This window comes from Phyllobates terribilis, unplaced genomic scaffold, assembly GCF_046119375.1.
Source record: "Phyllobates terribilis strain yellow unplaced genomic scaffold, ASM4611937v1 Scaffold_1828__1_contigs__length_205237, whole genome shotgun sequence".
Classification (NCBI taxonomy): Eukaryota; Metazoa; Chordata; class Amphibia; order Anura; family Dendrobatidae; genus Phyllobates; species Phyllobates terribilis.
Window position 1 is genome coordinate 1 of NW_027364588.1, and position 205238 is coordinate 205238.

Consider the following 205238-nt stretch of genomic DNA (forward strand, 5'->3'; position numbering starts at 1 on the left):
CTGGTTATCGCTTCTCGGCCTTTTGGCTAAGATCAAGTGTAGTATCTGTTCTTATCAGTTTAATATCTGATACGTCCCCTATCTGGGGACCATATATTAAATGGATTTTTAGAACAGGGAGATGGAAAAAGAGCTTGCTCTGTCCACTCCACGCATTGACCTGGTATTGCAGTATCTCCAGGACCGGTGCACCCCTTCTTTAATGCAGTTTCTAAAATCAGAAAGAATTGAATTCAATGCTTTTTGTTCATTTTGCTTGTTTGTCGGATTTTGGGATGGACTCTTTGGCTTTGCTTTTCTTCTCCTCATTGGATTTTTCATGTTAAAAGTTGCAGAAGCCAGATGACAAGCTCATTTTGGTTCAACTTCAGCAACTGTGCATTGCATTGCCATGTAATGTAATGTAATGCAATGCTATCTATCTAGCTCTCCCTCTATACTTCCTTTTGGATAAACAGACATATTAGGCAAGCATTTTGGAGCTTTCACCTAAATAACTACAGGTGGTGAGATAAGCTGCACAATATAATTGACCTTTCAGTATATTGTTGCACACACACCATCTATTTAGCAAATGCCCTTGTTATCAACAGCAGCCTTTTAAACTCACCTGAGCTAACAGGTATGTGAGCTGGTTACTCTGCTGCGCTTAAAATTTCTTTTTTGGTTTGCTACAATGCCTTTTCTGAAACGTTGTCTCCCTCTGCTGGAACACTGACTTCTTTCATTTAATGCCTGCAGACTATAAAAGAGAAACCAACCCAAAAAGTTTGGTTGATTAGTCTGTGGCATTCTTTTAAACTGTTGCTTATGGCGGTCTCTGTGAGCTTCTCAGTGACATTCAGCCATCCAGGTATCCCGCCTGCAGTAGACGGAATGTGGCAATGGAACGCTGGCTGCGCGTGTCATAATAGGCTCTGAGCCTTTATATACCTGCGCACAGCAGCAGCCACCTTCAGTCTGCTGCTGGACAGCCAGCAGCAGCAGCAGCAGGAGAGGTAATTAATCAGCAACCCTCCTGCTAAGGGTAGACAGCTGCTCGTTCCACCCCCCCCCCCGCCTTAATTGGTTCTCCTCCCTTCCAACGGTGTTGAGGCGGGTGGGAACAGCCGGGGGTTGAGGGTACTGTGCTAAAAGAGGTGGAGTTATGCAGATCTAAAACGCGTGGATTGCAGCAGCAGCAAGCCGAAAAGTGCAGGCATGTGAGGGATCTAGAGGTTGACAGCATGTCTTCTTAACGGGAGTCCAGGTGGCCATCTCCACAAATGGACTTTTCAGAATCCTTGGGTGGCACCGTAGTCGGAAACCAATTCTGGTTATCGCTTCTCGGCCTTTTGGCTAAGATCAAGTGTAGTATCTGTTCTTATCAGTTTAATATCTGATACGTCCCCTATCTGGGGACCATATATTAAATGGATTTTTAGAACAGGGAGATGGAAAAAGAGCTTGCTCTGTCCACTCCACGCATTGACCTGGTATTGCAGTATCTCCAGGACCGGTGCACCCCTTCTTTAATGCAGTTTCTAAAATCAGAAAGAATTGAATTCAATGCTTTTTGTTCATTTTGCTTGTTTGTCGGATTTTGGGATGGACTCTTTGGCTTTGCTTTTCTTCTCCTCATTGGATTTTTCATGTTAAAAGTTGCAGAAGCCAGATGACAAGCTCATTTTGGTTCAACTTCAGCAACTGTGCATTGCATTGCCATGTAATGTAATGTAATGCAATGCTATCTATCTAGCTCTCCCTCTATACTTCCTTTTGGATAAACAGACATATTAGGCAAGCATTTTGGAGCTTTCACCTAAATAACTACAGGTGGTGAGATAAGCTGCACAATATAATTGACCTTTCAGTATATTGTTGCACACACACCATCTATTTAGCAAATGCCCTTGTTATCAACAGCAGCCTTTTAAACTCACCTGAGCTAACAGGTATGTGAGCTGGTTACTCTGCTGCGCTTAAAATTTCTTTTTTGGTTTGCTACAATGCCTTTTCTGAAACGTTGTCTCCCTCTGCTGGAACACTGACTTCTTTCATTTAATGCCTGCAGACTATAAAAGAGAAACCAACCCAAAAAGTTTGGTTGATTAGTCTGTGGCATTCTTTTAAACTGTTGCTTATGGCGGTCTCTGTGAGCTTCTCAGTGACATTCAGCCATCCAGGTATCCCGCCTGCAGTAGACGGAATGTGGCAATGGAACGCTGGCTGCGCGTGTCATAATAGGCTCTGAGCCTTTATATACCTGCGCACAGCAGCAGCCACCTTCAGTCTGCTGCTGGACAGCCAGCAGCAGCAGCAGCAGGAGAGGTAATTAATCAGCAACCCTCCTGCTAAGGGTAGACAGCTGCTCGTTCCACCCCCCCCCCCCGCCTTAATTGGTTCTCCTCCCTTCCAACGGTGTTGAGGCGGGTGGGAACAGCCGGGGGTTGAGGGTACTGTGCTAAAAGAGGTGGAGTTATGCAGATCTAAAACGCGTGGATTGCAGCAGCAGCAAGCCGAAAAGTGCAGGCATGTGAGGGATCTAGAGGTTGACAGCATGTCTTCTTAACGGGAGTCCAGGTGGCCATCTCCACAAATGGACTTTTCAGAATCCTTGGGTGGCACCGTAGTCGGAAACCAATTCTGGTTATCGCTTCTCGGCCTTTTGGCTAAGATCAAGTGTAGTATCTGTTCTTATCAGTTTAATATCTGATACGTCCCCTATCTGGGGACCATATATTAAATGGATTTTTAGAACAGGGAGATGGAAAAAGAGCTTGCTCTGTCCACTCCACGCATTGACCTGGTATTGCAGTATCTCCAGGACCGGTGCACCCCTTCTTTAATGCAGTTTCTAAAATCAGAAAGAATTGAATTCAATGCTTTTTGTTCATTTTGCTTGTTTGTCGGATTTTGGGATGGACTCTTTGGCTTTGCTTTTCTTCTCCTCATTGGATTTTTCATGTTAAAAGTTGCAGAAGCCAGATGACAAGCTCATTTTGGTTCAACTTCAGCAACTGTGCATTGCATTGCCATGTAATGTAATGTAATGCAATGCTATCTATCTAGCTCTCCCTCTATACTTCCTTTTGGATAAACAGACATATTAGGCAAGCATTTTGGAGCTTTCACCTAAATAACTACAGGTGGTGAGATAAGCTGCACAATATAATTGACCTTTCAGTATATTGTTGCACACACACCATCTATTTAGCAAATGCCCTTGTTATCAACAGCAGCCTTTTAAACTCACCTGAGCTAACAGGTATGTGAGCTGGTTACTCTGCTGCGCTTAAAATTTCTTTTTTGGTTTGCTACAATGCCTTTTCTGAAACGTTGTCTCCCTCTGCTGGAACACTGACTTCTTTCATTTAATGCCTGCAGACTATAAAAGAGAAACCAACCCAAAAAGTTTGGTTGATTAGTCTGTGGCATTCTTTTAAACTGTTGCTTATGGCGGTCTCTGTGAGCTTCTCAGTGACATTCAGCCATCCAGGTATCCCGCCTGCAGTAGACGGAATGTGGCAATGGAACGCTGGCTGCGCGTGTCATAATAGGCTCTGAGCCTTTATATACCTGCGCACAGCAGCAGCCACCTTCAGTCTGCTGCTGGACAGCCAGCAGCAGCAGCAGCAGGAGAGGTAATTAATCAGCAACCCTCCTGCTAAGGGTAGACAGCTGCTCGTTCCACCCCCACCCCCGCCTTAATTGGTTCTCCTCCCTTCCAACGGTGTTGAGGCGGGTGGGAACAGCCGGGGGTTGAGGGTACTGTGCTAAAAGAGGTGGAGTTATGCAGATCTAAAACGCGTGGATTGCAGCAGCAGCAAGCCGAAAAGTGCAGGCATGTGAGGGATCTAGAGGTTGACAGCATGTCTTCTTAACGGGAGTCCAGGTGGCCATCTCCACAAATGGACTTTTCAGAATCCTTGGGTGGCACCGTAGTCGGAAACCAATTCTGGTTATCGCTTCTCGGCCTTTTGGCTAAGATCAAGTGTAGTATCTGTTCTTATCAGTTTAATATCTGATACGTCCCCTATCTGGGGACCATATATTAAATGGATTTTTAGAACAGGGAGATGGAAAAAGAGCTTGCTCTGTCCACTCCACGCATTGACCTGGTATTGCAGTATCTCCAGGACCGGTGCACCCCTTCTTTAATGCAGTTTCTAAAATCAGAAAGAATTGAATTCAATGCTTTTTGTTCATTTTGCTTGTTTGTCGGATTTTGGGATGGACTCTTTGGCTTTGCTTTTCTTCTCCTCATTGGATTTTTCATGTTAAAAGTTGCAGAAGCCAGATGACAAGCTCATTTTGGTTCAACTTCAGCAACTGTGCATTGCATTGCCATGTAATGTAATGTAATGCAATGCTATCTATCTAGCTCTCCCTCTATACTTCCTTTTGGATAAACAGACATATTAGGCAAGCATTTTGGAGCTTTCACCTAAATAACTACAGGTGGTGAGATAAGCTGCACAATATAATTGACCTTTCAGTATATTGTTGCACACACACCATCTATTTAGCAAATGCCCTTGTTATCAACAGCAGCCTTTTAAACTCACCTGAGCTAACAGGTATGTGAGCTGGTTACTCTGCTGCGCTTAAAATTTCTTTTTTGGTTTGCTACAATGCCTTTTCTGAAACGTTGTCTCCCTCTGCTGGAACACTGACTTCTTTCATTTAATGCCTGCAGACTATAAAAGAGAAACCAACCCAAAAAGTTTGGTTGATTAGTCTGTGGCATTCTTTTAAACTGTTGCTTATGGCGGTCTCTGTGAGCTTCTCAGTGACATTCAGCCATCCAGGTATCCCGCCTGCAGTAGACGGAATGTGGCAATGGAACGCTGGCTGCGCGTGTCATAATAGGCTCTGAGCCTTTATATACCTGCGCACAGCAGCAGCCACCTTCAGTCTGCTGCTGGACAGCCAGCAGCAGCAGCAGCAGGAGAGGTAATTAATCAGCAACCCTCCTGCTAAGGGTAGACAGCTGCTCGTTCCACCCCCCCCCCCGCCTTAATTGGTTCTCCTCCCTTCCAACGGTGTTGAGGCGGGTGGGAACAGCCGGGGGTTGAGGGTACTGTGCTAAAAGAGGTGGAGTTATGCAGATCTAAAACGCGTGGATTGCAGCAGCAGCAAGCCGAAAAGTGCAGGCATGTGAGGGATCTAGAGGTTGACAGCATGTCTTCTTAACGGGAGTCCAGGTGGCCATCTCCACAAATGGACTTTTCAGAATCCTTGGGTGGCACCGTAGTCGGAAACCAATTCTGGTTATCGCTTCTCGGCCTTTTGGCTAAGATCAAGTGTAGTATCTGTTCTTATCAGTTTAATATCTGATACGTCCCCTATCTGGGGACCATATATTAAATGGATTTTTAGAACAGGGAGATGGAAAAAGAGCTTGCTCTGTCCACTCCACGCATTGACCTGGTATTGCAGTATCTCCAGGACCGGTGCACCCCTTCTTTAATGCAGTTTCTAAAATCAGAAAGAATTGAATTCAATGCTTTTTGTTCATTTTGCTTGTTTGTCGGATTTTGGGATGGACTCTTTGGCTTTGCTTTTCTTCTCCTCATTGGATTTTTCATGTTAAAAGTTGCAGAAGCCAGATGACAAGCTCATTTTGGTTCAACTTCAGCAACTGTGCATTGCATTGCCATGTAATGTAATGTAATGCAATGCTATCTATCTAGCTCTCCCTCTATACTTCCTTTTGGATAAACAGACATATTAGGCAAGCATTTTGGAGCTTTCACCTAAATAACTACAGGTGGTGAGATAAGCTGCACAATATAATTGACCTTTCAGTATATTGTTGCACACACACCATCTATTTAGCAAATGCCCTTGTTATCAACAGCAGCCTTTTAAACTCACCTGAGCTAACAGGTATGTGAGCTGGTTACTCTGCTGCGCTTAAAATTTCTTTTTTGGTTTGCTACAATGCCTTTTCTGAAACGTTGTCTCCCTCTGCTGGAACACTGAGTTCTTTCATTTAATGCCTGCAGACTATAAAAGAGAAACCAACCCAAAAAGTTTGGTTGATTAGTCTGTGGCATTCTTTTAAACTGTTGCTTATGGCGGTCTCTGTGAGCTTCTCAGTGACATTCAGCCATCCAGGTATCCCGCCTGCAGTAGACGGAATGTGGCAATGGAACGCTGGCTGCGCGTGTCATAATAGGCTCTGAGCCTTTATATACCTGCGCACAGCAGCAGCCACCTTCAGTCTGCTGCTGGACAGCCAGCAGCAGCAGCAGCAGGAGAGGTAATTAATCAGCAACCCTCCTGCTAAGGGTAGACAGCTGCTCGTTACACCCCCCCCCCCCCCCGCCTTAATTGGTTCTCCTCCCTTCCAACGGTGTTGAGGCGGGTGGGAACAGCCGGGGGTTGAGGGTACTGTGCTAAAAGAGGTGGAGTTATGCAGATCTAAAACGCGTGGATTGCAGCAGCAGCAAGCCGAAAAGTGCAGGCATGTGAGGGATCTAGAGGTTGACAGCATGTCTTCTTAACGGGAGTCCAGGTGGCCATCTCCACAAATGGACTTTTCAGAATCCTTGGGTGGCACCGTAGTCGGAAACCAATTCTGGTTATCGCTTCTCGGCCTTTTGGCTAAGATCAAGTGTAGTATCTGTTCTTATCAGTTTAATATCTGATACGTCCCCTATCTGGGGACCATATATTAAATGGATTTTTAGAACAGGGAGATGGAAAAAGAGCTTGCTCTGTCCACTCCACGCATTGACCTGGTATTGCAGTATCTCCAGGACCGGTGCACCCCTTCTTTAATGCAGTTTCTAAAATCAGAAAGAATTGAATTCAATGCTTTTTGTTCATTTTGCTTGTTTGTCGGATTTTGGGATGGACTCTTTGGCTTTGCTTTTCTTCTCCTCATTGGATTTTTCATGTTAAAAGTTGCAGAAGCCAGATGACAAGCTCATTTTGGTTCAACTTCAGCAACTGTGCATTGCATTGCCATGTAATGTAATGTAATGCAATGCTATCTATCTAGCTCTCCCTCTATACTTCCTTTTGGATAAACAGACATATTAGGCAAGCATTTTGGAGCTTTCACCTAAATAACTACAGGTGGTGAGATAAGCTGCACAATATAATTGACCTTTCAGTATATTGTTGCACACACACCATCTATTTAGCAAATGCCCTTGTTATCAACAGCAGCCTTTTAAACTCACCTGAGCTAACAGGTATGTGAGCTGGTTACTCTGCTGCGCTTAAAATTTCTTTTTTGGTTTGCTACAATGCCTTTTCTGAAACGTTGTCTCCCTCTGCTGGAACACTGACTTCTTTCATTTAATGCCTGCAGACTATAAAAGAGAAACCAACCCAAAAAGTTTGGTTGATTAGTCTGTGGCATTCTTTTAAACTGTTGCTTATGGCGGTCTCTGTGAGCTTCTCAGTGACATTCAGCCATCCAGGTATCCCGTCTGCAGTAGACGGAATGTGGCAATGGAACGCTGGCTGCGCGTGTCATAATAGGCTCTGAGCCTTTATATACCTGCGCACAGCAGCAGCCACCTTCAGTCTGCTGCTGGACAGCCAGCAGCAGCAGCAGCAGGAGAGGTAATTAATCAGCAATCCTCCTGCTAAGGGTAGACAGCTGCTCGTTCCACCCCCCCCCCCGCCTTAATTGGTTCTCCTCCCTTCCAACGGTGTTGAGGCGGGTGGGAACAGCCGGGGGTTGAGGGTACTGTGCTAAAAGAGGTGGAGTTATACAGATCTAAAACGCGTGGATTGCAGCAGCAGCAAGCCGAAAAGTGCAGGCATGTGAGGGATCTAGAGGTTGACAGCATGTCTTCTTAACGGGAGTCCAGGTGGCCATCTCCACAAATGGACTTTTCAGAATCCTTGGGTGGCACCGTAGTCGGAAACCAATTCTGGTTATCGCTTCTCGGCCTTTTGGCTAAGATCAAGTGTAGTATCTGTTCTTATCAGTTTAATATCTGATACGTCCCCTATCTGGGGACCATATATTAAATGGATTTTTAGAACAGGGAGATGGAAAAAGAGCTTGCTCTGTCCACTCCACGCATTGACCTGGTATTGCAGTATCTCCAGGACCGGTGCACCCCTTCTTTAATGCAGTTTCTAAAATCAGAAAGAATTGAATTCAATGCTTTTTGTTCATTTTGCTTGTTTGTCGGATTTTGGGATGGACTCTTTGGCTTTGCTTTTCTTCTCCTCATTGGATTTTTCATGTTAAAAGTTGCAGAAGCCAGATGACAAGCTCATTTTGGTTCAACTTCAGCAACTGTGCATTGCATTGCCATGTAATGTAATGTAATGCAATGCTATCTATCTAGCTCTCCCTCTATACTTCCTTTTGGATAAACAGACATATTAGGCAAGCATTTTGGAGCTTTCACCTAAATAACTACAGGTGGTGAGATAAGCTGCACAATATAATTGACCTTTCAGTATATTGTTGCACACACACCATCTATTTAGCAAATGCCCTTGTTATCAACAGCAGCATTTTAAACTCACCTGAGCTAACAGGTATGTGAGCTGGTTACTCTGCTGCGCTTAAAATTTCTTTTTTGGTTTGCTACAATGCCTTTTCTGAAACGTTGTCTCCCTCTGCTGGAACACTGACTTCTTTCATTTAATGCCTGCAGACTATAAAAGAGAAACCAACCCAAAAAGTTTGGTTGATTAGTCTGTGGCATTCTTTTAAACTGTTGCTTATGGCGGTCTCTGTGAGCTTCTCAGTGACATTCAGCCATCCAGGTATCCCGCCTGCAGTAGACGGAATGTGGCAATGGAACGCTGGCTGCGCGTGTCATAATAGGCTCTGAGCCTTTATATACCTGCGCACAGGAGCAGCCACCTTCAGTCTGCTGCTGGACAGCCAGCAGCAGCAGCAGCAGGAGAGGTAATTAATCAGCAACCCTCCTGCTAAGGGTAGACAGCTGATCGTTCCACCCCCCCCCCCCCCCGCCTTAATTGGTTCTCCTCCCTTCCAACGGTGTTGAGGCGGGTGGGAACAGCCGGGGGTTGAGGGTACTGTGCTAAAAGAGGTGGAGTTATACAGATCTAAAACGCGTGGATTGCAGCAGCAGCAAGCCGAAAAGTGCAGGCATGTGAGGGATCTAGAGGTTGACAGCATGTCTTCTTAACGGGAGTCCAGGTGGCCATCTCCACAAATGGACTTTTCAGAATCCTTGGGTGGCACCGTAGTCGGAAACCAATTCTGGTTATCGCTTCTCGGCCTTTTGGCTAAGATCAAGTGTAGTATCTGTTCTTATCAGTTTAATATCTGATACGTCCCCTATCTGGGGACCATATATTAAATGGATTTTTAGAACAGGGAGATGGAAAAAGAGCTTGCTCTGTCCACTCCACGCATTGACCTGGTATTGCAGTATCTCCAGGACCGGTGCACCCCTTCTTTAATGCAGTTTCTAAAATCAGAAAGAATTGAATTCAATGCTTTTTGTTCATTTTGCTTGTTTGTCGGATTTTGGGATGGACTCTTTGGCTTTGCTTTTCTTCTCCTCATTGGATTTTTCATGTTAAAAGTTGCAGAAGCCAGATGACAAGCTCATTTTGGTTCAACTTCAGCAACTGTGCATTGCATTGCCATGTAATGTAATGTAATGCAATGCTATCTATCTAGCTCTCCCTCTATACTTCCTTTTGGATAAACAGACATATTAGGCAAGCATTTTGGAGCTTTCACCTAAATAACTACAGGTGGTGAGATAAGCTGCACAATATAATTGACCTTTCAGTATATTGTTGCACACACACCATCTATTTAGCAAATGCCCTTGTTATCAACAGCAGCCTTTTAAACTCACCTGAGCTAACAGGTATGTGAGCTGGTTACTCTGCTGCGCTTAAAATTTCTTTTTTGGTTTGCTACAATGCCTTTTCTGAAACGTTGTCTCCCTCTGCTGGAACACTGACTTCTTTCATTTAATGCCTGCAGACTATAAAAGAGAAACCAACCCAAAAAGTTTGGTTGATTAGTCTGTGGCATTCTTTTAAACTGTTGCTTATGGCGGTCTCTGTGAGCTTCTCAGTGACATTCAGCCATCCAGGTATCCCGCCTGCAGTAGACGGAATGTGGCAATGGAACGCTGGCTGCGCGTGTCATAATAGGCTCTGAGCCTTTATATACCTGCGCACAGCAGCAGCCACCTTCAGTCTGCTGCTGGACAGCCAGCAGCAGCAGCAGCAGGAGAGGTAATTAATCAGCAACCCTCCTGCTAAGGGTAGACAGCTGCTCGTTCCACCCCCCCCCCGCCTTAATTGGTTCTCCTCCCTTCCAACGGTGTTGAGGCGGGTGGGAACAGCCGGGGGTTGAGGGTACTGTGCTAAAAGAGGTGGAGTTATGCAGATCTAAAACGCGTGGATTGCAGCAGCAGCAAGCCGAAAAGTGCAGGCATGTGAGGGATCTAGAGGTTTACAGCATGTCTTCTTAACGGGAGTCCAGGTGGCCATCTCCACAAATGGACTTTTCAGAATCCTTGGGTGGCACCGTAGTCGGAAACCAATCCTGGTTATCGCTTCTCGGCCTTTTGGCTAAGATCAAGTGTAGTATCTGTTCTTATCAGTTTAATATCTGATACGTCCCCTATCTGGGGACCATATATTAAATGGATTTTTAGAACAGGGAGATGGAAAAAGAGCTTGCTCTGTCCACTCCACGCATTGACCTGGTATTGCAGTATCTCCAGGACCGGTGCACCCCTTCTTTAATGCAGTTTCTAAAATCAGAAAGAATTGAATTCAATGCTTTTTGTTCATTTTGCTTGTTTGTCGGATTTTGGGATGGACTCTTTGGCTTTGCTTTTCTTCTCCTCATTGGATTTTTCATGTTAAAAGTTGCAGAAGCCAGATGACAAGCTCATTTTGGTTCAACTTCAGCAACTGTGCATTGCATTGCCATGTAATGTAATGTAATGCAATGCTATCTATCTAGCTCTCCCTCTATACTTCCTTTTGGATAAACAGACATATTAGGCAAGCATTTTGGAGCTTTCACCTAAATAACTACAGGTGGTGAGATAAGCTGCACAATATAATTGACCTTTCAGTATATTGTTGCACACACACCATCTATTTAGCAAATGCCCTTGTTATCAACAGCAGCCTTTTAATCTCACCTGAGCTAACAGGTATGTGAGCTGGTTACTCTGCTGCGCTTAAAATTTCTTTTTTGGTTTGCTACAATGCCTTTTCTGAAACGTTGTCTCCCTCTGCTGGAACACTGACTTCTTTCATTTAATGCCTGCAGACTATAAAAGAGAAACCAACCCAAAAAGTTTGGTTGATTAGTCTGTGGCATTCTTTTAAACTGTTGCTTATGGCGGTCTCTGTGAGCTTCTCAGTGACATTCAGCCATCCAGGTATCCCGCCTGCAGTAGACGGAATGTGGCAATGGAACGCTGGCTGCGCGTGTCATAATAGGCTCTGAGCCTTTATATACCTGCGCACAGCAGCAGCCACCTTCAGTCTGCTGCTGGACAGCCAGCAGCAGCAGCAGCAGGAGAGGTAATTAATCAGCAACCCTCCTGCTAAGGGTAGACAGCTGCTCGTTCCACCCCCCCCCCCCCCCGCCTTAATTGGTTCTCCTCCCTTCCAACGGTGTTGAGGTGGGTGGGAACAGCCGGGGGTTGAGGGTACTGTGCTAAAAGAGGTGGAGTTATGCAGATCTAAAACGCGTGGATTGCAGCAGCAGCAAGCCGAAAAGTGCAGGCATGTGAGGGATCTAGAGGTTGACAGCATGTCTTCTTAACGGGAGTCCAGGTGGCCATCTCCACAAATGGACTTTTCAGAATCCTTGGGTGGCACCGTAGTCGGAAACCAATTCTGGTTATCGCTTCTCGGCCTTTTGGCTAAGATCAAGTGTAGTATCTGTTCTTATCAGTTTAATATCTGATACGTCCCCTATCTGGGGACCATATATTAAATGGATTTTTAGAACAGGGAGATGGAAAAAGAGCTTGCTCTGTCCACTCCACGCATTGACCTGGTATTGCAGTATCTCCAGGACCGGTGCACCCCTTCTTTAATGCAGTTTCTAAAATCAGAAAGAATTGAATTCAATGCTTTTTGTTCATTTTGCTTGTTTGTCGGATTTTGGGATGGACTCTTTGGCTTTGCTTTTCTTCTCCTCATTGGATTTTTCATGTTAAAAGTTGCAGAAGCCAGATGACAAGCTCATTTTGGTTCAACTTCAGCAACTGTGCATTGCATTGCCATGTAATGTAATGTAATGCAATGCTATCTATCTAGCTCTCCCTCTATACTTCCTTTTGGATAAACAGACATATTAGGCAAGCATTTTGGAGCTTTCACCTAAATAACTACAGGTGGTGAGATAAGCTGCACAATATAATTGACCTTTCAGTATATTGTTGCACACACACCATCTATTTAGCAAATGCCCTTGTTATCAACAGCAGCCTTTTAAACTCACCTGAGCTAACAGGTATGTGAGCTGGTTACTCTGCTGCGCTTAAAATTTCTTTTTTGGTTTGCTACAATGCCTTTTCTGAAACGTTGTCTCCCTCTGCTGGAACACTGACTTCTTTCATTTAATGCCTGCAGACTATAAAAGAGAAACCAACCCAAAAAGTTTGGTTGATTAGTCTGTGGCATTCTTTTAAACTGTTGCTTATGGCGGTCTCTGTGAGCTTCTCAGTGACATTCAGCCATCCAGGTATCCCGCCTGCAGTAGACGGAATGTGGCAATGGAACGCTGGCTGTGCGTGTCATAATAGGCTCTGAGCCTTTATATACCTGCGCACAGCAGCAGCCACCTTCAGTCTGCTGCTGGACAGCCAGCAGCAGCAGCAGCAGGAGAGGTAATTAATCAGCAACCCTCCTGCTAAGGGTAGACAGCTGCTCGTTCCACCCCCCCCCGCCTTAATTGGTTCTCCTCCCTTCCAACGGTGTTGAGGCGGGTGGGAACAGCCGGGGGTTGAGGGTACTGTGCTAAAAGAGGTGGAGTTATGCAGATCTAAAACGCGTGGATTGCAGCAGCAGCAAGCCGAAAAGTGCAGGCATGTGAGGGATCTAGAGGTTGACAGCATGTCTTCTTAACGGGAGTCCAGGTGGCCATCTCCACAAATGGACTTTTCAGAATCCTTGGGTGGCACCGTAGTCGGAAACCAATTCTGGTTATCGCTTCTCGGCCTTTTGGCTAAGATCAAGTGTAGTATCTGTTCTAATCAGTTTAATATCTGATACGTCCCCTATCTGGGGACCATATATTAAATGGATTTTTAGAACAGGGAGATGGAAAAAGAGCTTGCTCTGTCCACTCCACGCATTGACCTGGTATTGCAGTATCTCCAGGACCGGTGCACCCCTTCTTTAATGCAGTTTCTAAATCAGAAAGAATTGAATTCAATGCTTTTTGTTCATTTTGCTTGTTTGTCGGATTTTGGGATGGACTCTTTGGCTTTGCTTTTCTTCTCCTCATTGGATTTTTCATGTTAAAAGTTGCAGAAGCCAGATGACAAGCTCATTTTGGTTCAACTTCAGCAACTGTGCATTGCATTGCCATGTAATGTAATGCAATGCTATCTATCTAGCTCTCCCTCTATACTTCCTTTTGGATAAACAGACATATTAGGCAAGCATTTTGGAGCTTTCACCTAAATAACTACAGGTGGTGAGATAAGCTGCACAATATAATTGACCTTTCAGTATATTGTTGCACACACACCATCTATTTAGCAAATGCCCTTGTTATCAACAGCAGCCTTTTAAACTCACCTGAGCTAACAGGTATGTGAGCTGGTTACTCTGCTGCGCTTAAAATTTCTTTTTTGGTTTGCTACAATGCCTTTTCTGAAACGTTGTCTCCCTCTGCTGGAACACTGACTTCTTTCATTTAATGCCTGCAGACTATAAAAGAGAAACCAACCCAAAAAGTTTGGTTGATTAGTCTGTGGCATTCTTTTAAACTGTTGCTTATGGCGGTCTCTGTGAGCTTCTCAGTGACATTCAGCCATCCAGGTATCCCGCCTGCAGTAGACGGAATGTGGCAATGGAACGCTGGCTGCGCGTGTCATAATAGGCTCTGAGCCTTTATATACCTGCGCACAGCAGCAGCCACCTTCAGTCTGCTGCTGGACAGCCAGCAGCAGCAGCAGCAGGAGAGGTAATTAATCAGCAACCCTCCTGCTAAGGGTAGACAGCTGCTCGTTCCACCCCCCCCCCGCCTTAATTGGTTCTCCTCCCTTCCAACGGTGTTGAGGCGGGTGGGAACAGCCGGGGGTTGAGGGTACTGTGCTAAAAGAGGTGGAGTTATGCAGATCTAAAACGCGTGGATTGCAGCAGCAGCAAGCCGAAAAGTGCAGGCATGTGAGGGATCTAGAGGTTGACAGCATGTCTTCTTAACGGGAGTCCAGGTGGCCATCTCCACAAATGGACTTTTCAGAATCCTTGGGTGGCACCGTAGTCGGAAACCAATTCTGGTTATCGCTTCTCGGCCTTTTGGCTAAGATCAAGTTTAGTATCTGTTCTTATCAGTTTAATATCTGATACGTCCCCTATCTGGGGACCATATATTAAATGGATTTTTAGAACAGGGAGATGGAAAAAGAGCTTGCTCTGTCCACTCCACGCATTGACCTGGTATTGCAGTATCTCCAAGACCGGTGCACCCCTTCTTTAATGCAGTTTCTAAAATCAGAAAGAATTGAATTCAATGCTTTTTGTTCATTTTGCTTGTTTGTCGGATTTTGGGATGGACTCTTTGGCTTTGCTTTTCTTCTCCTCATTGGATTTTTCATGTTAAAAGTTGCAGAAGCCAGATGACAAGCTCATTTTTGTTCAACTTCAGCAACTGTGCATTGCATTGCCATGTAATGTAATGTAATGCAATGCTATCTATCTAGCTCTCCCTCTATACTTCCTTTTGGATAAACAGACATATTAGGCAAGCATTTTGGAGCTTTCACCTAAATAACTACAGGTGGTGAGATAAGCTGCACAATATTATTGACCTTTCAGTATATTGTTGCACACACACCATCTATTTAGCAAATGCCCTTGTTATCAACAGCAGCCTTTTAAACTCACCTGAGCTAACAGGTATGTGAGCTGGTTACTCTGCTGCGCTTAAAATTTCTTTTTTGGTTTGCTACAATGCCTTTTCTGAAACGTTGTCTCCCTCTGCTGGAACACTGACTTCTTTCATTTAATGCCTGCAGACTATAAAAGAGAAACCAACCCAAAAAGTTTGGTTGATTAGTCTGTGGCATTCTTTTAAACTGTTGCTTATGGCGGTCTCTGTGAGCTTCTCAGTGACATTCAGCCATCCAGGTATCCGGCCTGCAGTAGACGGAATGTGGCAATGGAACGCTGGCTGCGCGTGTCATAATAGGCTCTGAGCCTTTATATACCTGCGCACAGCAGCAGCCACCTTCAGTCTGCTGCTGGACAGCCAGCAGCAGCAGCAGCTGGAGAGGTAATTAATCAGCAACCCTCCTGCTAAGGGTAGACAGCTGCTCGTTCCACCCCCCCCCGCCTTAATTGGTTCTCCTCCCTTCCAACGGTGTTGAGGCGGGTGGGAACAGCCGGGGGTTGAGGGTACTGTGCTAAAAGAGGTGGAGTTATGCAGATCTAAAACGCGTGGATTGCAGCAGCAGCAAGCCGAAAAGTGCAGGCATGTGAGGGATCTAGAGGTTGACAGCATGTCTTCTTAACAGGAGTCCAGGTGGCCATCTCCACAAATGGACTTTTCAGAATCCTTGGGTGGCACCGTAGTCGGAAACTAATTCTGGTTATCGCTTCTCGGCCTTTTGGCTAAGATCAAGTGTAGTATCTGTTCTTATCAGTTTAATATCTGATACGTCCCCTATCTGGGGACCATATATTAAATGGATTTTTAGAACAGGGAGATGGAAAAAGAGCTTGCTCTGTCCACTCCACGCATTGACCTGGTATTGCAGTATCTCCAGGACCGGTGCACCCCTTCTTTAATGCAGTTTCTAAAATCAGAAAGAATTGAATTCAATGCTTTTTGTTCATTTTGCTTGTTTGTCGGATTTTGGGATGGACTCTTTGGCTTTGCTTTTCTTCTCCTCATTGGATTTTTCATGTTAAAAGTTGCAGAAGCCAGATGACAAGCTCATTTTGGTTCAACTTCAGCAACTGTGCATTGCATTGCCATGTAATGTAATGTAATGCAATGCTATCTATCTAGCTCTCCCTCTATACTTCCTTTTGGATAAACAGACATATTAGGCAAGCATTTTGGAGCTTTCACCTAAATAACTACAGGTGGTGAGATAAGCTGCACAATATAATTGACCTTTCAGTATATTGTTGCACACACACCATCTATTTAGCAAATGCCCTTGTTATCAACAGCAGCCTTTTAAACTCACCTGAGCTATCAGGTATGTGAGCTGGTTACTCTGCTGCGCTTAAAATTTCTTTTTTGGTTTGCTACAATGCCTTTTCTGAAACGTTGTCTCCCTCTGCTGGAACACTGACTTCTTTCATTTAATGCCTGCAGACTATAAAAGAGAAACCAACCCAAAAAGTTTGGTTGATTAGTCTGTGGCATTCTTTTAAACTGTTGCTTATGGCGGTCTCTGTGAGCTTCTCAGTGACATTCAGCCATCCAGGTATCCCACCTGCAGTAGACGGAATGTGGCAATGGAACGCTGGCTGCGCGTGTCATAATAGGCTCTGAGCCTTTATATACCTGCGCACAGCAGCAGCCACCTTCAGTCTGCTGCTGGACAGCCAGCAGCAGCAGCAGCAGGAGAGGTAATTAATCAGCAACCCTCCTGCTAAGGGTAGACAGCTGCTCGTTCCACCCCCCCCCCGCCTTAATTGGTTCTCCTCCCTTCCAACGGTGTTGAGGCGGGTGGGAACAGCCGGGGGTTGAGGGTACTGTGCTAAAAGAGGTGGAGTTATGCAGATCTAAAACGCGTGGATTGCAGCAGCAGCAAGCCGAAAAGTGCAGGCATGTGAGGGATCTAGAGGTTGACAGCATGTCTTCTTAACGGGAGTCCAGGTGGCCATCTCCACAAATGGACTTTTCAGAATCCTTGGGTGGCACCGTAGTCGGAAACCAATTCTGGTTATCGCTTCTCGGCCTTTTGGCTAAGATCAAGTGTAGTATCTGTTCTTATCAGTTTAATATCTGATACGTCCCCTATGTGGGGACCATATATTAAATGGATTTTTAGAACAGTGAGATGGAAAAAGAGCTTGCTCTGTCCACTCCACGCATTGACCTGGTATTGCAGTATCTCCAGGACCGGTGCACCCCTTCTTTAATGCAGTTTCTAAAATCAGAAAGAATTTAATTCAATACTTTTTGTTCATTTTGCTTGTTTGTCGGATTTTGGGATGGACTCTTTGGCTTTGCTTTTCTTCTCCTCATTGGATTTTTCATGTTAAAAGTTGCAGAAGCCAGATGACAAGCTCATTTTGTTTCAACTTCAGCAACTGTGCATTGCATTGCCATGTAATGTAATGTAATGCAATGCTATCTATCTAGCTCTCCCTCTATACTTCCTTTTGGATAAACAGACATATTAGGCAAGCATTTTGGAGCTTTCACCTAAATAACTACAGGTGGTGAGATAAGCTGCACAATATAATTGACCTTTCAGTATATTGTTGCACACACACCATCTATTTAGCAAATGCCCTTGTTATCAACAGCAGCCTTTTAAACTCACCTGAGCTAACAGGTATGTGAGCTGGTTACTCTGCTGCGCTTAAAATTTCTTTTTTGGTTTGCTACAATGCCTTTTCTGAAACGTTGTCTCCCTCTGCTGGAACACTGACTTCTTTCATTTAATGCCTGCAGACTATAAAAGAGAAACCAACCCAAAAAGTTTGGTTGATTAGTCTGTGGCATTCTTTTAAACTGTTGCTTATGGCGGTCTCTGTGAGCTTCTCAGTGACATTCAGCCATCCAGGTATCCCGCCTGCAGTAGACGGAATGTGGCAATGGAACGCTGGCTGCGCGTGTCATAATAGGCTCTGAGCCTTTATATACCTGCGCACAGCAGCAGCCACCTTCAGTCTGCTGCTGGACAGCCAGCAGCAGCAGCAGCAGGAGAGGTAATTAATCAGCAACCCTCCTGCTAAGGGTAGACAGCTGCTCGTTCCACCCCCCCCCCGCCTTAATTAGTTCTCCTCCCTTCCAACGGTGTTGAGGCGGGTGGGAACAGCCGGGGGTTGAGGGTACTGTGCTAAAAGAGGTGGAGTTATGCAGATCTAAAACGCGTGGATTGCAGCAGCAGCAAGCCGAAAAGTGCAGGCATGTGAGGGATCTAGAGGTTGACAGCATGTCTTCTTAACGGGAGTCCAGGTGGCCATCTCCACAAATGGACTTTTCAGAATCCTTGGGTGGCACCGTAGTCGGAAACCAATTCTGGTTATCGCTTCTCGGCCTTTTGGCTAAGATCAAGTGTAGTATCTGTTCTTATCAGTTTAATATCTGATACGTCCCCTATCTGGGGACCATATATTAAATGGATTTTTAGAACAGGGAGATGGAAAAAGAGCTTGCTCTGTCCACTCCACGCATTGACCTGGTATTGCAGTATCTCCAGGACCGGTGCACCCCTTCTTTAATGCAGTTTCTAAAATCAGAAAGAATTGAATTCAATGCTTTTTGTTCATTTTGCTTGTTTGTCGGATTTTGGGATGGACTCTTTGGCTTTGCTTTTCTTCTCCTCATTGGATTTTTCATGTTAAAAGTTGCAGAAGCCAGATGACAAGCTCATTTTGGTTCAACTTCAGCAACTGTGCATTGCATTGCCATGTAATGTAATGTAATGCAATGCTATCTATCTAGCTCTCCCTCTATACTTCCTTTTGGATAAACAGACATATTAGGCAAGCATTTTGGAGCTTTCACCTAAATAACTACAGGTGGTGAGATAAGCTGCACAATATAATTGACCTTTCAGTATATTGTTGCACACACACCATCTATTTAGCAAATGCCCTTGTTATCAACAGCAGCCTTTTAAACTCACCTGAGCTAACAGGTATGTGAGCTGGTTACTCTGCTGCGCTTAAAATTTCTTTTTTGGTTTGCTACAATGCCTTTTCTGAAACGTTGTCTCCCTCTGCTGGAACACTGACTTCTTTCATTTAATGCCTGCAGACTATAAAAGAGAAACCAACCCAAAAAGTTTGGTTGATTAGTCTGTGGCATTCTTTTAAACTGTTGCTTATGGCGGTCTCTGTGAGCTTCTCAGTGACATTCAGCCATCCAGGTATCCCGCCTGCAGTAGACGGAATGTGGCAATGGAACGCTGGCTGCGCGTGTCATAATAGGCTCTGAGCCTTTATATACCTGCGCACAGCAGCAGCCACCTTCAGTCTGCTGCTGGACAGCCAGCAGCAGCAGCAGCAGGAGAGGTAATTAATCAGCAACCCTCCTGCTAAGGGTAGACAGCTGCTCGTTCCACCCCCCCACCCCCCCCGCCTTAATTGGTTCTCCTCCCTTCCAACGGTGTTGAGGCGGGTGGGAACAGCCGGGGGTTGAGGGTACTGTGCTAAAAGAGGTGGAGTTATGCAGATCTAAAACGCGTGGATTGCAGCAGCAGCAAGCCGAAAAGTGCAGGCATGTGAGGGATCTAGAGGTTGACAGCATGTCTTCTTAACGGGAGTCCAGGTGGCCATCTCCACAAATGGACTTTTCAGAATCCTTGGGTGGCACCGTAGTCGGAAACCAATTCTGGTTATCGCTTCTCGGCCTTTTGGCTAAGATCAAGTGTAGTATCTGTTCTTATCAGTTTAATATCTGATACGTCCCCTATCTGGGGACCATATATTAAATGGATTTTTAGAACAGGGAGATGGAAAAAGAGCTTGCTCTGTCCACTCCACGCATTGACCTGGTATTGCAGTATCTCCAGGACCGGTGCACCCCTTCTTTAATGCAGTTTCTAAAATCAGAAAGAATTGAATTCAATGCTTTTTGTTCATTTTGCTTGTTTGTCGGATTTTGGGATGGACTCTTTGGCTTTGCTTTTCTTCTCCTCATTGGATTTTTCATGTTAAAAGTTGCAGAAGCCAGATGACAAGCTCATTTTGGTTCAACTTCAGCAACTGTGCATTGCATTGCCATGTAATGTAATGTAATGCAATGCTATCTATCTAGCTCTCCCTCTATACTTCCTTTTGGATAAACAGACATATTAGGCAAGCATTTTGGAGCTTTCACCTAAATAACTACAGGTGGTGAGATAAGCTGCACAATATAATTGACCTTTCAGTATATTGTTGCACACACACCATCTATTTAGCAAATGCCCTTGTTATCAACAGCAGCCTTTTAAACTCACCTGAGCTAACAGGTATGTGAGCTGGTTACTCTGCTGCGCTTAAAATTTCTTTTTTGGTTTGCTACAATGCCTTTTCTGAAACGTTGTCTCCCTCTGCTGGAACACTGACTTCTTTCATTTAATGCCTGCAGACTATAAAAGAGAAACCAACCCAAAAAGTTTGGTTGATTAGTCTGTGGCATTCTTTTAAACTGTTGCTTATGGCGGTCTCTGTGAGCTTCTCAGTGACATTCAGCCATCCAGGTATCCCGCCTGCAGTAGACGGAATGTGGCAATGGAACGCTGGCTGCGCGTGTCATAATAGGCTCTGAGCCTTTATATACCTGCGCACAGCAGCAGCCACCTTCAGTCTGCTGCTGGACAGCCAGCAGCAGCAGCAGCAGGAGAGGTAATTAATCAGCAACCCTCCTGCTAAGGGTAGACAGCTGCTCGTTCCACCCCCCCCCCCCCCGCCTTAATTGGTTCTCCTCCCTTCCAACGGTGTTGAGGCGGGTGGGAACAGCCGGGGGTTGAGGGTACTGTGCTAAAAGAGGTGGAGTTATGCAGATCTAAAACGCGTGGATTGCAGCAGCAGCAAGCCGAAAAGTGCAGGCATGCGAGGGATCTAGAGGTTGACAGCATGTCTTCTTAACGGGAGTCCAGGTGGCCATCTCCACAAATGGACTTTTCAGAATCCTTGGGTGGCACCGTAGTCGGAAACCAATTCTGGTTATCGCTTCTCGGCCTTTTGGCTAAGATCAAGTGTAGTATCTGTTCTTATCAGTTTAATATCTGATACGTCCCCTATCTGGGGACCATATATTAAATGGATTTTTAGAACAGGGAGATGGAAAAAGAGCTTGCTCTGTCCACTCCACGCATTGACCTGGTATTGCAGTATCTCCAGGACCGGTGCACCCCTTCTTTAATGCAGTTTCTAAAATCAGAAAGAATTGAATTCAATGCTTTTTGTTCATTTTGCTTGTTTGTCGGATTTTGGGATGGACTCTTTGGCTTTGCTTTTCTTCTCCTCATTGGATTTTTCATGTTAAAAGTTGCAGAAGCCAGATGACAAGCTCATTTTGGTTCAACTTCAGCAACTGTGCATTGCATTGCCATGTAATGTAATGTAATGCAATGCTATCTATCTAGCTCTCCCTCTATACTTCCTTTTGGATAAACAGACATATTAGGCAAGCATTTTGGAGCTTTCACCTAAATAACTACAGGTGGTGAGATAAGCTGCACAATATAATTGACCTTTCAGTATATTGTTGCACACACACCATCTATTTAGCAAATGCCCTTGTTATCAACAGCAGCCTTTTAAACTCACCTGAGCTAACAGGTATGTGAGCTGGTTACTCTGCTGCGCTTAAAATTTCTTTTTTGGTTTGCTACAATGCCTTTTCTGAAACGTTGTCTCCCTCTGCTGGAACACTGACTTCTTTCATTTAATGCCTGCAGACTATAAAAGAGAAACCAACCCAAAAAGTTTGGTTGATTAGTCTGTGGCATTCTTTTAAACTGTTGCTTATGGCGGTCTCTGTGAGCTTCTCAGTGACATTCAGCCATCCAGGTATCCCGCCTGCAGTAGACGGAATGTGGCAATGGAACGCTGGCTGCGCGTGTCATAATAGGCTCTGAGCCTTTATATACATGCGCACAGCAGCAGCCACCTTCAGTCTGCTGCTGGACAGCCAGCAGCAGCAGCAGCAGGAGAGGTAATTAATCAGCAACCCTCCTGCTAAGGGTAGACAGCTGCTCGTTCCACCCCCCCCCCCCCCGCCTTAATTGGTTCTCCTCCCTTCCAACGGTGTTGAGGCGGGTGGGAACAGCCGGGGGTTGAGGGTACTGTGCTAAAAGAGGTGGAGTTATGCAGATCTAAAACGCGTGGATTGCAGCAGCAGCAAGCCGAAAAGTGCAGGCATGTGAGGGATCTAGAGGTTGACAGCATGTCTTCTTAACGGGAGTCCAGGTGGCCATCTCCACAAATGGACTTTTCAGAATCCTTGGGTGGCACCGTAGTCGGAAACCAATTCTGGTTATCGCTTCTCGGCCTTTTGGCTAAGATCAAGTGTAGTATCTGTTCTTATCAGTTTAATATCTGATACGTCCCCTATCTGGGGACCATATATTAAATGGATTTTTAGAACAGGGAGATGGAAAAAGAGCTTGCTCTGTCCACTCCACGCATTGACCTGGTATTGCAGTATCTCCAGGACCGGTGCACCCCTTCTTTAATGCAGTTTCTAAAATCAGAAAGAATTGGATTCAATGCTTTTTGTTCATTTTGCTTGTTTGTCGGATTTTGGGATGGACTCTTTGGCTTTGCTTTTCTTCTCCTCATTGGATTTTTCATGTTAAAAGTTGCAGAAGCCAGATGACAAGCTCATTTTGGTTCAACTTCAGCAACTGTGCATTGCATTGCCATGTAATGTAATGTAATGCAATGCTATCTATCTAGCTCTCCCTCTATACTTCCTTTTGGATAAACAGACATATTAGGCAAGCATTTTGGAGCTTTCACCTAAATAACTACAGGTGGTGAGATAAGCTGCACAATATAATTGACCTTTCAGTATATTGTTGCACACACACCATCTATTTAGCAAATGCCCTTGTTATCAACAGCAGCCTTTTAAACTCACCTGAGCTAACAGGTATGTGAGCTGGTTACTCTGCTGCGCTTAAAATTTCTTTTTTGGTTTGCTACAATGCCTTTTCTGAAACGTTGTCTCCCTCTGCTGGAACACTGACTTCTTTCATTTAATGCCTGCAGACTATAAAAGAGAAACCAACCCAAAAAGTTTGGTTGATTAGTCTGTGGCATTCTTTTAAACTGTTGCTTATGGCGGTCTCTGTGAGCTTCTCAGTGACATTCAGCCATCCAGGTATCCCGCCTGCAGTAGACGGAATGTGGCAATGGAACGCTGGCTGCGCGTGTCATAATAGGCTCTGAGCCTTTATATACCTGCGCACAGCAGCAGCCACCTTCAGTCTGCTGCTGGACAGCCAGCAGCAGCAGCAGCAGGAGAGGTAATTAATCAGCAACCCTCCTGCTAAGGGTAGACAGCTGCTCGTTCCACCCCCCCCCCCGCCTTAATTGGTTCTCCTCCCTTCCAACGGTGTTGAGGCGGGTGGGAACAGCCGGGGGTTGAGGGTACTGTGCTAAAAGAGGTGGAGTTATGCAGATCTAAAACGCGTGGATTGCAGCAGCAGCAAGCCGAAAAGTGCAGGCATGTGAGGGATCTAGAGGTTGACAGCATGTCTTCTTAACGGGAGTCCAGGTGGCCATCTCCACAAATGGACTTTTCAGAATCCTTGGGTGGCACCGTAGTCGGAAACCAATTCTGGTTATCGCTTCTCGGCCTTTTGGCTAATATCAAGTGTAGTATCTGTTCTTATCAGTTTAATATCTGATACGTCCCCTATCTGGGGACCATATATTAAATGGATTTTTAGAACAGGGAGATGGAAAAAGAGCTTGCTCTGTCCACTCCACGCATTGACCTGGTATTGCAGTATCTCCAGGACCGGTGCACCCCTTCTTTAATGCAGTTTCTAAAATCAGAAAGAATTGAATTCAATGCTTTTTGTTCATTTTGCTTGTTTGTCGGATTTTGGGATGGACTCTTTGGCTTTGCTTTTCTTCTCCTCATTGGATTTTTCATGTTAAAAGTTGCAGAAGCCAGATGACAAGCTCATTTTGGTTCAACTTCAGCAACTGTGCATTGCATTGCCATGTAATGTAATGTAATGCAATGCTATCTATCTAGCTCTCCCTCTATACTTCCTTTTGGATAAACAGACATATTAGGCAAGCATTTTGGAGCTTTCACCTAAATAACTACAGGTGGTGAGATAAGCTGCACAATATAATTGACCTTTCAGTATATTGTTGCACACACACCATCTATTTAGCAAATGCCCTTGTTATCAACAGCAGCCTTTTAAACTCACCTGAGCTAACAGGTATGTGAGCTGGTTACTCTGCTGCGCTTAAAATTTCTTTTTTGGTTTGCTACAATGCCTTTTCTGAAACGTTGTCTCCCTCTGCTGGAACACTGACTTCTTTCATTTAATGCCTGCAGACTATAAAAGAGAAACCAACCCAAAAAGTTTGGTTGATTAGTCTGTGGCATTCTTTTAAACTGTTGCTTATGGCGGTCTCTGTGAGCTTCTCAGTGACATTCAGCCATCCAGGTATCCCGCCTGCAGTAGAAGGAATGTGGCAATGGAACGCTGGCTGCGCGTGTCATAATAGGCTCTGAGCCTTTATATACCTGCGCACAGCAGCAGCCACCTTCAGTCTGCTGCTGGACAGCCAGCAGCAGCAGCAGCAGGAGAGGTAATTAATCAGCAACCCTCCTGCTAAGGGTAGACAGCTGCTCGTTCCACCCCCCCCCCGCCTTAATTGGTTCTCCTCCCTTCCAATGGTGTTGAGGCGGGTGGGAACAGCCGGGGGTTGAGGGTACTGTGCTAAAAGAGGTGGAGTTATGCAGATCTAAAACGCGTGGATTGCAGCAGCAGCAAGCCGAAAAGTGCAGGCATGTGAGGGATCTAGAGGTTGACAGCATGTCTTCTTAACGGGAGTCCAGGTGGCCATCTCCACAAATGGACTTTTCAGAATCCTTGGGTGGCACCGTAGTCAGAAACCAATTCTGGTTATCGCTTCTCGGCCTTTTGGCTAAGATCAAGTGTAGTATCTGTTCTTATCAGTTTAATATCTGATACGTCCCCTATCTGGGGACCATATATTAAATGGATTTTTAGAACAGGGAGATGGAAAAAGAGCTTGCTCTGTCCACTCCACGCATTGACCTGGTATTGCAGTATCTCCAGGACCGGTGCACCCCTTCTTTAATGCAGTTTCTAAAATCAGAAAGAATTGAATTCAATGCTTTTTGTTCATTTTGCTTGTTTGTCGGATTTTGGGATGGACTCTTTGGCTTTGCTTTTCTTCTCCTCATTGGATTTTTCATGTTAAAAGTTGCAGAAGCCAGATGACAAGCTCATTTTGGTTCAACTTCAGCAACTGTGCATTGCATTGCCATGTAATGTAATGTAATGCAATGCTATCTATCTAGCTCTCCCTCTATACTTCCTTTTGGATAAACAGACATATTAGGCAAGCATTTTGGAGCTTTCACCTAAATAACTACAGGTGGTGAGATAAGCTGCGCAATATAATTGACCTTTCAGTATATTGTTGCACACACACCATCTATTTAGCAAATGCCCTTGTTATCAACAGCAGCCTTTTAAACTCACCTGAGCTAACAGGTATGTGAGCTGGTTACTCTGCTGCGCTTAAAATTTCTTTTTTGGTTTGCTACAATGCCTTTTCTGAAACGTTGTCTCCCTCTGCTGGAACACTGACTTCTTTCATTTAATGCCTGCAGACTATAAAAGAGAAACCAACCCAAAAAGTTTGGTTGATTAGTCTGTGGCATTCTTTTAAACTGTTGCTTATGGCGGTCTCTGTGAGCTTCTCAGTGACATTCAGCCATCCAGGTATCCCGCCTGCAGTAGACGGAATGTGGCAATGGAACGCTGGCTGCGCATGTCATAATAGGCTCTGAGCCTTTATATACCTGCGCACAGCAGCAGCCACCTTCAGTCTGCTGCTGGACAGCCAGCAGCAGCAGCAGCAGGAGAGGTAATTAATCAGCAACCCTCCTGCTAAGGGTAGACAGCTGCTCGTTCCACCCCCCCCCCGCCTTAATTGGTTCTCCTCCCTTCCAACGGTGTTGAGGCGGGTGGGAACAGCCGGGGGTTGAGGGTACTGTGCTAAAAGAGGTGGAGTTATGCAGATCTAAAACGCGTGGATTGCAGCAGCAGCAAGCCGAAAAGTGCAGGCATGTGAGGGATCTAGAGGTTGACAGCATGTCTTCTTAACGGGAGTCCAGGTGGCCATCTCCACAAATGGACTTTTCAGAATCCTTGGGTGGCACCGTAGTCGGAACCAATTCTGGTTATCGCTTCTCGGCCTTTTGGCTAAGATCAAGTGTAGTATCTGTTCTTATCAGTTTAATATCTGATACGTCCCCTATCTGGGGACCATATATTAAATGGATTTTTAGAACAGGGAGATGGAAAAAGAGCTTGCTCTGTCCACTCCACGCATTGACCTGGTATTGCAGTATCTCCAGGACCGGTGCACCCCTTCTTTAATGCAGTTTCTAAAATCAGAAAGAATTGAATTCAATGCTTTTTGTTCATTTTGCTTGTTTGTCGGATTTTGGGATGGACTCTTTGGCTTTGCTTTTCTTCTCCTCATTGGATTTTTCATGTTAAAAGTTGCAGAAGCCAGATGACAAGCTCATTTTGGTTCAACTTCAGCAACTGTGCATTGCATTGCCATGTAATGTAATGTAATGCAATGCTATCTATCTAGCTCTCCCTCTATACTTCCTTTTGGATAAACAGACATATTAGGCAAGCATTTTGGAGCTTTCACCTAAATAACTACAGGTGGTGAGATAAGCTGCACAATATAATTGACCTTTCAGTATATTGTTGCACACACACCATCTATTTAGCAAATGCCCTTGTTATCAACAGCAGCCTTTTAAACTCACCTAAGCTAACAGGTATGTGAGCTGGTTACTCTGCTGCGCTTAAAATTTCTTTTTTGGTTTGCTACAATGCCTTTTCTGAAACGTTGTCTCCCTCTGCTGGAACACTGACTTCTTTCATTTAATGCCTGCAGACTATAAAAGAGAAACCAACCCAAAAAGTTTGGTTGATTAGTCTGTGGCATTCTTTTAAACTGTTGCTTATGGCGGTCTCTGTGAGCTTCTCAGTGACATTCAGCCATCCAGGTATCCCGCCTGCAGTAGACGGAATGTGGCAATGGAACGCTGGCTGCGCGTGTCATAATAGGCTCTGAGCCTTTATATACCTGCGCACAGCAGCAGCCACCTTCAGTCTGCTGCTGGACAGCCAGCAGCAGCAGCAGGAGAGGTAATTAATCAGCAACCCTCCTGCTAAGGGTAGACAGCTGCTCGTTCCACCCCCCCCCCCGCCTTAATTGGTTCTCCTCCCTTCCAACGGTGTTGAGGCGGGTGGGAACAGCCGGGGGTTGAGGGTACTGTGCTAAAAGAGGTGGAGTTATGCAGATCTAAAACGCGTGGATTGCAGCAGCAGCAAGCCGAAAAGTGCAGGCATGTGAGGGATCTAGAGGTTGACAGCATGTCTTCTTAACGGGAGTCCAGGTGGCCATCTCCACAAATGGACTTTTCAGAATCCTTGGGTGGCACCGTAGTCGGAAACCAATTCTGGTTATCGCTTCTCGGCCTTTTGGCTAAGATCAAGTGTAGTATCTGTTCTTATCAGTTTAATATCTGATACGTCCCCTATCTGGGGACCATATATTAAATGGATTTTTAGAACAGGGAGATGGAAAAAGAGCTTGCTCTGTCCACTCCACGCATTGACCTGGTATTGCAGTATCTCCAGGACCGGTGCACCCCTTCTTTAATGCAGTTTCTAAAATCAGAAAGAATTGAATTCAATGCTTTTTGTTCATTTTGCTTGTTTGTCGGATTTTGGGATGGACTCTTTGGCTTTGCTTTTCTTCTCCTCATTGGATTTTTCATGTTAAAAGTTGCAGAAGCCAGATGACAAGCTCATTTTGGTTCAACTTCAGCAACTGTGCATTGCATTGCCATGTAATGTAATGTAATGCAATGCTATCTATCTAGCTCTCCCTCTATACTTCCTTTTGGATAAACAGACATATTAGGCAAGCATTTTGGAGCTTTCACCTAAATAACTACAGGTGGTGAGATAAGCTGCACAATATAATTGACCTTTCAGTATATTGTTGCACACACACCATCTATTTAGCAAATGCCCTTGTTATCAACAGCAGCCTTTTAAACTCACCTGAGCTAACAGGTATGTGAGCTGGTTACTCTGCTGCGCTTAAAATTTCTTTTTTGGTTTGCTACAATGCCTTTTCTGAAACGTTGTCTCCCTCTGCTGGAACACTGACTTCTTTCATTTAATGCCTGCAGACTATAAAAGAGAAACCAACCCAAAAAGTTTGGTTGATTAGTCTGTGGCATTCTTTTAAACTGTTGCTTATGGCGGTCTCTGTGAGCTTCTCAGTGACATTCAGCCATCCAGGTATCCCGCCTGCAGTAGACGGAATGTGGCAATGGAACGCTGGCTGCGCGTGTCATAATAGGCTCTGAGCCTTTATATACCTGCGCACAGCAGCAGCCACCTTCAGTCTGCTGCTGGACAGCCAGCAGCAGCAGCAGCAGGAGAGGTAATTAATCAGCAACCCTCCTGCTAAGGGTAGACAGCTGCTCGTTCCACCCCCCCCCCGCCTTAATTGGTTCTCCTCCCTTCCAACGGTGTTGAGGCGGGTGGGAACAGCCGGGGGTTGAGGGTACTGTGCTAAAAGAGGTGGAGTTATGCAGATCTAAAACGCGTGGATTGCAGCAGCAGCAAGCCGAAAAGTGCAGGCATGTGAGGGATCTAGAGGTTGACAGCATGTCTTCTTAACGGGAGTCCAGGTGGCCATCTCCACAAATGGACTTTTCAGAATCCTTGGGTGGCACCGTAGTCGGAAACCAATTCTGGTTATCGCTTCTCGGCCTTTTGGCTAAGATCAAGTGTAGTATCTGTTCTTATCAGTTTAATATCTGATACGTCCCCTATCTGGGGACCATATATTAAATGGATTTTTAGAACAGGGAGATGGAAAAAGAGCTTGCTCTGTCCACTCCACGCATTGACCTGGTATTGCAGTATCTCCAGGACCGGTGCACCCCTTCTTTAATGCAGTTTCTAAAATCAGAAAGAATTGAATTCAATGCTTTTTGTTCATTTTGCTTGTTTGTCGGATTTTGGGATGGACTCTTTGGCTTTGCTTTTCTTCTCCTCATTGGATTTTTCATGTTAAAAGTTGCAGAAGCCAGATGACAAGCTCATTTTGGTTCAACTTCAGCAACTGTGCATTGCATTGCCATGTAATGTAATGTAATGCAATGCTATCTATCTAGCTCTCCCTCTATACTTCCTTTTGGATAAACAGACATATTAGGCAAGCATTTTGGAGCTTTCACCTAAATAACTACAGGTGGTGAGATAAGCTGCACAATATAATTGACCTTTCAGTATATTGTTGCACACACACCATCTATTTAGCAAATGCCCTTGTTATCAACAGCAGCCTTTTAAACTCACCTGAGCTAACAGGTATGTGAGCTGGTTACTCTGCTGCGCTTAAAATTTCTTTTTTGGTTTGCTACAATGCCTTTTCTGAAACGTTGTCTCCCTCTGCTGGAACACTGACTTCTTTCATTTAATGCCTGCAGACTATAAAAGAGAAACCAACCCAAAAAGTTTGGTTGATTAGTCTGTGGCATTCTTTTAAACTGTTGCTTATGGCGGTCTCTGTGAGCTTCTCAGTGACATTCAGCCATCCAGGTATCCCGCCTGCAGTAGACGGAATGTGGCAATGGAACGCTGGCTGCGCGTGTCATAATAGGCTCTGAGCCTTTATATACATGCGCACAGCAGCAGCCACCTTCAGTCTGCTGCTGGACAGCCAGCAGCAGCAGCAGCAGGAGAGGTAATTAATCAGCAACCCTCCTGCTAAGGGTAGACAGCTGCTCGTTCCACCCCCCCCCCGCCTTAATTGGTTCTCCTCCCTTCCAACGGTGTTGAGGCGGGTGGGAACAGCCGGGGGTTGAGGGTACTGTGCTAAAAGAGGTGGAGTTATGCAGATCTAAAACGCGTGGATTGCAGCAGCAGCAAGCCGAAAAGTGCAGGCATGTGAGGGATCTAGAGGTTGACAGCATGTCTTCTTAACGGGAGTCCAGGTGGCCATCTCCACAAATGGACTTTTCAGAATCCTTGGGTGGCACCGTAGTCGGAAACCAATTCTGGTTATCGCTTCTCGGCCTTTTGGCTAAGATCAAGTGTAGTATCTGTTCTTATCAGTTTAATATCTGATACGTCCCCTATCTGGGGACCATATATTAAATGGATTTTTAGAACAGGGAGATGGAAAAAGAGCTTGCTCTGTCCACTCCACGCATTGACCTGGTATTGCAGTATCTCCAGGACCGGTGCACCCCTTCTTTAATGCAGTTTCTAAAATCAGAAAGAATTGGATTCAATGCTTTTTGTTCATTTTGCTTGTTTGTCGGATTTTGGGATGGACTCTTTGGCTTTGCTTTTCTTCTCCTCATTGGATTTTTCATGTTAAAAGTTGCAGAAGCCAGATGACAAGCTCATTTTGGTTCAACTTCAGCAACTGTGCATTGCATTGCCATGTAATGTAATGTAATGCAATGCTATCTATCTAGCTCTCCCTCTATACTTCCTTTTGGATAAACAGACATATTAGGCAAGCATTTTGGAGCTTTCACCTAAATAACTACAGGTGGTGAGATAAGCTGCACAATATAATTGACCTTTCAGTATATTGTTGCACACACACCATCTATTTAGCAAATGCCCTTGTTATCAACAGCAGCCTTTTAAACTCACCTGAGCTAACAGGTATGTGAGCTGGTTACTCTGCTGCGCTTAAAATTTCTTTTTTGGTTTGCTACAATGCCTTTTCTGAAACGTTGTCTCCCTCTGCTGGAACACTGACTTCTTTCATTTAATGCCTGCAGACTATAAAAGAGAAACCAACCCAAAAAGTTTGGTTGATTAGTCTGTGGCATTCTTTTAAACTGTTGCTTATGGCGGTCTCTGTGAGCTTCTCAGTGACATTCAGCCATCCAGGTATCCCGCCTGCAGTAGACGGAATGTGGCAATGGAACGCTGGCTGCGCGTGTCATAATAGGCTCTGAGCCTTTATATACCTGCGCACAGCAGCAGCCACCTTCAGTCTGCTGCTGGACAGCCAGCAGCAGCAGCAGCAGGAGAGGTAATTAATCAGCAACCCTCCTGCTAAGGGTAGACAGCTGCTCGTTCCACCCCCCCCCCCGCCTTAATTGGTTCTCCTCCCTTCCAACGGTGTTGAGGCGGGTGGGAACAGCCGGGGGTTGAGGGTACTGTGCTAAAAGAGGTGGAGTTATGCAGATCTAAAACGCGTGGATTGCAGCAGCAGCAAGCCGAAAAGTGCAGGCATGTGAGGGATCTAGAGGTTGACAGCATGTCTTCTTAACGGGAGTCCAGGTGGCCATCTCCACAAATGGACTTTTCAGAATCCTTGGGTGGCACCGTAGTCGGAAACCAATTCTGGTTATCGCTTCTCGGCCTTTTGGCTAATATCAAGTGTAGTATCTGTTCTTATCAGTTTAATATCTGATACGTCCCCTATCTGGGGACCATATATTAAATGGATTTTTAGAACAGGGAGATGGAAAAAGAGCTTGCTCTGTCCACTCCAAGCATTGACCTGGTATTGCAGTATCTCCAGGACCGGTGCACCCCTTCTTTAATGCAGTTTCTAAAATCAGAAAGAATTGAATTCAATGCTTTTTGTTCATTTTGCTTGTTTGTCGGATTTTGGGATGGACTCTTTGGCTTTGCTTTTCTTCTCCTCATTGGATTTTTCATGTTAAAAGTTGCAGAAGCCAGATGACAAGCTCATTTTGGTTCAACTTCAGCAACTGTGCATTGCATTGCCATGTAATGTAATGTAATGCAATGCTATCTATCTAGCTCTCCCTCTATACTTCCTTTTGGATAAACAGACATATTAGGCAAGCATTTTGGAGCTTTCACCTAAATAACTACAGGTGGTGAGATAAGCTGCACAATATAATTGACCTTTCAGTATATTGTTGCACACACACCATCTATTTAGCAAATGCCCTTGTTATCAACAGCAGCCTTTTAAACTCACCTGAGCTAACAGGTATGTGAGCTGGTTACTCTGCTGCGCTTAAAATTTCTTTTTTGGTTTGCTACAATGCCTTTTCTGAAACGTTGTCTCCCTCTGCTGGAACACTGACTTCTTTCATTTAATGCCTGCAGACTATAAAAGAGAAACCAACCCAAAAAGTTTGGTTGATTAGTCTGTGGCATTCTTTTAAACTGTTGCTTATGGCGGTCTCTGTGAGCTTCTCAGTGACATTCAGCCATCCAGGTATCCCGCCTGCAGTAGAAGGAATGTGGCAATGGAACGCTGGCTGCGCGTGTCATAATAGGCTCTGAGCCTTTATATACCTGCGCACAGCAGCAGCCACCTTCAGTCTGCTGCTGGACAGCCAGCAGCAGCAGCAGCAGGAGAGGTAATTAATCAGCAACCCTCCTGCTAAGGGTAGACAGCTGCTCGTTCCACCCCCCCCCCGCCTTAATTGGTTCTCCTCCCTTCCAATGGTGTTGAGGCGGGTGGGAACAGCCGGGGGTTGAGGGTACTGTGCTAAAAGAGGTGGAGTTATGCAGATCTAAAACGCGTGGATTGCAGCAGCAGCAAGCCGAAAAGTGCAGGCATGTGAGGGATCTAGAGGTTGACAGCATGTCTTCTTAACGGGAGTCCAGGTGGCCATCTCCACAAATGGACTTTTCAGAATCCTTGGGTGGCACCGTAGTCGGAAACCAATTCTGGTTATCGCTTCTCGGCCTTTTGGCTAATATCAAGTGTAGTATCTGTTCTTATCAGTTTAATATCTGATACGTCCCCTATCTGGGGACCATATATTAAATGGATTTTTAGAACAGGGAGATGGAAAAAGAGCTTGCTCTGTCCACTCCACGCATTGACCTGGTATTGCAGTATCTCCAGGACCGGTGCACCCCTTCTTTAATGCAGTTTCTAAAATCAGAAAGAATTGAATTCAATGCTTTTTGTTCATTTTGCTTGTTTGTCGGATTTTGGGATGGACTCTTTGGCTTTGCTTTTCTTCTCCTCATTGGATTTTTCATGTTAAAAGTTGCAGAAGCCAGATGACAAGCTCATTTTGGTTCAACTTCAGCAACTGTGCATTGCATTGCCATGTAATGTAATGTAATGCAATGCTATCTATCTAGCTCTCCCTCTATACTTCCTTTTGGATAAACAGACATATTAGGCAAGCATTTTGGAGCTTTCACCTAAATAACTACAGGTGGTGAGATAAGCTGCACAATATAATTGACCTTTCAGTATATTGTTGCACACACACCATCTATTTAGCAAATGCCCTTGTTATCAACAGCAGCCTTTTAAACTCACCTGAGCTAACAGGTATGTGAGCTGGTTACTCTGCTGCGCTTAAAATTTCTTTTTTGGTTTGCTACAATGCCTTTTCTGAAACGTTGTCTCCCTCTGCTGGAACACTGACTTCTTTCATTTAATGCCTGCAGACTATAAAAGAGAAACCAACCCAAAAAGTTTGGTTGATTAGTCTGTGGCATTCTTTTAAACTGTTGCTTATGGCGGTCTCTGTGAGCTTCTCAGTGACATTCAGCCATCCAGGTATCCCGCCTGCAGTAGAAGGAATGTGGCAATGGAACGCTGGCTGCGCGTGTCATAATAGGCTCTGAGCCTTTATATACCTGCGCACAGCAGCAGCCACCTTCAGTCTGCTGCTGGACAGCCAGCAGCAGCAGCAGCAGGAGAGGTAATTAATCAGCAACCCTCCTGCTAAGGGTAGACAGCTGCTCGTTCCACCCCCCCCCCGCCTTAATTGGTTCTCCTCCCTTCCAATGGTGTTGAGGCGGGTGGGAACAGCCGGGGGTTGAGGGTACTGTGCTAAAAGAGGTGGAGTTATGCAGATCTAAAACGCGTGGATTGCAGCAGCAGCAAGCCGAAAAGTGCAGGCATGTGAGGGATCTAGAGGTTGACAGCATGTCTTCTTAACGGGAGTCCAGGTGGCCATCTCCACAAATGGACTTTTCAGAATCCTTGGGTGGCACCGTAGTCAGAAACCAATTCTGGTTATCGCTTCTCGGCCTTTTGGCTAAGATCAAGTGTAGTATCTGTTCTTATCAGTTTAATATCTGATACGTCCCCTATCTGGGGACCATATATTAAATGGATTTTTAGAACAGGGAGATGGAAAAAGAGCTTGCTCTGTCCACTCCACGCATTGACCTGGTATTGCAGTATCTCCAGGACCGGTGCACCCCTTCTTTAATGCAGTTTCTAAAATCAGAAAGAATTGAATTCAATGCTTTTTGTTCATTTTGCTTGTTTGTCGGATTTTGGGATGGACTCTTTGGCTTTGCTTTTCTTCTCCTCATTGGATTTTTCATGTTAAAAGTTGCAGAAGCCAGATGACAAGCTCATTTTGGTTCAACTTCAGCAACTGTGCATTGCATTGCCATGTAATGTAATGTAATGCAATGCTATCTATCTAGCTCTCCCTCTATACTTCCTTTTGGATAAACAGACATATTAGGCAAGCATTTTGGAGCTTTCACCTAAATAACTACAGGTGGTGAGATAAGCTGCGCAATATAATTGACCTTTCAGTATATTGTTGCACACACACCATCTATTTAGCAAATGCCCTTGTTATCAACAGCAGCCTTTTAAACTCACCTGAGCTAACAGGTATGTGAGCTGGTTACTCTGCTGCGCTTAAAATTTCTTTTTTGGTTTGCTACAATGCCTTTTCTGAAACGTTGTCTCCCTCTGCTGGAACACTGACTTCTTTCATTTAATGCCTGCAGACTATAAAAGAGAAACCAACCCAAAAAGTTTGGTTGATTAGTCTGTGGCATTCTTTTAAACTGTTGCTTATGGCGGTCTCTGTGAGCTTCTCAGTGACATTCAGCCATCCAGGTATCCCGCCTGCAGTAGACGGAATGTGGCAATGGAACGCTGGCTGCGCGTGTCATAATAGGCTCTGAGCCTTTATATACCTGCGCACAGCAGCAGCCACCTTCAGTCTGCTGCTGGACAGCCAGCAGCAGCAGCAGCAGGAGAGGTAATTAATCAGCAACCCTCCTGCTAAGGGTAGACAGCTGCTCGTTCCACCCCCCCCCCCGCCTTAATTGGTTCTCCTCCCTTCCAACGGTGTTGAGGCGGGTGGGAACAGCCGGGGGTTGAGGGTACTGTGCTAAAAGAGGTGGAGTTATGCAGATCTAAAACGCGTGGATTGCAGCAGCAGCAAGCCGAAAAGTGCAGGCATGTGAGGGATCTAGAGGTTGACAGCATGTCTTCTTAACGGGAGTCCAGGTGGCCATCTCCACAAATGGACTTTTCAGAATCCTTGGGTGGCACCGTAGTCGGAACCAATTCTGGTTATCGCTTCTCGGCCTTTTGGCTAAGATCAAGTGTAGTATCTGTTCTTATCAGTTTAATATCTGATACGTCCCCTATCTGGGGACCATATATTAAATGGATTTTTAGAACAGGGAGATGGAAAAAGAGCTTGCTCTGTCCACTCCACGCATTGACCTGGTATTGCAGTATCTCCAGGACCGGTGCACCCCTTCTTTAATGCAGTTTCTAAAATCAGAAAGAATTGAATTCAATGCTTTTTGTTCATTTTGCTTGTTTGTCGGATTTTGGGATGGACTCTTTGGCTTTGCTTTTCTTCTCCTCATTGGATTTTTCATGTTAAAAGTTGCAGAAGCCAGATGACAAGCTCATTTTGGTTCAACTTCAGCAACTGTGCATTGCATTGCCATGTAATGTAATGTAATGCAATGCTATCTATCTAGCTCTCCCTCTATACTTCCTTTTGGATAAACAGACATATTAGGCAAGCATTTTGGAGCTTTCACCTAAATAACTACAGGTGGTGAGATAAGCTGCACAATATAATTGACCTTTCAGTATATTGTTGCACACACACCATCTATTTAGCAAATGCCCTTGTTATCAACAGCAGCCTTTTAAACTCACCTGAGCTAACAGGTATGTGAGCTGGTTACTCTGCTGCGCTTAAAATTTCTTTTTTGGTTTGCTACAATGCCTTTTCTGAAACGTTGTCTCCCTCTGCTGGAACACTGACTTCTTTCATTTAATGCCTGCAGACTATAAAAGAGAAACCAACCCAAAAAGTTTGGTTGATTAGTCTGTGGCATTCTTTTAAACTGTTGCTTATGGCGGTCTCTGTGAGCTTCTCAGTGACATTCAGCCATCCAGGTATCCCGCCTGCAGTAGACGGAATGTGGCAATGGAACGCTGGCTGCGCGTGTCATAATAGGCTCTGAGCCTTTATATACCTGCGCACAGCAGCAGCCACCTTCAGTCTGCTGCTGGACAGCCAGCAGCAGCAGCAGCAGGAGAGGTAATTAATCAGCAACCCTCCTGCTAAGGGTAGACAGCTGCTCGTTCCACCCCCCCCCCGCCTTAATTGGTTCTCCTCCCTTCCAACGGTGTTGAGGCGGGTGGGAACAGCCGGGGGTTGAGGGTACTGTGCTAAAAGAGGTGGAGTTATGCAGATCTAAAACGCGTGGATTGCAGCAGCAGCAAGCCGAAAAGTGCAGGCATGTGAGGGATCTAGAGGTTGACAGCATGTCTTCTTAACGGGAGTCCAGGTGGCCATCTCCACAAATGGACTTTTCAGAATCCTTGGGTGGCACCGTAGTCGGAACCAATTCTGGTTATCGCTTCTCGGCCTTTTGGCTAAGATCAAGTGTAGTATCTGTTCTTATCAGTTTAATATCTGATACGTCCCCTATCTGGGGACCATATATTAAATGGATTTTTAGAACAGGGAGATGGAAAAAGAGCTTGCTCTGTCCACTCCACGCATTGACCTGGTATTGCAGTATCTCCAGGACCGGTGCACCCCTTCTTTAATGCAGTTTCTAAAATCAGAAAGAATTGAATTCAATGCTTTTTGTTCATTTTGCTTGTTTGTCGGATTTTGGGATGGACTCTTTGGCTTTGCTTTTCTTCTCCTCATTGGATTTTTCATGTTAAAAGTTGCAGAAGCCAGATGACAAGCTCATTTTGGTTCAACTTCAGCAACTGTGCATTGCATTGCCATGTAATGTAATGTAATGCAATGCTATCTATCTAGCTCTCCCTCTATACTTCCTTTTGGATAAACAGACATATTAGGCAAGCATTTTGGAGCTTTCACCTAAATAACTACAGGTGGTGAGATAAGCTGCACAATATAATTGACCTTTCAGTATATTGTTGCACACACACCATCTATTTAGCAAATGCCCTTGTTATCAACAGCAGCCTTTTAAACTCACCTAAGCTAACAGGTATGTGAGCTGGTTACTCTGCTGCGCTTAAAATTTCTTTTTTGGTTTGCTACAATGCCTTTTCTGAAACGTTGTCTCCCTCTGCTGGAACACTGACTTCTTTCATTTAATGCCTGCAGACTATAAAAGAGAAACCAACCCAAAAAGTTTGGTTGATTAGTCTGTGGCATTCTTTTAAACTGTTGCTTATGGCGGTCTCTGTGAGCTTCTCAGTGACATTCAGCCATCCAGGTATCCCGCCTGCAGTAGACGGAATGTGGCAATGGAACGCTGGCTGCGCGTGTCATAATAGGCTCTGAGCCTTTATATACCTGCGCACAGCAGCAGCCACCTTCAGTCTGCTGCTGGACAGCCAGCAGCAGCAGCAGGAGAGGTAATTAATCAGCAACCCTCCTGCTAAGGGTAGACAGCTGCTCGTTCCACCCCCCCCCCGCCTTAATTGGTTCTCCTCCCTTCCAACGGTGTTGAGGCGGGTGGGAACAGCCGGGGGTTGAGGGTACTGTGCTAAAAGAGGTGGAGTTATGCAGATCTAAAACGCGTGGATTGCAGCAGCAGCAAGCCGAAAAGTGCAGGCATGTGAGGGATCTAGAGGTTGACAGCATGTCTTCTTAACGGGAGTCCAGGTGGCCATCTCCACAAATGGACTTTTCAGAATCCTTGGGTGGCACCGTAGTCGGAAACCAATTCTGGTTATCGCTTCTCGGCCTTTTGGCTAAGATCAAGTGTAGTATCTGTTCTTATCAGTTTAATATCTGATACGTCCCCTATCTGGGGACCATATATTAAATGGATTTTTAGAACAGGGAGATGGAAAAAGAGCTTGCTCTGTCCACTCCACGCATTGACCTGGTATTGCAGTATCTCCAGGACCGGTGCACCCCTTCTTTAATGCAGTTTCTAAAATCAGAAAGAATTGAATTCAATGCTTTTTGTTCATTTTGCTTGTTTGTCGGATTTTGGGATGGACTCTTTGGCTTTGCTTTTCTTCTCCTCATTGGATTTTTCATGTTAAAAGTTGCAGAAGCCAGATGACAAGCTCATTTTGGTTCAACTTCAGCAACTGTGCATTGCATTGCCATGTAATGTAATGTAATGCAATGCTATCTATCTAGCTCTCCCTCTATACTTCCTTTTGGATAAACAGACATATTAGGCAAGCATTTTGGAGCTTTCACCTAAATAACTACAGGTGGTGAGATAAGCTGCACAATATAATTGACCTTTCAGTATATTGTTGCACACACACCATCTATTTAGCAAATGCCCTTGTTATCAACAGCAGCCTTTTAAACTCACCTGAGCTAACAGGTATGTGAGCTGGTTACTCTGCTGCGCTTAAAATTTCTTTTTTGGTTTGCTACAATGCCTTTTCTGAAACGTTGTCTCCCTCTGCTGGAACACTGACTTCTTTCATTTAATGCCTGCAGACTATAAAAGAGAAACCAACCCAAAAAGTTTGGTTGATTAGTCTGTGGCATTCTTTTAAACTGTTGCTTATGGCGGTCTCTGTGAGCTTCTCAGTGACATTCAGCCATCCAGGTATCCCGCCTGCAGTAGACGGAATGTGGCAATGGAACGCTGGCTGCGCGTGTCATAATAGGCTCTGAGCCTTTATATACCTGCGCACAGCAGCAGCCACCTTCAGTCTGCTGCTGGACAGCCAGCAGCAGCAGCAGCAGGAGAGGTAATTAATCAGCAACCCTCCTGCTAAGGGTAGACAGCTGCTCGTTCCACCCCCCCCCCCGCCTTAATTGGTTCTCCTCCCTTCCAACGGTGTTGAGGCGGGTGGGAACAGCCGGGGGTTGAGGGTACTGTGCTAAAAGAGGTGGAGTTATGCAGATCTAAAACGCGTGGATTGCAGCAGCAGCAAGCCGAAAAGTGCAGGCATGTGAGGGATCTAGAGGTTGACAGCATGTCTTCTTAACGGGAGTCCAGGTGGCCATCTCCACAAATGGACTTTTCAGAATCCTTGGGTGGCACCGTAGTCGGAACCAATTCTGGTTATCGCTTCTCGGCCTTTTGGCTAAGATCAAGTGTAGTATCTGTTCTTATCAGTTTAATATCTGATACGTCCCCTATCTGGGGACCATATATTAAATGGATTTTTAGAACAGGGAGATGGAAAAAGAGCTTGCTCTGTCCACTCCACGCATTGACCTGGTATTGCAGTATCTCCAGGACCGGTGCACCCCTTCTTTAATGCAGTTTCTAAAATCAGAAAGAATTGAATTCAATGCTTTTTGTTCATTTTGCTTGTTTGTCGGATTTTGGGATGGACTCTTTGGCTTTGCTTTTCTTCTCCTCATTGGATTTTTCATGTTAAAAGTTGCAGAAGCCAGATGACAAGCTCATTTTGGTTCAACTTCAGCAACTGTGCATTGCATTGCCATGTAATGTAATGTAATGCAATGCTATCTATCTAGCTCTCCCTCTATACTTCCTTTTGGATAAACAGACATATTAGGCAAGCATTTTGGAGCTTTCACCTAAATAACTACAGGTGGTGAGATAAGCTGCACAATATAATTGACCTTTCAGTATATTGTTGCACACACACCATCTATTTAGCAAATGCCCTTGTTATCAACAGCAGCCTTTTAAACTCACCTGAGCTAACAGGTATGTGAGCTGGTTACTCTGCTGCGCTTAAAATTTCTTTTTTGGTTTGCTACAATGCCTTTTCTGAAACGTTGTCTCCCTCTGCTGGAACACTGACTTCTTTCATTTAATGCCTGCAGAGTATAAAAGAGAAACCAGCCCAAAAAGTTTGGTTGATTAGTCTGTGGCATTCTTTTAAACTGTTGCTTATGGCGGTCTCTGTGAGCTTCTCAGTGACATTCAGCCATCCAGGTATCCCGCCTGCAGTAGACGGAATGTGGCAATGGAACGCTGGCTGCGCGTGTCATAATAGGCTCTGAGCCTTTATATACCTGCGCACAGCAGCAGCCACCTTCAGTCTGCTGCTGGACAGCCAGCAGCAGCAGCAGCAGGAGAGGTAATTAATCAGCAACCCTCCTGCTAAGGGTAGACAGCTGCTCGTTCCACCCCCCCCCCGCCTTAATTGGTTCTCCTCCCTTCCAACGGTGTTGAAGCGGGTGGGAACAGCCGGGGGTTGAGGGTACTGTGCTAAAAGAGGTGGAGTTATGCAGATCTAAAACGCGTGGATTGCAGCAGCAGCAAGCCGAAAAGTGCAGGCATGTGAGGGATCTAGAGGTTGACAGCATGTCTTCTTAACGGGAGTCCAGGTGGCCATCTCCACAAATGGACTTTTCAGAATCCTTGGGTGGCACCGTAGTCAGAAACCAATTCTGGTTATCGCTTCTCGGCCTTTTGGCTAAGATCAAGTGTAGTATCTGTTCTTATCAGTTTAATATCTGATACGTCATCTATCTGGGGACCATATATTAAATGGATTTTTAGAACAGGGAGATGGAAAAAGAGCTTGCTCTGTCCACTCCACGCATTGACCTGGTATTGCAGTATCTCCAGGACCGGTGCACCCCTTCTTTAATGCAGTTTCTAAAATCAGAAAGAATTGAATTCAATGCTTTTTGTTCATTTTGCTTGTTTGTCGGATTTTGGGATGGACTCTTTGGCTTTGCTTTTCTTCTCCTCATTGGATTTTTCATGTTAAAAGTTGCAGAAGCCAGATGACAAGCTCATTTTGGTTCAACTTCAGCAACTGTGCATTGCATTGCCATGTAATGTAATGTAATGCAATGCTATCTATCTAGCTCTCCCTCTATACTTCCTTTTGGATAAACAGACATATTAGGCAAGCATTTTGGAGCTTTCACCTAAATAACTACAGGTGGTGAGATAAGCTGCACAATATAATTGACCTTTCAGTATATTGTTGCACACACACCATCTATTTAGCAAATGCCCTTGTTATCAACAGCAGCCTTTTAAACTCACCTGAGCTAACAGGTATGTGAGCTGGTTACTCTGCTGCGCTTAAAATTTCTTTTTTGGTTTGCTACAATGCCTTTTCTGAAACGTTGTCTCCCTCTGCTGGAACACTGACTTCTTTCATTTAATGCCTGCAGACTATAAAAGAGAAACCAACCCAAAAAGTTTGGTTGATTAGTCTGTGGCATTCTTTTAAACTGTTGCTTATGGCGGTCTCTGTGAGCTTCTCAGTGACATTCAGCCATCCAGGTATCCCGCCTGCAGTAGACGGAATGTGGCAATGGAACGCTGGCTGCGCGTGTCATAATAGGCTCTGAGCCTTTATATACCTGCGCACAGCAGCAGCCACCTTCAGTCTGCTGCTGGACAGCCAGCAGCAGCAGGAGAGGTAATTAATCAGCAACCCTCCTGCTAAGGGTAGACAGCTGCTCGTTTCACCCCCCCCCCCCGCCTTAATTGGTTCTCCTCCCTTCCAACGGTGTTGAGGCGGGTGGGAACAGCCGGGGGTTGAGGGTACTGTGCTAAAAGAGGTGGAGTTATGCAGATCTAAAACGCGTGGATTGCAGCAGCAGCAAGCCGAAAAGTGCAGGCATGTGAGGGATCTAGAGGTTGACAGCATGTCTTCTTAACGGGAGTCCAGGTGGCCATCTCCACAAATGGACTTTTCAGAATCCTTGGGTGGCACCGTAGTCGGAAACCAATTCTGGTTATCGCTTCTCGGCCTTTTGGCTAAGATCAAGTGTAGTATCTGTTCTTATCAGTTTAATATCTGATACGTCCCCTATCTGGGGACCATATATTAAATGGATTTTTAGAACAGGGAGATGGAAAAAGAGCTTGCTCTGTCCACTCCACGCATTGACCTGGTATTGCAGTATCTCCAGGACCGGTGCACCCCTTCTTTAATGCAGTTTCTAAAATCAGAAAGAATTGAATTCAATGCTTTTTGTTCATTTTGCTTGTTTGTCGGATTTTGGGATGGACTCTTTGGCTTTGCTTTTCTTCTCCTCATTGGATTTTTCATGTTAAAAGTTGCAGAAGCCAGATGACAAGCTCATTTTGGTTCAACTTCAGCAACTGTGCATTGCATTGCCATGTAATGTAATGTAATGCAATGCTATCTATCTAGCTCTCCCTCTATACTTCCTTTTGGATAAACAGACATATTAGGCAAGCATTTTGGAGCTTTCACCTTAATAACTACAGGTGGTGAGATAAGCTGCACAATATAATTGACCTTTCAGTATATTGTTGCACACACACCATCTATTTAGCAAATGCCCTTGTTATCAACAGCAGCCTTTTAAACTCACCTGAGCTAACAGGTATGTGAGCTGGTTACTCTGCTGCGCTTAAAATTTCTTTTTTGGTTTGCTACAATGCCTTTTCTGAAACGTTGTCTCCCTCTGCTGGAACACTGACTTCTTTCATTTAATGCCTGCAGACTATAAAAGAGAAACCAACCCAAAAAGTTTGGTTGATTAGTCTGTGGCATTCTTTTAAACTGTTGCTTATGGCGGTCTCTGTGAGCTTCTCAGTGACATTCAGCCATTCAGGTATCCCGCCTGCAGTAGACGGAATGTGGCAATGGAACGCTGGCTGCGCGTGTCATAATAGGCTCTGAGCCTTTATATACCTGCGCACAGCAGCAGCCACCTTCAGTCTGCTGCTGGACAGCCAGCAGCAGCAGCAGCAGGAGAGGTAATTAATCAGCAACCCTCCTGCTAAGGGTAGACAGCTGCTCGTTCCACCCCCCCCCCCCGCCATAATTGGTTCTCCTCCCTTCCAACGGTGTTGAGGCGGGTGGGAACAGCCGGGGGTTGAGGGTACTGTGCTAAAAGAGGTGGAGTTATGCAGATCTAAAACGCGTGGATTGCAGCAGCAGCAAGCCGAAAAGTGCAGGCATGTGAGGGATCTAGAGGTTGACAGCATGTCTTCTTAACGGGAGTCCAGGTGGCCATCTCCACAAATGGACTTTTCAGAATCCTTGGGTGGCACCGTAGTCGGAACCAATTCTGGTTATCGCTTCTCGGCCTTTTGGCTAAGATCAAGTGTAGTATCTGTTCTTATCAGTTTAATATCTGATACGTCCCCTATCTGGGGACCATATATTAAATGGATTTTTAGAACAGGGAGATGGAAAAAGAGCTTGCTCTGTCCACTCCACGCATTGACCTGGTATTGCAGTATCTCCAGGACCGGTGCACCCCTTCTTTAATGCAGTTTCTAAAATCAGAAAGAATTGAATTCAATGCTTTTTGTTCATTTTGCTTGTTTGTCGGATTTTGGGATGGACTCTTTGGCTTTGCTTTTCTTCTCCTCATTGGATTTTTCATGTTAAAAGTTGCAGAAGCCAGATGACAAGCTCATTTTGGTTCAACTTCAGCAACTGTGCATTGCATTGCCATGTAATGTAATGTAATGCAATGCTATCTATCTAGCTCTCCCTCTATACTTCCTTTTGGATAAACAGACATATTAGGCAAGCATTTTTGAGCTTTCACCTAAATAACTACAGGTGGTGAGATAAGCTGCACAATATAATTGACCTTTCAGTATATTGTTGCACACACACAATCTATTTAGCAAATGCCCTTGTTATCAACAGCAGCCTTTTAAACTCACCTGAGCTAACAGGTATGTGAGCTGGTTACTCTGCTGCGCTTAAAATTTCTTTTTTGGTTTGCTACAATGCCTTTTCTGAAACGTTGTCTCCCTCTGCTGGAACACTGATTTCTTTCATTCAATGCCTGCAGACTATAAAAGAGAAACCAACCCAAAAAGTTTGGTTGATTAGTCTGTGGCATTCTTTTAAACTGTTGCTTATGGCGGTCTCTGTGAGCTTCTCAGTGACATTCAGCCATCCAGGTATCCCGCCTGCAGTAGACGGAATGTGGCAATGGAACGCTGGCTGCGCGTGTCATAATAGGCTCTGAGCCTTTATATACCTGCGCACAGCAGCAGCCACCTTCAGTCTGCTGCTGGACAGCCAGCAGCAGCAGCAGCAGGAGAGGTAATTAATCAGCAACCCTCCTGCTAAGGGTAGACAGCTGCTCGTTCCACCCCCCCCCCCCGCCTTAATTGGTTCTCCTCCCTTCCAACGGTGTTGAGGCGGGTGGGAACAGCCGGAGGTTGAGTGTACTGTGCTAAAAGAGGTGGAGTTATGCAGATATAAAACGCGTGGATTGCAGCAGCAGCAAGCCGAAAAGTGCAGGCATGTGAGGGATCTAGAGGTTGACAGCATGTCTTCTTAACGGGAGTCCAGGTGGCCATCTCCACAAATGGACTTTTCAGAATCCTTGGGTGGCACCGTAGTCGGAAACCAATTCTGGTTATCGCTTCTCGGCCTTTTGGCTAAGATCAAGTGTAGTATCTGTTCTTATCAGTTTAATATCTGATACGTCCCCTATCTGGGGACCATATATTAAATGGATTTTTAGAACAGGGAGATGGAAAAAGAGCTTGCTCTGTCCACTCCACGCATTGACCTGGTATTGCAGTATCTCCAGGACCGGTGCACCCCTTCTTTAATGCAGTTTCTAAAATCAGAAAGAATTGAATTCAATGCTTTTTGTTCATTTTGCTTGTTTGTCGGATTTTGGGATGGACTCTTTGGCTTTGCTTTTCTTCTCCTCATTGGATTTTTCATGTTAAAAGTTGCAGAAGCCAGATGACAAGCTCATTTTGGTTCAACTTCAGCAACTGTGCATTGCATTGCCATGTAATGTAATGTAATGCAATGCTATCTATCTAGCTCTCCCTCTATACTTCCTTTTGGATAAACAGACATATTAGGCAAGCATTTTGGAGCTTTCACCTAAATAACTACAGATGGTGAGATAAGCTGCACAATATAATTGACCTTTCAGTATATTGTTGCACACACACCATCTATTTAGCAAATGCCCTTGTTATCAACAGCAGCCTTTTAAACTCACCTGAGCTAACAGGTATGTGAGCTGGTTACTCTGCTGCGCTTAAAATTTCTTTTTTGGTTTGCTACAATGCCTTTTCTGAAACGTTGTCTCCCTCTGCTGGAACACTGACTTCTTTCATTTAATGCCTGCAAACTATAAAAGAGAAACCAACCCAAAAAGTTTGGTTGATTAGTCTGTGGCATTCTTTTAAACTGTTGCTTATGGCGGTCTCTGTGAGCTTCTCAGTGACATTCAGCCATCCAGGTATCCCGCCTGCAGTAGACGGAATGTGGCAATGGAACGCTGGCTGCGCGTGTCATAATAGGCTCTGAGCCTTTATATACCTGCGCACAGCAGCAGCCACCTTCAGTCTGCTGCTGGACAGCCAGCAGCAGCAGCAGGAGAGGTAATTAATCAGCAACCCTCCTGCTAAGGGTAGACAGCTGCTCGTTCCACCCCCCCCCCCGCCTTAATTGGTTCTCCTCCCTTCCAACGGTGTTGAGGCGGGTGGGAACAGCCGGGGGTTGAGGGTACTGTGCTAAAAGAGGTGGAGTTATGCAGATCTAAAACGCGTGGATTGCAGCAGCAGCAAGCCGAAAAGTGCAGGCATGTGAGGGATCTAGAGGTTGACAGCATGTCTTCTTAACGGGAGTCCAGGTGGCCATCTCCACAAATGGACTTTTCAGAATCCTTGGGTGGCACCGTAGTCGGAAACCAATTCTGGTTATCGCTTCTCGGCCTTTTGGCTAAGATCAAGTGTAGTATCTGTTCTTATCAGTTTAATATCTGATACGTCCCCTATCTGGGGACCATATATTAAATGGATTTTTAGAACAGGGAGATGGAAAAAGAGCTTGCTCTGTCCACTCCACGCATTGACCTGGTATTGCAGTATCTCCAGGACCGGTGCACCCCTTCTTTAATGCAGTTTCTAAAATCAGAAAGAATTGAATTCAATGCTTTTTGTTCATTTTGCTTGTTTGTCGGATTTTGGGATGGACTCTTTGGCTTTGCTTTTCTTCTCCTCATTGGATTTTTCATGTTAAAAGTTGCAGAAGCCAGATGACAAGCTCATTTTGGTTCAACTTCAGCAACTGTGCATTGCATTGCCATGTAATGTAATGTAATGCAATGCTATCTATCTAGCTCTCCCTCTATACTTCCTTTTGGATAAACAGACATATTAGGCAAGCATTTTGGAGCTTTCACCTAAATAACTACAGGTGGTGAGATAAGCTGCACAATATAATTGACCTTTCAGTATATTGTTGCACACACACCATCTATTTAGCAAATGCCCTTGTTATCAACAGCAGCCTTTTAAACTCACCTGAGCTAACAGGTATGTGAGCTGGTTACTCTGCTGCGCTTAAAATTTCTTTTTTGGTTTGCTACAATGCCTTTTCTGAAACGTTGTCTCCCTCTGCTGGAACACTGACTTCTTTCATTTAATGCCTGCAGACTATAAAAGAGAAACCAACCCAAAAAGTTTGGTTGATTAGTCTGTGGCATTCTTTTAAACTGTTGCTTATGGCGGTCTCTGTGAGCTTCTCAGTGACATTCAGCCATCCAGGTATCCCGCCTGCAGTAGACGGAATGTGGCAATGGAACGCTGGCTGCGCGTGTCATAATAGGCTCTGAGCCTTTATATACCTGCGCACAGCAGCAGCCACCTTCAGTCTGCTGCTGGACAGCCAGCAGCAGCAGCAGCAGGAGAGGTAATTAATCAGCAACCCTCCTGCTAAGGGTAGACAGCTGCTCGTTCCACCCCCCCCCCCCCCCCGCCATAATTGGTTCTCCTCCCTTCCAACGGTGTTGAGGCGGGTGGGAACAGCCGGGGGTTGAGGGTACTGTGCTAAAAGAGGTGGAGTTATGCAGATCTAAAACGCGTGGATTGCAGCAGCAGCAAGCCGAAAAGTGCAGGCATGTGAGGGATCTAGAGGTTGACAGCATGTCTTCTTAACGGGAGTCCAGGTGGCCATCTCCACAAATGGACTTTTCAGAATCCTTGGGTGGCACCGTAGTCGGAAACCAATTCTGGTTATCGCTTCTCGGCCTTTTGGCTAAGATCAAGTGTAGTATCTGTTCTTATCAGTTTAATATCTGATACGTCCCCTATCTGGGGACCATATATTAAATGGATTTTTAGAACAGGGAGATGGAAAAAGAGCTTGCTCTGTCCACTCCACGCATTGACCTGGTATTGCAGTATCTCCAGGACCGGTGCACCCCTTCTTTAATGCAGTTTCTAAAATCAGAAAGAATTGAATTCAATGCTTTTTGTTCATTTTGCTTGTTTGTCGGATTTTGGGATGGACTCTTTGGCTTTGCTTTTCTTCTCCTCATTGGATTTTTCATGTTAAAAGTTGCAGAAGCCAGATGACAAGCTCATTTTGGTTCAACTTCAGCAACTGTGCATTGCATTGCCATGTAATGTAATGTAATGCAATGCTATCTATCTAGCTCTCCCTCTATACTTCCTTTTGGATAAACAGACATATTAGGCAAGCATTTTGGAGCTTTCACCTAAATAACTACAGGTGGTGAGATAAGCTGCACAATATAATTGACCTTTCAGTATATTGTTGCACACACACCATCTATTTAGCAAATGCCCTTGTTATCAACAGCAGCCTTTTAAACTCACCTGAGCTAACAGGTATGTGAGCTGGTTACTCTGCTGCGCTTAAAATTTCTTTTTTGGTTTGCTACAATGCCTTTTCTGAAACGTTGTCTCCCTCTGCTGGAACACTGACTTCTTTCATTTAATGCCTGCAGACTATAAAAGAGAAACCAACCCAAAAAGTTTGGTTGATTAGTCTGTGGCATTCTTTTAAACTGTTGCTTATGGCGGTCTCTGTGAGCTTCTCAGTGACATTCAGCCATCCAGGTATCCCGCCTGCAGTAGACGGAATGTGGCAATGGAACGCTGGCTGCGCGTGTCATAATAGGCTCTGAGCCTTTATATACCTGCGCACAGCAGCAGCCACCTTCAGTCTGCTGCTGGACAGCCAGCAGCAGCAGCAGCAGGAGAGGTAATTAATCAGCAACCCTCCTGCTAAGGGTAGACAGCTGCTCGTTCCACCCCCCCCCCCCGCCTTAATTGGTTCTCCTCCCTTCCAACGGTGTTGAGGCGGGTGGGAACAGCCGGGGGTTGAGGGTACTGTGCTAAAAGAGGTGGAGTTATGCAGATCTAAAACGCGTGGATTGCAGCAGCAGCAAGCCGAAAAGTGCAGGCATGTGAGGGATCTAGAGGTTGACAGCATGTCTTCTTAACGGGAGTCCAGGTGGCCATCTCCACAAATGGACTTTTCAGAATCCTTGGGTGGCACCGTAGTCGGAAACCAATTCTGGTTATCGCTTCTCGGCCTTTTGGCTAAGATCAAGTGTAGTATCTGTTCTTATCAGTTTAATATCTGATACGTCCCCTATCTGGGGACCATATATTAAATGGATTTTTAGAACAGGGAGATGGAAAAAGAGCTTGCTCTGTCCACTCCACGCATTGACCTGGTATTGCAGTATCTCCAGGACCGGTGCACCCCTTCTTTAATGCAGTTTCTAAAATCAGAAAGAATTGAATTCAATGCTTTTTGTTCATTTTGCTTGTTTGTCGGATTTTGGGATGGACTCTTTGGCTTTGCTTTTCTTCTCCTCATTGGATTTTTCATGTTAAAAGTTGCAGAAGCCAGATGACAAGCTCATTTTGGTTCAACTTCAGCAACTGTGCATTGCATTGCCATGTAATGTAATGTAATGCAATGCTATCTATCTAGCTCTCCCTCTATACTTCCTTTTGGATAAACAGACATATTAGGCAAGCATTTTGGAGCTTTCACCTAAATAACTACAGGTGGTGAGATAAGCTGCACAATATAATTGACCTTTCAGTATATTGTTGCACACACACCATCTATTTAGCAAATGCCCTTGTTATCAACAGCAGCCGTTTAAACTCACCTGAGCTAACAGGTATGTGAGCTGGTTACTCTGCTGCGCTTAAAATTTCTTTTTTGGTTTGCTACAATGCCTTTTCTGAAACGTTGTCTCCCTCTGCTGGAACACTGACTTCTTTCATTTAATGCCTGCAGACTATAAAAGAGAAACCAACCCAAAAAGTTTGGTTGATTAGTCTGTGGCATTCTTTTAAACTGTTGCTTATGGCGGTCTCTGTGAGCTTCTCAGTGACATTCAGCCATCCAGGTATCCCGCCTGCAGTAGACGGAATGTGGCAATGGAACGCTGGCTGCGCGTGTCATAATAGGCTCTGAGCCTTTATATACCTGCGCACAGCAGCAGCCACCTTCAGTCTGCTGCTGGACAGCCAGCAGCAGCAGCAGCAGGAGAGGTAATTAATCAGCAACCCTCCTGCTAAGGGTAGACAGCTGCTCGTTCCACCCCCCCCCCCCCGCCTTAATTGGTTCTCCTCCCTTCCAACGGTGTTGAGGCGGGTGGGAACAGCCGGGGGTTGAGGGTACTGTGCTAAAAGAGGTGGAGTTATGCAGATCTAAAACGCGTGGATTGCAGCAGCAGCAAGCCGAAAAGTGCAGGCATGTGAGGGATCTAGAGGTTGACAGCATGTCTTCTTAACGGGAGTCCAGGTGGCCATCTCCACAAATGGACTTTTCAGAATCCTTGGGTGGCACCGTAGTCGGAAACCAATTCTGGTTATCGCTTCTCGGCCTTTTGGCTAAGATCAAGTGTAGTATCTGTTCTTATCAGTTTAATATCTGATACGTCCCCTATCTGGGGACCATATATTAAATGGATTTTTAGAACAGGGAGATGGAAAAAGAGCTTGCTCTGTCCACTCCACGCATTGACCTGGTATTGCAGTATCTCCAGGACCGGTGCACCCCTTCTTTAATGCAGTTTCTAAAATCAGAAAGAATTGAATTCAATGCTTTTTGTTCATTTTGCTTGTTTGTCGGATTTTGGGATGGACTCTTTGGCTTTGCTTTTCTTCTCCTCATTGGATTTTTCATGTTAAAAGTTGCAGAAGCCAGATGACAAGCTCATTTTGGTTCAACTTCAGCAACTGTGCATTGCATTGCCATGTAATGTAATGTAATGCAATGCTATCTATCTAGCTCTCCCTCTATACTTCCTTTTGGATAAACAGACATATTAGGCAAGCATTTTGGAGCTTTCACCTAAATAACTACAGGTGGTGAGATAAGCTGCACAATATAATTGACCTTTCAGTATATTGTTGCACACACACCATCTATTTAGCAAATGCCCTTGTTATCAACAGCAGCCTTTTAAACTCACCTGAGCTAACAGGTATGTGAGCTGGTTACTCTGCTGCGCTTAAAATTTCTTTTTTGGTTTGCTACAATGCCTTTTCTGAAACGTTGTCTCCCTCTGCTGGAACACTGACTTCTTTCATTTAATGCCTGCAGACTATAAAAGAGAAACCAACCCAAAAAGTTTGGTTGATTAGTCTGTGGCATTCTTTTAAACTGTTGCTTATGGCGGTCTCTGTGAGCTTCTCAGTGACATTCAGCCATCCAGGTATCCCGCCTGCAGTAGACGGAATGTGGCAATGGAACGCTGGCTGCGCGTGTCATAATAGGCTCTGAGCCTTTATATACCTGCGCACAGCAGCAGCCACCTTCAGTCTGCTGCTGGACAGCCAGCAGCAGCAGCAGCAGGAGAGGTAATTAATCAGCAACCCTCCTGCTAAGGGTAGACAGCTGCTCGTTCCACCCCCCCCCCCGCCTTAATTGGTTCTCCTCCCTTCCAACGGTGTTGAGGCGGGTGGGAACAGCCGGGGGTTGAGGGTACTGTGCTAAAAGAGGTGGAGTTATACAGATCTAAAACGCGTGGATTGCAGCAGCAGCAAGCCGAAAAGTGCAGGCATGTGAGGGATCTAGAGGTTGACAGCATGTCTTCTTAACGGGAGTCCAGGTGGCCATCTCCACAAATGGACTTTTCAGAATCCTTGGGTGGCACCGTAGTCGGAAACCAATTCTGGTTATCGCTTCTCGGCCTTTTGGCTAAGATCAAGTGTAGTATCTGTTCTTATCAGTTTAATATCTGATACGTCCCCTATCTGGGGACCATATATTAAATGGATTTTTAGAACAGGGAGATGGAAAAAGAGCTTGCTCTGTCCACTCCACGCATTGACCTGGTATTGCAGTATCTCCAGGACCGGTGCACCCCTTCTTTAATGCAGTTTCTAAAATCAGAAAGAATTGAATTCAATGCTTTTTGTTCATTTTGCTTGTTTGTCGGATTTTGGGATGGACTCTTTGGCTTTGCTTTTCTTCTCCTCATTGGATTTTTCATGTTAAAAGTTGCAGAAGCCAGATGACAAGCTCATTTTGGTTCAACTTCAGCAACTGTGCATTGCATTGCCATGTAATGTAATTTAATGCAATGCTATCTATCTAGCTCTCCCTCTATACTTCCTTTTGGATAAACAGACATATTAGGCAAGCATTTTGGAGCTTTCACCTAAATAACTACAGGTGGTGAGATAAGCTGCACAATATAATTGACCTTTCAGTATATTGTTGCACACACACCATCTATTTAGCAAATGCCCTTGTTATCAACAGCAGCCTTTTAAACTCACCTGAGCTAACAGGTATGTGAGCTGGTTACTCTGCTGCGCTTAAAATTTCTTTTTTGGTTTGCTACAATGCCTTTTCTGAAACGTTGTCTCCCTCTGCTGGAACACTGACTTCTTTCATTTAATGCCTGCAGACTATAAAAGAGAAACCAACCCAAAAAGTTTGGTTGATTAGTCTGTGGCATTCTTTTAAACTGTTGCTTATGGCGGTCTCTGTGAGCTTCTCAGTGACATTCAGCCATCCAGGTATCCCGCCTGCAGTAGACGGAATGTGGCAATGGAACGCTGGCTGCGCGTGTCATAATAGGCTCTGAGCCTTTATATACCTGCGCACAGCAGCAGCCACCTTCAGTCTGCTGCTGGACAGCCAGCAGCAGCAGCAGCAGGAGAGGTAATTAATCAGCAACCCTCCTGCTAAGGGTAGACAGCTGCTCGTTCCACCCCCCCCCCGCCTTAATTGGTTCTCCTCCCTTCCAACGGTGTTGAGGCGGGTGGGAACAGCCGGGGGTTGAGGGTACTGTGCTAAAAGAGGTGGAGTTATGCAGATCTAAAACGTGTGGATTGCAGCAGCAGCAAGCCGAAAAGTGCAGGCATGTGAGGGATCTAGAGGTTGACAGCATGTCTTCTTAACGGGAGTCCAGGTGGCCATCTCCACAAATGGACTTTTCAGAATCCTTGGGTGGCACCGTAGTCGGAAACCAATTCTGGTTATCGCTTCTCGGCCTTTTGGCTAAGATCAAGTGTAGTATCTGTTCTTATCAGTTTAATATCTGATACGTCCCCTATCTGGGGACCATATATTAAATGGATTTTTAGAACAGGGAGATGGAAAAAGAGCTTGCTCTGTCCACTCCACGCATTGACCTGGTATTGCAGTATCTCCAGGACCGGTGCACCCCTTCTTTAATGCAGTTTCTAAAATCAGAAAGAATTGAATTCAATGCTTTTTGTTCATTTTGCTTGTTTGTCGGATTTTGGGATGGACTCTTTGGCTTTGCTTTTCTTCTCCTCATTGGATTTTTCATGTTAAAAGTTGCAGAAGCCAGATGACAAGCTCATTTTGGTTCAACTTCAGCAACTGTGCATTGCATTGCCATGTAATGTAATGTAATGCAATGCTATCTATCTAGCTCTCCCTCTATACTTCCTTTTGGATAAACAGACATATTAGGCAAGCATTTTGGAGCTTTCACCTAAATAACTACAGGTGGTGAGATAAGCTGCACAATATAATTGACCTTTCAGTATATTGTTGCACACACACCATCTATTTAGCAAATGCCCTTGTTATCAACAGCAGCCTTTTAAACTCACCTGAGCTAACAGGTATGTGAGCTGGTTACTCTGCTGCGCTTAAAATTTCTTTTTTGGTTTGCTACAATGCCTTTTCTGAAACGTTGTCTCCCTCTGCTGGAACACTGACTTCTTTCATTTAATGCCTGCAGACTATAAAAGAGAAACCAACCCAAAAAGTTTGGTTGATTAGTCTGTGGCATTCTTTTAAACTGTTGCTTATGGCGGTCTCTGTGAGCTTCTCAGTGACATTCAGCCATCCAGGTATCCCGCCTGCAGTAGACGGAATGTGGCAATGGAACGCTGGCTGCACGTGTCATAATAGGCTCTGAGCCTTTATATACCTGCGCACAGCAGCAGCCACCTTCAGTCTGCTGCTGGACAGCCAGCAGCAGCAGCAGCAGGAGAGGTAATTAATCAGCAACCCTCCTGCTAAGGGTAGACAGCTGCTCGTTCCACCCCCCCCCCGCCTTAATTGGTTCTCCTCCCTTCCAACGGTGTTGAGGCGGGTGGGAACAGCCGGGGGTTGAGGGTACTGTGCTAAAAGAGGTGGAGTTATGCAGATCTAAAACGCGTGGATTGCAGCAGCAGCAAGCCGAAAAGTGCAGGCATGTGAGGGATCTAGAGGTTGACAGCATGTCTTCTTAACGGGAGTCCAGGTGGCCATCTCCACAAATGGACTTTTCAGAATCCTTGGGTGGCACCGTAGTCGGAAACCAATTCTGGTTATCGCTTCTCGGCCTTTTGGCTAAGATCAAGTGTAGTATCTGTTCTTATCAGTTTAATATCTGATACGTCCCCTATCTGGGGACCATATATTAAATGGATTTTTAGAACAGGGAGATGGAAAAAGAGCTTGCTCTGTCCACTCCACGCATTGACCTGGTATTGCAGTATCTCCAGGACCGGTGCACCCCTTCTTTAATGCAGTTTCTAAAATCAGAAAGAATTGAATTCAATGCTTTTTGTTCATTTTGCTTGTTTGTCGGATTTTGGGATGGACTCTTTGGCTTTGCTTTTCTTCTCCTCATTGGATTTTTCATGTTAAAAGTTGCAGAAGCCAGATGACAAGCTCATTTTGGTTCAACTTCAGCAACTGTGCATTGCATTGCCATGTAATGTAATGTAATGCAATGCTATCTATCTAGCTCTCCCTCTATACTTCCTTTTGGATAAACAGACATATTAGGCAAGCATTTTGGAGCTTTCACCTAAATAACTACAGGTGGTGAGATAAGCTGCACAATATAATTGACCTTTCAGTATATTGTTGCACACACACCATCTATTTAGCAAATGCCCTTGTTATCAACAGCAGCCTTTTAAACTCACCTGAGCTAACAGGTATGTGAGCTGGTTACTCTGCTGCGCTTAAAATTTCTTTTTTGGTTTGCTACAATGCCTTTTCTGAAACGTTGTCTCCCTCTGCTGGAACACTGACTTCTTTCATTTAATGCCTGCAGACTATAAAAGAGAAACCAACCCAAAAAGTTTGGTTGATTAGTCTGTGGCATTCTTTTAAACTGTTGCTTATGGCGGTCTCTGTGAGCTTCTCAGTGACATTCAGCCATCCAGGTATCCCGCCTGCAGTAGACGGAATGTGGCAATGGAACGCTGGCTGCGCGTGTCATAATAGGCTCTGAGCCTTTATATACCTGCGCACAGCAGCAGCCACCTTCAGTCTGCTGCTGGACAGCCAGCAGCAGCAGCAGCAGGAGAGGTAATTAATCAGCAACCCTCCTGCTAAGGGTAGACAGCTGCTCGTTCCACCCCCCCCCCGCCTTAATTGGTTCTCCTCCCTTCCAACGGTGTTGAGGCGGGTGGGAACAGCCGGGGGTTGAGGGTACTGTGCTAAAAGAGGTGGAGTTATGCAGATCTAAAACGCGTGGATTGCAGCAGCAGCAAGCCGAAAAGTGCAGGCATGTGAGGGATCTAGAGGTTGACAGCATGTCTTCTTAACGGGAGTCCAGGTGGCCATCTCCACAAATGGACTTTTCAGAATCCTTGGGTGGCACCGTAGTCGGAAACCAATCCTGGTTATCGCTTCTCGGCCTTTTGGCTAAGATCAAGTGTAGTATCTGTTCTTATCAGTTTAATATCTGATACGTCCCCTATCTGGGGACCATATATTAAATGGATTTTTAGAACAGGGAGATGGAAAAAGAGCTTGCTCTGTCCACTCCACGCATTGACCTGGTATTGCAGTATCTCCAGGACCGGTGCACCCCTTCTTTAATGCAGTTTCTAAAATCAGAAAGAATTGAATTCAATGCTTTTTGTTCATTTTGCTTGTTTGTCGGATTTTGGGATGGACTCTTTGGCTTTGCTTTTCTTCTCCTCATTGGATTTTTCATGTTAAAAGTTGCAGAAGCCAGATGACAAGCTCATTTTGGTTCAACTTCAGCAACTGTGCATGGCATTGCCATGTAATGTAATGTAATGCAATGCTATCTATCTAGCTCTCCCTCTATACTTCCTTTTGGATAAACAGACATATTAGGCAAGCATTTTGGAGCTTTCACCTAAATAACTACAGGTGGTGAGATAAGCTGCACAATATAATTGACCTTTCAGTATATTGTTGCACACACACCATCTATTTAGCAAATGCCCTTGTTATCAACAGCAGCCTTTTAAACTCACCTGAGCTAACAGGTATGTGAGCTGGTTACTCTGCTGCGCTTAAAATTTCTTTTTTGGTTTGCTACAATGCCTTTTCTGAAACGTTGTCTCCCTCTGCTGGAACACTGACTTCTTTCATTTAATGCCTGCAGACTATAAAAGAGAAACCAACCCAAAAAGTTTGGTTGATTAGTCTGTGGCATTCTTTTAAACTGTTGCTTATGGCGGTCTCTGTGAGCTTCTCAGTGACATTCAGCCACCCAGGTATCCCGCCTGCAGTAGACGGAATGTGGCAATGGAACGCTGGCTGCACGTGTCATAATAGGCTCTGAGCCTTTATATACCTGCGCACAGCAGCAGCCACCTTCAGTCTGCTGCTGGACAGCCAGCAGCAGCAGCAGCAGGAGAGGTAATTAATCAGCAACCCTCCTGCTAAGGGTAGACAGCTGCTCGTTCCACCCCCCCCCCCCCGCCTTAATTGGTTCTCCTCCCTTCCAACGGTGTTGAGGCGGGTGGGAACAGCCGGGGGTTGAGGGTACTGTGCTAAAAGAGGTGGAGTTATGCAGATCTAAAACGCGTGGATTGCAGCAGCAGCAAGCCGAAAAGTGCAGGCATGTGAGGGATCTAGAGGTTGACAGCATGTCTTCTTAACGGGAGTCCAGGTGGCCATCTCCACAAATGGACTTTTCAGAATCCTTGGGTGGCACCGTAGTCGGAAACCAATTCTGGTTATCGCTTCTCGGCCTTTTGGCTAAGATCAAGTGTAGTATCTGTTCTTATCAGTTTAATATCTGATACGTCCCCTATCTGGGGACCATATATTAAATGGATTTTTAGAACAGGGAGATGGAAAAAGAGCTTGCTCTGTCCACTCCACGCATTGACCTGGTATTGCAGTATCTCCAGGACCGGTGCACCCCTTCTTTAATGCAGTTTCTAAAATCAGAAAGAATTGAATTCAATGCTTTTTGTTCATTTTGCTTGTTTGTCGGATTTTGGGATGGACTCTTTGGCTTTGCTTTTCTTCTCCTCATTGGATTTTTCATGTTAAAAGTTGCAGAAGCCAGATGACAAGCTCATTTTGGTTCAACTTCAGCAACTGTGCATTGCATTGCCATGTAATGTAATGTAATGCAATGCTATCTATCTAGCTCTCCCTCTATACTTCCTTTTGGATAAACAGACATATTAGGCAAGCATTTTGGAGCTTTCACCTAAATAACTACAGGTGGTGAGATAAGCTGCACAATATAATTGACCTTTCAGTATATTGTTGCACACACACCATCTATTTAGCAAATGCCCTTGTTATCAACAGCAGCCTTTTAAACTCACCTGAGCTAACAGGTATGTGAGCTGGTTACTCTGCTGCGCTTAAAATTTCTTTTTTGGTTTGCTACAATGCCTTTTCTGAAACGTTGTCTCCCTCTGCTGGAACACTGACTTCTTTCATTTAATGCCTGCAGACTATAAAAGAGAAACCAACCCAAAAAGTTTGGTTGATTAGTCTGTGGCATTCTTTTAAACTGTTGCTTATGGCGGTCTCTGTGAGCTTCTCAGTGACATTCAGCCACCCAGGTATCCCGCCTGCAGTAGACGGAATGTGGCAATGGAACGCTGGCTGCACGTGTCATAATAGGCTCTGAGCCTTTATATACCTGCGCACAGCAGCAGCCACCTTCAGTCTGCTGCTGGACAGCCAGCAGCAGCAGCAGCAGGAGAGGTAATTAATCAGCAACCCTCCTGCTAAGGGTAGACAGCTGCTCGTTCCACCCCCCCCCCCCCCCCCGCCTTAATTGGTTCTCCTCCCTTCCAACGGTGTTGAGGCGGGTGGGAACAGCCGGGGGTTGAGGGTACTGTGCTAAAAGAGGTGGAGTTATGCAGATCTAAAACGCGTGGATTGCAGCAGCAGCAAGCCGAAAAGTGCAGGCATGTGAGGGATCTAGAGGTTGACAGCATGTCTTCTTAACGGGAGTCCAGGTGGCCATCTCCACAAATGGACTTTTCAGAATCCTTGGGTGGCACCGTAGTCGGAAACCAATTCTGGTTATCGCTTCTCGGCCTTTTGGCTAAGATCAAGTGTAGTATCTGTTCTTATCAGTTTAATATCTGATACGTCCCCTATCTGGGGACCATATATTAAATGGATTTTTAGAACAGGGAGATGGAAAAAGAGCTTGCTCTGTCCACTCCACGCATTGACCTGGTATTGCAGTATCTCCAGGACCGGTGCACCCCTTCTTTAATGCAGTTTCTAAAATCAGAAAGAATTGAATTCAATGCTTTTTGTTCATTTTGCTTGTTTGTCGGATTTTGGGATGGACTCTTTGGCTTTGCTTTTCTTCTCCTCATTGGATTTTTCATGTTAAAAGTTGCAGAAGCCAGATGACAAGCTCATTTTGGTTCAACTTCAGCAACTGTGCATTGCATTGCCATGTAATGTAATGTAATGCAATGCTATCTATCTAGCTCTCCCTCTATACTTCCTTTTGGATAAACAGACATATTAGGCAAGCATTTTGGAGCTTTCACCTAAATAACTACAGGTGGTGAGATAAGCTGCACAATATAATTGACCTTTCAGTATATTGTTGCACACACACCATCTATTTAGCAAATGCCCTTGTTATCAACAGCAGCCTTTTAAACTCACCTGAGCTAACAGGTATGTGAGCTGGTTACTCTGCTGCGCTTAAAATTTCTTTTTTGGTTTGCTACAATGCCTTTTCTGAAACGTTGTCTCCCTCTGCTGGAACACTGACTTCTTTCATTTAATGCCTGCAGACTATAAAAGAGAAACCAACCCAAAAAGTTTGGTTGATTAGTCTGTGGCATTCTTTTAAACTGTTGCTTATGGCGGTCTCTGTGAGCTTCTCAGTGACATTCAGCCATCCAGGTATCCCGCCTGCAGTAGACGGAATGTGGCAATGGAACGCTGGCTGTGCGTGTCATAATAGGCTCTGAGCCTTTATATACCTGCGCACAGCAGCAGCCACCTTCAGTCTGCTGCTGGACAGCCAGCAGCAGCAGCAGCAGGAGAGGTAATTAATCAGCAACCCTCCTGCTAAGGGTAGACAGCTGCTCGTTCCACCCCCCCCCCGCCTTAATTGGTTCTCCTCCCTTCCAACGGTGTTGAGGCGGGTGGGAACAGCCGGGGGTTGAGGGTACTGTGCTAAAAGAGGTGGAGTTATGCAGATCTAAAACGCGTGGATTGCAGCAGCAGCAAGCCGAAAAGTGCAGGCATGTGAGGGATCTAGAGGTTGACAGCATGTCTTCTTAACGGGAGTCCAGGTGGCCATCTCCACAAATGGACTTTTCAGAATCCTTGGGTGGCACCGTAGTCGGAAACCAATTCTGGTTATCGCTTCTCGGCCTTTTGGCTAAGATCAAGTGTAGTATCTGTTCTAATCAGTTTAATATCTGATACGTCCCCTATCTGGGGACCATATATTAAATGGATTTTTAGAACAGGGAGATGGAAAAAGAGCTTGCTCTGTCCACTCCACGCATTGACCTGGTATTGCAGTATCTCCAGGACCGGTGCACCCCTTCTTTAATGCAGTTTCTAAATCAGAAAGAATTGAATTCAATGCTTTTTGTTCATTTTGCTTGTTTGTCGGATTTTGGGATGGACTCTTTGGCTTTGCTTTTCTTCTCCTCATTGGATTTTTCATGTTAAAAGTTGCAGAAGCCAGATGACAAGCTCATTTTGGTTCAACTTCAGCAACTGTGCATTGCATTGCCATGTAATGTAATGCAATGCTATCTATCTAGCTCTCCCTCTATACTTCCTTTTGGATAAACAGACATATTAGGCAAGCATTTTGGAGCTTTCACCTAAATAACTACAGGTGGTGAGATAAGCTGCACAATATAATTGACCTTTCAGTATATTGTTGCACACACACCATCTATTTAGCAAATGCCCTTGTTATCAACAGCAGCCTTTTAAACTCACCTGAGCTAACAGGTATGTGAGCTGGTTACTCTGCTGCGCTTAAAATTTCTTTTTTGGTTTGCTACAATGCCTTTTCTGAAACGTTGTCTCCCTCTGCTGGAAAACTGACTTCTTTCATTTAATGCCTGCAGACTATAAAAGAGAAACCAACCCAAAAAGTTTGGTTGATTAGTCTGTGGCATTCTTTTAAACTGTTGCTTATGGCGGTCTCTGTGAGCTTCTCAGTGACATTCAGCCATCCAGGTATCCCGCCTGCAGTAGACGGAATGTGGCAATGGAACGCTGGCTGCGCGTGTCATAATAGGCTCTGAGCCTTTATATACCTCCGCACAGCAGCAGCCACCTTCAGTCTGCTGCTGGACAGCCAGCAGCAGCAGCAGCAGGAGAGGTAATTAATCAGCAACCCTCCTGCTAAGGGTAGACAGCTGCTCGTTCCACCCCCCCCCCCCCGCCTTAATTGGTTCTCCTCCCTTCCAACGGTGTTGAGGCGGGTGGGAACAGCCGGGGGTTGAGGGTACTGTGCTAAAAGAGGTGGAGTTATGCAGATCTAAAACGCGTGGATTGCAGCAGCAGCAAGCCGAAAAGTGCAGGCATGTGAGGGATCTAGAGGTTGACAGCATGTCTTCTTAACGGGAGTCCAGGTGGCCATCTCCACAAATGGACTTTTCAGAATCCTTGGGTGGCACCGTAGTCGGAAACCAATTCTGGTTATCGCTTCTCGGCCTTTTGGCTAAGATCAAGTGTAGTATCTGTTCTTATCAGTTTAATATCTGATACGTCCCCTATCTGGGGACCATATATTAAATGGATTTTTAGAACAGGGAGATGGAAAAAGAGCTTGCTCTGTCCACTCCACGCATTGACCTGGTATTGCAGTATCTCCAGGACCGGTGCACCCCTTCTTTAATGCAGTTTCTAAATCAGAAAGAATTGAATTCAATGCTTTTTGTTCATTTTGCTTGTTTGTCGGATTTTGGGATGGACTCTTTGGCTTTGCTTTTCTTCTCCTCATTGGATTTTTCATGTTAAAAGTTGCAGAAGCCAGATGACAAGCTCATTTTGGTTCAACTTCAGCAACTGTGCATTGCATTGCCATGTAATGTAATGCAATGCTATCTATCTAGCTCTCCCTCTATACTTCCTTTTGGATAAACAGACATATTAGGCAAGCATTTTGGAGCTTTCACCTAAATAACTACAGGTGGTGAGATAAGCTGCACAATATAATTGACCTTTCAGTATATTGTTGCACACACACCATCTATTTAGCAAATGCCCTTGTTATCAACAGCAGCCTTTTAAACTCACCTGAGCTAACAGGTATGTGAGCTGGTTACTCTGCTGCGCTTAAAATTTCTTTTTTGGTTTGCTACAATGCCTTTTCTGAAACGTTGTCTCCCTCTGCTGGAAAACTGACTTCTTTCATTTAATGCCTGCAGACTATAAAAGAGAAACCAACCCAAAAAGTTTGGTTGATTAGTCTGTGGCATTCTTTTAAACTGTTGCTTATGGCGGTCTCTGTGAGCTTCTCAGTGACATTCAGCCATCCAGGTATCCCGCCTGCAGTAGACGGAATGTGGCAATGGAACGCTGGCTGCGCGTGTCATAATAGGCTCTGAGCCTTTATATACCTCCGCACAGCAGCAGCCACCTTCAGTCTGCTGCTGGACAGCCAGCAGCAGCAGCAGCAGGAGAGGTAATTAATCAGCAACCCTCCTGCTAAGGGTAGACAGCTGCTCGTTCCACCCCCCCTCCCGCCTTAATTGGTTCTCCTCCCTTCCAACGGTGTTGAGGCGGGTGGGAACAGCCGAGGGTTGAGGGTACTGTGCTAAAAGAGGTGGAGTTATGCAGATCTAAAACGCGTGGATTGCAGCAGCAGCAAGCCGAAAAGTGCAGGCATGTGAGGGATCTAGAGGTTGACAGCATGTCTTCTTAACGGGAGTCCAGGTGGCCATCTCCACAAATGGACTTTTCAGAATCCTTGGGTGGCACCGTAGTCGGAAACCAATTCTGGTTATCGCTTCTCGGCCTTTTGGCTAAGATCAAGTTTAGTATCTGTTCTTATCAGTTTAATATCTGATACGTCCCCTATCTGGGGACCATATATTAAATGGATTTTTACAACAGGGAGATGGAAAAAGAGCTTGCTCTGTCCACTCCACGCATTGACCTGGTATTGCAGTATCTCCAGGACCGGTGCACCCCTTCTTTAATGCAGTTTCTAAATCAGAAAGAATTGAATTCAATGCTTTTTGTTCATTTTGCTTGTTTGTCGGATTTTGGGATGGACTCTTTGGCTTTGCTTTTCTTCTCCTCATTGGATTTTTCATGTTAAAAGTTGCAGAAGCCAGATGACAAGCTCATTTTGGTTCAACTTCAGCAACTGTGCATTGCATTGCCATGTAATGTAATGCAATGCTATCTATCTAGCTCTCCCTCTATACTTCCTTTTGGATAAACAGACATATTAGGCAAGCATTTTGGAGCTTTCACCTAAATAACTACAGGTGGTGAGATAAGCTGCACAATATAATTGACCTTTCAGTATATTGTTGCACACACACCATCTATTTAGCAAATGCCCTTGTTATCAACAGCAGCCTTTTAAACTCACCTGAGCTAACAGGTATGTGAGCTGGTTACTCTGCTGCGCTTAAAATTTCTTTTTTGGTTTGCTACAATGCCTTTTCTGAAACGTTGTCTCCCTCTGCTGGAACACTGACTTCTTTCATTTAATGCCTGCAGACTATAAAAGAGAAACCAACCCAAAAAGTTTGGTTGATTAGTCTGTGGCATTCTTTTAAACTGTTGCTTATGGCGGTCTCTGTGAGCTTCTCAGTGACATTCAGCCATCCAGGTATCCCGCCTGCAGTAGACGGAATGTGGCAATGGAACGCTGGCTGCGCGTGTCATAATAGGCTCTGAGCCTTTATATACCTGCGCACAGCAGCAGCCACCTTCAGTCTGCTGCTGGACAGCCAGCAGCAGCAGCAGCAGGAGAGGTAATTAATCAGCAACCCTCCTGCTAAGGGTAGACAGCTGCTCGTTCCACCCCCCCCCCGCCTTAATTGGTTCTCCTCCCTTCCAACGGTGTTGAGGCGGGTGGGAACAGCCGGGGGTTGAGGGTACTGTGCTAAAAGAGGTGGAGTTATGCAGATCTAAAACGCGTGGATTGCAGCAGCAGCAAGCCGAAAAGTGCAGGCATGTGAGGGATCTAGAGGTTGACAGCATGTCTTCTTAACGGGAGTCCAGGTGGCCATCTCCACAAATGGACTTTTCAGAATCCTTGGGTGGCACCGTAGTCGGAAACCAATTCTGGTTATCGCTTCTCGGCCTTTTGGCTAAGATCAAGTTTAGTATCTGTTCTTATCAGTTTAATATCTGATACGTCCCCTATCTGGGGACCATATATTAAATGGATTTTTAGAACAGGGAGATGGAAAAAGAGCTTGCTCTGTCCACTCCACGCATTGACCTGGTATTGCAGTATCTCCAAGACCGGTGCACCCCTTCTTTAATGCAGTTTCTAAAATCAGAAAGAATTGAATTGAATGCTTTTTGTTCATTTTGCTTGTTTGTCGGATTTTGGGATGGACTCTTTGGCTTTGCTTTTCTTCTCCTCATTGGATTTTTCATGTTAAAAGTTGCAGAAGCCAGATGACAAGCTCATTTTGGTTCAACTTCAGCAACTGTGCATTGCATTGCCATGTAATGTAATGTAATGCAATGCTATCTATCTAGCTCTCCCTCTATACTTCCTTTTGGATAAACAGACATATTAGGCAAGCATTTTGGAGCTTTCACCTAAATAACTACAGGTGGTGAGATAAGCTGCACAATATTATTGACCTTTCAGTATATTGTTGCACACACACCATCTATTTAGCAAATGCCCTTGTTATCAACAGCAGCCTTTTAAACTCACCTGAGCTAACAGGTATGTGAGCTGGTTACTCTGCTGCGCTTAAAATTTCTTTTTTGGTTTGCTACAATGCCTTTTCTGAAACGTTGTCTCCCTCTGCTGGAACACTGACTTCTTTCATTTAATGCCTGCAGACTATAAAAGAGAAACCAACCCAAAAAGTTTGGTTGATTAGTCTGTGGCATTCTTTTAAACTGTTGCTTATGGCGGTCTCTGTGAGCTTCTCAGTGACATTCAGCCATCCAGGTATCCCGCCTGCAGTAGACGGAATGTGGCAATGGAACGCTGGCTGCGCGTGTCATAATAGGCTCTGAGCCTTTATATACCTGCGCACAGCAGCAGCCACCTTCAGTCTGCTGCTGGACAGCCAGCAGCATCAGCAGCAGGAGAGGTAATTAATCAGCAACCCTCCTGCTAAGGGTAGACAGCTGCTCGTTCCACCCCCCCCCCCGCCTTAATTGGTTCTCCTCCCTTCCAACGGTGTTGAGGCGGGTGGGAACAGCCGGGGGTTGAGGGTACTGTGCTAAAAGAGGTGGAGTTATGCAGATCTAAAACGCGTGGATTGCAGCAGCAGCAAGCCGAAAAGTGCAGGCATGTGAGGGATCTAGAGGTTGACAGCATGTCTTCTTAACGGGAGTCCAGGTGGCCATCTCCACAAATGGACTTTTCAGAATCCTTGGGTGGCACCGTAGTCGGAAACCAATTCTGGTTATCGCTTCTCTGCCTTTTGGCTAAGATCAAGTGTAGTATCTGTTCTTATCAGTTTAATATCTGATACGTCCCCTATCTGGGGACCATATATTAAATGGATTTTTAGAACAGGGAGCTGGAAAAAGAGCTTGCTCTGTCCACTCCACGCATTGACCTGGTATTGCAGTATCTCCAGGACCGGTGCACCCCTTCTTTAATGCAGTTTCTAAAATCAGAAAGAATTGAATTCAATGCTTTTTGTTCATTTTGCTTGTTTGTCGGATTTTGGGATGGACTCTTTGGCTTTGCTTTTCTTCTGCTCATTGGATTTTTCATGTTAAAAGTTGCAGAAGCCAGATGACAAGCTCATTTTGGTTCAAATTCAGCAACTGTGCATTGCATTGCCATGTAATGTAATGTAATGCAATGCTATCTATCTAGCTCTCCCTCTATACTTCCTTTTGGATAAACAGACATATTAGGCAAGCATTTTGGAGCTTTCACCTAAATAACTACAGGTGGTGAGATAAGCTGCACAATATAATTGACCTTTCAGTATATTGTTGCACACACACCATCTATTTAGCAAATGCCCTTGTTATCAACAGCAGCCTTTTAAACTCACCTGAGCTAACAGGTATGTGAGCTGGTTACTCTGCTGCGCTTAAAATTTCTTTTTTGGTTTGCTACAATGCCTTTTCTGAAACGTTGTTTCCCTCTGCTGGAACACTGACTTCTTTCATTTAATGCCTGCAGACTATAAAAGAGAAACCAACCCAAAAAGTTTGGTTGATTAGTCTGTGGCATTCTTTTAAACTGTTGCTTATGGCGGTCTCTGTGAGCTTCTCAGTGACATTCAGCCATCCAGGTATCCCGCCTGCAGTAGACGGAATGTGGCAATGGAACGCTGGCTGCGCGTGTCATAATAGGCTCTGAGCCTTTATATACCTGCGCACAGCAGCAGCCACCTTCAGTCTGCTGATGGACAGCCAGCAGCAGCAGCAGCAGGAGAGGTAATTAATCAGCAACCCTCCTGCTAAGGGTAGACAGCTGCTCGTTCCACCCCCCCCCCCCCGCCTTAATTGGTTCTCCTCCCTTCCAACGGTGTTGAGGCGGGTGGGAACAGCCGGGGGTTGAGGGTACTGTGCTAAAAGAGGTGGAGTTATGCAGATCTAAAACGCTTGGATTGCAGCAGCAGCAAGCCGAAAAGTGCAGGCATGTGAGGGATCTAGAGGTTGACAGCATGTCTTCTTAACGGGAGTCCAGGTGGCCATCTCCACAAATGGACTTTTCAGAATCCTTGGGTGGCACCGTAGTCGGAAACCAATTCTGGTTATCGCTTCTCTGCCTTTTGGCTAAGATCAAGTGTAGTATCTGTTCTTATCAGTTTAATATCTGATACGTCCCCTATCTGGGGACCATATATTAAATGGATTTTTAGAACAGGGAGCTGGAAAAAGAGCTTGCTCTGTCCACTCCACGCATTGACCTGGTATTGCAGTATCTCCAGGACCGGTGCACCCCTTCTTTAATGCAGTTTCTAAAATCAGAAAGAATTGAATTCAATGCTTTTTGTTCATTTTGCTTGTTTGTCGGATTTTGGGATGGACTCTTTGGCTTTGCTTTTCTTCTCCTCATTGGATTTTTCATGTTAAAAGTTGCAGAAGCCAGATGACAAGCTCATTTTGGTTCAAATTCAGCAACTGTGCATTGCATTGCCATGTAATGTAATGTAATGCAATGCTATCTATCTAGCTCTCCCTCTATACTTCCTTTTGGATAAACAGACATATTAGGCAAGCATTTTGGAGCTTTCACCTAAATAACTACAGGTGGTGAGATAAGCTGCACAATATAATTGACCTTTCAGTATATTGTTGCACACACACCATCTATTTAGCAAATGCCCTTGTTATCAACAGCAGCCTTTTAAACTCACCTGAGCTAACAGGTATGTGAGCTGGTTACTCTGCTGCGCTTAAAACTTCTTTTTTGGTTTGCTACAATGCCTTTTCTGAAACGTTGTCTCCCTCTGCTGGAACACTGACTTCTTTCATTTAATGCCTGCAGACTATAAAAGAGAAACCAACCCAAAAAGTTTGGTTGATTAGTCTGTGGCATTCTTTTAAACTGTTGCTTATGGCGGTCTCTGTGAGCTTCTCAGTGACATTCAGCCATCCAGGTATCCCGCCTGCAGTAGACGGAATGTGGCAATGGAACGCTGGATGCGCGTGTCATAATAGGCTCTGAGCCTTTATATACCTGCGCACAGCAGCAGCCACCTTCAGTCTGCTGCTGGACAGCCAGCAGCAGCAGCAGCAGGAGAGGTAATTAATCAGCAACCCTCCTGCTAAGGGTAGACAGCTGCTCGTTCCACCCCCCCCCCGCCTTAATTGGTTCTCCTCCCTTCCAACGGTGTTGAGGCGGGTGGGAACAGCCGGGGGTTGAGGGTACTGTGCTAAAAGAGGTGGAGTTATGCAGATCTAAAACGCGTGGATTGCAGCAGCAGCAAGCCGAAAAGTGCAGGCATGTGAGGGATCTAGAGGTTGACAGCATGTCTTCTTAACAGGAGTCCAGGTGGCCATCTCCACAAATGGACTTTTCAGAATCCTTGGGTGGCACCGTAGTCGGAAACCAATTCTGGTTATCGCTTCTCGGCCTTTTGGCTAAGATCAAGTGTAGTATCTGTTCTTATCAGTTTAATATCTGATACGTCCCCTATCTGGGGACCATATATTAAATGGATTTTTAGAACAGGGAGATGGAAAAAGAGCTTGCTCTGTCCACTCCACGCATTGACCTGGTATTGCAGTATCTCCAGGACCGGTGCACCCCTTCTTTAATGCAGTTTCTAAAATCAGAAAGAATTGAATTCAATGCTTTTTGTTCATTTTGCTTGTTTGTCGGATTTTGGGATGGACTCTTTGGCTTTGCTTTTCTTCTCCTCATTGGATTTTTCATGTTAAAAGTTGCAGAAGCCAGATGACAAGCTCATTTTGGTTCAACTTCAGCAACTGTGCATTGCATTGCCATGTAATGTAATGTAATGCAATGCTATCTATCTAGCTCTCCCTCTATACTTCCTTTTGGATAAACAGACATATTAGGCAAGCATTTTGGAGCTTTCACCTAAATAACTACAGGTGGTGAGATAAGCTGCACAATATAATTGACCTTTCAGTATATTGTTGCACATACACCATCTATTTAGCAAATGCCCTTGTTATCAACAGCAGCCTTTTAAACTCACCTGAGCTAACAGGTATGTGAGCTGGTTACTCTGCTGCGCTTAAAATTTCTTTTTTGGTTTGCTACAATGCCTTTTCTGAAACGTTGTCTCCCTCTGCTGGAACACTGACTTCTTTAATTTAATGCCTGCAGACTATAAAAGAGAAACCAACCCAAAAAGTTTGGTTGATTAGTCTGTGGCATTCTTTTAAACTGTTGCTTATGGCGGTCTCTGTGAGCTTCTCAGTGACATTCAGCCATCCAGGTATCCCGCCTGCAGTAGACGGAATGTGGCAATGGAACGCTGGCTGCGCGTGTCATAATAGGCTCTGAGCCTTTGTATACCTGCGCACAGCAGCAGCCACCTTCAGTCTGCTGCTGGACAGCCAGCAGCAGCAGCAGCAGGAGAGGTAATTAATCAGCAACCCTCCTGCTAAGGGTAGACAGCTGCTCGTTCCACCCCCCCCCCCGCCTTAATTGGTTCTCCTCCCTTCCAACGGTGTTGAGGCGGGTGGGAACAGCCGGGGGTTGAGGGTACTGTGCTAAAAGAGGTGGAGTTATGCAGATCTAAAACGCGTGGATTGCAGCAGCAGCAAGCCGAAAAGTGCAGGCATGTGAGGGATCTAGAGGTTGACAGCATGTCTTCTTAACGGGAGTCCAGGTGGCCATCTCCACAAATGGACTTTTCAGAATCCTTGGGTGGCACCGTAGTCGGAAACCAATTCTGGTTATCGCTTCTCGGCCTTTTGGCTAAGATCAAGTGTAGTATCTGTTCTTATCAGTTTAATATCTGATACGTCCCCTATGTGGGGACCATATATTAAATGGATTTTTAGAACAGTGAGATGGAAAAAGAGCTTGCTCTGTCCACTCCACGCATTGACCTGGTATTGCAGTATCTCCAGGACCGGTGCACCCCTTCTTTAATGCAGTTTCTAAAATCAGAAAGAATTGAATTCAATGCTTTTTGTTCATTTTGCTTGTTTGTCGGATTTTGGGATGGACTCTTTGGCTTTGCTTTTCTTCTCCTCATTGGATTTTTCATGTTAAAAGTTGCAGAAGCCAGATGACAAGCTCATTTTGTTTCAACTTCAGCAACTGTGCATTGCATTGCCATGTAATGTAATGTAATGCAATGCTATCTATCTAGCTCTCCCTCTATACTTCCTTTTGGATAAACAGACATATTAGGCAAGCATTTTGGAGCTTTCACCTAAATAACTACAGGTGGTGAGATAAGCTGCACAATATAATTGACCTTTCAGTATATTGTTGCACACACACCATCTATTTAGCAAATGCCCATGTTATCAACAGCAGCCTTTTAAACTCACCTGAGCTAACAGGTATGTGAGCTGGTTACTCTGCTGCGCTTAAAATTTCTTTTTTGGTTTGCTACAATGCCTTTTCTGAAACGTTGTCTCCCTCTGCTGGAACACTGACTTCTTTCATTTAATGCCTGCAGACTATAAAAGAGAAACCAACCCAAAAAGTTTGGTTGATTAGTCTGTGGCATTCTTTTAAACTGTTGCTTATGGCGGTCTCTGTGAGCTTCTCAGTGACATTCAGCCATCCAGGTATCCCGCCTGCAGTAGACGGAATGTGACAATGGAACGCTGGCTGCGCGTGTCATAATAGGCTCTGAGCCTTTATATACCTGCGCACAGCAGCAGCCACCTTCAGTCTGCTGCTGGACAGCCAGCAGCAGCAGCAGCAGGAGAGGTAATTAATCAGCAACCCTCCTGCTAAGGGTAGACAGCTGCTCGTTCCACGCCCCCCCCGCCTTAATTGGTTCTCCTCCCTTCCAACGGTGTTGAGGCGGGTGGGAACAGCCGGGGGTTGAGGGTACTGTGCTAAAAGAGGTGGAGTTATGCAGATCTAAAACGCGTGGATTGCAGCAGCAGCAAGCCGAAAAGTGCAGGCATGTGAGGGATCTAGAGGTTGACAGCATGTCTTCTTAACGGGAGTCCAGGTGGCCATCTCCACAAATGGACTTTTCAGAATCCTTGGGTGGCACCGTAGTCGGAAACCAATTCTGGTTATCGCTTCTCGGCCTTTTGGCTAAGATCAAGTGTAGTATCTGTTCTTATCAGTTTAATATCTGATACGTCCCCTATCTGGGGACCATATATTAAATGGATTTTTAGAACAGGGAGATGGAAAAAGAGCTTGCTCTGTCCACTCCACGCATTGACCTGGTATTGCAGTATCTCCAGGACCGGTGCACCCCTTCTTTAATGCAGTTTCTAAAATCAGAAAGAATTGAATTCAATGCTTTTTGTTCATTTTGCTTGTTTGTCGGATTTTGGGCTGGACTCTTTGGCTTTGCTTTTCTTCTCCTCATTGGATTTTTCATGTTAAAAGTTGCAGAAGCCAGATGACAAGCTCATTTTGGTTCAACTTCAGCAACTGTGCATTGCATTGCCATGTAATGTAATGTAATGCAATGCTATCTATCTAGCTCTCCCTCTATACTTCCTTTTGGATAAACAGACATATTAGGCAAGCATTTTGGAGCTTTCACCTAAATAACTACAGGTGGTGAGATAAGCTGCACAATATAATTGACCTTTCAGTATATTGTTGCACACACACCATCTATTTAGCAAATGCCCTTGTTATCAACAGCAGCCTTTTAAACTCACCTGAGCTAACAGGTATGTGAGCTGGTTACTCTGCTGCGCTTAAAATTTCTTTTTTGGTTTGCTACAATGCCTTTTCTGAAACGTTGTCTCCCTCTGCTGGAACACTGACTTCTTTCATTTAATGCCTGCAGACTATAAAAGAGAAACCAACCCAAAAAGTTTGGTTGATTAGTCTGTGGCATTCTTTTAAACTGTTGCTTATGGCGGTCTCTGTGAGCTTCTCAGTGACATTCAGCCATCCAGGTATCCCGCCTGCAGTAGACGGAATGTGGCAATGGAACGCTGGCTGCGCGTGTCATAATAGGCTCTGAGCCTTTATATACCTGCGCACAGCAGCAGCCACCTTCAGTCTGCTGCTGGACAGCCAGCAGCAGCAGCAGCAGGAGAGGTAATTAATCAGCAACCCTCCTGCTAAGGGTAGACAGCTGCTCGTTCCACCCCCCCCCCCCGCCTTAATTGGTTCTCCTCCCTTCCAACGGTGTTGAGGCGGGTGGGAACAGCCGGGGGTTGAGGGTACTGTGCTAAAAGAGGTGGAGTTATGCAGATCTAAAACGCGTGGATTGCAGCAGCAGCAAGCCGAAAAGTGCAGGCATGTGAGGGATCTAGAGGTTGACAGCATGTCTTCTTAACGGGAGTCCAGGTGGCCATCTCCACAAATGGACTTTTCAGAATCCTTGGGTGGCACCGTAGTCGGAAACCAATTCTGGTTATCGCTTCTCTGCCTTTTGGCTAAGATCAAGTGTAGTATCTGTTCTTATCAGTTTAATATCTGATACGTCCCCTATCTGGGGACCATATATTAAATGGATTTTTAGAACAGGGAGATGGAAAAAGAGCTTGCTCTGTCCACTCCACGCATTGACCTGGTATTGCAGTATCTCCAGGACCGGTGCACCCCTTCTTTAATGCAGTTTCTAAAATCAGAAAGAATTGAATTCAATGCTTTTTGTTCATTTTGCTTGTTTGTCGGATTTTGGGATGGACTCTTTGGCTTTGCTTTTCTTCTCCTCATTGGATTTTTCATGTTAAAAGTTGCAGAAGCCAGATGACAAGCTCATTTTGGTTCAACTTCAGCAACTGTGCATTGCATTGCCATGTAATGTAATGTAATGCAATGCTATCTATCTAGCTCTCCCTCTATACTTCCTTTTGGATAAACAGACATATTAGGCAAGCATTTTGGAGCTTTCACCTAAATAACTACAGGTGGTGAGATAAGCTGCACAATATAATTGACCTTTCAGTATATTGTTGCACACACACCATCTATTTAGCAAATGCCCTTGTTATCAACAGCAGCCTTTTAAACTCACCTGAGCTAACAGGTATGTGAGCTGGTTACTCTGCTGCGCTTAAAATTTCTTTTTTGGTTTGCTACAATGCCTTTTCTGAAACGTTGTCTCCCTCTGCTGGAACACTGACTTCTTTCATTTAATGCCTGCAGACTATAAAAGAGAAACCAACCCAAAAAGTTTGGTTGATTAGTCTGTGGCATTCTTTTAAACTGTTGCTTATGGCGGTCTCTGTGAGCTTCTCAGTGACATTCAGCCATCCAGGTATCCCGCTTGCAGTAGACGGAATGTGGCAATGGAACGCTGGCTGCGCGTGTCATAATAGGCTCTGAGCCTTTATATACCTGCGCACAGCAGCAGCCACCTTCAGTCTGCTGCTGGACAGCCAGCAGCAGCAGGAGAGGTAATTAATCAGCAACCCTCCTGCTAAGGGTAGACAGCTGCTCGTAACACCCCCCCCCCCCGCCTTAATTGGTTCTCCTCCCTTCCAACGGTGTTGAGGCGGGTGGGAACAGCCGGGGGTTGAGGGTACTGTGCTAAAAGAGGTGGAGTTATGCAGATCTAAAACGCGTGGATTGCAGCAGCAGCAAGCCGAAAAGTGCAGGCATGTGAGGGATCTAGAGGTTGACAGCATGTCTTCTTAACGGGAGTCCAGGTGGCCATCTCCACAAATGGACTTTTCAGAATCCTTGGGTGGCACCGTAGTCGGAAACCAATTCTGGTTATCGCTTCTCGGCCTTTTGGCTAAGATCAAGTGTAGTATCTGTTCTTATCAGTTTAATATCTGATACGTCCCCTATCTGGGGACCATATATTAAATGGATTTTTAGAACAGGGAGATGGAAAAAGAGCTTGCTCTGTCCACTCCACGCATTGACCTGGTATTGCAGTATCTCCAGGACCGGTGCACCCCTTCTTTAATGCAGTTTCTAAAATCAGAAAGAATTGAATTCAATGCTTTTTGTTCATTTTGCTTGTTTGTCGGATTTTGGGATGGACTCTTTGGCTTTGCTTTTCTTCTCCTCATTGGATTTTTCATGTTAAAAGTTGCAGAAGCCAGATGACAAGCTCATTTTGGTTCAACTTCAGCAACTGTGCATTGCATTGCCATGTAATGTAATGCAATGCTATCTATCTAGCTCTCCCTCTATACTTCCTTTTGGATAAACAGACATATTAGGCAAGCATTTTGGAGCTTTCACCTAAATAACTACAGGTGGTGAGATAAGCTGCACAATATAATTGACCTTTCAGTATATTGTTGCACACACACCATCTATTTAGCAAATGCCCTTGTTATCAACAGCAGCCTTTTAAACTCACCTGAGCTAACAGGTATGTGAGCTGGTTACTCTGCTGCGCTTAAAATTTCTTTTTTGGTTTGCTACAATGCCTTTTCTGAAACGTTGTCTCCCTCTGCTGGAACACTGACTTCTTTCATTTAATGCCTGCAGACTATAAAAGAGAAACCAACCCAAAAAGTTTGGTTGATTAGTCTGTGGCATTCTTTTAAACTGTTGCTTATGGCGGTCTCTGTGAGCTTCTCAGTGACATTCAGCCATCCAGGTATCCCGCCTGCAGTAGACGGAATGTGGCAATGGAACGCTGGCTGCGCGTGTCATAATAGGCTCTGAGCCTTTATATACCTGCGCACAGCAGCAGCCACCTTCAGTCTGCTGCTGGACAGCCAGCAGCAGCAGCAGCAGGAGAGGTAATTAATCAGCAACCCTCCTGCTAAGGGTAGACAGCTGCTCGTTCCACCCCCCCCCCCCCCCCGCCTTAATTGGTTCTCCTCCCTTCCAACGGTGTTGAGGCGGGTGGGAACAGCCGGGGGTTGAGGGTACTGTGCTAAAAGAGGTGGAGTTATGCAGATCTAAAACGCGTGGATTGCAGCAGCAGCAAGCCGAAAAGTGCAGGCATGTGAGGGATCTAGAGGTTGACAGCATGTCTTCTTAACGGGAGTCCAGGTGGCCATCTCCACAAATGGACTTTTCAGAATCCTTGGGTGGCACCGTAGTCGGAAACCAATTCTGGTTATCGCTTCTCGGCCTTTTGGCTAAGATCAAGTGTAGTATCTGTTCTTATCAGTTTAATATCTGATACGTCCCCTATCTGGGGACCATATATTAAATGGATTTTTAGAACAGGGAGATGGAAAAAGAGCTTGCTCTGTCCACTCCACGCATTGACCTGGTATTGCAGTATCTCCAGGACCGGTGCACCCCTTCTTTAATGCAGTTTCTAAAATCAGAAAGAATTGAATTCAATGCTTTTTGTTCATTTTGCTTGTTTGTCGGATTTTGGGATGGACTCTTTGGCTTTGCTTTTCTTCTCCTCATTGGATTTTTCATGTTAAAAGTTGCAGAAGCCAGATGACAAGCTCATTTTGGTTCAACTTCAGCAACTGTGCATTGCATTGCCATGTAATGTAATGTAATGCAATGCTATCTATCTAGCTCTCCCTCTATACTTCCTTTTGGATAAACAGACATATTAGGCAAGCATTTTGGAGCTTTCACCTAAATAACTACAGGTGGTGAGATAAGCTGCACAATATAATTGACCTTTCAGTATATTGTTGCACACACACCATCTATTTAGCAAATGCCCTTGTTATCAACAGCAGCCTTTTAAACTCACCTGAGCTAACAGGTATGTGAGCTGGTTACTCTGCTGCGCTTAAAATTTCTTTTTTGGTTTGCTACAATGCCTTTTCTGAAACGTTGTCTCCCTCTGCTGGAACACTGACTTCTTTCATTTAATGCCTGCAGACTATAAAAGAGAAACCAACCCAAAAAGTTTGGTTGATTAGTCTGTGGCATTCTTTTAAACTGTTGCTTATGGCGGTCTCTGTGAGCTTCTCAGTGACATTCAGCCATCCAGGTATCCCGCCTGCAGTAGACGGAATGTGGCAATGGAACGCTGGCTGCGCGTGTCATAATAGGCTCTGAGCCTTTATATACCTGCGCACAGCAGCAGCCACCTTCAGTCTGCTGCTGGACAGCCAGCAGCAGCAGCAGCAGGAGAGGTAATTAATCAGCAACCCTCCTGCTAAGGGTAGACAGCTGCTCGTTCCACCCCCCCCCCCCCCGCCTTAATTGGTTCTCCTCCCTTCCAACGGTGTTGAGGCGGGTGGGAACAGCCGGGGGTTGAGGGTACTGTGCTAAAAGAGGTGGAGTTATGCAGATCTAAAACGCGTGGATTGCAGCAGCAGCAAGCCGAAAAGTGCAGGCATGTGAGGGATCTAGAGGTTGACAGCATGTCTTCTTAACGGGAGTCCAGGTGGCCATCTCCACAAATGGACTTTTCAGAATCCTTGGGTGGCACCGTAGTCGGAAACCAATTCTGGTTATCGCTTCTCGGCCTTTTGGCTAAGATCAAGTGTAGTATCTGTTCTTATCAGTTTAATATCTGATACGTCCCCTATCTGGGGACCATATATTAAATGGATTTTTAGAACAGGGAGATGGAAAAAGAGCTTGCTCTGTCCACTCCACGCATTGACCTGGTATTGCAGTATCTCCAGGACCGGTGCACCCCTTCTTTAATGCAGTTTCTAAAATCAGAAAGAATTGAATTCAATGCTTTTTGTTCATTTTGCTTGTTTGTCGGATTTTGGGATGGACTCTTTGGCTTTGCTTTTCTTCTCCTCATTGGATTTTTCATGTTAAAAGTTGCAGAAGCCAGATGACAAGCTCATTTTGGTTCAACTTCAGCAACTGTGCATTGCATTGCCATGTAATGTAATGCAATGCTATCTATCTAGCTCTCCCTCTATACTTCCTTTTGGATAAACAGACATATTAGGCAAGCATTTTGGAGCTTTCACCTAAATAACTACAGGTGGTGAGATAAGCTGCACAATATAATTGACCTTTCAGTATATTGTTGCACACACACCATCTATTTAGCAAATGCCCTTGTTATCAACAGCAGCCTTTTAAACTCACCTGAGCTAACAGGTATGTGAGCTGGTTACTCTGCTGCGCTTAAAATTTCTTTTTTGGTTTGCTACAATGCCTTTTCTGAAACGTTGTCTCCCTCTGCTGGAACACTGACTTCTTTCATTTAATGCCTGCAGACTATAAAAGAGAAACCAACCCAAAAAGTTTGGTTGATTAGTCTGTGGCATTCTTTTAAACTGTTGCTTATGGCGGTCTCTGTGAGCTTCTCAGTGACATTCAGCCATCCAGGTATCCCGCCTGCAGTAGACGGAATGTGGCAATGGAACGCTGGCTGCGCGTGTCATAATAGGCTCTGAGCCTTTATATACCTGCGCACAGCAGCAGCCACCTTCAGTCTGCTGCTGGAAAGCCAGCAGCAGCAGCAGCAGGAGAGGTAATTAATCAGCAACCCTCCTGCTAAGGGTAGACAGCTGCTCGTTCCACCCCCCCCCCCCCCCGCCTTAATTGGTTCTCCTCCCTTCCAACGGTGTTGAGGCGGGTGGGAACAGCCGGGGGTTGAGGGTACTGTGCTAAAAGAGGTGGAGTTATGCAGATCTAAAACGCGTGGATTGCAGCAGCAGCAAGCCGAAAAGTGCAGGCATGTGAGGGATCTAGAGGTTGACAGCATGTCTTCTTAACGGGAGTCCAGGTGGCCATCTCCACAAATGGACTTTTCAGAATCCTTGGGTGGCACCGTAGTCGGAAACCAATTCTGGTTATCGCTTCTCGGCCTTTTGGCTAAGATCAAGTGTAGTATCTGTTCTTATCAGTTTAATATCTGATACGTCCCCTATCTGGGGACCATATATTAAATGGATTTTTAGAACAGGGAGATGGAAAAAGAGCTTGCTCTGTCCACTCCACGCATTGACCTGGTATTGCAGTATCTCCAGGACCGGTGCACCCCTTCTTTAATGCAGTTTCTAAAATCAGAAAGAATTGAATTCAATGCTTTTTGTTCATTTTGCTTGTTTGTCGGATTTTGGGATGGACTCTTTGGCTTTGCTTTTCTTCTCCTCATTGGATTTTTCATGTTAAAAGTTGCAGAAGCCAGATGACAAGCTCATTTTGGTTCAACTTCAGCAACTGTGCATTGCATTGCCATGTAATGTAATGCAATGCTATCTATCTAGCTCTCCCTCTATACTTCCTTTTGGATAAACAGACATATTAGGCAAGCATTTTGGAGCTTTCACCTAAATAACTACAGGTGGTGAGATAAGCTGCACAATATAATTGACCTTTCAGTATATTGTTGCACACACACCATCTATTTAGCAAATGCCCTTGTTATCAACAGCAGCCTTTTAAACTCACCTGAGCTAACAGGTATGTGAGCTGGTTACTCTGCTGCGCTTAAAATTTCTTTTTTGGTTTGCTACAATGCCTTTTCTGAAACGTTGTCTCCCTCTGCTGGAACACTGACTTCTTTCATTTAATGCCTGCAGACTATAAAAGAGAAACCAACCCAAAAAGTTTGGTTGATTAGTCTGTGGCATTCTTTTAAACTGTTGCTTATGGCGGTCTCTGTGAGCTTCTCAGTGACATTCAGCCATCCAGGTATCCCGCCTGCAGTAGACGGAATGTGGCAATGGAACGCTGGCTGCGCGTGTCATAATAGGCTCTGAGCCTTTATATACCTGCGCACAGCAGCAGCCACCTTCAGTCTGCTGCTGGACAGCCAGCAGCAGCAGCAGCAGGAGAGGTAATTAATCAGCAACCCTCCTGCTAAGGGTAGACAGCTGCTCGTTCCACCCCCCCCCCGCCTTAATTGGTTCTCCTCCCTTCCAACGGTGTTGAGGCGGGTGGGAACAGCCGGGGGTTGAGGGTACTGTGCTAAAAGAGGTGGAGTTATGCAGATCTAAAACGCGTGGATTGCAGCAGCAGCAAGCCGAAAAGTGCAGGCATGTGAGGGATCTAGAGGTTGACAGCATGTCTTCTTAACGGGAGTCCAGGTGGCCATCTCCACAAATGGACTTTTCAGAATCCTTGGGTGGCACCGTAGTCGGAAACCAATTCTGGTTATCGCTTCTCGGCCTTTTGGCTAAGATCAAGTGTAGTATCTGTTCTTATCAGTTTAATATCTGATACGTCCCCTATCTGGGGACCATATATTAAATGGATTTTTAGAACAGGGAGATGGAAAAAGAGCTTGCTCTGTCCACTCCACGCATTGACCTGGTATTGCAGTATCTCCAGGACCGGTGCACCCCTTCTTTAATGCAGTTTCTAAAATCAGAAAGAATTGAATTCAATGCTTTTTGTTCATTTTGCTTGTTTGTCGGATTTTGGGATGGACTCTTTGGCTTTGCTTTTCTTCTCCTCATTGGATTTTTCATGTTAAAAGTTGCAGAAGCCAGATGACAAGCTCATTTTGGTTCAACTTCAGCAACTGTGCATTGCATTGCCATGTAATGTAATGCAATGCTATCTATCTAGCTCTCCCTCTATACTTCCTTTTGGATAAACAGACATATTAGGCAAGCATTTTGGAGCTTTCACCTAAATAACTACAGGTGGTGAGATAAGCTGCACAATATAATTGACCTTTCAGTATATTGTTGCACACACACCATCTATTTAGCAAATGCCCTTGTTATCAACAGCAGCCTTTTAAACTCACCTGAGCTAACAGGTATGTGAGCTGGTTACTCTGCTGCGCTTAAAATTTCTTTTTTGGTTTGCTACAATGCCTTTTCTGAAACGTTGTCTCCCTCTGCTGGAACACTGACTTCTTTCATTTAATGCCTGCAGACTATAAAAGAGAAACCAACCCAAAAAGTTTGGTTGATTAGTCTGTGGCATTCTTTTAAACTGTTGCTTATGGCAGTCTCTGTGAGCTTCTCAGTGACATTCAGCCATCCAGGTATCCCGCCTGCAGTAGACGGAATGTGGCAATGGAACGCTGGCTGCGCGTGTCATAATAGGCTCTGAGCCTTTATATACCTGCGCACAGCAGCAGCCACCTTCAGTCTGCTGCTGGACAGCCAGCAGCAGCAGCAGCAGGAGAGGTAATTAATCAGCAACCCTCCTGCTAAGGGTAGACAGCTGCTCGTTCCACCCCCCCCCCCCCCCCGCCTTAATTGGTTCTCCTCCCTTCCAACGGTGTTGAGGCGGGTGGGAACAGCCGGGGGTTGAGGGTACTGTGCTAAAAGAGGTGGAGTTATGCAGATCTAAAACGCGTGGATTGCAGCAGCAGCAAGCCGAAAAGTGCAGGCATGTGAGGGATCTAGAGGTTGACAGCATGTCTTCTTAACGGGAGTCCAGGTGGCCATCTCCACAAATGGACTTTTCAGAATCCTTGGGTGGCACCGTAGTCGGAAACCAATTCTGGTTATCGCTTCTCGGCCTTTTGGCTAAGATCAAGTGTAGTATCTGTTCTTATCAGTTTAATATCTGATACGTCCCCTATCTGGGGACCATATATTAAATGGATTTTTAGAACAGGGAGATGGAAAAAGAGCTTGCTCTGTCCACTCCACGCATTGACCTGGTATTGCAGTATCTCCAGGACCGGTGCACCCCTTCTTTAATGCAGTTTCTAAAATCAGAAAGAATTGAATTCAATGCTTTTTGTTCATTTTGCTTGTTTGTCGGATTTTGGGATGGACTCTTTGGCTTTGCTTTTCTTCTCCTCATTGGATTTTTCATGTTAAAAGTTGCAGAAGCCAGATGACAAGCTCATTTTGGTTCAACTTCAGCAACTGTGCATTGCATTGCCATGTAATGTAATGTAATGCAATGCTATCTATCTAGCTCTCCCTCTATACTTCCTTTTGGATAAACAGACATATTAGGCAAGCATTTTGGAGCTTTCACCTAAATAACTACAGGTGGTGAGATAAGCTGCACAATATAATTGACCTTTCAGTATATTGTTGCACACACACCATCTATTTAGCAAATGCCCTTGTTATCAACAGCAGCCTTTTAAACTCACCTGAGCTAACAGGTATGTGAGCTGGTTACTCTGCTGCGCTTAAAATTTCTTTTTTGGTTAGCTACAATGCCTTTTCTGAAACGTTGTCTCCCTCTGCTGGAACACTGACTTCTTTCATTTAATGCCTGCAGACTATAAAAGAGAAACCAACCCAAAAAGTTTGGTTGATTAGTCTGTGGCATTCTTTTAAACTGTTGCTTATGGCGGTCTCTGTGAGCTTCTCAGTGACATTCAGCCATCCAGGTATCCCGCCTGCAGTAGACGGAATGTGGCAATGGAACGCTGGCTGCGCGTGTCATAATAGGCTCTGAGCCTTTATATACCTGCGCACAGCAGCAGCCACCTTCAGTCTGCTGCTGGACAGCCAGCAGCAGCAGCAGCAGGAGAGGTAATTAATCAGCAACCCTCCTGCTAAGGGTAGACAGCTGCTCGTTCCACCCCCCCCCCCGCCTTAATTGGTTCTCCTCCCTTCCAACGGTGTTGAGGCGGGTGGGAACAGCCGGGGGTTGAGGGTACTGTGCTAAAAGAGGTGGAGTTATGCAGATCTAAAACGCGTGGATTGCAGCAGCAGCAAGCCGAAAAGTGCAGGCATGTGAGGGATCTAGAGGTTGACAGCATGTCTTCTTAACGGGAGTCCAGGTGGCCATCTCCACAAATGGACTTTTCAGAATCCTTGGGTGGCACCGTAGTCGGAAACCAATTCTGGTTATCGCTTCTCGGCCTTTTGGCTAAGATCAAGTGTAGTATCTGTTCTTATCAGTTTAATATCTGATACGTCCCCTATCTGGGGACCATATATTAAATGGATTTTTAGAACAGGGAGATGGAAAAAGAGCTTGCTCTGTCCACTCCACGCATTGACCTGGTATTGCAGTATCTCCAGGACCGGTGCACGCCTTCTTTAATGCAGTTTCTAAAATCAGAAAGAATTGAATTCAATGCTTTTTGTTCATTTTGCTTGTTTGTCGGATTTTGGGATGGACTCTTTGGCTTTGCTTTTCTTCTCCTCATTGGATTTTTCATGTTAAAAGTTGCAGAAGCCAGATGACAAGCTCATTTTGGTTCAACTTCAGCAACTGTGCATTGCATTGCCATGTAATGTAATGCAATGCTATCTATCTAGCTCTCCCTCTATACTTCCTTTTGGATAAACAGACATATTAGGCAAGCATTTTGGAGCTTTCACCTAAATAACTACAGGTGGTGAGATAAGCTGCACAATATAATTGACCTTTCAGTATATTGTTGCACACACACCATCTATTTAGCAAATGCCCTTGTTATCAACAGCAGCCTTTTAAACTCACCTGAGCTAACAGGTATGTGAGCTGGTTACTCTGCTGCGCTTAAAATTTATTTTTTGGTTTGCTACAATGCCTTTTCTGAAACGTTGTCTCCCTCTGCTGGAACACTGACTTCTTTCATTTAATGCCTGCAGACTATAAAAGAGAAACCAACCCAAAAAGTTTGGTTGATTAGTCTGTGGCATTCTTTTAAACTGTTGCTTATGGCGGTCTCTGTGAGCTTCTCAGTGACATTCAGCCATCCAGGTATCCCGCCTGCAGTAGACGGAATGTGGCAATGGAACGCTGGCTGCGCGTGTCATAATAGGCTCTGAGCCTTTATATACCTGCGCACAGCAGCAGCCACCTTCAGTCTGCTGCTGGACAGCCAGCAGCAGCAGCAGCAGGAGAGGTAATTAATCAGCAACCCTCCTGCTAAGGGTAGACAGCTGCTCGTTCCACCCCCCCCCCCCCGCCTTAATTGGTTCTCCTCCCTTCCAACGGTGTTGAGGCGGGTGGGAACAGCCGGGGGTTGAGGGTACTGTGCTAAAAGAGGTGGAGTTATGCAGATCTAAAACGCGTGGATTGCAGCAGCAGCAAGCCGAAAAGTGCAGGCATGTGAGGGATCTAGAGGTTGACAGCATGTCTTCTTAACGGGAGTCCAGGTGGCCATCTCCACAAATGGACTTTTCAGAATCCTTGGGTGGCACCGTAGTCGGAAACCAATTCTGGTTATCGCTTCTCGGCCTTTTGGCTAAGATCAAGTGTAGTATCTGTTCTTATCAGTTTAATATCTGATACGTCCCCTATCTGGGGACCATATATTAAATGGATTTTTAGAACAGGGAGATGGAAAAAGAGCTTGCTCTGTCCACTCCACGCATTGACCTGGTATTGCAGTATCTCCAGGACCGGTGCACCCCTTCTTTAATGCAGTTTCTAAAATCAGAAAGAATTGAATTCAATGCTTTTTGTTCATTTTGCTTGTTTGTCGGATTTTGGGATGGACTCTTTGGCTTTGCTTTTCTTCTCCTCATTGGATTTTTCATGTTAAAAGTTGCAGAAGCCAGATGACAAGCTCATTTTGGTTCAACTTCAGCAACTGTGCATTGCATTGCCATGTAATGTAATGTAATGCAATGCTATCTATCTAGCTCTCCCTCTATACTTCCTTTTGGATAAACAGACATATTAGGCAAGCATTTTGGAGCTTTCACCTAAATAACTACAGGTGGTGAGATAAGCTGCACAATATAATTGACCTTTCAGTATATTGTTGCACACACACCATCTATTTAGCAAATGCCCTTGTTATCAACAGCAGCCTTTTAAACTCACCTGAGCTAACAGGTATGTGAGCTGGTTACTCTGCTGCGCTTAAAATTTCTTTTTTGGTTAGCTACAATGCCTTTTCTGAAACGTTGTCTCCCTCTGCTGGAACACTGACTTCTTTCATTTAATGCCTGCAGACTATAAAAGAGAAACCAACCCAAAAAGTTTGGTTGATTAGTCTGTGGCATTCTTTTAAACTGTTGCTTATGGCGGTCTCTGTGAGCTTCTCAGTGACATTCAGCCATCCAGGTATCCCGCCTGCAGTAGACGGAATGTGGCAATGGAACGCTGGCTGCGCGTGTCATAATAGGCTCTGAGCCTTTATATACCTGCGCACAGCAGCAGCCACCTTCAGTCTGCTGCTGGACAGCCAGCAGCAGCAGCAGCAGGAGAGGTAATTAATCAGCAACCCTCCTGCTAAGGGTAGACAGCTGCTCGTTCCACCCCCCCCCCGCCTTAATTGGTTCTCCTCCCTTCCAACGGTGTTGAGGCGGGTGGGAACAGCCGGGGGTTGAGGGTACTGTGCTAAAAGAGGTGGAGTTATGCAGATCTAAAACGCGTGGATTGCAGCAGCAGCAAGCCGAAAAGTGCAGGCATGTGAGGGATCTAGAGGTTGACAGCATGTCTTCTTAACGGGAGTCCAGGTGGCCATCTCCACAAATGGACTTTTCAGAATCCTTGGGTGGCACCGTAGTCGGAAACCAATTCTGGTTATCGCTTCTCGGCCTTTTGGCTAAGATCAAGTGTAGTATCTGTTCTTATCAGTTTAATATCTGATACGTCCCCTATCTGGGGACCATATATTAAATGGATTTTTAGAACAGGGAGATGGAAAAAGAGCTTGCTCTGTCCACTCCACGCATTGACCTGGTATTGCAGTATCTCCAGGACCGGTGCACGCCTTCTTTAATGCAGTTTCTAAAATCAGAAAGAATTGAATTCAATGCTTTTTGTTCATTTTGCTTGTTTGTCGGATTTTGGGATGGACTCTTTGGCTTTGCTTTTCTTCTCCTCATTGGATTTTTCATGTTAAAAGTTGCAGAAGCCAGATGACAAGCTCATTTTGGTTCAACTTCAGCAACTGTGCATTGCATTGCCATGTAATGTAATGCAATGCTATCTATCTAGCTCTCCCTCTATACTTCCTTTTGGATAAACAGACATATTAGGCAAGCATTTTGGAGCTTTCACCTAAATAACTACAGGTGGTGAGATAAGCTGCACAATATAATTGACCTTTCAGTATATTGTTGCACACACACCATCTATTTAGCAAATGCCCTTGTTATCAACAGCAGCCTTTTAAACTCACCTGAGCTAACAGGTATGTGAGCTGGTTACTCTGCTGCGCTTAAAATTTATTTTTTGGTTTGCTACAATGCCTTTTCTGAAACGTTGTCTCCCTCTGCTGGAACACTGACTTCTTTCATTTAATGCCTGCAGACTATAAAAGAGAAACCAACCCAAAAAGTTTGGTTGATTAGTCTGTGGCATTCTTTTAAACTGTTGCTTATGGCGGTCTCTGTGAGCTTCTCAGTGACATTCAGCCATCCAGGTATCCCGCCTGCAGTAGACGGAATGTGGCAATGGAACGCTGGCTGCGCGTGTCATAATAGGCTCTGAGCCTTTATATACCTGCGCACAGCAGCAGCCACCTTCAGTCTGCTGCTGGACAGCCAGCAGCAGCAGCAGCAGGAGAGGTAATTAATCAGCAACCCTCCTGCTAAGGGTAGACAGCTGCTCGTTCCACCCCCCCCCCCCGCCTTAATTGGTTCTCCTCCCTTCCAACGGTGTTGAGGCGGGTGGGAACAGCCGGGGGTTGAGGGTACTGTGCTAAAAGAGGTGGAGTTATGCAGATCTAAAACGCGTGGATTGCAGCAGCAGCAAGCCGAAAAGTGCAGGCATGTGAGGGATCTAGAGGTTGACAGCATGTCTTCTTAACGGGAGTCCAGGTGGCCATCTCCACAAATGGACTTTTCAGAATCCTTGGGTGGCACCGTAGTCGGAAACCAATTCTGGTTATCGCTTCTCGGCCTTTTGGCTAAGATCAAGTGTAGTATCTGTTCTTATCAGTTTAATATCTGATACGTCCCCTATCTGGGGACCATATATTAAATGGATTTTTAGAACAGGGAGATGGAAAAAGAGCTTGCTCTGTCCACTCCACGCATTGACCTGGTATTGCAGTATCTCCAGGACCGGTGCACCCCTTCTTTAATGCAGTTTCTAAAATCAGAAAGAATTGAATTCAATGCTTTTTGTTCATTTTGCTTGTTTGTCGGATTTTGGGATGGACTCTTTGGCTTTGCTTTTCTTCTCCTCATTGGATTTTTCATGTTAAAAGTTGCAGAAGCCAGATGACAAGCTCATTTTGGTTCAACTTCAGCAACTGTGCATTGCATTGCCATGTAATGTAATGTAATGCAATGCTATCTATCTAGCTCTCCCTCTATACTTCCTTTTGGATAAACAGACATATTAGGCAAGCATTTTGGAGCTTTCACCTAAATAACTACAGGTGGTGAGATAAGCTGCACAATATAATTGACCTTTCAGTATATTGTTGCACACACACCATCTATTTAGCAAATGCCCTTGTTATCAACAGCAGCCTTTTAAACTCACCTGAGCTAACAGGTATGTGAGCTGGTTACTCTGCTGCGCTTAAAATTTCTTTTTTGGTTTGCTACAATGCCTTTTCTGAAACGTTGTCTCCCTCTGCTGGAACACTGACTTCTTTCATTTAATGCCTGCAGACTATAAAAGAGAAACCAACCCAAAAAGTTTGGTTGATTAGTCTGTGGCATTCTTTTAAACTGTTGCTTATGGCGGTCTCTGTGAGCTTCTCAGTGACATTCAGCCATCCAGGTATCCCGCCTGCAGTAGACGGAATGTGGCAATGGAACGCTGGCTGCGCGTGTCATAATAGGCTCTGAGCCTTTATATACCTGCGCACAGCAGCAGCCACCTTCAGTCTGCTGCTGGACAGCCAGCAGCAGCAGCAGCAGGAGAGGTAATTAATCAGCAACCCTCCTGCTAAGGGTAGACAGCTGCTCGTTCCACCCCCCCCCCCGCCTTAATTGGTTCTCCTCCCTTCCAACGGTGTTGAGGCGGGTGGGAACAGCCGGGGGTTGAGGGTACTGTGCTAAAAGAGGTGGAGTTATGCAGATCTAAAACGCGTGGATTGCAGCAGCAGCAAGCCGAAAAGTGCAGGCATGCGAGGGATCTAGAGGTTGACAGCATGTCTTCTTAACGGGAGTCCAGGTGGCCATCTCCACAAATGGACTTTTCAGAATCCTTGGGTGGCACCGTAGTCGGAAACCAATTCTGGTTATCGCTTCTCGGCCTTTTGGCTAAGATCAAGTGTAGTATCTGTTCTTATCAGTTTAATATCTGATACGTCCCCTATCTGGGGACCATATATTAAATGGATTTTTAGAACAGGGAGATGGAAAAAGAGCTTGCTCTGTCCACTCCACGCATTGACCTGGTATTGCAGTATCTCCAGGACCGGTGCACCCCTTCTTTAATGCAGTTTCTAAAATCAGAAAGAATTGAATTCAATGCTTTTTGTTCATTTTGCTTGTTTGTCGGATTTTGGGATGGACTCTTTGGCTTTGCTTTTCTTCTCCTCATTGGATTTTTCATGTTAAAAGTTGCAGAAGCCAGATGACAAGCTCATTTTGGTTCAACTTCAGCAACTGTGCATTGCATTGCCATGTAATGTAATGTAATGCAATGCTATCTATCTAGCTCTCCCTCTATACTTCCTTTTGGATAAACAGACATATTAGGCAAGCATTTTGGAGCTTTCACCTAAATAACTACAGGTGGTGAGATAAGCTGCACAATATAATTGACCTTTCAGTATATTGTTGCACACACACCATCAATTTAGCAAATGCCCTTGTTATCAACAGCAGCCTTTTAAACTCACCTGAGCTAACAGGTATGTGAGCTGGTTACTCTGCTGCGCTTAAAATTTCTTTTTTGGTTTGCTACAATGCCTTTTCTGAAACGTTGTCTCCCTCTGCTGGAACACTGACTTCTTTCATTTAATGCCTGCAGACTATAAAAGAGAAACCAACCCAAAAAGTTTGGTTGATTAGTCTGTGGCATTCTTTTAAACTGTTGCTTATGGCGGTCTCTGTGAGCTTCTCAGTGACATTCAGCCATCCAGGTATCCCGCCTGCAGTAGACGGAATGTGGCAATGGAACGCTGGCTGCGCGTGTCATAATAGGCTCTGAGCCTTTATATACCTGCGCACAGCAGCAGCCACCTTCAGTCTGCTGCTGGACAGCCAGCAGCAGCAGCAGCAGGAGAGGTAATTAATCAGCAACCCTCCTGCTAAGGGTAGACAGCTGCTCGTTCCACCCCCCCCCCCGCCTTAATTGGTTCTCCTCCCTTCCAACGGTGTTGAGGCGGGTGGGAACAGCCGGGGGTTGAGGGTACTGTGCTAAAAGAGGTGGAGTTATGCAGATCTAAAACGCGTGGATTGCAGCAGCAGCAAGCCGAAAAGTACAGGCATGTGAGGGATCTAGAGGTTGACAGCATGTCTTCTTAACGGGAGTCCAGGTGGCCATCTCCACAAATGGACTTTTCAGAATCCTTGGGTGGCACCGTAGTCGGAAACCAATTCTGGTTATCGCTTCTCGGCCTTTTGGCTAAGATCAAGTGTAGTATCTGTTCTTATCAGTTTAATATCTGATACGTCCCCTATCTGGGGACCATATATTAAATGGATTTTTAGAACAGGGAGATGGAAAAAGAGCTTGCTCTGTCCACTCCACGCATTGACCTGGTATTGCAGTATCTCCAGGACCGGTGCACCCCTTCTTTAATGCAGTTTCTAAAATCAGAAAGAATTGGATTCAATGCTTTTTGTTCATTTTGCTTGTTTGTCGGATTTTGGGATGGACTCTTTGGCTTTGCTTTTCTTCTCCTCATTGGATTTTTCATGTTAAAAGTTGCAGAAGCCAGATGACAAGCTCATTTTGGATCAACTTCAGCAACTGTGCATTGCATTGCCATGTAATGTAATGTAATGCAATGCTATCTATCTAGCTCTCCCTCTATACTTCCTTTTGGATAAACAGACATATTAGGCAAGCATTTTGGAGCTTTCACCTAAATAACTACAGGTGGTGAGATAAGCTGCACAATATAATTGACCTTTCAGTATATTGTTGCACACACACCATCTATTTAGCAAATGCCCTTGTTATCAACAGCAGCCTTTTAAACTCACCTGAGCTAACAGGTATGTGAGCTGGTTACTCTGCTGCGCTTAAAATTTCTTTTTTGGTTTGCTACAATGCCTTTTCTGAAACGTTGTCTCCCTCTGCTGGAACACTGACTTCTTTCATTTAATGCCTGCAGACTATAAAAGAGAAACCAACCCAAAAAGTTTGGTTGATTAGTCTGTGGCATTCTTTTAAACTGTTGCATATGGCGGTCTCTGTGAGCTTCTCAGTGACATTCAGCCATCCAGGTATCCCGCCTGCAGTAGACGGAATGTGGCAATGGAACGCTGGCTGCGCGTGTCATAATAGGCTCTGAGCCTTTATATACCTGCGCACAGCAGCAGCCACCTTCAGTCTGCTGCTGGACAGCCAGCAGCAGCAGCAGCAGGAGAGGTAATTAATCAGCAACCCTCCTGCTAAGGGAAGACAGCTGCTCGTTCCACCCCCCCCCCCCGCCTTAATTGGTTCTCCTCCCTTCCAACGGTGTTGAGGCGGGTGGGAACAGCCGGGGGTTGAGGGTACTGTGCTAAAAGAGGTGGAGTTATGCAGATCTAAAACGCGTGGATTGCAGCAGCAGCAAGCCGAAAAGTGCAGGCATGTGAGGGATCTAGAGGTTGACAGCATGTCTTCTTAACGGGAGTCCAGGTGGCCATCTCCACAAATGGACTTTTCAGAATCCTTGGGTGGCACCGTAGTCGGAAACCAATTCTGGTTATCGCTTCTCGGCCTTTTGGCTAATATCAAGTGTAGTATCTGTTCTTATCAGTTTAATATCTGATACGTCCCCTATCTGGGGACCATATATTAAATGGATTTTTAGAACAGGGAGATGGAAAAAGAGCTTGCTCTGTCCACTCCACGCATTGACCTGGTATTGCAGTATCTCCAGGACCGGTGCACCCCTTCTTTAATGCAGTTTCTAAAATCAGAAAGAATTGAATTCAATGCTTTTTGTTCATTTTGCTTGTTTGTCGGATTTTGGGATGGACTCTTTGGCTTTGCTTTTCTTCTCCTCATTGGATTTTTCATGTTAAAAGTTGCAGAAGCCAGATGACAAGCTCATTTTGGTTCAACTTCAGCAACTGTGCATTGCATTGCCATGTAATGTAATGTAATGCAATGCTATCTATCTAGCTCTCCCTCTATACTTCCTTTTGGATAAACAGACATATTAGGCAAGCATTTTGGAGCTTTCACCTAAATAACTACAGGTGGTGAGATAAGCTGCACAATATAATTGACCTTTCAGTATATTGTTGCACACACACCATCTATTTAGCAAATGCCCTTGTTATCAACAGCAGCCTTTTAAACTCACCTGAGCTAACAGGTATGTGAGCTGGTTACTCTGCTGCGCTTAAAATTTCTTTTTTGGTTTGCTACAATGCCTTTTCTGAAACGTTGTCTCCCTCTGCTGGAACACTGACTTCTTTCATTTAATGCCTGCAGACTATAAAAGAGAAACCAACCCAAAAAGTTTGGTTGATTAGTCTGTGGCATTCTTTTAAACTGTTGCTTATGGCGGTCTCTGTGAGCTTCTCAGTGACATTCAGCCATCCAGGTATCCCGCCTACAGTAGAAGGAATGTGGCAATGGAACGCTGGCTGCGCGTGTCATAATAGGCTCTGAGCCTTTATATACCTGCGCACAGCAGCAGCCACCTTCAGTCTGCTGCTGGACAGCCAGCAGCAGCAGCAGCAGGAGAGGTAATTAATCAGCAACCCTCCTGCTAAGGGTAGACAGCTGCTCGTTCCACCCCCCCCCCCGCCTTAATTGGTTCTCCTCCCTTCCAACGGTGTTGAGGCGGGTGGGAACAGCCGGGGGTTGAGGGTACTGTGCTAAAAGAGGTGGAGTTATGCAGATCTAAAACGCGTGGATTGCAGCAGCAGCAAGCCGAAAAGTGCAGGCATGTGAGGGATCTAGAGGTTGACAGCATGTCTTCTTAACGGGAGTCCAGGTGGCCATCTCCACAAATGGACTTTTCAGAATCCTTGGGTGGCACCGTAGTCGGAAACCAATTCTGGTTATCGCTTCTCGGCCTTTTGGCTAAGATCAAGTGTAGTATCTGTTCTTATCAGTTTAATATCTGATACGTCCCCTATCTGGGGACCATATATTAAATGGATTTTTAGAACAGGGAGATGGAAAAAGAGCTTGCTCTGTCCACTCCACGCATTGACCTGGTATTGCAGTATCTCCAGGACCGGTGCACCCCTTCTTTAATGCAGTTTCTAAAATCAGAAAGAATTGAATTCAATGCTTTTTGTTCATTTTGCTTGTTTGTCGGATTTTGGGATGGACTCTTTGGCTTTGCTTTTCTTCTCCTCATTGGATTTTTCATGTTAAAAGTTGCAGAAGCCAGATGACAAGCTCATTTTGGTTCAACTTCAGCAACTGTGCATTGCATTGCCATGTAATGTAATGTAATGCAATGCTATCTATCTAGCTCTCCCTCTATACTTCCTTTTGGATAAACAGACATATTAGGCAAGCATTTTGGAGCTTTCACCTAAATAACTACAGGTGGTGAGATAAGCTGCACAATATAATTGACCTTTCAGTATATTGTTGCACACACCCCATCTATTTAGCAAATGCCCTTGTTATCAACAGCAGCCTTTTAAACTCACCTGAGCTAACAGGTATGTGAGCTGGTTACTCTGCTGCGCTTAAAATTTCTTTTTTGGTTTGCTACAATGCCTTTTCTGAAACGTTGTCTCCCTCTGCTGGAACACTGACTTCTTTCATTTAATGCCTGCAGACTATAAAAGAGAAACCAACCCAAAAAGTTTGGTTGATTAGTCTGTGGCATTCTTTTAAACTGTTGCTTATGGCGGTCTCTGTGAGCTTCTCAGTGACATTCAGCCATCCAGGTATCCCGCCTGCAGTAGACGGAATGTGGCAATGGAACGCTGGCTGCGCGTGTCATAATAGGCTCTGAGCCTTTATATACCTGCGCACAGCAGCAGCCACCTTCAGTCTGCTGCTGGACAGCCAGCAGCAGCAGCAGCAGGAGAGGTAATTAATCAGCAACCCTCCTGCTAAGGGTAGACAGCTGCTCGTTCCACCCCCCCCCCCCGCCTTAATTGGTTCTCCTCCCTTCCAACGGTGTTGAAGCGGTTGGGAACAGCCGGGGGTTGAGGGTACTGTGCTAAAAGAGGTGGAGTTATGCAGATCTAAAACGCGTGGATTGCAGCAGCAGCAAGCCGAAAAGTGCAGGCATGTGAGGGATCTAGAGGTTGACAGCATGTCTTCTTAACGGGAGTCCAGGTGGCCATCTCCACAAATGGACTTTTCAGAATCCTTGGGTGGCACCGTAGTCGGAAACCAATTCTGGTTATCGCTTCTCGGCCTTTTGGCTAAGATCAAGTGTAGTATCTGTTCTTATCAGTTTAATATCTGATACGTCCCCTATCTGGGGACCATATATTAAATGGATTTTTAGAACAGGGAGATGGAAAAAGAGCTTGCTCTGTCCACTCCACGCATTGACCTGGTATTGCAGTATCTCCAGGACCGGTGCACCCCTTCTTTAATGCAGTTTCTAAAATCAGAAAGAATTGAATTCAATGCTTTTTGTTCATTTTGCTTGTTTGTCGGATTTTGGGATGGACTCTTTGGCTTTGCTTTTCTTCTCCTCATTGGATTTTTCATGTTAAAAGTTGCAGAAGCCAGATGACAAGCTCATTTTGGTTCAACTTCAGCAACTGTGCATTGCATTGCCATGTAATGTAATGTAATGCAATGCTATCTATCTAGCTCTCCCTCTATACTTCCTTTTGGATAAACAGACATATTAGGCAAGCATTTTGGAGCTTTCACCTAAATAACTACAGGTGGTGAGATAAGCTGCACAATATAATTGACCTTTCAGTATATTGTTGCACACACACCATCTATTTAGCAAATGCCCTTGTTATCAACAGCAGCCTTTTAAACTCACCTGAGCTAACAGGTATGTGAGCTGGTTACTCTGCTGCGCTTAAAATTTCTTTTTTGGTTTGCTACAATGCCTTTTCTGAAACGTTGTCTCCCTCTGCTGGAACACTGACTTCTTTCATTTAATGCCTGCAGACTATAAAAGAGAAACCAACCCAAAAAGTTTGGTTGATTAGTCTGTGGCATTCTTTTAAACTGTTGCTTATGGCGGTCTCTGTGAGCTTCTCAGTGACATTCAGCCATCCAGGTATCCCGCCTGCAGTAGACGGAATGTGGCAATGGAACGCTGGCTGCGCGTGTCATAATAGGCTCTGAGCCTTTATATACCTGCGCACAGCAGCAGCCACCTTCAGTCTGCTGCTGGACAGCCAGCAGCAGCAGCAGGAGAGGTAATTAATCAGCAACCCTCCTGCTAAGGGTAGACAGCTGCTCGTTCCATCCCCCCCCCCCCGCCTTAATTGGTTCTCCTCCCTTCCAACGGTGTTGAGGCGGGTGGGAACAGCCGGGGGTTGAGGGTACTGTGCTAAAAGAGGTGGAGTTATGCAGATCTAAAACGCGTGGATTGCAGCAGCAGCAAGCCGAAAAGTGCAGGCATGTGAGGGATCTAGAGGTTGACAGCATGTCTTCTTAACGGGAGTCCAGGTGGCCATCTCCACAAATGGACTTTTCAGAATCCTTGGGTGGCACCGTAGTCGGAAACCAATTCTGGTTATCGCTTCTCGGCCTTTTGGCTAAGATCAAGTGTAGTATCTGTTCTTATCAGTTTAATATCTGATACGTCCCCTATCTGGGGACCATATATTAAATGGATTTTTAGAACAGGGAGATGGAAAAAGAGCTTGCTCTGTCCACTCCACGCATTGACCTGGTATTGCAGTATCTCCAGGACCGGTGCACCCCTTCTTTAATGCAGTTTCTAAAATCAGAAAGAATTGAATTCAATGCTTTTTGTTCATTTTGCTTGTTTGTCGGATTTTGGGATGGACTCTTTGGCTTTGCTTTTCTTCTCCTCATTGGATTTTTCATGTTAAAAGTTGCAGAAGCCAGATGACAAGCTCATTTTGGTTCAACTTCAGCAACTGTGCATTGCATTGCCATGTAATGTAATGTAATGCAATGCTATCTATCTAGCTCTCCCTCTATACTTCCTTTTGGATAAACAGACATATTAGGCAAGCATTTTGGAGCTTTCACCTAAATAACTACAGGTGGTGAGATAAGCTGCACAATATAATTGACCTTTCAGTATATTGTTGCACACACACCATCTATTTAGCAAATGCCCTTGTTATCAACAGCAGCCTTTTAAACTCACCTGAGCTAACAGGTATGTGAGCTGGTTACTCTGCTGCGCTTAAAATTTCTTTTTTGGTTTGCTACAATGCCTTTTCTGAAACGTTGTCTCCCTCTGCTGAAACACTGACTTCTTTCATTTAATGCCTGCAGACTATAAAAGAGAAACCAACCCAAAAAGTTTGGTTGATTAGTCTGTGGCATTCTTTTAAACTGTTGCTTATGGCGGTCTCTGTGAGCTTCTCAGTGACATTCAGCCATCCAGGTATCCCGCCTGCAGTAGACGGAATGTGGCAATGGAACGCTGGCTGCGCGTGTCATAATAGGCTCTGAGCCTTTATATACCTGCGCACAGCAGCAGCCACCTTCAGTCTGCTGCTGGACAGCCAGCAGCAGCAGCAGCAGGAGAGGTAATTAATCAGCAACCCTCCTGCTAAGGGTAGACAGCTGCTCGTTCCACCCCCCCCCGCCTTAATTGGTTCTCCTCCCTTCCAACGGTGTTGAGGCGGGTGGGAACAGCCGGGGGTTGAGGGTACTGTGCTAAAAGAGGTGGAGTTATGCAGATCTAAAACGCGTGGATTGCAGCAGCAGCAAGCCGAAAAGTGCAGGCATGTGAGGGATCTAGAGGTTGACAGCATGTCTTCTTAACGGGAGTCCAGGTGGCCATCTCCACAAATGGACTTTTCAGAATCCTTGGGTGGCACCGTAGTCGGAACCAATTCTGGTTATCGCTTCTCGGCCTTTTGGCTAAGATCAAGTGTAGTATCTGTTCTTATCAGTTTAATATCTGATACGTCCCCTATCTGGGGACCATATATTAAATGGATTTTTAGAACAGGGAGATGGAAAAAGAGCTTGCTCTGTCCACTCCACGCATTGACCTGGTATTGCAGTATCTCCAGGACCGGTGCACCCCTTCTTTAATGCAGTTTCTAAAATCAGAAAGAATTGAATTCAATGCTTTTTGTTCATTTTGCTTGTTTGTCGGATTTTGGGATGGACTCTTTGGCTTTGCTTTTCTTCTCCTCATTGGATTTTTCATGTTAAAAGTTGCAGAAGCCAGATGACAAGCTCATTTTGGTTCAACTTCAGCAACTGTGCATTGCATTGCCATGTAATGTAATGTAATGCAATGCTATCTATCTAGCTCTCCCTCTATACTTCCTTTTGGATAAACAGACATATTAGGCAAGCATTTTGGAGCTTTCACCTAAATAACTACAGGTGGTGAGATAAGCTGCACAATATAATTGACCTTTCAGTATATTGTTGCACACACACCATCTATTTAGCAAATGCCCTTGTTATCAACAGCAGCCTTTTAAACTCACCTGAGCTAACAGGTATGTGAGCTGGTTACTCTGCTGCGCTTAAAATTTCTTTTTTGGTTTGCTACAATGCCTTTTCTGAAACGTTGTCTCCCTCTGCTGGAACACTGACTTCTTTCATTTAATGCCTGCAGACTATAAAAGAGAAACCAACCCAAAAAGTTTGGTTGATTAGTCTGTGGCATTCTTTTAAACTGTTGCTTATGGCGGTCTCTGTGAGCTTCTCAGTGACATTCAGCCATCCAGGTATCCCGCCTGCAGTAGACGGAATGTGGCAATGGAACGCTGGCTGCGCGTGTCATAATAGGCTCTGAGCCTTTATATACCTGCGCACAGCAGCAGCCACCTTCAGTCTGCTGCTGGACAGCCAGCAGCAGCAGCAGGAGAGGTAATTAATCAGCAACCCTCCTGCTAAGGGTAGACAGCTGCTCGTTCCATCCCCCCCCCCCGCCTTAATTGGTTCTCCTCCCTTCCAACGGTGTTGAGGCGGGTGGGAACAGCCGGGGGTTGAGGGTACTGTGCTAAAAGAGGTGGAGTTATGCAGATCTAAAACGCGTGGATTGCAGCAGCAGCAAGCCGAAAAGTGCAGGCATGTGAGGGATCTAGAGGTTGACAGCATGTCTTCTTAACGGGAGTCCAGGTGGCCATCTCCACAAATGGACTTTTCAGAATCCTTGGGTGGCACCGTAGTCGGAAACCAATTCTGGTTATCGCTTCTCGGCCTTTTGGCTAAGATCAAGTGTAGTATCTGTTCTTATCAGTTTAATATCTGATACGTCCCCTATCTGGGGACCATATATTAAATGGATTTTTAGAACAGGGAGATGGAAAAAGAGCTTGCTCTGTCCACTCCACGCATTGACCTGGTATTGCAGTATCTCCAGGACCGGTGCACCCCTTCTTTAATGCAGTTTCTAAAATCAGAAAGAATTGAATTCAATGCTTTTTGTTCATTTTGCTTGTTTGTCGGATTTTGGGATGGACTCTTTGGCTTTGCTTTTCTTCTCCTCATTGGATTTTTCATGTTAAAAGTTGCAGAAGCCAGATGACAAGCTCATTTTGGTTCAACTTCAGCAACTGTGCATTGCATTGCCATGTAATGTAATGTAATGCAATGCTATCTATCTAGCTCTCCCTCTATACTTCCTTTTGGATAAACAGACATATTAGGCAAGCATTTTGGAGCTTTCACCTAAATAACTACAGGTGGTGAGATAAGCTGCACAATATAATTGACCTTTCAGTATATTGTTGCACACACACCATCTATTTAGCAAATGCCCTTGTTATCAACAGCAGCCTTTTAAACTCACCTGAGCTAACAGGTATGTGAGCTGGTTACTCTGCTGCGCTTAAAATTTCTTTTTTGGTTTGCTACAATGCCTTTTCTGAAACGTTGTCTCCCTCTGCTGGAACACTGACTTCTTTCATTTAATGCCTGCAGACTATAAAAGAGAAACCAACCCAAAAAGTTTGGTTGATTAGTCTGTGGCATTCTTTTAAACTGTTGCTTATGGCGGTCTCTGTGAGCTTCTCAGTGACATTCAGCCATCCAGGTATCCCGCCTGCAGTAGACGGAATGTGGCAATGGAACGCTGGCTGCGCGTGTCATAATAGGCTCTGAGCCTTTATATACCTGCGCACAGCAGCAGCCACCTTCAGTCTGCTGCTGGACAGCCAGCAGCAGCAGCAGCAGGAGAGGTAATTAATCAGCAACCCTCCTGCTAAGGGTAGACAGCTGCTCGTTCCACGCCCCCCCCGCCTTAATTGGTTCTCCTCCCTTCCAACGGTGTTGAGGCGGGTGGGAACAGCCGGGGGTTGAGGGTACTGTGCTAAAAGAGGTGGAGTTATGCAGATCTAAAACGCGTGGATTGCAGCAGCAGCAAGCCGAAAAGTGCAGGCATGTGAGGGATCTAGAGGTTGACAGCATGTCTTCTTAACGGGAGTCCAGGTGGCCATCTCCACAAATGGACTTTTCAGAATCCTTGGGTGGCACCGTAGTCGGAAACCAATTCTGGTTATCGCTTCTCGGCCTTTTGGCTAAGATCAAGTGTAGTATCTGTTCTTATCAGTTTAATATCTGATACGTCCCCTATCTGGGGACCATATATTAAATGGATTTTTAGAACAGGGAGATGGAAAAAGAGCTTGCTCTGTCCACTCCACGCATTGACCTGGTATTGCAGTATCTCCAGGACCGGTGCACCCCTTCTTTAATGCAGTTTCTAAAATCAGAAAGAATTGAATTCAATGCTTTTTGTTCATTTTGCTTGTTTGTCGGATTTTGGGATGGACTCTTTGGCTTTGCTTTTCTTCTCCTCATTGGATTTTTCATGTTAAAAGTTGCAGAAGCCAGATGACAAGCTCATTTTGGTTCAACTTCAGCAACTGTGCATTGCATTGCCATGTAATGTAATGTAATGCAATGCTATCTATCTAGCTCTCCCTCTATACTTCCTTTTGGATAAACAGACATATTAGGCAAGCATTTTGGAGCTTTCACCTAAATAACTACAGGTGGTGAGATAAGCTGCACAATATAATTGACCTTTCAGTATATTGTTGCACACACACCATCTATTTAGCAAATGCCCTTGTTATCAACAGCAGCCTTTTAAACTCACCTGAGCTAACAGGTATGTGAGCTGGTTACTCTGCTGCGCTTAAAATTTCTTTTTTGGTTTGCTACAATGCCTTTTCTGAAACGTTGTCTCCCTCTGCTGGAACACTGACTTCTTTCATTTAATGCCTGCAGACTATAAAAGAGAAACCAACCCAAAAAGTTTGGTTGATTAGTCTGTGGCATTCTTTTAAACTGTTGCATATGGCGGTCTCTGTGAGCTTCTCAGTGACATTCAGCCATCCAGGTATCCCGCCTGCAGTAGACGGAATGTGGCAATGGAACGCTGGCTGCGCGTGTCATAATAGGCTCTGAGCCTTTATATACCTGCGCACAGCAGCAGCCACCTTCAGTCTGCTGCTGGACAGCCAGCAGCAGCAGCAGCAGGAGAGGTAATTAATCAGCAACCCTCCTGCTAAGGGAAGACAGCTGCTCGTTCCACCCCCCCCCCCCGCCTTAATTGGTTCTCCTCCCTTCCAACGGTGTTGAGGCGGGTGGGAACAGCCGGGGGTTGAGGGTACTGTGCTAAAAGAGGTGGAGTTATGCAGATCTAAAACGCGTGGATTGCAGCAGCAGCAAGCCGAAAAGTGCAGGCATGTGAGGGATCTAGAGGTTGACAGCATGTCTTCTTAACGGGAGTCCAGGTGGCCATCTCCACAAATGGACTTTTCAGAATCCTTGGGTGGCACCGTAGTCGGAAACCAATTCTGGTTATCGCTTCTCGGCCTTTTGGCTAATATCAAGTGTAGTATCTGTTCTTATCAGTTTAATATCTGATACGTCCCCTATCTGGGGACCATATATTAAATGGATTTTTAGAACAGGGAGATGGAAAAAGAGCTTGCTCTGTCCACTCCACGCATTGACCTGGTATTGCAGTATCTCCAGGACCGGTGCACCCCTTCTTTAATGCAGTTTCTAAAATCAGAAAGAATTGAATTCAATGCTTTTTGTTCATTTTGCTTGTTTGTCGGATTTTGGGATGGACTCTTTGGCTTTGCTTTTCTTCTCCTCATTGGATTTTTCATGTTAAAAGTTGCAGAAGCCAGATGACAAGCTCATTTTGGTTCAACTTCAGCAACTGTGCATTGCATTGCCATGTAATGTAATGTAATGCAATGCTATCTATCTAGCTCTCCCTCTATACTTCCTTTTGGATAAACAGACATATTAGGCAAGCATTTTGGAGCTTTCACCTAAATAACTACAGGTGGTGAGATAAGCTGCACAATATAATTGACCTTTCAGTATATTGTTGCACACACACCATCTATTTAGCAAATGCCCTTGTTATCAACAGCAGCCTTTTAAACTCACCTGAGCTAACAGGTATGTGAGCTGGTTACTCTGCTGCGCTTAAAATTTCTTTTTTGGTTTGCTACAATGCCTTTTCTGAAACGTTGTCTCCCTCTGCTGGAACACTGACTTCTTTCATTTAATGCCTGCAGACTATAAAAGAGAAACCAACCCAAAAAGTTTGGTTGATTAGTCTGTGGCATTCTTTTAAACTGTTGCTTATGGCGGTCTCTGTGAGCTTCTCAGTGACATTCAGCCATCCAGGTATCCCGCCTGCAGTAGAAGGAATGTGGCAATGGAACGCTGGCTGCGCGTGTCATAATAGGCTCTGAGCCTTTATATACCTGCGCACAGCAGCAGCCACCTTCAGTCTGCTGCTGGACAGCCAGCAGCAGCAGCAGCAGGAGAGGTAATTAATCAGCAACCCTCCTGCTAAGGGTAGACAGCTGCTCGTTCCACCCCCCCCCCCGCCTTAATTGGTTCTCCTCCCTTCCAACGGTGTTGAGGCGGGTGGGAACAGCCGGGGGTTGAGGGTACTGTGCTAAAAGAGGTGGAGTTATGCAGATCTAAAACGCGTGGATTGCAGCAGCAGCAAGCCGAAAAGTGCAGGCATGTGAGGGATCTAGAGGTTGACAGCATGTCTTCTTAACGGGAGTCCAGGTGGCCATCTCCACAAATGGACTTTTCAGAATCCTTGGGTGGCACCGTAGTCGGAAACCAATTCTGGTTATCGCTTCTCGGCCTTTTGGCTAAGATCAAGTGTAGTATCTGTTCTTATCAGTTTAATATCTGATACGTCCCCTATCTGGGGACCATATATTAAATGGATTTTTAGAACAGGGAGATGGAAAAAGAGCTTGCTCTGTCCACTCCACGCATTGACCTGGTATTGCAGTATCTCCAGGACCGGTGCACCCCTTCTTTAATGCAGTTTCTAAAATCAGAAAGAATTGAATTCAATGCTTTTTGTTCATTTTGCTTGTTTGTCGGATTTTGGGATGGACTCTTTGGCTTTGCTTTTCTTCTCCTCATTGGATTTTTCATGTTAAAAGTTGCAGAAGCCAGATGACAAGCTCATTTTGGTTCAACTTCAGCAACTGTGCATTGCATTGCCATGTAATGTAATGTAATGCAATGCTATCTATCTAGCTCTCCCTCTATACTTCCTTTTGGATAAACAGACATATTAGGCAAGCATTTTGGAGCTTTCACCTAAATAACTACAGGTGGTGAGATAAGCTGCACAATATAATTGACCTTTCAGTATATTGTTGCACACACCCCATCTATTTAGCAAATGCCCTTGTTATCAACAGCAGCCTTTTAAACTCACCTGAGCTAACAGGTATGTGAGCTGGTTACTCTGCTGCGCTTAAAATTTCTTTTTTGGTTTGCTACAATGCCTTTTCTGAAACGTTGTCTCCCTCTGCTGGAACACTGACTTCTTTCATTTAATGCCTGCAGACTATAAAAGAGAAACCAACCCAAAAAGTTTGGTTGATTAGTCTGTGGCATTCTTTTAAACTGTTGCTTATGGCGGTCTCTGTGAGCTTCTCAGTGACATTCAGCCATCCAGGTATCCCGCCTGCAGTAGACGGAATGTGGCAATGGAACGCTGGCTGCGCGTGTCATAATAGGCTCTGAGCCTTTATATACCTGCGCACAGCAGCAGCCACCTTCAGTCTGCTGCTGGACAGCCAGCAGCAGCAGCAGCAGGAGAGGTAATTAATCAGCAACCCTCCTGCTAAGGGTAGACAGCTGCTCGTTCCACCCCCCCCCCCCGCCTTAATTGGTTCTCCTCCCTTCCAACGGTGTTGAAGCGGTTGGGAACAGCCGGGGGTTGAGGGTACTGTGCTAAAAGAGGTGGAGTTATGCAGATCTAAAACGCGTGGATTGCAGCAGCAGCAAGCCGAAAAGTGCAGGCATGTGAGGGATCTAGAGGTTGACAGCATGTCTTCTTAACGGGAGTCCAGGTGGCCATCTCCACAAATGGACTTTTCAGAATCCTTGGGTGGCACCGTAGTCGGAAACCAATTCTGGTTATCGCTTCTCGGCCTTTTGGCTAAGATCAAGTGTAGTATCTGTTCTTATCAGTTTAATATCTGATACGTCCCCTATCTGGGGACCATATATTAAATGGATTTTTAGAACAGGGAGATGGAAAAAGAGCTTGCTCTGTCCACTCCACGCATTGACCTGGTATTGCAGTATCTCCAGGACCGGTGCACCCCTTCTTTAATGCAGTTTCTAAAATCAGAAAGAATTGAATTCAATGCTTTTTGTTCATTTTGCTTGTTTGTCGGATTTTGGGATGGACTCTTTGGCTTTGCTTTTCTTCTCCTCATTGGATTTTTCATGTTAAAAGTTGCAGAAGCCAGATGACAAGCTCATTTTGGTTCAACTTCAGCAACTGTGCATTGCATTGCCATGTAATGTAATGTAATGCAATGCTATCTATCTAGCTCTCCCTCTATACTTCCTTTTGGATAAACAGACATATTAGGCAAGCATTTTGGAGCTTTCACCTAAATAACTACAGGTGGTGAGATAAGCTGCACAATATAATTGACCTTTCAGTATATTGTTGCACACACACCATCTATTTAGCAAATGCCCTTGTTATCAACAGCAGCCTTTTAAACTCACCTGAGCTAACAGGTATGTGAGCTGGTTACTCTGCTGCGCTTAAAATTTCTTTTTTGGTTTGCTACAATGCCTTTTCTGAAACGTTGTCTCCCTCTGCTGGAACACTGACTTCTTTCATTTAATGCCTGCAGACTATAAAAGAGAAACCAACCCAAAAAGTTTGGTTGATTAGTCTGTGGCATTCTTTTAAACTGTTGCTTATGGCGGTCTCTGTGAGCTTCTCAGTGACATTCAGCCATCCAGGTATCCCGCCTGCAGTAGACGGAATGTGGCAATGGAACGCTGGCTGCGCGTGTCATAATAGGCTCTGAGCCTTTATATACCTGCGCACAGCAGCAGCCACCTTCAGTCTGCTGCTGGACAGCCAGCAGCAGCAGCAGCAGGAGAGGTAATTAATCAGCAACCCTCCTGCTAAGGGTAGACAGCTGCTCGTTCCACCCCCCCCCCCCGCCTTAATTGGTTCTCCTCCCTTCCAACGGTGTTGAGGCGGGTGGGAACAGCCGGGGGTTGAGGGTACTGTGCTAAAAGAGGTGGAGTTATGCAGATCTAAAACGCGTGGATTGCAGCAGCAGCAAGCCGAAAAGTGCAGGCATGTGAGGGATCTAGAGGTTGACAGCATGTCTTCTTAACGGGAGTCCAGGTGGCCATCTCCACAAATGGACTTTTCAGAATCCTTGGGTGGCACCGTAGTCGGAAACCAATTCTGGTTATCGCTTCTCGGCCTTTTGGCTAAGATCAAGTGTAGTATCTGTTCTTATCAGTTTAATATCTGATACGTCCCCTATCTGGGGACCATATATTAAATGGATTTTTAGAACAGGGAGATGGAAAAAGAGCTTGCTCTGTCCACTCCACGCATTGACCTGGTATTGCAGTATCTCCAGGACCGGTGCACCCCTTCTTTAATGCAGTTTCTAAAATCAGAAAGAATTGAATTCAATGCTTTTTGTTCATTTTGTTTGTTTGTCGGATTTTGGGATGGAATCTTTGGCTTTGCTTTTCTTCTCCTCATTGGATTTTTCATGTTAAAAGTTGCAGAAGCCAGATGACAAGCTCATTTTGGTTCAACTTCAGCAACTGTGCATTGCATTGCCATGTAATGTAATGTAATGCAATGCTATCTATCTAGCTCTCCCTCTATACTTCCTTTTGGATAAACAGACATATTAGGCAAGCATTTTGGAGCTTTCACCTAAATAACTACAGGTGGTGAGATAAGCTGCACAATATAATTGACCTTTCAGTATATTGTTGCACACACACCATCTATTTAGCAAATGCCCTTGTTATCAACAGCAGCCTTTTAAACTCACCTGAGCTAACAGGTATGTGAGCTGGTTACTCTGCTGCGCTTAAAATTTCTTTTTTGGTTTGCTACAATGCCTTTTCTGAAACGTTGTCTCCCTCTGCTGGAACACTGACTTCTTTCATTTAATGCCTGCAGACTATAAAAGAGAAACCAACCCAAAAAGTTTGGTTGATTAGTCTGTGGCATTCTTTTAAACTGTTCCTTATGGCGGTCTCTGTGAGCTTCTCAGTGACATTCAGCCATCCAGGTATCCCGCCTGCAGTAGACGGAATGTGGCAATGGAACGCTGGCTGCGCGTGTCATAATAGGCTCTGAGCCTTTATATACCTGCGCACAGCAGCAGCCACCTTCAGTCTGCTGCTGGACAGCCAGCAGCAGCAGCAGCAGGAGAGGTAATTAATCAGCAACCCTCCTGCTAAGGGTAGACAGCTGCTCGTTCCACCCCCCCCCCGCCTTAATTGGTTCTCCTCCCTTCCAACGGTGTTGAGGCGGGTGGGAACAGCCGGGGGTTGAGGGTACTGTGCTAAAAGAGGTGGAGTTATGCAGATCTAAAACGCGTGGATTGCAGCAGCAGCAAGCCGAAAAGTGCAGGCATGTGAGGGATCTAGAGGTTGACAGCATGTCTTCTTAACGGGAGTCCAGGTGGCCATCTCCACAAATGGACTTTTCAGAATCCTTGGGTGGCACCGTAGTCGGAAACCAATTCTGGTTATCGCTTCTCGGCCTTTTGGCTAAGATCAAGTGTAGTATCTGTTCTTATCAGTTTAATATCTGATACGTCCCCTATCTGGGGACCATATATTAAATGGATTTTTAGAACAGGGAGATGGAAAAAGAGCTTGCTCTGTCCACTCCACGCATTGACCTGGTATTGCAGTATCTCCAGGACCGGTGCACCCCTTCTTTAATGCAGTTTCTAAAATCAGAAAGAATTGAATTCAATGCTTTTTGTTCATTTTGCTTGTTTGTCGGATTTTGGGATGGACTCTTTGGCTTTGCTTTTCTTCTCCTCATTGGATTTTTCATGTTAAAAGTTGCAGAAGCCAGATGACAAGCTCATTTTGGTTCAACTTCAGCAACTGTGCATTGCATTGCCATGTAATGTAATGTAATGCAATGCTATCTATCTAGCTCTCCCTCTATACTTCCTTTTGGATAAACAGACATATTAGGCAAGCATTTTGGAGCTTTCACCTAAATAACTACAGGTGGTGAGATAAGCTGCACAATATAATTGACCTTTCAGTATATTGTTGCACACACACCATCTATTTAGCAAATGCCCTTGTTATCAACAGCAGCCTTTTAAACTCACCTGAGCTAACAGGTATGTGAGCTGGTTACTCTGCTGCGCTTAAAATTTCTTTTTTGGTTTGCTACAATGCCTTTTCTGAAACGTTGTCTCCCTCTGCTGGAACACTGACTTCTTTCATTTAATGCCTGCAGACTATAAAAGAGAAACCAACCCAAAAAGTTTGGTTGATTAGTCTGTGGCATTCTTTTAAACTGTTGCTTATGGCGGTCTCTGTGAGCTTCTCAGTGACATTCAGCCATCCAGGTATCCCGCCTGCAGTAGACGGAATGTGGCAATGGAACGCTGGCTGCGCGTGTCATAATAGGCTCTGAGCCTTTATATACCTGCGCACAGCAGCAGCCACCTTCAGTCTGCTGCTGGACAGCCAGCAGCAGCAGCAGCAGGAGAGGTAATTAATCAGCAACCCTCCTGCTAAGGGTAGACAGCTGCTCGTTCCACCCCCCCCCCGCCTTAATTGGTTCTCCTCCCTTCCAACGGTGTTGAGGCGGGTGGGAACAGCCGGGGGTTGAGGGTACTGTGCTAAAAGAGGTGGAGTTATGCAGATCTAAAACGCGTGGATTGCAGCAGCAGCAAGCCGAAAAGTGCAGGCATGTGAGGGATCTAGAGGTTGACAGCATGTCTTCTTAACGGGAGTCCAGGTGGCCATCTCCACAAATGGACTTTTCAGAATCCTTGGGTGGCACCGTAGTCGGAAACCAATTCTGGTTATCGCTTCTCGGCCTTTTGGCTAAGATCAAGTGTAGTATCTGTTCTTATCAGTTTAATATCTGATACGTCCCCTATCTGGGGACCATATATTAAATGGATTTTTAGAACAGGGAGATGGAAAAAGAGCTTGCTCTGTCCACTCCACGCATTGACCTGGTATTGCAGTATCTCCAGGACCGGTGCACCCCTTCTTTAATGCAGTTTCTAAAATCAGAAAGAATTGAATTCAATGCTTTTTGTTCATTTTGCTTGTTTGTCGGATTTTGGGATGGACTTTTTGGCTTTGCTTTTCTTCTCCTCATTGGATTTTTCATGTTAAAAGTTGCAGAAGCCAGATGACAAGCTCATTTTGGTTCAACTTCAGCAACTGTGCATTGCATTGCCATGTAATGTAATTTAATGCAATGCTATCTATCTAGCTCTCCCTCTATACTTCCTTTTGGATAAACAGACATATTAGGCAAGCATTTTGGAGCTTTCACCTAAATAACTACAGGTGGTGAGATAAGCTGCACAATATAATTGACCTTTCGGTATATTGTTGCACACACACCATCTATTTAGCAAATGCCCTTGTTATCAACAGCAGCCTTTTAAACTCACCTGAGCTAACAGGTATGTGAGCTGGTTACTCTGCTGCGCTTAAAATTTCTTTTTTGGTTTGCTACAATGCCTTTTCTGAAACGTTGTCTCCCTCTGCTGGAACACTGACTTCTTTCATTTAATGCCTGCAGACTATAAAAGAGAAACCAACCCAAAAAGTTTGGTTGATTAGTCTGTGGCATTCTTTTAAACTGTTGCTTATGGCGGTCTCTGTGAGCTTCTCAGTGACATTCAGCCATCCAGGTATCCCGCCTGCAGTAGACGGAATGTGGCAATGGAACGCTGGCTGCGCGTGTCATAATAGGCTCTGAGCCTTTATATACCTGCGCACAGCAGCAGCCACCTTCAGTCTGCTGCTGGACAGCCAGCAGCAGCAGCAGCAGGAGAGGTAATTAATCAGCAACCCTCCTGCTAAGGGTAGACAGCTGCTCGTTCCACCCCCCCCCCCGCCTTAATTGGTTCTCCTCCCTTCCAACGGTGTTGAGGCGGGTGGGAACAGCCGGGGGTTGAGGGTACTGTGCTAAAAGAGGTGGAGTTATGCAGATCTAAAACGCGTGGATTGCAGCAGCAGCAAGCCGAAAAGTGCAGGCATGTGAGGGATCTAGAGGTTGACAGCATGTCTTCTTAACGGGAGTCCAGGTGGCCATCTCCACAAATGGACTTTTCAGAATCCTTGGGTGGCACCGTAGTCGGAAACCAATTCTGGTTATCGCTTCTCGGCCTTTTGGCTAAGATCAAGTGTAGTATCTGTTCTTATCAGTTTAATATCTGATACGTCCCCTATCTGGGGACCATATATTAAATGGATTTTTAGAACAGGGAGATGGAAAAAGAGCTTGCTCTGTCCACTCCACGCATTGACCTGGTATTGCAGTATCTCCAGGACCGGTGCACCCCTTCTTTAATGCAGTTTCTAAAATCAGAAAGAATTGAATTCAATGCTTTTTGTTCATTTTGCTTGTTTGTCGGATTTTGGGATGGACTCTTTGGCTTTGCTTTTCTTCTCCTCATTGGATTTTTCATGTTAAAAGTTGCAGAAGCCAGATGACAAGCTCATTTTGGTTCAACTTCAGCAACTGTGCATTGCATTGCCATGTAATGTAATGTAATGCAATGCTATCTATCTAGCTCTCCCTCTATACTTCCTTTTGGATAAACAGACATATTAGGCAAGCATTTTGGAGCTTTCACCTAAATAACTACAGGTGGTGAGATAAGCTGCACAATATAATTGACCTTTCAGTATATTGTTGCACACACACCATCTATTTAGCAAATGCCCTTGTTATCAACAGCAGCCTTTTAAACTCACCTGAGCTAACAGGTATGTGAGCTGGTTACTCTGCTGCGCTTAAAATTTCTTTTTTGGTTTGCTACAATGCCTTTTCTGAAACGTTGTCTCCCTCTGCTGGAACACTGACTTCTTTCATTTAATGCCTGCAGACTATAAAAGAGAAACCAACCCAAAAAGTTTGGTTGATTAGTCTGTGGCATTCTTTTAAACTGTTGCTTATGGCGGTCTCTGTGAGCTTCTCAGTGACATTCAGCCATCCAGGTATCCCGCCTGCAGTAGACGGAATGTGGCAATGGAACGCTGGCTGCGCGTGTCATAATAGGCTCTGAGCCTTTATATACCTGCGCACAGCAGCAGCCACCTTCAGTCTGCTGCTGGACAGCCAGCAGCAGCAGCAGCAGGAGAGGTAATTAATCAGCAACCCTCCTGCTAAGGGTAGACAGCTGCTCGTTCCACCCCCCCCCCCCCGCCTTAATTGGTTCTCCTCCCTTCCAACGGTGTTGAGGCGAGTGGGAACAGCCGGGGGTTGAGGGTACTGTGCTAAAAGAGGTGGAGTTATGCAGATCTAAAACGCGTGGATTGCAGCAGCAGCAAGCCGAAAAGTGCAGGCATGTGAGGGATCTAGAGGTTGACAGCATGTCTTCTTAACGGGAGTCCAGGTGGCCATCTCCACAAATGGACTTTTCAGAATCCTTGGGTGGCACCGTAGTCGGAAACCAATTCTGGTTATCGCTTCTCGGCCTTTTGGCTAAGATCAAGTGTAGTATCTGTTCTTATCAGTTTAATATCTGATACGTCCCCTATCTGGGGACCATATATTAAATGGATTTTTAGAACAGGGAGATGGAAAAAGAGCTTGCTCTGTCCACTCCACGCATTGACCTGGTATTGCAGTATCTCCAGGACCGGTGCACCCCTTCTTTAATGCAGTTTCTAAAATCAGAAAGAATTGAATTCAATGCTTTTTGTTCATTTTGTTTGTTTGTCGGATTTTGGGATGGAATCTTTGGCTTTGCTTTTCTTCTCCTCATTGGATTTTTCATGTTAAAAGTTGCAGAAGCCAGATGACAAGCTCATTTTGGTTCAACTTCAGCAACTGTGCATTGCATTGCCATGTAATGTAATGTAATGCAATGCTATCTATCTAGCTCTCCCTCTATACTTCCTTTTGGATAAACAGACATATTAGGCAAGCATTTTGGAGCTTTCACCTAAATAACTACAGGTGGTGAGATAAGCTGCACAATATAATTGACCTTTCAGTATATTGTTGCACACACACCATCTATTTAGCAAATGCCCTTGTTATCAACAGCAGCCTTTTAAACTCACCTGAGCTAACAGGTATGTGAGCTGGTTACTCTGCTGCGCTTAAAATTTCTTTTTTGGTTTGCTACAATGCCTTTTCTGAAACGTTGTCTCCCTCTGCTGGAACACTGACTTCTTTCATTTAATGCCTGCAGACTATAAAAGAGAAACCAACCCAAAAAGTTTGGTTGATTAGTCTGTGGCATTCTTTTAAACTGTTCCTTATGGCGGTCTCTGTGAGCTTCTCAGTGACATTCAGCCATCCAGGTATCCCGCCTGCAGTAGACGGAATGTGGCAATGGAACGCTGGCTGCGCGTGTCATAATAGGCTCTGAGCCTTTATATACCTGCGCACAGCAGCAGCCACCTTCAGTCTGCTGCTGGACAGCCAGCAGCAGCAGCAGCAGGAGAGGTAATTAATCAGCAACCCTCCTGCTAAGGGTAGACAGCTGCTCGTTCCACCCCCCCCCCGCCTTAATTGGTTCTCCTCCCTTCCAACGGTGTTGAGGCGGGTGGGAACAGCCGGGGGTTGAGGGTACTGTGCTAAAAGAGGTGGAGTTATGCAGATCTAAAACGCGTGGATTGCAGCAGCAGCAAGCCGAAAAGTGCAGGCATGTGAGGGATCTAGAGGTTGACAGCATGTCTTCTTAACGGGAGTCCAGGTGGCCATCTCCACAAATGGACTTTTCAGAATCCTTGGGTGGCACCGTAGTCGGAAACCAATTCTGGTTATCGCTTCTCGGCCTTTTGGCTAAGATCAAGTGTAGTATCTGTTCTTATCAGTTTAATATCTGATACGTCCCCTATCTGGGGACCATATATTAAATGGATTTTTAGAACAGGGAGATGGAAAAAGAGCTTGCTCTGTCCACTCCACGCATTGACCTGGTATTGCAGTATCTCCAGGACCGGTGCACCCCTTCTTTAATGCAGTTTCTAAAATCAGAAAGAATTGAATTCAATGCTTTTTGTTCATTTTGCTTGTTTGTCGGATTTTGGGATGGACTCTTTGGCTTTGCTTTTCTTCTCCTCATTGGATTTTTCATGTTAAAAGTTGCAGAAGCCAGATGACAAGCTCATTTTGGTTCAACTTCAGCAACTGTGCATTGCATTGCCATGTAATGTAATGTAATGCAATGCTATCTATCTAGCTCTCCCTCTATACTTCCTTTTGGATAAACAGACATATTAGGCAAGCATTTTGGAGCTTTCACCTAAATAACTACAGGTGGTGAGATAAGCTGCACAATATAATTGACCTTTCAGTATATTGTTGCACACACACCATCTATTTAGCAAATGCCCTTGTTATCAACAGCAGCCTTTTAAACTCACCTGAGCTAACAGGTATGTGAGCTGGTTACTCTGCTGCGCTTAAAATTTCTTTTTTGGTTTGCTACAATGCCTTTTCTGAAACGTTGTCTCCCTCTGCTGGAACACTGACTTCTTTCATTTAATGCCTGCAGACTATAAAAGAGAAACCAACCCAAAAAGTTTGGTTGATTAGTCTGTGGCATTCTTTTAAACTGTTGCTTATGGCGGTCTCTGTGAGCTTCTCAGTGACATTCAGCCATCCAGGTATCCCGCCTGCAGTAGACGGAATGTGGCAATGGAACGCTGGCTGCGCGTGTCATAATAGGCTCTGAGCCTTTATATACCTGCGCACAGCAGCAGCCACCTTCAGTCTGCTGCTGGACAGCCAGCAGCAGCAGCAGCAGGAGAGGTAATTAATCAGCAACCCTCCTGCTAAGGGTAGACAGCTGCTCGTTCCACCCCCCCCCCGCCTTAATTGGTTCTCCTCCCTTCCAACGGTGTTGAGGCGGGTGGGAACAGCCGGGGGTTGAGGGTACTGTGCTAAAAGAGGTGGAGTTATGCAGATCTAAAACGCGTGGATTGCAGCAGCAGCAAGCCGAAAAGTGCAGGCATGTGAGGGATCTAGAGGTTGACAGCATGTCTTCTTAACGGGAGTCCAGGTGGCCATCTCCACAAATGGACTTTTCAGAATCCTTGGGTGGCACCGTAGTCGGAAACCAATTCTGGTTATCGCTTCTCGGCCTTTTGGCTAAGATCAAGTGTAGTATCTGTTCTTATCAGTTTAATATCTGATACGTCCCCTATCTGGGGACCATATATTAAATGGATTTTTAGAACAGGGAGATGGAAAAAGAGCTTGCTCTGTCCACTCCACGCATTGACCTGGTATTGCAGTATCTCCAGGACCGGTGCACCCCTTCTTTAATGCAGTTTCTAAAATCAGAAAGAATTGAATTCAATGCTTTTTGTTCATTTTGCTTGTTTGTCGGATTTTGGGATGGACTTTTTGGCTTTGCTTTTCTTCTCCTCATTGGATTTTTCATGTTAAAAGTTGCAGAAGCCAGATGACAAGCTCATTTTGGTTCAACTTCAGCAACTGTGCATTGCATTGCCATGTAATGTAATTTAATGCAATGCTATCTATCTAGCTCTCCCTCTATACTTCCTTTTGGATAAACAGACATATTAGGCAAGCATTTTGGAGCTTTCACCTAAATAACTACAGGTGGTGAGATAAGCTGCACAATATAATTGACCTTTCGGTATATTGTTGCACACACACCATCTATTTAGCAAATGCCCTTGTTATCAACAGCAGCCTTTTAAACTCACCTGAGCTAACAGGTATGTGAGCTGGTTACTCTGCTGCGCTTAAAATTTCTTTTTTGGTTTGCTACAATGCCTTTTCTGAAACGTTGTCTCCCTCTGCTGGAACACTGACTTCTTTCATTTAATGCCTGCAGACTATAAAAGAGAAACCAACCCAAAAAGTTTGGTTGATTAGTCTGTGGCATTCTTTTAAACTGTTGCTTATGGCGGTCTCTGTGAGCTTCTCAGTGACATTCAGCCATCCAGGTATCCCGCCTGCAGTAGACGGAATGTGGCAATGGAACGCTGGCTGCGCGTGTCATAATAGGCTCTGAGCCTTTATATACCTGCGCACAGCAGCAGCCACCTTCAGTCTGCTGCTGGACAGCCAGCAGCAGCAGCAGCAGGAGAGGTAATTAATCAGCAACCCTCCTGCTAAGGGTAGACAGCTGCTCGTTCCACCCCCCCCCCCGCCTTAATTGGTTCTCCTCCCTTCCAACGGTGTTGAGGCGGGTGGGAACAGCCGGGGGTTGAGGGTACTGTGCTAAAAGAGGTGGAGTTATGCAGATCTAAAACGCGTGGATTGCAGCAGCAGCAAGCCGAAAAGTGCAGGCATGTGAGGGATCTAGAGGTTGACAGCATGTCTTCTTAACGGGAGTCCAGGTGGCCATCTCCACAAATGGACTTTTCAGAATCCTTGGGTGGCACCGTAGTCGGAAACCAATTCTGGTTATCGCTTCTCGGCCTTTTGGCTAAGATCAAGTGTAGTATCTGTTCTTATCAGTTTAATATCTGATACGTCCCCTATCTGGGGACCATATATTAAATGGATTTTTAGAACAGGGAGATGGAAAAAGAGCTTGCTCTGTCCACTCCACGCATTGACCTGGTATTGCAGTATCTCCAGGACCGGTGCACCCCTTCTTTAATGCAGTTTCTAAAATCAGAAAGAATTGAATTCAATGCTTTTTGTTCATTTTGCTTGTTTGTCGGATTTTGGGATGGACTCTTTGGCTTTGCTTTTCTTCTCCTCATTGGATTTTTCATGTTAAAAGTTGCAGAAGCCAGATTACAAGCTCATTTTGGTTCAACTTCAGCAACTGTGCATTGCATTGCCATGTAATGTAATGTAATGCAATGCTATCTATCTAGCTCTCCCTCTATACTTCCTTTTGGATAAACAGACATATTAGGCAAGCATTTTGGAGCTTTCACCTAAATAGCTACAGGTGGTGAGATAAGCTGCACAATATAATTGACCTTTCAGTATATTGTTGCACACACACCATCTATTTAGCAAATGCCCTTGTTATCAACAGCAGCCTTTTAAACTCACCTGAGCTAACAGGTATGTGAGCTGGTTACTCTGCTGCGCTTAAAATTTCTTTTTTGGTTTGCTACAATGCCTTTTCTGAAACGTTGTCTCCCTCTGCTGGAACACTGACTTCTTTCATTTAATGCCTGCAGACTATAAAAGAGAAACCAACCCAAAAAGTTTGGTTGATTAGTCTGTGGCATTCTTTTAAACTGTTGCTTATGGCGGTCTCTGTGAGCTTCTCAGTGACATTCAGCCATCCAGGTATCCCGCCTGCAGTAGACGGAATGTGGCAATGGAACGCTGGCTGCACGTGTCATAATAGGCTCTGAGCCTTTATATACCTGCGCACAGCAGCAGCCACCTTCAGTCTGCTGCTGGACAGCCAGCAGCAGCAGCAGCAGGAGAGGTAATTAATCAGCAACCCTCCTGCTAAGGGTAGACAGCTGCTCGTTCCACCCCCCCCCCCCCGCCTTAATTGGTTCTCCTCCCTTCCAACGGTGTTGAGGCGGGTGGGAACAGCCGGGGGTTGAGGGTACTGTGCTAAAGAGGTGGAGTTATGCAGATCTAAAACGCGTGGATTGCAGCAGCAGCAAGCCGAAAAGTGCAGGCATGTGAGGGATCTAGAGGTTGACAGCATGTCTTCTTAACGGGAGTCCAGCTGGCCATCTCCACAAATGGACTTTTCAGAATCCTTGGGTGGCACCGTAGTCGGAAACCAATTCTGGTTATCGCTTCTCGGCCTTTTGGCTAAGATCAAGTGTAGTATCTGTTCTTATCAGTTTAATATCTGATACGTCCCCTATCTGGGGACCATATATTAAATGGATTTTTAGAACAGGGAGATGGAAAAAGAGCTTGCTCTGTCCACTCCACGCATTGACCTGGTATTGCAGTATCTCCAGGACCGGTGCACCCCTTCTTTAATGCAGTTTCTAAAATCAGAAAGAATTGAATTCAATGCTTTTTGTTCATTTTGCTTGTTTGTCGGATTTTGGGATGGACTCTTTGGCTTTGCTTTTCTTCTCCTCATTGGATTTTTCATGTTAAAAGTTGCAGAAGCCAGATGACAAGCTCATTTTGGTTCAACTTCAGCAACTGTGCATTGCATTGCCATGTAATGTAATGTAATGCAATGCTATCTATCTAGCTCTCCCTCTATACTTCCTTTTGGATAAACAGACATATTAGGCAAGCATTTTGGAGCTTTCACCTAAATAACTACAGGTGGTGAGATAAGCTGCACAATATAATTGACCTTTCAGTATATTGTTGCACACACACCATCTATTTAGCAAATGCCCTTGTTATCAACAGCAGCCTTTTAAACTCACCTGAGCTAACAGGTATGTGAGCTGGTTACTCTGCTGCGCTTAAAATTTCTTTTTTGGTTTGCTACAATGCCTTTTCTGAAACGTTGTCTCCCTCTGCTGGAACACTGACTTCTTTCATTTAATGCCTGCAGACTATAAAAGAGAAACCAACCCAAAAAGTTTGGTTGAATAGTCTGTGGCATTCTTTTAAACTGTTGCTTATGGCGGTCTCTGTGAGTTTCTCAGTGACATTCAGCCATCCAGGTATCCCGCCTGCAGTAGACGGAATGTGGCAATGGAACGCTGGCTGCGCGTGTCATAATAGGCTCTGAGCCTTTATATACCTGCGCACAGCAGCAGCCACCTTCAGTCTGCTGCTGGACAGCCAGCAGCAGCAGCAGCAGGAGAGGTAATTAATCAGCAACCCTCCTGCTAAGGGTAGACAGCTGCTCGTTCCACCCCCCCCCCCGCCTTAATTGGTTCTCCTCCCTTCCAACGGTGTTGAGGCGGGTGGGAACAGCCGGGGGTTGAGGGTACTGTGCTAAAAGAGGTGGAGTTATGCAGATCTAAAACGCGTGGATTGCAGCAGCAGCAAGCCGAAAAGTGCAGGCATGTGAGGGATCTAGAGGTTGACAGCATGTCTTCTTAACGGGAGTCCAGGTGGCCATCTCCACAAATGGACTTTTCAGAATCCTTGGGTGGCACCGTAGTCGGAAACCAATTCTGGTTATCGCTTCTCGGCCTTTTGGCTAAGATCAAGTGTAGTATCTGTTCTTATCAGTTTAATATCTGATACGTCCCCTATCTGGGGACCATATATTAAATGGATTTTTAGAACAGGGAGATGGAAAAAGAGCTTGCTCTGTCCACTCCACGCATTGACCTGGTATTGCAGTATCTCCAGGACCGGTGCACCCCTTCTTTAATGCAGTTTCTAAAATCAGAAAGAATTGAATTCAATGCTTTTTGTTCATTTTGCTTGTTTGTCGGATTTTGGGATGGACTCTTTGGCTTTGCTTTTCTTCTCCTCATTGGATTTTTCATGTTAAAAGTTGCAGAAGCCAGATGACAAGCTCATTTTGGTTCAACTTCAGCAACTGTGCATTGCATTGCCATGTAATGTAATGTAATGCAATGCTATCTATCTAGCTCTCCCTCTATACTTCCTTTTGGATAAACAGACATATTAGGCAAGCATTTTGGAGCTTTCACCTAAATAACTACAGGTGGTGAGATAAGCTGCACAATATAATTGACCTTTCAGTATATTGTTGCACACACACCATCTATTTAGCAAATGCCCTTGTTATCAACAGCAGCCTTTTAAACTCACCTGAGCTAACAGGTATGTGAGCTGGTTACTCTGCTGCGCTTAAAATTTCTTTTTTGGTTTGCTACAATGCCTTTTCTGAAACGTTGTCTCCCTCTGCTGGAACACTGACTTCTTTCATTTAATGCCTGCAGACTATAAAAGTGAAACCAACCCAAAAAGTTTGGTTGAATAGTCTGTGGCATTCTTTTAAACTGTTGCTTATGGCGGTCTCTGTGAGTTTCTCAGTGACATTCAGCCATCCAGGTATCCCGCCTGCAGTAGACGGAATGTGGCAATGGAACGCTGGCTGCGCGTGTCATAATAGGCTCTGAGCCTTTATATACCTGCGCACAGCAGCAGCCACCTTCAGTCTGCTGCTGGACAGCCAGCAGCAGCAGCAGCAGGAGAGGTAATTAATCAGCAACCCTCCTGCTAAGGGTAGACAGCTGCTCGTTCCACCCCCCCCCCCCGCCTTAATTGGTTCTCCTCCCTTCCAACGGTGTTGAGGCGGGTGGGAACAGCCGGGGGTTGAGGGTACTGTGCTAAAAGAGGTGGAGTTATGCAGATCTAAAACGCGTGGATTGCAGCAGCAGCAAGCCGAAAAGTGCAGGCATGTGAGGGATCTAGAGGTTGACAGCATGTCTTCTTAACGGGAGTCCAGGTGGCCATCTCCACAAATGGACTTTTCAGAATCCTTGGGTGGCACCGTAGTCGGAAACCAATCCTGGTTATCGCTTCTCGGCCTTTTGGCTAAGATCAAGTGTAGTATCTGTTCTTATCAGTTTAATATCTGATACGTCCCCTATCTGGGGACCATATATTAAATGGATTTTTAGAACAGGGAGATGGAAAAAGAGCTTGCTCTGTCCACTCCACGCATTGACCTGGTATTGCAGTATCTCCAGGACCGGTGCACCCCTTCTTTAATGCAGTTTCTAAAATCAGAAAGAATTGAATTCAATGCTTTTTGTTCATTTTGCTTGTTTGTCGGATTTTGGGATGGACTCTTTGGCTTTGCTTTTCTTCTCCTCATTGGATTTTTCATGTTAAAAGTTGCAGAAGCCAGATGACAAGCTCATTTTGGTTCAACTTCAGCAACTGTGCATTGCATTGCCATGTAATGTAATGTAATGCAATGCTATCTATCTAGCTCTCCCTCTATACTTCCTTTTGGATAAACAGACATATTAGGCAAGCATTTTGGAGCTTTCACCTAAATAACTACAGGTGGTGAGATAAGCTGCACAATATAATTGACCTTTCAGTATATTGTTGCACACACACCATCTATTTAGCAAATGCCCTTGTTATCAACAGCAGCCTTTTAAACTCACCTGAGCTAACAGGTATGTGAGCTGGTTACTCTGCTGCGCTTAAAATTTCTTTTTTGGTTTGCTACAATGCCTTTTCTGAAACGTTGTCTCCCTCTGCTGGAACACTGACTTCTTTCATTTAATGCCTGCAGACTATAAAAGTGAAACCAACCCAAAAAGTTTGGTTGAATAGTCTGTGGCATTCTTTTAAACTGTTGCTTATGGCGGTCTCTGTGAGTTTCTCAGTGACATTCAGCCATCCAGGTATCCCGCCTGCAGTAGACGGAATGTGGCAATGGAACGCTGGCTGCGCGTGTCATAATAGGCTCTGAGCCTTTATATACCTGCGCACAGCAGCAGCCACCTTCAGTCTGCTGCTGGACAGCCAGCAGCAGCAGCAGCAGGAGAGGTAATTAATCAGCAACCCTCCTGCTAAGGGTAGACAGCTGCTCGTTCCACCCCCCCCCCCCGCCTTAATTGGTTCTCCTCCCTTCCAACGGTGTTGAGGCGGGTGGGAACAGCCGGGGGTTGAGGGTACTGTGCTAAAAGAGGTGGAGTTATGCAGATCTAAAACGCGTGGATTGCAGCAGCAGCAAGCCGAAAAGTGCAGGCATGTGAGGGATCTAGAGGTTGACAGCATGTCTTCTTAACGGGAGTCCAGGTGGCCATCTCCACAAATGGACTTTTCAGAATCCTTGGGTGGCACCGTAGTCGGAAACCAATCCTGGTTATCGCTTCTCGGCCTTTTGGCTAAGATCAAGTGTAGTATCTGTTCTTATCAGTTTAATATCTGATACGTCCCCTATCTGGGGACCATATATTAAATGGATTTTTAGAACAGGGAGATGGAAAAAGAGCTTGCTCTGTCCACTCCACGCATTGACCTGGTATTGCAGTATCTCCAGGACCGGTGCACCCCTTCTTTAATGCAGTTTCTAAAATCAGAAAGAATTGAATTCAATGCTTTTTGTTCATTTTGCTTGTTTGTCGGATTTTGGGATGGACTCTTTGGCTTTGCTTTTCTTCTCCTCATTGGATTTTTCATGTTAAAAGTTGCAGAAGCCAGATGACAAGCTCATTTTGGTTCAACTTCAGCAACTGTGCATTGCATTGCCATGTAATGTAATGCAATGCTATCTATCTAGCTCTCCCTCTATACTTCCTTTTGGATAAACAGACATATTAGGCAAGCATTTTGGAGCTTTCACCTAAATAACTACAGGTGGTGAGATAAGCTGCACAATATAATTGACCTTTCAGTATATTGTTGCACACACACCATCTATTTAGCAAATGCCCTTGTTATCAACAGCAGCCTTTTAAACTCACCTGAGCTAACAGGTATGTGAGCTGGTTACTCTGCTGCGCTTAAAATTTCTTTTTTGGTTTGCTACAATGCCTTTTCTGAAACGTTGTCTCCCTCTGCTGGAACACTGACTTCTTTCATTTAATGCCTGCAGACTATAAAAGAGAAACCAACCCAAAAAGTTTGGTTGATTAGTCTGTGGCATTCTTTTAAACTGTTGCTTATGGCGGTCTCTGTGAGCTTCTCAGTGACATTCAGCCATCCAGGTATCCCGCCTGCAGTAGACGGAATGTGGCAATGGAACGCTGGCTGCGCGTGTCATAATAGGCTCTGAGCCTTTATATACCTGCGCACAGCAGCAGCCACCTTCAGTCTGCTGCTGGACAGCCAGCAGCAGCAGCAGCAGGAGAGGTAATTAATCAGCAACCCTCCTGCTAAGGGTAGACAGCTGCTCGTTCCACCCCCCCCCCCCCCGCCTTAATTGGTTCTCCTCCCTTCCAACGGTGTTGAGGCGGGTGGGAATAGCCGGGGGTTGAGGGTACTGTGCTAAAAGAGGTGGAGTTATGCAGATCTAAAACGCGTGGATTGCAGCAGCAGCAAGCCGAAAAGTGCAGGCATGTGAGGGATCTAGAGGTTGACAGCATGTCTTCTTAACGGGAGTCCAGGTGGCCATCTCCACAAATGGACTTTTCAGAATCCTTGGGTGGCACCGTAGTCGGAAACCAATTCTGGTTATCGCTTCTCGGCCTTTTGGCTAAGATCAAGTGTAGTATCTGTTCTTATCAGTTTAATATCTGATACGTCCCCTATCTGGGGACCATATATTAAATGGATTTTTAGAACAGGGAGATGGAAAAAGAGCTTGCTCTGTCCACTCCACGCATTGACCTGGTATTGCAGTATCTCCAGGACCGGTGCACCCCTTCTTTAATGCAGTTTCTAAATCAGAAAGAATTGAATTCAATGCTTTTTGTTCATTTTGCTTGTTTGTCGGATTTTGGGATGGACTCTTTGGCTTTGCTTTTCTTCTCCTCATTGGATTTTTCATGTTAAAAGTTGCAGAAGCCAGATGACAAGCTCATTTTGGTTCAACTTCAGCAACTGTGCATTGCATTGCCATGTAATGTAATGCAATGCTATCTATCTAGCTCTCCCTCTATACTTCCTTTTGGATAAACAGACATATTAGGCAAGCATTTTGGAGCTTTCACCTAAATAACTACAGGTGGTGAGATAAGCTGCACAATATAATTGACCTTTCAGTATATTGTTGCACACACACCATCTATTTAGCAAATGCCCTTGTTATCAACAGCAGCCTTTTAAACTCACCTGAGCTAACAGGTATGTGAGCTGGTTACTCTGCTGCGCTTAAAATTTCTTTTTTGGTTTGCTACAATGCCTTTTCTGAAACGTTGTCTCCCTCTGCTGGAACACTGACTTCTTTCATTTAATGCCTGCAGACTATAAAAGAGAAACCAACCCAAAAAGTTTGGTTGATTAGTCTGTGGCATTCTTTTAAACTGTTGCTTATGGCGGTCTCTGTGAGCTTCTCAGTGACATTCAGCCATCCAGGTATCCCGCCTGCAGTAGACGGAATGTGGCAATGGAACGCTGGCTGCGCGTGTCATAATAGGCTCTGAGCCTTTATATACCTGCGCACAGCAGCAGCCACCTTCAGTCTGCTGCTGGACAGCCAGCAGCAGCAGCAGCAGCAGGAGAGGTAATTAATCAGCAACCCTCCTGCTAAGGGTAGACAGCTGCTCGTTCCACCCCCCCCCCGCCTTAATTGGTTCTCCTCCCTTCCAACGGTGTTGAGGCGGGTGGGAACAGCCGGGGGTTGAGGGTACTGTGCTAAAAGAGGTGGAGTTATGCAGATCTAAAACGCGTGGATTGCAGCAGCAGCAAGCCGAAAAGTGCAGGCATGTGAGGGATCTAGAGGTTGACAGCATGTCTTCTTAACGGGAGTCCAGGTGGCCATCTCCACAAATGGACTTTTCAGAATCCTTGGGTGGCACCGTAGTCGGAAACCAATTCTGGTTATCGCTTCTCGGCCTTTTGGCTAAGATCAAGTTTAGTATCTGTTCTTATCAGTTTAATATCTGATACGTCCCCTATCTGGGGACCATATGTTAAATGGATTTTTAGAACAGGGAGATGGAAAAAGAGCTTGCTCTGTCCACTCCACGCATTGACCTGGTATTGCAGTATCTCCAGGACCGGTGCACCCCTTCTTTAATGCAGTTTCTAAAATCAGAAAGAATTGAATTCAATGCTTTTTGTTCATTTTGCTTGTTTGTCGGATTTTGGGATGGACTCTTTGGCTTTGCTTTTCTTCTCCTCATTGGATTTTTCATGTTAAAATTTGCAGAAGCCAGATGACAAGCTCATTTTGGTTCAACTTCAGCAACTGTGCATTGCATTGCCATGTAATGTAATGTAATGCAATGCTATCTATCTAGCTCTCCCTCTATACTTCCTTTTGGATAAACAGACATATTAGGCAAGCATTTTGGAGCTTTCACCTAAATAACTACAGGTGGTGAGATAAGCAGCACAATATAATTGACCTTTCAGTATATTGTTGCACACACACCATCTATTTAGCAAATGCCCTTGTTATCAACAGCAGCCTTTTAAACTCACCTGAGCTAACAGGTATGTGAGCTGGTTACTCTGCTGCGCTTAAAATTTCTTTTTTGGTTTGCTACAATGCCTTTTCTGAAACGTTGTCTCCCTCTGCTGGAACACTGACTTCTTTCATTTAATGCCTGCAGACTATAAAAGAGAAACCAACCCAAAAAGTTTGGTTGATTAGTCTGTGGCATTCTTTTAAACTGTTGCTTATGGCGGTCTCTGTGAGCTTCTCAGTGACATTCAGCCATCCAGGTATCCCGCCTGCAGTAGACGGAATGTGGCAATGGAACGCTGGCTGCGCGTGTCATAATAGGCTCTGAGCCTTTATATACCTGCGCACAGCAGCAGCCACCTTCAGTCTGCTGCTGGACAGCCAGCAGCAGCAGCAGCAGGAGAGGTAATTAATCAGCAACCCTCCTGCTAAGGGTAGACAGCTGCTCGTTCCACCCCCCCCCCCGCCTTAATTGGTTCTCCTCCCTTCCAACGGTGTTGAGGCGGGTGGGAACAGCCGGGGGTTGAGGGTACTGTGCTAAAAGAGGTGGAGTTATGCAGATCTAAAACGCGTGGATTGCAGCAGCAGCAAGCCGAAAAGTGCAGGCATGTGAGGGATCTAGAGGTTGACAGCATGTCTTCTTAACGGGAGTCCAGGTGGCCATCTCCACAAATGGACTTTTCAGAATCCTTGGGTGGCACCGTAGTCGGAAACCAATTCTGGTTATCGCTTCTCGGCCTTTTGGCTAAGATCAAGTGTAGTATCTGTTCTTATCAGTTTAATATCTGATACGTCCCCTATCTGGGGACCATATATTAAATGGATTTTTAGAACAGGGAGATGGAAAAAGAGCTTGCTCTGTCCACTCCACGCATTGACCTGGTATTGCAGTATCTCCAGGACCGGTGCACCCCTTCTTTAATGCAGTTTCTAAAATCAGAAAGAATTGAATTCAATGCTTTTTGTTCATTTTGCTTGTTTGTCGGATTTTGGGATGGACTCTTTGGCTTTGCTTTTCTTCTCCTCATTGGATTTTTCATGTTAAAAGTTGCAGAAGCCAGATGACAAGCTCATTTTGGTTCAACTTCAGCAACTGTGCATTGCATTGCCATGTAATGTAATGTAATGCAATGCTATCTATCTAGCTCTCCCTCTATACTTCTGTGACACCCCAGGGGTCTGGTTGCCACAGTGATAGAGATATTATGTCTGAGAGCAGGTGGGAGGTCCTTTGGTCAGGGATCCTGTGCATGCCACACCTCCTGCCCAGTCTTGGGAGGGGAAGAACTTCCCCTGTATAAACCCGGGGCTGAGGCAGGGTGAGTCAGACAAGGAGAGTGGAGAAGAGAAGCAGCATAGGAAACAGCAGAGTTACAAGGAGTCAGGGGCTGGCAGCTACAGAGCTCGCCCTGACTAAGAAGATTCTTTACCGGACCCGGAGTCCGAGGCTGTGGGGATTAACTCCTACCCAGCAGCAGAATCCGTCGGGCAGGGGATTTCAGGTCCTCTGGCCCAGAAGCCCGAAGGCACGGTCACACGCGTGGGACCAGCACCGCCATCGTGGAGCGGAAGCCATTAGAAGGCCCCGAGTCACCGGCCATACGGGTGAGCACCACACGGTACACTCAGGGACGTGGGCTACTTACATCAGCTTCTAGCAAGGTAGCCAGAAGAGTACAGTCAGTTTGGGAGGCCTACAACTACGCCTGGCCAGGGGAGATCCCATCTGCTCAAAGACTGACCAGGCCCCGTTTGCTAGCAAGTACTCCGGGAGGGTCTGTCGTTGTTACCAGTAAAGACCCTGAACTACACCGTACCGTCTCTGAGTGGTTCCTGCTACCCCCATCATCCACGTCGGCTGCCCTGAGGCCATACCCCTCCCGTTGGGGGTTATACTATCACGCTGCACAATCCTACCACCGGCCTCAGCGGTCTGCCCTGCAGCAGCAGCTTCCTGGCTGCACTCAACGGGTGGCGTAGTCATCAACTATTTACTACTAATAGACTGCCGTCTAGTTTGACTCCCTGGGCACGGACCGGGTCACCGCCACGAGATTACAACCCTCCACGGATCCGGCTCCGGGTAAGCTCCCGCGTGCGCACCGCAGCGCGACACAGGCCCAGTGGCGCGTCAACTTTGGCGTAGTCGGCAGGATTTCGTGCCCGCAACCACCGGGTACTGCGTGCCTGAAAAGCAAAGACTGTTCAAACTTACCAGTGGTGAAGGTTTCCCGCCATCCGGCGCCATCTTCTACCTTCTTCCCGCCATCCGCGAAGTTTTCCCGCCATCCGGCGCCATCTTCGACCTTCTTCCCGCCATCCGTGGAGTTTTCCCGCCATTGGACGCCATCTTGAGGACGCCGCGCGGGAAGAAGAGGGGCGTGGACTCCGAAAGCGCGCGAGAACTGAAGCCCCGCCTCACGTCCGGACATTGCGTAAGGTCCTGGAAGGAGCCCAGCAGACGCCGACGTCACAGGAGCGCGACGGAAGGTCCTCAACCCTGACGATCCACTGCGGAGCCGCGGCCTACGGAAGAGGATCATCGCAAGGTAGGCCACGGTCCACTAGGGGGGAGGAAGATGTCGGATACGGAGGAGAGCTTCACTGCCTCAACCCCCGCCAGCGCTACCGCTGCTGCAGTTATGCCCTTCACCATGCCCTATATACCGGGAGCAGCTTGGCTACCCCAGTACTCAGGGGAGTCACATACCCTGCATGACTTTAGAGAAAAGCTGGATAGCCTCTTCCAGGTGTACCCCCTCACAGAAGAGCAAAAAGTGAGCATCCTGGTGGCCCAACTAACCGGCACCAGGTGGCGTTGTGACCCACAGACGCCCCACTACCACTTACTACCAGGAGGCGGCGCCCTTGTCAGCAGGGCCTGTGGGAGCTGATGCGCAGGCTTTGGACAATGACCCGGCTCCAGACCTACACCATCAGGTCCAAGAGCTAGCTAAGAGCGTTGCTGCGCTAACCCGAACTGTGCAGTCTTTACAGGTTTCCACCCCAGGGAAGATCCAGCTGGCATCCGGACCGGAGGACATCCCGTGGCGTCGACCAAGGAGGACCCCACCGGCCAGAGGAAGACCCAGTGACCGATACAGTGAGGACGGACGACCCATCTGCCGCCGCTGCAATCAACCCGGACATATGGCAAGGTACTGTTCTTTAAACGGGCACAACCTGGGGTAGAGGGCCAACCCCCAGGAAAAAGATCACCAGGCCCATCGAACTGGCGCGACAGATATGTGGGAGGACGTCCAGTCTTGCCTGTGGTACTGGATGGCATTCCCATGAGTGCCCTACTGGTCACCGGGTCACAGGTCACCACCATCCCGTACGTGCTCTTCAAGCAGTACTGGAATGACTCGGATATTACCCGCTACCCCGACGACGACTTGAGTATCATCGCCAGCAATGGTCAGCCCGTGCCACAGATCGGATTTAAAGAGGTGACCATCAAAATTGGTAGAGTCGAACTGGCCGCACAGGGACTGATCATTGTAGATATCGATAAACATGAGAGTCACCCAAAAATAACTCTAGGAACTAATGTAATTGAAAATTGTCTTGCAGAGGTGATTTTCCTTTTACAGCAGGTTGCCAAGAATGCCAGCTCCGGCGAGCAGCGGGTACTCCAGAAAGAGATCCGGGCACTGATGCAACGGCAACAAGTGGAACTCTCCGGCGGTGAGATTGGTAGCGTAAGAATGTGTGACCCTTTTCCTATTGCCATGCCCCCAAAAAGTGAAATGATGATTTGGTGCCGGGCAGCTATTGGTCTGAGAGGTAGAGATTACCAGGCAATGGTAGAACCAGTTTACTCAGACAGTAGGCCCACCATTTTGACAGCACGGGGGGTGGTCAATGTACGCCATGGGAGGGTGCCCATTCGCATAATAAATATCGGGGAGAGGGAAGTGTACCTGCCCCGGTATGCCACGCTAGCCAAATTATATACCACTAATCAAAGTTCTATACAATCTGTGGAACCCTTGCCTCCATCTCACCCGGAGGAAGGTAACGGCTCTAAGAAAGACATGGAGGACTGGTGTCAGCAACTACATTTGGGTACTGACTCCACTCCCTCACATCAGAAACAAGGAGTCTATCGGGTGGTTCAAGAGTATGAGAGAGTGTTTAGTAAACACCCGTTAGACTTCGGGCGAGTCAAGGGGGTAGAACATCGCATCCCCACGGGAGATCATCCTCCCATAAAAGAGAGGTATCGACCCGTACCCCCTGCACATTACCAACACGCCAAGGGGATGCTTAGAGATATGAAGGAGGCTGGGGTAATCCGGGATAGTTGTAGCCCCTGGGCAGCCCCATTAGTTTTAGTCAAAAAGAAAGACAACACCATGAGGATGTGTGTAGATTACCGGAAAATCAACCGTATCACACACAAGGATGCGTACCCCTTACCAAGGATAGAGGAGTCATTGGCTGCTTTAAGATCTGCTAACTTCTTCTCTACCTTGGATCTCACTAGCGGGTACTGGCAGGTTCCTGTAGCAGAGGCGGACCGGGAGAAGACCGCATTCACCACCCCGATGGGACTTAGCGAGTTCACCTGCATGCCGTTCGGACTCTGCAACGCACCAGGAACCTTCCAACGCCTAATGGAGTGTTGTCTGGGCCACAGAAACTTCGAGACGGTCCTGTTGTACCTGGACGATGTCATCGTATATTCCAAGACGTATGAGGACCACCTGAAACACCTGGCGGAAGTGTTCGAGGCTCTGGCGAGTTACGGCCTAAAGGTGAAACCCTCCAAGTGTCACCTCCTGAAACCAAAGGTGCAGTACCTGGGACACGTGGTGAGCGCTGACGGAGTGGCTCCCGACCCCGATAAGATCACCGCAATTAAGGGATGGCCAAGCCCCTCCAGCGTAAAAGAAGTGCGGCAGTTCCTCGGGTTGGTAGGCTACTACCGAAGGTTTATTCCCGGTTTCACCAAAAAGGCAGCACCTATGCAGGACCTCCTGATAGGCCAGTCCCGGAAGGCCAAGAACCAGAAGCCGCCCTTCAAATGGGAAGAGCTGGAAGAAGAGTCCTTCCGCCAGCTGAAGATGGCCCTCACGGGGGACGAAATCCTGGCGTACCCGGATTATAGCCAGCCCTTTATCCTCTACACCGACGCCAGTAACATCGGGCTAGGAGCCGTACTGTCCCAGATCCAGCAGGGGAAGGAACGAGTAATCGCCTACGCCAGCCGAAAACTGCGACCCACCGAAAGGAACCCCGAGAATTACAGCTCATTTAAGTTAGAGTTCCTGGCCGTAGTATGGGCAATCACTGAGCGCTTTAAGCATTACCTCGCTTCTTCCCGGTTCACCGTGTACACGGATAACAACCCGCTGACACACCTGGACACGGCAAGACTCGGTGCCCTGGAGCAGAGGTGGATGGCCCGTCTGTCCAACTACGAGTTCACAATTAAATACCGGGCAGGACGCTCCAATACCAACGCGGACGCCCTGTCCAGGATGCCCAACCTGCCGGACGGAGGAGAAGATCCGGAGGGACTGGAAGAAGTTGAACTCCCTGCGTTCCACCGTCATGGGACTATTCAGTATTCCCACCGGGTAAGGAGTAAGCAGGCTGCTACGTTGAACCCCTTACCCCACTACAACTGGGCGGAAACGCAAGACAGCGACCCTGCCGTCCGACTGGTGAAGGAGATGCTGACTCGGCCGGAGGCTCGCCTTGAACCAGACGCTCCGGAGGAAGCCAAACAACTATGGGCAGAGAAGAGTCGACTGTTCCTTTACAAAGGGAAGTTGTGCCGCAGAATGGTTAACTCCCGGACGCATGAATTACTCTGGCAAGTAGTGGTGCCACGAAGAGACGCAGCCATGGTGATGGAGGCATACCACGACGGAGCTGGACACTTTGGGTGGAAAAAGCTGGAGTTCCTGCTGCGCGAGCGGTTCCACTGGGTAGGCATGAGGGGAACCATCGAGAAGTGGTGCAGAGATTGTGGCCCGTGCAACCTGAGAAGGAAGGACCGAGCCAGCCAGAAGACTCCCCTGCAGTCCATCGTCACCCGGCAACCGTTGGAACTGGTAGCCTTGGATCATGTAAAACTGACCCCAAGCAGAAGTGGCTACGTCTACGCGTTAACCATCGTGGATCATTACTCCCGGTTCTTGGTTGTCGTCCCCGTCAAGGACTTAACGGCTCAAACAGCAGCTAGAGCCTTCCAGCAGCACTTCTGCCGTCCACACGGGTACCCGGACCAAGTGCTGACGGACCAGGGACCTGCCTTTGAAGCGGAGGTCTTTCAGGAATTCTGCAATCTGTATGGCTGCCGGAAGATAAGGACGACACCCTACCATCCGCAGACTAATGGACTTTGTGAAAAAATGAACCAGGTGGTAATGGATCTTCTAAAAACGTTGCCCCTGGAAGAACGCAGTCTGTGGCCTGAAAAGTTGCCCGATCTGGTGGACCTATACAACCACATCCCGGTAGGTTCCACCAACTGTACCCCGGCTTACCTAATGAGGGCAAGACCTGGTAAGTTACCTGTTGACCTGGAAATGGGAGTCCTGACCCCCGAGGACACTTCACCAGAAACAGACTGGGACACAGAGAGGCAGCAGCAGTACCGGAGAGTACAGGAGAGCGTGGAGCGAAGTCTCTGTCAGGCTAGGGAAAGACAAGAGAAAACTTACAACCAGTATGCTCCCGCTGTTCCCCTGGTACCCGGAGAGCAGGTCTTGAAGAGGAAGAGACGGCTCCACAAGTTGGACGACCAGTGGGAGAAGGACCCGTACACCGTACTGCCCTCAAGCCACGAGAACCCGAAGGTCTGTACCATCAGTAAAGACGGAGGGGAAACCACAGCCATTGTATCCCGGGACCACCTGAAGAAGTGTCCCGAACAACTGAGGAACCCTGAAGAGGAACAAGAAGACCATCGACCCGTGGAAGAAAGGGAAGATATGGTTAGTACCGTGCTCGGGGACTTTCCTCAGTCTTGGACTCAAGTCAATGGTGCAGTTGTGGTACCCGTACTCACCTTCCTCCAACCATCATCCCAAGAACCTACGGAGCAACGGGTAGAGCTGGAAGAACAGCCGGTCCAGGAGGCAGAAGACTCCACACAAGCAGAACAGGAGAATCAACCCTCTGCTTATAGTGAGCCTGCCGTACCCCTAGTGAGACAAAGAGCCGGTAGACAGCTGCCCAGTTTACCCTTGACAGCTCCTACACCCTGTAGTTCAGGGCCAGACAGTCAGCTCCGTAGGTCCACTCGGGCCACTAGAGGCCAGTTACCCGCACGCTGGAGAATTTAAAGTGTATAAATTGTTTTATTTATGTTTTTCTGTGTCTTGTTGCTTGTGTATAATTTTGTGTTTCTAGTTATTTTTAGGAAACCTTGGTGGATTTACCGGGAATCCTTGTATATAGTTGGAGCGTAACCCAGGATGGACTAGAGACTGTTAAGGACTCGGGGTAGGACAGACCCCTACCTGGTTACGTCTCCCTGTGTTGGTGAAATGGACACCTTTGCTTTTCTTCAAAGACTGCATCCGGTTGCGGACACGCCGTAACCATCTTATGTGTTTTTCTTATAGTATTGTTATTGTTATACTTTGTTATGTTTTTCTAAATGTGTTTAGTCCCGGAGTACTAAATTTCACTAGGGGGGAATGTGACACCCCAGGGGTCTGGTTGCCACAGTGATAGAGATATTATGTCTGAGAGCAGGTGGGAGGTCCTTTGGTCAGGGATCCTGTGCATGCCACACCTCCTGCCCAGTCTTGGGAGGGGAAGAACTTTCCCTGTATAAACCCGGGGCTGAGGCAGGGTGAGTCAGACAAGGAGAGTGGAGAAGAGAAGCAGCATAGGAAACAGCAGAGTTACAAGGAGTCAGGGGCTGGCAGCTACAGAGCTCGCCCTGACTAAGAAGATTCTTTACCGGACCCGGAGTCCGAGGCTGTGGGGACTAACTCCTACCCAGCAGCAGAATCCGTCGGGCAGGGGATTTCAGGTCCTCTGGCCCAGAAGCCCGAAGGCACGGTCACACGCGTGGGACCAGCACCGCCATCGTGGAGCGGAAGCCATTAGAAGGCCCCGAGTCACCGGCCATACGGGTGAGCACCACACGGTACACTCAGGGACGTGGGCTACTTACATCAGCTTCTAGCAAGGTAGCCAGAAGTGTACAGTCAGTTTGGGAGGCCTACAACTACGCCTGGCCAGGGGAGATCCCATCTGCTCAAAGACTGACCAGGCCCCGTTTGCTAGCAAGTACTCCGGGAGGGTCTGTCGTTGTTACCAGTAAAGACCCTGAACTACACCGTACCGTCTCTGAGTGGTTCCTGCTACCCCCATCATCCACGTCGGCTGCCCTGAGGCCATACCCCTCCCGTTGGGGGTTATACTATCACGCTGCACAATCCTACCACCGGCCTCAGCGGTCTGCCCTGCAGCAGCAGCTTCCTGGCTGCACTCAACGGGTGGCGTAGTCATCAACTATTTACTACTAATAGACTGCCGTCTAGTTTGACTCCCTGGGCACGGACCGGGTCACCGCCACGAGATTACAACCCTCCACGGATCCGGCTCCGGGTAAGCTCCCGCGTGCGCACCGCAGCGCGACACAGGCCCAGGGGCGCGTCACTTCCTTTTGGATAAACAGACATATTAGGCAAGCATTTTGGAGCTTTCACCTAAATAACTACAGGTGGTGAGATAAGCTGCACAATATAATTGACCTTTCAGTATATTGTTGCACACACACCATCTATTTAGCAAATGCCCTTGTTATCAACAGCAGCCTTTTAAACTCACCTGAGCTAACAGGTATGTGAGCTGGTTACTCTGCTGCGCTTAAAATTTCTTTTTTGGTTTGCTACAATGCCTTTTCTGAAACGTTGTCTCCCTCTGCTGGAACACTGACTTCTTTCATTTAATCCCTGCAGACTATAAAAGAGAAACCAACCCAAAAAGTTTGGTTGATTAGTCTGTGGCATTCTTTTAAACTGTTGCTTATGGCGGTCTCTGTGAGCTTCTCAGTGACATTCAGCCATCCAGGTATCCCGCCTGCAGTAGACGGAATGTGGCAATGGAACGCTGGCTGCGCGTGTCATAATAGGCTCTGAGCCTTTATATACCTGCGCACAGCAGCAGCCACCTTCAGTCTGCTGCTGGACAGCCAGCAGCAGCAGCAGCAGGAGAGGTAATTAATCAGCAACCCTCCTGCTAAGGGTAGACAGCTGCTCGTTCCACCCCCACCCCCCCCGCCTTAATTGGTTCTCCTCCCTTCCAACGGTGTTGAGGCGGGTGGGAACAGCCGGGGGTTGAGGGTACTGTGCTAAAAGAGGTGGAGTTATGCAGATCTAAAACGCGTGGATTGCAGCAGCAGCAAGCCGAAAAGTGCAGGCATGTGAGGGATCTAGAGGTTGACAGCATGTCTTCTTAACGGGAGTCCAGGTGGCCATCTCCACAAATGGACTTTTCAGAATCCTTGGGTGGCACCGTAGTCGGAAACCAATTCTGGTTATCGCTTCTCGGCCTTTTGGCTAAGATCAAGTGTAGTATCTGTTCTTATCAGTTTAATATCTGATACGTCCCCTATCTGGGGACCATATATTAAATGGATTTTTAGAACAGGGAGATGGAAAAAGAGCTTGCTCTGTCCACTCCACGCATTGACCTGGTATTGCAGTATCTCCAGGACCGGTGCACCCCTTCTTTAATGCAGTTTCTAAAATCAGAAAGAATTGAATTCAATGCTTTTTGTTCATTTTGCTTGTTTGTCGGATTTTGGGATGGACTCTTTGGCTTTGCTTTTCTTCTCCTCATTGGATTTTTCATGTTAAAAGTTGCAGAAGCCAGATGACAAGCTCATTTTGTTTCAACTTCAGCAACTGTGCATTGCATTGCCATGTAATGTAATGTAATGCAATGCTATCTATCTAGCTCTCCCTCTATACTTCCTTTTGGATAAACAGACATATTAGGCAAGCATTTTGGAGCTTTCACCTAAATAACTACAGGTGGTGAGATAAGCTGCACAATATAATTGACCTTTCAGTATATTGTTGCACACACACCATCTATTTAGCAAATGCCCTTGTTATCAACAGCAGCCTTTTAAACTCACCTGAGCTAACAGGTATGTGAGCTGGTTACTCTGCTGCGCTTAAAATTTCTTTTTTGGTTTGCTACAATGCCTTTTCTGAAACGTTGTCTCCCTCTGCTGGAACACTGACTTCTTTCATTTAGTGCCTGCAGACTATAAAAGAGAAACCAACCCAAAAAGTTTGGTTGATTAGTCTGTTTCATTCTTTTAAACTGTTGCTTATGGCGGTCTCTGTGAGCTTCTCAGTGACATTCAGCCATCCAGGTATCCCGCCTGCAGTAGACGGAATGTGGCAATGGAACGCTGGCTGCGCGTGTCATAATAGGCTCTGAGCCTTTATATACCTGCGCACAGCAGCAGCCACCTTCAGTCTGCTGCTGGACAGCCAGCAGCAGCAGCAGCAGGAGAGGTAATTAATCAGCAACCCTCCTGCTAAGGGTAGACAGCTGCTCGTTCCACCCCCCCCCCCGCCTTAATTGGTTCTCCTCCCTTCCAACGGTGTTGAGGCGGGTGGGAACAGCCGGGGGTTGAGGGTACTGTGCTAAAAGAGGTGGAGTTATGCAGATCTAAAACGCGTGGATTGCAGCAGCAGCAAGCCGAAAAGTGCAGGCATGTGAGGGATCTAGAGGTTGACAGCATGTCTTCTTAACGGGAGTCCAGGTGGCCATCTCCACAAATGGACTTTTCAGAATCCTTGGGTGGCACCGTAGTCGGAAACCAATTCTGGTTATCGCTTCTCGGCCTTTTGGCTAAGATCAAGTGTAGTATCTGTTCTTATCAGTTTAATATCTGATACGTCCCCTATCTGGGGACCATATATTAAATGGATTTTTAGAACAGGGAGATGGAAAAAGAGCTTGCTCTGTCCACTCCACGCATTGACCTGGTATTGCAGTATCTCCAGGACCGGTGCACCCCTTCTTTAATGCAGTTTCTAAAATCAGAAAGAATTGAATTCAATGCTTTTTGTTCATTTTGCTTGTTTGTCGGATTTTGGGATGGACTCTTTGGCTTTGCTTTTCTTCTCCTCATTGGATTTTTCATGTTAAAAGTTGCAGAAGCCAGATGACAAGCTCATTTTGGTTCAACTTCAGCAACTGTGCATTGCATTGCCATGTAATGTAATGTAATGCAATGCTATCTATCTAGCTCTCCCTCTATACTTCCTTTTGGATAAACAGACATATTAGGCAAGCATTTTGGAGCTTTCACCTAAATAACTACAGGTGGTGAGATAAGCTGCACAATATAATTGACCTTTCAGTATATTGTTGCACACACACCATCTATTTAGCAAATGCCCTTGTTATCAACAGCAGCCTTTTAAACTCACCTGAGCTAACAGGTATGTGAGCTGGTTACTCTGCTGCGCTTAAAATTTCTTTTTTGGTTTGCTACAATGCCTTTTCTGAAACGTTGTCTCCCTCTGCTGGAACACTGACTTCTTTCATTTAATGCCTGCAGACTATAAAAGAGAAACCAACCCAAAAAGTTTGGTTGATTAGTCTGTGGCATTCTTTTAAACTGTTGCTTATGGCGGTCTCTGTGAGCTTCTCAGTGACATTCAGCCATCCAGGTATCCCGCCTGCAGTAGACGGAATGTGGCAATGGAACGCTGGCTGCGCGTGTCATAATAGGCTCTGAGCCTTTATATACCTGCGCACAGCAGCAGCCACCTTCAGTCTGCTGCTGGACAGCCAGCAGCAGCAGCAGCAGGAGAGGTAATTAATCAGCAACCCTCCTGCTAAGGGTAGACAGCTGCTCGTTCCACCCCCACCCCCCCCGCCTTAATTGGTTCTCCTCCCTTCCAACGGTGTTGAGGCGGGTGGGAACAGCCGGGGGTTGAGGGTACTGTGCTAAAAGAGGTGGAGTTATGCAGATCTAAAACGCGTGGATTGCAGCAGCAGCAAGCCGAAAAGTGCAGGCATGTGAGGGATCTAGAGGTTGACAGCATGTCTTCTTAACGGGAGTCCAGGTGGCCATCTCCACAAATGGACTTTTCAGAATCCTTGGGTGGCACCGTAGTCGGAAACCAATTCTGGTTATCGCTTCTCGGCCTTTTGGCTAAGATCAAGTGTAGTATCTGTTCTTATCAGTTTAATATCTGATACGTCCCCTATCTGGGGACCATATATTAAATGGATTTTTAGAACAGGGAGATGGAAAAAGAGCTTGCTCTGTCCACTCCACGCATTGACCTGGTATTGCAGTATCTCCAGGACCGGTGCACCCCTTCTTTAATGCAGTTTCTAAAATCAGAAAGAATTGAATTCAATGCTTTTTGTTCATTTTGCTTGTTTGTCGGATTTTGGGATGGACTCTTTGGCTTTGCTTTTCTTCTCCTCATTGGATTTTTCATGTTAAAAGTTGCAGAAGCCAGATGACAAGCTCATTTTGGTTCAACTTCAGCAACTGTGCATTGCATTGCCATGTAATGTAATGTAATGCAATGCTATCTATCTAGCTCTCCCTCTATACTTCCTTTTGGATAAACAGACATATTAGGCAAGCATTTTGGAGCTTTCACCTAAATAACTACAGGTGGTGAGATAAGCTGCACAATATAATTGACCTTTCAGTATATTGTTGCACACACACCATCTATTTAGCAAATGCCCTTGTTATCAACAGCAGCCTTTTAAACTCACCTGAGCTAACAGGTATGTGAGCTGGTTACTCTGCTGCGCTTAAAATTTCTTTTTTGGTTTGCTACAATGCCTTTTCTGAAACGTTGTCTCCCTCTGCTGGAACACTGACTTCTTTCATTTAATGCCTGCAGACTATAAAAGAGAAACCAACCCAAAAAGTTTGGTTGATTAGTCTGTGGCATTCTTTTAAACTGTTGCTTATGGCGGTCTCTGTGAGCTTCTCAGTGACATTCAGCCATCCAGGTATCCCGCCTGCAGTAGACGGAATGTGGCAATGGAACGCTGGCTGCGCGTGTCATAATAGGCTCTGAGCCTTTATATACCTGCGCACAGCAGCAGCCACCTTCAGTCTGCTGCTGGACAGCCAGCAGCAGCAGCAGCAGGAGAGGTAATTAATCAGCAACCCTCCTGCTAAGGGTAGACAGCTGCTCGTTCCACCCCCACCCCCCCCGCCTTAATTGGTTCTCCTCCCTTCCAACGGTGTTGAGGCGGGTGGGAACAGCCGGGGGTTGAGGGTACTGTGCTAAAAGAGGTGGAGTTATGCAGATCTAAAACGCGTGGATTGCAGCAGCAGCAAGCCGAAAAGTGCAGGCATGTGAGGGATCTAGAGGTTGACAGCATGTCTTCTTAACGGGAGTCCAGGTGGCCATCTCCACAAATGGACTTTTCAGAATCCTTGGGTGGCACCGTAGTCGGAAACCAATTCTGGTTATCGCTTCTCGGCCTTTTGGCTAAGATCAAGTGTAGTATCTGTTCTTATCAGTTTAATATCTGATACGTCCCCTATCTGGGGACCATATATTAAATGGATTTTTAGAACAGGGAGATGGAAAAAGAGCTTGCTCTGTCCACTCCACGCATTGACCTGGTATTGCAGTATCTCCAGGACCGGTGCACCCCTTCTTTAATGCAGTTTCTAAAATCAGAAAGAATTGAATTCAATGCTTTTTGTTCATTTTGCTTGTTTGTCGGATTTTGGGATGGACTCTTTGGCTTTGCTTTTCTTCTCCTCATTGGATTTTTCATGTTAAAAGTTGCAGAAGCCAGATGACAAGCTCATTTTGGTTCAACTTCAGCAACTGTGCATTGCATTGCCATGTAATGTAATGTAATGCAATGCTATCTATCTAGCTCTCCCTCTATACTTCCTTTTGGATAAACAGACATATTAGGCAAGCATTTTGGAGCTTTCACCTAAATAACTACAGGTGGTGAGATAAGCTGCACAATATAATTGACCTTTCAGTATATTGTTGCACACACACCATCTATTTAGCAAATGCCCTTGTTATCAACAGCAGCCTTTTAAACTCACCTGAGCTAACAGGTATGTGAGCTGGTTACTCTGCTGCGCTTAAAATTTCTTTTTTGGTTTGCTACAATGCCTTTTCTGAAACGTTGTCTCCCTCTGCTGGAACACTGACTTCTTTCATTTAATGCCTGCAGACTATAAAAGAGAAACCAACCCAAAAAGTTTGGTTGATTAGTCTGTGGCATTCTTTTAAACTGTTGCTTATGGCGGTCTCTGTGAGCTTCTCAGTGACATTCAGCCATCCAGGTATCCCGCCTGCAGTAGACGGAATGTGGCAATGGAACGCTGGCTGCGCGTGTCATAATAGGCTCTGAGCCTTTATATACCTGCGCACAGCAGCAGCCACCTTCAGTCTGCTGCTGGACAGCCAGCAGCAGCAGCAGCAGGAGAGGTAATTAATCAGCAACCCTCCTGCTAAGGGTAGACAGCTGCTCGTTCCACCCCCCCCCCCGCCTTAATTGGTTCTCCTCCCTTCCAACAGTGTTGAGGCGGGTGGGAACAGCCGGGGGTTGAGGGTACTGTGCTAAAAGAGGTGGAGTTATGCAGATCTAAAACGCGTGGATTGCAGCAGCAGCAAGCCGAAAAGTGCAGGCATGTGAGGGATCTAGAGGTTGACAGCATGTCTTCTTAACGGGAGTCCAGGTGGCCATCTCCACAAATGGACTTTTCAGAATCCTTGGGTGGCACCGTAGTCGGAAACCAATTCTGGTTATCGCTTCTCGGCCTTTTGGCTAAGATCAAGTGTAGTATCTGTTCTTATCAGTTTAATATCTGATACGTCCCCTATCTGGGGACCATATATTAAATGGATTTTTAGAACAGGGAGATGGAAAAAGAGCTTGCTCTGTCCACTCCACGCATTGACCTGGTATTGCAGTATCTCCAGGACCGGTGCACCCCTTCTTTAATGCAGTTTCTAAAATCAGAAAGAATTGAATTCAATGCTTTTTGTTCATTTTGCTTGTTTGTCGGATTTTGGGATGGACTCTTTGGCTTTGCTTTTCTTCTCCTCATTGGATTTTTCATGTTAAAAGTTGCAGAAGCCAGATGACAAGCTCATTTTGGTTCAACTTCAGCAACTGTGCATTGCATTGCCATGTAATGTAATGCAATGCTATCTATCTAGCTCTCCCTCTATACTTCCTTTTGGATAAACAGACATATTAATCAAGCATTTTGGAGCTTTCACCTAAATAACTACAGGTGGTGAGATAAGCTGCACAATATAATTGACCTTTCAGTATATTGTTGCACACACACCATCTATTTAGCAAATGCCCTTGTTATCAACAGCAGCCTTTTAAACTCACCTGAGCTAACAGGTATGTGAGCTGGTTACTCTGCTGCGCTTAAAATTTCTTTTTTGGTTTGCTACAATGCCTTTTCTGAAACGTTGTCTCCCTCTGCTGGAACACTGACTTCTTTCATTTAATGCCTGCAGACTATAAAAGAGAAACCAACCCAAAAAGTTTGGTTGATTAGTCTGTGGCATTCTTTTAAACTGTTGCTTATGGCGGTCTCTGTGAGCTTCTCAGTGACATTCAGCCATCCAGGTATCCCGCCTGCAGTAGACGGAATGTGGCAATGGAACGCTGGCTGCGCATGTCATAATAGGCTCTGAGCCTTTATATACCTGCGCACAGCAGCAGCCACCTTCAGTCTGCTGCTGGACAGCCAGCAGCAGCAGCAGCAGGAGAGGTAATTAATCAGCAACCCTCCTGCTAAGGGTAGACAGCTGCTCGTTCCACCCCCCCCCCGCCTTAATTGGTTCTCCTCCCTTCCAACGGTGTTGAGGCGGGTGGGAACAGCCGGGGGTTGAGGGTACTGTGCTAAAAGAGGTGGAGTTATGCAGATCTAATACGCGTGGATTGCAGCAGCAGCAAGCCGAAAAGTGCAGGCATGTGAGGGATCTAGAGGTTGACAGCATGTCTTCTTAACGGGAGTCCAGGTGGCCATCTCCACAAATGGACTTTTCAGAATCCTTGGGTGGCACCGTAGTCGGAAACCAATTCTGGTTATCGCTTCTCGGCCTTTTGGCTAAGATCAAGTGTAGTATCTGTTCTTATCAGTTTAATATCTGATACGTCCCCTATCTGGGGACCATATATTAAATGGATTTTTAGAACAGGGAGATGGAAAAAGAGCTTGCTCTGTCCACTCCACGCATTGACCTGGTATTGCAGTATCTCCAGGACCGGTGCACCCCTTCTTTAATGCAGTTTCTAAAATCAGAAAGAATTGAATTCAATGCTTTTTGTTCATTTTGCTTGTTTGTCGGATTTTGGGATGGACTCTTTGGCTTTGCTTTTCTTCTCCTCATTGGATTTTTCATGTTAAAAGTTGCAGAAGCCAGATGACAAGCTCATTTTGGTTCAACTTCAGCAACTGTGCATTGCATTGCCATGTAATGTAATGTAATGCAATGCTATCTATCTAGCTCTCCCTCTATACTTCCTTTTGGATAAACAGACATATTAGGCAAGCATTTTGGAGCTTTCACCTAAATAACTACAGGTGGTGAGATAAGCTGCACAATATAATTGACCTTTCAGTATATTGTTGCACACACACCATCTATTTAGCAAATGCCCTTGTTATCAACAGCAGCCTTTTAAACTCACCTGAGCTAACAGGTATGTGAGCTGGTTACTCTGCTGCGCTTAAAATTTCTTTTTTGGTTTGCTACAATGCCTTTTCTGAAACGTTGTCTCCCTCTGCTGGAACACTGACTTCTTTCATTTAATGCCTGCAGACTATAAAAGAGAAACCAACCCAAAAAGTTTGGTTGATTAGTCTGTGGCATTCTTTTAAACTGTTGCTTATGGCGGTCTCTGTGAGCTTCTCAGTGACATTCAGCCATCCAGGTATCCCGCCTGCAGTAGACGGAATGTGGCAATGGAACGCTGGCTGCGCGTGTCATAATAGGCTCTGAGCCTTTATATACCTGCGCACAGCAGCAGCCACCTTCAGTCTGCTGCTGGACAGCCAGCAGCAGCAGCAGCAGGAGAGGTAATTAATCAGCAACCCTCCTGCTAAGGGTAGACAGCTGCTCGTTCCACCCCCCCCCCCGCCTTAATTGGTTCTCCTCCCTTCCAACGGTGTTGAGGCGGGTGGGAACAGCCGGGGGTTGAGGGTACTGTGCTAAAAGAGGTGGAGTTATGCAGATCTAAAACGCGTGGATTGCAGCAGCAGCAAGCCGAAAAGTGCAGGCATGTGAGGGATCTAGAGGTTGACAGCATGTCTTCTTAACGGGAGTCCAGGTGGCCATCTCCACAAATGGACTTTTCAGAATCCTTGGGTGGCACCGTAGTCGGAAACCAATTCTGGTTATCGCTTCTCGGCCTTTTGGCTAAGATCAAGTGTAGTATCTGTTCTTATCAGTTTAATATCTGATACGTCCCCTATCTGGGGACCATATATTAAATGGATTTTTAGAACAGGGAGATGGAAAAAGAGCTTGCTCTGTCCACTCCACGCATTGACCTGGTATTGCAGTATCTCCAGGACCGGTGCACCCCTTCTTTAATGCAGTTTCTAAAATCAGAAAGAATTGAATTCAATGCTTTTTGTTCATTTTGCTTGTTTGTCGGATTTTGGGATGGACTCTTTGGCTTTGCTTTTCTTCTCCTCATTGGATTTTTCATGTTAAAAGTTGCAGAAGCCAGATGACAAGCTCATTTTGGTTCAACTTCAGCAACTGTGCATTGCATTGCCATGTAATGTAATGTAATGCAATGCTATCTATCTAGCTCTCCCTCTATACTTCCTTTTGGATAAACAGACATATTAGGCAAGCATTTTGGAGCTTTCACCTAAATAACTACAGGTGGTGAGATAAGCTGCACAATATAATTGACCTTTCAGTATATTGTTGCACACACACCATCTATTTAGCAAATGCCCTTGTTATCAACAGCAGCCTTTTAAACTCACCTGAGCTAACAGGTATGTGAGCTGGTTACTCTGCTGCGCTTAAAATTTCTTTTTTGGTTTGCTACAATGCCTTTTCTGAAACGTTGTCTCCCTCTGCTGGAACACTGACTTCTTTCATTTAATGCCTGCAGACTATAAAAGAGAAACCAACCCAAAAAGTTTGGTTGATTAGTCTGTGGCATTCTTTTAAACTGTTGCTTATGGCGGTCTCTGTGAGCTTCTCAGTGACATTCAGCCATCCAGGTATCCCGCCTGCAGTAGACGGAATGTGGCAATGGAACGCTGGCTGCGCGTGTCATAATAGGCTCTGAGCCTTTATATACCTGCGCACAGCAGCAGCCACCTTCAGTCTGCTGCTGGACAGCCAGCAGCAGCAGCAGCAGGAGAGGTAATTAATCAGCAACCCTCCTGCTAAGGGTAGACAGCTGCTCGTTCCACCCCCACCCCCCCCGCCTTAATTGGTTCTCCTCCCTTCCAACGGTGTTGAGGCGGGTGGGAACAGCCGGGGGTTGAGGGTACTGTGCTAAAAGAGGTGGAGTTATGCAGATCTAAAACGCGTGGATTGCAGCAGCAGCAAGCCGAAAAGTGCAGGCATGTGAGGGATCTAGAGGTTGACAGCATGTCTTCTTAACGGGAGTCCAGGTGGCCATCTCCACAAATGGACTTTTCAGAATCCTTGGGTGGCACCGTAGTCGGAAACCAATTCTGGTTATCGCTTCTCGGCCTTTTGGCTAAGATCAAGTGTAGTATCTGTTCTTATCAGTTTAATATCTGATACGTCCCCTATCTGGGGACCATATATTAAATGGATTTTTAGAACAGGGAGATGGAAAAAGAGCTTGCTCTGTCCACTCCACGCATTGACCTGGTATTGCAGTATCTCCAGGACCGGTGCACCCCTTCTTTAATGCAGTTTCTAAAATCAGAAAGAATTGAATTCAATGCTTTTTGTTCATTTTGCTTGTTTGTCGGATTTTGGGATGGACTCTTTGGCTTTGCTTTTCTTCTCCTCATTGGATTTTTCATGTTAAAAGTTGCAGAAGCCAGATGACAAGCTCATTTTGGTTCAACTTCAGCAACTGTGCATTGCATTGCCATGTAATGTAATGTAATGCAATGCTATCTATCTAGCTCTCCCTCTATACTTCCTTTTGGATAAACAGACATATTAGGCAAGCATTTTGGAGCTTTCACCTAAATAACTACAGGTGGTGAGATAAGCTGCACAATATAATTGACCTTTCAGTATATTGTTGCACACACACCATCTATTTAGCAAATGCCCTTGTTATCAACAGCAGCCTTTTAAACTCACCTGAGCTAACAGGTATGTGAGCTGGTTACTCTGCTGCGCTTAAAATTTCTTTTTTGGTTTGCTACAATGCCTTTTCTGAAACGTTGTCTCCCTCTGCTGGAACACTGACTTCTTTCATTTAATGCCTGCAGACTATAAAAGAGAAACCAACCCAAAAAGTTTGGTTGATTAGTCTGTGGCATTCTTTTAAACTGTTGCTTATGGCGGTCTCTGTGAGCTTCTCAGTGACATTCAGCCATCCAGGTATCCCGCCTGCAGTAGACGGAATGTGGCAATGGAACGCTGGCTGCGCGTGTCATAATAGGCTCTGAGCCTTTATATACCTGCGCACAGCAGCAGCCACCTTCAGTCTGCTGCTGGACAGCCAGCAGCAGCAGCAGCAGGAGAGGTAATTAATCAGCAACCCTCCTGCTAAGGGTAGACAGCTGCTCGTTCCACCCCCACCCCCCCCGCCTTAATTGGTTCTCCTCCCTTCCAACGGTGTTGAGGCGGGTGGGAACAGCCGGGGGTTGAGGGTACTGTGCTAAAAGAGGTGGAGTTATGCAGATCTAAAACGCGTGGATTGCAGCAGCAGCAAGCCGAAAAGTGCAGGCATGTGAGGGATCTAGAGGTTGACAGCATGTCTTCTTAACGGGAGTCCAGGTGGCCATCTCCACAAATGGACTTTTCAGAATCCTTGGGTGGCACCGTAGTCGGAAACCAATTCTGGTTATCGCTTCTCGGCCTTTTGGCTAAGATCAAGTGTAGTATCTGTTCTTATCAGTTTAATATCTGATACGTCCCCTATCTGGGGACCATATATTAAATGGATTTTTAGAACAGGGAGATGGAAAAAGAGCTTGCTCTGTCCACTCCACGCATTGACCTGGTATTGCAGTATCTCCAGGACCGGTGCACCCCTTCTTTAATGCAGTTTCTAAAATCAGAAAGAATTGAATTCAATGCTTTTTGTTCATTTTGCTTGTTTGTCGGATTTTGGGATGGACTCTTTGGCTTTGCTTTTCTTCTCCTCATTGGATTTTTCATGTTAAAAGTTGCAGAAGCCAGATGACAAGCTCATTTTGGTTCAACTTCAGCAACTGTGCATTGCATTGCCATGTAATGTAATGTAATGCAATGCTATCTATCTAGCTCTCCCTCTATACTTCCTTTTGGATAAACAGACATATTAGGCAAGCATTTTGGAGCTTTCACCTAAATAACTACAGGTGGTGAGATAAGCTGCACAATATAATTGACCTTTCAGTATATTGTTGCACACACACCATCTATTTAGCAAATGCCCTTGTTATCAACAGCAGCCTTTTAAACTCACCTGAGCTAACAGGTATGTGAGCTGGTTACTCTGCTGCGCTTAAAATTTCTTTTTTGGTTTGCTACAATGCCTTTTCTGAAACGTTGTCTCCCTCTGCTGGAACACTGACTTCTTTCATTTAATGCCTGCAGACTATAAAAGAGAAACCAACCCAAAAAGTTTGGTTGATTAGTCTGTGGCATTCTTTTAAACTGTTGCTTATGGCGGTCTCTGTGAGCTTCTCAGTGACATTCAGCCATCCAGGTATCCCGCCTGCAGTAGACGGAATGTGGCAATGGAACGCTGGCTGCGCGTGTCATAATAGGCTCTGAGCCTTTATATACCTGCGCACAGCAGCAGCCACCTTCAGTCTGCTGCTGGACAGCCAGCAGCAGCAGCAGCAGGAGAGGTAATTAATCAGCAACCCTCCTGCTAAGGGTAGACAGCTGCTCGTTCCACCCCCCCCCCCGCCTTAATTGGTTCTCCTCCCTTCCAACAGTGTTGAGGCGGGTGGGAACAGCCGGGGGTTGAGGGTACTGTGCTAAAAGAGGTGGAGTTATGCAGATCTAAAACGCGTGGATTGCAGCAGCAGCAAGCCGAAAAGTGCAGGCATGTGAGGGATCTAGAGGTTGACAGCATGTCTTCTTAACGGGAGTCCAGGTGGCCATCTCCACAAATGGACTTTTCAGAATCCTTGGGTGGCACCGTAGTCGGAAACCAATTCTGGTTATCGCTTCTCGGCCTTTTGGCTAAGATCAAGTGTAGTATCTGTTCTTATCAGTTTAATATCTGATACGTCCCCTATCTGGGGACCATATATTAAATGGATTTTTAGAACAGGGAGATGGAAAAAGAGCTTGCTCTGTCCACTCCACGCATTGACCTGGTATTGCAGTATCTCCAGGACCGGTGCACCCCTTCTTTAATGCAGTTTCTAAAATCAGAAAGAATTGAATTCAATGCTTTTTGTTCATTTTGCTTGTTTGTCGGATTTTGGGATGGACTCTTTGGCTTTGCTTTTCTTCTCCTCATTGGATTTTTCATGTTAAAAGTTGCAGAAGCCAGATGACAAGCTCATTTTGGTTCAACTTCAGCAACTGTGCATTGCATTGCCATGTAATGTAATGCAATGCTATCTATCTAGCTCTCCCTCTATACTTCCTTTTGGATAAACAGACATATTAATCAAGCATTTTGGAGCTTTCACCTAAATAACTACAGGTGGTGAGATAAGCTGCACAATATAATTGACCTTTCAGTATATTGTTGCACACACACCATCTATTTAGCAAATGCCCTTGTTATCAACAGCAGCCTTTTAAACTCACCTGAGCTAACAGGTATGTGAGCTGGTTACTCTGCTGCGCTTAAAATTTCTTTTTTGGTTTGCTACAATGCCTTTTCTGAAACGTTGTCTCCCTCTGCTGGAACACTGACTTCTTTCATTTAATGCCTGCAGACTATAAAAGAGAAACCAACCCAAAAAGTTTGGTTGATTAGTCTGTGGCATTCTTTTAAACTGTTGCTTATGGCGGTCTCTGTGAGCTTCTCAGTGACATTCAGCCATCCAGGTATCCCGCCTGCAGTAGACGGAATGTGGCAATGGAACGCTGGCTGCGCATGTCATAATAGGCTCTGAGCCTTTATATACCTGCGCACAGCAGCAGCCACCTTCAGTCTGCTGCTGGACAGCCAGCAGCAGCAGCAGCAGGAGAGGTAATTAATCAGCAACCCTCCTGCTAAGGGTAGACAGCTGCTCGTTCCACCCCCCCCCCGCCTTAATTGGTTCTCCTCCCTTCCAACGGTGTTGAGGCGGGTGGGAACAGCCGGGGGTTGAGGGTACTGTGCTAAAAGAGGTGGAGTTATGCAGATCTAATACGCGTGGATTGCAGCAGCAGCAAGCCGAAAAGTGCAGGCATGTGAGGGATCTAGAGGTTGACAGCATGTCTTCTTAACGGGAGTCCAGGTGGCCATCTCCACAAATGGACTTTTCAGAATCCTTGGGTGGCACCGTAGTCGGAAACCAATTCTGGTTATCGCTTCTCGGCCTTTTGGCTAAGATCAAGTGTAGTATCTGTTCTTATCAGTTTAATATCTGATACGTCCCCTATCTGGGGACCATATATTAAATGGATTTTTAGAACAGGGAGATGGAAAAAGAGCTTGCTCTGTCCACTCCACGCATTGACCTGGTATTGCAGTATCTCCAGGACCGGTGCACCCCTTCTTTAATGCAGTTTCTAAAATCAGAAAGAATTGAATTCAATGCTTTTTGTTCATTTTGCTTGTTTGTCGGATTTTGGGATGGACTCTTTGGCTTTGCTTTTCTTCTCCTCATTGGATTTTTCATGTTAAAAGTTGCAGAAGCCAGATGACAAGCTCATTTTGGTTCAACTTCAGCAACTGTGCATTGCATTGCCATGTAATGTAATGTAATGCAATGCTATCTATCTAGCTCTCCCTCTATACTTCCTTTTGGATAAACAGACATATTAGGCAAGCATTTTGGAGCTTTCACCTAAATAACTACAGGTGGTGAGATAAGCTGCACAATATAATTGACCTTTCAGTATATTGTTGCACACACACCATCTATTTAGCAAATGCCCTTGTTATCAACAGCAGCCTTTTAAACTCACCTGAGCTAACAGGTATGTGAGCTGGTTACTCTGCTGCGCTTAAAATTTCTTTTTTGGTTTGCTACAATGCCTTTTCTGAAACGTTGTCTCCCTCTGCTGGAACACTGACTTCTTTCATTTAATGCCTGCAGACTATAAAAGAGAAACCAACCCAAAAAGTTTGGTTGATTAGTCTGTGGCATTCTTTTAAACTGTTGCTTATGGCGGTCTCTGTGAGCTTCTCAGTGACATTCAGCCATCCAGGTATCCCGCCTGCAGTAGACGGAATGTGGCAATGGAACGCTGGCTGCGCGTGTCATAATAGGCTCTGAGCCTTTATATACCTGCGCACAGCAGCAGCCACCTTCAGTCTGCTGCTGGACAGCCAGCAGCAGCAGCAGCAGGAGAGGTAATTAATCAGCAACCCTCCTGCTAAGGGTAGACAGCTGCTCGTTCCACCCCCCCCCCCGCCTTAATTGGTTCTCCTCCCTTCCAACGGTGTTGAGGCGGGTGGGAACAGCCGGGGGTTGAGGGTACTGTGCTAAAAGAGGTGGAGTTATGCAGATCTAAAACGCGTGGATTGCAGCAGCAGCAAGCCGAAAAGTGCAGGCATGCGAGGGATCTAGAGGTTGACAGCATGTCTTCTTAACGGGAGTCCAGGTGGCCATCTCCACAAATGGACTTTTCAGAATCCTTGGGTGGCACCGTAGTCGGAAACCAATTCTGGTTATCGCTTCTCGGCCTTTTGGCTAAGATCAAGTGTAGTATCTGTTCTTATCAGTTTAATATCTGATACGTCCCCTATCTGGGGACCATATATTAAATGGATTTTTAGAACAGGGAGATGGAAAAAGAGCTTGCTCTGTCCACTCCACGCATTGACCTGGTATTGCAGTATCTCCAGGACCGGTGCACCCCTTCTTTAATGCAGTTTCTAAAATCAGAAAGAATTGAATTCAATGCTTTTTGTTCATTTTGCTTGTTTGTCGGATTTTGGGATGGACTCTTTGGCTTTGCTTTTCTTCTCCTCATTGGATTTTTCATGTTAAAAGTTGCAGAAGCCAGATGACAAGCTCATTTTGGTTCAACTTCAGCAACTGTGCATTGCATTGCCATGTAATGTAATGTAATGCAATGCTATCTATCTAGCTCTCCCTCTATACTTCCTTTTGGATAAACAGACATATTAGGCAAGCATTTTGGAGCTTTCACCTAAATAACTACAGGTGGTGAGATAAGCTGCACAATATAATTGACCTTTCAGTATATTGTTGCACACACACCATCTATTTAGCAAATGCCCTTGTTATCAACAGCAGCCTTTTAAACTCACCTGAGCTAACAGGTATGTGAGCTGGTTACTCTGCTGCGCTTAAAATTTCTTTTTTGGTTTGCTACAATGCCTTTTCTGAAACGTTGTCTCCCTCTGCTGGAACACTGACTTCTTTCATTTAATGCCTGCAGACTATAAAAGAGAAACCAACCCAAAAAGTTTGGTTGATTAGTCTGTGGCATTCTTTTAAACTGTTGCTTATGGCGGTCTCTGTGAGCTTCTCAGTGACATTCAGCCATCCAGGTATCCCGCCTGCAGTAGACGGAATGTGGCAATGGAACGCTGGCTGCGCGTGTCATAATAGGCTCTGAGCCTTTATATACCTGCGCACAGCAGCAGCCACCTTCAGTCTGCTGCTGGACAGCCAGCAGCAGCAGCAGCAGGAGAGGTAATTAATCAGCAACCCTCCTGCTAAGGGTAGACAGCTGCTCGTTCCACCCCCCCCGCCTTAATTGGTTCTCCTCCCTTCCAACGGTGTTGAGGCGGGTGGGAACAGCCGGGGGTTGAGGGTACTGTGCTAAAAGAGGTGGAGTTATGCAGATCTAAAACGCGTGGATTGCAGCAGCAGCAAGCCGAAAAGTGCAGGCATGTGAGGGATCTAGAGGTTGACAGCATGTCTTCTTAACGGGAGTCCAGGTGGCCATCTCCACAAATGGACTTTTCAGAATCCTTGGGTGGCACCGTAGTCGGAAACCAATTCTGGTTATCGCTTCTCGGCCTTTTGGCTAAGATCAAGTGTAGTATCTGTTCTTATCAGTTTAATATCTGATACGTCCCCTATCTGGGGACCATATATTAAATGGATTTTTAGAACAGGGAGATGGAAAAAGAGCTTGCTCTGTCCACTCCACGCATTGACCTGGTATTGCAGTATCTCCAGGACCGGTGCACCCCTTCTTTAATGCAGTTTCTAAAATCAGAAAGAATTGAATTCAATGCTTTTTGTTCATTTTGCTTGTTTGTCGGATTTTGGGATGGACTCTTTGGCTTTGCTTTTCTTCTCCTCATTGGATTTTTCATGTTAAAAGTTGCAGAAGCCAGATGACAAGCTCATTTTGGTTCAACTTCAGCAACTGTGCATTGCATTGCCATGTAATGTAATGTAATGCAATGCTATCTATCTAGCTCTCCCTCTATACTTCCTTTTGGATAAACAGACATATTAGGCAAGCATTTTGGAGCTTTCACCTAAATAACTACAGGTGGTGAGATAAGCTGCACAATATAATTGACCTTTCAGTATATTGTTGCACACACACCATCTATTTAGCAAATGCCCTTGTTATCAACAGCAGCCTTTTAAACTCACCTGAGCTAACAGGTATGTGAGCTGGTTACTCTGCTGCGCTTAAAATTTCTTTTTTGGTTTGCTACAATGCCTTTTCTGAAACGTTGTCTCCCTCTGCTGGAACACTGACTTCTTTCATTTAATGCCTGCAGACTATAAAAGAGAAACCAACCCAAAAAGTTTGGTTGATTAGTCTGTGGCATTCTTTTAAACTGTTGCTTATGGCGGTCTCTGTGAGCTTCTCAGTGACATTCAGCCATCCAGGTATCCCGCCTGCAGTAGACGGAATGTGGCAATGGAACGCTGGCTGCGCGTGTCATAATAGGCTCTGAGCCTTTATATACCTGCGCACAGCAGCAGCCACCTTCAGTCTGCTGCTGGACAGCCAGCAGCAGCAGCAGCAGGAGAGGTAATTAATCAGCAACCCTCCTGCTAAGGGTAGACAGCTGCTCGTTCCACCCCCCCCCCCGCCTTAATTGGTTCTCCTCCCTTCCAACGGTGTTGAGGCGGGTGGGAACAGCCGGGGGTTGAGGGTACTGTGCTAAAAGAGGTGGAGTTATGCAGATCTAAAACGCGTGGATTGCAGCAGCAGCAAGCCGAAAAGTGCAGGCATGTGAGGGATCTAGAGGTTGACAGCATGTCTTCTTAACGGGAGTCCAGGTGGCCATCTCCACAAATGGACTTTTCAGAATCCTTGGGTGGCACCGTAGTCGGAAACCAATTCTGGTTATCGCTTCTCGGCCTTTTGGCTAAGATCAAGTGTAGTATCTGTTCTTATCAGTTTAATATCTGATACGTCCCCTATCTGGGGACCATATATTAAATGGATTTTTAGAACAGGGAGATGGAAAAAGAGCTTGCTCTGTCCACTCCACGCATTGACCTGGTATTGCAGTATCTCCAGGACCGGTGCACCCCTTCTTTAATGCAGTTTCTAAAATCAGAAAGAATTGGATTCAATGCTTTTTGTTCATTTTGCTTGTTTGTCGGATTTTGGGATGGACTCTTTGGCTTTGCTTTTCTTCTCCTCATTGGATTTTTCATGTTAAAAGTTGCAGAAGCCAGATGACAAGCTCATTTTGGTTCAACTTCAGCAACTGTGCATTGCATTGCCATGTAATGTAATGTAATGCAATGCTATCTATCTAGCTCTCCCTCTATACTTCCTTTTGGATAAACAGACATATTAGGCAAGCATTTTGGAGCTTTCACCTAAATAACTACAGGTGGTGAGATAAGCTGCACAATATAATTGACCTTTCAGTATATTGTTGCACACACACCATCTATTTAGCAAATGCCCTTGTTATCAACAGCAGCCTTTTAAACTCACCTGAGCTAACAGGTATGTGAGCTGGTTACTCTGCTGCGCTTAAAATTTCTTTTTTGGTTTGCTACAATGCCTTTTCTGAAACGTTGTCTCCCTCTGCTGGAACACTGACTTCTTTCATTTAATGCCTGCAGACTATAAAAGAGAAACCAACCCAAAAAGTTTGGTTGATTAGTCTGTGGCATTCTTTTAAACTGTTGCTTATGGCGGTCTCTGTGAGCTTCTCAGTGACATTCAGCCATCCAGGTATCCCGCCTGCAGTAGACGGAATGTGGCAATGGAACGCTGGCTGCGCGTGTCATAATAGGCTCTGAGCCTTTATATACCTGCGCACAGCAGCAGCCACCTTCAGTCTGCTGCTGGACAGCCAGCAGCAGCAGCAGCAGGAGAGGTAATTAATCAGCAACCCTCCTGCTAAGGGTAGACAGCTGCTCGTTCCACCCCCCCCCCGCCTTAATTGGTTCTCCTCCCTTCCAACGGTGTTGAGGCGGGTGGGAACAGCCGGGGGTTGAGGGTACTGTGCTAAAAGAGGTGGAGTTATGCAGATCTAAAACGCGTGGATTGCAGCAGCAGCAAGCCGAAAAGTGCAGGCATGCGAGGGATCTAGAGGTTGACAGCATGTCTTCTTAACGGGAGTCCAGGTGGCCATCTCCACAAATGGACTTTTCAGAATCCTTTGGTGGCACCGTAGTCGGAAACCAATTCTGGTTATCGCTTCTCGGCCTTTTGGCTAAGATCAAGTGTAGTATCTGTTCTTATCAGTTTAATATCTGATACGTCCCCTATCTGGGGACCATATATTAAATGGATTTTTAGAACAGGGAGATGGAAAAAGAGCTTGCTCTGTCCACTCCACGCATTGACCTGGTATTGCAGTATCTCCAGGACCGGTGCACCCCTTCTTTAATGCAGTTTCTAAAATCAGAAAGAATTGAATTCAATGCTTTTTGTTCATTTTGCTTGTTTGTCGGATTTTGGGATGGACTCTTTGGCTTTGCTTTTCTTCTCCTCATTGGATTTTTCATGTTAAAAGTTGCAGAAGCCAGATGACAAGCTCATTTTGGTTCAACTTCAGCAACTGTGCATTGCATTGCCATGTAATGTAATGTAATGCAATGCTATCTATCTAGCTCTCCCTCTATACTTCCTTTTGGATAAACAGACATATTAGGCAAGCATTTTGGAGCTTTCACCTAAATAACTACAGGTGGTGAGATAAGCTGCACAATATAATTGACCTTTCAGTATATTGTTGCACACACACCATCTATTTAGCAAATGCCCTTGTTATCAACAGCAGCCTTTTAAACTCACCTGAGCTAACAGGTATGTGAGCTGGTTACTCTGCTGCGCTTAAAATTTCTTTTTTGGTTTGCTACAATGCCTTTTCTGAAACGTTGTCTCCCTCTGCTGGAACACTGACTTCTTTCATTTAATGCCTGCAGACTATAAAAGAGAAACCAACCCAAAAAGTTTGGTTGATTAGTCTGTGGCATTCTTTTAAACTGTTGCTTATGGCGGTCTCTGTGAGCTTCTCAGTGACATTCAGCCATCCAGGTATCCCGCCTGCAGTAGACGGAATGTGGCAATGGAACGCTGGCTGCGCGTGTCATAATAGGCTCTGAGCCTTTATATACCTGCGCACAGCAGCAGCCACCTTCAGTCTGCTGCTGGACAGCCAGCAGCAGCAGGAGAGGTAATTAATCAGCAACCCTCCTGCTAAGGGTAGACAGCTGCTCGTTCCACCCCCCCCCCGCCTTAATTGGTTCTCCTCCCTTCCAACGGTGTTGAGGCGGGTGGGAACAGCCGGGGGTTGAGGGTACTGTGCTAAAAGAGGTGGAGTTATGCAGATCTAAAACGCGTGGATTGCAGCAGCAGCAAGCCGAAAAGTGCAGGCATGTGAGGGATCTAGAGGTTGACAGCATGTCTTCTTAACGGGAGTCCAGGTGGCCATCTCCACAAATGGACTTTTCAGAATCCTTGGGTGGCACCGTAGTCGGAAACCAATTCTGGTTATCGCTTCTCGGCCTTTTGGCTAAGATCAAGTGTAGTATCTGTTCTTATCAGTTTAATATCTGATACGTCCCCTATCTGGGGACCATATATTAAATGGATTTTTAGAACAGGGAGATGGAAAAAGAGCTTGCTCTGTCCACTCCACGCATTGACCTGGTATTGCAGTATCTCCAGGACCGGTGCACCCCTTCTTTAATGCAGTTTCTAAAATCAGAAAGAATTGAATTCAATGCTTTTTGTTCATTTTGCTTGTTTGTCGGATTTTGGGATGGACTCTTTGGCTTTGCTTTTCTTCTCCTCATTGGATTTTTCATGTTAAAAGTTGCAGAAGCCAGATGACAAGCTCATTTTGGTTCAACTTCAGCAACTGTGCATTGCATTGCCATGTAATGTAATGTAATGCAATGCTATCTATCTAGCTCTCCCTCTATACTTCCTTTTGGATAAACAGACATATTAGGCAAGCATTTTGGAGCTTTCACCTAAATAACTACAGGTGGTGAGATAAGCTGCACAATATAATTGACCTTTCAGTATATTGTTGCACACACACCATCTATTTAGCAAATGCCCTTGTTATCAACAGCAGCCTTTTAAACTCACCTGAGCTAACAGGTATGTGAGCTGGTTACTCTGCTGCGCTTAAAATTTCTTTTTTGGTTTGCTACAATGCCTTTTCTGAAACGTTGTCTCCCTCTGCTGGAACACTGACTTCTTTCATTTAATGCCTGCAGACTATAAAAGAGAAACCAACCCAAAAAGTTTGGTTGATTAGTCTGTGGCATTCTTTTAAACTGTTGCTTATGGCGGTCTCTGTGAGCTTCTCAGTGACATTCAGCCATCCAGGTATCCCGCCTGCAGTAGACGGAATGTGGCAATGGAACGCTGGCTGCGCGTGTCATAATAGGCTCTGAGCCTTTATATACCTGCGCACAGCAGCAGCCACCTTCAGTCTGCTGCTGGACAGCCAGCAGCAGCAGCAGCAGGAGAGGTAATTAATCAGCAACCCTCCTGCTAAGGGTAGACAGCTGCTCGTTCCACCCCCCCCCGCCTTAATTGGTTCTCCTCCCTTCCAACGGTGTTGAGGCGGGTGGGAACAGCCGGGGGTTGAGGGTACTGTGCTAAAAGAGGTGGAGTTATGCAGATCTAAAACGCGTGGATTGCAGCAGCAGCAAGCCGAAAAGTGCAGGCATGTGAGGGATCTAGAGGTTGACAGCATGTCTTCTTAACGGGAGTCCAGGTGGCCATCTCCACAAATGGACTTTTCAGAATCCTTGGGTGGCACCGTAGTCGGAAACCAATTCTGGTTATCGCTTCTCGGCCTTTTGGCTAAGATCAAGTGTAGTATCTGTTCTTATCAGTTTAATATCTGATACGTCCCCTATCTGGGGACCATATATTAAATGGATTTTTAGAACAGGGAGATGGAAAAAGAGCTTGCTCTGTCCACTCCACGCATTGACCTGGTATTGCAGTATCTCCAGGACCGGTGCACCCCTTCTTTAATGCAGTTTCTAAAATCAGAAAGAATTGAATTCAATGCTTTTTGTTCATTTTGCTTGTTTGTCGGATTTTGGGATGGACTCTTTGGCTTTGCTTTTCTTCTCCTCATTGGATTTTTCATGTTAAAAGTTGCAGAAGCCAGATGACAAGCTCATTTTGGTTCAACTTCAGCAACTGTGCATTGCATTGCCATGTAATGTAATGTAATGCAATGCTATCTATCTAGCTCTCATTCTATACTTCCTTTTGGATAAACAGACATATTAGGCAAGCATTTTGGAGCTTTCACCTAAATAACTACAGGTGGTGAGATAAGCTGCACAATATAATTGACCTTTCAGTATATTGTTGCACACACACCATCTATTTAGCAAATGCCCTTGTTATCAACAGCAGCCTTTTAAACTCACCTGAGCTAACAGGTATGTGAGCTGGTTACTCTGCTGCGCTTAAAATTTCTTTTTTGGTTTGCTACAATGCCTTTTCTGAAACGTTGTCTCCCTCTGCTGGAACACTGACTTCTTTCATTTAATGCCTGCAGACTATAAAAGAGAAACCAACCCAAAAAGTTTGGTTGATTAGTCTGTGGCATTCTTTTAAACTGTTGCTTATGGCGGTCTCTGTGAGCTTCTCAGTGACATTCAGCCATCCAGGTATCCCGCCTGCAGTAGACGGAATGTGGCAATGGAACGCTGGCTGCGCGTGTCATAATAGGCTCTGAGCCTTTATATACCTGCGCACAGCAGCAGCCACCTTCAGTCTGCTGCTGGACAGCCAGCAGCAGCAGCAGCAGGAGAGGTAATTAATCAGCAACCCTCCTGCTAAGGGTAGACAGCTGCTCGTTCCACCCCCCCCCCCGCCTTAATTGGTTCTCCTCCCTTCCAACGGTGTTGAGGCGGGTGGGAACAGCCGGGGGTTGAGGGTACTGTGCTAAAAGAGGTGGAGTTATGCAGATCTAAAACGCGTGGATTGCAGCAGCAGCAAGCCGAAAAGTGCAGGCATGTGAGGGATCTAGAGGTTGACAGCATGTCTTCTTAACGGGAGTCCAGGTGGCCATCTCCACAAATGGACTTTTCAGAATCCTTGGGTGGCACCGTAGTCGGAAACCAATTCTGGTTATCGCTTCTCGGCCTTTTGGCTAAGATCAAGTGTAGTATCTGTTCTTATCAGTTTAATATCTGATACGTTCCCTATCTGGGGACCATATATTAAATGGATTTTTAGAACAGGGAGATGGAAAAAGAGCTTGCTCTGTCCACTCCACGCATTGACCTGGTATTGCAGTATCTCCAGGACCGGTGCACCCCTTCTTTAATGCAGTTTCTAAAATCAGAAAGAATTGAATTCAATGCTTTTTGTTCATTTTGCTTGTTTGTCGGATTTTGGGATGGACTCTTTGGCTTTGCTTTTCTTCTCCTCATTGGATTTTTCATGTTAAAAGTTGCAGAAGCCAGATGACAAGCTCATTTTGGTTCAACTTCAGCAACTGTGCATTGCATTGCCATGTAATGTAATGTAATGCAATGCTATCTATCTAGCTCTCCCTCTATACTTCCTTTTGGATAAACAGACATATTAGGCAAGCATTTTGGAGCTTTCACCTAAATAACTACAGGTGGTGAGATAAGCTGCACAATATAATTGACCTTTCAGTATATTGTTGCACACACACCATCTATTTAGCAAATGCCCTTGTTATCAACAGCAGCCTTTTAAACTCACCTGAGCTAACAGGTATGTGAGCTGGTTACTCTGCTGCGCTTAAAATTTCTTTTTTGGTTTGCTACAATGCCTTTTCTGAAACGTTGTCTCCCTCTGCTGGAACACTGACTTCTTTCATTTAATGCCTGCAGACTATAAAAGAGAAACCAACCCAAAAAGTTTGGTTGATTAGTCTGTGGCATTCTTTTAAACTGTTGCTTATGGCGGTCTCTGTGAGCTTCTCAGTGACATTCAGCCATCCAGGTATCCCGCCTGCAGTAGACGGAATGTGGCAATGGAACGCTGGCTGCGCGTGTCATAATAGGCTCTGAGCCTTTATATACCTGCGCACAGCAGCAGCCACCTTCAGTCTGCTGCTGGACAGCCAGCAGCAGCAGCAGCAGGAGAGGTAATTAATCAGCAACCCTCCTGCTAAGGGTAGACAGCTGCTCGTTCCACCCCCCCCCCGCCTTAATTGGTTCTCCTCCCTTCCAACGGTGTTGAAGCGGGTGGGAACAGCCGGGGGTTGAGGGTACTGTGCTAAAAGAGGTGGAGTTATGCAGATCTAAAACGCGTGGATTGCAGCAGCAGCAAGCCGAAAAGTGCAGGCATGTGAGGGATCTAGAGGTTGACAGCATGTCTTCTTAACGGGAGTCCAGGTGGCCATCTCCACAAATGGACTTTTCAGAATCCTTGGGTGGCACCGTAGTCGGAAACCAATTCTGGTTATCGCTTCTCGGCCTTTTGGCTAAGATCAAGTGTAGTATCTGTTCTTATCAGTTTAATATCTGATACGTTCCCTATCTGGGGACCATATATTAAATGGATTTTTAGAACAGGGAGATGGAAAAAGAGCTTGCTCTGTCCACTCCACGCATTGACCTGGTATTGCAGTATCTCCAGGACCGGTGCACCCCTTCTTTAATGCAGTTTCTAAAATCAGAAAGAATTGAATTCAATGCTTTTTGTTCATTTTGCTTGTTTGTCGGATTTTGGGATGGACTCTTTGGCTTTGCTTTTCTTCTCCTCATTGGATTTTTCATGTTAAAAGTTGCAGAAGCCAGATGACAAGCTCATTTTGGTTCAACTTCAGCAACTGTGCATTGCATTGCCATGTAATGTAATGTAATGCAATGCTATCTATCTAGCTCTCCCTCTATACTTCCTTTTGGATAAACAGACATATTAGGCAAGCATTTTGGAGCTTTCACCTAAATAACTACAGGTGGTGAGATAAGCTGCACAATATAATTGACCTTTCAGTATATTGTTGCACACACACCATCTATTTAGCAAATGCCCTTGTTATCAACAGCAGCCTTTTAAACTCACCTGAGCTAACAGGTATGTGAGCTGGTTACTCTGCTGCGCTTAAAATTTCTTTTTTGGTTTGCTACAATGCCTTTTCTGAAACGTTGTCTCCCTCTGCTGGAACACTGACTTCTTTCATTTAATGCCTGCAGACTATAAAAGAGAAACCAACCCAAAAAGTTTGGTTGATTAGTCTGTGGCATTCTTTTAAACTGTTGCTTATGGCGGTCTCTGTGAGCTTCTCAGTGACATTCAGCCATCCAGGTATCCCGCCTGCAGTAGACGGAATGTGGCAATGGAACGCTGGCTGCGCGTGTCATAATAGGCTCTGAGCCTTTATATACCTGCGCACAGCAGCAGCCACCTTCAGTCTGCTGCTGGACAGCCAGCAGCAGCAGCAGGAGAGGTAATTAATCAGCAACCCTCCTGCTAAGGGTAGACAGCTGCTCGTTCCATCCCCCCCCCCGCCTTAATTGGTTCTCCTCCCTTCCAACGGTGTTGAGGCGGGTGGGAACAGCCGGGGGTTGAGGGTACTGTGCTAAAAGAGGTGGAGTTATGCAGATCTAAAACGCGTGGATTGCAGCAGCAGCAAGCCGAAAAGTGCAGGCATGTGAGGGATCTAGAGGTTGACAGCATGTCTTCTTAACGGGAGTCCAGGTGGCCATCTCCACAAATGGACTTTTCAGAATCCTTGGGTGGCACCGTAGTCGGAAACCAATTCTGGTTATCGCTTCTCGGCCTTTTGGCTAAGATCAAGTGTAGTATCTGTTCTTATCAGTTTAATATCTGATACGTCCCCTATCTGGGGACCATATATTAAATGGATTTTTAGAACAGGGAGATGGAAAAAGAGCTTGCTCTGTCCACTCCACGCATTGACCTGGTATTGCAGTATCTCCAGGACCGGTGCACCCCTTCTTTAATGCAGTTTCTAAAATCAGAAAGAATTGAATTCAATGCTTTTTGTTCATTTTGCTTGTTTGTCGGATTTTGGGATGGACTCTTTGGCTTTGCTTTTCTTCTCCTCATTGGATTTTTCATGTTAAAAGTTGCAGAAGCCAGATGACAAGCTCATTTTGGTTCAACTTCAGCAACTGTGCATTGCATTGCCATGTAATGTAATGTAATGCAATGCTATCTATCTAGCTCTCCCTCTATACTTCCTTTTGGATAAACAGACATATTAGGCAAGCATTTTGGAGCTTTCACCTAAATAACTACAGGTGGTGAGATAAGCTGCACAATATAATTGACCTTTCAGTATATTGTTGCACACACACCATCTATTTAGCAAATGCCCTTGTTATCAACAGCAGCCTTTTAAACTCACCTGAGCTAACAGGTATGTGAGCTGGTTACTCTGCTGCGCTTAAAATTTATTTTTTGGTTTGCTACAATGCCTTTTCTGAAACGTTGTCTCCCTCTGCTGGAACACTGACTTCTTTCATTTAATGCCTGCAGACTATAAAAGAGAAACCAACCCAAAAAGTTTGGTTGATTAGTCTGTGGCATTCTTTTAAACTGTTGCTTATGGCGGTCTCTGTGAGCTTCTCAGTGACATTCAGCCATCCAGGTATCCCGCCTGCAGTAGACGGAATGTGGCAATGGAACGCTGGCTGCGCGTGTCATAATAGGCTCTGAGCCTTTATATACCTGCGCACAGCAGCAGCCACCTTCAGTCTGCTGCTGGACAGCCAGCAGCAGCAGCAGCAGGAGAGGTAATTAATCAGCAACCCTCCTGCTAAGGGTAGACAGCTGCTCGTTCCACCCCCCCCCGCCTTAATTGGTTCTCCTCCCTTCCAACGGTGTTGAGGCGGGTGGGAACAGCCGGGGGTTGAGGGTACTGTGCTAAAAGAGGTGGAGTTATGCAGATCTAAAACGCGTGGATTGCAGCAGCAGCAAGCCGAAAAGTGCAGGCATGTGAGGGATCTAGAGGTTGACAGCATGTCTTCTTAACGGGAGTCCAGGTGGCCATCTCCACAAATGGACTTTTCAGAATCCTTGGGTGGCACCGTAGTCGGAAACCAATTCTGGTTATCGCTTCTCGGCCTTTTGGCTAAGATCAAGTGTAGTATCTGTTCTTATCAGTTTAATATCTGATACGTCCCCTATCTGGGGACCATATATTAAATGGATTTTTAGAACAGGGAGATGGAAAAAGAGCTTGCTCTGTCCACTCCACGCATTGACCTGGTATTGCAGTATCTCCAGGACCGGTGCACCCCTTCTTTAATGCAGTTTCTAAAATCAGAAAGAATTGAATTCAATGCTTTTTGTTCATTTTGCTTGTTTGTCGGATTTTGGGATGGACTCTTTGGCTTTGCTTTTCTTCTCCTCATTGGATTTTTCATGTTAAAAGTTGCAGAAGCCAGATGACAAGCTCATTTTGGTTCAACTTCAGCAACTGTGCATTGCATTGCCATGTAATGTAATGTAATGCAATGCTATCTATCTAGCTCTCCCTCTATACTTCCTTTTGGATAAACAGACATATTAGGCAAGCATTTTGGAGCTTTCACCTAAATAACTACAGGTGGTGAGATAAGCTGCACAATATAATTGACCTTTCAGTATATTGTTGCACACACACCATCTATTTAGCAAATGCCCTTGTTATCAACAGCAGCCTTTTAAACTCACCTGAGCTAACAGGTATGTGAGCTGGTTACTCTGCTGCGCTTAAAATTTCTTTTTTGGTTTGCTACAATGCCTTTTCTGAAACGTTGTCTCCCTCTGCTGGAACACTGACTTCTTTCATTTAATGCCTGCAGACTATAAAAGAGAAACCAACCCAAAAAGTTTGGTTGATTAGTCTGTGGCATTCTTTTAAACTGTTGCTTATGGCGGTCTCTGTGAGCTTCTCAGTGACATTCAGCCATCCAGGTATCCCGCCTGCAGTAGACGGAATGTGGCAATGGAACGCTGGCTGCGCGTGTCATAATAGGCTCTGAGCCTTTATATACCTGCGCACAGCAGCAGCCACCTTCAGTCTGCTGCTGGACAGCCAGCAGCAGCAGCAGCAGGAGAGGTAATTAATCAGCAACCCTCCTGCTAAGGGTAGACAGCTGCTCGTTCCACCCCCCCCCCGCCTTAATTGGTTCTCCTCCCTTCCAACGGTGTTGAGGCGGGTGGGAACAGCCGGGGGTTGAGGGTACTGTGCTAAAAGAGGTGGAGTTATGCAGATCTAAAACGCGTGGATTGCAGCAGCAGCAAGCCGAAAAGTGCAGGCATGTGAGGGATCTAGAGGTTGACAGCATGTCTTCTTAACGGGAGTCCAGGTGGCCATCTCCACAAATGGACTTTTCAGAATCCTTGGGTGGCACCGTAGTCGGAAACCAATTCTGGTTATCGCTTCTCGGCCTTTTGGCTAAGATCAAGTGTAGTATCTGTTCTTATCAGTTTAATATCTGATACGTCCCCTATCTGGGGACCATATATTAAATGGATTTTTAGAACAGGGAGATGGAAAAAGAGCTTGCTCTGTCCACTCCACGCATTGACCTGGTATTGCAGTATCTCCAGGACCGGTGCACCCCTTCTTTAATGCAGTTTCTAAAATCAGAAAGAATTGAATTCAATGCTTTTTGTTCATTTTGCTTGTTTGTCGGATTTTGGGATGGACTCTTTGGCTTTGCTTTTCTTCTCCTCATTGGATTTTTCATGTTAAAAGTTGCAGAAGCCAGATGACAAGCTCATTTTGGTTCAACTTCAGCAACTGTGCATTGCATTGCCATGTAATGTAATGTAATGCAATGCTATCTATCTAGCTCTCCCTCTATACTTCCTTTTGGATAAACAGACATATTAGGCAAGCATTTTGGAGCTTTCACCTAAATAACTACAGGTGGTGAGATAAGCTGCACAATATAATTGACCTTTCAGTATATTGTTGCACACACACCATCTATTTAGCAAATGCCCTTGTTATCAACAGCAGCCTTTTAAACTCACCTGAGCTAACAGGTATGTGAGCTGGTTACTCTGCTGCGCTTAAAATTTCTTTTTTGGTTTGCTACAATGCCTTTTCTGAAACGTTGTCTCCCTCTGCTGGAACACTGACTTCTTTCATTTAATGCCTGCAGACTATAAAAGAGAAACCAACCCAAAAAGTTTGGTTGATTAGTCTGTGGCATTCTTTTAAACTGTTGCTTATGGCGGTCTCTGTGAGCTTCTCAGTGACATTCAGCCATCCAGGTATCCCGCCTGCAGTAGACGGAATGTGGCAATGGAACGCTGGCTGCGCGTGTCATAATAGGCTCTGAGCCTTTATATACCTGCGCACAGCAGCAGCCACCTTCAGTCTGCTGCTGGACAGCCAGCAGCAGCAGCAGCAGGAGAGGTAATTAATCAGCAACCCTCCTGCTAAGGGTAGACAGCTGCTCGTTCCACCCCCCCCCCGCCTTAATTGGTTCTCCTCCCTTCCAACGGTGTTGAGGCGGGTGGGAACAGCCGGGGGTTGAGGGTACTGTGCTAAAAGAGGTGGAGTTATGCAGATCTAAAACGCGTGGATTGCAGCAGCAGCAAGCCGAAAAGTGCAGGCATGTGAGGGATCTAGAGGTTGACAGCATGTCTTCTTAACGGGAGTCCAGGTGGCCATCTCCACAAATGGACTTTTCAGAATCCTTGGGTGGCACCGTAGTCGGAAACCAATTCTGGTTATCGCTTCTCGGCCTTTTGGCTAAGATCAAGTGTAGTATCTGTTCTTATCAGTTAAATATCTGATACGTCCCCTATCTGGGGACCATATATTAAATGGATTTTTAGAACAGGGAGATGGAAAAAGAGCTTGCTCTGTCCACTCCACGCATTGACCTGGTATTGCAGTATCTCCAGGACCGGTGCACCCCTTCTTTAATGCAGTTTCTAAAATCAGAAAGAATTGAATTCAATGCTTTTTGTTCATTTTGCTTGTTTGTCGGATTTTGGGATGGACTCTTTGGCTTTGCTTTTCTTCTCCTCATTGGATTTTTCATGTTAAAAGTTGCAGAAGCCAGATGACAAGCTCATTTTGGTTCAACTTCAGCAACTGTGCATTGCATTGCCATGTAATGTAATGTAATGCAATGCTATCTATCTAGCTCTCCCTCTATACTTCCTTTTGGATAAACAGACATATTAGGCAAGCATTTTGGAGCTTTCACCTAAATAACTACAGATGGTGAGATAAGCTGCACAATATAATTGACCTTTCAGTATATTGTTGCACACACACCATCTATTTAGCAAATGCCCTTGTTATCAACAGCAGCCTTTTAAACTCACCTGAGCTAACAGGTATGTGAGCTGGTTACTCTGCTGCGCTTAAAATTTCTTTTTTGGTTTGCTACAATGCCTTTTCTGAAACGTTGTCTCCCTCTGCTGGAACACTGACTTCTTTCATTTAATGCCTGCAGACTATAAAAGAGAAACCAACCCAAAAAGTTTGGTTGATTAGTCTGTGGCATTCTTTTAAACTGTTGCTTATGGCGGTCTCTGTGAGCTTCTCAGTGACATTCAGCCATCCAGGTATCCCGCCTGCAGTAGACGGAATGTGGCAATGGAACGCTGGCTGCGCGTGTCATAATAGGCTCTGAGCCTTTATATACCTGCACACAGCAGCAGCCACCTTCAGTCTGCTGCTGGACAGCCAGCAGCAGCAGCAGGAGAGGTAATTAATCAGCAACCCTCCTGCTAAGGGTAGACAGCTGCTCGTTCCACCCCCCCCCCCCGCCTTAATTGGTTCTCCTCCCTTCCAACGGTGTTGAGGCGGGTGGGAACAGCCGGGGGTTGAGGGTACTGTGCTAAAAGAGGTGGAGTTATGCAGATCTAAAACGCGTGGATTGCAGCAGCAGCAAGCCGAAAATTGCAGGCATGTGAGGGATCTAGAGGTTGACAGCATGTCTTCTTAACGGGAGTCCAGGTGGCCATCTCCACAAATGGACTTTTCAGAATCCTTGGGTGGCACCGTAGTCGGAAACCAATTCTGGTTATCGCTTCTCGGCCTTTTGGCTAAGATCAAGTGTAGTATCTGTTCTTATCAGTTTAATATCTGATACGTCCCCTATCTGGGGACCATATATTAAATGGATTTTTAGAACAGGGAGATGGAAAAAGAGCTTGCTCTGTCCACTCCACGCATTGACCTGGTATTGCAGTATCTCCAGGACCGGTGCACCCCTTCTTTAATGCAGTTTCTAAAATCAGAAAGAATTGAATTCAATGCTTTTTGTTCATTTTGCTTGTTTGTCGGATTTTGGGATGGACTCTTTGGCTTTGATTTTCTTCTCATTGGATTTTTCATGTTAAAAGTTGCAGAAGCCAGATGACAAGCTCATTTTGGTTCAACTTCAGCAACTGTGCATTGCATTGCCATGTAATGTAATGTAATGCAATGCTATCTATCTAGCTCTCCCTCTATACTTCCTTTTGGATAAACAGACATATTAGGCAAGCATTTTGGAGCTTTCACCTAAATAACTACAGGTGGTGAGATAAGCTGCACAATATAATTGACCTTTCAGTATATTGTTGCACACACACCATCTATTTAGCAAATGCCCTTGTTATCAACAGCAGCCTTTTAAACTCACCTGAGCTAACAGGTATGTGAGCTGGTTACTCTGCTGCGCTTAAAATTTATTTTTTGGTTTGCTACAATGCCTTTTCTGAAACGTTGTCTCCCTCTGCTGGAACACTGACTTCTTTCATTTAATGCCTGCAGACTATAAAAGAGAAACCAACCCAAAAAGTTTGGTTGATTAGTCTGTGGCATTCTTTTAAACTGTTGCTTATGGCGGTCTCTGTGAGCTTCTCAGTGACATTCAGCCATCCAGGTATCCCGCCTGCAGTAGACGGAATGTGGCAATGGAACGCTGGCTGCGCGTGTCATAATAGGCTCTGAGCCTTTATATACCTGCGCACAGCAGCAGCCACCTTCAGTCTGCTGCTGGACAGCCAGCAGCAGCAGCAGCAGGAGAGGTAATTAATCAGCAACCCTCCTGCTAAGGGTAGACAGCTGCTCGTTCCACCCCCCCCCCGCCTTAATTGGTTCTCCTCCCTTCCAACGGTGTTGAGGCGGGTGGGAACAGCCGGGGGTTGAGGGTACTGTGCTAAAAGAGGTGAAGTTATGCAGATCTAAAACGCGTGGATTGCAGCAGCAGCAAGCCGAAAAGTGCAGGCATGTGAGGGATCTAGAGGTTGACAGCATGTCTTCTTAACGGGAGTCCAGGTGGCCATCTCCACAAATGGACTTTTCAGAATCCTTGGGTGGCACCGTAGTCGGAAACCAATTCTGGTTATCGCTTCTCGGCCTTTTGGCTAAGATCAAGTGTAGTATCTGTTCTTATCAGTTTAATATCTGATACGTCCCCTAACTGGGGACCATATATTAAATGGATTTTTAGAACAGGGAGATGGAAAAAGAGCTTGCTCTGTCCACTCCACGCATTGACCTGGTATTGCAGTATCTCCAGGACCGGTGCACCCCTTCTTTAATGCAGTTTCTAAAATCAGAAAGAATTGAATTCAATGCTTTTTGTTCATTTTGCTTGTTTGTCGGATTTTGGGATGGACTCTTTGGCTTTGCTTTTCTTCTCCTCATTGGATTTTTCATGTTAAAAGTTGCAGAAGCCAGATGACAAGCTCATTTTGGTTCAACTTCAGCAACTGTGCATTGCATTGCCATGTAATGTAATGTAATGCAATGCTATCTATCTAGCTCTCCCTCTATACTTCCTTTTGGATAAACAGACATATTAGGCAAGCATTTTGGAGCTTTCACCTAAATAACTACAGGTGGTGAGATAAGCTGCACAATATAATTGACCTTTCAGTATATTGTTGCACACACACCATCTATTTAGCAAATGCCCTTGTTATCAACAGCAGCCTTTTAAACTCACCTGAGCTAACAGGTATGTGAGCTGGTTACTCTGCTGCGCTTAAAATTTCTTTTTTGGTTTGCTACAATGCCTTTTCTGAAACGTTGTCTCCCTCTGCTGGAACACTGACTTCTTTCATTTAATGCCTGCAGACTATAAAAGAGAAACCAACCCAAAAAGTTTGGTTGATTAGTCTGTGGCATTCTTTTAAACTGTTGCTTATGGCGGTCTCTGTGAGCTTCTCAGTGACATTCAGCCATCCAGGTATCCCGCCTGCAGTAGACGGAATGTGGCAATGGAACGCTGGCTGCGCGTGTCATAATAGGCTCTGAGCCTTTATATACCTGCGCACAGCAGCAGCCACCTTCAGTCTGCTGCTGGACAGCCAGCAGCAGCAGCAGCAGGAGAGGTAATTAATCAGCAACCCTCCTGCTAAGGGTAGACAGCTGCTCGTTCCACCCCCCCCCCCCGCCTTAATTGGTTCTCCTCCCTTCCAACGGTGTTGAGGCGGGTGGGAACAGCCGGGGGTTGAGGGTACTGTGCTAAAAGAGGTGGAGTTATGCAGATCTAAAACGCGTGGATTGCAGCAGCAGCAAGCCGAAAAGTGCAGGCATGTGAGGGATCTAGAGGTTGACAGCATGTCTTAACGGGAGTCCAGGTGGCCATCTCCACAAATGGACTTTTCAGAATCCTTGGGTGGCACCGTAGTCGGAAACCAATTCTGGTTATCGCTTCTCGGCCTTTTGGCTAAGATCAAGTGTAGTATCTGTTCTTATCAGTTTAATATCTGATACGTCCCCTATCTGGGGACCATATATTAAATGGATTTTTAGAACAGGGAGATGGAAAAAGAGCTTGCTCTGTCCACTCCATGCATTGACCTGGTATTGCAGTATCTCCAGGACCGGTGCACCCCTTCTTTAATGCAGTTTCTAAAATCAGAAAGAATTGAATTCAATGCTTTTTGTTCATTTTGCTTGTTTGTCGGATTTTGGGATGGACTCTTTGGCTTTGCTTTTCTTCTCCTCATTGGATTTTTCATGTTAAAAGTTGCAGAAGCCAGATGACAAGCTCATTTTGGTTCAACTTCAGCAACTGTGCATTGCATTGCCATGTAATGTAATGTAATGCAATGCTATCTATCTAGCTCTCCCTCTATACTTCCTTTTGGATAAACAGACATATTAGGCAAGCATTTTGGAGCTTTCACCTAAATAACTACAGGTGGTGAGATAAGCTGCACAATATAATTGACCTTTCAGTATATTGTTGCACACACACCATCTATTTAGCAAATGCCCTTGTTATCAACAGCAGCCTTTTAAACTCACCTGAGCTAACAGGTATGTGAGCTGGTTACTCTGCTGCGCTTAAAATTTCTTTTTTGGTTTGCTACAATGCCTTTTCTGAAACGTTGTCTCCCTCTGCTGGAACACTGACTTCTTTCATTTAATGCCTGCAGACTATAAAAGAGAAACCAACCCAAAAAGTTTGGTTGATTAGTCTGTGGCATTCTTTTAAACTGTTGCTTATGGCGGTCTCTGTGAGCTTCTCAGTGACATTCAGCCATCCAGGTATCCCGCCTGCAGTAGACGGAATGTGGCAATGGAACGCTGGCTGCGCGTGTCATAATAGGCTCTGAGCCTTTATATACCTGCGCACAGCAGCAGCCACCTTCAGTCTGCTGCTGGACAGCCAGCAGCAGCAGCAGCAGGAGAGGTAATTAATCAGCAACCCTCCTGCTAAGGGTAGACAGCTGCTCGTTCCACCCCCCCCCCGCCTTAATTGGTTCTCCTCCCTTCCAACGGTGTTGAGGCGGGTGGGAACAGCCGGGGGTTGAGGGTACTGTGCTAAAAGAGGTGGAGTTATGCAGATCTAAAACGCGTGGATTGCAGCAGCAGCAAGCCGAAAAGTGCAGGCATGTGAGGGATCTAGAGGTTGACAGCATGTCTTCTTAACGGGAGTCCAGGTGGCCATCTCCACAAATGGACTTTTCAGAATCCTTGGGTGGCACCGTAGTCGGAAACCAATTCTGGTTATCGCTTCTCGGCCTTTTGGCTAAGATCAAGTGTAGTATCTGTTCTTATCAGTTTAATATCTGATACGTCCCCTATCTGGGGACCATATATTAAATGGATTTTTAGAACAGGGAGATGGAAAAAGAACTTGCTCTGTCCACTCCACGCATTGACCTGGTATTGCAGTATCTCCAGGACCGGTGCACCCCTTCTTTAATGCAGTTTCTAAAATCAGAAAGAATTGAATTCAATGCTTTTTGTTCATTTTGCTTGTTTGTCGGATTTTGGGATGGACTCTTTGGCTTTGCTTTTCTTCTCCTCATTGGATTTTTCATGTTAAAAGTTGCAGAAGCCAGATGACAAGCTCATTTTGGTTCAACTTCAGCAACTGTGCATTGCATTGCCATGTAATGTAATGTAATGCAATGCTATCTATCTAGCTCTCCCTCTATACTTCCTTTTGGATAAACAGACATATTAGGCAAGCATTTTGGAGCTTTCACCTAAATAACTACAGGTGGTGAGATAAGCTGCACAATATAATTGACCTTTCAGTATATTGTTGCACACACACCATCTATTTAGCAAATGCCCTTGTTATCAACAGCAGCCTTTTAAACTCACCTGAGCTAACAGGTATGTGAGCTGGTTACTCTGCTGCGCTTAAAATTTCTTTTTTGGTTTGCTACAATGCCTTTTCTGAAACGTTGTCTCCCTCTGCTGGAACACTGACTTCTTTCATTTAATGCCTGCAGACTATAAAAGAGAAACCAACCCAAAAAGTTTGGTTGATTAGTCTGTGGCATTCTTTTAAACTGTTGCTTATGGCGGTCTCTGTGAGCTTCTCAGTGACATTCAGCCATCCAGGTATCCCGCCTGCAGTAGACGGAATGTGGCAATGGAACGCTGGCTGCGCGTGTCATAATAGGCTCTGAGCCTTTATATACCTGCGCACAGCAGCAGCCACCTTCAGTCTGCTGCTGGACAGCCAGCAGCAGCAGCAGCAGGAGAGGTAATTAATCAGCAACCCTCCTGCTAAGGGTAGACAGCTGCTCGTTCCACCCCCCCCCCGCCTTAATTGGTTCTCCTCCCTTCCAACGGTGTTGAGGCGGGTGGGAACAGCCGGGGGTTGAGGGTACTGTGCTAAAAGAGGTGGAGTTATGCAGATCTAAAATGAGTGGATTGCAGCAGCAGCAAGCCGAAAAGTGCAGGCATGTGAGGGATCTAGAGGTTGACAGCATGTCTTCTTAACGGGAGTCCAGGTGGCCATCTCCACAAATGGACTTTTCAGAATCCTTGGGTGGCACCGTAGTCGGAAACCAATTCTGGTTATCGCTTCTCGGCCTTTTGGCTAAGATCAAGTGTAGTATCTGTTCTTATCAGTTTAATATCTGATACGTCCCCTATCTGGGGACCATATATTAAATGGATTTTTAGAACAGGGAGATGGAAAAAGAACTTGCTCTGTCCACTCCACGCATTGACCTGGTATTGCAGTATCTCCAGGACCGGTGCACCCCTTCTTTAATGCAGTTTCTAAAATCAGAAAGAATTGAATTCAATGCTTTTTGTTCATTTTGCTTGTTTGTCGGATTTTGGGATGGACTCTTTGGCTTTGCTTTTCTTCTCCTCATTGGATTTTTCATGTTAAAAGTTGCAGAAGCCAGATGACAAGCTCATTTTGGTTCAACTTCAGCAACTGTGCATTGCATTGCCATGTAATGTAATGTAATGCAATGCTATCTATCTAGCTCTCCCTCTATACTTCCTTTTGGATAAACAGACATATTAGGCAAGCATTTTGGAGCTTTCACCTAAATAACTACAGGTGGTGAGATAAGCTGCACAATATAATTGACCTTTCAGTATATTGTTGCACACACACCATCTATTTAGCAAATGCCCTTGTTATCAACAGCAGCCTTTTAAACTCACCTGAGCTAACAGGTATGTGAGCTGGTTACTCTGCTGCGCTTAAAATTTCTTTTTTGGTTTGCTACAATGCCTTTTCTGAAACGTTGTCTCCCTCTGCTGGAACACTGACTTCTTTCATTTAATGCCTGCAGACTATAAAAGAGAAACCAACCCAAAAAGTTTGGTTGATTAGTCTGTGGCATTCTTTTAAACTGTTGCTTATGGCGGTCTCTGTGAGCTTCTCAGTGACATTCAGCCATCCAGGTATCCCGCCTGCAGTAGACGGAATGTGGCAATGGAACGCTGGCTGCGCGTGTCATAATAGGCTCTGAGCCTTTATATACCTGCGCACAGCAGCAGCCACCTTCAGTCTGCTGCTGGACAGCCAGCAGCAGCAGCAGCAGGAGAGGTAATTAATCAGCAACCCTCCTGCTAAGGGTAGACAGCTGCTCGTTCCACCCCCCCCCCCCGCCTTAATTGGTTCTCCTCCCTTCCAACGGTGTTGAGGCGGGTGGGAACAGCCGGGGGTTGAGGGTACTGTGCTAAAAGAGGTGGAGTTATGCAGATCTAAAACGCGTGGATTGCAGCAGCAGCAAGCCGAAAAGTGCAGGCATGTGAGGGATCTAGAGGTTGACAGCATGTCTTCTTAACGGGAGTCCAGGTGGCCATCTCCACAAATGGACTTTTCAGAATCCTTGGGTGGCACCGTAGTCGGAAACCAATTCTGGTTATCGCTTCTCGGCCTTTTGGCTAAGATCAAGTGTAGTATCTGTTCTTATCAGTTTAATATCTGATACGTCCCCTATCTGGGGACCATATATTAAATGGATTTTTAGAACAGGGAGATGGAAAAAGAGCTTGCTCTGTCCACTCCACGCATTGACCTGGTATTGCAGTATCTCCAGGACCGCTGCACCCCTTCTTTAATGCAGTTTCTAAAATCAGAAAGAATTGAATTCAATGCTTTTTGTTCATTTTGCTTGTTTGTCGGATTTTGGGATGGACTCTTTGGCTTTGCTTTTCTTCTCCTCATTGGATTTTTCATGTTAAAAGTTGCAGAAGCCAGATGACAAGCTCATTTTGGTTCAACTTCAGCAACTGTGCATTGCATTGCCATGTAATGTAATGTAATGCAATGCTATCTATCTAGCTCTCCCTCTATACTTCCTTTTGGATAAACAGACATATTAGGCAAGCATTTTGGAGCTTTCACCTAAATAACTACAGGTGGTGAGATAAGCTGCACAATATAATTGACCTTTCAGTATATTGTTGCACACACACCATCTATTTAGCAAATGCCCTTGTTATCAACAGCAGCCTTTTAAACTCACCTGAGCTAACAGGTATGTGAGCTGGTTACTCTGCTGCGCTTAAAATTTCTTTTTTGGTTTGCTACAATGCCTTTTCTGAAACGTTGTCTCCCTCTGCTGGAACACTGACTTCTTTCATTTAATGCCTGCAGACTATAAAAGAGAAACCAACCCAAAAAGTTTGGTTGATTAGTCTGTGGCATTCTTTTAAACTGTTGCTTATGGCGGTCTCTGTGAGCTTCTCAGTGACATTCAGCCATCCAGGTATCCCGCCTGCAGTAGACGGAATGTGGCAATGGAACGCTGGCTGCGCGTGTCATAATAGGCTCTGAGCCTTTATATACCTGCGCACAGCAGCAGCCACCTTCAGTCTGCTGCTGGACAGCCAGCAGCAGCAGCAGCAGGAGAGGTAATTAATCAGCAACCCTCCTGCTAAGGGTAGACAGCTGCTCGTTCCACCCCCCCCCCCCGCCTTAATTGGTTCTCCTCCCTTCCAACGGTGTTGAGGCGGGTGGGAACAGCCGGGGGTTGAGGGTACTGTGCTAAAAGAGGTGGAGTTATGCAGATCTAAAACGCGTGGATTGCAGCAGCAGCAAGCCGAAAAGTGCAGGCATGTGAGGGATCTAGAGGTTGACAGCATGTCTTCTTAACGGGAGTCCAGGTGGCCATCTCCACAAATGGACTTTTCAGAATCCTTGGGTGGCACCGTAGTCGGAAACCAATTCTGGTTATCGCTTCTCGGCCTTTTGGCTAAGATCAAGTGTAGTATCTGTTCTTATCAGTTTAATATCTGATACGTCCCCTATCTGGGGACCATATATTAAATGGATTTTTAGAACAGGGAGATGGAAAAAGAGCTTGCTCTGTCCACTCCACGCATTGACCTGGTATTGCAGTATCTCCAGGACCGGTGCACCCCTTCTTTAATGCAGTTTCTAAAATCAGAAAGAATTGAATTCAATGCTTTTTGTTCATTTTGCTTGTTTGTCGGATTTTGGGATGGACTCTTTGGCTTTGCTTTTCTTCTCCTCATTGGATTTTTCATGTTAAAAGTTGCAGAAGCCAGATGACAAGCTCATTTTGGTTCAACTTCAGCAACTGTGCATTGCATTGCCATGTAATGTAATGTAATGCAATGCTATCTATCTAGCTCTCCCTCTATACTTCCTTTTGGATAAACAGACATATTAGGCAAGCATTTTGGAGCTTTCACCTAAATAACTACAGGTGGTGAGATAAGCTGCACAATATAATTGACCTTTCAGTATATTGTTGCACACACACCATCTATTTAGCAAATGCCCTTGTTATCAACAGCAGCCTTTTAAACTCACCTGAGCTAACAGGTATGTGAGCTGGTTACTCTGCTGCGCTTAAAATTTCTTTTTTGGTTTGCTACAATGCCTTTTCTGAAACGTTGTCTCCCTCTGCTGGAACACTGACTTCTTTCATTTAATGCCTGCAGACTATAAAAGAGAAACCAACCCAAAAAGTTTGGTTGATTAGTCTGTGGCATTCTTTTAAACTGTTGCTTATGGCGGTCTCTGTGAGCTTCTCAGTGACATTCAGCCATCCAGGTATCCCGCCTGCAGTAGACGGAATGTGGCAATGGAACGCTGGCTGCGCGTGTCATAATAGGCTCTGAGCCTTTATATACCTGCGCACAGCAGCAGCCACCTTCAGTCTGCTGCTGGACAGCCAGCAGCAGCAGCAGCAGGAGAGGTAATTAATCAGCAACCCTCCTGCTAAGGGTAGACAGCTGCTCGTTCCACCCCCCCCCCCGCCTTAATTGGTTCTCCTCCCTTCCAACGGTGTTGAGGCGGGTGGGAACAGCCGGGGGTTGAGGGTACTGTGCTAAAAGAGGTGGAGTTATGCAGATCTAAAACGCGTGGATTGCAGCAGCAGCAAGCCGAAAAGTGCAGGCATGTGAGGGATCTAGAGGTTGACAGCATGTCTTCTTAACGGGAGTCCAGGTGGCCATCTCCACAAATGGACTTTTCAGAATCCTTGGGTGGCACCGTAGTTGGAAACCAATTCTGGTTATCGCTTCTCGGCCGTTTGGCTAAGATCAAGTGTAGTATCTGTTCTTATCAGTTTAATATCTGATACGTCCCCTACCTGGGGACCATATATTAAATGGATTTTTAGAACAGGGAGATGGAAAAAGAGCTTGCTCTGTCCACTCCACGCATTGACCTGGTATTGCAGTATCTCCAGGACCGGTGCACCCCTTCTTTAATGCAGTTTCTAAAATCAGAAAGAATTGAATTCAATGCTTTTTGTTCATTTTGCTTGTTTGTCGGATTTTGGGATGGACTCTTTGGCTTTGCTTTTCTTCTCCTCATTGGATTTTTCATGTTAAAAGTTGCAGAAGCCAGATGACAAGCTCATTTTGGTTCAACTTCAGCAACTGTGCATTGCATTGCCATGTAATGTAATGTAATGCAATGCTATCTATCTAGCTCTCCCTCTATACTTCCTTTTGGATAAACAGACATATTAGGCGAGCATTTTGGAGCTTTCACCTAAATAACTACAGGTGGTGAGATAAGCTGCACAATATAATTGACCTTTCAGTATATTGTTGCACACACACCATCTATTTAGCAAATGCCCTTGTTATCAACAGCAGCCTTTTAAACTCACCTGAGCTAACAGGTATGTGAGCTGGTTACTCTGCTGCGCTTAAAATTTCTTTTTTGGTTTGCTACAATGCCTTTTCTGAAACGTTGTCTCCCTCTGCTGGAACACTGACTTCTTTCATTTAATGCCTGCAGACTATAAAAGAGAAACCAACCCAAAAAGTTTGGTTGATTAGTCTGTGGCATTCTTTTAAACTGTTGCTTATGGCGGTCTCTGTGAGCTTCTCAGTGACATTCAGCCATCCAGGTATCCCGCCTGCAGTAGACGGAATGTGGCAATGGAACGCTGGCTGCGCGTGTCATAATAGGCTCTGAGCCTTTATATACCTGCGCACAGCAGCAGCCACCTTCAGTCTGCTGCTGGACAGCCAGCAGCAGCAGCAGCAGGAGAGGTAATTAATCAGCAACCCTCCTGCTAAGGGTAGACAGCTGCTCGTTCCACCCCCCCCCGCCTTAATTGGTTCTCCTCCCTTCCAACGGTGTTGAGGCGGGTGGGAACAGCCGGGGGTTGAGGGTACTGTGCTAAAAGAGGTGGAGTTATGCAGATCTAAAACGCGTGGATTGCAGCAGCAGCAAGCCGAAAAGTGCAGGCATGTGAGGGATCTAGAGGTTGACAGCATGTCTTCTTAACGGGAGTCCAGGTGGCCATCTCCACAAATGGACTTTTCAGAATCCTTGGGTGGCACCGTAGTCGGAAACCAATTCTGGTTATCGCTTCTCGGCCTTTTGGCTAAGATCAAGTGTAGTATCTGTTCTTATCAGTTTAATATCTGATACGTCCCCTATCTGGGGACCATATATTAAATGGATTTTTAGAACAGGGAGATGGAAAAAGAGCTTGCTCTGTCCACTCCATGCATTGAGCTGGTATTGCAGTATCTCCAGGACCGGTGCACCCCTTCTTTAATGCAGTTTCTAAAATCAGAAAGAATTGAATTCAATGCTTTTTGTTCATTTTGCTTGTTTGTCGGATTTTGGGATGGACTCTTTGGCTTTGCTTTTCTTCTCCTCATTGGATTTTTCATGTTAAAAGTTGCAGAAGCCAGATGACAAGCTCATTTTGGTTCAACTTCAGCAACTGTGCATTGCATTGCCATGTAATGTAATGTAATGCAATGCTATCTATCTAGCTCTCCCTCTATACTTCCTTTTGGATAAACAGACATATTAGGCAAGCATTTTGGAGCTTTCACCTAAATAACTACAGGTGGTGAGATAAGCTGCACAATATAATTGACCTTTCAGTATATTGTTGCACACACACCATCTATTTAGCAAATGCCCTTGTTATCAACAGCAGCCTTTTAAACTCACCTGAGCTAACAGGTATGTGAGCTGGTTACTCTGCTGCGCTTAAAATTTCTTTTTTGGTTTGCTACAATGCCTTTTCTGAAACGTTGTCTCCCTCTGCTGGAACACTGACTTCTTTCATTTAATGCCTGCAGACTATAAAAGAGAAACCAACCCAAAAAGTTTGGTTGATTAGTCTGTGGCATTTTTTTAAACTGTTGCTTATGGCGGTCTCTGTGAGCTTCTCAGTGACATTCAGCCATCCAGGTATCCCGCCTGCAGTAGACGGAATGTGGCAATGGAACGCTGGCTGCGCGTGTCATAATAGGCTCTGAGCCTTTATATACCTGCGCACAGCAGCAGCCACCTTCAGTCTGCTGCTGGACAGCCAGCAGCAGCAGCAGCAGGAGAGGTAATTAATCAGCAACCCTCCTGCTAAGGGTAGACAGCTGCTCGTTCCACCCCCCCCCCCCCGCCTTAATTGGTTCTCCTCCCTTCCAACGGTGTTGAGGCGGGTGGGAACAGCCGGGGGTTGAGGGTACTGTGCTAAAAGAGGTGGAGTTATGCAGATCTAAAACGCGTGGATTGCAGCAGCAGCAAGCCGAAAAGTGCAGGCATGTGAGGGATCTAGAGGTTGACAGCATGTCTTCTTAACGGGAGTCCAGGTGGCCATCTCCACAAATGGACTTTTCAGAATCCTTGGGTGGCACCGTAGTCGGAAACCAATTCTGGTTATCGCTTCTCGGCCTTTTTGCTAAGATCAAGTGTAGTATCTGTTCTTATCAGTTTAATATCTGATACGTCCCCTATCTGGGGACCATATATTAAATGGATTTTTAGAACAGGGAGATGGAAAAAGAGCTTGCTCTGTCCACTCCACGCATTGAGCTGGTATTGCAGTATCTCCAGGACCGGTGCACCCCTTCTTTAATGCAGTTTCTAAAATCAGAAAGAATTGAATTCAATGCTTTTTGTTCATTTTGCTTGTTTGTCGGATTTTGGGATGGACTCTTTGGCTTTGCTTTTCTTCTCCTCATTGGATTTTTCATGTTAAAAGTTGCAGAAGCCAGATGACAAGCTCATTTTGGTTCAACTTCAGCAACTGTGCATTGCATTGCCATGTAATGTAATGTAATGCAATGCTATCTATCTAGCTCTCCCTCTATACTTCCTTTTGGATAAACAGACATATTAGGCAAGCATTTTGGAGCTTTCACCTAAATAACTACAGGTGGTGAGATAAGCTGCACAATATAATTGACCTTTCAGTATATTGTTGCACACACACCATCTATTTAGCAAATGCCCTTGTTATCAACAGCAGCCTTTTAAACTCACCTGAGCTAACAGGTATGTGAGCTGGTTACTCTGCTGCGCTTAAAATTTCTTTTTTGGTTTGCTACAATGCCTTTTCTGAAACGTTGTCTCCCTCTGCTGGAACACTGACTTCTTTCATTTAATGCCTGCAGACTATAAAAGAGAAACCAACCCAAAAAGTTTGGTTGATTAGTCTGTGGCATTCTTTTAAACTGTTGCTTATGGCGGTCTCTGTGAGCTTCTCAGTGACATTCAGCCATCCAGGTATCCCGCCTGCAGTAGACGGAATGTGGCAATGGAACGCTGGCTGCGCGTGTCATAATAGGCTCCGAGCCTTTATATACCTGCGCACAGCAGCAGCCACCTTCAGTCTGCTGCTGGACAGCCAGCAGCAGCAGCAGCAGGAGAGGTAATTAATCAGCAACCCTCCTGCTAAGGGTAGACAGCTGCTCGTTCCACCCCCCCCCCCCCCGCCTTAATTGGTTCTCCTCCCTTCCAACGGTGTTGAGGCGGGTGGGAACAGCCGGGGGTTGAGGGTACTGTGCTAAAAGAGGTGGAGTTATGCAGATCTAAAACGCGTGGATTGCAGCAGCAGCAAGCCGAAAAGTGCAGGCATGTGAGGGATCTAGAGGTTGACAGCATGTCTTCTTAACGGGAGTCCAGGTGGCCAACTCCACAAATGGACTTTTCAGAATCCTTGGGTGGCACCGTAGTCGGAAACCAATTCTGGTTATCGCTTCTCGGCCTTTTGGCTAAGATCAAGTGTAGTATCTGTTCTTATCAGTTTAATATCTGATACGTCCCCTATCTGGGGACCATATATTAAATGGATTTTTAGAACAGGGAGATGGAAAAAGAGCTTGCTCTGTCCACTCCACGCATTGACCTGGTATTGCAGTATCTCCAGGACCGGTGCACCCCTTCTTTAATGCAGTTTCTAAAATCAGAAAGAATTGAATTCAATGCTTTTTGTTCATTTTGCTTGTTTGTCGGATTTTGGGATGGACTCTTTGGCTTTGCTTTTCTTCTCCTCATTGGATTTTTCATGTTAAAAGTTGCAGAAGCCAGATGACAAGCTCATTTTGGTTCAACTTCAGCAACTGTGCATTGCATTGCCATGTAATGTAATGTAATGCAATGCTATCTATCTAGCTCTCCCTCTATACTTCCTTTTGGATAAACAGACATATTAGGCAAGCATTTTGGAGCTTTCACCTAAATAACTACAGGTGGTGAGATAAGCTGCACAATATAATTGACCTTTCAGTATATTGTTGCACACACACCATCTATTTAGCAAATGCCCTTGTTATCAACAGCAGCCTTTTAAACTCACCTGAGCTAACAGGTATGTGAGCTGGTTACTCTGCTGCGCTTAAAATTTCTTTTTTGGTTTGCTACAATGCCTTTTCTGAAACGTTGTCTCCCTCTGCTGGAACACTGACTTCTTTCATTTAATGCCTGCAGACTATAAAAGAGAAACCAACCCAAAAAGTTTGGTTGATTAGTCTGTGGCATTCTTTTAAACTGTTGCTTATGGCGGTCTCTGTGAGCTTCTCAGTGACATTCAGCCATCCATGTATCCCGCTTGCAGTAGACGGAATGTGGCAATGGAACGCTGGCTGCGCGTGTCATAATAGGCTCTGAGCCTTTATATACCTGCGCACAGCAGCAGCCACCTTCAGTCTGCTGCTGGACAGCCAGCAGCAGCAGCAGCAGGAGAGGTAATTAATCAGCAACCCTCCTGCTAAGGGTAGACAGCTGCTCGTTCCACCCCCCCCCCGCCTTAATTGGTTCTCCTCCCTTCCAACGGTGTTGAGGCGGGTGGGAACAGCCGGGGGTTGAGGGTACTGTGCTAAAAGAGGTGGAGTTATGCAGATCTAAAACGCGTGGATTGCAGCAGCAGCAAGCCGAAAAGTGCAGGCATGTGAGGGATCTAGAGGTTGACAGCATGTCTTCTTAACGGGAGTCCAGGTGGCCATCTCCACAAATGGACTTTTCAGAATCCTTGGGTGGCACCGTAGTCGGAAACCAATTCTGGTTATCGCTTCTCGGCCTTTTGGCTAAGATCAAGTGTAGTATCTGTTCTTATCAGTTTAATATCTGATACGTCCCCTATCTGGGAACCATATATTAAATGGATTTTTAGAACAGGGAGATGGAAAAAGAGCTTGCTCTGTCCACTCCACGCATTGACCTGGTATTGCAGTATCTCCAGGACCGGTGCACCCCTTCTTTAATGCAGTTTCTAAAATCAGAAAGAATTGAATTCAATGCTTTTTGTTCATTTTGCTTGTTTGTCGGATTTTGGGATGGACTCTTTGGCTTTGCTTTTCTTCTCCTCATTGGATTTTTCATGTTAAAAGTTGCAGAAGCCAGATGACAAGCTCATTTTGGTTCAACTTCAGCAACTGTGCATTGCATTGCCATGTAATGTAATGTAATGCAATGCTATCTATCTAGCTCTCCCTCTATACTTCCTTTTGGATAAACAGACATATTAGGCAAGCATTTTGGAGCTTTCACCTAAATAACTACAGGTGGTGAGATAAGCTGCACAATATAATTGACCTTTCAGTATATTGTTGCACACACACCATCTATTTAGCAAATGCCCTTGTTATCAACAGCAGCCTTTTAAACTCACTTGAGCTAACAGGTATGTGAGCTGGTTACTCTGCTGCGCTTAAAATTTCTTTTTTGGTTTGCTACAATGCCTTTTCTGAAACGTTGTCTCCCTCTGCTGGAACACTGACTTCTTTCATTTAATGCCTGCAGACTATAAAAGAGAAACCAACCCAAAAAGTTTGGTTGATTAGTCTGTGGCATTCTTTTAAACTGTTGCTTATGGCGGTCTCTGTGAGCTTCTCAGTGACATTCAGCCATCCAGGTATCCCGCCTGCAGTAGACGGAATGTGGCAATGGAACGCTGGCTGCGCGTGTCATAATAGGCTCTGAGCCTTTATATACCTGCGCACAGCAGCAGCCACCTTCAGTCTGCTGCTGGACAGCCAGCAGCAGCAGCAGCAGGAGAGGTAATTAATCAGCAACCCTCCTGCTAAGGGTAGACAGCTGCTCGTTCCACCCCCCCCCCCCCGCCTTAATTGGTTCTCCTCCCTTCCAACGGTGTTGAGGCGGGTGGGAACAGCCGGGGGTTGAGGGTACTGTGCTAAAAGAGGTGGAGTTATGCAGATCTAAAACGCGTGGATTGCAGCAGCAGCAAGCCGAAAAGTGCAGGCATGTGAGGGATCTAGAGGTTGACAGCATGTCTTCTTAACGGGAGTCCAGGTGGCCATCTCCACAAATGGACTTTTCAGAATCCTTGGGTGGCACCGTAGTCGGAAACCAATTCTGGTTATCGCTTCTCGGCCTTTTGGCTAAGATCAAGTGTAGTATCTGTTCTTATCAGTTTAATATCTGATACGTCCCCTATCTGGGGACCATATATTAAATGGATTTTTAGAACAGGGAGATGGAAAAAGAGCTTGCTCTGTCCACTCCACGCATTGACCTGGTATTGCAGTATCTCCAGGACCGGTGCACCCCTTCTTTAATGCAGTTTCTAAAATCAGAAAGAATTGAATTCAATGCTTTTTGTTCATTTTGCTTGTTTGTCGGATTTTGGGATGGACTCTTTGGCTTTGCTTTTCTTCTCCTCATTGGATTTTTCATGTTAAAAGTTGCAGAAGTCAGATGACAAGCTCATTTTGGTTCAACTTCAGCAACTGTGCATTGCATTGCCATGTAATGTAATGTAATGCAATGCTATCTATCTAGCTCTCCCTCTATACTTCCTTTTGGATAAACAGACATATTAGGCAAGCATTTTGGAGCTTTCACCTAAATAACTACAGGTGGTGAGATAAGCTGCACAATATAATTGACCTTTCAGTATATTGTTGCACACACACCATCTATTTAGCAAATGCCCTTGTTATCAACAGCAGCCTTTTAAACTCACCTGAGCTAACAGGTATGTGAGCTGGTTACTCTGCTGCGCTTAAAATTTCTTTTTTGGTTTGCTACAATGCCTTTTCTGAAACGTTGTCTCCCTCTGCTGGAACACTGACTTCTTTCATTTAATGCCTGCAGACTATAAAAGAGAAACCAACCCAAAAAGTTTGGTTGATTAGTCTGTGGCATTCTTTTAAACTGTTGCTTATGGCGGTCTCTGTGAGCTTCTCAGTGACATTCAGCCATCCAGGTATCCCGCCTGCAGTAGACGGAATGTGGCAATGGAACGCTGGCTGCGCGTGTCATAATAGGCTCTGAGCCTTTATATACCTGCGCACAGCAGCAGCCACCTTCAGTCTGCTGCTGGACAGCCAGCAGCAGCAGCAGGAGAGGTAATTAATCAGCAACCCTCCTGCTAAGGGTAGACAGCTGCTCGTTCCACCCCCCCCCCCCCGCCTTAATTGGTTCTCCTCCCTTCCAACGGTGTTGAGGCGGGTGGGAACAGCCGGGGGTTGAGGGTACTGTGCTAAAAGAGGTGGAGTTATGCAGATCTAAAACGCGTGGATTGCAGCAGCAGCAAGCCGAAAAGTGCAGGCATGTGAGGGATCTAGAGGTTGACAGCATGTCTTCTTAACGGGAGTCCAGGTGGCCATCTCCACAAATGGACTTTTCAGAATCCTTGAGAGGCACCATAGTCGGAAACCAATTCTGGTTATCGCTTCTCGGCCTTTTGGCTAAGATCAAGTGTAGTATCTGTTCTTATCAGTTTAATATCTGATACGTCCCCTATCTGGGGACCATATATTAAATGGATTTTTAGAACAGGGAGATGGAAAAAGAGCTTGCTCTGTCCACTCCACGCATTGACCTGGTATTGCAGTATCTCCAGGACCGGTGCACCCCTTCTTTAATGCAGTTTCTAAAATCAGAAAGAATTGAATTCAATGCTTTTTGTTCATTTTGCTTGTTTGTCGGATTTTGGGATGGACTCTTTGGCTTTGCTTTTCTTCTCCTCATTGGATTTTTCATGTTAAAAGTTGCAGAAGCCAGATGACAAGCTCATTTTGGTTCAACTTCAGCAACTGTGCATTGCATTGCCATGTAATGTAATGTAATGCAATGCTATCTATCTAGCTCTCCCTCTATACTTCCTTTTGGATAAACAGACATATTAGGCAAGCATTTTGGAGCTTTCACCTAAATAACTACAGGTGGTGAGATAAGCTGCACAATATAATTGACCTTTCAGTATATTGTTGCACACACACCATCTATTTAGCAAATGCCCTTGTTATCAACAGCAGCCTTTTAAACTCACCTGAGCTAACAGGTATGTGAGCTGGTTACTCTGCTGCGCTTAAAATTTCTTTTTTGGTTTGCTACAATGCCTTTTCTGAAACGTTGTCTCCCTCTGCTGGAACACTGACTTCTTTCATTTAATGCCTGCAGACTATAAAAGAGAAACCAACCCAAAAAGTTTGGTTGATTAGTCTGTGGCATTCTTTTAAACTGTTGCTTATGGCGGTCTCTGTGAGCTTCTCAGTGACATTCAGCCATCCAGGTATCCCGCCTGCAGTAGACGGAATGTGGCAATGGAACGCTGGCTGCGCGTGTCATAATAGGCTCTGAGCCTTTATATACCTGCGCACAGCAGCAGCCACCTTCAGTCTGCTGCTGGACAGCCAGCAGCAGCAGCAGCAGGAGAGGTAATTAATCAGCAACACTCCTGCTAAGGGTAGACAGCTGCACGTTCCACCCCCCCCCCCCCCCCCGCCTTAATTGGTTCTCCTCCCTTCCAACGGTGTTGAGGCGGGTGGGAACAGCCGGGGGTTGAGGGTACTGTGCTAAAAGAGGTGGAGTTATGCAGATCTAAAACGCGTGGATTGCAGCAGCAGCAAGCCGAAAAGTGCAGGCATGTGAGGGATCTAGAGGTTGACAGCATGTCTTCTTAACGGGAGTCCAGGTGGCCATCTCCACAAATGGACTTTTCAGAATCCTTGGGTGGCACCGTAGTCGGAAACCAATTCTGGTTATCGCTTCTCGGCCTTTTGGCTAAGATCAAGTGTGGTATCTGTTCTTATCAGTTTAATATCTGATACGTCCCCTATCTGGGGACCATATATTAAATGGATTTTTAGAACAGGGAGATGGAAAAAGAGCTTGCTCTGTCCACTCCACGCATTGACCTGGTATTGCAGTATCTCCAGGACCGGTGCACCCCTTCTTTAATGCAGTTTCTAAAATCAGAAAGAATTGAATTCAATGCTTTTTGTTCATTTTGCTTGTTTGTCGGATTTTGGGATGGACTCTTTGGCTTTGCTTTTCTTCTCCTCATTGGATTTTTCATGTTAAAAGTTGCAGAAGCCAGATGACAAGCTCACTTTGGTTCAACATCAGCAACTGTGCATTGCATTGCCATGTAATGTAATGTAATGCAATGCTATCTATCTAGCTCTCCCTCTATACTTCCTTTTGGATAAACAGACATATTAGGCAAGCATTTTGGAGCTTTCACCTAAATAACTACAGGTGGTGAGATAAGCTGCACAATATAATTGACCTTTCAGTATATTGTTGCACACACACCATCTATTTAGCAAATGCCCTTGTTATCAACAGCAGCCTTTTAAACTCACCTGAGCTAACAGGTATGTGAGCTGGTTACTCTGCTGCGCTTAAAATTTCTTTTTTGGTTTGCTACAATGCCTTTTCTGAAACGTTGTCTCCCTCTGCTGGAACACTGACTTCTTTCATTTAATGCCTGCAGACTATAAAAGAGAAACCAACCCAAAAAGTTTGGTTGATTAGTCTGTGGCATTCTTTTAAACTGTTGCTTATGGCGGTCTCTGTGAGCTTCTCAGTGACATTCAGCCATCCAGGTATCCCGCCTGCAGTAGACGGAATGTGGCAATGGAACGCTGGCTGCGCGTGTCATAATAGGCTCTGAGCCTTTATATACCTGCGCACAGCAGCAGCCACCTTCAGTCTGCTGCTGGACAGCCAGCAGCAGCAGCAGGAGAGGTAATTAATCAGCAACCCTCCTGCTAAGGGTAGACAGCTGCTCGTTCCACCCCCCCCCCCCGCCTTAATTGGTTCTCCTCCCTTCCAACGGTGTTGAGGCGGGTGGGAACAGCCGGGGGTTGAGGGTACTGTGCTAAAAGAGGTGGAGTTATGCAGATCTAAAACGCGTGGATTGCAGCAGCAGCAAGCCGAAAAGTGCAGGCATGTGAGGGATCTAGAGGTTGACAGCATGTCTTCTTAACGGGAGTCCAGGTGGCCATCTCCACAAATGGACTTTTCAGAATCCTTGGGTGGCACCGTAGTCGGAAACCAATTCTGGTTATCGCTTCTCGGCCTTTTGGCTAAGATCAAGTGTAGTATCTGTTCTTATCAGTTTAATATCTGATACGTCCCCTATCTGGGGACCATATATTAAATGGATTTTTAGAACAGGGAGATGGAAAAAGAGCTTGCTCTGTCCACTCCACGCATTGACCTGGTATTGCAGTATCTCCAGGACCGGTGCACCCCTTCTTTAATGCAGTTTCTAAAATCAGAAAGAATTGAATTCAATGCTTTTTGTTCATTTTGCTTGTTTGTCGGATTTTGGGATGGACTCTTTGGCTTTGCTTTTCTTCTCCTCATTGGATTTTTCATGTTAAAAGTTGCAGAAGCCAGATGACAAGCTCATTTTGGTTCAACTTCAGCAACTGTGCATTGCATTGCCATGTAATGTAATGTAATGCAATGCTATCTATCTAGCTCTCCCTCTATACTTCCTTTTGGATAAACAGACATATTAGGCAAGCATTTTGGAGCTTTCACCTAAATAACTACAGGTGGTGAGATAAGCTGCACAATATAATTGACCTTTCAGTATATTGTTGCACACACACCATCTATTTAGCAAATGCCCTTGTTATCAACAGCAGCCTTTTAAACTCACCTGAGCTAACAGGTATGTGAGCTGGTTACTCTGCTGCGCTTAAAATTTCTTTTTTGGTTTGCTACAATGCCTTTTCTGAAACGTTGTCTCCCTCTGCTGGAACATTGACTTCTTTCATTTAATGCCTGCAGACTATAAAATAGAAACCAACCCAAAAAGTTTGGTTGATTAGTCTGTGGCATTCTTTTAAACTGTTGCTTATGGCGGTCTCTGTGAGCTTCTCAGTGACATTCAGCCATCCAGGTATCCCGCCTGCAGTAGACGGAATGTGGCAATGGAACGCTGGCTGCGCGTGTCATAATAGGCTCTGAGCCTTTATATACCTGCGCACAGCAGCAGCCACCTTCAGTCTGTTGCTGGACAGCCAGCAGCAGCAGCAGGAGAGGTAATTAATCAGCAACCCTCCTGCTAAGGGTAGACAGCTGCTCGTTCCACCCCCCCCCCCCCCCCCGCCTTAATTGGTTCTCCTCCCTTCCAACGGTGTTGAGGCGGGTGGGAACAGCCGGGGGTTGAGGGTACTGTGCTAAAAGAGGTGGAGTTATGCAGATCTAAAACGCGTGGATTGCAGCAGCAGCAAGCCGAAAAGTGCAGGCATGTGAGGGATCTAGAGGTTGACAGCATGTCTTCTTAACGGGAGTCCAGGTGGCCATCTCCACAAATGGACTTTTCAGAATCCTTGGGTGGCACCGTAGTCGGAAACCAATTCTGGTTATCGCTTCTCGGCCTTTTGGCTAAGATCAAGTGTAGTATCTGTTCTTATCAGTTTAATATCTGATACGTCCCCTATCTGGGGACCATATATTAAATGGATTTTTAGAACAGGGAGATGGAAAAAGAGCTTGCTCTGTCCACTCCACGCATTGACCTGGTATTGCAGTATCTCCAGGACCGGTGCACCCCTTCTTTAATGCAGTTTCTAAAATCAGAAAGAATTGAATTCAATGCTTTTTGTTCATTTTGCTTGTTTGTCGGATTTTGGGATGGACTCTTTGGCTTTGCTTTTCTTCTCCTCATTGGATTTTTCATGTTAAAAGTTGCAGAAGCCAGATGACAAGCTCATTTTGGTTCAACTTCAGCAACTGTGCATTGCATTGCCATGTAATGTAATGTAATGCAATGCTATCTATCTAGCTCTCCCTCTATACTTCCTTTTGGATAAACAGACATATTAGGCAAGCATTTTGGAGCTTTCACCTAAATAACTACAGGTGGTGAGATAAGCTGCACAATATAATTGACCTTTCAGTATATTGTTGCACACACACCATCTATTTAGCAAATGCCCTTGTTATCAACAGCAGCCTTTTAAACTCACCTGAGCTAACAGGTATGTGAGCTGGTTACTCTGCTGCGCTTAAAATTTCTTTTTTGGTTTGCTACAATGCCTTTTCTGAAACGTTGTCTCCCTCTGCTGGAACACTGACTTCTTTCATTTAATGCCTGCAGACTATAAAAGAGAAACCAACCCAAAAAGTTTGGTTGATTAGTCTGTGGCATTCTTTTAAACTGTTGCTTATGGCGGTCTCTGTGAGCTTCTCAGTGACATTCAGCCATCCAGGTATCCCGCCTGCAGTAGACGGAATGTGGCAATGGAACGCTGGCTGCGCGTGTCATAATAGGCTCTGAGCCTTTATATACCTGCGCACAGCAGCAGCCACCTTCAGTCTGCTGCTGGACAGCCAGCAGCAGCAGCAGCAGGAGAGGTAATTAATCAGCAACCCTCCTGCTAAGGGTAGACAGCTGCTCGTTCCACCCCCCCCCCCGCCTTAATTGGTTCTCCTCCCTTCCAACGGTGTTGAGGCGGGTGGGAACAGCCGGGGGTTGAGGGTACTGTGCTAAAAGAGGTGGAGTTATGCAGATCTAAAACGCGTGGATTGCAGCAGCAGCAAGCCGAAAAGTGCAGGCATGTGAGGGATCTAGAGGTTGACAGCATGTCTTCTTAACGGGAGTCCAGGTGGCCATCTCCACAAATGGACTTTTCAGAATCCTTGGGTGGCACCGTAGTCGGAAACCAATTCTGGTTATCGCTTCTCGGCCTTTTGGCTAAGATCAAGTGTAGTATGTTTCGAAAAGGCGGTTTTGGATGTTGGCCGCCCTAGTAGATTGATACATTATGCACACTGGGGTTTAGGCGCTTGTTAGTACGCCAGGTGGCTAATATAGTCATCTGGTGGAAAGCATGGCCCCCCAAGATCGACGCCATTGGGCCGGGGAAGATCGAAAGCCCGAAGTGTGAAGTGCCCCAGGAGTGGTGACCCTGGGGTGCCTTAACTCACTGGGATTGAAACCCCACTTGAGTTTATGGCACATTTGCACAAGCACTTCAAATTTTCTTTCTTCGCACACACCCTTATTCCGGGCCTTCTGGCCTTAGGATGGGGAATTTTTCAATTCCCGGTCGAAGGTCCGGGCAGTATTGTACTGTGAAACCTTCACTATTTATTTAATTTCTTTGTCACTGTGTGTCCACTTATTCACGTGTGTCACGTCCTACTAGGATTTTGTCGGGATGCGGTTCCCTTACGGGTTCCTCTCTTGGCAGGTCTAGGGGGGGAGTGTGTGGCCATCAGGTTCCGCTCCCCCCTGAACCCCCTGGCTCTCCTCTTTCGGGAGGAGAGCGTTGTTGGCTCCCCTCTTCCGGGAGGGGAGCACAGTCTTTGGCTCCCAGTGCCTTGCTCGGGTGAGAACTCGGGCAGGTGCTGGGGGTAAGATTGGGTCGCCTCTGGCTTCAGCTGGAGGTGGCTTTTTGTCCCTGTTCCTCGCTGTGGCCATTTGGCTCGGAGGGACGGGGAATGGTTTGGGGTACCCTTCTCCTTTTGGAGAGGGTTTCAAGAAGACCAGCATCCTAGTGCACTTTTTTTGTGGCACTTGTCACTTTTTTAAGCGCACTCAGGTTTTGTACACGAATTCGGGCTTTCGATAAAAAAAAAAAAAAAAAAAAAAAAAATCTGTTCTTTTAAGAACACAAGAGCTATGATCTACACTTGACGAGAGCGATCGAACTCGGAAGGAGAAGAGCTTCGGAGCCCAGCTGACATCGGAGAAGGAAGGCGGATATCGGTGGGAGGAAGAAGCTCTAAAGAATCCAGAAGAAGACGAAGACTCGGAGAAGAATCGGGCTGTCCTGTGGAATCTTCGAGGAAGAAAATCATCGAGACAAAGACCTTTCGGGGAATTTGTCCAGAACACGACGGGAGAAGAATCTGCATAGCTCCCCCCATTCCGGGAAGAGTTCCAGATCCAGCTCCAAGAAGTAACTGCAGGAGGAAAGCCATGGCAAGCGCTGCGAGGAAGGCCGAAAAGAAGAGCCTGGAGCAGGGGACAGCCAGGAGGGCCCAGCCAGGAGCCGATTCTGACCCCAAGGACTCTGCCTCCACGACTGGCCAGCAGAAGGGACCCCAGAAGCCCCGCCACGAAGCTCCAGCCCTGGAGCCATGGATGCGGCAGACGGTGGCCCTGAAGCTGAAGGAAGTGGATGGGAGGGTGCCGGACATGTCCTCGGACGTGCTCTGCCAGAAGATGCTGCTGGATCGAGGCTTCTCCAGGTCGGACACCCTCAGCATCCAGACCTTCTTGACGGGGATCTTCTTCGTCACCTTCGCCACTGTGAACACCTGCAGGAGGTTCTGGGAAATGGTAAGCGCAAAAGGACCGGATAATTCTTTCTCTGCCTTTACAGGTAGCTGCCCTATCCAGAGGGACGAAAGGAGGATCACGGTCTCCATGCGCAACCCGCACACCCCAGGCCAAGACATCTGTACCTTCCTGAGACGCTTCTGTTTGGTTGTGAAGGAACCCTCTCACATCCTGAATGGACTCGGCTTCTGGACAGGTAAGTGGTCGGTGACCGTTAGACTTCACAGGGACCTGGCGTACTCAGACGGACTTCGGCACCTGCCCCCGACATTCTCCCTGGGCAACTCCTACGGCCTCATCTATTACCCGGACATGCCGCGGAACTGCAGGAGATGCGGCAAGAACGGCCACGAGATGAAGGACTGCAAGGAGGATGCCTGCAGGATTTGTCGAGTGACGGGACACAGCTCGAAGGACTGCCCGAAGAAGACGTCCTGCAACCTGTGTGGGCTGGCGGCTCATCTGTACAAGGATTGCCCCAAGCGTGAGAGATCCTGGGCATCGGTGGTTGCGACGACCCCAGCTCCGGAGGACAAGGCCCCGACGACCAGGCCTGTGAAGGTCAAGGACGCGACGACCAAGGCCCCAGCGGCCAAGGCCGAGACGACCAAGGCCAAAGCGGTCAAGGAGTCGGTGGCCAAAGCCCCAGCGACGGTCCCAGCAGCTCCGAAGCAGAAGAAAAAGTCAAAGGAGGGTAAGAGTTCTGTCACCCCTCTCTCGATCCCTCCCCCTGCCACCCCCGTCCAATCCCCCCCCACCCCGGCCACCCCTGCTGAGGATTCCACTTCCTCTTCCTCCTTCCCCTACTCCTCAGCAGGTGTCCTTTCCCCTGCCCCGGCAGCCACTCTCCCTCCCCAGACCATGGTAGCGGTGGAATTAACCTTTCCTCCACCCGCCGCTATCTATTCCGAGGAGGATTTTCCCCTTCTTGTCTCCCCAGTTCCAACCCGGGGAAAGAGGAAGGTGGAAGACAGCCCTGCTACTGAATCCTCCAAAAAGAAGATTCTGGATTTCGTAGGCGAAAAGGAGGATACCCTCCCTGAGCCAGAAGAGATGGAGCACATGGTTGAGACCCTGGTGGCCGAGCCAGAAGAGGAGGAACTGGTGGTCGCCGAGATCGAGGCCGCGCTGCTTGACCAGATGGAGGAAGAGGGCCTGCTGGTGATCCCGTCACCAGCAGTCAACACCGACGAGGGACCACCCGACCGGAGTGGTAACTAAGGTGTATTGCCTGCGCTAACTTTTTCTTTTTTCCCTACATGATGGCTAATATTAACTTATTTTCCATTAATGTCAGGAGCATCAAGGACAAGTTCAGACGTCAGACTATTTATGCCTTCCTTACTTCCCAGTTGTGTGATGTTTATATGTTGCAGGAATGTTCCCTTCCCTCCTCTAGGTCCTTCAAACACCTGGCCAGGGAGTGGTCCCACGGTCCATCCTACTGGTCCGGTGGGGGTGACTGCAAGTCTGCGGGGGTCGCAATTCTGATCAGAGGGGGCGCATTCACCCTTGAGTCCGTCCAGGAGCTCATCTGCGGCAGGGCTCTTGTTGTAGATGGCAACTGGGCAGGAGAACCTGTCAGGTTCATCAACGTGTATGCGTCCCCACTGAAGAATGAGCGTTTGGAGCTTTTCCAGACCCTGCGGCTTCAGCTTGCCACCACCAGGACCTTAGTGATGGCCGGGGATTTCAACTGCCCCATCGAGGAGGATGGTCGTAGTTCTGGCACATCTGCCAAGTTGGACATCACGTCCAAGCTGCTCATCGAGATGGTAACCGAGGCCACTCTTCAGGACGTGGTGGGCTCCATGGGGAGAGGCTCCACGAACTATTCGTGGAGCCGACCCGATGGCTCACTCCGCTCCAGGATTGACTTTGTGTTCACCTCTCGAGCAGTCAGGCAGAGTAGGCACTCGATGGTCCCCTGCTTCTTCTCTGACCACAGAGCCATTCACTTACAAGGTGTCCTCGGTGACGGTTTTCCGTCCGGCCCCGGCTCCTGGAAGCTGAATTGTGCTCTGCTGGCTCAGGATGAAGTCGTGGAGGAGCTGAGAGCAGCCTACGCAATGTGGCAGTCCTACAAGGGTAGCTTCCAAACAGTCTCTGATTGGTGGGAATATGTTAAACTTGAGTTTCGCTGTTTCTTTCAGGCCAAGGGTCGACAACAGGCGTGTGAGAAGAGGAGGGACTTCCGAGGGCTGCAGCGCGAGCTGCGGTCGCTGCAGGACCTTCTTCACTGCGGCTGGGACGTGAGGGAGGAGCTGGAGGAGACTAAGAAGAGCCTGAAAAGGCACTTTGAGGAGGAGTCCAAGCGAATCGTCTTCCGTTCCAAAGTGGAGAATCTGGAGAAGGGTGAGAAATGTAACTCATTCTTTTTCAGGAAACTTCATGCCGGTCACACGCCCCTGAACGAGCTGCGAGACGAGAGCGGAAACATGCGACGTGGGAAGGAGGACGTGATGAGGGTCGTCAGCGACTTCTACAGCGAACTCTACTCCCACAAGACTACCGACCCCGACGCTGCTGATAAGTTCCTGTCAGGTATCACTAACCATCTTGATCCTGCAGGCACGACAGCCTTGGACAAACCTCTGATGGTGGGCGAATTGCTCTCTGCCGCTAAATCCTTTAGGACCGGCAGGACCCCGGGCAGTGATGGTCTTCCAGCGGAGCTCTATGTAGCGCTGGGAGACCTCATCTGTCCGGACCTGTTGGACCTGTACGAGGAGATGGTGGTGGAGGGTAGAATGCCTCCATCTTTGAGGGAAGGAATGGTCACGATCCTGTACAAGCGGAAGGGAGAGAGGTGCGACCTGAGGAATTGGCGTCCCATCACTCTGCTCAACGTGGACTACAAGATCCTGGCCAAGACGATGGCGACACGACTTAAGACGGTCATCGGACGGATCATCCACCCGGACCAGACCTGCGGCATCCCTGGATGTCGCATCGCAGACAGCCTCGCTCTCGTGCGGGACACGGTCGAGTACATCAAGGTCCGCCGCGCACACGCGGCCCTGGTCTCCTTGGATCAGGAGAAGGCCTTCGACCGGGTTTCCCACGAGTTCATGGGCCGAGCTCTGCACCGGTTAGGTTTGGGTAACATGTTTTGTTCGTATGTCCGTCTGATGTATTTTGATATCCACAGCTCGGTGTTGGTGAACGGCTGGAAGACTGACCCCTTCCCTGTCCTCTCTGGGGTCAGACAAGGCTGCCCTCTATCACCTCTTCTTTTTGTTTGTGTTATAGAACTCTTCGCAGAGGCTATCCGGCAGAATGGAGAGATCAGAGGGATCACCGCACCGGGTCCGGGACGACACGAGGTCAAGTGCTCGCTCTACATGGACGACGTCACCGTCTTCTGCGCTGATCGTGGTTCAGTCGACGCCCTCGTCCAGACGTGTGAGAGGTTCGGCCGGGCTTCAGGGGCCAAAGTCAACTGCAGGAAGTCGGAAGCCATGCTCTTCGGGGATTGGCAGCCGGCCTCCTCTGCCCCCTTCCCCTTCAACATTCAACCGGATTTCCTCAAGGTGCTGGGAGTCTGGTTCGGGAAGGAAGGAGCGGCCCTCAAGTCCTGGCAAGAACGCTTGGCCAAGGTGAAGCAACGGATCGGACTCTGGAGCCTCAGACACCTCACTTGTGAGGGTAAGGCACTCGTCCTGCGTAATGAGGTCCTGCCCGTCTTGCAGTACACGGCGCAGGCCTGGCCCCCACACGTCACTGTGTGCAGGGCCATTACCAGGACAGTGTTTCACTTTGTCTGGGGATCCAAGATGGACAGAGTCAGGCGGGCCGTCATGTACAAGGAGCCTTGCAAGGGTGGGAAGGGCGTTCCAGATATCCCCACCCTCCTGCGATCCTCTTTTGTGTGTGATTGTGTCCGCCGGACTTTGCAAGTCAAGAATGGCTCCGCGGGCAGGTCCATGTCTCGCTTCTTCCTGCTTCCTCTTTGGAGGCGACTCGGCTGGGACAAGTGGGACAGCTCCTTCCCCTACAACTGGACGACGCCATGGTTCTACGGAGACGTCGTTCGATTTGTGGGGGAACATCAACTGGAGGGACTCAAGCCCGACTTGTGGAAGCCCAAAACTATCCACAAGCTCATCAGAGCCAAGGATGACTTGGAGAACATCACAGGACTTCACCAGGACACGCTGGAGACTGTGTGGACAAATGTGTCGTCTGACAGGCTGACCAACGGGCACAAGGACTTGTCGTGGATGGCGATTCAGGGCGGACTGCCCGTCCGGTCATTCATGCATGCCCGGAACCTGTGCAAGACCCGGTACTGCCCAAGGTGCCCCTTCGTGGAGGAAACATCTTTGCACACTTTTTGGGACTGCCGATTTGCACAGCGCCTGTTGACTGCCCTTGAGGACGACCTGAGGAACTCTGTCCCCAGGGCGAGCCTATCGCACCATTCTGTGCTTTACGGACTCTTCCCTGGGGTTCATACCGTCGGAGCCATCCAGGAGGCTTGGCGCCTTATGAACTGGTTCAAGGATGCCGTTTGGGTCGCCAGGAACCGGCTCATCTTGAGGAGGGAGAGGATGTCCATCCAGGACTGCCGCAGGCTGATCCACAGCCTGCTCAGAGACTATTCCATCGTGGACGGTCCGGAGGACGAGGATGAGGACTAAACCCCTCCTTCCCCTCTCCCCTTATGTGTCTTGTCTTTCAATAAAGCTTCGGGCCTGTGATTTTCCCCTCCCCATCCCCTTTTTCCCAATCCCCATCCCTTATCACGGTTCGTCGTACTGTATTGATTGACATGCTTTTTCTTTCAGATTGAGTGTTTTGTGTAGCATAGGGGTGTGATGTGTCTAGTTAGTGCGTCGGATCCTCATTCTATGTAAATATGATGTAGAATTCTGTGTGTACTGGGCTGCGGCACTGTACACTGTCTGTTAACTTATTTTTTGTGCTAATAAAAGATATATTCAATCAAAAAAAAATCTGTTCTTATCAGTTTAATATCTGATACGTCCCCTATCTGGGGACCATATATTAAATGGAGTTTTAGAACAGGGAGATGGAAAAAGAGCTTGCTCTGTCCACTCCACGCATTGACCTGGTATTGCAGTATCTCCAGGACCGGTGCACCCCTTCTTTAATGCAGTTTCTAAAATCAGAAAGAATTGAATTCAATGCTTTTTGTTCATTTTGCTTGTTTGTCGGATTTTGGGATGGACTCTTTGGCTTTGCTTTTCTTCTCCTCATTGGATTTTTCATGTTAAAAGTTGCAGAAGCCAGATGACAAGCTCATTTTGGTTCAACTTCAGCAACTGTGCATTGCATTGCCATGTAATGTAATGTAATGCAATGCTATCTATCTAGCTCTCCCTCTATACTTCCTTTTGGATAAACAGACATATTAGGCAAGCATTTTGGAGCTTTCACCTAAATAACTACAGGTGGTGAGATAAGCTGCACAATATAATTGACCTTTCAGTATATTGTTGCACACACACCATCTATTTAGCAAATGCCCTTGTTATCAACAGCAGCCTTTTAAACTCACCTGAGCTAACAGGTATGTGAGCTGGTTACTCTGCTGCGCTTAAAATTTCTTTTTTGGTTTGCTACAATGCCTTTTCTGAAACGTTGTCTCCCTCTGCTGGAACACTGACTTCTTTCATTTAATGCCTGCAGACTATAAAAGAGAAACCAACCCAAAAAGTTTGGTTGATTAGTCTGTGGCATTCTTTTAAACTGTTGCTTATGGCGGTCTCTGTGAGCTTCTCAGTGACATTCAGCCATCCAGGTATCCCGCCTGCAGTAGACGGAATGTGGCAATGGAACGCTGGCTGCGCGTGTCATAATAGGCTCTGAGCCTTTATATACCTGCGCACAGCAGCAGCCACCTTCAGTCTGCTGCTGGACAGCCAGCAGCAGCAGCAGCAGGAGAGGTAATTAATCAGCAACCCTCCTGCTAAGGGTAGACAGCTGCTCGTTCCACCCCCCCCCCCGCCTTAATTGGTTCTCCTCCCTTCCAACGGTGTTGAGGCGGGTGGGAACAGCCGGGGGTTGAGGGTACTGTGCTAAAAGAGGTGGAGTTATGCAGATCTAAAACGCGTGGATTGCAGCAGCAGCAAGCCGAAAAGTGCAGGCATGTGAGGGATCTAGAGGTTGACAGCATGTCTTCTTAACGGGAGTCCAGGTGGCCATCTCCACAAATGGACTTTTCAGAATCCTTGGGTGGCACCGTAGTCGGAAACCAATTCTGGTTATCGCTTCTCGGCCTTTTGGCTAAGATCAAGTGTAGTATCTGTTCTTATCAGTTTAATATCTGATACGTCCCCTATCTGGGGACCATATATTAAATGGATTTTTAGAACAGGGAGATGGAAAAAGAGCTTGCTCTGTCCACTCCACGCATTGACCTGGTATTGCAGTATCTCCAGGACCGGTGCACCCCTTCTTTAATGCAGTTTCTAAAATCAGAAAGAATTGAATTCAATGCTTTTTGTTCATTTTGCTTGTTTGTCGGATTTTGGGATGGACTCTTTGGCTTTGCTTTTCTTCTCCTCATTGGATTTTTCATGTTAAAAGTTGCAGAAGCCAGATGACAAGCTCATTTTGGTTCAACTTCAGCAACTGTGCATTGCATTGCCATGTAATGTAATGTAATGCAATGCTATCTATCTAGCTCTCCCTCTATACTTCCTTTTGGATAAACAGACATATTAGGCAAGCATTTTGGAGCTTTCACCTAAATAACTACAGGTGGTGAGATAAGCTGCACAATATAATTGACCTTTCAGTATATTGTTGCACACACACCATCTATTTAGCAAATGCCCTTGTTATCAACAGCAGCCTTTTAAACTCACCTGAGCTAACAGGTATGTGAGCTGGTTACTCTGCTGCGCTTAAAATTTCTCTTTTGGTTTGCTACAATGCCTTTTCTGAAACGTTGTCTCCCTCTGCTGGAACACTGACTTCTTTCATTTAATGCCTGCAGACTATAAAAGAGAAACCAACCCAAAAAGTTTGGTTGATTAGTCTGTGGCATTCTTTTAAACTGTTGCTTATGGCGGTCTCTGTGAGCTTCTCAGTGACATTCAGCCATCCAGGTATCCCGCCTGCAGTAGACGGAATGTGGCAATGGAACGCTGGCTGCGCGTGTCATAATAGGCTCTGAGCCTTTATATACCTGCGCACAGCAGCAGCCACCTTCAGTCTGCTGCTGGACAGCCAGCAGCAGCAGCAGCAGGAGAGGTAATTAATCAGCAACCCTCCTGCTAAGGGTAGACAGCTGCTCGTTCCACCCCCCCCCCCCCCCGCCTTAATTGGTTCTCCTCCCCTCCAACGGTGTTGAGGCGGGTGGGAACAGCCGGGGGTTGAGGGTACTGTGCTAAAAGAGGTGGAGTTATGCAGATCTAAAACGCGTGGATTGCAGCAGCAGCAAGCCGAAAAGTGCAGGCATGTGAGGGATCTAGAGGTTGACAGCATGTCTTCTTAACGGGAGTCCAGGTGGCCATCTCCACAAATGGACTTTTCAGAATCCTTGGGTGGCACCGTAGTCGGAAACCAATTCTGGTTATCGCTTCTCGGCCTTTTGGCTAAGATCAAGTGTAGTATCTGTTCTTATCAGTTTAATATCTGATACGTCCCCTATCTGGGGACCATATATTAAATGGATTTTTAGAACAGGGAGATGGAAAAAGAGCTTGCTCTGTCCACTCCACGCATTGACCTGGTATTGCAGTATCTCCAGGACCGGTGCACCCCTTCTTTAATGCAGTTTCTAAAATCAGAAAGAATTGAATTCAATGCTTTTTGTTCATTTTGCTTGTTTGTCGGATTTTGGGATGGACTCTTTGGCTTTGCTTTTCTTCTCCTCATTGGATTTTTCATGTTAAAAGTTGCAGAAGCCAGATGACAAGCTCATTTTGGTTCAACTTCAGCAACTGTGCATTGCATTGCCATGTAATGTAATGTAATGCAATGCTATCTATCTAGCTCTCCCTCTATACTTCCTTTTGGATAAACAGACATATTAGGCAAGCATTTTGGAGCTTTCACCTAAATAACTACAGGTGGTGAGATAAGCTGCACAATATAATTGACCTTTCAGTATATTGTTGCACACACACCATCTATTTAGCAAATGCCCTTGTTATCAACAGCAGCCTTTTAAACTCACCTGAGCTAACAGGTATGTGAGCTGGTTACTCTGCTGCGCTTAAAATTTCTTTTTTGGTTTGCTACAATGCCTTTTCTGAAACGTTGTCTCCCTCTGCTGGAACACTGACTTCTTTCATTTAATGCCTGCAGACTATAAAAGAGAAACCAACCCAAAAAGTTTGGTTGATTAGTCTGTGGCATTCTTTTAAACTGTTGCTTATGGCGGTCTCTGTGAGCTTCTCAGTGACATTCAGCCATCCAGGTATCCCGCCTGCAGTAGACGGAATGTGGCAATGGAACGCTGGCTGCGCGTGTCATAATAGGCTCTGAGCCTTTATATACCTGCGCACAGCAGCAGCCACCTTCAGTCTGCTGCTGGACAGCCAGCAGCAGCAGCAGCAGGAGAGGTAATTAATCAGCAACCCTCCTGCTAAGGGTAGACAGCTGCTCGTTCCACCCCCCCCCCCCGCCTTAATTGGTTCTCCTCCCTTCCAACGGTGTTGAGGCGGGTGGGAACAGCCGGGGGTTGAGGGTACTGTGCTAAAAGAGGTGGAGTTATGCAGATCTAAAACGCGTGGATTGCAGCAGCAGCAAGCCGAAAAGTGCAGGCATGTGAGGGATCTAGAGGTTGACAGCATGTCTTCTTAACGGGAGTCCAGGTGGCCATCTCCACAAATGGACTTTTCAGAATCCTTGGGTGGCACCGTAGTCGGAAACCAATCCTGGTTATCGCTTCTCGGCCTTTTGGCTAAGATCAAGTGTAGTATCTGTTCTTATCAGTTTAATATCTGATACGTCCCCTATCTGGGGACCATATATTAAATGGATTTTTAGAACAGGGAGATGGAAAAAGAGCTTGCTCTGTCCACTCCACGCATTGACCTGGTATTGCAGTATCTCCAGGACCGGTGCACCCCTTCTTTAATGCAGTTTCTAAAATCAGAAAGAATTGAATTCAATGCTTTTTGTTCATTTTGCTTGTTTGTCGGATTTTGGGATGGACTCTTTGGCTTTGCTTTTCTTCTCCTCATTGGATTTTTCATGTTAAAAGTTGCAGAAGCCAGATGACAAGCTCATTTTGGTTCAACTTCAGCAACTGTGCATTGCATTGCCATGTAATGTAATGTAATGCAATGCTATCTATCTAGCTCTCCCTCTATACTTCCTTTTGGATAAACAGACATATTAGGCAAGCATTTTGGAGCTTTCACCTAAATAACTACAGGTGGTGAGATAAGCTGCACAATATAATTGACCTTTCAGTATATTGTTGCACACACACCATCTATTTAGCAAATGCCCTTGTTATCAACAGCAGCCTTTTAAACTCACCTGAGCTAACAGGTATGTGAGCTGGTTACTCTGCTGCGCTTAAAATTTCTTTTTTGGTTTGCTACAATGCCTTTTCTGAAACGTTGTCTCCCTCTGCTGGAACACTGACTTCTTTCATTTAATGCCTGCAGACTATAAAAGAGAAACCAACCCAAAAAGTTTGGTTGATTAGTCTGTGGCATTCTTTTAAACTGTTGCTTATGGCGGTCTCTGTGAGCTTCTCAGTGACATTCAGCCATCCAGGTATCCCGCCTGCAGTAGACGGAATGTGGCAATGGAACGCTGGCTGCGCGTGTCATAATAGGCTCTGAGCCTTTATATACCTGCGCACAGCAGCAGCCACCTTCAGTCTGCTGCTGGACAGCCAGCAGCAGCAGCAGGAGAGGTAATTAATCAGCAACCCTCCTGCTAAGGGTAGACAGCTGCTCGTTCCACCCCCCCCCCCGCCTTAATTGGTTCTCCTCCCTTCCAACGGTGTTGAGGCGGGTGGGAACAGCCGGGGGTTGAGGGTACTGTGCTAAAAGAGGTGGAGTTATGCAGATCTAAAACGCGTGGATTGCAGCAGCAGCAAGCCGAAAAGTGCAGGCATGTGAGGGATCTAGAGGTTGACAGCATGTCTTCTTAACGGGAGTCCAGGTGGCCATCTCCACAAATGGACTTTTCAGAATCCTTGGGTGGCACCGTAGTCGGAAACCAATTCTGGTTATCGCTTCTCGGCCTTTTGGCTAAGATCAAGTGTAGTATCTGTTCTTATCAGTTTAATATCTGATACGTCCCCTATCTGGGGACCATATATTAAATGGATTTTTAGAACAGGGAGATGGAAAAAGAGCTTGCTCTGTCCACTCCACGCATTGACCTGGTATTGCAGTATCTCCAGGACCGGTGCACCCCTTCTTTAATGCAGTTTCTAAAATCAGAAAGAATTGAATTCAATGCTTTTTGTTCATTTTGCTTGTTTGTCGGATTTTGGGATGGACTCTTTGGCTTTGCTTTTCTTCTCCTCATTGGATTTTTCATGTTAAAAGTTGCAGAAGCCAGATGACAAGCTCATTTTGGTTCAACTTCAGCAACTGTGCATTGCATTGCCATGTAATGTAATGTAATGCAATGCTATCTATCTAGCTCTCCCTCTATACTTCCTTTTGGATAAACAGACATATTAGGCAAGCATTTTGGAGCTTTCACCTAAATAACTACAGGTGGTGAGATAAGCTGCACAATATAATTGACCTTTCAGTATATTGTTGCACACACACCATCTATTTAGCAAATGCCCTTGTTATCAACAGCAGCCTTTTAAACTCACCTGAGCTAACAGGTATGTGAGCTGGTTACTCTGCTGCGCTTAAAATTTCTTTTTTGGTTTGCTACAATGCCTTTTCTGAAACGTTGTCTCCCTCTGCTGGAACACTGACTTCTTTCATTTAATGCCTGCAGACTATAAAAGAGAAACCAACCCAAAAAGTTTGGTTGATTAGTCTGTGGCATTCTTTTAAACTGTTGCTTATGGCGGTCTCTGTGAGCTTCTCAGTGACATTCAGCCATCCAGGTATCCCGCCTGCAGTAGACGGAATGTGGCAAAGGAACGCTGGCTGCGCGTGTCATAATAGGCTCTGAGCCTTTATATACCTGCGCACAGCAGCAGCCACCTTCAGTCTGCTGCTGGACAGCCAGCAGCAGCAGCAGCAGGAGAGGTAATTAATCAGCAACCCTCCTGCTAAGGGTAGACAGCTGCTCGTTCCACCCCCCCCCCCGCCTTAATTGGTTCTCCTCCCTTCCAACGGTGTTGAGGCGGGTGGGAACAGCCGGGGGTTGAGGGTACTGTGCTAAAAGAGGTGGAGTTATGCAGATCTAAAACGCGTGGATTGCAGCAGCAGCAAGCCGAAAAGTGCAGGCATGTGAGGGATCTAGAGGTTGACAGCATGTCTTCTTAACGGGAGTCCAGGTGGCCATCTCCACAAATGGACTTTTCAGAATCCTTGGGTGGCACCGTAGTCGGAAACCAATTCTGGTTATCGCTTCTCGGCCTTTTGGCTAAGATCAAGTGTAGTATCTGTTCTTATCAGTTTAATATCTGATACGTCCCCTATCTGGGGACCATATATTAAATGGATTTTTAGAACAGGGAGATGGAAAAAGAGCTTGCTCTGTCCACTCCACGCATTGACCTGGTATTGCAGTATCTCCAGGACCGGTGCACCCCTTCTTTAATGCAGTTTCTAAAATCAGAAAGAATTGAATTCAATGCTTTTTGTTCATTTTGCTTGTTTGTCGGATTTTGGGATGGACTCTTTGGCTTTGCTTTTCTTCTCCTCATTGGATTTTTCATGTTAAAAGTTGCAGAAGCCAGATGACAAGCTCATTTTGGTTCAACTTCAGCAACTGTGCATTGCATTGCCATGTAATGTAATGTAATGCAATGCTATCTATCTAGCTCTCCCTCTATACTTCCTTTTGGATAAACAGACATATTAGGCAAGCATTTTGGAGCTTTCACCTAAATAACTACAGGTGGTGAGATAAGCTGCACAATATAATTGACCTTTCAGTATATTGTTGCACACACACCATCTATTTAGCAAATGCCCTTGTTATCAACAGCAGCCTTTTAAACTCACCTGAGCTAACAGGTATGTGAGCTGGTTACTCTGCTGCGCTTAAAATTTCTTTTTTGGTTTGCTACAATGCCTTTTCTGAAACGTTGTCTCCCTCTGCTGGAACACTGACTTCTTTCATTTAATGCCTGCAGACTATAAAAGAGAAACCAACCCAAAAAGTTTGGTTGATTAGTCTGTGGCATTCTTTTAAACTGTTGCTTATGGCGGTCTCTGTGAGCTTCTCAGTGACATTCAGCCATCCAGGTATCCCGCCTGCAGTAGACGGAATGTGGCAATGGAACGCTGGCTGCGCGTGTCATAATAGGCTCTGAGCCTTTATATACCTGCGCACAGCAGCAGCCACCTTCAGTCTGCTGCTGGACAGCCAGCAGCAGCAGCAGCAGGAGAGGTAATTAATCAGCAACCCTCCTGCTAAGGGTAGACAGCTGCTCGTTCCACCCCCCCCCCGCCTTAATTGGTTCTCCTCCCTTCCAACGGTGTTGAGGCGGGTGGGAACAGCCGGGGGTTGAGGGTACTGTGCTAAAAGAGGTGGAGTTATGCAGATCTAAAACGCGTGGATTGCAGCAGCAGCAAGCCGAAAAGTGCAGGCATGTGAGGGATCTAGAGGTTGACAGCATGTCTTCTTAACGGGAGTCCAGGTGGCCATCTCCACAAATGGACTTTTCAGAATCCTTGGGTGGCACCGTAGTCGGAAACCAATTCTGGTTATCGCTTCTCGGCCTTTTGGCTAAGATCAAGTGTAGTATCTGTTCTTATCAGTTTAATATCTGATACGTCCCCTATCTGGGGACCATATATTAAATGGATTTTTAGAACAGGGAGATGGAAAAAGAGCTTGCTCTGTCCACTCCACGCATTGACCTGGTATTGCAGTATCTCCAGGACCGGTGCACCCCTTCTTTAATGCAGTTTCTAAAATCAGAAAGAATTGAATTCAATGCTTTTTGTTCATTTTGCTTGTTTGTCGGATTTTGGGATGGACTCTTTGGCTTTGCTTTTCTTCTCCTCATTGGATTTTTCATGTTAAAAGTTGCAGAAGCCAGATGACAAGCTCATTTTGGTTCAACTTCAGCAACTGTGCATTGCATTGCCATGTAATGTAATGTAATGCAATGCTATCTATCTAGCTCTCCCTCTATACTTCCTTTTGGATAAACAGATATATTAGGCAAGCATTTTGGAGCTTTCACCTAAATAACTACAGGTGGTGAGATAAGCTGCACAATATAATTGACCTTTCAGTATATTGTTGCACACACACCATCTATTTAGCAAATGCCCTTGTTATCAACAGCAGCCTTTTAAACTCACCTGAGCTAACAGGTATGTGAGCTGGTTACTCTGCTGCGCTTAAAATTTCTTTTTTGGTTTGCTACAATGCCTTTTCTGAAACGTTGTCTCCCTCTGCTGGAACACTGACTTCTTTCATTTAATGCCTGCAGACTATAAAAGAGAAACCAACCCAAAAAGTTTGGTTGATTAGTCTGTGGCATTCTTTTAAACTGTTGCTTATGGCGGTCTCTGTGAGCTTCTCAGTGACATTCAGCCATCCAGGTATCCCGCCTGCAGTAGACGGAATGTGGCAATGGAACGCTGGCTGCGCGTGTCATAATAGGCTCTGAGCCTTTATATACCTGCGCACAGCAGCAGCCACCTTCAGTCTGCTGCTGGACAGCCAGCAGCAGCAGCAGCAGGAGAGGTAATTAATCAGCAACCCTCCTGCTAAGGGTAGACAGCTGCTCGTTCCACCCCCCCCCACCTTAATTGGTTCTCCTCCCTTCCAACGGTGTTGAGGCGGGTGGGAACAGCCGGGGGTTGAGGGTACTGTGCTAAAAGAGGTGGAGTTATGCAGATCTAAAACGCGTGGATTGCAGCAGCAGCAAGCCGAAAAGTGCAGGCATGTGAGGGATCTAGAGGTTGACAGCATGTCTTCTTAACGGGAGTCCAGGTGGCCATCTCCACAAATGGACTTTTCAGAATCCTTGGGTGGCACCGTAGTCGGAAACCAATTCTGGTTATCGCTTCTCGGCCTTTTGGCTAAGATCAAGTGTAGTATCTGTTCTTATCAGTTTAATATCTGATACGTCCCCTATCTGGGGACCATATATTAAATGGATTTTTAGAACAGGGAGATGGAAAAAGAGCTTGCTCTGTCCACTCCACGCATTGACCTGGTATTGCAGTATCTCCAGGACCGGTGCACCCCTTCTTTAATGCAGTTTCTAAAATCAGAAAGAATTGAATTCAATGCTTTTTGTTCATTTTGCTTGTTTGTCGGATTTTGGGATGGACTCTTTGGCTTTGCTTTTCTTCTCCTCATTGGATTTTTCATGTTAAAAGTTGCAGAAGCCAGATGACAAGCTCATTTTGGTTCAACTTCAGCAACTGTGCATTGCATTGCCATGTAATGTAATGTAATGCAATGCTATCTATCTAGCTCTCCCTCTATACTTCCTTTTGGATAAACAGACATATTAGGCAAGCATTTTGGAGCTTTCACCTAAATAACTACAGGTGGTGAGATAAGCTGCACAATATAATTGACCTTTCAGTATATTGTTGCACACACACCATCTATTTAGCAAATGCCCTTGTTATCAACAGCAGCCTTTTAAACTCACCTGAGCTAACAGGTATGTGAGCTGGTTACTCTGCTGCGCTTAAAATTTCTTTTTTGGTTTGCTACAATGCCTTTTCTGAAACGTTGTCTCCCTCTGCTGGAACACTGACTTCTTTCATTTAATGCCTGCAGACTATAAAAGAGAAACCAACCCAAAAAGTTTGGTTGATTAGTCTGTGGCATTCTTTTAAACTGTTGCTTATGGCGGTCTCTGTGAGCTTCTCAGTGACATTCAGCCATCCAGGTATCCCGCCTGCAGTAGACGGAATGTGGCAATGGAACGCTGGCTGCGCGTGTCATAATAGGCTCTGAGCCTTTATATACCTGCGCACAGCAGCAGCCACCTTCAGTCTGCTGCTGGACAGCCAGCAGCAGCAGCAGCAGGAGAGGTAATTAATCAGCAACCCTCCTGCTAAGGGTAGACAGCTGCTCGTTCCACCCCCCCCCCCGCCTTAATTGGTTCTCCTCCCTTCCAACGGTGTTGAGGCGGGTGGGAACAGCCGGGGGTTGAGGGTACTGTGCTAAAAGAGGTGGAGTTATGCAGATCTAAAACGCGTGGATTGCAGCAGCAGCAAGCCGAAAAGTGCAGGCATGTGAGGGATCTAGAGGTTGACAGCATGTCTTCTTAACGGGAGTCCAGGTGGCCATCTCCACAAATGGACTTTTCAGAATCCTTGGGTGGCACCGTAGTCGGAAACCAATTCTGGTTATCGCTTCTCGGCCTTTTGGCTAAGATCAAGTGTAGTATCTGTTCTTATCAGTTTAATATCTGATACGTCCCCTATCTGGGGACCATATATTAAATGGATTTTTAGAACAGGGAGATGGAAAAAGAGCTTGCTCTGTCCACTCCACGCATTGACCTGGTATTGCAGTATCTCCAGGACCGGTGCACCCCTTCTTTAATGCAGTTTCTAAAATCAGAAAGAATTGAATTCAATGCTTTTTGTTCATTTTGCTTGTTTGTCGGATTTTGGGATGGACTCTTTGGCTTTGCTTTTCTTCTCCTCATTGGATTTTTCATGTTAAAAGTTGCAGAAGCCAGATGACAAGCTCATTTTGGTTCAACTTCAGCAACTGTGCATTGCATTGCCATGTAATGTAATGTAATGCAATGCTATCTATCTAGCTCTCCCTCTATACTTCCTTTTGGATAAACAGACATATTAGGCAAGCATTTTGGAGCTTTCACCTAAATAACTACAGGTGGTGAGATAAGCTGCACAATATAATTGACCTTTCAGTATATTGTTGCACACACACCATCTATTTAGCAAATGCCCTTGTTATCAACAGCAGCCTTTTAAACTCACCTGAGCTAACAGGTATGTGAGCTGGTTACTCTGCTGCGCTTAAAATTTCTTTTTTGGTTTGCTACAATGCCTTTTCTGAAACGTTGTCTCCCTCTGCTGGAACACTGACTTCTTTCATTTAATGCCTGCAGACTATAAAAGAGAAACCAACCCAAAAAGTTTGGTTGATTAGTCTGTGGCATTCTTTTAAACTGTTGCTTATGGCGGTCTCTGTGAGCTTCTCAGTGACATTCAGCCATCCAGGTATCCCGCCTGCAGTAGACGGAATGTGGCAATGGAACGCTGGCTGCGCGTGTCATAATAGGCTCTGAGCCTTTATATACCTGCGCACAGCAGCAGCCACCTTCAGTCTGCTGCTGGACAGCCAGCAGCAGCAGCAGCAGGAGAGGTAATTAATCAGCAACCCTCCTGCTAAGGGTAGACAGCTGCTCGTTCCACCCCCCCCCCCCGCCTTAATTGGTTCTCCTCCCTTCCAACGGTGTTGAGGCGGGTGGGAACAGCCGGGGGTTGAGGGTACTGTGCTAAAAGAGGTGGAGTTATGCAGATCTAAAACGCGTGGATTGCAGCAGCAGCAAGCCGAAAAGTGCAGGCATGTGAGGGATCTAGAGGTTGACAGCATGTCTTCTTAACGGGAGTCCAGGTGGCCATCTCCACAAATGGACTTTTCAGAATCCTTGGGTGGCACCGTAGTCGGAAACCAATTCTGGTTATCGCTTCTCGGCCTTTTGGCTAAGATCAAGTGTAGTATCTGTTCTTATCAGTTTAATATCTGATACGTCCCCTATCTGGGGACCATATATTAAATGGATTTTTAGAACAGGGAGATGGAAAAAGAGCTTGCTCTGTCCACTCCACGCATTGACCTGGTATTGCAGTATCTCCAGGACCGGTGCACCCCTTCTTTAATGCAGTTTCTAAAATCAGAAAGAATTGAATTCAATGCTTTTTGTTCATTTTGCTTGTTTGTCGGATTTTGGGATGGACTCTTTGGCTTTGCTTTTCTTCTCCTCATTGGATTTTTCATGTTAAAAGTTGCAGAAGCCAGATGACAAGCTCATTTTGGTTCAACTTCAGCAACTGTGCATTGCATTGCCATGTAATGTAATGTAATGCAATGCTATCTATCTAGCTCTCCCTCTATACTTCCTTTTGGATAAACAGACATATTAGGCAAGCATTTTGGAGCTTTCACCTAAATAACTACAGGTGGTGAGATAAGCTGCACAATATAATTGACCTTTCAGTATATTGTTGCACACACACCATCTATTTAGCAAATGCCCTTGTTATCAACAGCAGCCTTTTAAACTCACCTGAGCTAACAGGTATGTGAGCTGGTTACTCTGCTGCGCTTAAAATTTCTTTTTTGGTTTGCTACAATGCCTTTTCTGAAACGTTGTCTCCCTCTGCTGGAACACTGACTTCTTTCATTTAATGCCTGCAGACTATAAAAGAGAAACCAACCCAAAAAGTTTGGTTGATTAGTCTGTGGCATTCTTTTAAACTGTTGCTTATGGCGGTCTCTGTGAGCTTCTCAGTGACATTCAGCCATCCAGGTATCCCGCCTGCAGTAGACGGAATGTGGCAATGGAACGCTGGCTGCGCGTGTCATAATAGGCTCTGAGCCTTTATATACCTGCGCACAGCAGCAGCCACCTTCAGTCTGCTGCTGGACAGCCAGCAGCAGCAGCAGCAGGAGAGGTAATTAATCAGCAACCCTCCTGCTAAGGGTAGACAGCTGCTCGTTCCACCCCCACCCCCGCCTTAATTGGTTCTCCTCCCTTCCAACGGTGTTGAGGCGGGTGGGAACAGCCGGGGGTTGAGGGTACTGTGCTAAAAGAGGTGGAGTTATGCAGATCTAAAACGCGTGGATTGCAGCAGCAGCAAGCCGAAAAGTGCAGGCATGTGAGGGATCTAGAGGTTGACAGCATGTCTTCTTAACGGGAGTCCAGGTGGCCATCTCCACAAATGGACTTTTCAGAATCCTTGGGTGGCACCGTAGTCGGAAACCAATTCTGGTTATCGCTTCTCGGCCTTTTGGCTAAGATCAAGTGTAGTATCTGTTCTTATCAGTTTAATATCTGATACGTCCCCTATCTGGGGACCATATATTAAATGGATTTTTAGAACAGGGAGATGGAAAAAGAGCTTGCTCTGTCCACTCCACGCATTGACCTGGTATTGCAGTATCTCCAGGACCGGTGCACCCCTTCTTTAATGCAGTTTCTAAAATCAGAAAGAATTGAATTCAATGCTTTTTGTTCATTTTGCTTGTTTGTCGGATTTTGGGATGGACTCTTTGGCTTTGCTTTTCTTCTCCTCATTGGATTTTTCATGTTAAAAGTTGCAGAAGCCAGATGACAAGCTCATTTTGGTTCAACTTCAGCAACTGTGCATTGCATTGCCATGTAATGTAATGTAATGCAATGCTATCTATCTAGCTCTCCCTCTATACTTCCTTTTGGATAAACAGACATATTAGGCAAGCATTTTGGAGCTTTCACCTAAATAACTACAGGTGGTGAGATAAGCTGCACAATATAATTGACCTTTCAGTATATTGTTGCACACACACCATCTATTTAGCAAATGCCCTTGTTATCAACAGCAGCCTTTTAAACTCACCTGAGCTAACAGGTATGTGAGCTGGTTACTCTGCTGCGCTTAAAATTTCTTTTTTGGTTTGCTACAATGCCTTTTCTGAAACGTTGTCTCCCTCTGCTGGAACACTGACTTCTTTCATTTAATGCCTGCAGACTATAAAAGAGAAACCAACCCAAAAAGTTTGGTTGATTAGTCTGTGGCATTCTTTTAAACTGTTGCTTATGGCGGTCTCTGTGAGCTTCTCAGTGACATTCAGCCATCCAGGTATCCCGCCTGCAGTAGACGGAATGTGGCAATGGAACGCTGGCTGCGCGTGTCATAATAGGCTCTGAGCCTTTATATACCTGCGCACAGCAGCAGCCACCTTCAGTCTGCTGCTGGACAGCCAGCAGCAGCAGCAGCAGGAGAGGTAATTAATCAGCAACCCTCCTGCTAAGGGTAGACAGCTGCTCGTTCCACCCCCCCCCCCGCCTTAATTGGTTCTCCTCCCTTCCAACGGTGTTGAGGCGGGTGGGAACAGCCGGGGGTTGAGGGTACTGTGCTAAAAGAGGTGGAGTTATGCAGATCTAAAACGCGTGGATTGCAGCAGCAGCAAGCCGAAAAGTGCAGGCATGTGAGGGATCTAGAGGTTGACAGCATGTCTTCTTAACGGGAGTCCAGGTGGCCATCTCCACAAATGGACTTTTCAGAATCCTTGGGTGGCACCGTAGTCGGAAACCAATTCTGGTTATCGCTTCTCGGCCTTTTGGCTAAGATCAAGTGTAGTATCTGTTCTTATCAGTTTAATATCTGATACGTCCCCTATCTGGGGACCATATATTAAATGGATTTTTAGAACAGGGAGATGGAAAAAGAGCTTGCTCTGTCCACTCCACGCATTGACCTGGTATTGCAGTATCTCCAGGACCGGTGCACCCCTTCTTTAATGCAGTTTCTAAAATCAGAAAGAATTGAATTCAATGCTTTTTGTTCATTTTGCTTGTTTGTCGGATTTTGGGATGGACTCTTTGGCTTTGCTTTTCTTCTCCTCATTGGATTTTTCATGTTAAAAGTTGCAGAAGCCAGATGACAAGCTCATTTTGGTTCAACTTCAGCAACTGTGCATTGCATTGCCATGTAATGTAATGTAATGCAATGCTATCTATCTAGCTCTCCCTCTATACTTCCTTTTGGATAAACAGACATATTAGGCAAGCATTTTGGAGCTTTCACCTAAATAACTACAGGTGGTGAGATAAGCTGCACAATATAATTGACCTTTCAGTATATTGTTGCACACACACCATCTATTTAGCAAATGCCCTTGTTATCAACAGCAGCCTTTTAAACTCACCTGAGCTAACAGGTATGTGAGCTGGTTACTCTGCTGCGCTTAAAATTTCTTTTTTGGTTTGCTACAATGCCTTTTCTGAAACGTTGTCTCCCTCTGCTGGAACACTGAGTTCTTTCATTTAATGCCTGCAGACTATAAAAGAGAAACCAACCCAAAAAGTTTGGTTGATTAGTCTGTGGCATTCTTTTAAACTGTTGCTTATGGCGGTCTCTGTGAGCTTCTCAGTGACATTCAGCCATCCAGGTATCCCGCCTGCAGTAGACGGAATGTGGCAATGGAACGCTGGCTGCGCGTGTCATAATAGGCTCTGAGCCTTTATATACCTGCGCACAGCAGCAGCCACCTTCAGTCTGCTGCTGGACAGCCAGCAGCAGCAGCAGCAGGAGAGGTAATTAATCAGCAACCCTCCTGCTAAGGGTAGACAGCTGCTCGTTACACCCCCCCCCCCCCCCGCCTTAATTGGTTCTCCTCCCTTCCAACGGTGTTGAGGCGGGTGGGAACAGCCGGGGGTTGAGGGTACTGTGCTAAAAGAGGTGGAGTTATGCAGATCTAAAACGCGTGGATTGCAGCAGCAGCAAGCCGAAAAGTGCAGGCATGTGAGGGATCTAGAGGTTGACAGCATGTCTTCTTAACGGGAGTCCAGGTGGCCATCTCCACAAATGGACTTTTCAGAATCCTTGGGTGGCACCGTAGTCGGAAACCAATTCTGGTTATCGCTTCTCGGCCTTTTGGCTAAGATCAAGTGTAGTATCTGTTCTTATCAGTTTAATATCTGATACGTCCCCTATCTGGGGACCATATATTAAATGGATTTTTAGAACAGGGAGATGGAAAAAGAGCTTGCTCTGTCCACTCCACGCATTGACCTGGTATTGCAGTATCTCCAGGACCGGTGCACCCCTTCTTTAATGCAGTTTCTAAAATCAGAAAGAATTGAATTCAATGCTTTTTGTTCATTTTGCTTGTTTGTCGGATTTTGGGATGGACTCTTTGGCTTTGCTTTTCTTCTCCTCATTGGATTTTTCATGTTAAAAGTTGCAGAAGCCAGATGACAAGCTCATTTTGGTTCAACTTCAGCAACTGTGCATTGCATTGCCATGTAATGTAATGTAATGCAATGCTATCTATCTAGCTCTCCCTCTATACTTCCTTTTGGATAAACAGACATATTAGGCAAGCATTTTGGAGCTTTCACCTAAATAACTACAGGTGGTGAGATAAGCTGCACAATATAATTGACCTTTCAGTATATTGTTGCACACACACCATCTATTTAGCAAATGCCCTTGTTATCAACAGCAGCCTTTTAAACTCACCTGAGCTAACAGGTATGTGAGCTGGTTACTCTGCTGCGCTTAAAATTTCTTTTTTGGTTTGCTACAATGCCTTTTCTGAAACGTTGTCTCCCTCTGCTGGAACACTGACTTCTTTCATTTAATGCCTGCAGACTATAAAAGAGAAACCAACCCAAAAAGTTTGGTTGATTAGTCTGTGGCATTCTTTTAAACTGTTGCTTATGGCGGTCTCTGTGAGCTTCTCAGTGACATTCAGCCATCCAGGTATCCCGTCTGCAGTAGACGGAATGTGGCAATGGAACGCTGGCTGCGCGTGTCATAATAGGCTCTGAGCCTTTATATACCTGCGCACAGCAGCAGCCACCTTCAGTCTGCTGCTGGACAGCCAGCAGCAGCAGCAGCAGGAGAGGTAATTAATCAGCAATCCTCCTGCTAAGGGTAGACAGCTGCTCGTTCCACCCCCCCCCCCGCCTTAATTGGTTCTCCTCCCTTCCAACGGTGTTGAGGCGGGTGGGAACAGCCGGGGGTTGAGGGTACTGTGCTAAAAGAGGTGGAGTTATACAGATCTAAAACGCGTGGATTGCAGCAGCAGCAAGCCGAAAAGTGCAGGCATGTGAGGGATCTAGAGGTTGACAGCATGTCTTCTTAACGGGAGTCCAGGTGGCCATCTCCACAAATGGACTTTTCAGAATCCTTGGGTGGCACCGTAGTCGGAAACCAATTCTGGTTATCGCTTCTCGGCCTTTTGGCTAAGATCAAGTGTAGTATCTGTTCTTATCAGTTTAATATCTGATACGTCCCCTATCTGGGGACCATATATTAAATGGATTTTTAGAACAGGGAGATGGAAAAAGAGCTTGCTCTGTCCACTCCACGCATTGACCTGGTATTGCAGTATCTCCAGGACCGGTGCACCCCTTCTTTAATGCAGTTTCTAAAATCAGAAAGAATTGAATTCAATGCTTTTTGTTCATTTTGCTTGTTTGTCGGATTTTGGGATGGACTCTTTGGCTTTGCTTTTCTTCTCCTCATTGGATTTTTCATGTTAAAAGTTGCAGAAGCCAGATGACAAGCTCATTTTGGTTCAACTTCAGCAACTGTGCATTGCATTGCCATGTAATGTAATGTAATGCAATGCTATCTATCTAGCTCTCCCTCTATACTTCCTTTTGGATAAACAGACATATTAGGCAAGCATTTTGGAGCTTTCACCTAAATAACTACAGGTGGTGAGATAAGCTGCACAATATAATTGACCTTTCAGTATATTGTTGCACACACACCATCTATTTAGCAAATGCCCTTGTTATCAACAGCAGCATTTTAAACTCACCTGAGCTAACAGGTATGTGAGCTGGTTACTCTGCTGCGCTTAAAATTTCTTTTTTGGTTTGCTACAATGCCTTTTCTGAAACGTTGTCTCCCTCTGCTGGAACACTGACTTCTTTCATTTAATGCCTGCAGACTATAAAAGAGAAACCAACCCAAAAAGTTTGGTTGATTAGTCTGTGGCATTCTTTTAAACTGTTGCTTATGGCGGTCTCTGTGAGCTTCTCAGTGACATTCAGCCATCCAGGTATCCCGCCTGCAGTAGACGGAATGTGGCAATGGAACGCTGGCTGCGCGTGTCATAATAGGCTCTGAGCCTTTATATACCTGCGCACAGGAGCAGCCACCTTCAGTCTGCTGCTGGACAGCCAGCAGCAGCAGCAGCAGGAGAGGTAATTAATCAGCAACCCTCCTGCTAAGGGTAGACAGCTGATCGTTC

The 205238-nt window shown here is 45.8% G+C and overlaps 146 non-coding genes across 146 annotated transcripts; all 146 read left to right on the forward strand.

Moving 5' to 3' along the window:
• Positions 1 to 6: 6 nt before the first annotated feature.
• On the forward strand, positions 7 to 197 carry LOC141245241 (U2 spliceosomal RNA). Its single transcript, XR_012309073.1, has one exon. It is a non-coding gene; the product is annotated as a U2 spliceosomal RNA (small nuclear RNA).
• A 1121-nt stretch (positions 198 to 1318) lies between these two features.
• Positions 1319 to 1509, forward strand: LOC141245351 (U2 spliceosomal RNA). Its single transcript, XR_012309180.1, has one exon. It is a non-coding gene; the product is annotated as a U2 spliceosomal RNA (small nuclear RNA).
• Positions 1510 to 2631: 1122 nt separating this feature from the next.
• Positions 2632 to 2822, forward strand: LOC141245362 (U2 spliceosomal RNA). The gene has a single exon (XR_012309191.1). It is a non-coding gene; the product is annotated as a U2 spliceosomal RNA (small nuclear RNA).
• A 1121-nt stretch (positions 2823 to 3943) lies between these two features.
• On the forward strand, positions 3944 to 4134 carry LOC141245374 (U2 spliceosomal RNA). Its single transcript, XR_012309202.1, has one exon. It is a non-coding gene; the product is annotated as a U2 spliceosomal RNA (small nuclear RNA).
• A 1121-nt stretch (positions 4135 to 5255) lies between these two features.
• LOC141245386 (U2 spliceosomal RNA) lies at positions 5256 to 5446 on the forward strand. The gene has a single exon (XR_012309213.1). It is a non-coding gene; the product is annotated as a U2 spliceosomal RNA (small nuclear RNA).
• A 1125-nt stretch (positions 5447 to 6571) lies between these two features.
• Positions 6572 to 6762, forward strand: LOC141245247 (U2 spliceosomal RNA). The gene has a single exon (XR_012309079.1). It is a non-coding gene; the product is annotated as a U2 spliceosomal RNA (small nuclear RNA).
• A 1121-nt stretch (positions 6763 to 7883) lies between these two features.
• On the forward strand, positions 7884 to 8074 carry LOC141245258 (U2 spliceosomal RNA). The gene has a single exon (XR_012309090.1). It is a non-coding gene; the product is annotated as a U2 spliceosomal RNA (small nuclear RNA).
• A 1125-nt stretch (positions 8075 to 9199) lies between these two features.
• LOC141245269 (U2 spliceosomal RNA) lies at positions 9200 to 9390 on the forward strand. Its single transcript, XR_012309101.1, has one exon. It is a non-coding gene; the product is annotated as a U2 spliceosomal RNA (small nuclear RNA).
• A 1120-nt stretch (positions 9391 to 10510) lies between these two features.
• On the forward strand, positions 10511 to 10701 carry LOC141245280 (U2 spliceosomal RNA). The gene has a single exon (XR_012309112.1). It is a non-coding gene; the product is annotated as a U2 spliceosomal RNA (small nuclear RNA).
• A 1125-nt stretch (positions 10702 to 11826) lies between these two features.
• Positions 11827 to 12017, forward strand: LOC141245291 (U2 spliceosomal RNA). The gene has a single exon (XR_012309123.1). It is a non-coding gene; the product is annotated as a U2 spliceosomal RNA (small nuclear RNA).
• A 1119-nt stretch (positions 12018 to 13136) lies between these two features.
• LOC141245334 (U2 spliceosomal RNA) lies at positions 13137 to 13327 on the forward strand. Its single transcript, XR_012309164.1, has one exon. It is a non-coding gene; the product is annotated as a U2 spliceosomal RNA (small nuclear RNA).
• Positions 13328 to 14441: 1114 nt separating this feature from the next.
• LOC141245339 (U2 spliceosomal RNA) lies at positions 14442 to 14632 on the forward strand. The gene has a single exon (XR_012309169.1). It is a non-coding gene; the product is annotated as a U2 spliceosomal RNA (small nuclear RNA).
• A 1119-nt stretch (positions 14633 to 15751) lies between these two features.
• Positions 15752 to 15942, forward strand: LOC141245302 (U2 spliceosomal RNA). Its single transcript, XR_012309134.1, has one exon. It is a non-coding gene; the product is annotated as a U2 spliceosomal RNA (small nuclear RNA).
• Positions 15943 to 17062: 1120 nt separating this feature from the next.
• Positions 17063 to 17253, forward strand: LOC141245336 (U2 spliceosomal RNA). The gene has a single exon (XR_012309166.1). It is a non-coding gene; the product is annotated as a U2 spliceosomal RNA (small nuclear RNA).
• A 1120-nt stretch (positions 17254 to 18373) lies between these two features.
• Positions 18374 to 18564, forward strand: LOC141245313 (U2 spliceosomal RNA). The gene has a single exon (XR_012309145.1). It is a non-coding gene; the product is annotated as a U2 spliceosomal RNA (small nuclear RNA).
• Positions 18565 to 19690: 1126 nt separating this feature from the next.
• LOC141245325 (U2 spliceosomal RNA) lies at positions 19691 to 19881 on the forward strand. Its single transcript, XR_012309156.1, has one exon. It is a non-coding gene; the product is annotated as a U2 spliceosomal RNA (small nuclear RNA).
• A 1124-nt stretch (positions 19882 to 21005) lies between these two features.
• LOC141245337 (U2 spliceosomal RNA) lies at positions 21006 to 21196 on the forward strand. Its single transcript, XR_012309167.1, has one exon. It is a non-coding gene; the product is annotated as a U2 spliceosomal RNA (small nuclear RNA).
• A 1124-nt stretch (positions 21197 to 22320) lies between these two features.
• LOC141245349 (U2 spliceosomal RNA) lies at positions 22321 to 22511 on the forward strand. The gene has a single exon (XR_012309178.1). It is a non-coding gene; the product is annotated as a U2 spliceosomal RNA (small nuclear RNA).
• A 1121-nt stretch (positions 22512 to 23632) lies between these two features.
• On the forward strand, positions 23633 to 23823 carry LOC141245341 (U2 spliceosomal RNA). Its single transcript, XR_012309171.1, has one exon. It is a non-coding gene; the product is annotated as a U2 spliceosomal RNA (small nuclear RNA).
• A 1120-nt stretch (positions 23824 to 24943) lies between these two features.
• Positions 24944 to 25134, forward strand: LOC141245352 (U2 spliceosomal RNA). The gene has a single exon (XR_012309181.1). It is a non-coding gene; the product is annotated as a U2 spliceosomal RNA (small nuclear RNA).
• A 1119-nt stretch (positions 25135 to 26253) lies between these two features.
• LOC141245353 (U2 spliceosomal RNA) lies at positions 26254 to 26444 on the forward strand. Its single transcript, XR_012309182.1, has one exon. It is a non-coding gene; the product is annotated as a U2 spliceosomal RNA (small nuclear RNA).
• A 1118-nt stretch (positions 26445 to 27562) lies between these two features.
• Positions 27563 to 27753, forward strand: LOC141245354 (U2 spliceosomal RNA). The gene has a single exon (XR_012309183.1). It is a non-coding gene; the product is annotated as a U2 spliceosomal RNA (small nuclear RNA).
• A 1120-nt stretch (positions 27754 to 28873) lies between these two features.
• On the forward strand, positions 28874 to 29064 carry LOC141245355 (U2 spliceosomal RNA). The gene has a single exon (XR_012309184.1). It is a non-coding gene; the product is annotated as a U2 spliceosomal RNA (small nuclear RNA).
• Positions 29065 to 30184: 1120 nt separating this feature from the next.
• LOC141245356 (U2 spliceosomal RNA) lies at positions 30185 to 30375 on the forward strand. The gene has a single exon (XR_012309185.1). It is a non-coding gene; the product is annotated as a U2 spliceosomal RNA (small nuclear RNA).
• Positions 30376 to 31496: 1121 nt separating this feature from the next.
• LOC141245346 (U2 spliceosomal RNA) lies at positions 31497 to 31687 on the forward strand. The gene has a single exon (XR_012309176.1). It is a non-coding gene; the product is annotated as a U2 spliceosomal RNA (small nuclear RNA).
• A 1120-nt stretch (positions 31688 to 32807) lies between these two features.
• LOC141245342 (U2 spliceosomal RNA) lies at positions 32808 to 32998 on the forward strand. Its single transcript, XR_012309172.1, has one exon. It is a non-coding gene; the product is annotated as a U2 spliceosomal RNA (small nuclear RNA).
• Positions 32999 to 34118: 1120 nt separating this feature from the next.
• Positions 34119 to 34309, forward strand: LOC141245357 (U2 spliceosomal RNA). Its single transcript, XR_012309186.1, has one exon. It is a non-coding gene; the product is annotated as a U2 spliceosomal RNA (small nuclear RNA).
• A 1120-nt stretch (positions 34310 to 35429) lies between these two features.
• On the forward strand, positions 35430 to 35620 carry LOC141245358 (U2 spliceosomal RNA). The gene has a single exon (XR_012309187.1). It is a non-coding gene; the product is annotated as a U2 spliceosomal RNA (small nuclear RNA).
• A 1119-nt stretch (positions 35621 to 36739) lies between these two features.
• On the forward strand, positions 36740 to 36930 carry LOC141245359 (U2 spliceosomal RNA). The gene has a single exon (XR_012309188.1). It is a non-coding gene; the product is annotated as a U2 spliceosomal RNA (small nuclear RNA).
• A 1117-nt stretch (positions 36931 to 38047) lies between these two features.
• LOC141245360 (U2 spliceosomal RNA) lies at positions 38048 to 38238 on the forward strand. Its single transcript, XR_012309189.1, has one exon. It is a non-coding gene; the product is annotated as a U2 spliceosomal RNA (small nuclear RNA).
• A 1120-nt stretch (positions 38239 to 39358) lies between these two features.
• Positions 39359 to 39549, forward strand: LOC141245361 (U2 spliceosomal RNA). The gene has a single exon (XR_012309190.1). It is a non-coding gene; the product is annotated as a U2 spliceosomal RNA (small nuclear RNA).
• A 1120-nt stretch (positions 39550 to 40669) lies between these two features.
• LOC141245345 (U2 spliceosomal RNA) lies at positions 40670 to 40860 on the forward strand. The gene has a single exon (XR_012309175.1). It is a non-coding gene; the product is annotated as a U2 spliceosomal RNA (small nuclear RNA).
• Positions 40861 to 41976: 1116 nt separating this feature from the next.
• LOC141245363 (U2 spliceosomal RNA) lies at positions 41977 to 42167 on the forward strand. The gene has a single exon (XR_012309192.1). It is a non-coding gene; the product is annotated as a U2 spliceosomal RNA (small nuclear RNA).
• Positions 42168 to 43288: 1121 nt separating this feature from the next.
• LOC141245365 (U2 spliceosomal RNA) lies at positions 43289 to 43479 on the forward strand. The gene has a single exon (XR_012309193.1). It is a non-coding gene; the product is annotated as a U2 spliceosomal RNA (small nuclear RNA).
• Positions 43480 to 44601: 1122 nt separating this feature from the next.
• LOC141245366 (U2 spliceosomal RNA) lies at positions 44602 to 44792 on the forward strand. The gene has a single exon (XR_012309194.1). It is a non-coding gene; the product is annotated as a U2 spliceosomal RNA (small nuclear RNA).
• Positions 44793 to 45910: 1118 nt separating this feature from the next.
• Positions 45911 to 46101, forward strand: LOC141245367 (U2 spliceosomal RNA). Its single transcript, XR_012309195.1, has one exon. It is a non-coding gene; the product is annotated as a U2 spliceosomal RNA (small nuclear RNA).
• Positions 46102 to 47227: 1126 nt separating this feature from the next.
• On the forward strand, positions 47228 to 47418 carry LOC141245368 (U2 spliceosomal RNA). The gene has a single exon (XR_012309196.1). It is a non-coding gene; the product is annotated as a U2 spliceosomal RNA (small nuclear RNA).
• Positions 47419 to 48540: 1122 nt separating this feature from the next.
• Positions 48541 to 48731, forward strand: LOC141245369 (U2 spliceosomal RNA). Its single transcript, XR_012309197.1, has one exon. It is a non-coding gene; the product is annotated as a U2 spliceosomal RNA (small nuclear RNA).
• Positions 48732 to 49854: 1123 nt separating this feature from the next.
• On the forward strand, positions 49855 to 50045 carry LOC141245370 (U2 spliceosomal RNA). The gene has a single exon (XR_012309198.1). It is a non-coding gene; the product is annotated as a U2 spliceosomal RNA (small nuclear RNA).
• Positions 50046 to 51166: 1121 nt separating this feature from the next.
• Positions 51167 to 51357, forward strand: LOC141245371 (U2 spliceosomal RNA). The gene has a single exon (XR_012309199.1). It is a non-coding gene; the product is annotated as a U2 spliceosomal RNA (small nuclear RNA).
• Positions 51358 to 52477: 1120 nt separating this feature from the next.
• LOC141245372 (U2 spliceosomal RNA) lies at positions 52478 to 52668 on the forward strand. The gene has a single exon (XR_012309200.1). It is a non-coding gene; the product is annotated as a U2 spliceosomal RNA (small nuclear RNA).
• Positions 52669 to 53788: 1120 nt separating this feature from the next.
• Positions 53789 to 53979, forward strand: LOC141245373 (U2 spliceosomal RNA). Its single transcript, XR_012309201.1, has one exon. It is a non-coding gene; the product is annotated as a U2 spliceosomal RNA (small nuclear RNA).
• A 1120-nt stretch (positions 53980 to 55099) lies between these two features.
• LOC141245375 (U2 spliceosomal RNA) lies at positions 55100 to 55290 on the forward strand. Its single transcript, XR_012309203.1, has one exon. It is a non-coding gene; the product is annotated as a U2 spliceosomal RNA (small nuclear RNA).
• A 1123-nt stretch (positions 55291 to 56413) lies between these two features.
• Positions 56414 to 56604, forward strand: LOC141245376 (U2 spliceosomal RNA). The gene has a single exon (XR_012309204.1). It is a non-coding gene; the product is annotated as a U2 spliceosomal RNA (small nuclear RNA).
• A 1127-nt stretch (positions 56605 to 57731) lies between these two features.
• Positions 57732 to 57922, forward strand: LOC141245377 (U2 spliceosomal RNA). Its single transcript, XR_012309205.1, has one exon. It is a non-coding gene; the product is annotated as a U2 spliceosomal RNA (small nuclear RNA).
• A 1120-nt stretch (positions 57923 to 59042) lies between these two features.
• LOC141245335 (U2 spliceosomal RNA) lies at positions 59043 to 59233 on the forward strand. The gene has a single exon (XR_012309165.1). It is a non-coding gene; the product is annotated as a U2 spliceosomal RNA (small nuclear RNA).
• Positions 59234 to 60350: 1117 nt separating this feature from the next.
• On the forward strand, positions 60351 to 60541 carry LOC141245378 (U2 spliceosomal RNA). Its single transcript, XR_012309206.1, has one exon. It is a non-coding gene; the product is annotated as a U2 spliceosomal RNA (small nuclear RNA).
• A 1115-nt stretch (positions 60542 to 61656) lies between these two features.
• On the forward strand, positions 61657 to 61847 carry LOC141245329 (U2 spliceosomal RNA). Its single transcript, XR_012309160.1, has one exon. It is a non-coding gene; the product is annotated as a U2 spliceosomal RNA (small nuclear RNA).
• Positions 61848 to 62961: 1114 nt separating this feature from the next.
• Positions 62962 to 63152, forward strand: LOC141245340 (U2 spliceosomal RNA). Its single transcript, XR_012309170.1, has one exon. It is a non-coding gene; the product is annotated as a U2 spliceosomal RNA (small nuclear RNA).
• Positions 63153 to 64273: 1121 nt separating this feature from the next.
• LOC141245320 (U2 spliceosomal RNA) lies at positions 64274 to 64464 on the forward strand. The gene has a single exon (XR_012309151.1). It is a non-coding gene; the product is annotated as a U2 spliceosomal RNA (small nuclear RNA).
• A 1123-nt stretch (positions 64465 to 65587) lies between these two features.
• LOC141245321 (U2 spliceosomal RNA) lies at positions 65588 to 65778 on the forward strand. The gene has a single exon (XR_012309152.1). It is a non-coding gene; the product is annotated as a U2 spliceosomal RNA (small nuclear RNA).
• Positions 65779 to 66898: 1120 nt separating this feature from the next.
• LOC141245379 (U2 spliceosomal RNA) lies at positions 66899 to 67089 on the forward strand. The gene has a single exon (XR_012309207.1). It is a non-coding gene; the product is annotated as a U2 spliceosomal RNA (small nuclear RNA).
• A 1121-nt stretch (positions 67090 to 68210) lies between these two features.
• Positions 68211 to 68401, forward strand: LOC141245338 (U2 spliceosomal RNA). Its single transcript, XR_012309168.1, has one exon. It is a non-coding gene; the product is annotated as a U2 spliceosomal RNA (small nuclear RNA).
• A 1120-nt stretch (positions 68402 to 69521) lies between these two features.
• LOC141245381 (U2 spliceosomal RNA) lies at positions 69522 to 69712 on the forward strand. Its single transcript, XR_012309208.1, has one exon. It is a non-coding gene; the product is annotated as a U2 spliceosomal RNA (small nuclear RNA).
• A 1122-nt stretch (positions 69713 to 70834) lies between these two features.
• On the forward strand, positions 70835 to 71025 carry LOC141245314 (U2 spliceosomal RNA). The gene has a single exon (XR_012309146.1). It is a non-coding gene; the product is annotated as a U2 spliceosomal RNA (small nuclear RNA).
• A 1116-nt stretch (positions 71026 to 72141) lies between these two features.
• Positions 72142 to 72332, forward strand: LOC141245382 (U2 spliceosomal RNA). The gene has a single exon (XR_012309209.1). It is a non-coding gene; the product is annotated as a U2 spliceosomal RNA (small nuclear RNA).
• Positions 72333 to 73453: 1121 nt separating this feature from the next.
• On the forward strand, positions 73454 to 73644 carry LOC141245383 (U2 spliceosomal RNA). Its single transcript, XR_012309210.1, has one exon. It is a non-coding gene; the product is annotated as a U2 spliceosomal RNA (small nuclear RNA).
• A 1124-nt stretch (positions 73645 to 74768) lies between these two features.
• LOC141245384 (U2 spliceosomal RNA) lies at positions 74769 to 74959 on the forward strand. Its single transcript, XR_012309211.1, has one exon. It is a non-coding gene; the product is annotated as a U2 spliceosomal RNA (small nuclear RNA).
• Positions 74960 to 76079: 1120 nt separating this feature from the next.
• Positions 76080 to 76270, forward strand: LOC141245385 (U2 spliceosomal RNA). The gene has a single exon (XR_012309212.1). It is a non-coding gene; the product is annotated as a U2 spliceosomal RNA (small nuclear RNA).
• A 1115-nt stretch (positions 76271 to 77385) lies between these two features.
• Positions 77386 to 77576, forward strand: LOC141245387 (U2 spliceosomal RNA). The gene has a single exon (XR_012309214.1). It is a non-coding gene; the product is annotated as a U2 spliceosomal RNA (small nuclear RNA).
• Positions 77577 to 78697: 1121 nt separating this feature from the next.
• On the forward strand, positions 78698 to 78888 carry LOC141245388 (U2 spliceosomal RNA). The gene has a single exon (XR_012309215.1). It is a non-coding gene; the product is annotated as a U2 spliceosomal RNA (small nuclear RNA).
• Positions 78889 to 80009: 1121 nt separating this feature from the next.
• LOC141245315 (U2 spliceosomal RNA) lies at positions 80010 to 80200 on the forward strand. Its single transcript, XR_012309147.1, has one exon. It is a non-coding gene; the product is annotated as a U2 spliceosomal RNA (small nuclear RNA).
• A 1118-nt stretch (positions 80201 to 81318) lies between these two features.
• On the forward strand, positions 81319 to 81509 carry LOC141245389 (U2 spliceosomal RNA). Its single transcript, XR_012309216.1, has one exon. It is a non-coding gene; the product is annotated as a U2 spliceosomal RNA (small nuclear RNA).
• Positions 81510 to 82629: 1120 nt separating this feature from the next.
• Positions 82630 to 82820, forward strand: LOC141245317 (U2 spliceosomal RNA). The gene has a single exon (XR_012309148.1). It is a non-coding gene; the product is annotated as a U2 spliceosomal RNA (small nuclear RNA).
• Positions 82821 to 83937: 1117 nt separating this feature from the next.
• On the forward strand, positions 83938 to 84128 carry LOC141245390 (U2 spliceosomal RNA). The gene has a single exon (XR_012309217.1). It is a non-coding gene; the product is annotated as a U2 spliceosomal RNA (small nuclear RNA).
• A 1121-nt stretch (positions 84129 to 85249) lies between these two features.
• LOC141245391 (U2 spliceosomal RNA) lies at positions 85250 to 85440 on the forward strand. Its single transcript, XR_012309218.1, has one exon. It is a non-coding gene; the product is annotated as a U2 spliceosomal RNA (small nuclear RNA).
• Positions 85441 to 86561: 1121 nt separating this feature from the next.
• LOC141245242 (U2 spliceosomal RNA) lies at positions 86562 to 86752 on the forward strand. The gene has a single exon (XR_012309074.1). It is a non-coding gene; the product is annotated as a U2 spliceosomal RNA (small nuclear RNA).
• Positions 86753 to 87874: 1122 nt separating this feature from the next.
• On the forward strand, positions 87875 to 88065 carry LOC141245343 (U2 spliceosomal RNA). The gene has a single exon (XR_012309173.1). It is a non-coding gene; the product is annotated as a U2 spliceosomal RNA (small nuclear RNA).
• A 1121-nt stretch (positions 88066 to 89186) lies between these two features.
• On the forward strand, positions 89187 to 89377 carry LOC141245243 (U2 spliceosomal RNA). The gene has a single exon (XR_012309075.1). It is a non-coding gene; the product is annotated as a U2 spliceosomal RNA (small nuclear RNA).
• A 1122-nt stretch (positions 89378 to 90499) lies between these two features.
• LOC141245244 (U2 spliceosomal RNA) lies at positions 90500 to 90690 on the forward strand. The gene has a single exon (XR_012309076.1). It is a non-coding gene; the product is annotated as a U2 spliceosomal RNA (small nuclear RNA).
• Positions 90691 to 91810: 1120 nt separating this feature from the next.
• On the forward strand, positions 91811 to 92001 carry LOC141245245 (U2 spliceosomal RNA). Its single transcript, XR_012309077.1, has one exon. It is a non-coding gene; the product is annotated as a U2 spliceosomal RNA (small nuclear RNA).
• Positions 92002 to 93119: 1118 nt separating this feature from the next.
• On the forward strand, positions 93120 to 93310 carry LOC141245246 (U2 spliceosomal RNA). The gene has a single exon (XR_012309078.1). It is a non-coding gene; the product is annotated as a U2 spliceosomal RNA (small nuclear RNA).
• A 1119-nt stretch (positions 93311 to 94429) lies between these two features.
• LOC141245248 (U2 spliceosomal RNA) lies at positions 94430 to 94620 on the forward strand. Its single transcript, XR_012309080.1, has one exon. It is a non-coding gene; the product is annotated as a U2 spliceosomal RNA (small nuclear RNA).
• Positions 94621 to 95740: 1120 nt separating this feature from the next.
• LOC141245249 (U2 spliceosomal RNA) lies at positions 95741 to 95931 on the forward strand. The gene has a single exon (XR_012309081.1). It is a non-coding gene; the product is annotated as a U2 spliceosomal RNA (small nuclear RNA).
• A 1122-nt stretch (positions 95932 to 97053) lies between these two features.
• On the forward strand, positions 97054 to 97244 carry LOC141245344 (U2 spliceosomal RNA). The gene has a single exon (XR_012309174.1). It is a non-coding gene; the product is annotated as a U2 spliceosomal RNA (small nuclear RNA).
• A 1121-nt stretch (positions 97245 to 98365) lies between these two features.
• On the forward strand, positions 98366 to 98556 carry LOC141245250 (U2 spliceosomal RNA). Its single transcript, XR_012309082.1, has one exon. It is a non-coding gene; the product is annotated as a U2 spliceosomal RNA (small nuclear RNA).
• A 1122-nt stretch (positions 98557 to 99678) lies between these two features.
• On the forward strand, positions 99679 to 99869 carry LOC141245251 (U2 spliceosomal RNA). Its single transcript, XR_012309083.1, has one exon. It is a non-coding gene; the product is annotated as a U2 spliceosomal RNA (small nuclear RNA).
• Positions 99870 to 100991: 1122 nt separating this feature from the next.
• Positions 100992 to 101182, forward strand: LOC141245252 (U2 spliceosomal RNA). Its single transcript, XR_012309084.1, has one exon. It is a non-coding gene; the product is annotated as a U2 spliceosomal RNA (small nuclear RNA).
• Positions 101183 to 102302: 1120 nt separating this feature from the next.
• On the forward strand, positions 102303 to 102493 carry LOC141245253 (U2 spliceosomal RNA). Its single transcript, XR_012309085.1, has one exon. It is a non-coding gene; the product is annotated as a U2 spliceosomal RNA (small nuclear RNA).
• A 1120-nt stretch (positions 102494 to 103613) lies between these two features.
• On the forward strand, positions 103614 to 103804 carry LOC141245254 (U2 spliceosomal RNA). Its single transcript, XR_012309086.1, has one exon. It is a non-coding gene; the product is annotated as a U2 spliceosomal RNA (small nuclear RNA).
• Positions 103805 to 104925: 1121 nt separating this feature from the next.
• On the forward strand, positions 104926 to 105116 carry LOC141245255 (U2 spliceosomal RNA). The gene has a single exon (XR_012309087.1). It is a non-coding gene; the product is annotated as a U2 spliceosomal RNA (small nuclear RNA).
• Positions 105117 to 106239: 1123 nt separating this feature from the next.
• Positions 106240 to 106430, forward strand: LOC141245256 (U2 spliceosomal RNA). Its single transcript, XR_012309088.1, has one exon. It is a non-coding gene; the product is annotated as a U2 spliceosomal RNA (small nuclear RNA).
• A 1120-nt stretch (positions 106431 to 107550) lies between these two features.
• LOC141245257 (U2 spliceosomal RNA) lies at positions 107551 to 107741 on the forward strand. The gene has a single exon (XR_012309089.1). It is a non-coding gene; the product is annotated as a U2 spliceosomal RNA (small nuclear RNA).
• Positions 107742 to 108861: 1120 nt separating this feature from the next.
• LOC141245259 (U2 spliceosomal RNA) lies at positions 108862 to 109052 on the forward strand. The gene has a single exon (XR_012309091.1). It is a non-coding gene; the product is annotated as a U2 spliceosomal RNA (small nuclear RNA).
• Positions 109053 to 110173: 1121 nt separating this feature from the next.
• LOC141245260 (U2 spliceosomal RNA) lies at positions 110174 to 110364 on the forward strand. Its single transcript, XR_012309092.1, has one exon. It is a non-coding gene; the product is annotated as a U2 spliceosomal RNA (small nuclear RNA).
• Positions 110365 to 111486: 1122 nt separating this feature from the next.
• Positions 111487 to 111677, forward strand: LOC141245261 (U2 spliceosomal RNA). Its single transcript, XR_012309093.1, has one exon. It is a non-coding gene; the product is annotated as a U2 spliceosomal RNA (small nuclear RNA).
• A 1121-nt stretch (positions 111678 to 112798) lies between these two features.
• LOC141245262 (U2 spliceosomal RNA) lies at positions 112799 to 112989 on the forward strand. The gene has a single exon (XR_012309094.1). It is a non-coding gene; the product is annotated as a U2 spliceosomal RNA (small nuclear RNA).
• A 1122-nt stretch (positions 112990 to 114111) lies between these two features.
• Positions 114112 to 114302, forward strand: LOC141245263 (U2 spliceosomal RNA). The gene has a single exon (XR_012309095.1). It is a non-coding gene; the product is annotated as a U2 spliceosomal RNA (small nuclear RNA).
• A 1122-nt stretch (positions 114303 to 115424) lies between these two features.
• LOC141245264 (U2 spliceosomal RNA) lies at positions 115425 to 115615 on the forward strand. Its single transcript, XR_012309096.1, has one exon. It is a non-coding gene; the product is annotated as a U2 spliceosomal RNA (small nuclear RNA).
• A 1119-nt stretch (positions 115616 to 116734) lies between these two features.
• Positions 116735 to 116925, forward strand: LOC141245265 (U2 spliceosomal RNA). Its single transcript, XR_012309097.1, has one exon. It is a non-coding gene; the product is annotated as a U2 spliceosomal RNA (small nuclear RNA).
• Positions 116926 to 118042: 1117 nt separating this feature from the next.
• On the forward strand, positions 118043 to 118233 carry LOC141245323 (U2 spliceosomal RNA). The gene has a single exon (XR_012309154.1). It is a non-coding gene; the product is annotated as a U2 spliceosomal RNA (small nuclear RNA).
• A 1121-nt stretch (positions 118234 to 119354) lies between these two features.
• LOC141245266 (U2 spliceosomal RNA) lies at positions 119355 to 119545 on the forward strand. Its single transcript, XR_012309098.1, has one exon. It is a non-coding gene; the product is annotated as a U2 spliceosomal RNA (small nuclear RNA).
• An 8600-nt stretch (positions 119546 to 128145) lies between these two features.
• On the forward strand, positions 128146 to 128336 carry LOC141245267 (U2 spliceosomal RNA). The gene has a single exon (XR_012309099.1). It is a non-coding gene; the product is annotated as a U2 spliceosomal RNA (small nuclear RNA).
• Positions 128337 to 129457: 1121 nt separating this feature from the next.
• LOC141245268 (U2 spliceosomal RNA) lies at positions 129458 to 129648 on the forward strand. The gene has a single exon (XR_012309100.1). It is a non-coding gene; the product is annotated as a U2 spliceosomal RNA (small nuclear RNA).
• A 1124-nt stretch (positions 129649 to 130772) lies between these two features.
• LOC141245270 (U2 spliceosomal RNA) lies at positions 130773 to 130963 on the forward strand. Its single transcript, XR_012309102.1, has one exon. It is a non-coding gene; the product is annotated as a U2 spliceosomal RNA (small nuclear RNA).
• A 1124-nt stretch (positions 130964 to 132087) lies between these two features.
• Positions 132088 to 132278, forward strand: LOC141245271 (U2 spliceosomal RNA). Its single transcript, XR_012309103.1, has one exon. It is a non-coding gene; the product is annotated as a U2 spliceosomal RNA (small nuclear RNA).
• Positions 132279 to 133399: 1121 nt separating this feature from the next.
• Positions 133400 to 133590, forward strand: LOC141245272 (U2 spliceosomal RNA). The gene has a single exon (XR_012309104.1). It is a non-coding gene; the product is annotated as a U2 spliceosomal RNA (small nuclear RNA).
• A 1115-nt stretch (positions 133591 to 134705) lies between these two features.
• LOC141245273 (U2 spliceosomal RNA) lies at positions 134706 to 134896 on the forward strand. Its single transcript, XR_012309105.1, has one exon. It is a non-coding gene; the product is annotated as a U2 spliceosomal RNA (small nuclear RNA).
• A 1121-nt stretch (positions 134897 to 136017) lies between these two features.
• Positions 136018 to 136208, forward strand: LOC141245274 (U2 spliceosomal RNA). The gene has a single exon (XR_012309106.1). It is a non-coding gene; the product is annotated as a U2 spliceosomal RNA (small nuclear RNA).
• Positions 136209 to 137332: 1124 nt separating this feature from the next.
• On the forward strand, positions 137333 to 137523 carry LOC141245275 (U2 spliceosomal RNA). The gene has a single exon (XR_012309107.1). It is a non-coding gene; the product is annotated as a U2 spliceosomal RNA (small nuclear RNA).
• Positions 137524 to 138647: 1124 nt separating this feature from the next.
• LOC141245276 (U2 spliceosomal RNA) lies at positions 138648 to 138838 on the forward strand. Its single transcript, XR_012309108.1, has one exon. It is a non-coding gene; the product is annotated as a U2 spliceosomal RNA (small nuclear RNA).
• A 1121-nt stretch (positions 138839 to 139959) lies between these two features.
• On the forward strand, positions 139960 to 140150 carry LOC141245277 (U2 spliceosomal RNA). Its single transcript, XR_012309109.1, has one exon. It is a non-coding gene; the product is annotated as a U2 spliceosomal RNA (small nuclear RNA).
• A 1115-nt stretch (positions 140151 to 141265) lies between these two features.
• Positions 141266 to 141456, forward strand: LOC141245278 (U2 spliceosomal RNA). The gene has a single exon (XR_012309110.1). It is a non-coding gene; the product is annotated as a U2 spliceosomal RNA (small nuclear RNA).
• Positions 141457 to 142577: 1121 nt separating this feature from the next.
• On the forward strand, positions 142578 to 142768 carry LOC141245279 (U2 spliceosomal RNA). Its single transcript, XR_012309111.1, has one exon. It is a non-coding gene; the product is annotated as a U2 spliceosomal RNA (small nuclear RNA).
• A 1118-nt stretch (positions 142769 to 143886) lies between these two features.
• LOC141245281 (U2 spliceosomal RNA) lies at positions 143887 to 144077 on the forward strand. The gene has a single exon (XR_012309113.1). It is a non-coding gene; the product is annotated as a U2 spliceosomal RNA (small nuclear RNA).
• Positions 144078 to 145198: 1121 nt separating this feature from the next.
• Positions 145199 to 145389, forward strand: LOC141245282 (U2 spliceosomal RNA). The gene has a single exon (XR_012309114.1). It is a non-coding gene; the product is annotated as a U2 spliceosomal RNA (small nuclear RNA).
• A 1120-nt stretch (positions 145390 to 146509) lies between these two features.
• LOC141245283 (U2 spliceosomal RNA) lies at positions 146510 to 146700 on the forward strand. The gene has a single exon (XR_012309115.1). It is a non-coding gene; the product is annotated as a U2 spliceosomal RNA (small nuclear RNA).
• Positions 146701 to 147814: 1114 nt separating this feature from the next.
• On the forward strand, positions 147815 to 148005 carry LOC141245284 (U2 spliceosomal RNA). Its single transcript, XR_012309116.1, has one exon. It is a non-coding gene; the product is annotated as a U2 spliceosomal RNA (small nuclear RNA).
• Positions 148006 to 149124: 1119 nt separating this feature from the next.
• Positions 149125 to 149315, forward strand: LOC141245285 (U2 spliceosomal RNA). The gene has a single exon (XR_012309117.1). It is a non-coding gene; the product is annotated as a U2 spliceosomal RNA (small nuclear RNA).
• Positions 149316 to 150436: 1121 nt separating this feature from the next.
• LOC141245318 (U2 spliceosomal RNA) lies at positions 150437 to 150627 on the forward strand. Its single transcript, XR_012309149.1, has one exon. It is a non-coding gene; the product is annotated as a U2 spliceosomal RNA (small nuclear RNA).
• Positions 150628 to 151747: 1120 nt separating this feature from the next.
• Positions 151748 to 151938, forward strand: LOC141245319 (U2 spliceosomal RNA). The gene has a single exon (XR_012309150.1). It is a non-coding gene; the product is annotated as a U2 spliceosomal RNA (small nuclear RNA).
• Positions 151939 to 153056: 1118 nt separating this feature from the next.
• On the forward strand, positions 153057 to 153247 carry LOC141245286 (U2 spliceosomal RNA). The gene has a single exon (XR_012309118.1). It is a non-coding gene; the product is annotated as a U2 spliceosomal RNA (small nuclear RNA).
• Positions 153248 to 154366: 1119 nt separating this feature from the next.
• Positions 154367 to 154557, forward strand: LOC141245287 (U2 spliceosomal RNA). The gene has a single exon (XR_012309119.1). It is a non-coding gene; the product is annotated as a U2 spliceosomal RNA (small nuclear RNA).
• Positions 154558 to 155677: 1120 nt separating this feature from the next.
• LOC141245288 (U2 spliceosomal RNA) lies at positions 155678 to 155868 on the forward strand. Its single transcript, XR_012309120.1, has one exon. It is a non-coding gene; the product is annotated as a U2 spliceosomal RNA (small nuclear RNA).
• Positions 155869 to 156988: 1120 nt separating this feature from the next.
• LOC141245327 (U2 spliceosomal RNA) lies at positions 156989 to 157179 on the forward strand. The gene has a single exon (XR_012309158.1). It is a non-coding gene; the product is annotated as a U2 spliceosomal RNA (small nuclear RNA).
• A 1119-nt stretch (positions 157180 to 158298) lies between these two features.
• On the forward strand, positions 158299 to 158489 carry LOC141245289 (U2 spliceosomal RNA). Its single transcript, XR_012309121.1, has one exon. It is a non-coding gene; the product is annotated as a U2 spliceosomal RNA (small nuclear RNA).
• Positions 158490 to 159606: 1117 nt separating this feature from the next.
• LOC141245311 (U2 spliceosomal RNA) lies at positions 159607 to 159797 on the forward strand. Its single transcript, XR_012309143.1, has one exon. It is a non-coding gene; the product is annotated as a U2 spliceosomal RNA (small nuclear RNA).
• A 1119-nt stretch (positions 159798 to 160916) lies between these two features.
• LOC141245312 (U2 spliceosomal RNA) lies at positions 160917 to 161107 on the forward strand. The gene has a single exon (XR_012309144.1). It is a non-coding gene; the product is annotated as a U2 spliceosomal RNA (small nuclear RNA).
• A 1120-nt stretch (positions 161108 to 162227) lies between these two features.
• Positions 162228 to 162418, forward strand: LOC141245330 (U2 spliceosomal RNA). The gene has a single exon (XR_012309161.1). It is a non-coding gene; the product is annotated as a U2 spliceosomal RNA (small nuclear RNA).
• Positions 162419 to 163538: 1120 nt separating this feature from the next.
• LOC141245331 (U2 spliceosomal RNA) lies at positions 163539 to 163729 on the forward strand. Its single transcript, XR_012309162.1, has one exon. It is a non-coding gene; the product is annotated as a U2 spliceosomal RNA (small nuclear RNA).
• A 1122-nt stretch (positions 163730 to 164851) lies between these two features.
• LOC141245328 (U2 spliceosomal RNA) lies at positions 164852 to 165042 on the forward strand. The gene has a single exon (XR_012309159.1). It is a non-coding gene; the product is annotated as a U2 spliceosomal RNA (small nuclear RNA).
• Positions 165043 to 166164: 1122 nt separating this feature from the next.
• On the forward strand, positions 166165 to 166355 carry LOC141245290 (U2 spliceosomal RNA). Its single transcript, XR_012309122.1, has one exon. It is a non-coding gene; the product is annotated as a U2 spliceosomal RNA (small nuclear RNA).
• Positions 166356 to 167476: 1121 nt separating this feature from the next.
• Positions 167477 to 167667, forward strand: LOC141245322 (U2 spliceosomal RNA). The gene has a single exon (XR_012309153.1). It is a non-coding gene; the product is annotated as a U2 spliceosomal RNA (small nuclear RNA).
• Positions 167668 to 168786: 1119 nt separating this feature from the next.
• LOC141245333 (U2 spliceosomal RNA) lies at positions 168787 to 168977 on the forward strand. The gene has a single exon (XR_012309163.1). It is a non-coding gene; the product is annotated as a U2 spliceosomal RNA (small nuclear RNA).
• Positions 168978 to 170100: 1123 nt separating this feature from the next.
• LOC141245347 (U2 spliceosomal RNA) lies at positions 170101 to 170291 on the forward strand. Its single transcript, XR_012309177.1, has one exon. It is a non-coding gene; the product is annotated as a U2 spliceosomal RNA (small nuclear RNA).
• A 1124-nt stretch (positions 170292 to 171415) lies between these two features.
• Positions 171416 to 171606, forward strand: LOC141245292 (U2 spliceosomal RNA). Its single transcript, XR_012309124.1, has one exon. It is a non-coding gene; the product is annotated as a U2 spliceosomal RNA (small nuclear RNA).
• Positions 171607 to 172726: 1120 nt separating this feature from the next.
• LOC141245324 (U2 spliceosomal RNA) lies at positions 172727 to 172917 on the forward strand. The gene has a single exon (XR_012309155.1). It is a non-coding gene; the product is annotated as a U2 spliceosomal RNA (small nuclear RNA).
• A 1123-nt stretch (positions 172918 to 174040) lies between these two features.
• On the forward strand, positions 174041 to 174231 carry LOC141245293 (U2 spliceosomal RNA). Its single transcript, XR_012309125.1, has one exon. It is a non-coding gene; the product is annotated as a U2 spliceosomal RNA (small nuclear RNA).
• Positions 174232 to 175351: 1120 nt separating this feature from the next.
• Positions 175352 to 175542, forward strand: LOC141245294 (U2 spliceosomal RNA). Its single transcript, XR_012309126.1, has one exon. It is a non-coding gene; the product is annotated as a U2 spliceosomal RNA (small nuclear RNA).
• A 1127-nt stretch (positions 175543 to 176669) lies between these two features.
• LOC141245326 (U2 spliceosomal RNA) lies at positions 176670 to 176860 on the forward strand. The gene has a single exon (XR_012309157.1). It is a non-coding gene; the product is annotated as a U2 spliceosomal RNA (small nuclear RNA).
• A 1119-nt stretch (positions 176861 to 177979) lies between these two features.
• LOC141245295 (U2 spliceosomal RNA) lies at positions 177980 to 178170 on the forward strand. The gene has a single exon (XR_012309127.1). It is a non-coding gene; the product is annotated as a U2 spliceosomal RNA (small nuclear RNA).
• Positions 178171 to 179294: 1124 nt separating this feature from the next.
• LOC141245296 (U2 spliceosomal RNA) lies at positions 179295 to 179485 on the forward strand. Its single transcript, XR_012309128.1, has one exon. It is a non-coding gene; the product is annotated as a U2 spliceosomal RNA (small nuclear RNA).
• A 7649-nt stretch (positions 179486 to 187134) lies between these two features.
• Positions 187135 to 187330, forward strand: LOC141245350 (U2 spliceosomal RNA). Its single transcript, XR_012309179.1, has one exon. It is a non-coding gene; the product is annotated as a U2 spliceosomal RNA (small nuclear RNA).
• A 1121-nt stretch (positions 187331 to 188451) lies between these two features.
• On the forward strand, positions 188452 to 188642 carry LOC141245297 (U2 spliceosomal RNA). The gene has a single exon (XR_012309129.1). It is a non-coding gene; the product is annotated as a U2 spliceosomal RNA (small nuclear RNA).
• A 1125-nt stretch (positions 188643 to 189767) lies between these two features.
• LOC141245298 (U2 spliceosomal RNA) lies at positions 189768 to 189958 on the forward strand. The gene has a single exon (XR_012309130.1). It is a non-coding gene; the product is annotated as a U2 spliceosomal RNA (small nuclear RNA).
• Positions 189959 to 191080: 1122 nt separating this feature from the next.
• On the forward strand, positions 191081 to 191271 carry LOC141245299 (U2 spliceosomal RNA). Its single transcript, XR_012309131.1, has one exon. It is a non-coding gene; the product is annotated as a U2 spliceosomal RNA (small nuclear RNA).
• Positions 191272 to 192389: 1118 nt separating this feature from the next.
• Positions 192390 to 192580, forward strand: LOC141245300 (U2 spliceosomal RNA). Its single transcript, XR_012309132.1, has one exon. It is a non-coding gene; the product is annotated as a U2 spliceosomal RNA (small nuclear RNA).
• A 1121-nt stretch (positions 192581 to 193701) lies between these two features.
• On the forward strand, positions 193702 to 193892 carry LOC141245301 (U2 spliceosomal RNA). The gene has a single exon (XR_012309133.1). It is a non-coding gene; the product is annotated as a U2 spliceosomal RNA (small nuclear RNA).
• A 1120-nt stretch (positions 193893 to 195012) lies between these two features.
• LOC141245303 (U2 spliceosomal RNA) lies at positions 195013 to 195203 on the forward strand. The gene has a single exon (XR_012309135.1). It is a non-coding gene; the product is annotated as a U2 spliceosomal RNA (small nuclear RNA).
• Positions 195204 to 196322: 1119 nt separating this feature from the next.
• LOC141245304 (U2 spliceosomal RNA) lies at positions 196323 to 196513 on the forward strand. Its single transcript, XR_012309136.1, has one exon. It is a non-coding gene; the product is annotated as a U2 spliceosomal RNA (small nuclear RNA).
• Positions 196514 to 197634: 1121 nt separating this feature from the next.
• On the forward strand, positions 197635 to 197825 carry LOC141245305 (U2 spliceosomal RNA). The gene has a single exon (XR_012309137.1). It is a non-coding gene; the product is annotated as a U2 spliceosomal RNA (small nuclear RNA).
• A 1122-nt stretch (positions 197826 to 198947) lies between these two features.
• On the forward strand, positions 198948 to 199138 carry LOC141245306 (U2 spliceosomal RNA). Its single transcript, XR_012309138.1, has one exon. It is a non-coding gene; the product is annotated as a U2 spliceosomal RNA (small nuclear RNA).
• Positions 199139 to 200259: 1121 nt separating this feature from the next.
• Positions 200260 to 200450, forward strand: LOC141245307 (U2 spliceosomal RNA). The gene has a single exon (XR_012309139.1). It is a non-coding gene; the product is annotated as a U2 spliceosomal RNA (small nuclear RNA).
• A 1121-nt stretch (positions 200451 to 201571) lies between these two features.
• Positions 201572 to 201762, forward strand: LOC141245308 (U2 spliceosomal RNA). Its single transcript, XR_012309140.1, has one exon. It is a non-coding gene; the product is annotated as a U2 spliceosomal RNA (small nuclear RNA).
• A 1125-nt stretch (positions 201763 to 202887) lies between these two features.
• Positions 202888 to 203078, forward strand: LOC141245309 (U2 spliceosomal RNA). Its single transcript, XR_012309141.1, has one exon. It is a non-coding gene; the product is annotated as a U2 spliceosomal RNA (small nuclear RNA).
• Positions 203079 to 204199: 1121 nt separating this feature from the next.
• Positions 204200 to 204390, forward strand: LOC141245310 (U2 spliceosomal RNA). The gene has a single exon (XR_012309142.1). It is a non-coding gene; the product is annotated as a U2 spliceosomal RNA (small nuclear RNA).
• The last annotated feature ends 848 nt before the right edge of the window (positions 204391 to 205238 follow it).